Raw genomic sequence first — 288,358 nt, forward strand, 5'->3', positions numbered from 1 at the left:
CATACTAACAATCCGAAAATCGGCAGGTCGGTCATCGGACGAAATTTCCCTTCAGATTTTCTTATCATGTGTACGGCCTTAAGGCCCCTTTCACACGGGATTTCCGATCAGGTCCGTCTGTCAGTTTTTTCAGGCGGACCTGATCGGATGCTCCATTTACCCCTATGGGGCAGCGGATATCAGCGGTGACATGTCTGCTCACCCCTGCTGCTATCTGATCCGATTCTGTCCGTGAAATCCAGGTGGATGGTAACCCTATTTTTCATCCGTCTGGTGGATCAGATGGGATTGGATGAAAACGGACAGGCGATCCGTTTTCATCTGCTCTCCCCATAGAGGAGAGCGGGTCTCTGACAGGTCTGTCTCTGCAAAGTAAGCGGAGACGGACTGTCATCCGCCTGCTCATCGGTGATCAACGGAGCGATGCCGCGCGGAGCAAAGTGGAGTCTACCAGGCGAAAAGTCTGTAGGAAAGGGGCCTAACTGTTTACACTTATGCTTGGATTATCTTAAAAGTGCTTTTTGTTACTATAAACTCAGGCACTCTGTAATACAAATACTATTCCCATTCCCAACCCCAATTGTCAAGCTCTATCCCACCTCCTTCAACTGACTATTCGATTCTTTTTACCAATTGATCCACTCCTACCGTATTTTTCGGCGTATAAGACGACTGAGCGTATAAGACAACCCCCCTAATTTTCAAGTTAAAACATAGGTTTTGGGCTATACTCTCCGTATAAGACTACCCCCCCTTCCGAAGCAAGGCAACACCATTGAAAAACATCAGATTTCTCATAGCTCTCCAAGGTACCCCAAGTACTGTAATACATGTAATCTCTCATAATATCTCCAAGGTACCCTAAGTATAAGTATTACCAGTAGATGTAATCTCAAGACACTGGCTGTGTGGGAATCCTGTACCGGTATACCGTATGTACCGTTGCTTCGGCTACATACAGTATACCGCGCTGAGCCAATCACAGTGAGCGATGTATTCTATTATTGAATGCAAAGCCTGCTCGGACTGGCAGAGTCAGAGAGGCGGGCTGATGTTACTCCGCCAATCCGAGCAGGCTTTGCATTCAATAATAGAATACATCGCTTTCCCTGATTGGCTCAGCGCGGTACACTGTATACATATGGTAAACCGGTGCAGGATTCCCACACAGCCAGCATCTTGAGAAATTACATCTACCGGTAATACTTATACTTAGGTTACCTAGGAGATATTATACTCGGCGTATAAGACGACCCCCCATTTTTGGGGGATTTTTTTGAGGTTCAAAAGTAGTCTTATACGCCAGAAAATACAGTAAATTGAATTTGTTAATGAACAAGGAAGATAATGGTGTTGTAGAACATTTTATTTTAAGTCTTGCTATGATCACCAAATAATCAGCAGGAGAAATTAGTGGTTATGGTGCCTTTTATTTAAAAGGTAACTCCACTTTTGTGGGGAAAGAAATCAGCAAATAAAGAAAAAACAATATTATAGCGTATACAATTGCAACACAAATCATATTGTAATTGAATGCTATTAAAAATGACCTTTCCTTTTCAATCTGCAGCTGTTGTAAATTTCTGAAAATACAATGCAATATGGCGCTGTTCTGTACACAGAATGTGTACTGACCACAACCCAGAAACATAATTTCCTGCTTGTGTGATTGGCTCACCAATTTTCCCAGAAGTCTGCCTAAGATACAAATCAGATTTCTGCCATCCCCTGCAACAAAAATGTCATTTTTGTTGAGATACTCCCAATAGGAACACGTCTAAAGGGATGCAGGCCCAGCATCTTTCCTCATTAGAGCCCTGCAGCTGCAACAGCTGATAGTTAATTATGAAACCACTCCCATTTGATCCACTCAGCACAAGGGCACAGAGGAACAAACAATGATTTCTACCGAATAACAAAAGGTAGGAATCTGCAACAGTTTGTTAAATCCCTGCAATTGTACATAGATCACCGAGAGGGGAATGTTTTTTTCTCAACAAAAGTGGAGTTACGCCTTGAGTTTCAAGCTTTGTAGCAGAAAATAAAAAACAGTCATGATAATGTATTCAATATGGCTAAGGATGCAATGTATTTTATACAATATCTTAAAATGTAAATAGATATGAGCAACATAATACCTCCTCTCAATCACTATACCTTTCTATTGACTAATGGGTCCCTCTGTTACATTTGGAGGCAATAAAAAGGCACAGATGACCAGAGTCATGGACCAGACCTTGACTATGGATCCTGTGTTTAAAAATCACATGGCTAGGGTACTAGCAAAAAAATTGAGAGAAGAAAAACAAAGGCAGAAGGCCATGGGAGAAATTCTTATGGAAAAGTACCTTGAAAGATAGAGGATAAAGTGCAATGAGGTTACTCACATCTTTGAGGTTGCCACTCTCCCATATAAGGGGTCAGACAACCTGGTGCAAGAATCGGTTGCACTCTCTGCTAGATGGAGTGGTCTGGATTACCCTTCACACTGCGATCTATGGATTCCAGTGTATTCGCAGAAAGGGGTCTTGGAGCCCCAGAAAATCCAGAGGCAGTGTCAGGACTCAGTAGAGGTGTCCCAATTTAAAAAATAGGCTAGGAAGCTAATTGATGTTGATATTTATTATCCGCGGATTCATATAAAAACGTCATCAACACATTTTTAGGCAAAATATTAGCCATTCCCTCAGAATGGTGCATGGAACACATAAAATAAAATAAAATAAACATAAAATAATGCATGTGTATATGACAGCCTTTTTCAACCAGGGTGCCTTCTGGGATCTTCAGGGGTGGCTTGGAAAAGGGCCTACAAATTGCCCCAAAATTGTGAACAAGCCAGCAAGTGGATCACCCTGCCTTTTTTGATACACAAAGTCACATATTTTTATTGTGCAGCACTACAACCTTGGGCACTGCACTGACATTGGTTGAAAAGGAAAATATTGGGCACATTGGGCATCGGCACACCATCCTTGTTTGACACACCACTCCCATGTTACTCTATGTCAGCACTGGGGTCATGTTAGCTGTGTGGGGCAGAGAAAATGAGGAAAAAGAAAAGCTAGAATACTAGTAGGTGCCAATGTTCAAAAGTGTAATAAATTACCTCTAATGTCGGGTGTCCTATGTGTACGGATGGTGTTGCATACGTAAAACTATTAGTTTAGTCTTTTACATTTTAGAATAAGGTGCAGAATTTTAAAAGGTGCCTTGACTGGAACAAGGTTAAGAAACCCTGGTATATAGTATATCTGGTATTTTTAAACAAACACAAATCTGCTGCGCTAGATATATAAAAAATTACCTAAGATTTAGCTGCTAGCACATTATTGCTGAATAACAACATTAAAGTGGAGTTCCACACCTTAAAAAAATTTTTTAGATAAAAATACCCCCGGGACAGTCAGGGCTAGTGCGTTTAAGCAACGATAGCCTCTGAACTGTCCCCTGTTTTACTTACCTGTAAGAAGAAATAATTACCGTGAAAATGTCTTGTCCAGCGCTGCCATCTCAGGTGTGGGCAGCTGAAGCCGGAGCGTCCTCTTCAGTGACGTCGGAGTCCCAGAATGCCCTGCTCTTCACTTCCAGGGCAGGCGCATCATCCCTGCACAGCTTCTGGGCATGCCCAGAAGCTGTTAAGCAGGGAATGACGCGTCTGCACCGGAAGTGACGAGGGACACCGGTGCAGGCGCATTGACTCCTGGGATCAATGACGCTCATCTCCCAGGAGTCAATGCAAAGGAGGAAGAGACGTCGTGGGCCGTGTCCGCAGAGGGAGGAAGAGGAAGGAAGGTAAGTATATTTTCATTAAAAACAAGGTAAGTGAAACAAAAAAAAAAATTGTAATTATACAATTCTTTTTCAGGTAAATTAAAGCAAACGGACGTAGCTCCGCTTTAACATAAAAGATAGTAATGGTGCAGTGCTAATATAAACAAGCTAAAGTCCATGTCAGCAAGAGTCCATAAAAAATATATCAAGAGGAGGAATTGATACAGTAGTGACTCTATATATCAAAGGCATGAAGAGACCATCACCAACACTCGATCACACTGCCTCTTACCCTCCAACAGTAATGTTTAAATCCAAATAATATTTATAATATCAAAAGTCACATTATGACATATGAGACAATAAGATAAACTATGTCAAATACTTCAAGATTTGTATTTTATTGATTAGATTTGATCGTAAGCATTAGAAATATTATATGTACACATATATTCTTTTATCAGTCTCGTATGGACCATCCAGAGGAAGTGGCCATTATAGTGCCACAATGCATGTTGATGGTGTTTTTATATGATTGTGTGGATAATCAACATAAATCTAATGAAGATTTAGCTCTTTCGCTTATCCTTTATATTCGGGTGCCTCTGCTGACACTACCTTGTTTGGGGCTCCAAAACCTCTCCCTGTCAGTAATACCATTATAGAACATCTGGGTTTTTGTGGGCCAGAGCTTAACAATGATAGTTTGTATAACTGTTTAATAACATGATACATGTTGATGCATGTGCATTAATGCACCAAGCAAATGTAAATGGAATCTGAATGTTTCAATCTTTATAGAAATGGGCAGCTCTCATGCTTCTAAAATCAGCAAAATCTAAATCTGGCCCATACGCTGATAGAAGCTTGGCCAGTCCTGCATGGATGGGTGAATTTCGATCAGTGTGTAGGCTCCTCCACCATAAGTTGATTGTTGGTCAACTGACTTCTTTCAAAGGTACATGTTTAAAATGTTTTTCATCGATCAGCAGCTGCAGCCACTGATCAGTGCATTCCAATAATAGTGGGTGCTGCTGCCAGAATACAATATTCCAGTGGGAAGGTAGTGGGGAATGGAGGAATCTGGCTGTGTAAAAAAAAAAAGAATGGTGTATGGCCAGTTTGAGAGTGTAGGCTCTCACCTTTCATAAATACATCTATTTATTATTATATAATATTACTATGTTTAAATTAATCATACATTATGGGAATAACAATGGTGCAAGTAGCAAATATGGGCTAGTGGTAAAATAACCATTTTGTGCTGATGGATATTTTGTACATATTGCTATGGTGATAATTGCTCTGTCCTTTTCAGATATGTTTAGCAAATTGGGAAAATAAGGTTAAAAAATTTGCAGTGGACGTTTTAAAACTTTTTGAAGCTTGGCAGAAAAGTAATTTATGAAATGTAGCACAATCCCTGCTGTGCTTTGTGTCTTCTTTTTCCCCTTTTCTCAGTTTTGAGGGTTTTGTCTTGATCTTAAAGGAAACATCTATAAATTTACACAACCTCTAAATCTCATTGTACACCATGTACATGGTGCTTTCTTAGGTGTGATTTGCTCAAGCAGGTAACCTCTCCTCTGCAGACTCTTCTCCTTTACTTTGTCTCCGTCTTTCAGATGCTGTGTCCTCCACTTCACCATCCACGAGTTGTGCTCTGCGCCTCAGACGGAATTTATCACGGGGAGTAGTGTCCGATTCATTGAACGATTCAGTGCTGCGAATTGTGGAACTTAGTTTAGCACGGCGAAAGCGAGGGGGTGTCATGTGAAAGGACTGACTGTCGACGCTGACAGAACTTTTACTGCGACGGAGAGTTACCTCACCTAAAGATGACAAAAGCAGCAATGTGCATGATGGTTAGTGAGGAGATAAATATTGGAAAATATTGGTGGATAAGGATAGGATAATACTAATCTGGTGAACGTGCATAACATTTAACTATTTAAAATAACTTTTACTTATTTTAGTTCAATATAGTAAAGATTACAATAAATCATCACAAAACTAGAAACTTTAAACTGATGATAAAAATACAATGAAAAACCCCAATAAGCAGAAGTGACCTTCAATTAAACCACATATCAAAACAGATAGTAGATCCAGAGATGTAAGGCTTAACTGCTGGTTTCCCTTACAGGGTATGGCAGCGGCAGCACCTGAAAGCCAATGTAAACATCAGCTGGGGTGTCGGCATCGCTGAATTCCAGGACAGGTAGGCATTGTAATATTAAAAGTCAGCAGCTACAGTATGCGTATGTGACTTTTAATTTTTCTCATGGGGGGGGGGGGGGGGGGAGCTGGAGCATCACTTTAAGTGACTTTGAACATGGTATGGTTGTTGGTGCCAGATGGGCTGGTCTGAGTATTTCAAAAACTGCTGATCTACTGGGATTTTCACGCACAACTGTAACGCTCCTGCGTTTCTTATATGGTGTGGATTTTCAGCTGCAGAAATAGTTCCACGTCAGTAGTCATGTAAGAGATATGCTGAGATACCATTCCCAACCTCAATGACTCATCATGTGTGGAAGGTCTTATTTCAGCCAGTAAATACACACAATTAGCAAACTGGTTCCTAGAGTGACTTTATGTATGTGGTAACACAATGATGAAGGTTGAGGGATAGGTTGAGTGGAGGTGGTAGGTGATAGACACTTGAAGGTGAGACAGTAGCAGATGGATGCAGGAAGGTTTAGCAATGTTGTATGATAGCAGATGATAGAATAGCAGGTGGACATACAAAAGAGATCAACCCAGTGCAGAAAAGTAGCAGTAGTCTCAAGAGCTAGCAATCTAGTTATGCAGATGTGATAAACAGTCTTTACTATGCAGAGCTAGATAGTGTAAGCTTAGTATAAGTTTATAGAGAATTCCCCTGCGGGGTACTTAGCACTATTAGCGATACAGCCGAAGGGTGGTTCAGGAGAGGCGGATGATCCAGTAGCGGGATACAGGGATCAGCGCAGCGAGGTTCCGTCAGCGAAGTAAGCTTGCAAGCATGGAAGCTTCAAGCAAGGTTAGCATCCAGGTAAGGGTGTTTGAACGAACACATGTGAGTGAGAACCGGCGCTTTAAATAGCCATCTAGTCCGGCGCTGGGTGATGACAGCTCCAGTCTTAAAGGTGTATGCGCACCTTTCCAAAAGTAAATGGTGGGGCGCATACACTTGTGGAAAGTGTAATTTAGGGTACCAAAGGTACCGGAACATTACAACAACAAATGTATGCAAAATAAGTGTGCAAAATGTGACAATGCTTCAAAGTGTTTGTTCACCGATGACAGAAGTCTGCCAAGCAAAATAGGTGAGTTGGAAGCTCTGGTTCACGAGGAGAACTACGATTTAATTGGTATTGCTGAATCTTGGCTTCATTCTTCACATGACTGGGCTATTAATATTCCTGGCTATGCTCTCTTTCGGAAAGACAGGGTAAAACGGAGGGGTGGTGGTGTATGTCTCTATGTGAGAAGTGATTTCAAAGTGAAAGAGGACCTAGTTTATGGAGAGTGTGATGAGTCTGAAGCAGCATGGGTGGAAATGTACATGGGTGTGCGCAATACAAAGATTATCATTGGAGTTTGTTATAGACCTTCCAGTATTAATGAAGAGGTGGAGACTCAGCTCATGACAAAGACAGAAAGGACTGCAAGGGCTGGGACAGTAATAATAATGGGGGATTTTAACTACCCAGACATTGACTGGAGTAATGGCACTGCTGGAACAGTTAAAGGGCAAACAATTATAAACCTATTACAAGACAATTTTATGGTACAGTTTATTAAGGCCTTGACTAGAAATGATGCTCTGTTGGACCTGGCAATCTCAAACCATGCAGAGCTTATTAATAATGTTCATATAAAAGAACATCTGGGTAGCAGTGACCATATTATAATTTAATTTAATGTTAGCGGTAAGCAAAAAACGCATACAGGAAATACAAAAACACTTAACTTTAAGAGAGCAAATTTTCCAAGGATGAGGGCTGCTCTCCTTGATTTAGATTGGGAGGGAATATTGGCATCGACGAGCACAGAACAGAAATGGGAATTTTTCAAAAAGACTGTATGCAAACTCACTGCAAAGTATATTCCCATGGGCAATACGTTTAACCACTTGCCGACCGAGTACGGTAATAGTACTGCGGCAAAGTGGTTCGTTATCGTCTGACGACGTAGTATTAACGTCGTCAGACACTCCCCCTTCTGGGCGGCGCTTGCGCGCCGCCGGAGGCTCGCTCCCGCTGTTTTCATTCACAGCGGGAGTCGGGCCAGGGGAGGAGCAGCGGCGATCGCCGCTGCTCTGCCCCGATCGCCGGGGATCTAGTGTGGAGATCCGCCCGCTGTGTGTAAACACAGCGGGCGGATCTCCATAGTGACAGGGAGTGACAGATCGGACTGTTCAGCATAGCTGGACATCCGATCTGTCCATGACTCACTCAGTCACCTCCCCCCCTACACGTCAGTAAGCACCAGGCATACATTAACCCCTCCCTCTCCAATAAAATTAACCCCTTCCCTGCCAGTGTCATTTTTACAGTAACAGTGCATATATATAGCACTGATTACTGCAGTAATGTCACTGGTAACCCCAAAAGTGTCAAAAATGTCAGTCAAGGGTCCGATCTGTCCGCCGCAATGTCGCAGTCCCACAAAAAAAATCGCAGATCGCCGCCATTACGCGTTAAAAAAAAAAACACCAAAAATGACAGAAATCTTTCCCTTTGTTAGTAAACGCAATAACTTTTGCGCAAACCAATCAAAATACGCTTATTGTGATTTTTTTTACCAAACATAGGTAGCAGAAAACAAATTGGCCAAAAATTTTTTAAAAAAATTGGTTTTTACATCTTTTTTGGGGGGAATTTCATATAAAAAAATGTTAAAAATATTGTTATTTTTTCAAAATAAACGCTCTTTTTTTGTTTATAGCGCAAAAAGTAAAAATTGCACAGGTGATCAAATACCACCAAAAGAAAGCTCTGTTTGTGGGAAAAAAAGGACGTAAATTTCGTTTGGGTACGGCGTCGCACGACCGCGCAATTGTCAGTTGAAGTCGCACAGCGCCGAATCGCAAAAAGTGGCCTGGACGGAAGACAGCAAAATCCTCCGGTGGTAAAGTGGTTAAAAGGCTAAAAATAAAACCTATGTGGCTCACGGCCAAAATTAAAAAAGCTATAAATATTAAGAAGAGAGCTTTTAAAAAATATAAAAATGAAGGAACACTATCATTGTTTAATTGTCATAAAGAATATAACAGAATATGTAAAAAGGAAATCAAGGATGCAAAAATTCAAAATGAACAACAGATTGCAAAAGATAGTAGGACAAACCCCAAACAATTCTTCAAATATATTAATAGTAAAAAGGTTAGGTATGAGCATGTAGGCCCTTTACATAATAATCAGGAGTGGGTTACTGGGGACAAAGAGAAGGCAAATGTATTAAATACTTTCTTCAGCTCTGTGTATACAAAAGAGCATGGGGAAGCTCATGCCCATAATGAGGATGGTATTGACACAGCCCCAAATGATCCACAATGGCTCAAAAGTGACATGGTCAAGAAACATTTAGACAGAATAAGGGCGTTTAGCGCCTGGACCAGATGGCATCCACCCATGCATCCTAAAGGAATTGAGCACTGTAATTTCAAAGCCTTTGTTTCTAATTTTTAGGGACTCGTTAAGGATTGGAATAGTACCACTGGATTGACGTAGGGCCAATGTGGTGCCTATATTTAAAAAGGGATCAAAGTCTTTGCCAAGTAACTATAGACCTGTTAGTTTAACTTCTATAGTCGGGAAGATACTGGAGAATTTAATAAAAGACCACATAGATGAGTTCTTGCTGGAAAAAAATATTTTAAGCAACAGACAGCATGGATTCATGAAAGACAGAAGTTGTCATACAAACCTGATTTCTTATTATGAGGAGGTAGGTAAAACCTTGGACAGAGGGGTGGCTGTGGATGTAGTATACTTGGAATTAGAAAACTGGCTAAAAGATAGAATTCAGAGAGTAGTGGTTAATGATTCTTACTCTGAATGGTCTAAGGTTATTAGTTGTGTACCCCAAGATTCAGTGTTGGGACCCTTACATTTTAATATCTTTAAAAATGATATAGGGTCTGGCATTAAAAGTACCATTTCAGTCTTTACAGATGACACCAGGCTTTGCAGTGGAATAACTTCCTTACAGGATGTCTCCAACTTACAAGCTGACCTCAATTCACTGTTTCATTGGGCAACTATGTGGCAAATGAGGTTTAATGTTGATAAATGTAAAGTTATGCACTTGGGGGCTAAGATTATGCATGCATCATACATACTAGGGGGAGTAGAACTGGGGGAATCCATAGTAGAGAAGGATCTGGGTGTTCTGGTAGATCTTAAGCTTAATAATAGCATGCAATGCCAAGCTGCAGTTTCCAAAGCAAGCAAAGTCCGTTCTTGTATTAACAGAGGCATGGACTCCAGAGAGAAAGATATAATTTTGCCCCTGTACAGATCATTAGTAAGACCTCATGTGGAATATGCAGTTCAGTTTTGGGCACCAGTTCTTAAAAAGGAACTGGAGAAAGTGCAGAGAAGGGCAACTAAACTGATAAGAGGCATGGAGGAGCTCAGCTTTGAGAAAAGATTAGAGGAACTGAATTTATTCTTTCTTGAGAAGAGGGTGTTAAGGGGGGGATATGATCAACATGTATGAATAAATAAGTATAGCTGGGAGACAGGAGGGTGTTCAAAATCTAACTTTTAACCAAGATTTGCATAAAACTTTAACTGTGTTTACTGTATTTCTGGATCTGATTGTGTTGACATGCAATATTTACTGAAGGTGATTTCTGCTTATGCATTTTGGTCTTTAGGCTGTCAATTTAAAGTGATACTAAACTAAAGTGATAGATACTAAAGTCTTGTTTTTTTGTTTAAAGATAACAAACATGTCATACTTACCTGCTCTGTACAGTGGTTTTGCACAGAGCAGCCCAGATCCTCCTTTTCTCTCTCACTGGCACTAATGGCCCCTTCCATTCAGACACAAAGTCACGGCTTAGCTCCAACCCCTTTCTCTTCTCATTGGTTTCTTGACTTTGAATGATGGCAGCGGGAGCCAATGACGCCCGCTGCTGTATCTCAGCCATTTAGAAGGGAGAGTTCCGGACAGCCGAGTCTCTCGTGCAAAATCCCTGGATCAAGATGGGGCTCAGGCAGGGCTTTTGTTCATCAGGAACATGGGGGAATGCAGTTCTGGCACCACCAGCACCTCCAGCACTGAATTTATGTAATAGCAAGGGGTGTGGGGTGTGTTGGAGGGTCTCTTGATGCTGGCTGCTTGGGGATCTATTGTCACTGGTAGGGATCTGATATTGTGTGAGGGCGCATATTGTTGCTGCTGGGGGATCTATTGTTGCTGGGGGGTCTTATGTTGTTGGTAAGGATCTCCAGTTGAGGTAAAGGTCTACTGTTGGCTGATCTATTGATACTAGTTACTGGGAGAGCCATTGTTGCTACTGGAGGGGGTCTATTGTTGCTGGGTGAGGTATTTTGTTGTGCCTGGGAGGTGGGTAGGGGGTTGGTACCAAGGGACAGTGCTCAGAGGTGGGTACTGGGTGGAGACAAGGGGTGACTCAGAAGGGGGGGAGTTCCTGCACCTATTCTCTGAGAAAAAAAAGCCCTGGGCTCAGGTAAGTATTAGGGGGGCCAAGGGGGGGGGGGGGGGTGCTGCACACGGAAGGTTTTTTATCTTAATGCATAGAATGCATTAGGATAAAAAACATTCTGCCTTTAGAACCACTTTAACTCCTTGAGGATTTTAACCATAGGAGATACATCCTAATAAATTACCAGCTTTCAAATTGTAGTCAGTAATACAGTATAACAATGTATTGTTACATTGTATTAACTATTTTATTTATAAATGGATCAACTATGTGACCTTTGATTTGCATTTGACATTGGGTAAAGAAAAAAGATGTTTTAAAAATTGTGTTCATATTTCAAATTTTATAAGCCTAATCAGCCCTAATTGCCTTGTTCTTCCCCCTCTCCCTTAGCCTTTTTTTTTCTTCTGAATTTTGTTTATTTTAATTTTTTACATTTTTTATTTATTGAAAAAAAGTCTTTATTCATTTGCAAATACCTTTGCCATACTTTGTACCAGAAACATAATTTTAATGTCATTTTAAATAGGCCAAATAGAAATTTTGTTTTTCTTTTTTGCAGTAGCACTATTATTATTTAAATTAACACTGGTCAGAAGAGAAAGCACAGTCGGAGAAAAATTAACAGGGAACCCCTGCTAAGAATGACTATATCTACAGTTTAGAGTAAATTAGCATGCACAGCAAATTGAATGTAAGATTAAATCATAGAATAAGGAATGTAGCACAATCTGCATATTTGACACACACTGTATATGACAATTACAGTTGTAATAATGAAACTAAATAAAAAAAAAAAACAATACAGGACAGAAAAGAAGTGCACACAATAAAAATTGTAGTGTTCTCAATACTGGTGCTCAGTGAAGTTCCCCTTACGCTGGACTGTCTGGACATCAGTGAAAAGCTCCTTTACATTGGTGGCTTGGGAAGAAGGGTCCCCTTACATTGCTGGCCAGTAAGAGAAGAACCCCACCACACTGGTGGTCCTTGGAAAAAATGCTCCTTCTGTTGGTGGTCAGTGGGAAGAATGCTGCTTACTTTGTTGGTCAGTGAATAAAATGTCTTACATTTTTGGTCAGTGGAAAGATTGCCCCTATTACACATTGCTAAAAATGTCATTGCTGATTGTTATAAATGGTTACATATCTAAAAGGCAAACATTTCCTATTGTTTAATTACCTCTAGAAACCTCTGAGTGCCGGTTCACATACAGGCGACCCGACTTTGCCGGGCGACCTGTGAAGTCACGGTGCGCAGCTCGCACCGCGACCTCGGAGCGGCATGCACAGACTTCATATCATTGAAGTCAATGCAGGTCGCTCCAGGTCGCCCCAAAGTAGCTCAGGACCCTTTTTCTAAGTCGGAGCGACTTGTGTCGCTCCTATTAGAATGGGTCCTGTGCTAATCTATGGCAGGCGACCCGCGGCGACTTGTCAGGCGACCAGGTCGCCTGACAAGTCGCCCCAGTGTGAACCGGCTCTAAAGGTTAGATGTGGTGGCTGCATCGTTTTCTCTTTTTAGTTTCTTTCTCTTTATTTCACCTAGTGATCCAGCCAGTAACACACTTCCTGTCTTAGAGTGTATGCATTCTGGATGAAATAGTAAAGCAGACATCTTTTCAAAGCAACATTGTAAGTCTGGGTAGAGGGTAGTGTTAAGGCTAGCAGATTTAGATGGACTTGACTAACAAATTGAAACTGAACTCCAGCTTACACTTTTTAGTCAGCTGCAGTATCATTTTAGGCTAAACTAAAAATGAATAAAAGCTGACCTTTGCAAGCACCCCTGTCAGTGTTAAATGGTTTGTCCCAGACCTCTAACTGCTAAGTTGCGTGGACAGCTTAGTCTGTCAAAGTTAGTTGAAAAATAGCAGACTTACTGGCTGGATCACCAGGTAAAAATAAAGCAAAAAAGCCGCCACATCTAAGAATTGGTGAGCTGAAGTTTAATAAACCTCTAGTGGAAATGTATAAAATTGTCCATATAAATGGATTATAAAAGTACAAAAACGAAATTGTTAAATTGAGGTTTACTCAAAAGCCTATGGAACTGCTGGTGTTGATATCTTTTATTGTGACTAGAGGAAACTCTAGGTCACAGGTGTCAAACACAAGGTCCGTGGGCCGAATGTGGCCCCCCAGGCCATTTCATGTGGCCCTTGCACCTCTCTTGCAGCTGCGGCACCCCCCTTCTTCCTGGCAGTAGCACAAGGTAAAGGGGTGCATTGTAATGTAAGGAAGGGTGGGTGACTCTTGACTTCTGATGGTGGGGGGGCTCTTGACATCTCAAGTAAAGTTTTAGGAGGCGTGGGGTGGTCTGGACATCTAAACTGACAGATATAACCAGCCCTTTGAGGGCAACCATAATGCTGATGCGGCCCGCGATTAAATTGAGTTCGACACCCCTGCTCTAGGTGATGAATGAAAAGGGGGCCCATAGGGTTTCCACATTAACATTATGCATTTATACTATTTTTGGAATTCATATTTTGATGTATATATATTTTCCCTTTCCTTTCTTTCCCATGTACTTCTCCTATATTCCCCTTTTCTTACAATTTGCACATTCTCAGCTTATGAATAAAAGTTTAATGTATTAAAATAAGAAAAATATTTGTGTATGGTTAGATTTACACATGACACACCTACATGTAAGCCATGGTTGGACTTCAAATAATAAAGATCAAATATTATATTAAAAAAAAAAAATGGTAATTGCAAAACAGATATTTCAGATATGGATGAATGCTGGTTGTTTAAAACAAATACTGGCTTCTCAAAACATGTGTGGAGTCTAGTGGGGAGGACTTCTTACTGAAATTGTCTTCTGGGTCTCACATTGTCATTGAGTCTTGCTGTATTTATACATTTTCTAGTCCTGTAAAATAAATGTAAATCCTACAAGGAAAGGAAGACATTTGTAATGGCTTTGTAGGCGTTGTAGAAAGATCTTGTTGTCAAAGGCACCAGGTAAAGAAAATGTGCAATTCAGGTTCAACAACTCAACCCAAATATCAGATTTGGGTAGACCGATCTTGTTCTAGTACAGTGATGTTTAGAATCATTCTAAAAAAGAGGGGGGAAGAGGAAAAGATTTTCCTCAAAAAAGAGTCAACTAAGGACACTTGGGTATGCTGAGAAAAATACTTTATTAAAGTGAATAGAAAAACATTGACTCCCAAGTTCACAAGTGGCACGACTTTCGGGGGGACCTGTGAAGTCGCGTGCACCGCGACTTCGGCACGACTTGCACGGACTTCATAAAATGAATGTCTATGCAAGTCGCTCCAGGTCGCCCCGAAGTAGTACAGGACCCTTTTTCTAAGTCGGAGCGACTTGTGTCGCTCCTATTAGAACTGTTCCTGTACTACACTATGAGACGCGATGGTGCACGACTTGTCAGGCTGACCAAGTCGCCTGACAAGTCGTGCTAGTGTGAATGGAGACTAAAACTCCAGTACATTTTAGTCGACTAAAACACCTTACATTTTAGTCGACTAAACCGTCCTACATTTTAGTCATCTATAATCAAATGGGTGTAGTTCAACTGTAATTTGTAATGCATTATTTAAGCATTTCTCTACAATTTCCAAACTCATTATATACTACTGCTGGAGTGAAAAATCGAATATGTTATTATTTATGGTATTAAGCTTTGAGCATGCACTAGCACAGCACTACACAGACACAGATTTAGTCATTAAGTCTTTATTTAGGCAAAACTGTTTTGCCAAGAATATTGCTTTTTTGACCAAAGGGGGTAACATAAAAATGTAAAATTGTAATAAAAATACAAAAAAATAAAAACTTTGCAGGCTCGTCGACTCGCGATGATGCCAGTCATGCAGTGCACATTTACATGAACTTTAACAGGTCAAGAACCTGAACAGAACACAATAAAACCTTTCGGCAGGTGGTCAGGTCAGACAGAGGAGGCCTGTAATGCTGCTGGACAGTGCTGGAGCCTGGATGGTGGTCTCAGGTCTAAGGGATGGCCTGTAATCTAATGCACAGTGCTGGATGGTGGTCTCAGGTCTAAGGGATGGCCTGTAATGCCCTGGATGCCTGTGGTGGTCAGGTCAGACAGAGGAGGCCTGTAATGCTGCTGGACAGTGCTGGAGCCTGGATGGTGGTCTCAGGTCTAAGGGATGGCCTGTAATGCACACAGTACTGGATGGTGGTCTAAGGGATGGCCTGTAATGCACAGTGCCCTGGATGCCTGGGGTGGTCAGAGGAGGCCTGTAATGCTGCTGGAAATGGTAAGTGCTGGATGGATGGTGGTCTCAGGTGGTCTAAGGGATGGCCTGTATGCATTGCACATTGCCGGATGCCTACGGTGGTCAGGTCAGAGAGGAGGCCTGTAATGTTGCTGCCTGCAGTGCACACAGCACAGTGCTGCTCAGAGTGCTGGATGGGGGTCTCAGGTTTAAGGGTGGTCTGACTCTGAAGTTGAACGGGATGGGCCGGCCTCAGCGGCCTATGCACGCACACACACACACACACACACACAGTGCTGGATGGCGATGCCAGTGGTCTGAGGGGACTCAGGGGAGGCAGTAATGGCTGGCCTGGCTGTTGTAACTCACTCAGTGGGTGCTCTGCTCTGGATGTGGTGGTGGGTGCCACTGCCTGGTTGGTCATCTGCCGTGTAATGATGATGTGACGAAGTCGGTCTGGAGTCCAGAGGCCTGGCTCTGGCTGTAGTGCTGCAGTGCTCTGGTGAGGTGACTGGTCTCGACTCTCTTGTAGTCATCACGTCAGACGTCATGGGGCACGCCACGCCAGACGCCACACAGTTGCTTACTGGGAGCCAAGGCAGGCGGAGCTCCGTGAAAACCGGAAGTTGGGTAAACGTCCCTGCCTCACATTCTCGTTTAGTTTTCGTTCGTTAACGAAAACGGATTTGATTTTCGCCATAGTTGTCGTCATTTGACGAAAATGTGCTATACTTTGCGTTTCGTTTTCGTCACTTTGCAGTTGACGAAATTGGTGACGAAAACGTTTTTGTTAACGAAATTAACACTGGTGACGGCCTGCCGCTCGCCCCTCCTGCACGGGCTCAGCAGAGCTAAGGAGGTGGAAAAGAGTCTCCTGGCAGGGGACGCACGTCGGCTACTGCTGACCAACACATTAAGAACTGTGTCAAGTGTATGTTCACTATGTCTTAAGCTGACAAGTATAGCCTTTCGTGTATATTGGGCTGACTCCCTATGTCCAAAATTTAAGCACACCAAACAAACCATTGGAGTATTTTCCTCTAAACAGCTAAGAACTGTGTCATCTTTTGCTGGATTAATCTGGAAGCCATGTGGGTCTTATTTCATTAGACCACCTCCACATGTGAATTGAATGTTCCTACAGTGACTATACCCAATCCCCGGTTTGGGGGCACAGTTTATTCACAGCCAAGAGATTCTACATCTCCACAAGTTTAGGAATGGCATTTGGTCATTGCAATGATCCCTTATTTTTGTTTTTAATTATGTATTTTATGTGAGTTTGTGTCCTTGTCTTGGGAGTCAATGTTTTTCTATTCACTTTAATAAAGTATTTTTCTCAGCATACCCAAGTGTTCCTAGTTGACTCTTTTTTGAGGAAAATCTTTTCCTCTTCCCCCCTCTTTTTTCAATGTTCAGTATGTTTGTCAAGGGACCATAACGAGCAATTACTTGCTCATGTGGGTGCTTAGAGATTGGGGTTGTAATTAACATTCCCCTCCTCCCTCTCCTACTAAGACCATTAGGAACAAGCAATCCTTTTGTTTTTTAGAAGCATCATTCTAACTGTAGCCCTACCCTCGCAGGAACCGCTGGTAACAACTGGTTCTTCCCTAAAAGTACAGAGACTGTCTACCCCCTTAAACACCTGTCCATTCCCACTGGCTTCAATAACACAGTCGAATGGATGTCTTTTTAGCATTTATTGCTTTAAGAAAGCCAACAGGAGAGGGGTTTAGGGTTACTGGATAGTGCAAAACAATCTTAGCAATAATGGGAGGACAAACTTCTTACTATTCCTTTTACAGCAGCCCCTCCTGGAGGTAATAGAAATTGGCTAATACATCTAGGACTCTGTCAGAACAGCCTAGGTCCATGTAGCAATATCTGACACTTAGATCCCTTTTAGCACAAGCACATGCAAAGTCCACTGCAAGGTCTTTACTCACAATGTCCTTGTACCTGTCTGTCCATCAGCCTCCACAGCCATATCCTCGGTTTTGGGAGACAAAAAGATCCTTCTCCAGATCCAGGACTTCAGAACAGTGCCCTCCAGCAAATACTTCTCCAGCAGTCTTCCCTGGGCCCTCAGCCCGGCTCCTGCTGAGACCCAGACTGCAATTACCTGTTTCAGAAACTCTCTCCTAGGGGCAGTGGCCTCAGAGGAGACTGCAACTCTCCCTGAAGAGGAAAGACACTCACCCAGAGCTTCCCAAACATTTACCACCTTCTCAGCCACCTCCTTCCAGAGATTGGATAGGGCATGACAAATATACATACTGGTAATCGGCATCTCCCTGCCCTATATTCTGGAAGCTTATTCCAAAGACAGGTGGGAGAAATCAAACACCCAGCTTAGGAAACTCTGAACAGACAAAAACAATCAATCATTGCTCCACTCACTACAGTTAGGCCAAAAACTAAATCTACCTAGCAGCCCAACTAGGAGGTTGCTACATAATAATCAAACATTGCTACCTATTAACGTTGCATGGCTGTGCAATGGGGGACCTACATTATAATATTTAATGCAATTAAAGATTTCCAAAACCTATCCCTAACTTCACGTGCATTGATGGAAAAATTTGTTTATGTTTTAGCAACTACCATTACCTTTTAACTCACTTTGCAGATATCCACAAAATATTAACAGAATGCTAATGTCAGGACCTGAATCCATACTCAGGGTCTCTGCTGTGTATGGTAGTGGATTCTAGGGCAATCAAAGTGCTGGATAACTCCTTGTCTAATCTCTTAAGCAGTCTTCATTGATACCCAATTTCTTGCTGAACTCTGAACTCCTTGCTCTTCCCTTGAACTTCCTATTTAAGTTATGCTTCTGTACTTACTGTTTGCCAGATTTATGTGCTTATGTTTGTATCTTGCTACCACTACCTGTGCACCCACCCTTGGCTGCAGATTCACCGACTACTCTTTGTTGCTCTCCCTTACAAACCTGATACCTTCATCTACTGACTTTGTCTTGATCTCTATGTTTCTGCTTGATCCTTTAATGCTGATTGTATACCGACCAGTCTGTTATAACTGCAGCTACTGTAGTCCAAGCCTGAGCCCATGACAGATACATTATACTGATTTTCTAGGTATACTTTTTTTCTTATGTACCATAAAATGACATAAAGCAACCACAACATGTTCATTAAACAATATATAATTACCTTTATAAGGACTGTCTGGGTCTATCTCAGGCCCAGTAGGAGGTTTAAGAAAACGAGGGGCTTCTCCAGGTCCTTTTGAAGGTTTGTCCTTATTCTTCAGGAGCCTCTTCATTTTATCTGCAATCCAGTTACCTCTCCTATGACTAAAAATGAAGAATCCAATTAACTTCCATATGCAACACATCTGATTACTTCTACATTTCAGAACAGTTGCTTGGTCAAGGACACATGGTGGTTATCTGGATATAAGAGCTGGCGTAGAGAGGCAAATATCTTCGTAAGAATGATGGCATAGGAGACATATCTACCTCCCTTAAAAGCAGCTGGATAATTTGCATTGTACTGTACCACCTGACTGATGGTGCTGCCTTACTGAGGAATACGAATGGATCAATCCCACTGTATTAATGTTTCAGCAAGTTGGAAAATCTCAGTGTGCAAGAATGATGTTCAGTAGTGCTCAGCTTTCAATGGCTTATTTATGGATGGATATTTATGACCATACCTCATTTATCCAAACAGAAACTGTGATGGTATTCACCGTCACTGGAGGTGAGGAGCAGATACTTAATGGTTTGAATTGCTTCAGATGGGACAGTAATATTTGTCCACCTATAGTTTCATACAGAAATATGAAGATTTAATACCACCTTACACAGTGTATTCCATGTGCTTGTCTGTGAGAGAGATACACAGACTGTCATTGGCAGACTTCCCTATTGTTTTTGTACTGGGAGGGAATGTGGATTGTGCCTGTCTCATTGTTAAATGTTAATGACCTCCCATTGTTCTGTCTGCCTTAAGATAAGCTTATTATGGGATGTATATGTGTATGTGGATTGGCTGCTAAGGGGGAGGGGGGGGTTGTCCCACAGTGTATATCTTTGTGTACACTGTATGGGAGTGTAAAACTCTGTTTTCATTGGATTGTGAATGTCAGGGCCTGTTTTCAACAAGGTCCACCTGGGCGGTAACATTGCGGGAAAAAACTGTATAAAAGTCTGTTTCTTGTTTAATAGAGTTGAGTTATACTTCACCCTCAATCTAGAGTCCTGTCTCTCATTTTGGGAATATGCTACAAGGGATTGTTATGTCCTTCATACTCCCTTGGATAATCACTAAGCTCTTGTAAGAGCTTGTGTAAGAGCTTCTTGTTCCTGCTGCACTCTCTGGAGAAAGAGAGGTTCACCCACAGGAACCTGGAGCCTTGTTGTAGGGTCCAGGTTGGGTAGGAGACAGTGAAACCCCAACCAAGCTGCGGTGGTTTGTGGGGTCTGAGGTAGTCATGGTGTCTGGTGGAGTGCTTGGAGCCCTCGGGAGGCACTAGGAGCATCCGTCAACGGAGGTACCCGGTCGGGGTGCCGGTTAATCCGTTACAGAAACCCTATTTAATGAAGAAATTAATAGTTAAATTATAACTGTACTTCCAAAAATCAATTACATCACTGCAATAGGTATTTGTATACATGTTGCCTTACTCACTTACTATATTAAAGTCAGGGTGCTCACTGGGGGGGGGGTGATTGATGAAATGCTTCCTCCTACCAGCAGCAGACAAATGGCATCATTTTTTTAAAATGTCATTAACCTGGAGCTCAATGACAGATACAAAATATAGCTTTATGGAAAATAATTCTGCTGCTATATATTGTGACATCATGAAGTACTTATGCATGTGGGTGGGGCCTACTTGCTCTGCACGTGGGGTTACCTTTTGCGCAGACCACGCTTATCAATGCCTGGGACTAGGCGGAGACTGGCGTCATGTGAAAAATCTAACATTAAGGCAGTTTCCCGACTTATGGATGAACCTTCACTGTATGCAGTAAAATAATATACAAAGCCCTCTGTAAAGTGCCTCGGCCCATGTCACTATGCATTGTACTTGATGTATGTTGCATTAGGAGTGACATGCTGAGCCTGCGCCCACGCCACCAGTCTGGCATACATCTATTACCTCACTCCCAGTAACAGAATAGGGTTCTGCCGTGCACTTAGCATGAACCTCATATGTGCACTTTTTAACCCCTTCACTTCCCGTACCTTGTGACAGGTCATACATCTAACAAATGCAGGTTCAGATCTGGTTTCTAATGGATACCAACCACTAAGGAGAGAGCCAGACAGCGACCCTCTCGATATTGGGGGACCTGTCACCTTACCAGGTACCACTCCTAATGAGTGGTTGCTTTGTGTCTTGACCTTGTACTTAGTTACTCTTAGCAACTACACTCCACTTCTTGTCATGCCAAGTTAACCCTTTGTAGTGGTGTTACTTTATACTCCGTTGTGCTTTACAGACCCTGGTTCTTTGGATACACCAAAACCAACATGCACCCCTTTAAATAACTTCAGACCAGGCTCATAACGGTTAATGTACTTTACTGAAGGAGTATGACATTACAGTTCAATATGAACAGCGTCCTTCCACTAACTAACTATAGTAGTTTGGCTGCCCAGGCATACCTCTTTGAGGTGATTTGATGTCCATGATTTGGATGTCCCTGAAAGTCCCGGTGTCTTCAGTAGCAGTCCTGATTCCATGAAAAGAACCGTCCAGTACAGGAAGAAGAACCAAGCGCGCTGGACCTCAGTCTTCCCCCTTTTTATAGCAAAGGTGGGCTGGCTAGGACCAAAAAGTCAGGAACTGAACCTGTAACAGTTAACCCTTATCCTAGCCTGGGTCAGCCGCTATCTTATTAATACCTATACATTTCAACCTGCCTACATGCATACAAGTTAAGTTACAGTTACTGATAGACTACTTTGATGGTCAGTGAACAGATTCCTCTATCCATTTCAGTAGCGCAGGTGAACAAATCCGCCTTGCTGCACTACTGGTAATCTGATAAGTTTCACCGCTGGCTGTCAGAAAACACAAAGAATGCCTACATCTGATTGGATGCAAGTACTTTTTGGCCAACAGTTCCCTAACAGCCCCCTTCAACAAAAGTCAATTAAACAATTAACTTTTATTGAACGGAGCAATGTTGACAGGGATATACACTTTGAATTTTGGTCAACATTTAAGCAGTATATAGCCAGCTTTAGCCTGAATTGTGACATATTTTTTTTCTTTGACCAGGAAAATGTTTATTGTGCCATAAAAAACAATAAAAATGCATGTAGCACCCTCTAGTGTTCTACTAGTGTTACTGCAGGCAAATCTATGCTATGACTGATGGCTGAAATGTGAGTCTGTAATTGGGTCAGTGTTTACTGCAGGTCAGGCTGGATGACTCACAGATGCAGGTCTCTGGTTCATGCCCCTGGATCTGGAAGTTTGGAGAAACTTCTAGAAGCTAGTGGGTGGAGGCCAGGAATGCTGATCTGCATACTTGAGGGAACATGACCAATCCCCAGAAAGAGGGCCTGGCAAGGGGGTTGTGTCAGCCCTTAAAGATGGAAGAGCCATGCCAGCAGCGAAGTCCGGTGGAAGATGGAGTGCTAAAGAGACTTCCGGTGGCCTTAGAGAGGGGCCCTATGTCTGGGGGGGGGGGGGGGGCTCTGCCTCCAGGCTTGGCTTGGGTTTGCTTGGGAAGATCCTGACAGCAATGTGGTTTGAAAGGAATGTTGCCTAAGGAGCAGCATGGAGCAAGGAGAACAGTGTGAGTACATCAGCACAGCTGTGGATTCAAAATATGTATGTAGCAAGCCTTTCGGGAGGACAGTATTGTGCTAAACCCTTCCTTTCCCTTGCCCTGGGAGATCTTCGGAACAGCCAGGTGGGCTGGTAAAGAAGCAGCCAGGAGAGTGCTGACCTCACAGAGCTGGACTGGCACCAGCTCAGCCTCTCAGCGAAAGCCTGAGCCGGCCGCTCCCGCCCCCTCCACAGCCCAGCGCTCCAGTGAGCGAGGAGGGGGCAGAGCAAAGAGCTGTGACTGACAGTCAGTAGCCCTCTGCTTGGGGAGCTGTGAGAACTGAGCAATTGGCGGTGTTTGATAGTTCTGTTCTCAGTGATAGAGGCGTCGGGGGACACCTAGGTAAGTATGATTCTAAAATAAAAGAAAAACCCCATACATCTCTTTTTAAGAAAAGAACCCATATGCAAAACTAAGCGTTTCCTTGTACGTGAGGTTAGTTATCGGTGTCTGAAAGAAGGACAGAAAAGGACTGAGTTTTTCATACAGAAGAGAGGGAGGGGGCAACACTTTAGTCCAGACACATATCCTTAAGTTGGCATAGTAAGTATTTTGAGTTATAATCCTCTGCAACTTGGATTACCTTTGTATTGCGGGAGCTGGTTCCAATACTCGGTACTGATCCATAATCTTATCAAGCAGTTTTTGCTTTTCATGCTTAAGCTCTGTCAGCTTTTCTCTATGAATAAAAAAAACAACAAAAAAAACAATGACCATTTGGTATAGACAATTTCTACTTGTATTTCTAGGTTTTATTTCAAAAATATTTGATGTCTTTCAGAAGTGCTATGTAATGAAATTGGGCAGACTAGATGGGCCAAATGGTTCTTATCTGCCGACACATTCTATGTTTCTATGTTTCTATGTATAATAAAGGACAAGTTCCATCCCTGAGCTGTAGAAAAGTGCTTCTACGTCAGTAAATATATGGTGGAGAAGTAAAACGAGTGGGCAAGACCCTAAAGACTCATTTACAGTTCTGCACATAGAAGACACTTCTGCACCTTTTAAAATCCATTTTCCATATTGTGCACATGCCCTTCCTGTATGTGTATGGCAAAATACATAAAATACAAAATTCAGCCAAGCGCTCACTCCGAAGGGGAACCCTGGCGTGCTGCTCTCCTCAGGCAGGGAACTCCAACATGGGTACATGGAAAAAGAGAGAAAGGAGGCGGTCCTGATTTGAAGGACATGTTCCAGTTCATACATGGTGGATTCTTGTAACACAATTTTATTATCTTCATGTCTGTGAGTATGCATTTGGCATTTTATTAAACATTTTGCAAACAGTGACCACGGGTAATGCACTAGGTGTTTGCGCCTCCTTTCTCTCTTTTTCCATGGCAAAATACATGATAAATGAAGTGTAATTTTACTTGTGTTTTGCTCTCATTTTATGTGCAGTACTATTAGTTGTTGTGGAAGAAGCATTCTATGGACAAAAATCCCAGAAAATGCAGCAAGCTTGTTTTTTTTTTTTTTTTTTTAACAAAATAACTTAAAATACTAGTGCTACCTCACTGCTTCTCTAATTTTAACCACTTGAGCTCCAGAAGATTTTAGCCTCTTCATGACCAGGCCATGTTTTGCTATTTAGCAATGAGTTTCTTTAACTGGTAATTGCGCGGTCATACACAAATGAAATTTATGTCATTTTTTTTTACACAAATAGAGCTTTCTTTTGGTGGGATTTGATCACCACTGGATTTTTTGTGCTATAAATGAAAAAACATTTTGAAAAAAAAAAACAATATTTCTTACCTTGTTACAAAACATATCCAAAAAAATGTTTTAAGAAAACAAAATGTATTCTGCTACATGTCTGAAAGTTATAGAGTCTACAATGATGATATATATATATATATATATATATATACTGGAATTTTTATATCATTCTTTTTACAATAATAGCAATGATCAGTGACTTATAGTGGGACTGTGATAGCATGGCGGGAAATCTGTCACTAACTGACACTGGGGAGGAACTTACACTGACATCACCAGCGACACTAATACACTGTCACTGTACTAATGACACTGGCTGGAAGGGGGTTAACATTTAAGGGCAATCAAGAGGTTAACTCTGTGTCTAACAATGTTTACTATGTGTACTGTGTGCTGCTTTTACTAAGCTGTGTGCCATTTTTTTACTCCCTGGTTTGCAGAGAGAAAAAAAAGAAAAAGGCACATTGCTGCTGTCTGTAGATCCCTGTTTTGTTTAGCATCACAGGGCTCTCTTCTGTCATTCGCTCAGCTGACCAGCGAGTTCTGGCCATAAGTCCTTGGCCGGGACCCCCTGGTGTCTTTATTCAACCTTACCAACTATGATCAGCTTGAGCTGTAGCGAATGACAGCACAGCAGGGGCAGCAGGTAAGTTCATGTGACCTCTACACAGAACTACAAAATTACATACATGATCCAGGGCTACAAGAGCTGCAGGGACGCCCTGTCGCAGTATAAGTGCGGTGGGTGGTCCTGAAGCAGTTAAAGCGACGCTGTGTTACATAAAGATTATCACCAAAATAGTGCACCAAAACCAGTCCCAAAAAGTCCATAAAACTGTGATGAAATAATATTCATGCGTCCACCAGATATTCCCGTGGTCACCACGGGCAACTGTGAGATACCTTTCCCTCTAGGCAGGAACTCACTAGATTCATATGCCACTCATTTGCATGTTTGGCATATAGAGCTTGTATATAACCATAGGTTCCTGGGGGGTGCTGGTGTATTATTCCTCTTATAAACCGACTCATTGGTAACAGTACATGTAAAGGAAATAAAATAGTCCCCGATAGTGTAGTAATTTTAAAAGCACCTCTTTATTAAAAAGAATGGCACTCACAAAAGTTAAAAAATCGCTCATCTCAATCACATGTTGGCACATCAGTAATGAAAAAGCTAACACCCATCTCTCACCACCTCTGCAAATCACGGCCACATCCGATAATTCACGTCTGGTTCCGGCTCTGACGTTACTTCTGGTTACCATGTAGCCATGTCCCAAAGCATTTCGTCTTTACAACTTCATCACAGGGAGTGGTTAAGCAGCATGGTAACTATACTTTTATATTCCCTTCCTTACAAACGTTACCCCTTATTCCTCCAGCGTTTCCATGGCCACACAGACAATGTACAATGGGTCAGCCAAATTGCCATGCTTGTATTTATTCAACTATTCCATTAACCCCTACTTTGTCAGCCCTGCCCTGGAACTATACATTCCTTCATTATAAGTGATAAAGTTTTTACATTTCTCCTATATAAAATGCATCAAAATCAGATTCTCACTCTCTAAAACCTTGAGAATTAATACGATATTAAAAAAATCTTATAAAATAAACAAAAATCAATATTACAAAAATGAGTTCATGGCAATCCTCCTATAATAGATTTTAATTGAACCTTCCTTTAAAATTCATACATAAAGCATAATATTCACAGTCTAAATACAGAACATTAATAATCAATAATCACTAATAAGGCAAATTTATAATAAATTTGATATTCAAACCATCCGGTGGCAAAGAATGGAGATTATAATTCCACTTCATTTCTCTCCTGGAGAGGTCCCTAACCTTGTTGAACCCCCTCCAGGAGGGATATACCCTATCTACACCTCAAAATTGCAAATCAGAGCCAAAATGTTGAGACACACTGTGATGTCTATAACCCTTTAGAATATTTTGTACATGTCCAGCAATCTTTTTGGAATGTTAGTGGTAAAGGATGGTGGCGCTACTTCTGTAGGTATGTATGAAAAAATAGTAGTACGTTTTTGTGTAAAGGATAAATAACTGGTATTAAAGTTTTATATATTGAGGTTAAAAACTCCCTTGACAAATATGATGTGGGTATTAAAGTGCTCTAGTGCTATGTGCAATCGTGTGGTAAAAATAATTATGATGATAATTATAATAATTAATTAGGTTTAAATAACGGAATATAAATAAATATATATATAGTTGCACACTGGTACACAATAACTGTATATACTATACTAAGTATTAGATAATAAGCAAAAAGTAAAAAAGTGCTGGTGACCAACTGATGTATATGACACCAATAATAAGTGACTTTGATGTGATCAAAAAGGTGAGGAATACCTTAAACAATGGAATATAAATTTAAAGTGCTCTAATGCTTTGTGCAGTTAGTGATATAAACAAGTATAATAAATAAATAATAAATAACCAAATAAACAATAGTGGTAAGATATAAAAGTCCTTCTATTCAATCCCAAAAGTTCTACTGCTGTAGGCTGTATGATGCAATCAGCCACATTGATCCAAAAGTGCTTGTGTGCAAGAAACAGTCTGGAGAGGATAAATGCTGCAAACTTGTGATCCATTTAGTGGTTTAGGCTCCTGATGATGTCAATGCTGACGAAACGCATAGAACTGGACCGTACGTCGCTCTGTCACTTCCGCTAAAGTGGTTCTGCGCTTTGGAACGCATCTCCAGCCTGATGATGATAGCACAAGCGAAATGCATTGTGGTCTCTGCTAAACCCGGAAGTTGAGAGGAAGAATATTGTCACCTCCTATCGCACTGGAACGCATGCCGGAACGCACGCCGGACCGCGGCCACGCTACAAGGGTAAACTAGGAAGGAGATTATCAGGAGACTGCAGATCCTGCACCCCCGATCCTACTACCCATAGCAACCGATGCGCATTGCCCTGTGCCAGGTGGGCACAACAATAGGTAAGCAGCCACTTTTTATGTTTACTATGATTTAAAATAAAGTTACAGTATTACACTATTTTTGGCTTCTTATCGTTCTCCCTGCATATGGGCTTAATATATACCGACTTGAGGTAATTAATGGAGGAGTGAGGAGAAGGAGCATATTACTATTTTTTTCAAGCCATCCTTTGTTGCAAACCATATAAATAATCAAGGTGAAGTGAAGGTGTGCCTTTGGTCTGATCCACCAAAAGAAAAAGGATCACAGGCTTTTGAGGTCTGTGTGACCTACTTGGATCTGGTAAGAGGCAACGATTACCATCCCTATTCACTGGAGCACCTGATTTTTAAGCAATCAAAATCCACATTATTCTGCATGAACTGTTTGGATCACGGTCCACGATTGAAGCCCTCTACAAGCACTTATTCATTTTATTATTTTTTTTGCTAAATAATTTATTTATTAATTAATCTATGCATTTATATATTGGAATTTTTTTAAACTAGTTTTTTATCAAGCACGTTAATGGTATTTTACTGCACTGTCCAGCACTTTATATATATATTTTTGTATTGCCCAGTACACTTTTGTGTCACTAGCACTTCACCATTTTAAGTGATTTTGTATATGATAACTGGCTTTCTGCTTTTTACCTATTTTATACATTGTTTATCACACTAGATAAAAGAGCTAGTATTTTATGCATTTCAATTTATATATTATAATTTGCACAATAGAATTGCACTTTACCAATAATAATAACATCCAAGGACACCAGCGCCTTTTTACTAATTTTATCCCACTTTTGGATCAATGTGGCTGATTGCATCATACAGCCTACAGCAGTAGAACTTTTGGGATTGAATAGAAGGACTTTTATATCTTACGACTATTGTTTATTTGGTTATTTATTATTTATTTATTATACTTGTTTATATCACTAACTGCAGAAAGCATTAGAGCACTTTAAATTTATATTGCATTGTTTAAGGGATTCATCACCTTTTTGATCACATCAAAGTCACTTATTATTGGTGTCATATACATCAGTCGGTCACCAGCACTTTTCTACTTTTTGCTTATTATCTAATACTTACTATAGTATATGCAGTTATTGTGTACCAGTGTGCAACTATATATATTTATTTATATTCCATTATTTACACCTAATTCATTATTATAATTATCATCATAATTGTTTTTACCACACGATTGCACATAGCACTAGAGCACTTTAATACCCACATCGTATTTGTCAAGGGACTTTTTAACTTCAATATCTAAATGTTTAATACCAGTTATTTATCCTTTACATACAAACATACTACTATTTTTTCATGCATACCTACAGAAGTAGCGCCACCATCCTTTACCACTAACATTTCAATTTTATACTTCACACCTTGGTGAGGAGTATTTAAGGGAGGCAGCAACATCACCTTCAGATTATTCTTTTGTCCACATTTGCGTGGGATTTTCCACTTTACAATCTTTTTGGAGGTCATTTACTGTGTACCACATGAGTTAAATCACAGGGACATTAAAACACAAACTACATGTGTAGTATTACATGTTATTAACTCGTATTCACAATTTGTGACCTGCAGTGCATTTCCTCATGTTTCCCCTTGCGTGTCTACATGCTTTGCACGTATTACTATTAAAAGGTAGGTCTAGTTAGGACTGGTCTAATATTTTCTTAACCTCATTTTCGCCAAAGTTACATGCCCTCCTATAAATAAGGGATGGTTTGCTAGGTAACACAGGGCCCATTACTCTGTTCATAGCCAGTATATGCCAATGTTTTTGAAAAATGTCCTCCTCCTCTTTATACTGGCAATGATAATCTGAGATAAATTTCCATAGTTGCTACCCGTTCTCATCACAATTCTCCTTGTCCTGTAAATAGTTCTCCCTTGAAATAGCTAATACATCCTCTATGGTTTTATCCAATTGATCAGGTGCCTATCCTTTTTGTATAAATCTCTCTTTAATGTTTGAAAGACTGAACCACAATGTCTTGGTTATTCATACAATTCCCTCTTATACGCATCAACTGACCTTGCGGAATATTCCATAACCACACAGGATGGTGGTCACTACCTATTGATAAATGGCTGTTTCTGTGAGTTTGAAATAAACCTCAGTAGCTAAACCTTTATCTTGTTTAAAAATGCTAACATCTAAAAAATTTATATTATTCTTACTATATTGATATTCAAGTTCAATGTTCTTATTTTTACTAAGCTCGGCCATGAACATATGTACACTTTGCTCTGAGCTTTCCCAAATCATCAGGAGGTCATCTATAAACCTCTGGAAGAACAATAGTTCTGGTCTCTGTTTATTTTGTGCCCATTGCAACACCACTTTTCTGGGTGTAGAAGGAACCCTGGTACCAGAAGTAATTACGGGACAGACAGAAGTCCACGCTTTTCACAAAAATGTATTTTTTTGGTATATAGATCTATATATCCCACCTATTTAATGCACATTTAAGGGCTAGTAGGGCATCCTCATGCTGTATAAAAGTATACAGCTATAAAATATCAGCGGTTACTAAACACACATCTGATCTTTCTACCAAAACTACCTTTTTCAATAATTGTAGTACATTTTTTGTATCTTTTAGGTAGGCCTTTGTCTGAAATACAACAGGTTGGAGAAAAGCATCCAGATATTCCCCCGACATGGCCAACACGGAACAATACCATTCATAATCAGACAGCCGGGGGGGGGGGGGATTGAGGATTTTTACTTATTTTTTGGGTAGAGTGTGTATAGTTTTCCTTTTTGATCAATATCCTAGCTCTATATACCAGTTCTACTACTGACTTCAATTCTTCTCTATATCCAATATATCCACCATATCCTATAGATATTCTGATCCAACATCATTTCTCTCAATTGGGTATGATAAAATTCTATATCCATAATAACTACCCCCCCCCCCATCCCTTTATCCACTGGTCTTTCATTTATATATTTTTGTTTCTCCCAACTTTTAGTACTCTCTCTTAAATAAGGCAGGTTAACCTGTAGACATGGGGGAATTAAACATAGATTTATTTCCTAGCCCAATGTTTAGGCCAGCACTTGTTGGCACTTCCTTAATTATAGAATCTAGAGAATTATTTAAAAAATGATTTCTTTTAATGTATTCGCTGTATATACAGGCGGTCCCCAGGTTACAAACAAGATAGGTACTGTAGGTTTGTTCTTAAGTTGAATTTGTTTGTAAGTCGGAACAGGTACATTTTTTGAGTATAGCTCCAGCAAAAAAAAATATTTTAAATTTTTTGGATAGCAGAGGGAAGGGTTAACACCCTTGTAACATTTGTTTTGCTGACTGGGACCTTGTTCAGAAGATTTCACCTTACTTTCTGTCCCTAAGATAATAGGATTTTGAAAATTTCGGGTTGTTAGGAAAGGATTGTGATAAAACCCATGATAACTTAAAAGTGTGAATTTCCCTTCCTAGGGGTAGATTTCCTCTCACTTCCTGTTTTCTCTCTCCGTTTGTAAGTAGGAGTCGTTCGTAAGTCGGATGTTTGTAACCCGGGGATGTTTGTATGTATGAGTATCAATGTATACATCAAATTTGCTTATTGGTTTTCTTTGAGCACATTTCAAACCTGAATTTAAGATATTAATTTTTTTATGTGTCAGTGTCACATTAATCAAATTATAAATACCTTAATTTAATATTCTTTTTTAGTTTTTTTTTATTATTATTTGAAGCCTTCATCCTGTCCTCCATTCTCTACCCCTCTTCCTGTTTTTTTTCCTCTCCACTCTGGTTCAGTGTATTTGGGTAATCTTTCGGTCCCCCTACCTCTTTCCTTTTCCCTCTGCCTTGCAATTTTAGGAGGTAGATGGGGTATATACCTTCTGTAAGGTGGTCCAATAGGGATAAGGACCTCTCCAGGAAAGAAACTAAATGGATTTATAGTCTCCATTCTTTGGCCCTGGATGGTTTGAGTACTGATGTCCTTAATGTAAATTGCTTTATTAGTGATTATTAAAGTACTTTACTAAGACTGTGGATATTATGCTTTACGTATGGATTTAAAGAAGGGTAATTTCATATCTATTATAGGAGGATTTGTCAAGAACTCATTATTGTAATTTAAATTTTACTTTATTTTATTAGATTTTTTTAATATTGTATGAATTCTCAAGGTTTTAGAGAGTGAGAATTAGATTTTTATGCGTTATACAGTATATAGAAAAATGTAAATCCATTATCACTTTTATTCAAGAAATGTATGGGGTTTTTTTGGCGGTGGTGGCAAAGTAATGGTTAATTGAATGGTTGGATAAATATGCATAGTGATTTTGCTGACCCACTATACTTTGTCCATGTGGCTATAGAAACTCTGAAGGATTAAGGGTTAAGGTTTAGGATGAGGATATAAAATTATAGATGCCATGCCATGTAGCCACTCCCTGGGAGGAAGTTGGAAGGATGAAATGTGTTGGGCATAGCTACATGGCAATCAGAGGTGATTTCAGAGAGAGAACCAGAAGTGACATATTGGATGCGGCTGTGAGTTTTAGATGTGGTGAGAGGTGGGTGTTAGCGCTTTCGTTATGACACTCAGGTAATGCTGCTATGATTGAGATAAGGGTATTTTAACTTTGACTTTTGTGAGTGGCATTCTTTTTAATAAAGAGGTGTTTTTAATATTGCTACACTATCGGGGGCTGTTTTGTTATAAACCAATGAGTTGGTTTATAACCAGGTGGAGGAACAATACACCAGACCCCCCAGGAACCTATGGATATATACAAGCTCTATATGGCAATCATGAAAATGAGTGGCAAATGAATCTGTTGAGTTCCTGCCTAGAGGGAAAGGTGTCTCACATTTGCATGTAGTGACCATGGAAATATCTAGTGAATGCTTGAATATTGCTGCATCACAGTTTTATGGACTTGCTGGGGCTGTTTTTGGTGCACTATTTTCACTATATCTAAAATAAATACTTTATGTAACACACTGCTTAAAAATTAGAGTAGCAGTGAGTCGGCACTCTTATTTTAACTTCTTTTGTAATTGATATTGGAGTAAGGCAGCTGAAGTGAATTCTTTTATTGAATTTTTCATTTAATTTATTTTTTTATTTTGCTGGGCGAAATTGGGATTTTGAAAATATGCACATGCTTTTGAGTACAGGGTAAACTTGTGACTATTGATTTTTTTTTTAAATACACAACATTAAAAAAAATTGCTTCCCATACACAGTATGTTTTTGCCCTTACTCTTCCCACAGTACATATATCATCATTTCTGTCTGCAGCCAGAATGCAGGTCAATTGTTCCTAAAGCTGAAGTATAATTATTTTGACATTACCGGAATTGCCTCTCCTCCTCTTGTCTCAAAGCTCCGCTCTCCAGACTGCGCTCTAATAAGTCACGGTTATCGTGTGATAGAGTGTTAATCTGAGACAGCAAGAAGTTATTCTGATCTTGAAGAGACAATTTCACCTGGGATAATACCTGTAAGATACCAAACAACTATTATATGGGCTATGACCAAACACTAAAAAATGGTAAATCATAATTGGACAGCTGTTCTACTACTATATCATGTATCCACCTTTACTATAAGCAGTTGTTAATCACTACGCAAGGACAGTAGTTTGCAGTGGTTTATGATGACTGTGTATGCCGAACATACCTTTGGGCAGTGAATAGCATAAACCAAAATGAATCTTCAGGACTGGCATCCAGACAAACAATAAGTATATGTGTACATGGGTAAATGTGCAATCAATTACAATGTGTGGGCTAATGGGTAGATACAGAACACTTTTCCATTGCGGTCCTAGTCACCAAGAAGGAAGAATAGGTCTGCAATGAGGTGGGCCATGAGTGAAGCTGTGGATGGGCTACTGGAACTTCATGAAAAATTAGCATCAACAGCAACAGTCCGGAGAGCTTACAGAGCAACAAGAAAACCCTTTTCTCTTCTCACAACTACACCTCCTGGCATTGAAGTTAAAGCGGAGTTCCAGCCTTTTCTGTGTTTATTTAAAGTCAGCAGCTACAAAAAGTGTAGCTGCTGACTTTTAATAAACACACACTCACCTGTCCCAGGATCCAGCGATGCAGCCGCTCAAACCCTTGATCCTCTCCCTCTCCTCTAAGGGCCACCGGCATCTATAGTGTGGGCACCCAAAGGTGACAGCTTGCGGCTTAACAGCCAGGTGCGCACTGCGCATGCACAAGTTGCGCTGCGCATCCTGAATGGCGGAGCAATCTTCTGGGAACTGTGACGTTACCCAGAAGATTGCAGGGAGGGGTAGAGGAGAACTTCCACTCGGGGTGCTGCAGCACTCCAAGCAGAAGTGGGAGAGGGTACCTGTCCAAACTAGGTACCCGCTCCCCCCTTAAAAAAAATAATAAAATATTACATGCCAAATGTGTCAGGAGTACTTACAGCAGAAGTATCACTTTTGGGTGGAACTCTGCTTTAAAGAGTGAGGTAAAATAGAGATACATTTACCAGCCATTACTTTATAATAATTGTAACACTGCTGCCTGGCCTGCTGGCTGGAGTGATACAGTTATATCTACCGAGCCACCACAAATTTTATGATAAGGCAGTTTGGTTCAATTAAAATTCCGAAAGTATCCGAATTTCTGAATTACAATAGTACCAAATGTAAATGAATCTGAAATAATGAAATTAAATTTGGTCAAAATTCGAATTGAATTCGGACACAAAGTTGAAAAAAAAAGGAATTCCAAATCAAACTTGAAAACAAGAATAGAATAAAATAGAATATAAAATAAAGGAATGGAATAGAAAAGAATAGAACAGAATAGAGTAAAACAAAACAGAATAGAATAGAAAATAAAAGAATAGAAGAGAACAGAAAAGAATAGAAAATAAAGGAATAGAACATAAAAGAAAACAATAGAATAGCAAATAATAAAGGTAAAACAGAAAGAAAAACTAGAAAAGAAAAAAACTGCATAACAAAAGAAATTAAATGAATAGAATAGAAAAAAATGGAATCAATTAGAATAGAATAGAAAAGAATTGAATAGAATAGAAAAGAATAGAAAAAACAATAGAATATAGAAGAATAAAATGAAAAAAAGAATAAAACCGTCTCCCGAAATTCTAATTTTGAATAGAATGAATTTGAATCGAATAGATTAGAATAGAAAAAAAAATAGAAAAGAAAAGAATAGAAAATAATAATTTTGTGAGATGCGCTATAGTTTGAATAGTGATCAACAAGGGCAATTTGAAAATTCTGCTGAAAAAATAAAAAATTTCCAATATAGTTGCGCAAGTCTTCATATAGCCCATATGCCATCAAAACACATATGGATTGTAGATTTTGGATTGTAACACACATACAGCTGGAAATCCTGAGTGCTGCTAGGGCACAGTAACATGTAAGTGTACACCCGGCGGGAAGAACATTGTTGTTTTTTTATTTGAATCCATTAATAAACTACCTGCTCTATGACGAGTTCCTCTCTGTGATCTCTTGATACATGCCAAAATGGTGCTTAAATCAAACATATATGTACATTGTACAAGGGCTACCTGACCTGACAAAAATAACAATCCAATATTCAAATCGTTACAAACTCAAGTCGATTCGAAATTGAAAACAAAATGGAAATGTGTACATCATATTCCTGCTGTCAGAGTCCAGTACCAGTGCAACCAAACAGCGGTCACAGGCATGTACCTGTGTACAAAAACCTCTGTATGGCTAGTGTCCGATCAACATCTGTCTCAGTGTGCAAGTGCACACCAAAACATCTGTCACACTGTACCATTGCACAAAAACATCTGCAATACTAGTGTCCCATCAACATCTGATGTGAAAGCTGAAAACTTTCTTATATGTGAAAATTAAAAAAAAAAAGTCAAATTTGAAAGAAAATTTGAACTTGAATCCGAAAAAAATTAGAATTTGAAAAATTTGAATTATGTTGAAATTTTTTGAATTTTGTTGACTTTTCGAATTCGGTCAAATTCAGAAAATTCTCATCTAGTTAGAATATGAATAAACTCAGTGAAATGAAACAAATTCTGAAAACAAATGAAAGTAAATAAACTAATCTAATTAAACAAAATTAGTTAAATAATGAATTGGAAGAAAAAAAAATTTTTTTTTTTCATTTTGCACGTCTACTACCAGGGAAGAAACAGGTGAGACAGTATTGCCCATGGGATATTTTCACACAAAGAAAAGAAAGCATAATGGGATGTGCCAGATGCTTAACTAGGTGTATACTGTCTACATAATTTAGGCATCTCTTAAATAATTTTGTACGCTTTATCATGGCTAACACTGTGAAGCATTAACATGTATTCTTACAATGATACCAATAAAGAGAAGGTAACCTGGCACTGCTCGTTTAGCACTGTATTACTGATCTCCATCCGCTGTACAAACTCTTTCAGTTCCATACGCTCTCTTTCGAGTTGTTCACTCTGTCTCTGGACAGCTCCTAGCTCCCTCTTTAGTTCTCTCAACTCTGATGTCTTTTCATTAGAACTCTTCTCTAAGTGTGACAGTTCCTCCCGGAGCCTATATGGGTAAAACAGGTTAAGAATGACTTCTTCTCATACTCAATCAGTTATCTTCTTTCATACCACTTAAAACTATTCTATAGTATGCAGATTGTTTTCAGAGCTTTTTCAAGACAGATTGATCTGCAGTAACATGGAGGATTTACAAATTATGAGAACGTTTCCTTCGTTTCCCATTTTTGTATCCCTGGACAAGTGGAAAGAGGTGCAGAAGTTGACGAGAAGAGGTCTGAAGGCGTTTTTTTATAGTGGGAAACTGTCTCTCCTCTTGCTTAGTGGCCTGTATAGTTGAAAAGTAGCAAAATGGAAAAAGAAATGTGGGACTTTAAATGAGTACAGCTAGACAAAGAGGTTATTACTGTATATATAGTTTGTACTTAATGGTATTGTAAATGATAAATAATCCATATATTCCATATAAATACAAAAATAATAACTTTTCAAAATCATTAATAATAAATAGGGTTGAGCGGACACCTAGATGTCCGTGTTCGACGGGTTCGGCCGAACTTTAAAAAAAAGTCCGGGTCCGTGTCCCGGACTTTTACCGAACTTTTCCCGGACACCGAACCCCATTGAAGTCAATGGGGACCCGAACTTTAAGGCACTAAAATGGCTCTAAAACACCAAAGGAAAGGGCTAGAGTGCTGCAAATGGCAGCAAAACGTAATTAAGAGCATGGCAAGTGCTCTGCAAACAAATGTGGATAGGGAAATAACTTAAAACAACAAAAAAAAACAGAAAAATAAAACAATGTTCTTCTTCATCTCTGAAGGACGAGGCCCATATGGAGTAGGAGGGAGGTTGAGGTGGTGGTGGATGTGGCGGTGACATAGGCGTGCGCACAGGGTGTGCTGGGTGTGCCTGGGCACACCCTAATCACCTAGGGCACATAGCATTGCCAGTGAGGAGATGGGAAAGATCTCCCTGGGACCTGCTCTGCTCTATTTCTCCTTGCCTACAGGTACATGGCCCCGATACATTACTCTCCCTGCTGGCAAACACATGCATGTGTATTTCAACTTTGGGGTGCACACCTTAATGCAATAGGCTGCGCACACCTATGGGCGGTGTAGGTGGAAGCGGCGGTGGAGGAGGACCAGGGCCGGATTAACAGCATCATGGGCTTGGTGCTGAGGATTTTGAAGGGCCTTAAGGGCCGTGCCTTGCCATGCACCCAGAGGAGGAAGGGTGCAGCCATGCATGCCTAATTCAACATGGGATGCTGTCTCTGAAGCCCATAAACACATCCATGCATCGCCAACTGTCCCTCCTTGTCCGGCCTTCACGCTGTGTGGGGAGGTTCTGAGGGTGCTGCCTGGGGAAGCGAGCATAGAAGCCAGACTTCTGTGTTTACAAGTGACAGAAGAGCGGTAACAGTGAATATGGCCAACCCGGGGCCTATATAAAAGGTAGGGGCCTGGAGCTGCAGCTCCAATAGCCCCTACATTAATCTGGCCCTGAGGAGGAGGACGAGGTAGCCAACACTGCTTCTTTTCAAAAATTTTAAATGAGGGTACACCCCAAAAGAGTGAGAAAGAGCAAAAATGGAACAATGGGTGGGTAAGGTCGGTATCCATTGCTATTCTGCATAAGGTACGGAAAAGTCCCGTGGGATCCATGCCTGGTTCATTTTAATGAACGTGAGCTTGTCCACATTGTCTCTGGACAGGCGGCTGCGCTTGTCTGTTATAACGCCCCCAGCCGTGCTAAATACCCGTTCAGATAATACACTGGCTGCAGGGCACGCCAGCACCTCCAAGGCGTAAAGGGCAAGCTCAGGCCATGTGCCCAATTTGGAGACCCAGAAGTTGAAGGGGGCAGACCCGTCATTCACTACATGTAGGCGTGTGCACACATACTGCTCCACCATGTTGGTAAAATGCTGCCTCCTGCTAAGACGTTCCATCTGAGCTGCTGGTGCTGCTGTTTGTTGTGGCGTGCTGACAAAGCTTTTCCACATTTCGGCCATGCTAACCCTGCCTTCTGAGGTGCTGGCGGTGCCCTGGTTGCGTTGGCGACCTCCTCCTCCTCCTCCTCTGCCTTGTGCTTCCACTGTGGCCCCGCTGTCAGATGGGAATGCCAGCAGCATGGCGTCTACCAGCGTGCGCTTGTACTCGCGCATCTTGCGATCGCGCTCCATTGATTGAATTAAGGACGGTACGTTGTCCTTGTAACGGGGATCCAGCAGCGTGGCCACCCAGTAATCAGCACAAGTTAGAATGTGGGCAACTCGGCGGTCGTTGTGGAGACACTGCAGCATGTAATCGCTCATGTGTGCCAGGCTGCCCAGAGGCGACGAAAGGCTGTCCTCTGTGGGAGGTGTATCGTCCGTGTCCTCTGTATCCCCCCAGCCACGCACCAGTGATGGCCATGAGCTGGCCTGGGTGCCACCCTGCTGTGAACATGGTTCCATCTCCTCCTCCAGCTCCTCCTCCTCCTCATCCTCCTCATCCTCCAGAACTGTGCCCCTGCTGGACAATTGTGTCCCTGGCGTTTGTGTGTGCAGGAACCCACCCTCGGAGCCCCTTGCGAATGACTGCCCTGAAAGCCTTTGAAATGTTACCTCTTCATCCTCCTCCTCCTCCTCCTCATCCTGTGCCACATCCTCTTCCATCATCGCCCAAATTGTTTTTTCAAGGAGGCATAGAAGTGGGATAGTTAAGCTGAGAATGGCGTCATTGCCACTGGCCATGTTGGTGGAGTACCCAAAACAGCGCAACAAGGCACAATATATGCAAATGTCAAATATGCAAACTATGCCGCAATTTAATGTTTTTTACACCAAAAGGGTGTGTATTGAATAGCGGAATAGGATAAAAAACTGTGTATCTCACACGTACAAACACAGACTAGGCCCGATTAAATTTTTTCCTACCCTAAAGGGAGGATGAGGAAGAGGAGTATGGAACATGCAGCACCCTCAAATCTTCAGAAGTATGAGATGAACCCCAAAAACTTGGAAAGGTGGATCTCTCTCACACGTACCAACACAGACTATCCCCCAATTTAACTGATCCCCAAAGGTTTTTGATTAAATAGCGGAATAGAAAATATGATCCAAAAAAAGTGTATGTATATCACACGTACACAACCACACTAGGCCCCAATTACTATTGTTTGTACCCCTAAAAGGCTAGATGAGGAGTAGGGGGGGTATGGAACAGGCAGCACCCTCAAACCTTCAGAAGTATGAGATGAACCCCAACAACTTGGAAAGGTGGATCTCTCTCACACGTACCAACACAGACTATCCCCCAATTTAACTGATCCCCAAAGGTTTTTGATTAAATAGCGGAATAGAAAATATGATCCAAAAAAAGTGTATGTATATCACACGTACACAACCACACTAGGCCCCAATTACTATTGTTTGTACCCCTAAAAGGCTAGGAGTAGGGGGAGTATGGAACAGGCAGCACCCTCAAACCTTCAGAAGTATGAGATGAACCCCAACAACTTGGAAAGGTGGATCTCTCTCACACGTACCAACACAGACTATCCCCCAATTTAACTGATCCCCAAAGGTTTTTGATTAAATAGCGGAATAGAAAATATGATCCAAAAAAAGTGTATGTATATCACACGTACACAACCACACTAGGCCCCAATTACTATTGTTTGTACCCCTAAAAGGCTAGATGAGGAGTAGGGGGGGTATGGAACAGGCAGCACCCTCAAACCTTCAGAAGTATGAGATGAACCCCAACAACTTGGAAAGGTGGATCTCTCTCACACGTACCAACACAGACTATCCCCCAATTTAACTGATCCCCAAAGGTTTTTGATTAAATAGCGGAATAGAAAATATGATCCAAAAAAAGTGTATGTATATCACACGTACACAACCACACTGGGCCCCAATTACTATTGTTTGTACCCCTAAAAGGCTAGATGAGGAGTAGGGGGAGTATGGAACAGGCAGCACCCTCAAACCTTCAGAAGTATGAGATGAACCCCAACAACTTGGAAAGGTGGATCTCTCTCACACGTACCAACACAGACTATCCCCCAATTTAACTGATCCCCAAAGGTTTTTGATTAAATAGCGGAATAGAAAATATGATCCAAAAAAAGTGTATGTATATCACACGTACACAACCACACTAGGCCCCAATTACTATTGTTTGTACCCCTAAAAGGCTAGGAGTAGGGGGAGTATGGAACAGGCAGCACCCTCAAACCTTCAGAAGTATGAGATGAACCCCAACAACTTGGAAAGGTGGATCTCTCTCACACGTACCAACACAGACTATCCCCCAATTTAACTGATCCCCAAAGGTTTTTGATTAAATAGCGGAATAGAAAATATGATCCAAAAAAAGTGTATGTATATCACACGTACACAACCACACTAGGCCCCAATTACTATTGTTTGTACCCCTAAAAGGCTAGATGAGGAGTAGGGGGAGTATGGAACAGGCAGCACCCTCAAACCTTCAGAAGTATGAGATGAACCCCAACAACTTGGAAAGGTGGATCTCTCTCACACGTACCAACACAGACTATCCCCCAATTTAACTGATCCCCAAAGGTTTTTGATTAAATAGCGGAATAGAAAATATGATCCAAAAAAAGTGTATGTATATCACACGTACACAACCACACTAGGCCCCAATTACTATTGTTTGTACCCCTAAAAGGCTAGATGAGGAGTAGGGGGGGTATGGAACAGGCAGCACCCTCAAACCTTCAGAAGTATGAGATGAACCCCAACAACTTGGAAAGGTGGATCTCTCTCACACGTACCAACACAGACTATCCCCCAATTTAACTGATCCCCAAAGGTTTTTGATTAAATAGCGGAATAGAAAATATGATCCAAAAAAAGTGTATGTATATCACACGTACACAACCACACTAGGCCCCAATTACTATTGTTTGTACCCCTAAAAGGCTAGGAGTAGGGGGAGTATGGAACAGGCAGCACCCTCAAACCTTCAGAAGTATGAGATGAACCCCAACAACTTGGAAAGGTGGATCTCTCTCACACGTACCAACACAGACTATCCCCCAATTTAACTGATCCCCAAAGGTTTTTGATTAAATAGCGGAATAGAAAATATGATCCAAAAAAAGTGTATGTATATCACACGTACACAACCACACTAGGCCCCAATTACTATTGTTTGTACCCCTAAAAGGCTAGATGAGGAGTAGGGGGGGTATGGAACAGGCAGCACCCTCAAACCTTCAGAAGTATGAGATGAACCCCAACAACTTGGAAAGGTGGATCTCTCTCACACGTACCAACACAGACTATCCCCCAATTTAACTGATCCCCAAAGGTTTTTGATTAAATAGCGGAATAGAAAATATGATCCAAAAAAAGTGTATGTATATCACACGTACACAACCACACTGGGCCCCAATTACTATTGTTTGTACCCCTAAAAGGCTAGATGAGGAGTAGGGGGAGTATGGAACAGGCAGCACCCTCAAACCTTCAGAAGTATGAGATGAACCCCAACAACTTGGAAAGGTGGATCTCTCTCACACGTACCAACACAGACTATCCCCCAATTTAACTGATCCCCAAAGGTTTTTGATTAAATAGCGGAATAGAAAATATGATCCAAAAAAAGTGTATGTATATCACACGTACACAACCACACTGGGCCCCAATTACTATTGTTTGTACCCCTAAAAGGCTAGATGAGGAGTAGGGGGAGTATGGAACAGGCAGCACCCTCAAACCTTCAGAAGTATGAGATGAACCCCAACAACTTGGAAAGGTGGATCTCTCTCACACGTACCAACACAGACTATCCCCCAATTTAACTGATCCCCAAAGGTTTTTGATTAAATAGCGGAATAGAAAATATGATCCAAAAAAAGTGTATGTATATCACACGTACACAACCACACTAGGCCCCAATTACTATTGTTTGTACCCCTAAAAGGCTAGATGAGGAGTAGGGGGAGTATGGAACAGACAGCACCCTCAAATCTTCAGAAGTATGAGATTGTGTTCACTGTACCCCACAAAGATTGAGTTCACTGCACCCCACAATGATTGTGTTCACTGCACCCCACAAAGATTGTGTTCACTGCACCTCACAAAGATTGTGTTCACTGTACCCCCCAAAGATTGTGTTCACTGCACCCCACAAAGATTCTGTTCACTGTACCCCACAAAGATTGTGTTCACTGCACCCTAAAAGGATGTTGTTCACTGCACCCCACAAAGATTGTGTTCACTGCACCCTAAAAGGATGTTGTTCACTGCACCCCAAAAAGATTGTGTTCACTGTACCCCCCCAAAGATTGTGTTCACTGCACCCCACAAAGATTGTGTTCACTGCACCCCAAAAAGATTGTGTTCACTGTACCCCCCAAAGATTGTGTTCACTGCACCCCAAAAAGATTGTGTTCACTGTACCCCCCAAAGATTGTGTTCACTGCACCCCACAAAGATTCTGTTCACTGTACCCCACAAAGATTGTGTTCACTGCACCCCAAAAAGATTGTGTTCACTGTACCCCCCCAAAGATTGTGTTCACTGCACCCCACAAAGATTCTGTTCACTGCACCCCACAAAGGATTTTGTTCACTGCACCCCAAAAAGATTGTGTTCACTGCACCCCAAAAAGGATTTTGATCACTGCACCCCAAAAAGGATGTTGTTCACTGCACCCCAAAAATGATTTTGTTCACTCCACCCCAAAAAGATTGTGTTCACTGCACCCCACAAAGATTGTGTTCACTGCACCCCAAAAAGATTGTGTTCACTGTACCCCCCAAAGATTGTGTTCACTGCACCCCACAAAGATTCTGTTCACTGTACCCCACAAAGATTGTGTTCACTGCACCCCAAAAAGATTGTGTTCACTGCACCCCAAAAAGGATGTTGTTCACTGCACCCCAAAAAGGATGTTGTTCACTCCACCCCAAAAAGATTGTGTTCACTGCACCCCACAAAGATTGTGTTCACTGCACCCCAAAAAGATTGTGTTCACTGCACCCCAAAAATGATTTTGTTCACTGCACCCCAAAAAGGATTTTGTTCACTGCACCCCAAAAAGGATGTTGTTCACTCCACCCCAAAAAGATTGTGTTCACTGCACCCCAAAAAGATTGTGTTCACTGCACCCCACAAAGGATTTTGTTCACTGCACCCCAAAAAGATTGTGTTCACTGCACCCCAAAAAGGATGTTGTTCACTGCACCCCAAAAAGGATTTTGTTCACTGCACCCCAAAAAGATTGTGTTCACTGCACCCCACAAAGGATTTTGTTCACTGCACCCCACAAAGATTGTGTTCACTGCACACCAAAAAGGATTGTGTTCACTGCACCCCAAAAAGATTTTGTTCACTGCACCCCAAAAAGATTGTGTTCACTGCAGCCCAAAAAGATTGTGTTCACTGCAGCCCAAAAAGATTGTGTTCACTGCAGCCCAAAAAGATTGTGTTCACTGCAGCCCAAAAAGATTGTGTTCACTGCAGCTCACACACAGAAAAATGGATGTGGATCACTGACACCTGCCTATCTCCAATCCCACACCACACAGCAATATCGATTGTAGTTTGTAGAACACAGTTTCCCTAAAATTCAGCAGACTCTGTCCCTAACAGGATTGAGAAGAGATCGTAGATCAGGATTGAGTGCAGATTCACCCCACCCCCCACACAGCAATATCGATTGTAGTTTGTAGAAGACACTGACCCTATAATTCAGCAGACTCTATCCCTAAAATGCCTACAACTCGCCCTGCCTAAACACTCCGACCTGTCCCTCAATTCTATCCGGACACAAATGGTTTTTTCCTGCCTATCTTTCCCTAATCAGCAGCCAGCACATTGATGTGTGCTCTGTCCCTTAGCTAAGCAGCAGAATGACGCTGCTGCAGCGGCTGCCTCGAACTTATAAAGACTTGGTCACATGCTTCAGACGGCCAATCACAGCTACTAAGACATTTGCAGGCATGGCTGGGATGGCTTAAGGCACACCAGTTAAACGATTGTTGATTGGCTGTTGAAAGCCCGCCATGAAAAGAGCGCCAAAGCATGCAAAACCCGGAAATAAAACGACCGAACACGGATTTTTACCCGAACATACAGTAAAGTGTCCGTGTCCGTGTTCGGGTAAAAAAAATCCAATTATTCGGTACGAACACGAATAATACAGTCCGTGTTCGCTCAACACTAATAATAAATAACAGATTTATTGTGACAACAAATTCTCTATAGGTACACAAATTTATAATGTAAAAAACTTTATAAAACCCAGAAAATGGGGACCCATAGAGAGCTGACACATAATGGCCATAAGTATATGCACTGCTGCTAGGGTATATGTTTGTTGGTATCGGTTCCCAACTTATACCTTATCACTATCTGCACGCATATGTCTGTTGACGTTTTCACGTAGCTAACACCCTCCTTCTGGGTCATTGCTCTGACTTTATGCACCATATGCATATTTTCTTCCTTGGTACATTTTGCTCTCTGATCGGATATTCATAGGCACACTCTCTGGGTTCAACTGTTTGATCCTATATGTCTTATATAGTATGGATATTTCAAGAGTGTTTTTCTCCTCAATATATTTATTCCAAATATTTATTCAATTTACATATATATTTTCAGATTGTGTTGGTTCCCAATGTGTCTTTGCCACCATTCTTTGAGCGAAATCCGTGAAGTCCTCTATATTCGTTTACTTATGACTATTCCGTCTCTGGTCCCTTCCTCCCCATTGCCCTTGTGTGCTGGCGTTGAACCATGCCTCAGCCCCGAGTCAGGCGTTTTCCTGGATCAGCTTGGGCCTTTCTACATCAGCCTGGATTGCTCTTGGATTCATGACACTGCTTAAGTTAGTGTCTATTCCATCTTATTACTCATTATAGTTCATACGATTACAATCATTTAACCCATACTCTCATTTTTAGACATATGCTCCTGATGAATGGACGGAGGTCCACAAAACGCGTCGAGCCGACAATTACTCAGATAACCCTACCCAAGGCCTCTTATATTGAACTGACAATTACTCAGACAATCCTATTCGATTTTTTTAGATTATAAGATTATGTTTTCTCAGCTAATAGAGCCTCATATATAAATCTGTTTTTTGAATGACTTTGGGTATGCTATCTATGTATTTATTCTCATTTATATGACTTGTGTATGTATTATGTATTATTATCTTTTAATATTATCCAGACATATTGTGTTATACATTACAAATGATAAATCAGATATTCGATTATGTGTCAGCTCTCTATGGGTCCCCATTTTCTGGGTTTTATAAAGTTTTTTACATTATAAATTTGTGTACCTATAGAGAATTTGTTGTCACAATAAATCTGTTATTTATTATTAATGATTTTGAAAAGTTATTATTTTTGTATTTATATGGAATATATGGATTATTTATGATTTACAATACCATTAAGTACAAACTATATATACAGTGATAGCCTCTTTGTCTAGCTGTACTCATTTAAAGTTCCCACATTTCTTTTTCCTTTTTGCTACCTAAAACTAGGGATGGAGACAGCTAGACATTCTATTCAGTACAATATGTGGCAGATCCACTCCCTTTGTTTGTCATAGTTGAAAAGTAGTCATGCATATAAAGCAGACCCTACACTACTACGGATGAGAGAACCAGGCTAGGTTAGGTTTGTGGGGCGTTCAGGGAACAGAGAAGAAGGTTAGAATTTAGCAGAGAACCCCACTGAAGTGTATGAGGGGGAGGGGTGAAAATAATTTTTTTTTAACTTTTTTTCAAGGCTCATAGGCATGCTATTGTTGAAAAAAGTGCATTAGACATTTTTGTTTTATTTTGCGCCCATAGTTGGCCTTTAGTTTCTCTGTTCTTGTTCCTTTTTCTCTAAAAAACTAAAAAGTCCGACCAAGCAAATTCTGCCATATTGTCTACAGATACCTCCTCAATTTTGGAAGTGAGAAATTAATGTGGGTTTTAGTGATGTCAGAATTTCTTGCATTTCTTTATCTCGCTTTATATTACCATGCTACTTTAAAGCGTCTTTGTATTATGTGGGATTTTGCACCTATTCTCTTATATGTTCTGCGTCTTTTTCCCGATGTGGTCACGGATACCGATGGTCTCTGTTTGACCTCATTCACCACCAGCAGCATGACGCTAGGGTCCCATGGGGACACCCTTGGATAGATCGCTATTTGGGACACTTCTTTCCTCTTTTCCTACTTCTGTATATTCATCCCGGTCACCAGTCCTTTACTACATAGTAAGCTCCCCTTCAACTCCTTGCTCCTTTCTTCACCCTCCAGCGGTGTTTGGCAATTCTCTTACTCCTATTCACGTTTTTACTGCCACCATTTGCATGGTTAGCACATGTCCGGTGACAGCTCTTATTCACTCCTCATTTTCACCCTTTCTTTCCATTACTCTTCCCATTCTCACTCTTGTTTCTACTTTCCCCATCACCATCTCACTTGCCCTTCCTATATCTTACATAATACCCATTTACTTTTATATATGTGATAACCTTATCCATATTTATATATTTATACTACTTTATCTACATTTTGATGACAGATTTTGAAGGTTTACTCTTTCACTGCACACACCCACCATCTAGCCACCATGGGCCCATATGTCGGCATGGTCCAGTTGGACCCTTCAGCTCCCGGGTCAGACATCCCCCACTGCCGCCTCACAATGGCCCATTCTGGCTCCAGCCATACTGGCCTGTGAGTATTTGGCACTCCACCAGAGTCCCTCATATTTACAGAATATTTTCATTTTTACTTTATTTTTCTTTATTTAAATATTTTTGTTGTTACTCCAATGTATGTGCTTCTCTCTTTCTAGACATATTTATATACATTTACTCTGAAAAAGTGAGTGCACAGCTCGCGAAACGTGTCAGTTCAAGATGCATTATACTCATTCATTATGACATTCATTATGATATTATGTATTTATGGCTATGTTGGAGACCGAGATGTACTGTACCACTATGATGTACAAACCCGATTCCAAAAAAGTTGAGACACTGTACAAATTGTGAATAAAAACAGAATGCAATGATGTGGAAGTTTCAAATTTCAATATTTTATTCAGAATACAACATAGATGACATATCAAATGTTTAAACTGAGAAAATGTATAATTTTAAGGGAAAAATAAGTTGATTTTGAATTTCATGGCATCAACACATCTCAAAAAAAATGGGACAAGGCCATGTTTACCACTGTGTGGCATCCCCTCTTCTTTTTATAACAGTCTGCAAACATCTGGGGACTGAGGAGACAAGTTGCTCAAGTTTAGGAATACGAATTTTGTCCCATTCTTGTCTATTACAGGCTTCCAGTTGCTCAACTGTCTTAGGTCTTCTTTGTCGCATCTTCCTCTTTATGATGCGCCAAATCTTTTCTTTGGGTGAAAGATCTGGACTGCGGGCTGGCCAGTTCAGTACCCGGATCCTTCTTCTACGTAGCCATGATGCTGTAATTGATGCAGTATGTGGTCTGGCATTGTCATGTTGGAAAACGCAAGGTCTTCCCTGAAAGAGATGACTTCTGGATGGGAGCATATGTTGTTCTTGAACTTGGATATACCTTTCAGCATTGGTGGTGCCTTTCCAGACGTGTAAGCTGCCCATGCCACAAGCACTCATGTAACCCCATACCATCAGAGATGCAGGCTTCTGAACTGAGCGCTGATAACAACTTGGGTTGTCCTTGTCCTCTTTAGTCCGGTCGACATGGCGTCCCAGTTTTATAAAAAGAACTTCAAATTTTGATTCATCTGACCACAGAACAGTTTTCCAATTTGCCACAGACAATTTTAAATGAGCCTTGGCCCAGAGAAAACGCCTGTGCTTCTGGATCATGTTTAGATATGGCTTCTTTTTTGGCCTATCGAGTTTTAGATGGCAACGGCGAATGGCACGGTGGATTGTGTTCACGTACGATGTTTTCTGGAAGTATTCCTGAGCCCATGTTGTGATTTCCATTACAGTAGCATTCCTGTATGTGATGCAGTGCCGTCTGAGGGCCTGAAGATCACGGGCATCCAGTATGGTTTTCCGACCTTGACCCTTACGCACAGATTTTGTTCCAGATTCTCTGAATCTTTGGATGATATTATGTACTGTAGATGATGATAACTCCAAACTCTTTCAAATTTTTCTCTGAGAAACTCCTTTCTGATATTGCTCCACTATTTTTCGCCATAGCATTGGGGGAATTGGTGATCCTCTGCTCATCTTTTTTTACCCAATCATGTTGCCAATTGACCTAATAAGTTGCAAATTGGTCCTCCAGCTGTTCCTTATATGTACATTTAACTTTTCCGGCCTCTTATTGCTACCTGTCCCAACTTTTTTGGAATGTGTAGCTCTCATGAAATTCAAAATGAGCCAATATTTGGCATGACATTTCAAAATGTCTCACTTTCAACATTTGATATGTTATCTATATTATATTGTGAATAAAATATAAGTTTATGAGATTTGTAAATTAGTCCATTCCTTTTTTACTCACAATTTGTACAGTGTCCCAACTTTTTTGGATTTCGGTTTGTACATATTATGTGACTCACTTTCATTTATGTTATGCATTGTTTACAGCAATTACCAGTTTGACGCTTCATGTGTTTTAGCGCATGATGTCTATTCATTGTAGTAAAAGTTACTTTGTTATTTAATCTTATTTTGTTTTTTCATTTCCAGCCACATGTACTCACCTCATGTAAAATGTAAAGTCACCTGGGCCATTTCCCCTTTTTCTATTCTCTTATATGTTGCTCTGATGGATGTTTATATATATATATATATATATATATATAAATATATATATGTATATATAAAGAATTTGATAAAAAGAATTATGTTTGCTAACACGAGCAATCCCTCACAAGCCCCAGGTCATTCCCCTATCCCCCTTCTTTCCTTTTAATTTATTCTGTTATTCATTACTCTCTGCTATGTATGAGGATATGCAAGATTTTTCTCACTTCAATAAGCACACTGAATCAGCTCCTCATATCCCTATGTTATAAAGACCTGATGGTATTGCTATATACTGAGCTACAGTATGTCAATATGTCTATGTATATCGGGATGACCAAAAAACCTGTATACCTTTTTTTATACAAAATATAAATTAAAATATAACTTTAAAAGTGACATTAAAAAATATTAAAAAATTGTGTGAGGTTCCTGTAATATTCTAACCAAATCCATATCAAAGTATGCAGTCTTGGTGGCCAGGAATTGGAGGGCAGGAAGCAATGCGCCACTCTCCCATCCTGTACTGTCAAAGCCTTGCAAGGGACCTTATCCCAATGTTGAGGGACCAAGGCCTCAGAATAAGAGGACCCCATATCCACCCCCTTCCAAAGGAACGAGTACAGGGGCACATTAGTACTCCTTATTACTCATTACCAAAAATAAACAAATGTAAATAGACACTCGGACACACTGAAATAGTCCATTATTGAAAATACAATAATAAATAACATCTTACCAGTGTAAATCCATCACTATTCTCATCATTCTGGGTAATGTCATTAACCAAATATGGCTATGACCAAACACTGTATGGTTGATGAAGTCACTGAGTAGTGTGAAATAATAGGATATGTGGCAGCTACTGAATATTAAAGTGGTTGTAAACCACATTACATATACCCAGTGAAGTTATTGGCCTTAGGTGATACACAGATATTAAACAAATCCTCCTGCATACGTTGTACCTGTCTATTTGCAGTCTTTTCTTCTCTACATCCATTCAAAGTCCAGAATTCATAAATCTTGTCTGAGGGTTCAGAAAAAAAGGGGGCAGAGAGCAGAAGTTACACTCTGTAGAGCTCAGTGTGGAGAGTTCTGAAAACTGATTGGAGGGAAAAGACAAACCCCTTCACACAGCACCCAGGAACAGAGCTGAGGCTGTCACTCTGCTGGAGGTCCCTCCCCTGTAACCATTTCTCTCTTGGTGTCAGGAAAACTTGGCAGAAGTGATTCATTCTGATAGCAGAGGAACGAAACAGCAGACAGAAATGGCACTTAAGGCTGTTAATTGAGACTAGTACACACTATAGAGGGATATGCTTTGTTCATATTTTATGTCTGAGGTTTACAGCCACTTTAAGTGATTTTCCCTGAATGCTTCGAAAGTATAATGCAAATCCTATGGAAGGGGAACACACTTCTCCCAAAATGCATTGACTGACTATTAAGCATTGATACATCACCAGTGCACTCCACAGTACTGGAAACTTATACTTCAGCTCTCCAACAACAAGCAGCAGCTCCACCGCCTAGAGGTATACCTGTAATACATACAGGTTTGCTTTGCTTGGTAGCTTGACAGTGGAATTGGATTATGGCTCTGTTCACACCATGCAGGTGCAGCGTTCCAGTGCATTAAATTTAGAGCAGCCGATTCCCTTCAATGTGCTGCCCTACGCCCAAGAAATATCCAAAATAAGTCCCTGGCCTTTCTTAAAAATTGCGCCGCACTTTGATACCCTACATTTTGGCGCGTGTGAACATGTGCAAATTAGAAGGATGCGTGGCAATGCCATTACGAATTACTGGCACCGCACCATGGCTGCTAAAGAGCTGCGTGTTATTTTGCGGTGCAGGAGCACATTCCTGCAATGCACAAGTATGAATGTAGCCTAAATACAACTGAATATTCGGACAGTGGACTAACAGATATGTTCAAACTTTTGCACTGCGGAAATGTGTGCAAAAGCACACGCTTTCCCACAATGCAGCAGAAAGTGGTGCCATTAACAATAAAAGGCACCCCTCGCATCTTTCTAATATGCGTACCAAGTAACATGCGTTTTGGTGTGGTGCGGTTTTTAAAAAGGGTAAAGGACTACTTTTGCATGTTTCTTGGACATAGGACAGCCCATTGAAATTAATAGGCTGTCCTAAAACTGGCTGAGGCCATTCAATTAAAGTGGACTATTGGAATAGCAGGCAAGCGTAGTTGTCAGTGGATTTACTAATTCTGAATTCAAATCTGCTAAGTCACACCCAGTTTCTTAGAAGATCCATTCCTTGAAGGAGCCACTGCTTTCTGGATCATAGAATCTTGTGTTCTTGAATTATTATGATCCTGTACATTCCAATATTAAACTCCTTCTAAACTGCAAACTGTACTCTATAATCCTTTATTTAGAAGGGTTTTCTGCATGTCTTCCAGTTCACTCACCTATTTTGATCTTCCTGAAGTTTATGATTTTCAATCTTCATCTCTTGTATCTTGTCCATTTGCTCTTGCAGTTTTCGTTGATGCTCCTGCTGTGCATGTTCCTTTTCTATAGAAAGCTGAGAAAACCTGTCAGAATTTAAATGCAATGAAAAAATATTTTACATAGTGTATTTGCAATGTAAATTTCTGTTTATTCTACTGGCACCCACAATCTCTGAAACTTCGGAGGTGAACAAGACAAACACTGTATTGCAGCAACATTTGTATAAAAGAAGACATGTATTTCACTTTAGGAATGTTAGTGTATTATATCCAAAAGGAATAATTTGATACAAAAATTGACATCAGCAAAAAAGGGGAACTAAATCTGAATTTATTCCAGAACGGGAGGCCAGGGACAACACTCAATTTGTTCTAAATGCCATCCACCTAGCCCAATTCAAGCAGATCCCACTTCTTTTTTCAGCTGATGTGGAAAAGGCTTTTTAAAGGGTCAGGAGGGATTTTCTCAACACAGCCAAATCTTACGTAGGACTAGGCGATAATATTAGACAACAGATGCAAGTGCTGTATTTTGCACCTATGGCATCACTGAAAGTAAACAAGGCCATATCCACTCCCTTCTGAATCAACATGGCACATGCTAAGGTTGCCCTTTAATCCCCCTTAATATATATTCTTACCCTGGAGCCCCTTCTTTGAACCGTAAGTGCTGCAGAGGACATCACTGGCCTATTGATAGCATTGAGACATCACAAATTATCTACCTTTGCAGATGACCTCTTATTTTTTCTTCACCGACAGTCTCAATCCCTGTCCTGCTTAGCAAGCTGGACTGATATAGTTACCCATCTATTTTTTGGATCAACCTTTCCAAATCCTTAACGAAAACAGTAGGGAGTAATAGGGTTCCCGAACCTGGTTAAATACCACACAGCAGTCCATATGTCAAGACTCTTGGACTGGAGCATCAAAAAAGTTGTCAACCCTGGATAGATCTAGAACAAGCTAGCATTGCCTTTCTCTTGAAGAGTTTGCCTTGGGCAGAGATCCCTCCTTTCCAATCCACTGCAACTTTAGGGCTATACACTAGGAGCGACCATCTCAGACTCGGTACTTGGGACACTATTCAAAAATACCAGTCTGTCCCCGGCCCCCAACACATTAATACTGATTTTGGGTACTCCACAATTCTCTCATGACGAGATAGATCCTTAGTTCCATAATCTTACTACACAAACCGAAGTCTGAGGTAGCGATTCAGGCCAGATATAGTTCCGAAGCAATATTCAACCTACTCCAAATCTTGCCACCATTCACCTTGTTGGAACAGCTCTGCAATGATAGCACCCCTCTGGGACATACCTTGTCCCTGTTTTATGTTGACCTCAGACATGCAACCATGTGACCATTCCTTTCTGTGGAAGTGGGAGGGTGACTCACAGAGAACATTTTAACAACCCCAAAAATATAGGATACTCCTCTTTGCCAATAAAGCTTCTATAGTTAACACCCACCAAGTGAACGGCTACAAAACATTGTCAAGGTGGTACAGGACTTCCCAAATCCTACATAAATTTGATCCCCGAATATACTCTTTTCTGCTGGAGATGGAATCGCAAGGGAGGCATTCTACTCCACATATTCTGGGATTGTCCAGGTCTAAAGGAATTCTGGACTGCAGGGCTTAAAAGGATTCATAAGGTGATGAATGAGATCTAGTGACATACTCACTTCCCGTTACCTGTCCATCCAACGCTACAAAAACTCTCTCCTAAAAAATCTGCTTAATGCAGCTAAGGCCTGTATACCTGCTATTTGGAATAAACCTTCTCCACCTACTACTGAACAATGGTTTGATCGTGTGACTGACATACAGTTGATGGAGTAGATGACAGCCGATGTCAAAGAACAAACAGAAAAACACTTCAAAATTTGGACTAACCTGGTTAATATACAGGGACTCAGGGCCCACGTCAACATGTATAGTAAATTTAAATAAAAAGCAGAAACAAACCAGCACTTCCAACTGCCTCAAGAAAGTCTAGATTTTAATTGTTCCCCCTGTATTGTCATGTGGCAAAATTTGTTTTAAATATTTTTAGGCTAAACTCAAGCATTTCTGCCTTGTCTTTTTACAAGTCGGTCTTCATCAGATAAATGTCTCTTGTAACCAATGCACTATTTAATAGTCTCTTTGCTTTCCTACCTGTCTTGTAGGTCCCGCTGTTCTTGCTTCAGCAGCCTTATAGCACTTCGGCCTTTGCGCAGCTCTCTTTGCATACGTTCTAGCTCCCCTTCTTGTCTCTGTAAGTCTCTGAGGAGGGAGTCATAACGCCCCTGTAGTTCTGACCGCTCTCTGCGCACACTATGCAATTCCATCAGAAGCAATGACAGAGGGGACTCAGTAGCAGCAGGGATAGTTTCACACGCAGGCTTTACTAGAGGTAATGAATGAAACATATCAGATGCAGTCATTTGAAGTGGTGTTGTGGTTAATACGAGAGATTGTCCAGAGATAGGTGTTGTTGCTGATGGTGATGAAGGAATGGGAAGGGCATATTCAGAGGCTGGAGATGCCACTGGAGTAGATGGAGGAAACACTGGAAACAAAGGAACAGAGCTTGTAGTCCACAAAGATTTGATATTAGAAGAAGACTCAGAGGATGCAGCTGTAGAAACACTGTTTTCTTTCACTTGTTCAATTGTTTTGTATTGCTTTCCACCACCAAGCAGTTGGTTTACTTGTTCCTCTTGGTTTTTCTTCCTTTGTTCTGTATTTTGAGGGGAGCTCTCTGTTTGGTTTTCAATTTTTCTCTTGTGTGGTGTCTTTTCTCCAGTTCTATGTTCTATTTGTCTTTTAAGAGACTGAACATCTTCAGAACTTTCATACAGTTGTCTCTGCAGAAGTTCTGCCAGTTTAATGCTTTCATCTAGTTTAACCTTCAGTGACTGCTCTGATGTTTCTTTTACTTTGAGTTCTTTTATCAATGCTTCCTCTTTTCCTGTGCATTCTTCTAACTGTTTTCGTAGTAATTGTATTTCACCGTCTTTTTCTTTAACTTGTCTCTGGGAACTTTCTGCTTCTTCAGTGCTCACTTGAAGCTGCTTGAGGAGACTTTGAGATTGTTCATCTTTCTGTTGTACCTGCTGATGCGACTCTGTATTCTGCAACTGCTCATTACTTTCATTAGTCTGCCTAGAAATGGATTCTTTGTTTCTAATTATTTCATCCAACTGCTTCTTAAGCTGCTGCATCTGTTCATTGTGGTTTAAACTTCTTTCGATTAATTGGTTATTGCTCTCATCCAATTGCCTTTTCAATGACAGCTTCTCTCTTTCATGTTCTTTAAGCTGGATTTTCCATGAGTTCTCCTGCTCAGCAAACTCTTTCAGCTGTCGCCTGAGGAACTGAAGTTCAGCAATGTTCTCCTCCAGCTGTCTCTTCAGTGACTGTTCCCTTTCCTCCAAGCGTCTGTGAAGCAAAAAGCTCTCCCCACTTCTCTCTTCCAAATGTCTTTTTTGTGACTCAATTTCTTCTAAACATTTTTGAAGCTGTTTATTCAAGGAATCTATTTCTTCTGACTTCTCCTGAATCTGTTTGTTAAGGGCAGTTTCAAAAGTTGCCTTCTCTTTCAACTGTAGTTTCAGGGTTTGTATTTCTTCAGCATTCTCTTGCAATTTTATCTTGCCTGCTTGTCTTTCTCTTGCATCTTCTTCCATCTGTCTTAGCTGGACCTTTCTCCTTCCTTCATTTTCTTCCAGATGTCGTTTTAGCAGTTGCAACTCCCAGTCACTCTCTTCTAGTTTTCTTTGTATTGACTGTTGTTTTCCAATGCTCTCATTTACCTTTCTCCTCAAAGACTGCATTTCCTCCTCTCTATCCTGAAGCTGTGTCTGAAGAGATTGTATGTCAGCTTCACTATTTTTTATCTTTCGTAATAAACTTTCTTCTTTCTCAGCTGCAATCTGAATTTGGCTCTTCAGACTCTCTATATGCTCAGACATCTCATGGAGTTGTTGCTTAAGTGAAGTTGACTCTGCTGTTGGAGATTGTAGATCGTTATTTTCAACTGCATGGTCTTTTATTTGCTGCATATATTTTTCTTCTAAATCTATAAACTGTCTCTTTAAAAGTTGTATTGATGCATCTTTCTCCTGTAGCTGTCTCTGCATGGACATCATTTTCTCTGAATTTTCCTCCAGTTCTCTGTATTGGGATTGCCTTTCTCTTTCATTCTCCTCCAGCTGTCTTTTTAGTAACTGCTCTTCGCTGGTAGTGTCCTGCAACTGTTTCTGAAGAAAGTGGATGGTAATATTACTTTCTTCCAGCTGCCTCTTCACTAATTGCTCTATGCCCTCTATCTTCTCTAGATTTCTTTTGAGTTCCTGTACCTCTGCTGTTCTCTCTTCAAGCTCTCTTTTCATTACCTGCTCCAATTCTTCTCTTTTTATCAAGTTTTGTTTGAGTTCTTGCATCTCAACTGTTTTCTCTACCAACTGTCTGTTCGCTAGCTGCTCTCTTTCTTCCTCTTTTGCCAGGTTTTCTTTTAGCTCTTGAGCCTCCTTAACCCTCACTTCCAATTGATTTTTCAGAAGCTCTTCAATTTCTTCTCCCTTTTCCAGGCTTCTCTTAAGCATTTGCACTTCTCCTTTCTTTTCTTCCAATTGCCTTTCCACTAACTTTTCTAATTGCTCTCTTTTGTCCAAGCTTCGTTTCAGTTCCTGTACCTCCTTACTTTTCTCATCTAACTGCTTCTTCAGATAATGTTCTATTTTTTCTCTTTTCTCCAAGCCTTTCTTTAGGGTTTGTAATTCACCTGTTCTCTCCTCTAGTTGTCTCTTTACAAGCTGTTCTAACTCTTCCCTATTTTCTAAGTTTTTCCTAAGTAGCTGTATTTCTCCTGATCTCTCTTCCAACTGTTTCTTCAATAACTGCTCTACTTCTTCCCTTTGATGCAAGTTACTTCTGACAGTTTGTATCTCTATAGTTCGCTCTTCAAGATGCCTTCGTAAAGACTCAACTTCCATTGCAGTATCTTCACACTGCTTCTTAATTGAGGGGTCCCCTCGTTCTTGAAGATGCAGCTTTATAGACTGCATATCTCTTGTGCTTGCTTCTAGATGCTTTTTTAAAGAGAGTATCTCCTCAGAACTCTCTTGAAGGTGCTGTTTCAATGAATGTGATTCTTTCAAGTCAGATATTTGCTTCTTTAATAACTGATTCTCTAAAGATTTCTCTTGAATATGTTTCTGATGGACAGAATTTTCTATTTCTTTCTCCTGCATCTGTTTTCTAAGTGTCTGTATCTCATGTGCACCCAGTTCTATTTTGGTACCTAAAGACTGCACCTCTCTAGAACTTAATTCCAACTGTGTCTTCAGAGAGTTTACTTCCTGGGTGCTTAGTTCTAACTGAGTCTTCAGTGATTGTGCCTCTCGAGTGCTTAACTCCAGTTGTGTCTTTAGTGATAGTATCTCCTGAGCATTTAGTTCAGAGCGCGCTTTCATCGACTGCAACTCTATAGCACTGAACTCAAGTTGTGTCTTTAGTGAACGCACCTCACTAGTACTCGCTTCCAACTGTGTCTTCAGAGAGTTCACCTCTCCATTACTCTGTTCCAGCCCCGCTGTTAATGACAGAACTTCTTCAGCTTTTTGTTCTGATTGTTTCTTTGCAGATTGAACTTCATTTGTAGTCAATTTCAGTTCTTCATTTAATGAATTAATATCTCCAAAGCTTGATTCTAATTGTGTCTTAAGTATTTGTACCTCTTCTAATTTTGATTCCAGCTGTGTTGTTAAAGATCGGTTATCTTTATTAGTCTGGTCTAGCTGAGTCAGTAGTGACGTTACCTCTCCAGTGCTTAGTTCCAGTTGGGCTTTTAATTTTTGCACCTCTTCATTATTCGATTCCAGCTGTAACTTTAGTGACCTCTGCTCTACAGTACTCAGCTCGAGCTGTGTCTTTAAAGACTGGATCTCCCCAGCATTCTTATTGTCTACAGTGCTTTCCTCCAACTGTTTTTCAATCAGCTGTACATCATGTTTTTTCTCTGTAATGTCGTTCTTTGCGTTGGTTTCCAGATGTACATTTGATTGCTCAGTGCCTTTCATTGCACAGTGTTTTTCTTCAGTTTTTTGTGACTGCAGCTCTACAAAAACATTTTTGGGAATCGCCTTTTCATTTTGATTTTTATCTCCATCTCCATGTTGATGATCTTTATCCACTAAGCTGTCACCTTCTGGCTCCTAAGATAAAAAAAAAAAAGACAAATCAGATTACTAAGAATAAAGCTGAAATCCAGACACAACATTTTTGATTTACATATATTCTTTTATTTCCACAAAAGATAGAAATCTATTAAATAGTAGTGACATTATCACTTAGCTTCTCATAACCTACAACAGGACCACCCACTATGGACTGACTGTAGGAAACTAGATGGAGGGGGTGGGCAGAGACAGGATCAGTCAGCCTACAAAAGAAGAGAGGGCAGCTGTGACTGATCTTTATTATAAGAACCTCTTGAACAGAGGCAACCGATCACACTGGATTACTGCACAGATCTGGAACAAATAAACAGCACACCAAGATTCCAGTAAGAATACACATGCGAAATGCCTCTTATATTTAGACAATATTTAAAGGCTTTGACTAGGCAAGCAGTTGTTGAAAAAGCAGGTGAGTTCGAAGATCCTTAGCCAGGTTTGAGAGCATATGCATCAAAAAGAGGGCAGATATTTCTAAAATGAATTGGGAAGATCAAAATGACTATTAGTCAATCCACTAATATAGGCTTAAAATTGTTTAAACCACAATTATTTCTACCACAAAATATTTCATACCTGACAGAATTCCATTAAGGCTAAATAACAGGTAAGAAAGGATACTGTTTATGTTGCCTAGTCGAAGATGTCACTACCTCTCCATTTAACGTTGTCTTTGGGCAAATACTTTAAGGTTTTGGCATGCCTCTTCTGGTAGCAATTTATGGTACAGAATGCACTAGCTCTTGGTCTGATAGTCAGCAAAGAGGATATAATTAATACGTGTTTCTAAAAAAAATCTAAATAGTGGAATTTGCACTTACCTCCCGGATACATGAGGCTTGTACGTTTTCCAAGACCTGACCCATGAGCTCCTTCTGCCCCGTATGATATTGTACCATGCTTTCAATTTCTAAATTTCCTCCTGTCAGTGCCTGCAACCTCTCTCTTAGGATATGATTTTCTTTCTCCAGTCGCAGCAGAGCCTGGGATAGTTCTGAGCTCAAGTCTAAAACTAGAAAATAAAATGAATGGCGACAAGAATGCTTTGAACATATTATCACTCTTACAGTTTTTCATTAGATGCAAATATTAAAACAAGGCAGAAGTAAACAGATTCTAATTTCTTGAAACTAAATCACATACTCTGTTCTGTTACTTCTAAAGTAAGTAATCACTAAGGATAAATATGTAAATATGATATTTTTAAATCATAGTCATGATCATAATAATAATAACACAGCTCACACTTAAAGCGGAAGTAAACGCATCCATTTAGCAGTATCAAAAAACAGTTACATTTCCAGCACATGCCGAAAATATAACACTCCTATTGTTTGTGCTCTCAACCAAACTGTCAAACCATCCAATGGCTGGTGTCATAACTGATCACATGTGCAGCATCATGGCAGTTGTAGATGAAACAGAGGCCAAGATGGCAGCTTCCTTGGCTGAAAACGATAGGAGGGTTTACTTCCACTTTAAGTTGTAGCCAAAATAAAAAATAAAATGCACCTCAGTTAATTTTAGAGCCCCAAAGACAGATTCTGAGACTGAAGGCCTTATTTACCCTTGTCACATCTCTGAATTTGACTTTATTCACAAAGAAGAAAGGGGGTGGGCCAAGTGGTGCATCAAGCCTACTGGCTGAACCCAGATGAGCTGGCAGCCTTTCAATGATGTTATGCAAGAAGATGGTGGCACAGGGCCGAGTGGGGACAGAAGAGGAGTGCATTCTGAAGGAAAATGCTGGATCCGCTGGGCGGGTGAGAATCTTAACTCTGCGGGACCTACAACCAGGTAAGCAGGGGTTCAAAAAAAAAACTGGGGGCGGGGTGAAAATCTGCTTAAATTAAAACTACACTATATTGTCAAAAGTATTGGGACACCTGCCTTTACACGCACAAGAACTTTAATGGTATCCCAGTCTCAGTCAGTAGGGTTCAATATTGAGTTGGCCCAACCTTTGCAGCTATAACAGCTTCAACCCTTCTGCAAAGGCTGTCCACAAGGTTTAGCAGTGTGTCTATGGGAATGTTTGACCATTCTTCCAGAAGCACATTTGTGAGGTCAGGCATTGATGTTGGATTTGGAGGCCTGGCTTGCAGTCTCCACACTAATTTATCCCAAAGTTCTATCCGGTTGAGATCAGGACTCTGTGCAGCCCAGGCAAGTTCCTCCACCCTTAACTCGCTCATTCATGTCTTTATGGACCTTGCTTTGTACACTGGTCCAAATCATTTGGTTAAGGGGGATTATGGTGTGGAGTTGTTTTTCAGAGGTTGGGCTTGGCTCCTTAGTTCCAGTGAAATGAACTCTTAAGGCGTCAGCATACCAAGACATTTGGACAATTTCATGCTCCCAACGTTGTGGGAACAGTTTAGGGATGGCTCCTTCCTGTCCAACATGACACCCCACCAGTGCACAAAGCAAGGTCCATAAACACATGGATGAGTTAGTTTGGGGTGCAGGAAGTAGACTGGCCTGCACAGAGGTCTGACGTCAACCAATAGAATACCATCTGGATGAATTAGAGCGGAGACTGCGAGCCAGGCTTCTCATCCAACATCAGTGTCTGACCTCACAAATACGCTTCTGAAAAAAGGGTCAAACAATCCCATAAACACAATCCAAAACCTCGTGGACAGCCTTCCCGGAAGAGTTGAAGCTGTTATAGCTGCAAAGGGTGAGCCAACTCATTATTGAACCCTACGGACTAAGACTGGGATGCCAATAAAGTTTATGTGCGTGTAAAGGCAGGAGTCCCAATACTTTTGACAATATAGTGTATGTCATGGGGGAGCTTGGAAAAGAAATTAAAACTGCTGTGTTATTGATATTGACAGACTGCATTATATATCTAATTTTTTTATTTTGCCATTCGTTCAACCTTGAGTATACGCAACCAGGGCTTTTTCTCTTTGAGAATACATGCAGTTAATCCCCCCACCCCCATTCCGAGTCATCGTGTCTCCACCCCCTTCCCATCTCCGAGCTCTGTCCCTTGGTTCTATCCCATCATTTTTTTATGCTAATTAGTTAGTATGGATTTTGCTAATGAAAGGAAGTAAAACAGGTCCCCTGCAGCCAGCGACAATAGACCTGCTCAGCAATAATAGATTTCCCCAGCAACAATAGACTCCTTTGATAAACTATAGATTCCCCGCAACAATAGATCCACCCCAGCAATAATAGACCCCACCAGCAACACTAGATCTCCCAGTAGCCAGCATTAATAGATGCCCCCATCAACAATATATCTAACAGTAGATCGCTCCCATCAACACTATATCCCTCCAGCAACAATAGATCCCCCCACTAGCAGCAACAGACCTCCCCAGTAAGAATAGATCTCCCAGCAGCCAGCATCAATAGGCCTTCCAGCAAACCCCAGCACCCCTTGGCATTATACACATTCAGTGCTGGGGGGGAACATGTTCCTGCTGAAAAAAAGCCCTGTACACAACTATAGCCAGTTTAGAAAGGTAAAGCTGTTTGACATTTAGGACAAAAAATCAGATTATGTGGAGTAAAATTGCAGTGATCAAACAATGAACACGTTCATCATTGTATGCTACCTCTTTAACTTCGAGTTAGAATCGAACAGTCATGTCACCTGGCAAATTGAAATGCTTAATATTGCTTCAAACCATAAAAGGTCACTATAGATTCTACTGCCTACTAGTAAATATAACTTCAGCACATATAATACAAATGATGAATACAATAAACCCTATTAACACATACATTCTGTTTCTGGCTCTTGCTTGACCCAAGCTTTTCCTCTGATAGTCAATTGTTCTCTCTCCCACTTCGAGAGGGTCTCTGTATCAGCCTCATAAGATCTCTCCCAGCCTTGAGTTGCCTCTTGCCTAAGTTCTCGAATTTCCTCAGCCAGAGTTAGGTTGTCCTGGAGTAGAAACTGCATTCGCTGGCACTCTGTATCTCTTTCCTGAAATACAGTTTAGCCTTGTAATACATATACACATAACCAAAAGAGCAAAAATGTAATATATACTGTATATATACAGATATATCTATATAGAGTGCATCTGGAAAGTATTCACAGCACTAAAATTTTTCCACATTTTGTTATGTTACAGCCTTATTCCAAAATGGATTACAGTAAATTCATTTTTTTCCTCAAAATTCTACAAATAATACTCCATAATGACACTGTGAAAAACATTTGTTTAAAGTCTTTGCAAATTTATTAAAAATAAAAAACAAAAAAATTACATGTACATAAGTATTCACTCAAAATTGACCTCCGGTGCATCCTGTTTCCACTGATCATCCTTGCGATGTTTCTACAACATGATTTGAATCCACCAATGTGGTCAATTCAGTTGATTGGACATGATTTGGAAATGCACACACCGGTCTGTATAAGTTCCCACAGTTAACAGTGCATGTCAGAGCACAGATCTTGTCTGTAGACTTCCAAGACAGCATTGGTTCAAGGCACAGATCTAGGGAAAGGTACAGAAAAAGTTCTGCAGCATTGATGGTCCCAATGAGCACAGTGACCTCCATCATCTGTAAATGGAAGAAGTTTGGAACCAACAGGACTCTTCCTAGAGCGGGCCGCCCAGCCAAACTGAGCAATCGGGGAAAAGAGGCCTTTTAGTCAGGGAGGTGACCAAGAACCAGATGGTCACTCTGGCAGACCTCCAGTGTTTCTCTGTGGAGAGAGGAGAAACTTCCAGAAGAACAACCATTTCTACAGCGCTCCATCACGCAGGCCTGTATGGTAGAGTGGCCAGACGGAAGCCACTCCTCAGTAAAAGCCACAGTATATGAAAAGTCATCTGAAGGACTCAGACCATGAGAAAAAAAATTCTCTGGTCTGATTAAACAAAGATTAACCTCTTTGGCCTGAATGGCAAGCTTTATGTCTAGAGAAAACCAGGCACCGCTCATCACCTGGCCAATACTATCCCTACAGTGAAGAATGGTGGTGGCAGCATCATGATGTGGGGATGTTTTTCAGCGGCAGGAACTGGGAGACTAGTCAGGATTGACGGAAAGATGAATGCAGCAATGTACAGAGACATCCTTGATGAAAAACCTGCTCCAGAGCACTCTGGACCTCAGACTGGGTTGAAGGTTCATCTTCCAACAGGACAAAAACCTTAAGCACACAGCCAACAACTCTCAATGTCTTGAGTGGCCCAGGTAGAGCCCAGACTTGAACCCGATTGAACATCTCTGGAGAGATCTGAAAATGGCTGTGCATCAACGCTACCCTCCCAACCTGATGAAGCTTGAGAAGTCATGCAAAGAAGAATGGGAGAAACTGCCCAAAACTAGGCGTGCCAAGCTTGTAGCATCCTACTCAAAAAGACTTAAGGCTGTAATTGGTGCCAAAGGTGCTTCAACAAAGTACTGAGCAAAGGCTGTGAATACTTACTGTATGTACACATGAATTTTTTATTTTTTTATTTTTAATAAATTTGCAAAGGTTTCAAACAAACTTCTTTCACATTGTCATTATGGGGGATTGTTTGTAGAATTTTGAGGAAAATAATGAGTTCAATCCATTTTGGAATAAGACCAGATTGTAGATATGTATAAATATATATATATATATATATATATATATATATATATATATATATATATATATATATATATATATATATAAATATAAATATATGTTGTACACACAAGAACTTCAGCATGTTTAGACATAGCTAGATATATCTTACCATTTCTAATCGTTTGATTCTCTCTTCTAGTGAGTGCTTTTCTCTTTCGCACATGCGCAGTCTCTCAGAGCGTTCTCTTTCAGCAGCTAGTTGATGTTCTAACACCTCTTTATCCTCCAACAGACTCCTAGAGAACTCTTTCTCTTCCTGTTAGAAAGAAAAATATTCCACATTAGTCTTCTGAACGCACCCATAGTGGCAACTAAGTGAAGGTGGGCTTTTGAGAGGACAGACCTGAAGGGATCGCTGATAAAAATCCATAATGCGTAGTCTCTCTGTGAGAGTGCTCACTTGTGCTTCAGAACGCCGTGAGCGCTCTCTTAACGCATCAAGCTCATCACGGTAACTACGAGAGAGAGCAGCCGTTTGCGAAAGCTCCCGAACCTAGGAAATGTGGAGATATGCTTAACACATTGCAAGATCAAAAGAGTAAGTTGTAAAAAAAAAAAAATATATATATATATATATATATATATATATATATATAAATATATAAATGCCACATACATTCATAAAATTCTAACTGTTGGTGCAAATATAAGAATATAATTAGTATGGAACAAAGCAAACTATCGTTCCCTTTACAGTCAATAAGCTCATGGGCATTACACAACGAACATGTCTGAAAAACACAACATTCCCATAAACCCATGATCCCCAGCAATGCTAGTAACGCCTGGACTGTCCCAATACTTTGCCCCCAGTAGGGTAGTGAAAGAGTTTGATTTTGTCAATGATGAATGCTGTTTTCCAAATTTGGGCTGAATTTAGGTGTAGCATGAACCGGTCAAGCACAAGGCTTATTATTATTAAGCTTTCGAAAAATGCTGTTAATGAGGTTTGGAATATAACATTCTTCAAAAAAATAATTTTCAAAAAACAAATGAGCTATGCTCTACATTAATGTTCACCCCTTTAGCAGCTGGGTACAAATGTATAACAATCAAAAGGGCAACACTTGGCACATCCCAGTATTTAAATACAACTCCTTAGCTGCATTGAATATCTATAAAGTATTCGGAATTAGGAATGGTGTTCTTTTCGGATGATATTCTTCTTTTCACATCCAGGCCCAAACATAACATTCTAGCCACACAACAAATCTTTGAAGAATATGGAAATTTCTCTGATCTCCATATCGACCTCTCTGAAAGCAAAATCCTCCCCATTACAAAGTTCAACAAAGGTACCCCCAATACAACAATTCTACCTAATTGTAGCACAAGAGTAGATCAGCTACTTTAGTATTAAATTTGGTAAGATGACCGAAGATGAATGGCTGAGGACGTGCACTGTCAAGATCTGTGGCTGCCTTATGTTGCTGCTAAACTAGGTCAAATCCTCTATCAAATGCATAAATGTCAGGTTAATGTGCTCCTCCTGCAAGAGATGCACTTCCACTCTAACTTTACCCCTTCCTGTTCTAACAGCTACAGAAATCCAAGTTAGTCTCCTTTCACAAATCGCTCCCCATTGAACTGATAGACCACGTCTCTGACCCACAGGGAAGGTATGTTTTTGTGAAGTTCTCACTCTTGGGCACTAAATTCACGGTGGCCAATATATACCTACTAGATGTTAACCAAGTTCCATCGGCCTTGCAGTACCTAGAGCTCCGATCAGGTTTCCCGGAGGGCAAACTCATCCTGGGAGGGGATTTCAATATCCCGCTGGAGCCTCTACTAGATTTCTCCTCCTCAGGATCTTCAATATCCTTTTCTAAATTGAAGGCCCTAAAATGTGCCATTTCTAATTTAGATCTCATTGATGTGTGGAGGATTTTATACCCCAAAGCTCGGAACTATACCCATTTCTTCCAAGTACATCAGTTATACAGTCACATAGATTACTTCTTAATAGATAACAGTTGTTTAGATTGGTCTCCTGAATGCGACACTGACTCTATGGTTTGGTCAGACCACTCCCCTATATACCTAACATTTTTGCTCCCATCCACACCAGTTAAGGAGTGGACCTGGAGTCTGAACGATTCATTACTCTCAAACTCGGAATGCGTTGCACGGGTTACAGAGACCATCTCTAATTTCTTTGAGGATCACGCTTCGGATACCAACTCGCTCCTCATTCAATGGGAAGCACATAAAGCTGTCCTTACGAAGTACTTTCATCCAAATAAGGGCCCAATTAAAGAAAGAACGCTCGGCCACCATAGCAACCCCCGTACAGAAACGTAAAACTTTGGAAATGGAACACAAACGGGTTCCCACAATGGACAGTGTCACCGACATTTCTTTGGCCCGCTCCCAACTTCGGGAGCTATATGAGGCGTCTGCACGTACGTTTGCAGGTAAGCTTGCATTACACCAATACAAACTACAGGTTAAGTGTGGGAGACCTCTAGCCCACTCCTCACATCCAAAGTCACCTTCTACCTTTATAACTCACATTCAAGATAAATCAGGAGAATCAGTCTCTACACCATCATAAATAGCTCAGACGTTCAAGGATTTCTACCAATCTCTGTATAATATTTCTACCACACAGCCTCCTCATACCCCAGCCACTTCGGGGGAGGATAAGACATCCTACATTACTAGGACTGCATTACCCACTCTAGATGAAGACACCGTAGGCAAACTCGAAAAGCCAGCCAGTCAAGATGAAGTAACGGAAGCTATCGCTTCCACCCCTGCAGGCAGGAGTCCGTGTCCTGATGACTTTACTTCCAAATTTTACTAATTCTTTGCTTCCTCCCTTGCCCCCTTCTTGACTAAAATGTTTAATTCCCTAACAGAGGGTTCCTTCTTCCCTCCGCAGAGGCTTGAAGCACTTATCTCCCTTATTTCAAAACCAGATAAGGACCCATTCCTCTGCGCGAACTACAGACCCATTTCCTTGATTGGGTTAGATTTAAAAATATACGCTAATGTGTTGGCTAATAGACTGCAGCTATTATTACCACAGTTAATACACTTAGACCAGGTTGGTTTTGCAGATGTGAAGCGAGAGATAACACCCTGAAAACCCTTCTTCTGACCGATTATGCCCACACTCAGAATATCCCTCTTTGCCTCTTAACGGTTGATGCCGAGAAGGCATTTAATTGAGTGGACTGGCAATTCCTTCGCCTTTCCCTGCAACAGATAGGGCTGGGGCCTCACATTTTGTTAAGGACCATGTCTCTATATACCTCCTTCCTGTTTAATATCCAGAATGGGAAGAGACAAGGCTGTCCCCTTTCTCCCCTTCTTTATGTTCTTACGATGGAACACTTGGCACTCGCTCTGTGAAATAATCCCTCCATTTAAGGTGTCACAGTCGGTCCCCTACATTCCACGCGTGGGAAGCTAGGGGGCGAGCATGCGCCGCCGCCGGCACGCTCCCGCCCCCAGTCGGCAGTGGGGAAGCCGATGCATGGGTCAGGCGGCTCCGATTGCCGTCTGACACCTGCGATCGCTCCCTGCTGAGAGAGAAGGACGGTTGGCTGTTGTAAACACAGCCGACCGTTCTTCTCCCTGAAATGATCACAGAGCTCATGTGATCCTTCTATATAGGATCACATGTCTCTATGGTCATTTCACGCCCCCCCCCCCCACAGTTAGCATCACTCCCCTAGGCTCACATTTAACCCATTAATCACCCATAGGGTTAACACCTTCCCTGCCAGTGTCATTATTACAGTAATTGCATATTTTTAGCACTGATTACTGTAGTAATGTCACTGGTACCCCCAAAAGTGTCAAAAATGTCAGTTAGGGGTTCGATCTGTCTGCCGCAATGTAGCACTCCTGCAAAAAATCGCAGATCGCCGCCATTACTAGTAAAAAAAACAAACAATAAAAATGACATAAATCTTTACCGTAGTTAGTAGACGGAATAACTTTTGCGCAAGCCAATCAAAATACGCTTATTGAGATTTTTTTTACCAAAAATATGTAGCAGAAAACAAATTGGTCTAAAATGTTAAATTTTTTTTTTTTTTTGAGAATGTCATATAGTAGAATGTGAAAAATATATATTTTTTTTCAAAATTGACACTCTTTTTTTGTTTATAGCGCAAAAAATAAAAATCGCACAGGTGATCAAACACCACCAAAAGAAAGCTCTATTTGTGGGAAAAAAAGAACATCAATTTTATTTGGGTACAGCGTTGCACGACCGCGCAATTGTCCGTTAAAATAATGCAGTGCCAAACTGCAAAATAGGGCCTGGTCATTAAGGGGGCAAATCCTTCCGGTCTTAAAGTGGTTAATACCTACTGTATACATTTTAAAGGCTCAAAAGGCAGTAAGATAATTCAATATGTATCAGGTTGTATTAGAGGAAAAAAGAGGAAATTGCCTAATGTGCATTGCTAACAGATAGGATTTGGGTGTGTATGTGACTAAGCATGCCATAGAACACAGCCATGCTGGTACAAACATATACCGCATGTGTCACTCCGTTTTATGAAGTTAAAAATTGACTCATTCAATACAAGGCAGAGCATGTCAACCCACCATATATGCTTAGAGTCTCTTATGCTGGCCAAAGACACAGCAATTTTCAGGCAGTTTAAACCAATGTTTGAAGGTAAAAATTAGCAAATGGTTCCTAACAAACTACCACCAACAGTTTTGAGTCTTAGTAGTAGAAACTGTTGCTTATGTCATTTTTTTCATCCTTCTTTGAAGGGAAAAAAGAGCACAAAAAGACACAGCATACTAATTTATATGAGGCCAATTCAAAAGACGCAGATAGACAAATGGAATACAAATTTCTGGTAAAGGACAATATAACCTAAACGATTGTACATGTGTACCTGCTGATGTACTTTTCTCAGCTCCACTTCCAGTAACTGCACCTGCTGCTGACTGTCCAGTAATTCCTCAGACTTCTCCTCTCTTTGGAAATGTAAAGAAAGAGAAAAGATTACCCATTAAAGTCTAGACTGCATTTTATGTACAATTACATTTAATGTAGATGCCAAAATTATAGTGGTGTATCTATCACTGTTTTGACAAAAATGTGCCCATTTTCTTCTACCAACATTCTATTTTCTAAATTTTCTCTATGTATCATAGCGGTTTTCACCTGTTTCAAAAATTCACCAAACATCTGTTATGTTATGTTTTATTGAGAAAGTACTTTTTTGTACCATTCATCAGTGCCATCTTAAGAGCCTTATAGGCCCCTGGGCAATGCAGTGCACTGGGGCCCCCTGCCTACACAATCACCCACGAGAATACACATTACAGGGAACACTATATACTACAAGAGAGTACAACTACTACCTGGAGTATATACCTTAATATATACATATTACAGGGACCAATATATACTACAAGAGAGTACAACTACCTGGAGTATATACCTTACTATATACATATTACAGGGAACACTATATACTACAAGAGTCTCTTGTAATATATAGTGTTCCCTGTAATATTTATATAGTAAGGTATATCCTCCAGGTAGTTGTCTCTTGTAGTATATATTTGTCCCTGTAATATGTATATAGTAAGGTATATACTCCAGCCTGAGCCTAGTTGTACTCTCTTGTAGTATATATTGGTCCCTGTAATATGTATATAGTAAGGTATATACTCCAGGTAGTACTTGTACTCTCTTGTAGTATATAGTTTTCCCTGTAATATGTATATAGACTATATACACATTACAGGGAACACTATATACTACAAGAGAGTACAACTACTACCTGGAGTATATACCTTACTATATACATATTACAGGGACCAATATATACTACAAGAGAGTACAACTACCTGGAGGATATACCTTACTATATACATATTACAGGGAACACTATATACTACAAGAGTCTCTTGTAGTATATAGTGTTCCATGTAATATTTATATAGTAAGGTATATCCTACAGGTAGTCTCTTGTAGTATATATTGGTCCCTGTAATATGTATATAGTAAGGTATATATCCTCCAGGTAGTAGTTGTACTCTCTTGTAGTATATAGTGTTCCCTGTAATATGTATATAGACTATATACACATTACAGGGAACACTATACTACAAGAGAGTACAACTACTACCTGGAGGATATATACCTTACTATATACATATTACAGGGACCAATATATAGTAAGGTATATCCTCCAGGACAGGTAGTTGTCTCTTGTGTTGATCATGCCATGGAGATTGGAGAGAGTTAAAAAAAGAAAGAATATCATATCAAGCAGCCTGGCAGCTGGGCTGGCTGCCTTACCTTTCACAACAGCTGCACATGGGAGGAGGTGGGTGGAGGCGGAGGCGGAGCCAGTCTTCTAGGCGCGGAGACGGAGAGGAGAGGAGGACGAGCCGACGAGGAGGATCCTCCTCCGCTGTGCATCATGGGTCTGCTCTGCTAACGTCACTGGTTGCTAGATGCCAATCGGGCTGGCCTTAGCAACCAGTGTCTGTGCAGTGCAGACTCGAGCCACGGCCACCGCCGGCAGACAACAAGGGGGGGGGGGACCGGGGCGGCGGACAACGGGGGGCCCTAGACCACCAGGGACAGTAATTGCCACCATCCATGTGGGGCCCCTTGGCAAGTGGGGCCCCCGGGCAACCACCGGGCATGCCCATTGGAAAAGACGGCCCTGCCATTCATCCTTTCTGAATGTAGATTGGTTCTGATAGTTACGCTTGCTCATTTTTAATTTTACACAATATTTAAACTGTCTTCAGGTTTGGAGTTAAGATGTGTATTTTAAACAGCTGTGGAGTTATAGCTTATGGAAAGTGTTGAAACTATGTTTTTGTTTTACTGTAAGAATTAAAAAAAAAAAAAAAAAAAAGATAACAATCATTGTATGGTTGGTTCATTCTGGGGGGATTTTAATTTATTTTCAGCCTCTAAATGCACTTATATGTTAGCCTATGTGTCCATACAAACATAGGTGTTTACAAGCATATTAGAGAAAGAGCTTTTTGTGGCTGGAAAAAAACATTTAAGCATTTAGGAGAGGAGCTTTTGACCAGAAACATTTGTGAAGCACCTAAATGCATGTAAATAAGTGTAAAAGCTGGACATGTTCACTCCAATGGGCATATTTTAAGCTGCTTTATTTTTTGCCAGGAGAAAAGGCAACTAGGGGAGGAAAAATATGTCCTGTGCGCATCAGACCTTAATATATAACATGAAATGTAACCTCCTAGTGCTGAAAGTATAAACGCAGTTTCTGGCACCATAGAGGGCACAGTGGCAAATTAACCAATCACATTCCATTTTTTAGTAAGATTCCCACAAAGATTTGTCTAAAGGTAAAAAATAGCTGCTACTGTTCTGTAAAATTTGTCCAGGCAAATTTCACCACAGGGTGAATTCTGAGAGAAATAGTCAGGTGAATCCTATTATTATTTGGATGAATTTACATATTTTTTTACATAGGCAAACTTCCCCAGTAAATAAACAATAAATGCAACTTAAAAACTTTGGATTTACAATCACTTTAAATCAATTTTTAGGGTTTGTGTACAAATCTGATCACTGTGAGGTCTATTGCCAATAAAATATTTTGCTTGATGAAGAAATATGTTCATTTCTAAGTCCCTTTTCCAGTTATTTATTATATTATACATACAGTTCTTGACGCACTCGTCGGAGTTTGCTCTGTAGATCAGCAATGTGCAGAGAGTTATTCTGCCAAGCATTAGGATCAGATATAACTGTTTTGGATACACCTTGTAACTTGGTATCACTGGGCCTATTTTGCTGTTCACATCGCATTTTGGACAGTCGCTGTAAAGAGATAATTACACGATTTTTAGATACCAACATTCAGAATATTCTGAATAAGAAAACAATTTGCACTTAACCTGGCTGCATGCATTAAATTGTTAGTAAAGGATAATGCTAACTATTCTTAAAAATGTTCCCGCCAACCTCCTCCTTCCTATCATGCATACCCGTATTAAAAAGATCTACTGGTATGTACTTACCTTAATTTAATCCAGTCTGGTCATGTTATTCAACAGCTCCGGCTCTCCTGTGTAAGGGAGCCCTTAACAACAGCTGTGAATTCTCTGAGCCATGTTGTCACCTAAAGGCTCCCATGGCCTATCCATTGTTGACACTCTTTCCTCTCCCCTGCAGCTGCCGATTTCTGATACAGGGCAGCTGGAGCTGATAGATCACATAACTGGACCGGATTAAAAATAGGTAAGTGCAACATGTACACAAATCTTTTTATACAGGGTATGCATGATAGATAACAGGGAGGAGGGAACATTTTAAAGAATAGCTGGAGCTAGCCCTATCTGCCACTTCAACCCCAAAGCACCTACAGAAAAACAATTCTTACTGTGCATAAGGAAAACATGTTATTTGGTGGTAATGCCAATGTAATGTAATGTAGTTTCATGGCTGAGCTCTAAACTGGTAGACTGACTATTTGATGCTTTAGGGCCGCCAATATGCAGATTTTTTTATTGTTATGCCAAGAAATCAGGCAAGTAAAATCTTGTTAAATGATGTACTGTACAAATATGAATGGCAGCTTGCATTTTTACATGAACATGTGTAGAAAAAAATAGAACAATAGTCTCTAAAATGACCTGTACCATATTATCTCTACGGATATTAGGATTTTTTTTATTTTTTTATAGGGTATTGACCTCCCTTGCCAAAGTTTTACTGCTGTCTCTTTCCCAACTAGGAAGATTCACACTCATGTTTTGTCCTGGTAACTGCTGTAACCAGTTCAGAGAGTGAGAAAGTGATTGAAATGCAATTTTTTTTTCAATAATTTTTTTATTCACACTTTAAAATTGGTTGATACACATGGTTAGGTTAGTAGGGGACATGTACCAATGCAAAAAAAAAACAATTTTTTAAACAATCCTTTTTAAAGGAGCAGTGATTTAATGATGTTTAAAGTAAAACAATAAAAATGAACAATTCCATTATATATCATGCCTGGTGGGTCCCCTAAATGAGCCTGTAAAGTATGTAGGACATTTCTAAAATAAAAAAATGTCATTTAAACTTGCTCACGGCTGTAATGTATTGTCGGCTCCCAGATAAAATAATATGAAAAAAAAATGGTGTAGGGTCCCCCCAGTTACTTCGGATCTGGTATGGATTTGGATCTAAAAAAAAAAAATGCACAGGTGCAAGGTGAAGGAACGAGCCCTGCTGTTAAAAATTTCATACAAAATTCAAATCGCATGTACTTGTCATACAGGGGCAGAAAAAGTGGGCCTTGGGTGTTGGTGGTTCCTGAACACCGCAACCCCTCACAGTTACTCTTGCTGGGTGCAGGAAGGGGCCCTGCTGTTCAAAATTCCATACAAAATTCAAATCGAATGTACTTGTCATACAGGTGCAGAAAAATTGGGCCTTGGGTGTTGGTGGTGCCTGAACACCACAACCCCTCGCGGTTACTTTTGCTGGGTGCAGGAAGGGGCCCTGCTGTTAAAAATTCCATACAAAATTCAAATCGCATGTACTTGTCATACAGGTGCAGAAAAATTGGGCCTTGAGTGTTGGTGGTGCCCTAAACCAAAAACATTGTTGGAAGCAAGCATAATCAAGATTCAAGAATAGGATAGGCAGCATATGCAGTCTTCAAGGGATGCCATACACCTAGCAAAGTCAATTGGTTACATCAGCATCAGGGGCTTAATAGCTGCTGTTGATCAAGGACTGATTAATTTTGATACAGTAAATGTCAGCTGGTCACCAGAGTCTGTGGACAGGCGCACTCTTTTATCCATCACAAAACCTCCAGCAGCACTGAATGTTCATTCGGAAAGCACGCTGGAAGCAGGACAGGCCAGTAGCTCAATTGCATATTTAGCAAGTTCTGACCAGTGGTCTATCCTCAAGACCTAGTAACCCAGTGGATGCTCAGTTGGAAAGGTCTCAAAGTCTGCTCTTGCCCCTAGTTAATCCTGCACAATATGATGGAGACGCTGCCGGTGGTTGCTTAACAGCCCTGGGCGCTGAGGACTAAAGAATTGTTTAAAGGCATCGGTCAGCCGGCAGCCTTCTCCACCTCTCCTACTTTGGCTGAATGATGCCTCAGAAACATGTCCAGAGAACGTTAACCTCCCAGTGTCTGGAATGGTGTTACGCAAATTTTTCTTCAAGGCGTCCTCAAGATGTTTCATCCTCTGCTCCCTCTGCGAAGGCAGGATGAGCTCTACAACTTTACCCTTGTAACGTGGATCAAGATAGGTTGCCAACTAGTAATAATCCCTCTCCTTGATAGCACGAATCCTCTGGTCCTTTCGCAGGCTTTGCAGAATCAGGGAGTTCATGGAGCGTAAGTTTGAGGAGGCATGTGATTCTGAGTCCTCTGGATCACTAAGGAAGACATTGTCAGGAGCAACCTCTCCCCAGCCATGTATAACTCCTGGGGTTTCTGGGGAATGAAAACTATCCCTTGAAGCCTGCTGTATGTTATCCTCGACATCCATGTTGCCACAATCTTCCTCCTCCTCCTCTTTCTCCTGTGTGTTTTGTGGCCCTGCAGGAATGATATCTGCATAAAGGGGGCCTTGTAAAGAAAGAAAGTCCTCCTCCTTCTCCCGCTGTTCTGCCTCAAATGCCCTGTCCATGATTCCACAAAGCATGTGCTCCAGCAGGAAGACTAGAGGGACAGTGTCACTGATGCATGCATTGTCGTGGCTCACCATCCTTGTGGCCTCCTCAAATGGTGGCAGGACAGTGTATGCATCCTTTATCAGCAGACACTGGCATGGCGAAAAGAAACCAAGCTCCCCTGAGCCTGTCCTTGTGCCATACTCACACAGGTAATCATTGATGGCCCTCTGCTGCATGTGCAGCCACTGCAGCATTGCCAATGTTGAGTTCCACCTGGTGGGCATGTCACAAATCAGGCGGTAGGTGGGCAGGCTGAATTCCCATTGAATGTCAGATAAGAAAGCACTGGCATTGTACGAACGGCCGAAATGGACGCAGACTTTTCTGGCCACAGACTTTTCCTTCCAAGGAGATCTTGGGAAAACCGGGTATCTGCTCAAGAAACGCTGCACCACCAGATTCAGAACATGTGCCAAGCATGGAACATGTGTCAAGTGTCCCTGTCGGAGGGCAAAGAGAAGGTTGGTGCCATTGTCGCATACAACCATTCCTGGCTCAAAATAGCTGAGCACTGGCATTGTATGACCGCCGGAAATGGCCACAGACTTTTCTGGCCTGTTCCACAGGCTCCTTGTCTACAGCTACTCCTTCCGTAGCTTCACCATCATGCACAGGGGAGTCATCTGAATTATTTGATCACAGTGTCAGTTACATGATACTGGAAGATGTGCAGCAATTTGAATGCTCCGACGTTGGTGCCCAGGTTAGAGGAAGGGAATAACATAAGCCTAGAGAGAGGGGGTGACAATGATGGGCAAGAAACTAGCAGTCATGTTGCCACAGCTGCAGCATGCTGCCAAGTTTGCTCTAGTGACGAGGTGGGAGGGGATGATGAGTTCACTGACTGTACTTGGGTGCCTGAAAGAATAGAGGAGGAATATGAGGAGGAAGAGGAGGTGGCACAACTCCAATGAGGAAGGATGTGCTCCAGGGGCTGCCTTAAGGGCAGCCACTCTATTGCATCACACCACAGAGCTCCACAGGTGCAGGGCGCTGCTAACTACAGGCCGACTTCCAAAAGTTCATTGGTGTGGGCTTTTTTCAACACGTGCAGTAGACCGCAACGTTGCTGTTTGCAATCCCTGTCTGAAGCGGAACAAGCGTGGCCAGAACCCCAGCTGCTTGGGCACCACATGCTTGACAAGACATATGACGACTTGCCATGCAGTCGGTTGGCAACATCATTAAAAAAAAAGCATACCTTGCTCCTCATCTGGAATCTCTACCTTTACTATACCTCATGTCTTCTCAAAAACCTAAACTCTGAGGGATGATGGTATAGCAATGAGTGCCACAGATACTTGCGCCCAATCTAGTATGAGCCTGTGTAACAGAGGACAAGGAGGATGAGGACGGCTTAGTTATCCACTCCACTAACTCTTCTGCATGTTGTGGCTTAATAACATGGCCAGCCCCGGAAAAAGAGGACAAGCGTGCCCCGCCTGCAGAGAATGCACCATGTCCGTGGCCACCATTTTTCACTGTGGACACAGAGGCTGTTTGCCCTCTTTTAGTGGCCTGTGAGTGTCTGGATTTTGGGGGGTTTTTATAACTGTGTAAGCTAGGAGCAGAATTGAATATTGAATATATAATCCTACTCACCCAGCGCTTAAAATTAAGTTATATTATAAAAATTGAAATAGGTTCTGCTAGTACCAAAATACCTGCACACCAATATCATAAGCTGCCACTATAAATTATAAAATACTCAAAATAGGTGCACTCTAAGAAAAAATGTATCAAATAAAACCCCTTCAAGAGTCCACTAGCGGCGCTAATGGTGTATTATCTAAATACACCTCTAATCATAGCACATATGATGTAACAAGAGAAAGTCCTCAATAAAAACTTTGAATTGAGTCAGATGTTGGGAAATCTTCATGCACACTGTTCGAAATCAGCAAGAAAAAATATTAGCCAGGTAAGTGCATCCAACCACGTGCATACAATAAGCAGAAAGCCTCCACCTCACCGCTGTGCACGCCTTATGGTAATACACTTACCAGAGGCGGCTTAAAATTGAGCCTGTAGTATCAATCCCAGATGGACAAATTCCTCAAGGTATAGAGACACTGGAACCAAATGACTCCTCACCAAGATGGATGGACCGCATTCAGCATAGTAAGGTGTGCATGTAAATAAATAGCGAAATACACATAGCGTAATCCTTCATTTTAAGAAGGAAGTTTGTGCTATCACTGCAGAGCTCCTCACTCACTATATCCTCGTTGATCAGCTCTTGGTAAAATACTAAGAAAATGTCTTCTACTCTGTTCACTCTGGATACATTTCTGCTCCTTTTCTGTTTCATTACCAGGACAGAAGGTGAGAGGAAATCTCCCCAGACTGCAAAAAATAACCCAATAGCGGTTTTATCCCTTCTCTACTCTATCTAAATATATTCACCTCACTTCCTGTATTCTTTGACACCCATCAAACAGACAGACAAAAATAATACCAAAACAGAGGTGCTAAACATTCTTACCCACTTACGGACAGTCCACTGTACATATACTGTGGCAGGGCGGCCACTCTGCACCAGATCACATACCTAGTATGTGATCTGCCATCTCCAGGTCTAGGGCGCACGTGTGCGCTGCTGGTGGCCCATTCCTGCTGTGTTTATACACAGCGGGAGCTGATCCCAAGGTACAGCAAACTTGATGTCCGCCGATACACAGGCAGAACGGCAGTCTGCCTAAGTGCCTATGCAAACAAGGCAGATTGTCATTCTGTCAGTACAGAAGGCATGGATCCTGTGTTCCTGTAAAGCAGGAATACCGATCCATGCCTTCTGCTAGTCAAAGCACCTCCCCCACTACACTGAATCACAGACTAGGCACACAGGTAACCCTTTGATCGCCCCTAATGTTAACCCCGTCATTAGTAAAGAGACAGTGCATATTTTTTAGCAGTGATCACTGTATTAGTGCCACTGGTCCCCAAAAAAGTGTCAAAAATGTCAGTTAGTGTCCGATTTGTCTATTGTAATATCGAAGTTCCGCTGTAAGTTGCTGATTGCAACCATTACTAGTATAAAAAAAAAAAGTAAAAAAAATGAATAAATAAAAATATCCCATAGTTTGTAGACGCTATATGTTTTTCAATCTTATCACAATGTGGAAAAAGTAATTACTTAAACCCAACTGGCCTGTCTTTGGCAGCTCACCACAAAGACTGGGATCCCCCAGGGGAGTTCTCCTGACCTGAAGTGTAATAGGTCAAAAAGAGGGCCAAATGAAAAATTCTTGGAAGTCTAAAGTCTTTGATGTTCAGCTGATTACAACAAGCAGGGCAAAGGACAGCCTAAAATACAATTCTGACATAAGTTCTAATATTTCTGTACTCTTTAAAAAATGGCTAGAATTTGATTTAAATAATATTGACACCGTTTTTCACTATCTATATAGTAAAAAGTATATATTTTTTACAATAAATTGAAATCAACAGCGCTGAATATTATTTAAAAGTTGTTTCACTAAAGCAAATAAAATAAAGAAAACATCCAGTACAAGGATATGAACATTATTGTCCTTACCTCCAGAGCATCATCCCTCTGCTTCAAGATGTCTCTCAGGTGAGCAGAAAGTAAATGGACCAGCTCTTCTAGGTCAGAGATAGAGAAGTCCGACAGTTCTGACCCAGGCAAAGTCAATATCTTATGAGGGTCTTGTGTGATCTTAACATAAAGAGGAAGAAAATTTCTGGTGAGAAACATTATATCAAGTTTGGAAATAAAAGAGGAAATTATGGGATTATAAAATTATAAAAAAAAGCAACCCAAATTCACCTCCTGAATTTTCTCAGCCAGCTTTGTCTGGAAATCCAAATTTAGACTCCTTATTGTACCAATTATTTCTTCTCGACCTTCGCCCTATTGTATTGAAAGAAAATGCATTAATACTATGAGAGCACTAAAATGTGTCTTTTTGTAAAAAATAAAAATTTTGATAAACTTGCTCATGAGTCAATAAAGTTACCCATCTATGATGACAATACTCATGCTAGATGATGACAACATACTAATTGAAAAATAAAATAGCAAATCCAAAGAAAAACCATAAATATCACCATACTCTTTTATTGGTTAAAAAAAAGTGATTACTGAAATTTTATAGACATAAAAAAATAATTAGCATGCTCTGGCTGCTTAAATTCATATTTATATGTCCTCTAATCTCTCTGAGGGTCTGTATGTCATTTTCTTCTGTGTGTATTGCAGTCTGGGCTGGGTTTTGCTAAGCAGTTTCTGGGGGACATGTGAATACAAGACAACAAACTTAACGTTTTGATTAAATAGGAATAAAATAGTAAAATGCAATAATCCATATTTACCTGAATGACAAAAAGTAAAATCTTTTTTCCAATTTAGTTTTTTATTTCACAGCACAACAAGAAAAACAAAACCACTATATATTCTTCTTAACGTGTTAAAGCCTGACCATTTTCTAGAACATAATACTAAGTATAGAGTTTAAAATGAACCAATAGGTGATCCAGTGATCCGGCATTAACCCAAAACTGTATGACCCTGAAACAGTTAGCATATACATGTTTTGTATATATTTGTTTTTAAATGTATGCTATCTTTTTACTCTGTTTTAAAGTGATTGTAAAGCCTTACAAATACACAGTGAAGTAAACAGCCTCAGGTGATATAGAGAGATTAAAGAAATCCTCCTACATAATTTTTACTTGTTTATCTGAAGCCCTCTCTTCCCTACACCCCTTCAAAAGGATAGAAAAGTTTTAAAATCCTCCTTCATCTGTTAGTATCACAGAGGAGGGGGAGCGGAATGGCTGCAGTTACAGTGTGTGGGAGCTGATTGGAGGAAAGGAACACACACCCATCCACACAGCAGAAGAACTGTTTTGTGAATAGACAAGCTCTGTGTTGAGCTCTCTCCCTGACACAAATTTTATCTCATGTGTTCGGGAAACTTCTCAGAAGTGACTCATGCGGATAACAGAGGAACAAAGATAGAAACAACACTAAAGCTGGCTATACACTATACAGTTTTTATACAATTTTCTTGTACAACTTTGTTTAAGATTTACCAAAACCATATAATATGAGGTCAAACTTAAACACTCTCAAATTGTATGCAATCAGGCAGACCTTTGCACTATGTAGTTGAAGGTAAATCTAAAGAAAATTTAACAACAAAAACTGTATAATGTTTATCCAGCTTTAGAGCTTTGGAGAGGGATAATTAAACACTACAGATCTACAGTGCATCCGGAAAGTATATACATTGCTTTACTTTTTCCACCTTTTGTTATGTTACAGCCTTATTCCAAAATGGATTAAATTGATTATTTTCCTCAAAATTCTACAAACCAGACCCCATAATGACGACGTGAAATATGTTTGTTTGAAATCTTTGCTAATTTAATTAAAATAAAAAAACGAACAAATCACATGTACATACAGTAAGTATTCACAGCCTTTGCTCAATACTTTGTTGAAACACCTTTGGCACCAATTACAGCCTCCAATCTTTTTAAATATGATGCTTCAAGCTTGGCACACATATTTTGTGGGCAGTTTCTCCCATTCTTCTTTGCTGGACCTCTCAAGCTTCATCAGGCTGGATGGGAAGTGTCGGTGCACAGACATTTCCAGATCTCTCCACAGATGTTTAATCAGGTTCAATTCTGGGCTCTGGCTGGGCCACTCAAGGACATTCACAGAGTTGTCCCATAGCAACTCCTTTGTTATCTTGGCTGTGTGCCTAAGGTCGTTGTCCTGTTGGAAGATGAACCTTTGCCCCAGTCTGAAGTCCAGAGTGCTCATTGCTGTATTCAGCTTTCTCTTGATCCTGACTAGTCTCCCAGTTCCTGCCACTGAAAACATCCGCACAGCATGATGCTGCCAACACCATGCTTCACTGTCAGTATGGTACTGGCCAAGTGATGAGTGATGCCTGGTTTCCTCCAGACATGACGCTTGCCATTCAGGCCAAAGTGTTCAATCTTTGTTTCATCAGACCAGAGAATTTGGTTTCTCATGATTTGAGAGTCCTTCAGGTGCCTTTTGGCAAACTCCAGGTGGGCAGTCATGTGCCTTTTACTGAGGACTGGCTTCCATCTGGCCACTCTACCATCATGCCTGATTGGTGGAGTGCTGCAGAGATGGCTGTTCTTCTGGAAGGTTCTCCTCTCTCCACAGAGAAACACTGGAGCTCTGTCAGAGTAACCATCCGGTTCTTGGTCACCTTCCTGACTAGGGCCCTTCTCCCCCGATCGCTCAGTTTGGCCAGGCAGCCAGCTCTAGGGAGAAACCCAGTGGTTCAAAACATCTTCTTTTTATGGATGATGAAGGCCACTGTGCTCATTGTGACCTTCAATGCTGCAGAATCTTTCTGTACCCTTCCCCAGATCTTTGCCTCGATACAATCCTGTCTCGGAGGTCTACAGACAATTCCTTGGACTTCATCGCTTGGTTTGTGCTCTGACATGCACTGTTAATTGTGAGACCTTATATAGACAGTTGCATGCCTTTTCCAAATCATGTCCAATCAACCTAATTTACCACATTGGTGGACTCTAATCAAGTTGTAAACATCTCAAGGATGATCAGTGGAAACAGCATGCACCGTAGCTCAATTTTGAGTGTCATGGCAAAGGTTATGAATACTTACAGTATCTCACAAAAGTGAGTACACCCCTCACATTTCTATCAATATTTTAGTATACCTTTTCAGATGACAACACTGAAGAAATTAGACTTTGCTACAATGTAAATTAGTGAGTGTACAGCTTGTATAACAGTGTAAATTTGCTGTCCCCTCAAAATAACTCAACACACAGCCATTAATGTATAAACCGCTGGCAACAAAAGTGAGTACACCCCTAAGTAAAAATGTCCAAATTGGGCCCAAAGTGTCAATATTTTTTTTTTTCTTCTCCCTCTTTTTCATCGCGATTTGGTATGTCTTCATGAGGACAGTGACAACAGAAGAAAGTTGTTGGTCTTCTTTGGGGTTATATTTAAGATTCATTTTCCTGCTGTTTCTTAGCTAAATGGAAAGCTAATTTTTCAGCTGTATTTCCACCCTTCCATAGGTGTGTAATAATTGCTCTTCAACAGATGAGTCTGCCTCCCTATGCTTCCCTATACAAATGCTTTATTCCTATGTATCCAACATATTCTCTCTATGATTTGCTGCCCTTGGGCATTTTGTTCCCACGCCTCATTTTACACTGTTTCAATATGCCACTATTCGACTGTTTACTGATCTGCCATAGCTCATTTAATATTTTGTCTATTGTCTCTGTGATGGGTTTTATGTCTACCTGTACCCGTTTTTCAATATAAATTTTATGGAACTAAAAACCTAAAATGCCTGCTAGGCTCTTGCTAGCAATAGGACTTCCATTTTTGTTAATTGATGCCAAAAATGTAATGTTTTTCTTAAAATGGGGCAAATAATTATTATGCCCCTTGCACTGATATCCCTTTTGAAATCTTGCATCCTTAGAGCTACAGATTTAAATTCCATGCTGTTATTGAGCCAAACACATTAAAGGCAAAACTTTTTTTTTTTTTGTTTTATTATCCATTATCATTGAAAGTGAAAGTAAACGAAAATCACAATTTTGGGTTGTCCCCAGAAAAGTAACAGAAGGGAAATCTTCCAACAGGGATACTAGTTCTGGTGACCTGGGGGGTCTCCAAGGAATTCCCTTAATTTGCAGGGATTTCCTCTCACTTCCTGTATAACTATGGTACAGGAAGTGAAAGTAATCTCCGCAATGGGACACAGATAGCAAACAAAAAAAATCTGACAGGGGATATAACCTTCCCTTGCTCTATCCAAAATTTAAAAAAAAGAAATTGTATCATACTTATCATAATTTTCTTTTCCTGGTGCCTATCCATGGCAGCATACGTGTGATAGTAGCCTGGCCTACTTACGCCCACAGGACCAGTGCATAGCTATAAAAAGTTAACACCTACACAACAGCCCATTCCCTGTACATCGCTAGGAACGAACTGGATGGGTTCGGTATGCTGCCATGGATAGGCACCAGGAAAAGAAAATTACAGTAAGTACGATACAGTTTTCTGTTTTCCTGGTGCCTACATGGCAGCTTACGTGTGATAGATCAATAACTAGCAATCAGGGTGGGAATCTTCAGCAAATTCCATCATAAAAAAATGAGTAAGCTACTGGCTTCCTGCCAAAGACAGGTGTAATGAGGACTACTTGGCCCATTAGTAGTGCTGAATAAATGTGCTAAAATGGAACCGGATTGGCTCCCCTGCCTGTCATGTTGGCTGATATCTCTGCATAAGGTGCCCACTGTGTTCAGATGTTGCTGGAGGAACAAACAGCAATTACTTTTGGTGGCTGCAGCCCGCCCATATAGCAGGACCTTAAAATTTACTTTAGGAACCTCAAGGTGATTGTGCGCTGGAGCCTTCTACCATTGTTGGTTTCGAAGGAGCTAGCAATAGCTACTTTGGCTAGCTAATGACTATTTGCAAGTGTGCCATCATTGATCTGGTTGCATTGAAGAAGTACTTTACACAAGTCGGACAAAGCAGTCTCACTACAGGATAGGCAAACAAACGCCCACAGGCTCCTGATGCCCCGACAGCAAGGCTGTGAACTTCCTGCAGCTTGAAGAGCTTCCTCAATATTTCTTATACCAGACGCTGGCTTCGGATATGGACGAATGTCTGCCTGGTAGAAAAACAATTGAGCACAATCTGTAATACACTCCACATCTGCAACAACATGCAAATCCCCAGGACAGGCCCCCGGAGCGCACCCCCTCAAGGGGGACACGCCACCGAAACCTGCCCCAAAAAAATGACAGCACAGATGGGAAAAGGACAATGGACAACACTCAAATGCTCCCACAGCAAGTGTGTTAATGTGGGTACAATCCCCCCAAGCCCCTGGTAGAACACAGAGAATAGGAGATAGAAGCTTAGGTGGTAGCCTTGCTGATCTGAGAAACTGTAGTCTGCAGCCAAAAGCTCAGGATGCTCTCATGGATTTAGTAGAGTGCATCTTGTCAGGACAGGATGGAACCTGAACCCTAGACCATAGAGTTTGTTGGTCTGCTGAGTCAACTTGACATCATGTAGCCAGAAAACGGAGCATCAGTACAAGATCCATCTTGAAATACAAGAGGAAAGTAAAGGCTTAAAGATAAACTTTCCAACATGACCACATCCAACCACGAGACTGAAACTTCCTTTGGGTGAACTGGATGCAGATCAAAGAACTGAATAAGGATGTCCTGTTTTGTGGAGACAGAAACTAATCGGAGAAGATGGAGAACAGGGTTCTAACAACCTTGTCTTATGTTAAACCTGTGAAAGGTTCCATGCCAGACAAGGTCACCAGTCTTTAACAGTCACCTCTCCAAATGAAGGCTATGACTGAACTACTTAGGATCCCACAAAGGGGCAGCAATATTAAAAGCCAAATGCTGACCTAGGCGCAGCCTCGGAGGACTTGTCCAGCAAAGAAACTTTTGGGGAGAAAGTCCTGAGGCTTACACCAAGATAAGCAATCACTACATGTCCACTTAACTTAACTTAAGACCAGGGGCGGACTGACAACTCATGGGGCCCCCGGGCAATAAGAGATCATGGGGCCCCCTGTGTCCCCGTCCACACTCAAGCCACACCTACACAAAGCCCGCCTACATCTTGCACTGTCCATATTACGTGTTAGTCACATACATTAAATAAAGTGCAACAAAGGTACATTTCCAGAATTAAGGTTTTCATAAATTAACACAATATAACAAGAGCAACAAATGTCTTCTTAGCTGAACGGTTAAATAAAAAAGACCACCACTGTAGGGAGCATTTTTCCTACTCACCACCAATGGAAGGGACATTCTTCCCACTGATCACCAATGGAAGGGACATTCTTTCCACTGACCACCAATGTAAGGAGCATTCTTCCCACTGACCACCAATGTAAGGGACATTCTTCCCACTGACCACCAATGTAAGCAGCATTGTCCCCACCAAAGTATACAGATGTCAGTATTATGGGAAAAGCCGCAGTGTACACATAACGCCGTAGGAGGAGGGCAGAGAGGGACGCTGTGGGAGGAGGGCACAGAGGGACGCAGAGGGGGGACGCCGTGGGAGGAGGGCACAGAGGGACGCTGTGGGAGGAGGGCACAGAGGGACGCTGTGGGAGGAGGGCACAGAGGGACGCTGAGGGAGGAGGGCACAGAGGGACGCTGTGGGAGGAGGGCACAGAGGGACGCTGAGGGAGGAGGGCACAGAGGGACGCTGAGGGAGGAGGGCACAGAGGGACACTGAGGGAGGAGGGCACAGAGGGACGCTGGCACAGAGGGACACTGAGGGAGGAGGGCACAGAGGGACACTGAGGGAGGAGGGCACAGAGGGACGCTGTGGGAGGAGGGCATAGAGGGACGCTGAGGGAGGAGGGCACAGAGGGACGCTGAGGGAGGAGGGCACAGAGGGACGCAGAGGGGGACGCCGTGGGAGGAGGGCACAGAGGGACGCTGAGGGAGGAGGGCACAGAGGGACGCTGAGGGAGGAGGGCACAGAGGGACACTGAGGGAGGAGGGCACAGAGGGACGCTGGCACAGAGGGACACTGAGGGAGGAGGGCACAGAGGGACGCTGAGGGAGGAGGGCACAGAGGGACGCTGAGGGAGGAGGGCACAGAGGGACACTGAGGGAGGAGGGCACAGAGGGACGCTGGCACAGAGGGACGCTGAGGGAGGAGGGCACAGAGGGACACTTAGGGAGGAGGGCACAGAGGGACGCTGGCACAGAGGGACACTGAGGGAGGAGGGCACAGAGGGATGCAGCATCTTTTGATTTGGGGGAGAGGGGGGTAAGAGGATATGTATTGGGGGGTGCTTTGGAAGGAGAGATGACACCCCTCCCCCCACTAGCAGAAGTACTCTCTCCTCCCAAAGCACCCCCAATACATATCCTCTAGCCCCCCCCATCACTCCATCATGTGTGCTACTTGCCCTTCCCCCCTTTCTGGTTACCGTGACCCCCCCTCCACTGTATCTATAACTATACACAGACCTCAGATCCTCAGCGTGGCTCTGGCAGTGAAATCTTCCTCCTCCCGGGTTCCTTCTGTCTGTTTACATCCGAAGGGGGCGGGGGATGCTCAGTAAGATGTGCGGGCTGCCAGTGGGGAGAGAGGTGTCTTACAGGAGGATGATAGCTGCGAGTGGGACACCGGGCTGCAGATGTCCCGTGTGCCCCCTCCCCCTCCCTTTGGCAGCGCTGTGTGTGATAGTACACACACACTGACTGACCTGCTGCACACGAGGCTCTGCAAAAACTTTTCTGCACTCTGCAGCTCTCTCGCCAGCTGTCCCTTGTGACAGGAGGTATGCAGTGGCCACTTCCCGTCCAGGGACGGACGGACTGAGCCTCTCATGGGGCCCCCCTCTGACGCCGGGCCCTCGGGCAATGCCCGAGTGCCCGAATGATCAGTCCGCCCCTGCAAGACTTAACATGAAGAAGTAGACCTCCCTCAATGGATACACTCACTTCTGGGAGGCAAGCTCCAGACATGGACAGCTCTTCATAGCCCTGGCTGCACTGCTTTATGTGGGGCTACTTAGCACCCAGTTTTTCGCCCTAAAAATCCACAGAAGGGGTTCCCTGCCTTATCAGAGCATTTTGCGTCCCAAGGTCAGGGACCTTGCTACAGGAGAGGCTTAACCTGTGTGGAAAACCACCAAAGGTGACAGGTAAGGGTTTCTTCTCTTCACACTGGCTGTGAGTTCCGTGAGGACACAAAAGGGAATGGGCTGTTGTGTGGGTATTAACTTTTTATAGCTATGCACTGGTCCTGTGGGCAGAAGTAGGCAGGGCTACTATCACACGTATGCTGCCATGGAGGCACCAGGTAAGAGTTATGCCTATAGTTCTACTTTAAGGGCCTGTTTACACTAACGTGTTGTGGTAATGCACTTGTTACTACAACACATGTAACACACAATACGTTCCTATGTTGCATTACTGTTCATTTTGAATGGCACCCCAACGCACCTTCATTACAGAGTGTTGTTACAAAAAGGATCACATCCGATTTTTTGCACGTTAGGGTATGTTGGAAGCTCCTTCATTTCAATGAGCTGCCCCAATGCAATGCACTTTAATGTGTGACATAATACGTGTTAACACACTGCAAAGATGTACATGAACTCTAAAATACATGATATTTCAAAGTTATATTTTAACGTATAACTAAAGGCTAAACTTTCTTTTTATATTTTTGGATAGAGTAGAAATGGACCTCTTGTCAGGTTTTTAGTACTGTTTGTGCCTCCATTGGGGAGATTCACCCTCTCCATTTTTCCTGTTTTCCATTATCACTGGAAGTGAAAGTAAAAGAAAATCCCAAATTTTGGGGTGTCTTCAGAGCAGTAATGAAAGGGAAATCCTCCAATGGGGACACAAGTTCTGGTGACCCTGGTGACACCCGGGATTTCCTCACTAGAGGGATTTTCCCTCACTTCCTGTTTTGGCTGTGGGACAGAAAGTAAAGGGAAATCTCCCTAATGGGACAGAGATGGCAAAAATCTGACCTGGGTTATAACCATCCCTTACCCTATCCAAAATGAAAAAAAAATTCCCTTTAGTTCTACTTTATTTTTATTTTATTTTTTTAGTCCCAGAGCTTATTTCTCCTTATACCCCTGATACAGACAAATGTTTTGTCATTGCATAAAGACACAGACAGCTCTTGCATTTTCAAATCAGTCCTGGCTGTTATGTGCTTCGAGAGCAGCTTTTTGCCTGACACACGGGGAATGCGTGTCTATACCTGTCTGGCCTACGCAGACAGGCTGTCAAGCCAGAACCAGAGTCTCAGTGCACTTTTACATTTTTTTGGGGGGGATTTTGCCAATTTAAACACATTTATTTGTATTTTCTATGTTTTATATCAAAAAGTATGCCTTTTTCTGTAATTTTTTCCCAGCAAAACTTTACATTTTTTTGTGAATCACCATATATCTACCCTTTTTTGTCTAAAATCATATCACATATGGGCATTTTTTATTTAATGTATCAGAATGGTAAAGCTAAAAGTGAAAGCTTGTTTTGTACTTTAAGAAAACTTTTTTCACCTTTTGATGCTACAAAACAAATGTGTTTACGGAAACAAACAGCAGGACAGTTACATTTTTGTAGGTTTACAATCACTAAAATTTCAGATGGCATTTTGTTTGTTCATGTGAAGGTATGATGCAATAAACACAAATGACATCAAGAGCATCCAGCTTAATTGATGGGACCTAAGAATTAATGTAGAAAGGAATGTTTTTTTTTTCTAATTTCAATTGATTTATTTATTATTGTATATTTATGTTATTCTTTTTCTTTTTATATATACAGAAAAAAATGACAACGTTGTCACAAATATTTTTATCTATGGTCTGGTGAAGGTTTTGTATTGTATTCGATTTGCCAATAAAATATTTGTATTTGTTATAAGCCGCTGAATATCTCTATGGAGCCTCTGTTTTGACACTAGGTTTGCTTTGCACCTGGGTAAATTTTTTTCTGTATATCATGTGCCTGGCCCTGGAAATCCCACCTATACTCATGGTGCGTCAACTATAATTCTTACTGTACAGTATATATTGCTTAAGTGATGCAATTCCCTTTTTTATTTTTATGACCATTCATTTTATATAACAGCTTTTAATATTATTAATAATTTACTGTGCCTTGAAAAAGTGTTCATAACCCTTGAAATTTTCCATATTTTGTCATGTTACAACCAAAAATGTAAATGTATTTTATTGGGATTTTATGCAATAGACCAACACAAAGTGGCACTTTATTGTGAAGTGCAAGGAAAATGATAAATAGGTTTTCAAAATGATTTACAAATAAATATCTGAAAAGTGTGGCATGCATTTGTTTTTAGCCCCCTTTACTTTGATACCCCTAACTAAAATCTAGTGGAACCGATTGCCTTCAGTCACCTGATAAGTAAAAAGAGTCTACCTGTGTGTAATTTAGTCTCAGTATAAATACAGCTGTTCTGTGAAGCCCTCAGAGGTTTGTAAGAGAACCTTAGTGAACAAACAGCATCATAAAGGCCAAGGAACACCCCAGACAGGTCAGGGATAAAGTAGTGGAGAAGTGTAAAGCAGGGTTAGGTTAGGTTAAAAAATATCCCAAGCTTTGATACTGTTTAATCCATCATTTGAAAATGGAAAGAGTATGGCACAACTGCAAACCTTCCAAGACATGGCTGTCCACCTAAGCTGACAGGCCGGGCAAGGAGAGCATTAATCAGAGAAGCAGCCAAGAGTCCAATGCAGAGATCTAAAGCTAAGGTCGGAGAATCTGTCCACAGGACAACTATTAGTCGTGCACTCCACAAATCTGGCCTTTATGGAAGAGTGGCAAGAAGAAAGCCATTGTTGAAAGAAAGCCAGGGGACCTGGGAGCACATATTGAGCAGCTTCTGGGGTGTAATTATATACATATCCGTGGTGCAGGTAAAACTTTATTTCTTTTGAATTTTGTTACAGTGTATATTGGTTATATATTTTTAAATACATATTGTTCTTGTTTAACCCTGTTTTTGGTGTTTTTATAGTGTTGTATTACAATTTACAAGATACATATCACTATGCTTGTTACAGAAACACAACTTTAGTACTGTATGGAGGAGAAAGCTACCTCAGTTCCCAGACAAGCAATGGATGTTACCCTATTGTGTTGTATTTTGCATTGCAGTGTGCTGCCGTAAAGTGCATATTACTGCAACATACAGGGGTGAAGTGCCCACTGTGGTAATGACCTAAGCTTAGTCCAGACATCATCTGCTTGTATAAAAAGGAGTTAAACAAAAATTATTGGTGCTTTAAATTACCTGAACAGCAGCTCCTAATAAAAGTGAAATCAGCTTTTCCATTTCTTGTAGGGAAACATCTAGAAAAAAAGAGTGTAAAGGATTGCTAGTGCAAATAGTACTGGGCAGTGTAGCATATTACATATTATATCACAAAAAACAGCAAAAATGTCTTTCAAATGTAAATGGTTAGCAACTAGGGTTTTTAAAATTCTAAAAATGAGTGTGTTAGTTGATTCAAGAATAGACATTATTTTATTATCAAACTTTTAGCAGTGTCACCAAATATAACCATGACAAGGCATTGGGATGCCCATTGCAAGTGTGCCAATGTTTTTGGAATCTAAGGCAGGCCATAGATGGTGTGAACTTCTTTCCTGCAACCACGGGTTGCAGGAAAGAAATTCACATGATTCTCCTATCAACACAGACAGTGCCAACAGGGGAATCCCTCCTGCCTAGCAATTGTCGGCTTCCCCCACGAGCCCCCGCTGGGAGAAGACAGTGATTATTGCTAGCGGCTACAGCATCGATTGATCAATTTGGTATATTCAGCCTGCCCACACACGGTTCCAATCTTATCTGGTTCCTGCTGAACTGCCCGAGATTCAAACTGTCTATGGCTAGCACTGGAAATTACGTCATCAATATGGCGGCAAAACCGGAAGTAACGTTCCGCCGCTTACGATGTCCCCAATCAATGAAATCTAGCAAAAGGTGAGGGTTGCATATAAATTGGACACAACAGGCTGTATCCTTTGAGCTCCTGATGATGCTCGTGGCGCGAAATGGCAGTGGACCTGGGATATATGCCTGAGGTCCAACCGCCATTCTAGGTTTAGTTTGGCGGCACCCGCAGTAATTGTATTGTATTCTCTATGCACTTTATGGACTATCCTATTGTACCAAACTGCCAGTTTTTCTGCACATTTACTGGCGTTTAGCTTATGTTTGTTTAAGTTTTTATTTGTTTTAATATGTTTTTGGCTAAAATAAATACTACAGTATGAGAATTTATTTTCTTCTCATGTCTAATGATTTATCCTGCTTGACTGATTGGAAATTCCTTAAGAGTTCCATCTTTATGTGTGAGTACCACCGGATTGGTCAGTTCAAGCAGAGATTTTCATAGAGGAAACACATTCATATCCCAACAAGCGATTGCTGTCCTATAGACAACAATTAGTTCTGGTGAGTTTCCATTTAAACCATTCGGTGAAGGCAAGACATCACGGGTGACACCTAAGATCAAATCGCGCACTGGGCAATTTTGTATTTCCTTTTTGCTTTCCCACCTGGATTCAAATACGGACACTTTATTGTGATTTAAGATTATTTATCAATCTTCCTATATTCTTCACAGTTATATTGTTGTTTGTTTATGTAGCGCTGCAACTTTTTATGTTAATCAAAACCTACTCTTTAACACAGACACCAGAGATATGACAAGGATTAAAAGACAGCAGAAACCAATCTGGTTAAACACTGTGCACTTTGATGTACAGTACATGCAGTATAAATGTGGCACTTTTGTTAGCAGGATGCCCATGTTTTAATAATGCCCAATGAAATGTATACACACATTCGAGTTGATGTACTAAATTCATTGAGCATGTTCACTTTGCAAAGTTAATTTACACCTAACTTATGGCAATGCTATGTGACAATTCACTTTGAAAAAAATACCCAATCATGTGCAAGGGAAGTTTAAAAAAACAAGATTATTGATCACCAATGATTCGATAATGGAAGTCTGCACAGCTTCACCCCATTCACTAAAGTAAGTCATTTTCTTTCTTTTAAATATCTTTTATTACGATTTTTCATTTTAAAACAAACAAAATGTACTTTACACAGAAAGTACATCCAAAACCTCTATTGCTAGTGTGTAAAGTTATAATAAAATAATTGCCTTAAACCAGGGCCAGTTAGAGGTTAGAGTGCCCACATCCCAAAGTCGCTAAATACAACAAAAAAAAAAAAACACCTCTAGAACGGGACTTTTAAGGGCAATCGATAAACAAAAGAATGAAGGTTCAAATGAGTATAGAGAAAATACAAAAAGAGAAAAAAAGGGAAAAGGTTCTCAAAACAATCCAAAGTTTATTACATGAGACATATAAAAAGATCCATATAACCAGAGAAGGAACTCCGGAGTTCCTTCTCCGATTATATGGATCTTTTTAAATGTTTGCAAACTGTGCAAAGTTTGATAAACCTATTTGGAGAACCCTACATTGGAAGATAAAATGCTCCTTAAGAAGAGAAGTATTAACCTGAATACACCACTACTCCAAAGTAGTGGGGTAAGCATATATCCATTTCCAAGTTATTAGCTTGCAGGCAATAAAGAGTAGCTTAGAGACAATGATCCTTATCACAGGAGTATATAAATCCTCATCCAGATTTCCCACTGCACAAATTAACGGGTCAAAAGCAAGCTGTATCCGTATTGATAGTGTGTACCATGGCCTGCCAATACTCAAAGCATTATAACTTATTAAGATAATCTCTGCGTAAGCAAAACTATGTGAAAATGGACTTTGCAAAGTGAACATGCTCCACTAAATGAACTACATTGCCTACAAAAGCTCTTCACCCCAATGGTAGTTTCCATGTTTCATTGTTATTGAACACTAGTGAATCACAATTCATTTAATTTAGTTTGCCTTTTCTTTTTTACGCTGATTGATAGAAATATACTATACTTTTAAATGTCAAAGTAAAAACATATTTGCAAAGTTAACTTTTTTCACTTTGACAATAAAGTGTAAGTTAAAAACTTTTTTGTTTTTGTTTTTGGATAGATTGCGGAAGCTTTATTGCTTTTTTTGAGGGCTGTGTCCCCATTCAAGCATGTCAAATTCAGAGGAAAGAGTGGGCTGAAATGAGAGGACCGAATTGTGAAGGGGACAGGGTTATGTCTACTAAGAGTAACACCTACTTAATTCCAGAAAAAGTTCCAGAAACAACTGCAATGTACCATATTTTTTTCCAAGAGACAGGGCCAGAAAACATTTCCTGTAATATTTAGTTAGAAAATTATGTAAGAAAAAGTACTAGAGATTAGAGAACAGCTGGGAGTTGATTGTTTTCTTTTTTTTCCCACCAACATTCTTAACTAAACAGTGAGGGGAAATTCCAACTTTTAAGGTTGTCAGTAGAACAACAGAAAAGGATGAGTGAAGAAACCTATTCCAATGACAGTTGTATAAGAAAGGGAATTACCCTCACTTTGAGGAGATTTCCACTCACTTCCAGTGGCCCCACTGGGAAAGAAAGTGTTGGGACATCTCCCAAATAGGACACAGAGGACATAAAAATTATTTGATAGGAGATTTAAACATTTCCTACTCTATCCAAAAAATAATTTCTTTACATATATACTGTATATAAAATATGTTTTTTTTTCTGTGATACTGTGTAGACTTTTACTTATTTTGTATTTAAAGCCCTCTGCCCATAGCTTTTGTGTATGATAATAAGGGGTTACAGCTGGTAAAAATACAGTTCAAATATTATTGTGCATTGTACAACTCTAAGTTTTGTCTGGAAATGCCACTCTTGTTCCACAGTAGCATACACTAGTGGCATTTAGAGGTAAATATACTTTTATTGTTTTAGAGAAATGTAAAAGTAGAACAACAGTAGGGGCGTAGTCCTTCATAAAGGTTTACAACAGATAACAAGGCTAAGACACGTTTGTAACAAAATTACATTAAATGAAGGAAGTAGAACATCCCTAAAATTTGTAACAAATCGGGGTGCATGGGTTGCACACATGTAAACTTAAAACAAGCAGGGATAGGGAGAGTGAAGGGAAGAGAGAAGGAGAAGAAGAAAAAGGGAAGAAGTGGGATCAAGGGGGAATGAGTTGGGAAGAGAAGGGAGTCTTGGTCAGTCCGCATAACCAGGTATATAAGTGTTGCAATTAGGGGATCAGGTACACTAGTGGCATTTAGACATATTCATCATCCGTTTTAGCAGGATAGTTGTAACCTAAGCCACTGTTTGAGGGCACATCAGGCACGCAGGATAGATATATTAAAAGGTTGTCTCACCTGACACTGGATCCTGGACTATAAGGTGTGTATCTGGCAGTGGCATCAATATCATCTGATGGAGCAAATCCTGAAACATAATGTAATTTATTTATTTGTGTGGTTCATTCACACATGTACAAATAAGAATATAACACCACGACAAAGGTTGAGTACAAGAATGAAGCAATCTATATATTGCCTAATAAATGCATCTATGCTATATTGTCAAAAGTATTGGGACTCCTGCCTTTACACACACGTGAACATTGGTGGCATCCCAGTCCTAGTCCATAGGGTTTAATATTGAGTTGGCCCACCCTTTGCAGCTATAATAGCTTCAACTCTTCTGGAAAGGCTGTCCACAAGGTTTAGGAGTGTGTCTATGGGAATGTTTGGCCATTCTTCCAGAAACACATTTGTGAGGTCAGGCACTGGTGTTGGAAGAGAAGGACTGGCTCACAGTCTGCACTCTAATTTATCCCAAAGGTGTTCTATCAGGTTGAAGTCGGGACTCTATACAGGCCAGTCAAGTTCCTCCACCCCAAACTCGCTCATCCATGTCTTTATGGACCTTGATTTCTGCACTGATCCAAATCATTTGGTGGAGGAGGGATTATGGTGTGGGGTTGTTTTTCAGGGATTGGTTTTGGCCCCTTAGTTCCAGTGAATGGAATTCTTAAGGTATCAGCATACCAACACATTTTGGGCAATTTCATGCTCCCAACTTTTTTGGGAACAGTTTGGGGATGGCCCTTCCTGTTCCAACATGACTGCGCACCAGTGCACAAAGCAAGAAATGGATGAGCGAGTTTGGGGTGGAGGAACTGGACTGGCCTGCACATTCCTGACCTCAACCCAATAGAACACCTTGGGGATGAATTAGAGCACAGACTGTGAGCCATGCCTTCTCGTCTAACATCAGTGCCTGAGCTCACAAATGCGCTTCGGGAAGAATGGTCAAACATTCCCATAGACACTCTTAAACCTTGTGGACAGCCTTCCCAGATGAGTTAAAGCTGTTATAGCTGCAAAGGGTGGACCAACTCAATATTGAACCCTACGGACTAAGACTGGGATGCCATTCGTTTCATGTGTGTAAAGGCAGGTGTCCCAATACTTTTGACAATATAGTCTAATTCATGTCAGCTGAAGTTAAAGCATATAAAAACATTAGTACTAAAACATATTGCAACTTAGCGGTCCATACATATGGAGACTGCATTTGTTTTTTTTAAATAGGCCCCAACAGAAGCTACTAGACAACTATATGTGTACTGTAACAGGCTCCTTGATCTATATCATCACAAACATAATGGGTATGCTGTCTGGGCATCAATTCCAAGATCCACAGGTATACAAAGGTCTAATCTTTACTGTGTACTTTAAAAATGACTGATGCCACCCAATTTTCTGCTATTGTCTATGGTACTTTGTTACTATGGATACATGCTACTTACTGTACTTATGTTAAAAATTCAGTTAAACTTCAGTTAAAATTGGAAGTAAAAATGACTGATGTTACTAAACTGTTTCTTCACAGCTCTGTCATAAATGTTTTTCCTTTAATGTAATTATCCTTTAGTTTTTAAACAGATATGTCTGTATTTGATCCAATCACAGATATCACAATCAACAATATTCATAATTACAAAATTGCAAAACAAGTTTGGAGAAACGTGAGCTGACATAATTTTAGTAAATCCTAAAAAATTACCTATAAGACTTCTGTAATCATAGCCTGGTCATTGGCTGCAGTATTGGACTATGCTATAACAGGGTGCTGGTAAGGAGTTACCTGGTAGTATGATCGTAATCTCAGTTTGATGCTGTGCAGATCCACATTTCCATGGTATGGGCGTGAATCACTAACAAAAAGGAATAATAAAGCTATTTCAGTCAATGTACATGCACTTTTTTTGGTTAAACCTATTACATATACATAGTTACATAGTAGTTGAGGTTGAATAAAGACAATAGTCGATCCAGTTCAATCTGTGTAGGTGTGTGTGGATGTATTCATTTCCCATACCCCTGAATGTTTTGATCTTGGAGATGTGTGTCCAAGAGTCTTTTAAAAGTAGCCATACTCCCCGCAGTTACTACCATTTGTGGAAGAGAGTTCCACAATCTTATTGCCCTTATTGCAAAAAACCCTTTGCGTAGCCTGAGGTTAAATCACTTCTCCTCTAATCGCAATGAATAGCCTTGTGTCCTCTTGCACTCCTTGCAACTGAATAGCTTTTTTTCTATGCTAAGATCACCGTTGAGGTATTTGTAAATCGCTATCATGTCCCCTCTCAGGCGTCTCTTCTCTAGGGAGAATAAATCGACCGCTTGTGAATGCTCCTCATAATTTAGGTCCTCCTATCCCCTAATTAGCTTAGTTGCCCTTCTTTGGACTCTTTCCAGTTCCAGCACATGCTTCCTGAGGATTGGCTACCAGAACTAGACAGAATACTCCAGATGTGGTCAGACCAGTGTTTTATAAAGAATTGATGCTTATTGTTCTCCCACTGACACCAATGATTCAGACTAATTTTACCAGTCCTGTCATTTCACCCAAAAAACTCATTTTTTTAGGGTGTTCTCACAGTGTCCCAGGAGCATGACTAGGTCTTCCAGTGTCCCCCCCTATCTTTCAGCTGCAGCTACCCCTATCTTCCCCAGTCACTTCCGCTCCCATCGCCGGCGTTCAGTTACGGTACATCGTTGCACAGTGCTGAAGGGGTATGGGGCTGGGTGTGCCTTGGTGAGCACAGGGCATTTCACAGAAAAAAAAACAGCTACTTGATAATTTCACTGCCTGGGCCATTGTACAGAAATCTAATGAATTCAGTTAAATGACTAATCATCCTAAAGAATGTGTATTGATTGCATCTCCGAGGATGTGTTTCTAGTGGTGTCACTTCAAAATTGATAGTATTCCTGTGGACTTTGTTTCTGGCAGTGTCACTGTTGAGCTAATCATAACTCTACAGATGTGCTGCAGATGTGGTTCTGGTGGTGGCACTGCCGATATAATTGGATTTCTGTAGAATTTTTTCTGGTGGCATAAATATGGGACTGATTGTGTCTCTGTGCAGCTGCTGGGTAAGGTGGAAGAAGGATTCGGTCCTATATTAAAAGAATTGTCTCCATTGAAAAATCTTTGTATGAGGATTGGAGCATTCATATAGTGAGTTTCTGTAATTAAATTAGCCATACGGTACCTCTTTTTTAGATTTCATCATCTGCTACTGGATCACCTTTTGTACTCCCTGGGGTGATATTTCTGATTTGATAAAATAAAAAGAAATGACTCTGTCTCCTGCCCACTGCCTTTCCAGTTCTCTCTAGGACTGCGGCCTACCCATTACCTAGAGCATTCTCTAAAAGTTTTTCCTGCTATACATCAATACAATACCTAGAACTGAACTGCTAGTAGAGCAAGGAGAGGGAGGGAAGGCCAATATTCTTGGCGCCTGACTTGCCCTGCTACTATACCCATTCTTAAGCTAAGTTTACATGTGGGTCAGTGCTTGCCAACCCTCTGAAAAGCAGTTCTTGGTGGATCGCCTTTCAAAGGCATTTAACAGTTGGTGAGGAGGTAATATGTTGCATCCTGAGTGCCTGTGCTATCCCTGTAAAGGCCACACCACTGGGCTGCAACTGGGTACACATTGCCTGTGGTTGTAGAATGCAAACAATTCACCAATTGAATTGAAAGTGAGTGAGTCAGCACTCACTGACATTAGATGAGATCTATGTGTGATATAGAGAAATAAGAATAAAAGTAAAAATATGCAGACTGATAAGAACAGAGAAAAATAATAATGAAATAATATAATGGTGTTTAGAGTCCATGTAGTCCATAAATGGGTGAGAACCACCGGATAACATGGCCAAAGGAAAAAGAAACAGCTGGTGACTGGACAGAATACAGACAAGATGGCAGCTCCTTGTTGAGGTATTGGATTTCCTCGAGAACAGAGATAAAAAGAGGTCAGTGAGAGTAAAAACAACAATACTTTATTCCAATATCCACTTACATCTTAAAAACTTGCAGACTGCATGTAGGGGTGCTGTGGTATCCTGTGTGGTAATCCAAGATGGTACACAGGGTGGGCTGGAGGGCCACTTAGAATTTCCAGACCCATTGAAGATGACAACTGAGGCTAACGGAATTAGGAAACTCCAAGGCTCCCACCGCCGAGTGACCGAAGGTAAAGCAGCCCAATGTAGAGACAGCCGCTCGCAAAAGCCCAGTCCCGCCGCATGAGAGAGCAGGAGAACTGAGCTGTCACAGGCTCTCATGCACCACTATGGGCTACAAAAAGACAGGGCACACAAGCTGGGGAGGGGGTGGGACGCAATGCCTTTCTGAGGCCCTGTCTCTTCAGGTTTGTAGACGCGATAACTTTTGGGCAAACCAATCAAAATACACTTATTGGGATTTTTTTTTTACCAAAAATATGTAGCAGAATACAAATTGGGGAAATAATTCGATCTCTTTTTTGGGAATGTTATATAGCAAAAAGTGAAAAATATTGTTTTTTTTTTCAGAATTTTCGGAAATTTTTATGTTTATAGCGCAAAAAATAAAAATTGCACAGGTGATCAAATACCACCAAAAGAAAGCTCTATTTGTGGGGAAAAAAAGGACAGCATCGCAAGACAGCACAATTGTCCGTTAAAGTAACGCAGTGCCGAATCGCAAAAAATGGCCTGGTCATTAAGGGGGAAAATCTTCCATGCCAGAAGTGGTTGAGATACAGTAAAACGTGTTTTCTAATTGTTTTTATTCTCATGAAAGGTGCATTCGAATTGGGCTAGTATGACATTTACTTTTGTATTCAATAATTATTACTCTAAGTTTTGATAAAATGGATAAACTATGCCTAATTTACCTATTTCCGAGACTAATGATAGATTATAATAGACAGAAAATAAATAAACAGACAATTATTTCAGTAATGTTTCACTCCTTACAGGGTCATCCTTGATGTTTTCAGGTAAAGATGGTAAATGCCAGAGTTTATGCTGTTAATATACGTATTTTCCAAGTACAAAAAATCTATTACTAATCATTTTAAATTAGGAATGACTAATAAGTCAAATGTGCTATATAATATAAATGTGAAATATTTTAACGAATCTTTAATGCTTGCTGCCCCCTGGAGGAATTTATAGAAAATACAACTAGTCATGACATTGAGAAGTCAGTTTCAGGTTTTGCCTGGAATTGTAGTCAGTGGTGTTTACCTTTGTTGCAAAGTGGGAAAGTACTAGATTACCTAACTACAAAAACGACATTTATATTTTACCTGCCAAGAAATAAGAAAGGAATTCCAGTCTTTGTTTTGGTTGGAGCAGTGAAGCATTTTATTGCTGTTGGCTTGCGCACATTTTCCCTAATTTTCTGTTCTGGAGACATAACAGGAAGTGGAAACCTTACCAAAGTGAGGAAAAATCCCAACTTTCAAAATTTTCACCATCACGGGAGCTGTCATTGGGAAAGTTCTCCAACCTCCTGTTACAGGAACTATTGTCAGTTTTTGAATATTTACTGTTTCACAGAAACTGTGATACACACAGTATGTTATGTTAGGTGAATCTCTAGATATTCAAGAAAAATTATAAATGTAGTTTTTTCTTTCTGACATTATAAAGAATAAAAGTAAAACAAAAAATGATGAGACCTTCGATGACTTTATAGTCCTTCGACTTACACAAAACTCATAATGTAGTGCAGCGTTCCACCTCCTGTCAGTTGCATATATTCTCTAACTGGGTCTCTGAGAGGAGATAAAGGTCCATATTCCAATGCTCGATTTTGCTCGAAGGTTCGGATCTGTTGATAGATGCAAAGAAATAAAGTGTTATTCTGATGGAAATTTTCTTTAACAGGGTCAAATATTGTTGGAATACAGAATTGTATTTTGTGCAACAACTACTCAGCATCAGTATTTTGTAGAATCATATTCTTCAACCAGTAGATGGTAGTGTTTATACATTTGTAGCTGCATCTGTGATATGCTTTTCCCTGACTAAAATTTCCTGTCTGCAGTTAAGCTGCAAGTAAACACATGTGGACCATGCACTGTCTGTTCTGTAGGGCTATAAACAGAATTTTCCAACAGGTTATGAGCCCAGGCCCAGACATCCACCCAGGGAAAAGCTGAGAACCCAGTCATAGCCCAGTCATAACCTGCTACAGCAAGTACAAGATACAGCAACAGAAAGAAGATGTGTTTAGAAAAATGGCCAGTAACACAGCTGCAACAAAGCTTTCATTTGCAAATCTGACAAACCAGAACTACCAGTCTTGGAAATGCAAGATGAAAATGCTGCTATTAAGAGAAGGTATGGGGAAATATATAAATGGAGTCAGACCAGAACACCCTTCGGATGAGTGGATAGAGAAAGATCAGAAAGTTCCGAGCACAATCTCTCTTAGCAAAGAAGATGATCAGATCATACATGTATGTACGTGTGAAACTGCCAAAAAATGTGAGAAGGATTACAAAAGGTGCATGAAAGAACTAATTTCAGCAATAAACTGTATTCAATTAGAAAACTAACAAAGCCAAGATGATGAAAGGCCAGGATATGCAGGATTACATAAGGCACACCTTGAAAATGGTTAAAAGCCTGAAAGTCTCTCTCTCTCTCTCTCTCGGCTTTGTAAAGATTTAGGTGGGATAAAGCCTTCATTCCTATGTCCACACCTTATCTGCTAGCCAGGCCTTATTAGTCTCAGATTTACACAGGCCCTAATATATGTTGAGTTGACTGATACTCGTGGCTCTCTTTACCACTCTCTGCCACATGAGCCAGCTGCTGTGTGAAAAGACACCTGATTACTAAAATGATACAAGGGCTGCCTGTTTGTTTTGGGGAACCCACTAGTGGACACACTGTTAGTCAGGGACTACCTGTGTTTAGTTAGTGGCAAATGCTTTGTTTGTTTTATGCAATTTACTTCCTGTACAAAGCTCTCCTGCACTGAAACTATGTTTGTTTGCTGAATAAAATGGAACATACAGGAAAAATGTTGAAATTAGCTTGACAGAAAGGAGAAACTAGGTGTGATTGGCAAGGACATGCATAAAGACATAATCCACATTTTGCAAAAAAAAATAATAAATGTACCCATATTATTTTTAAAAATGTTCATTTATAGAATGTTTGCACTGGAGCCTGCAAAGCATTGAGTCTGAGTCGATCAGTGCATCACATGAGCAATGCACAGGTTTCTGCAAGCTCTTTCTCGATCCCCAGGTCCATACAGAGTATAGACCTACCATTATATTTCCAGAGGAAGTAAAAATGGACTACAAGTGTGGTGATATAGTGCCTTAAAAAAGTATTTATAGCCCTTGAAATTTTCCATTTTTTATCATGGTACAACAAAAAATGTAAATGTATTTTACTGGGATTTTATGTGATAGACCAACACAAAGTGGCACAATATTGTGGAGTGGAAGGAAAATGATAAATGGTTTTCAACATTTTTTACAAATAAATATCTGAAAAGTGTGGCGTGCATTTGTATTCGGCCTCCCCAAGTCAATACTTTGCAGAACCACCTTTCGCTGCAATTACAGCTTCAAGCCCCAGCCTCAGGTCTTTTACAAACTCTAACAGATTTTCTTCCAAGATTGCCCTGTATTTGTCACCATCCATCCTCCCATCAACTCTGACCAGCTTCCCTGTCCCTACTGAAGAGAAGCATCCCCACAACATGATGATGCCACCACCTCGTTTCACAGTGGGGATTGTGTGTTCAGGGTGATGTGCAGGGTTAGTTTTCCCCCACACAAAGCATTTTGCTTTTAGGTTAAAAAGTTCAATTTTGGTCTGATCTAACCAGAGCACCTTCCTCCACATTTGCTGTGCCCTCCACATGGCTTCTCGCAAACTGAAAACAGGACTTCTTATGGCTTTCTTTCAACATTGGCTTTCTTCTTGCCACTCTTCCATAAAGGCCAGATTTGTGGAGTGCACGACTAATAGTTGTCCTGTGGACAGATTCTACCACCTGAGCTGTGGATCTCCACAGCCCCTACAGAGTTACTATGGGCCTCTTGGCTGTTTCCCTGGTTATTGCGCTCTTTGCCCGGCCTGTCAGTTTAGGTGGATGGCCATGTCTTGGTAGGAGTGAAGATGTGCCATACTCTTTCCATTTTCGAATGATGGATTAAACAGTGATCCATGAGATGTTCAAAGCTTGGAATATTTTTTTTATAACCTAAACCTGCTTTAAAGCTTAATTCCAATTTTGTTGGGAAAAAAACATTCCTCTCTGGGTGATCTTTGTACATTGCAAGGATTATAACAACCTTTGTTGCCGATTCCTACCTTTTCTTATTCTGAAGAAATCACTGTTTGTTCCTCTGTACCCCTGTGCTGAGTGGGTCTAATGGGAGTGGTCTCATAATTATCAATCAGCTTTGCAGCTGTAGAGCAGTAATGAAGAAATTGGCTGGGCCTGCATCCCTTTAGGCATGTTCCTATTGGGAGTAGCTCACCAAAAAATACATTTTTGATCCAGGGGATGCCTGAAATCTGACTGGTATCTTGGGCAGACTTCTGGGAAAATAGGTGAGCCAATCACACATGCAGGAAATTATGTTTCTGGGGGGTGTTCAGTACACATTCTGAGTACAGAACAACTCTATGTAGCCACATTGCATTTTCAGAAAATTACAACGGCTACAGATTGAAAAGGAAGGGTCATTTTTAATAACATTCAATTTCAATAAGACTACAATATGTCGCAATTGTATATGCTACATTATTTTCTCTTTATTTGCTATTCTGTTACCTCACTTCTCCACAACTTTATCCCTGACCTGTATCGTGTGTTCCTTGGCCTTCATGGTGATGTTTGTTCACTAAGGTTCTCTAACAAACCTCTGAGGGCTTCACAAAACAGCTGTATTTATACTGAGATTAAATTACACACAGGTGGACTCTGTTTACTAATTAGGTGACTTCTGAAGGCAATTGGTTCCACTAGATTTTAGTTAGGTGTATCCGAGTAAACGGAGCTAAATACAAATGCATGCCACACTTTTCAGATATTTATTTGTATAACATTTGGAAAACCATTTATCTTTTTCCTTCTACTTCACAATTTATGTGCCATGTTGGGCTGGTCTATCACATAAAATCCCAATAAAATAAATTTACGTTTTTGGTTGTAACATGACAAAATGTGGAAAATTTCAAAGGGTATGAATACTTTATCAAGACACTGTATCACTACACTATTGTAACAGGATAAGTAATCAGCTAAAATATCAGACAAAAAGTAAGTACAGGGTCAGAATGGTAAAAGCATTCATACACTTCAAATAATACAAAATAGATTATGAAAGCTGCACAAACATGGTCACTTCAAAACAATTTCTCCACCTGGGCAGCATCTAGCGGCCCCTCAAAACATCTGGAGTTCCTCAATGGCTCCTCAATCCCCACAAACACAAACTAGTCCTCAAACCCCAGCCCTTGCCCAGCCACATAGTTACCCTCTCAGACAGCAAGCCTAAGATGCTTCAACAGCCAAACACATTGCTTACCTGGGCAGAAGGCCCAAGGAAGAACTCACTTTCCAAGGTCACTCCCTGATTATTTATACAATCTTCCACCCTGCTTCACTGGCAGTATACCTCCTTGTGGTTGGCCAGGGGGAGATAAATATTTCTTGCTCTGATTAGTACAGCCTCCCATACTATTGCCAGAGCGACTGGTAACACCTACTGGCAGCAGATAGAAAAAAACAGTAACTAGAGCCTAGGACATAGGTGTCAAACACAAGGCCCGCTGGCCGAATCAGGCCCTCAAGGCCATTTCATGTGGCCCTTGCACCTCTACTGCAGCTGCAGGAGAGCTCCAGCCCTCTTCTGGTCCTCCTCCAGACCCTGTACTTTTTGCTTTTTGTGATGTAATGGAGGGTGGAGGACTCAATCTCTGAAGGTGGGGAGGCTCTTGACATCGTATGTAAGGGTAAGGGATGCTCTGGACATCTAGCCTTACCGGCCCTTTTGAGGGCAATGCTGATGCGGCCCGCAATTAAATTGAGGTTGACACCCCTGGCCTAGGAGAAAACATAAAGCTGAGCTATCAGTTCAGCTTATCTGACTGCAGTTTAGCATCACTAAATTAAAATAGACATGCCTGCTTATAGCAGGGTGGCTACAACTGCTTCTGATATAGAGATAAAAATGTAAGCCTTCCAAAGCCAATCAAATGTAAATTTGTTTGGCTAAAAGAAAATGTCCAATTGTGAAATTTGTAAGTATATGTGCCCATATGTTGAAAGCTTGGTTGACATATAATAAGTTGTTTTACTGCCAGACTCCATAATGAATATATAGCTAGAAGTGCTTGTATGACAATTTCACAGCTTAAGAGTCACCCTTATACCCAAAGAGATACCAAGTCTTGTAAATGCTGTGATTGTAATAGATCTGGGGTGCCCCCAATTAATATAATCCAACATTGCTCTTGGAAACATACTTGTGAGAAGCTTTTGCAATGTCCCTTGGGAAAGTAGGTGGCAGGAAAGTGTAGAATATACCTCTTGTTGCATACTAGAGAGTTCATCTTTAAATGCTGTTTGGACAGCTACTGTATGTCAGGAAAGATGACTCTAAATTGGAATGGCATGGGGAAAAAAGATTATGGTAAAAACACATACAGGGCTGCCTGCGGCAGCTACAGTCCTATTTCCCTCCTGAACGCTGATCTCAAAATATTCACAAGATTTTAGCCATGCACTTAGCCCTAGATCTACAGCAACTGATCCATCTTGATCAAGTTGGTTTTATTCCTACTCGTGAGGCAAGGGATACTACGTCCAAGGTACTTAATATTATCCATATGGCGCACACGACTAGCATATCCAGCGTTTTCTTGAGCACAGACGCAGAGAAGGCGTTCGATCGCATAGACTGGCGGTTTATGCTTTCCGTCCTGTGATATATCGGCCTGGGGGATCATATGATACACTGGATTTCCCAGGTTTATTCCAAGCCCTCCACCCAGGTTAAAAGCAACGGAATCCTATCAAGCCCCTTTACCATCGCTAACGGCACCCGACAGGGATGCCCCCTCTCTCCCCTATTATTTGTATTATCCTTGGAACTTTTGTGCCAGATTCGCCTCAACTCTGATATCACCGGTATCAGAGTTGGAGACACTCACTGTAAAGTGTCGGCATACGCAGACAACCTGCTCTTTTCCCTTACCAACCCCATAGTGTCCATTCCGAACTTATTACGGTAATTTGAGATTTATGGCCATCTCTCCAATTTTAAAATTAATTTCAGTAAATATGAAGCTATGGGCGTTGCCATTCCTCCCGCACCCTTGGCACATTTGAAACTTATCCTGCCCTTTAAATGGACTGATGTGGCTATCAAGAATTTGGGTACATATATTCTTCCCGGCATATCAAAGGTATATGATCTCAATTTTCCCCCCTTATTAGTTACTATCCGTGAACTATTAGATACATTGCAGCCGGGGCCCGGGACTACATTCATGGTTTGGAAGGTGCAATCTCATTAAAATGACCATTCTCCCCAAGATCCTATACCTTCTCCAAGCACTCCCGATCCGAAAATTCTTTAAACAGGTACACTCCCTTTTCATTCACTTTATCTGGGCACGTAGAAAATCATGCATGCCGCGTTACCAACTCACCTTACCTAAGACCCATGGAGGCCTGGCATTGCCCGATATACTGAAATACTACCAGGTGATACACCTTAGTAGGTTGATAGACTGGAGCAGACACCTCCAATACAAACTATGGGTGCAGGTTAAACAAGCTCAGGCTGATGTTCACCAGAGTGGAGCACCTTGGTGTGCCGACTACCTATCGCGGACCTTTAAGTCGCACCCTACCATGGGGCCCACCTTACAAATAGTACACACCTTACTGTCACTCCCGTGTATATCCACATTGACTTCATCTTTGTTTCCGATCCTAGGTAACCCGGCCTTTAGCCCTGAACTTAGGGTTCAATCATTCACGCGGCTACGCGGGCGGGGACATTTTTTGGCCTCACACTTCCTTATTGACAACCGATGGTCTGCGATCGAGGAACTTACTGATATTCACGGCCCTTTTGGACTTCCCTTCTGGCAAGCCGCTCAACTTCACCACTTTTTACATTCCTTACCCCATCCTAAGTTATATGGTAGGCGTCTTGCGCTCTTTGAAGAATTTTGCTCAGGAACCGATGCCCTGACAAGGCCACTTTCTAAAACCTACACCCTACTGATATCCTCACCCGAAGACTATCGACTACCCTGCCTGCAAAAATGGGAAACTGACCTTAACTGTACTTTTATGACAAAACAGACACAAAATATGTACAGGTTATCATTCAGAGCTCCTACCTGCATGAAATTTCAAGAGTCCAATTATAAGCTGTTAACGAGGTGGTATCGTGTCCCCACCATTCTCCAAAAATTTTACCCGAATACTACTGACAGTTGCTGGCATTGTGGGATGGGACGGGGGTCTTTGCTGCACATATTCTGGTCTTGCCCGAAACATTTACCTTTCTGGAATGGCGTCAGGGAACTCATCCGAGAACTTACGGAATATGACGTTCCGGATACCCTGAACATACAGAAAACATGCAGAAAATCCTTATTGCACCATATCTTGAGTGCCGCTAAATCCTGCATTCCAATGTATTGGAAGCCGCAGTGCCCCCCTACCATTAGAGACTGCATGTGCAAATTATAAGAGATAAACAAAATGGAGAACCTTATTCTCATCCCCCCCCCCCCCCCCCCGAAGAGTAGAGAGAAATATGAGAAGATCTGGGGGCTGTGGAATGTCTTCCTCCTCTCTGATAGGGGGAAAACCTTGATGTGTTCGACCCCACTGGAATCATAAAGTGAGAGGGCTTTCTCTGCAGCATTGCTAACCTGATCATTGCATTTCGATATGCTCGGTTGCTCCCACAGCGTTCCCCCTTTCAATGCAAAGTGACCACAGCGCGCCCCCATCAATGCAAAGTGACCGCAGTGTGCCCCCATCAATGCAGAGTGACCACAGCTTGCCCCCATCAATGCAGAGTAACCACAGCGTGCCCCCATCAATGCAGAGTGACCACAGCGTGCCCCCTTTCAATGCAGAGTGACCACAGCGTGCCCCCTTTCAATGCAGAGTGACCACAGCATGGCCCCTTTCAATGCAGAGTGACCACAGCGTGCCCCCTTTCAATGCAGAGTGACCACAGCGTGCCCCCTTTCAATGCAGAGTGACCACAGTGTGCCCCCATCAATGCAGAGTGACCACAGCGTGCCCCCTTTCAATGCAGAGTGACCACAGCGTGCCACCATCAATGCAGAGTGACCACAGCGTGCCCCCTTTCAATGCAGAGTGACCACAGCATGCCCCCTTACAATGCAGAGTGACCACAGTGTGCCCCCTTTCAATGCACAGTGACCACAGCGTTCCCCCATCAATGCAGAGTGACCACAGTGTGCCCCCTTTCAATGCAGAGTGACCACAGCATGCCCCATCAATGCAGATTGACCACAGTGTGCCCCCTTTCAATGCACAGTGACCACAGCATTCCCCCATCAATGCAGAGTGACCACAGTGTGCCCCCTTTCAATGCAGAGTGACCACAGCATGCCCCATCAATGCAGATTGACCACAGCGTGCCCCCTTTTAATGCATAGTGACCACAGCGTGCCCCCTTTCAATGCAGAGTGACCACAGCGCACCCCCTTTCAATGCAGAGTGACTACAGCGTGCCCCCATCAATGCAGAGTGACCACAGTGTGCCCCCATCAATGCAGAGAGACCACAGCGTGCCCCCATCAATGCAGAGTGACCACAGCGTGCCCCTTTCAATGTAGAGTGACCACAGCATGCCCCCCTTATAATGCAGAGTGACCACAGCGTGCCCCCTTTCAATGCAGAGTGACCACAGCGTGCCCCCTTTCAATGCAGAGTGACCACAGCGTGCCCCCATCAATGCAGAGTGACCACAGCGTGCCCCCTTTCAATGCAGAGTGACCACAGCGTGCCCCCTTTCAATGCAGAGTGACCACAGCATGCCCCCTTTCAATGCAGAGTGACCACAGCGTGCCCCCTTTCAATGCACAGTGACCACAGCGTTCCCCCATCAATGCAGAGTGACCACAGTGTGCCCCCTTTCAATGCAGAGTGACCACAGCATGCCCCCATCAATGCAGATTGACCACAGCGTGCCCCCTTTTAATGCATAGTGACCACAGCGTGCCCCCATCAATGCAGAGTGACCACAGCGTGCCCTCTTTCAATGCAGAGTGACCACAGCATGCCCCCATCAATGCAGAGTGACCGCAGCATGCTACCATCAATGCAGAGTGACCACAGCGTGCCCCCATCAATGCAGAGTGACCACAGCGTGCCCCCTTTCAATATAGAGTGACCACAGCATGCCCCCCTTATAATGCAGAGTGACCACAGCATGCCCCCTTTCAATGCAGAGTGACCACAGCGTGCCCCCTTTCAATGCACAGTGACCACAGCGTGCCCCCTTTCAATGCAGAGTGACCACAGCGTGCCCCCATCAATGCAGAGTGACCACAGCGTGCCCCCATCAATGCAGAGTGACCACAGCGTGCCCCCATCAATGCAGAGTGACCACAGCGTGCCCCCATCAATGCAGAGTGACCACAGCGTGCCCCCTTTCAATGCAGAGTGACCACAGCGTGCCATGCCCCCTTCAATGCAGAGTGACCACAATATGCCGTACCCCCTTCAAAGCAGAGTGACCACAGCGTGCCCCCTTTCAATGTAGAGTGACCACAGCGTGCCCCCCTTATAATGCAGAGTGACCACAGCATGCCCCTTTCAATGCAGAGTGACCACAGCATGCCCCCTTTCAATGCACAGTGACCACAACGTGCCACCATCAATGCAAAGTGACCACAGCGTGCCCCCTTTCAATGCAGAATGACCACAGCGTGCCCCCATCAATGCAGAGTGACCACAGCGTGCCCCCTTTCAATGGAGAGTGACCACAGCGTGCCCCCATCAATGCAGAGTGACCACAGAGTGCCCCCTTTCAATGCAGAGTGACCACAGTGCACTTACCTGCAGCGGCAGCTTCTCTTCAGTTCCCCGCATCTCCTCGAGTCCTTCCGCCTCCTCCTCGGCCAATGGCATGGGTTCCCCTTTCAGGCCAATGATTGGCCAGGAGGAGAATCCATGTGACAATAGCGAATTTTCATTCACTATTGTCACACAAATGGGTGGACTAGGGCGCAGTGCTCTGCGCCCCGGGCCCACCCTTTTCTGAAGCCTATTAGAGCCTCTAGCTCTAATCAGGTGATTCAGAAAAAAAAACCCATTGAACTCCATGTGTCTGGTGCCCCGCATGTAGATTAGGGGGCCAGACGCATGGATAGGGGGGGGCACCAGCCACCAGCCGCCACTGCACATGGGTACTTGTCATATGGGTGATAGATGGCAGAAACATCCTGGGAAGGAGGCCAAGGGTTACTGTCCTTTTGTGTGTATAGTAAGGTAAACAGATGTTAATTGTTGCTGTGGGAGGTTGAGTTTGAGGGTTTGTGGAGTCTGTGTTTTGAAGACAGTGCAGCAGCCTAGAGGTTTTGTACCTGGGTTAGGCGGTTGGACTCAAATACATTAGTTTCCCATCCGGCTTGCTCCCCTTGTGATTGACAGCAGGCAGTACAAAGATCCAAAGCCATTAGACAGCATGCTTTTGGCCTTGGAGTCTTTCCACTACCTACTGTCAATCACAAGGAGAGCAGACCCAATTGAGAACTAGTTCCTCAGCTTACCCATTAGGCTCCCTCCACTGTCAGCATCCTGGTTGCTAGGAGCCCTTCAGCTGTGACAACCAGTAAGGGATGGGGAGGGGGTAGCGAAGGCAAACATGCCGTTATGCTACACAGCGTACAAAAATAGGCACTCTGTAATCTGTCTGCCTCTATAAACCAACTTACAGTTCCCCAGTGCTGGCAGTACTCATGCAGCCTCAGACCATGACACTCTCACCACCATGCTTGACTGTAGGCAAGACACACTTGTCTTTGTACTCCTCACCTGGTTGCAACCACACACGCTTGACACCCTCTGAACCAAATAATTTTATCTTGGTCTCATCAGACCACAGGACATGGTTCCAGTAATCCATGTCCTTAATCTGCTTGTCTTCAGCGAACTGTTTGCAGGCTTTTTTGTGCATCATCTTTAGAAGAGGCTTCCTTCTGGGACAACAGCCATGCAGGCCAATTTGATGCAGTGCGCAGCGTATGGTCTGAGAACTGACAGGCTGACCCCCCACCCCTTCAACCTCTTCAGCAATGCTGGAAGCAATCATACATCTATTTCCCAAAGACAACCTCTGGATATGATGCAGAGCACGTGCATCCAACTTCTTTGGTCGATCATGGTGAGGCCTGTTCTGAATGGAACTTGTCCTGTTAAACCACTGTATGACTTGACCACTGTGCTGCAGCTCAGTTTCAGGGTCTTGGCAATCTTCTTATAGCCTAGGCCATCTTTATGTAGAGCAGCAATTCTTTTTTTTTTTCAGATCCTCAGAGAGTTCTGTGCCATGAGGTTGCCATGTTGAACTTCCAGTGATCGGTATGAGAGAGTGAGAGCAATAAAACCAAATTTACCACACCTGCGACCTTGCAATACTAACAAGTCACATGACTCAGGGAGGGAAAATTGTTAAATGGGCCCAATTTGGACATTTTCACTTAGGGATGTACTTAGGGCCATCTTACCGAATGGGCACACTGGGAAGTTGCCCGGGGGCCCCACTTGCCCAGGGTGGCCCCACCTACCCAGCCCCAGCCAAGCATTAGTCCCGATTCCCATGTGCATCCCGCCGCCAAATGTAGCAGGTAGCAAGCGCCTGTCGGCCCTGCGCTGCTGTCAGGCCACTTGGGCCATGGAGGAGGAGCCCACAACTGCAGGAATGGGAGCGAAAGGGGGCAGGCCGGGATGAGCCATGGCTCTGTGTCTAAATGGACACTGGAAATTGTGGCTTGACTCTGGTGCCCCCATAGCAAGCTGCTTGCTGTGGGGGCACTTAATAGGAGGAAGGGGACAAGAGTACCGAAGAAGGACCAAAGAAGAGAAGGATCTGGGCTGCTCTGTGCAAAACCACTGCACAGAGCAGGTAAGTATGACATCTTTGTTCTTTTTAACTAATAAAAAAAGAGAGACTTTACAATCACTTTAAGTGAAGTTTATAGAATCTGGTGTGTGCACAAATTTCAGACATCAGTTGAATATTTTGAAAATGTAAAAGCTATTGTAAGTATGAGCAGCTGGCAGAGCTGAAACTCACTACTTGTGCAGGACAAATTCTGTGTTCTTGTAGAGGGAAGTGTACTTGAGTCCCTCTTTGATGCATTCAACACACATGAGGGACTATACTCTCTTTTGCTAGATAGAGTCAGATGTTGTTTTTATCTAATTCCATTTCATCCCTGACTACCTATTCCGTACAAAGCCTGAGTCTATGTTCTGTTGTAAAGAGCTGTTACTTGTCACTACTGAAGCTATACTTATGTACAGTATGTTTGAGTGTGATCCACTGTGTGGGTTATAGTCATTGTTAAAGCTGTTTCCTATAGTGACAAGTATAGTGACACCAATAATTGTCTGTGTTTGTCATTCATATCTGACCCACACATCAAGGGAACCTGTCAGCAAGGAGAAGTGGTTGTTTGTGCAATATCCTGCATCCTGTATTGCATCTATATGCAGGGAATGATGGCTCACCAGACCTTTGACTCAGGTTGAACAAAGGCTTCCAGGCTGACTATGTTCCATGGTGCCTCTGAAGAAGACAAACAGGGTTCTTCAGACTGTCAGCATTCCTGGTATTAAGAATTGTGGGGCTATGTTCCAAAACATTGCACATTTATTCATTGTAGGAACAGGACTGTTATATTAAACAACCCAAAGTGTCAGAGAGGTTTTTCTTCTGTTTTGTATCAATATAATATCAGTTTGGACTCCTTAGAGCCCATTCACACTGCTACGACATGGACCGCGACTTGTCAGCCTGACAAGTCGCGGTCCGTCACGCTCCCATTGTGCGGTACAGGAGCCATTCTAATAGGAGCAACACAAGTCGCTCCGACTTAGAAAAAGGGTCCTGTACTACTTTGGGGCGACCTGGAAGCGACTTGCATAGACATTCATTTTATGAAGTCCGTGCAAGTCGCGCCGAAGTCGCGTTGCACGCGACTTCACAGGTCGCCCCCGAAGTCGGAGCGACCTAATGTGAACCGGCACTTATTATGCACCAGGTTTACAAAGTAGGTGGCTGTGGAAGAAATATATCCAAATGATGTATAACACTTTATTAGTATTTACAGTGCATGCAGAAAGTATTCAAAGCGCTTCACTTTTTCTACATTTTGTTATGTTACAGCCTCATTCCAAAATGGATTCAATTCATTATTTTCCTCAACATTCTACAAACAATACCCCATAATGACAATGTGAAAGACATTTGTTTGAAATCTTTGCAAATTTATTAAAAATTAAAAAAATCACATGTACATAAGTTGTCACAGCCTTTGTCATGACACTCAAAATTGAGCTCAGGTGCATCCTGTTTCCACTGATCATCCTTGAGATGTTTCTACAACTTGATTGGAATCCACCTGTTGTAAATTCAGTTGATTGGACATGATTTGGAAAGGCACACACCTGTCTATATAAGGTCCCATAGTTAACAGTGCATCTCAGAGCACAAACCAGCGTGAAGTCTAAAGTCCCGTACACACGCGTCGAAAATTGGCAGGGAGTTTTCGTCCGACGACCGATCTGCCGATTTTCGGCTTGTTAGTATGATGCTTCCGACAACCAACTCCGACTTTTCGGCTGAAAAAAAATCTGGTGTGCACTGCAGACTATAAAATTTTTGTTGGCCGTCAACACAACGGCCGATTTTCGTGCAGTCAGTACAGATTTCAACAGGGAAAAATCTGATGAGCAAGTCTGGGCATGCTCAGTGAAGAAAGAACACAAAGAAAGCAATCCAATGCATGACATCACTTCTGAAGTAGAATTTTGTTGGGTGAGAAAATTCGTGTGCAGTCTAGGCACATTCCAATTTCCAACCAACAAAACACAACTCTGGACAAAAGACAGACGATCGGTCGGCCGATAATCGTTGCGTGTTTACGGGACTTTAGGAATTGTCTGTAGACCTCTAAGACAGAATTGTATATAGGCACAGATCTGAGGAAGGGTACAGAAAAATGTCTGCAGCATTATAGGCCCTAATGAGCACAGTGGCCTCCATCATCTGTAAATGGAAGATGTTTGGAATCACCAGGACTTTTCTTAGAGCAGGCCTCCCAACCAAACCGAGCGATCGGGGGAAAAAGTCCTTAGTCAGGGAGGTGACCAAGAACCCAATGGTCACTCTGACAGAGCTCCAGTGTTTCCCTGTGGAGAGAGGAGAACCTTCCAGAAGAACAATCATCTCTGCAGCAATCTACCAATCAGGCCTGTATGGTAGACTGGCCAGACGGAAGCCACTCCTCAGTAACAGGCAAATGACAGATTGCTTGGAGTTTGCCAAAAAGCACCATGAAGTTGTTATGATTAGGTAGGTCAAAAAAACTCTAGAAAGCAGCATTTAATGTTAAAAATAGTGTACACTTAACATTTTAAAAATGTTTTTTTGTGGCCACTTCCTCCACTGCATTAGTCGCAGCACAGTTACAAAAAATCAGAATAGAGGAAGTTCATATTACAGTAGAGGACCTGTTCAATGATGAGCTGGAGGAGGAATGGTCAAAGAACACCCTACATGTTTACCTCATTTGGGGATTCCTTTAAGAAATATGTTAAGCCCAACCAAGTCCAATCAGAACCAATGAAAACTATACAAGTACTATATTTTAGGAAAAAAAAATAATGGCTTGATGCAACTGAGGGCTTGTTTATATGTTGGGAAATGCAGAACATCCCATAAAGCAAATCTGTTACTCTGAGGTGAAGGCTGCTCTTACGTATACAGTTCACTACCTAGACCAGGGGTGGGGAACTTATGCGGCCCCCTGAAGCCATCTGATCCGGCCCTGCCATTGGGCTGCTTCTGGAGGGGAAGGGGAGGGGGAGCATTGATGGGGGGCACTAATCATTCTGCATTGATTGGGGCACTAATCATTCTGCATTGATTGGGGCACTAATCACTCTGCATTGATGGGGGCACTAATCACTCTGCATTGATTAGGGCCCTAATCAATCTGCATTAAGCGGGGCACTAATCACTCTGCATTGATTGGGGCACTAATCACTCTGCATTGATGGGGGCACTCATCACTCTGCATTGATAGGGACACTAATCACTCTGCATTGATAGGGGCACTAATCACTCTGCATTAAGGGGGGGCAAACCTGGAAAACCAGTTGCCAGTAGCAACATCATCAATACCAGCTAACATCACACACCTCACCAAAGAGAAGCAGTTGCAGCCATCACATTAGGTGTGAGTTAATTAAATGTTTGACCAAATATAACAGGCATATTTTTAAGATGATAATTTTGTACGGCCCCTGAATAATTTTAAAAATACCCAAATGGCCCTCGGCAGAAAAAAGGTTCCCCATCCCTGACCTAGACCTATACAGCATATACTCACAACAGCCTGCAGTCCCATTGCTTTGCCCCGATTCCCAGACCATTCTGATCAGGCAAAACTCTGATACTTCCAAGCAGTGTTGAACTTCTAAGTGCCTGCTCTTTAGCAAACAGAAAAGGATTCCCACAGAACTATAGGATGGCTAAAGAGGCAGCACATTAATGTTAATCCCATTTCAGGCAGCTAGAGTCTCATTTAAACATGGAGCTATTAAGGAACTTCTGGTCGCCATTTATGATAGGGAGCTGGTGGGCGGGCAACAGCCACTCACAGCAGTCACATTGTGGAACAAGTCATCTTCAAATTTTACAACAGATGAACTAAAACCTTTGCTCATTTCTTATTACTTTCTATTGCAATAAAATCTTGGCAGCCAACCCTATAAGAAAGTATTTAAAAATTGCATAATGTACAGTGGTATCCCTGCCCTTACACCTATCTATCATAGGTCACAGATAACTTAACCCATGTCTTAAAGATCTGCACCTGGCTGGACAAAAGAATCATATAGGTCTCCAAATTGTAGATTTTTGACAATTGGAAAACTCCTTTTTTACATTAATCCTGACAAATCTATGTTAGGTATGTTGAGACAGCAACATCTATCACCTTTTTTGCATAAAGGCCAACTATTCTTCAGACCCCCTAACATCATTTGAGGAACTACTGTATGTCAAGGCTGTGGAATAATCAGACAAACGCTTTCTTTTTTGCTTTACTGTTTCAAAAGAGCAATAAAGACTTTTTTACTTTTACTTTTCACAAGAGGCTGGCTGGTGATCTTGGGCTCTCAATATTACAAACAAAATTATTGGTAAGTTTTCATAAAACTTTTAAAGTGGAACCAAACACTCTTATCCTTTATATCCAAGGAAGCTGCTACCTTAGTCTGTGTTGATCTGCAGTTGTCATGGTGCACATGTGATCAGCTATGACATCAGCCATTCAAATCGGAACTAAACCCATTGATTTAACAGTTTCAAAAAAACAGTTACATTCTCCGCTTGTGGCTGTCACATGGGTTGTGCTCTCAACCAAACTGTCAAACTATCAAATGGATGGTGTCATAACTGATCACATGTGCAGCATCATGACAGTTGAAGATCAAACAGGGGTCAAGATGGAATAAAAATGATAGTGGAGTTTAGTTCCGCTTAACTGATTTAACAGTTTTATTCAGAGCTAACATAAGCATGCTATTAACTGTAACAGTTATCCACTTTACCACCGGAGGATTTTGCTGTCTTACGTCCAGGCCACTTTTTGCGATTCGGCGCTGTGCGACTTTAACTGACAATTGCGCGGTCGTGCGACGCTGTACCCAAACGAAATTTACGTCCTTTTTTTTACCACAAATAGAGCTTTCTTTTGGTGGTATTTGATCACCTGTGCGATTTTTACTTTTTGCGCTATCAACAAAAAAAGAGCGTTTATTTTGAAAAAATAACAATATTTTTAACATATTTTTATATGAAATTCCCCCCAAAAAAAATGTAAAAATCAAATTTTTTTAAAATTTTTGGCCAATTTGTTTTCTGCTACCTATGTTTGGTAAAAAAAAATCACAATAAGCGTATTTTGATTGGTTTGCGCAAAAGTTATTGCGTTTACTAACTAAGGGAAAGATTTCTGTCATTTTTGGTGTTTTTTTTTTTTTTTTTACGAGTAATGGCGGCGATCTGCGATTTTTTTTGCGGGACTGCGACATTGCGGCGGACAGATCGGACCCTTGACTGACATTTTTGACACTTTTGGGGGTACCAGTGACATTACTACAGTAATCAGTGCTATAACTATGCACTGTTACTGTAAAAATGACACTGGCAGGGAAGGGGTTAATTTTATTGGAGAGGGAGGGGTTAATGTATGCCTGGTGCTTACTGACGTGTGTGGGGGGAGGTGACTGAGTGACACAGGGACAGATCGCAGGTTCAGCTATGCTGAACCCTGCAATCTGTCACGGTCTGTCACTTAGGAGATCCGCCCGCTCTGTTTACACAGGCGGGCGGATCTCCAAACTAGATTCCCCAACGATCGGGGAATAGCGGCGGCGATCGCCGCCGCTCCTCCCCTGGCCCGACTCCCGCTGTGAATGAAAACAGCGGGAGCGCGCCTCCGGCGGCGCGTGAGCGCCGCCTACAGGGGGAGGAGTCCAGCGACGTAGGTCTACGTCGCTGGACGATAACGAGCCACTGTGCCGCAGTAGCAGCACAGTGGCCGGAGGTAAAGTGGTTAATATTCACAGCATGCCTTTAATTTACATGTTTTGTTAAATCAGTGGATTTATCCTATAAACCGACGTTATTCTTTATGTACTGTACAACTCTCAAAGGATTTAACAAAAGCTTAAAATTAAAAAAAAAAATCACTGGCTTTGCTTAAAATCTGCTTTAAAAAAATCTTGGCAATGTAAAAAGACAGCGGTGATTCCAAGCTGACAGCTGTTAAAACCAACTTAAAGTAGAGCTTTACTCATAACAGCTTGATAACAAATAATGTTCTTTAGCAAGGAACATATATTCTGCATTAAAAATTACATGTATGCCACCAAAATAAGTGTGCTGCAAATTGCCTCCAGCATTGCTCCTGTTTCTTCTTGCTGGAGGCTGCCATTTTGCTGAACCCCAGAGCCCCTGAACAGCAGTAAATCATGAAGCAGAATTAAACTCATTGATTTACCAGTTTCAAAAAACAGTTACATCCCTGGAATGCTAGGATTGCTGACTGCCACATTTGCTTGTGCCCTCAACCAAACTGTCAAACCATCTAATGGTTGGTGTCATAACTGATCACATGTGCAGCACCATGACAGGTGCAGATCAAACAGAAGCAGCTTCCTTAGCTGTAAAGTATAGGAGGGATTAATTATGCTTTAGGGCTGTCAGCAGATTAACCTCTACAAATTTGGCAGTGCCTAAAAATACCTAAAAATGGAGAGCAACTGAGCATGTGCAGAGCAGGGTGGGACAGTGTATAATTGGATTTTGAACATTATGGACACTTATTTTTAATGTTTTACATAGCTAGACCTGCAAAAGAGGCCAGCCTCAAGTGATCCTAATTTTCTGACTTTAGTTCCGATTTAAACCAACTGTAGAGTATTTGCTGTGATCTTTGAGGATATTTGAGAATGAATCACTGCACAATACAAGCAGCTAGAGAGGTCAGGGATGGTTTTTTCAAAAAAAAAAAAAAAAAAAACTGTCATGGCTTGCTAAAAGATGTAAAAATGTTAGTGTCCATAGACTGAGCAAAAGGCAAGCTTAAGGATGCACTCACACCTGCAAATGCCCCTGCACTGTGATTAGACCCTGGGGGGGGGGCTGACTGAAATATGGGTGGGCAGTACTAGGAGTCAATTAAATGTGCTGCATGCACATGCACTGACATGGAACATGCTGAGCGTATTGGAGAGGAGAGTAAGCAGGGTGAACCACTGCTGCTCTTTCACTGACGAGTTGCAGGCTGGTGGCAGAGGAGTGACATGGCTTTATTGCTCAACTACAGTATAAAAAATACCAGCTCACTAGCCTGGCTGTACTGTTTGACAGGACTTTTTTAAATATCAGAATATTAATATATATTTTTAAATATACAGAAATACAAATAATTTACCAGGAGAAACAGCTGCCATATATTTATTTCAAACATATTTTAGGTGTCTGCTAGCAGTTCAGCCTTAAAGAATATGTAAACCCAACATTTCATATTTCTGGTATGTGCCTGCTGTACCCTTTTCTCTTTGTATTGCTCCCTTTATTTGAAATACCTGGTGTTCCTGCCAGTTCTTCCGCTTTTCTATTAAAAACTGACCACACCAGGCATGAGAGCACAGCGTGGTCAGTTTTCTGGCTGTGCTGAGAACTGAGCCTGCTCTTTTCAAATGATCTGACCTGTCCTGAACCCCCCCCTACACTCACTCACACATACACACACACACACACAGCAATTCACTGTGAAGACCAGTGTGCTGCTGTTTCTCATACCTCAAGAACAAAGAAAGTCACTTATAAAAGAAAAGAAAAAAAAGGTATTTATAATTTTTTTTATATCTATTTTTTATATCTATACACATATGTTTTGTATTTCATTTTAAAAAGTGAGGGTGCACACTTTAGGTAAATAATAAATGTTATTCTATAGGATTTACATAGAACAGATTTAGTGAAAGATGATTTTAATCTAAAATCACTTCAAGTACCCACAAAGTTGAGTGGCATAAAAAGGAGAAATATAACATTGGCTCCTAACCTGATTAGGAAATTGGTTCCATTTAAATCTTCATTACTTAACAAACAAGCCCATTGGCGTGAATCCCAGTAAACAATATATACAGAGGAACTCTTGTGGCAGTTTTTGTGTGACTCACAGGAAGTATGACAGGGCTCTGAGCTTTATTTATTAAAGTCTACAGTTGGACTGTAGGAGGAAATGTATAACAAAAATGCCAATAAATACATTAATGTTTCCATTCCAACCAATTTTCTTTTCGTTTTGGACAAATCTTTGTCATCTGACCTGCTTTGTTCAAAAAGGGGACCCTTGCCAGGGCTTGGCTTGGCAACTGCCTTACTTACTAAAGTAATATATTTTGGAAACAATTTTAAATGACCTGTGCAAGGTCTTTCTGCTGTTTTTTTCTTCTTACTTTTCATTTTTGTAGTCAAATAAATAGGATGGCAAATACAATGTGTAATGCTGTAATTACTTGTTTTCAGCCAGTAGGTGGAGTTCTAGGCATCTTTTTACATGTTTACTGACCTAGTAATCTTTGCCCCCTTAATGACCAGGCCCTATTTTGCGATTCGGCACTGAGTTACTTTAAGGGACAATTACGCGGTCGTGCAACACTGTACCCAAATAAAATTGATGTCTTTTTTTTCCCACAAATAGAGCTTTCTTTTGGTAGTATTTGATCACCTGTGCAATTTTTATATTTTGCGCTATAAAGAAAAAAAAGAGCGACAATTTTGAAAAAAAAAAAAAAACATTTTTTTTTCACATTCTGCTATGACATTCTCAAAAAAAAAATGTAAAAATCAAAATTTTTTAACATTTTAGGCCAATTTGTTTTCTGCTACATATTTTTGGTAAAAAAAAAAATTGCAATAAGCGTATTTTGATTGGTTTGTGCAAAAGTTATCGCATTTACTAACTACGGAAAAGATTTATGTAATTTTTATTGGGACTTTTAAATTTTTTTTACAAGTAATGACGGTGATCTGCGATTTTTTGTGGGACTGCGGCGGACAGATCGGACCCCTAACTGACATTTTTGACACTTTTGGGGGTACCAGTGACATTACTACAGTAATCAGTGCTAAAAATATGCACTGTTACTGTAATAATGACTCTGGCAGGGAAGGGGTTAACCCTATTGGTGATCAATGGGTTAAATGTGAGCCTAGGGGAGTGATTAACTGTGGGGGGGGGCGTGGCTTGTGAAATTACCATAGAGACATGTGATCCTCTATAGAAGGATCACATGAGCTCTGTCATCATTTCAGGGAGAAGAACGATCAGCTGTGTTTACAACAGCGGACCGTCCTTCTCTCTCAGTGAGGAGCGATTGCGGGAGTCATGCTGCAATCGGAGCCGCCTGACCCGTGCATCGGCTTCCCCGCTGCCGAGTGGGGGAGGAGGTGCGCGCTCGCCCCCTAGCTTCCCGCGCACGACAGACGTGGGTCTACGTCGGTTTGCGCAGGAGAGCCACCCTGCCGCAGTAAAAAGGCGGAAGTGGTTAAAGGCCAATTATGGGATTTAAAAAAAACTAAACATACATATTCACCTTAATTCTGCAGCATCATGAGTGATCACATGACCTCTGAATGCTCAGTTCTCAGTCTGCCCCAAGCAGGGAGCAGTGACTGTCAGGGCTCCGGTGCAAGAAACCATTAAGGGGCCTTCCTGGCCCCCGACTGATGCCCTTCCTACTGATTCCGGGGCCCTTTACTCCCATTGTGGGACCCTTTATTATGGTCCCACAGTGGGCTACCTTCCTGTCATCTTGGGGGCTACATGAAGGGATTGGTTCTTATATATGCTGCTGCCCCCGCTGCCCTCCTATCCTATACAGAGGGGCTGCACGGTCCCCTGGAGCATGGGGCCAGGTCGCAATGCGCCCCCTCTATGGACTTTAAATGATGTCCCTTGTGCTGTTTTTTTCTATTTGTGTGTTTGGCTGCACTTAGGCATTAGCAACTTTCCTAATGGAACCCCCCTCCTATCCCAGGCCCAATGAGGGATGTGTGGACTGTCTTGGCTATGCCACTGAATATAGCCCCACCTCTATATTTTCTTCCCATCATAAGACAGGCAAAGGATTGATTTTTATGGGACTTTGTATTACTGTAATCATGTTAAATGTCTCTTCTTCCCTGCATGTGCATCCATTGGTGTTATAATTAAAAATACATACATACAGTAAATAAAAATTTACAGTAAAACCTTAGATTGAGAGTAACTTGGTTTGAGAGCACTTTGCAAAACTTTAACAAGCAATGTCTTGATATACAAGTAGCGTCACGTCACAATTGAGTATAAAAGAGAATAGAGGCGCCTCTAAAGTGTAGCAATATGGTTACATTTAATGAAGGTACAACATTAAGACCCCGTTCACACTGGGGCGACCTGGTCACCTGACAAGTCGCCGTGGGTCGTCTGCCATAGAGCAGCACAGGACCCATTCTAATAGGAGCGACACAAGTCGCTCCGAATTAGAAAAAGGGTCCGGAGCTTCTTTGGGGCGACCTGGAGCGACCTGCATTGACTTCAATGATATGAAGTCCGTGCCGGCCGCTCCGAGGTCGCGGTGCGAACTTCGCACCGCGACTTCACAGGTCGCCCGGCACAGTCGGGTCGCCCCAGTGTGAACGGGTTCTTAGCAACTCAAATAGTTGATGAGCAAAACAGGCACATCTAAGTATGCAGGCATCCGGGGTAAAGCTGTCCACATAGACCGTCCTCCGCACTGCCATCAACGTCATCCCGTCCACGCTGCGTTCCACGAGGGCTTCAAGCCTCGCTTTCAGATCGCTCTACTGCAGTGTAGTCTTCCCAGTCACTATTGCAGCCTGACAATGGTGAGAGTCGGCGGTAAGGAGGATGGTCTATGTGGACAGCTTTACCCTGAATGCCTGCATACTGAGATGTGCCTCTTTTAATCATCAACCATGTGAGTTGCTAAATGTTGAACTTTCATTAAATGTAACCTTATGGCTACACTTAGAGGCGCCTCTCTTCTCTTTTATACTCTGTAGCTCCTGCTGAATTTTGCTTCTAATCCCCTTGGGGAGGCTGCCAATTGTGGATGGACATTTTATGGTTACACAACCTATCACATTGCTATAATCTGTTTATATGGACTATAAACTATAGGATTTATGAATAAATGGTTGTGGAACGAATCATCCCAGTTTCCATTATTACTTATGGGGAAATTCGCTTTGATATACGAGTGCTTTGGATTACAAGCATGTTTCCAGAAAGAATTATGCTTGCAATCCAAGGTTTAACTGTATTTGAAAACCTTTACACATTGACATGAATCCATACCAGTTTGCCTTCAACTAAGGTGACCGACTTCACTTTTGACTTCCTATGTGATATAGTACAATATTCCTCTTTGGTTTATTGATGTAGAACGTGTTTTCATACCATTCCCTTAACACAAGCCGCAACTTCTGTAAGTGAACAGGTTTTCACCACAATCCTCCTATTAAGGGGGGCAGAACAGATACTGAAGCAGAAGAACATTTGGTTTCTGTCCGGACAGGTTATATTTCATATCTGTTTTTTGCCAGTATTTGTAAGCAATGAAGCTTCAAGCAGAACTAAGTTCTCTCAATCAGCATGAACTATTTTTTTCCGTATGCTGCTAGCATTAGTACATAGATAATAAGGTATATTACATTTATTTGCTTTGAACTTTTTATTTTTTTAATTTTTTAGTTGCTTCTAGGTTTCTGGCCTAGACCAAAATCATGTCCTACATCCAGGGAATCTTCATGGGCATTTTTTCTCTTTAATCTGGACGAGGGGAGGGGGAGATTTCCACTAAGCACTTCTTGCTGCATGCTTGCCTGAGCTAAGGGCAGATTGATTCCCAAAAGTAATGCTACATCTGCCCTCACTCAAGAAGGCCACTGGTAGAAATGTGAGGGGGGGTTCAAAGTGATTCATCGCAGGGGGGGTCATGTCAAAACAAGTCTGTCCATTGGAGGAGAGTAGGCTGAGTTCCCAACGTAGCTAAAGAACTGACCACAGTGTGTTCTACTGCTTAGCATGGTCAGTTTTTTAATAGGAAAGAAAAGGGACTGGCAGGAACACCAGGAAATTCACACAAAGAGAACAGGATACTTTTCCTTACAAGTACATGGTACAGCAGGCACATATCAGGAATATATAATTTTGGGATAACAAATGCTTTAAGAAGCAAAACTATAAATTACAGGACATTTATAAGTACGGTAAGTCCCCGTTCACACTAAGGCGACCTGTGAGGCGACCTGTTCGCCTCACAGGTCGCCGTAGGTCGCCTCCCATAGGGAGGCTGCGGACCCGTTCTAATAGGAGCGACACAAGTCGCTCCGACTTAGAAAAAGGGTCCGGAGCTTCTTTGGGGCGACCAGGAGGCGACCGCCATAGACTTCAATGTTATGAAGTCCGTGGCGGCCGCTCCGAGGTCGCGGCGCGCTCGGAGGTCGCGGTGCGAAGTAGCGTCGCCCCTATGTGAATGGGGCCTTATTGTGTGATTTAATGAGTTACTGTTGTAGCTGGCAAATAGTGGCAATATTTTTTAACTAATGTAAGTAGTTTCTTCTTTTCTATATTTAGAGTTTCATGCTGCAGCAAGAGGAACATTTTTTCTACCAGTTTTTCATTAAGCGTTAGTAACCCAGTCAATCCCCTACTGTCATTAAAAATAAAACAAATATGATATAGTACCTATATGAATGATTTTATATATATATATATATATATATATATATATATATATATATACACATATACACACATACATTATAGCAGATTTTCCAGGCATTGGGTCTGCCATGGTCACCGGTAACACCTTCAGCCCATTTAAGCTGAATACCCAAGTGTGAGATTTGAGTCAAAGAGCAGTCCGGCATCTTTGGTTTGTTTTGTTTATTTTATATTGGGGATGGGAGAAGGGAATGAGTGGGATACTCCTCTGGCTCAACTAGGTACAAAATGGGACACTTGAAGAAAAATTGCCTTTCATCGTTGTCTTGACACCGGCTGAGGGCCGACCAACGCTTGCTGGCGCTTCAGAAATACTGACTTGCTGCACTGTACTTGAAACTTGACTTCTGACTCTCTGGTTAGCTCAAAAGTCCTGGACTGTACTGAGTACTGACTTCTGACACTGGGTAGCTCAAAAGTCCTGAACACTGTTCCCTACAGTCCTCCCTGACTGAAGTAGCTTCTGTAAACTGCTTCTATTGCTGCAACTCTCAACACTGTACACTGCACACTGCACCCTGTACCCTTAACTCTTCAGGGCCCACACACCGGTGCCCTCTCTATACTTCAGGGTCCACGCACTGGCACCCCCTCTATACTTCAGGGCCCAACCACTGGCACCCCCTTTACTCCTCAGAGTCAACACTGGCACCCCCTTTCTCTTGCTCCTGCACTGGCTAGCTAGCTCCCGGATCCCTCTGTCCTTCTCCGGACCCCTCTCACTAGGCAGACCCCCAGGGGGCAGTTTGCACTACTCACGAACTGGGAATGCTTTCCTGAAACTGGACCCCTCTCAGCTCTGCTGGTCATCTGTATCGGATCATCTCTGCCGCTCAGCTCAGCCTTCTGTCCCCTCTCACTAGGCAAGCCTTCTGGGACACCCGATTCCTCTGACAGGAGGAGAGACAGCCGCACTCTCCCTCCTGGGACTCTGCTTCCCGCCAAAGACGCTGCATCATGTGCTCCCCTCGACTTATACCCACTCCCAGAATGCTGTGGGCAGAATCTGCCCTGCTGGGGTAGATACAGGCCTGAGTGCACCATTGGCTGGGTTTACTCCTCTGCCCAATGACAACCCTCTCATTAAGTACAGTGGGGAGACTCCCCAGTCCCAACAGCCACACCTGGGAGAAATGACAGCCCAGCTGAAAATCATGGCCCTGCTGTTAAGCAGACAAGGCCCACTATACTTTACCTAGCACCTACCTTATAGGGTGCTATATATATAGATAGATAGATAGATAGATAGATAGATAGATAGATAGATAGATAGATAGATAGATAGATAGATAGATAGATAGATAGATAGATAGATAGATAGATAGATAGATAGATAGATAGATAGATAGATAGATAGATAGATAGATAGATAGATAGATAGATAGATAGATAGATAGATATAGATATAGATATATATAGATATATGTCACTAGTGAGCAATATTGTTTTTGACTGTTTTTCTCATCCTTATCACTTCTTACACCCTGTGTTCACCCCCTATCGACCAGAGCAATTTTTACATTTCTGCAATTTTTAACTCAGCAATAATTCGGTTATTACATAAGATACTGTAGCAAAGTAATACATTGTTTCTTACGGACAAACAATGCTTTCTTTTCATTATATTGCCAACAATGTCTTTTTTTTTTGTTTTTGTTTTTGTTTTTTTGGGCAGCATTAGTTTAAAAATAAAATAACCTTACTGCACATAAAAGTGCACATTTTATTCTGTAATTTGTCCTGTTTACTATGACACTAAAATTATGATTCTGGTACAAAGCATTGCAAAGGTTTTTACAACTGAAATAGTGTTTTATTTTTCAAATGCGTAAAAATATTAACACACAAAACAAAAAAAAGTTTGAATATGAAGATTTAATAAAACAGAAACAAACCAAAAAAAAAAGCAGCAAAATAATAGTTGAAGGAAAAAGGAGAATAAGGAGTTAATTAGGGCCGATTGGTGTAAACTAAGGGTTAATAAGGGATTAAACCGAGAAACATTTTGTTTGAAAAAAAAAAATGTTTCACTTGTCAGTTTTGACTTGATCTGCAGATCTAAGTTTATCTATTGAGCTGCACATAAATGAACAGAATGATGTAAAAGTAACAATATGTTACTTACTTTGTATCTTCCTATGGTTCCTATGGTGTTGTTTTTAAACACTGATTCAGACTGCTTTTTTGACAGCTGTTAACAGATTCACTCAGTACTCAGCTGTCCTGGTTTTGATTAAAGAGGTTGTACACCAAGAATTTTTTTTTTTATCTTCTTTACAACCTGAAAGAGAAACCCATAATGAGCTAGTATGCATCGCATACTAGCTCATTATGAAATACTTACCTTAGAACGAGCCCCCGCCGTGCCGTCCGCTTACCTGTATGACGGGCGACATGTATAGTCGCCCGTCTTCCGGGATCGCGGCATCCGGCCATCTGATTGGCCGGAGCCGCGGTGACGTCACTCCCGCGCACGCGCGCGGGAGCCGACGGTCACGGCACGGGGCTCTGAAGGAACGGCACGATCTGCCGTTCCTTCAGAGCGCATGCGCCAGTGACGTCACTGGCTGCATTAAAGGTAAATATCTCCTAAACGGTACATGTTTAGGAGATATTTACAGTACCTATAGGTAAGCCTTAATATAGGCTTACCTATAGGTACAACTTCCTGAGGAGGGTTTACTTCCTCTTTAATCAAAGGCAACAGTTCTGTATACTGGGAGGAGGAATCCCAACACCACAGCAAGGAGCCTAGATGTTCTACACACACCCTGTGTACAATGATGTTTTTTGGGCTTGTGTAGCAGACCCAAAGTCTGGAACTAGGTAAAGTTGTAAAAGGCAGGCACTCTATTTCACAAATAAATGTTTTAAAATTACAATGAAAAAATATTTTCCTAGCAGTGTTTGTTCCTGTGTATCTGATTTGTTTGTGTGTCAGTACAGTCCAATCCACAGAAACACACATGGGCGCAGGAGTGCGCACGCACACACAAACAAACACACACACACTTGTTATTGGCCAACAACTACATGCCAGGTTTTTTTTTTTTTTCTTAAAAATTCTGAAGTAAAAGTAAATCATCCCATTCTAGGTTTGCCAGACCTCCCCCAGTTTCTGGACACAGTCCCCGAATTGCGAAGGCTGTTTCCACCTGCAAAGTGATTGGATCCCCTGTCTAAATATCACATTGACCTTTTCAAATATGTCATCCCTGGGCCAGGGTACTGCATGGGAATGTGCCTGGCAAAGTTCTTTTTATTTGCAGGACCTGTTTTTGTCTGCACCAGAATTGGATCGCGACCTGATTCTGAAAATCACGCTGCGTTTTGCAAACTTATTGCGGGCTCTCTTTAACCACTTAAGCCCCAGAAGATTTTACCCCCTTCCTGACCAGGGCCTATTTTGCGATTCGGCACTGCGTGACTTTAACAGAAAATTGCGCGGTCGTGCGACGCTGTACCTAAATGAATTTGACGTCCTTTTTTTCCCCACAAACAGAGCTTTCTTTTGGTGGTATTTGATCACCTGTGCAATTTTTTGATCATGCGCTATAAACAAAAAAAGAGCGTCAATTTTGCAAAAATAACAATATTTTTCACATTTTTTTTATATGAAATTCCCCAAAAAAAATGTAAAAATCTACATTTTTTAACATTTTAGGCCAATTTGTTTTATGCTACATATGTTTGGTAAAAAAAATCGCAAAAAGCGTATTTTGATTGGTTTGCGCAAAAGTTATTGCGTTTACTAACTAAGGGAAAGATTTTTGCCATTTTTGTTGTTTTTTTTTAACGAGTAATGGCGGCGATCTGCGTTTTTTTTTGCGGGACTGCGACATTGCGGTGGACAGATCGGACCCTTGACTGACATTTTTAACACTTTTGGGGTTACCAGTGACATTACTACAGTAATCAGTGCTATACATATGCACTGTTACTGTAAAAATGACACTGGCAGGGAAGGAGTTAACTTTATTAGAGAAGGAGGGGTTAAGTGTGTCCCGAGGGGCGTGCTTCTAACTGTGATTGGATGTGGCTTGAGGTGTAAGAACAGAGATCAACGGTCCTACATAGCAGAACCGTATGATCTCCATTCTTACACAGGGGAGAATGACTTTCTCCCGCTGTAACGGACAATCGGGTCCGCCGGGCACACGCGTGGGGTGGGGGTCCGTGAGCGCGCGGGAGCGCGCCACCGGCGGCGCGCGGGAGCTCCCTAGAGCCTCACAGGCTAGCGACGTAGTCCTACGTCGCTTTGCCTGTGAGGGGCTGACCGCCGCAGTAAATAGTCGTGCGGCGGTCGGCAAGTGGTTAACTGAAAGTGGAGTTTGGGCCACAAAATCGACATAATCGATTTTGGGCCATCCGTTTGCTTTTGGTCACCTGAAAAAGAAATGGATAGTTATGATTTTTTTTTTTTTTTTTTTTTGTTTACTTACCTTGTTATTGAAGAAAAATATACTCACCTTTCTTCCACTTCCTCCCTCTGCGGCCACCGCCACTTCCTCTTTGCATTGATTCCTGGGAGCTGAATGTCATCGCGCCTGCACCGGCCCCGCTCGTCACTTCCAGTGCGGGCGCGTCATTCCCTGCTAAACAGCTTCTGGGCATGCCCAGAAGCTGTGGAGGGATGACGCGCCCGCACCGGAAGTGACGCGCGGGGCCGGTGCAGGCGCATTCTGGGAGAAGAAGACACGGAAGAGGACGCAGAAGAGGACGCGCTGGCTTCAGCTGCCCACATCCAAGATGGCAGCGCTGGAGAAGAAATTTTCAAGGTAAGTATTTCTTCTAAAAGATAAGTGCGACCTGGGACAGTACAGAGGCCAGCCATTGTGGAATGTACTAGCCCTGACTGTTCCCGGGGTATTTTTATTGAAAAAAAAAATTTTGTGTCCGGAACTCCGCTTTAACATACACTTCACAATCAGTTTCCATAAATAGGTTGCGATTTTGATGCGGTGTGAATATGCAGCAAATTTGCATCGCATCTACTGTAAACTGGGCCTGATGAAGTGTGTCCAGCCGCGATCATCGCATGTAATTAATGGCAGTGCAAACAGACATGAATAGCCATGGCTTCTGACAGCTTGTCACTGCACTGTAAGGACTTGGGGGGGGGGGGCACTGCTATCCACATGCAGCTGTCAATCCCAGTACCAGGAAACAGATTCCTGCCACTGGGATTTGAAGAACACCTGTACACACCTGTGCATGTGGAGCCAGCAGGATTGAAGATGATAACCAAAAAAAAGCGAAATTATCTGGTGTTAGGCTACGTTCACCCTTGTGCATTGTGGGAACGTACATACGCAAAAATGCAAGCAAACTCCGTCGCACCTTGCATTTGTCTAATCGGAGCCTAAGGGAAATTTTTAGGTGGGCAGCTCTAGTTCCGGTAGTGCTGCTTGCTCATAGCCCTCTGTATATCAGATGTTTAGGAAGGGACAGAGGGCTGATTAGAGATATCGGTTGTGACTGTCCAAAAACACATTTCAGCTCTCATGCGAAATATGAAATGACATCACTCTCCTCTGTGGGAGAAGCACAGAAGCCAGCTACTGACCACACAGTTCTCAACTTTGGCTTCCTGATGCAGGCTCCAAAAACATCCATCCAGAAAGTTATCACATCATTGCAAGTTCTTGTACTGGCCCTCAAAACCAGAATAATCACTTTACTTTGGTTCCACTCTCCCTTCGTCATATGAATCCCCTTGATGGTACAGGTCTCTATATTTGCAACTCTGCCTCTGGCCTAGAATTTTTTCATTCTGTTAATCCGGCATTCTACATTTCTCAGCTTTGATTGTTTGATTGTCATTTGAATTTTGACTTGGCATCTTCTGACCATTTTATGAACTGTGGTTTGTGTTATTAGGTAAAATATATAATTCTTCACTGAATAAGATTTATGAAGTCACCCATTAAAATAACTTTAAAAGCATCCTTTGGTATTAGTAATCAAGTTGTTCTATTCCGAACTGTAGATTCCCATACTTTTCCCCATTCCTGCTTTCAGACCCCTTTCGAACTTGAGTTACATAGTTACATAGTAGGTGAGGTTGAATAAAGACAATAGTCCATCCAATTCAACCTGTGTAGGTGTGTGTGGCTGTAATCATCTCACATAGCCCTGAATGTTCTGATCCTTGAGATGTACGTCGAGTGTTTTTGTTTTTTCTGCTAGACAAAAATCTGTGCTCAAAACAGTACATGAGCTTTTGTTAATGTATTCGCCTGGGTTCGGGACTTTTTAGGCAGAAAACCATCCAGCAAAGTAAAAGGAGTATATGCACAAATGTAAAATGTAAGTACAATTTATTCAAAGAGTAAAAAGTTGATACAAATTAACATATAAAGTGAAATATAAGAACAATACATGTTACATGCGGTCTAAATGCATCAAACGGAAAACTGAAGAGACGAAGATCGTGGGTGATCTCCCAAAATAGGACCTTGACGCGTTTCGGGTAATGACCCTTTATCCAAAAAGGTCAAATTGGGGTACACTTCTAATTGTAAATAAAAAAAGTATCAATTAGTTAAGGTTCATAGTATCATAATTATGTACAATACAAAAAGAGAGGATGTATATATACACTGCATTAATCGTCTCTGATATCATAGAAATGTATATAGTATACGCACCACGTATCCAGTTTCTAGGAGTTCATGATCGCATGTCTAAAGAACTATAGCGGTTAGAAAGCCGCAATATTAAATGGGAGCATAAAGGGTCATTACCCGAAACGCCTCAAGGTCCCATTTTGGAAGATCACCCACGATCTTCGTCTCTTCAGTTTTCCGTTTGATGCATTTAGACCGCATGTAACATGTATTGTTCTTATATTTATTTCACTTTATATGTTAATTTGTATCAACTTTTTACTCTTTGAATACATTGTACTTACATTTTACATTTGTGCATATACTCCTTTTACTTTGCTGGATGGTTTTCTGCCTAAAAAGTCCCGAACCCAGGGGAACCCTTTTCTTTCTACCACAATTATATTAGGGATGTTGGCAGGCTCCCATCCAGACACCACATTCCGAGCTGAATCTATATTTTTGTTAATGTTTTCAGGCCTTCTTGGTCCCATAGACTTAGGTCTATGGTACCATAGGTCCCATAGGCTCCAAGGCAATATGCGCATTTTTGTGCACATTTTTCTATCTGAAGAACTCCTTTAATAGAACTGCTCTTCTTGCCTTGTCTGGCCTTGGAATGAAAGTCCTGAAGCTTGATACATGTGCAAAAATGCCTGTGATAAAAAAAGTTTCAAAATCACCAGGAATACACTCTGCTTCCAAACAAGAGGAAATGCAGGCTTTAAGTCCAACTCCAATCTTGTTGAGAAAACCACAACGGGGGGGGGGGGGGGGGGTGGAATTCATAAGGGTTGTCCAAGACGATACAATTTTATTAGGACGCACCACCAAAGTGACAGTAGTCAGTGCAAGGACAAGGTCACCTAGCGCCCAGGGTGAAGAAGCCAAACTGGGCCTCCCCCTCCCTTCCAAAATGTATAAGCATTATGTGTCAGCAAAAATCTACGCTCCCCCCCCCCCCCCTCCAAAAAAAAAAAAAGAAACATGAATACCTTTTGCAAGCCAAGATTCTTCCCAAACAAAAATTCTCCTGCCTCCCAGTACAACCCCCCCCCCCCCCCCTCCCCAGCATAAATCTCTCCCAACCGTTTCCCTCTCAGTTCAGGTCCTTTCTCTCTCCAAATCTCCCCTGATAGCACAACCCCCCCCCCCCAAAAGCAACCTTTTAGCACACATCCTATCCTCACCCCTCAAATTTCCCCTCCAAGCACAAATCCTAGCCCTCTTCAAATTCCACCCCCAGCAGAAATCCTCCCCCGCTAAATTTCCCTTTGTAGTACAAATAGCCCCAGATCATCCCTACTAACACAAATCCTCAGCCACCCAAATCCCCCTTCCTCTTCCCCCCCCCCCCCAACATAACCCCCCAAATCACCCCTCCTAGAACAAATCTTACCCTTGTCACCCCTCAAATCCTCCCCCAGCACAAATACTCTCATCCTTACCACACATATTTACTACTCCCCCCCCCCCCCCTCCTATTGTGTCCCCAGTGTTTCCCTCCCTCAAACACACAGACCTCAGATACAGCGCAGCACATGGCTGTGTGATGTCCTTCTTCCTAGGCTGTTCCTCATCTTGAAACCACAGCTGAGGAGGAAACTAGGGGGTGGAAGCTGTTTCATAACCCTTTCTACAGGCAGCTGGAGGGAGAGATGCAGCTGTTGAAGGGGTCACAGCTTGGGGACACTGCTGGATGTCAGATAGGGACTTTACAGAGTTTGGTCACCCGCCCTCTACCCTCATTCTTTGCTGGGAGGAGATGGGTATGGGTAAACAAACTGTAAAGTCCCAATCTTACAGTCCCGATGCAAGAGCTCTGTAGTGACAGGAGTGTGAAGCTGGAGGGGAGAGAGCACTGTGTACCTCCCAAATTACTCCTCCTCTACTGATTTGGCTTCTCTCATCCAGCGCTAAGCTGACAGGAGTAGCAATGCCACTGTCACTATTCCTGTCAGCTTTTAGTGACAGAAGCTCTCCTCCCAGCACCCCCCCCCCCACCTTACATGTTATGGGCGCCCAGGGCAGCTACCCCCTTCTCCCCCACCCCCCTGTCCTGGCCCTGCTGACAGTTCTTGCGTCCAATTCATGTACCTGGTGCATGAATCTGTCCAGTGTCCATGCCTGCACTGAAGTTTGAATGTCCCCACTGGACACCCCCTCCTCAGTGCACTCACCTCCAACCTCCAGGGTCAGATCTAGAAGGGTGCTTCCCCCCATGACCAGTGATCACGATGAGGGGCAGAGAGGCACTGTGCATTCTCTGCAATGCAAAGTCAGCATGGCTACAAAAGGCTCTGTCCCTATCTGCATGATTAATTTCTATAGTACAGGGGGACCACCAGGACACACACACTATGTCAATCATTGCTATGGAGCCAGCCTGTCCCCAATTGAAATGAATGATATTGACCAAGGAAGTGCATTCATAAGAGGCTGCAAGTCCTGCTCCTGTCTTTACCTGCCCTGCCCTCTGCCATAAGCACTGTGAACATTTGAAGGTACAATTATTTGTGAAGGGGAGACTGGGGACTAATGTGATGGGGGGATTCTGATGTGAAAGGGAGGTCTTCTAATGTGTACGGGGGGCTCTAGTGTGAAGAAGTGTCTCTGATGTCATGGAGGAGACTCTCATGTAAAGGGAAGCTGTGATGTGATGGGGGGGGGGGGGCGTCTCATGTGAAGGGGGGGCTAACGAGAGGATGACCTCATGATCATGCAGTGTGCATGTTTCCTAGAGCTCAATAATTAAATTTAGGGATGGGGAGGCGTTGGGATACTTTTAAGGCCCCTTTCACACAAACTGACTCCCCCTGCTCAGCGGGGATCACTCCATTGATCCCCACTGAGCAGGCAGATGATAGGTCCATCTCCGCTCTGTGTGCAGAGATGGATCTGTCAGAGTCCCACTCTTCTCTATGGGGAGATCCAGGGGCAGACTGGAAAATTTTGGCCCAGGGGGCAAGAACAAACTAGAGGCCCATGGTGTAGCGACTTGGCCCCCTCCCACACTCCCTCTTCCCGTCCTCCTCCTGACCCCAATTCCAGGCTGAAGATACTGAATCCAGGTTCCCAACCTGGCCAGCAGGGGGCGGTTGGGGGGAGCTGGGACAGCTCGGTTGGGGCTGAGCAGGGAGGAGGGTCTCCAGTGGGGCATGGAACAGGCCTCTGCTCAGACACAGTTTACACCATCCATGTTGGGGAGGGAGGACTGCTCTCTGTCCTTGTCTTCATCCCTCACTCAGTAGGTCAGCAGTGAGGACTTTTTACTTCTCTTTACCAGGAATCCTTTAGGCATGTATGTGGCAGAAGCAGTGCAGCCTTTTTACAGGACATCAGAGTGGCCCAGGGGGCAATTGCCCCCCTGCCCCAGTCCTCCCCTGGGGAGATCTGATAAAAATGGTCCATTTTCACCTCACCTGACCCGCTGGACGGATGGCAAACGTATTGCCATTCATCTAGTATCTGATCTGACAAGATCCCCTGAAAACAGACGGGTGTCAGTGGACACATGGAGGTCAATAGGTGGCCCAATCGGGTCCGCCTGAAATAAGGACAGGCGGACCTGATCGATCCGATTGTGTGAAAGGGGGACTAAAGAATGCCATGATTAAAGAAAGGCTAGGAAACACTGGCCTAATACATGTGCTCTTCAGAGCAGTTATGTAAAGACGCAGGGAACTAGCATTCCTTGTTCACACCTGCACCACCTCTGCACTACCCAGAAGTAGTACCTTCGGGGGGAGGGGGGGGGTGACTTGTGGTACATAGTGTAATGGAAATATTGAAGTCTCTAATATTTTTACCTGAAATGAACATTATAGTGAACTTTTGGTGACTCTAAAGTTTCAGAACTCTGCCTGGACATTCTGAGAACAGCTGACATCATAAAACAGCTCTGTTGTATTGTATCAGGGCTGTTATCTGGGCCGGGAGAGTCTGTTGTATTGTATCTAGAGTTGGTATCTGTTTTTTCTTTTGTCCACAATGCCGGTTGGTATAAAGATGGAATCTATATACAATGCAACCTGGAGGGAATCACTTGGAGGGGGGGTGGGGGGGGGCTGTGAGGATGACCCGAAACCTGATCAACATTCTTAAGTTAAGGGTGTGTTTTTTCTATTTATTTTAACTAAAGGGGGTTGGGTAGAGAAGGTATATATAAAAACAAGTCAAAGCTCTGAAAAAGTTCTGTATAAGCCCAGATCTCTATGAGCACAGATCTCAGACCACCAGGAGGTCTACATAATGTATCACCTTTATTTTTCTTATTTCTCTCTTCTGTAACTTTTTCCGTCTTGCAATTTGTCCTATTATACTGATAATATTTGTATTTCCATTGTAACATCATTCTTTTTTTATTGTATTACTCACTTACTTTGGGGTTCATTTTATTTCATGTTATTAGTGACTAGCTTCTCTTCTGTAATACATTTGGATTTTATTTTTCTTTTATTTAGCACAGTGGTTATTCCTTATTAATATTCTTTTAATGAAAGACATACAACAAGGCCTGATTTTGACATAAACCAAAGGTGTCGATCACTTATTATATTTATAATCGCATAAAGGCTTAAAGGAATATGTGCGGTAGTAAAAGCAGCCAAAACAATAGTGAACAGGGAATATTCTTCCCCCCATCTCAGTCACACTGTATGACAGACTGACAGTGACTCACAGTATGGCACAAAGCCAGTATATCAGTGGGTAGAGCTGGAGAGAGAGAAAACATGGGGGAGCTAGCTCGAGAGAGAGAGAAAATAAGGGGGAGCTAGCTAGAGAGAGAGAGAAAATATGGGGGAGCTAGCTGGAGATAGAGAAAATAAGGGGGAGCTAGCTGGAGAGAGAGAAAATAAGGGGGAGCTAGCTGGAGAGAGAGAGAAAATATGGGGGAGCTAGCTAGAGAGAGAGAGAAAATAAGGGAGAGCTAGCTGGAGAGAGAGAAAATAAGGGGGAGCTAGCTGGAGAGAGAGAGAAAATATGGGGGAGCCAACTGGAGAGAGAGAAAATATGGGGGAGCCAGCTGGAGAGAGAGAAAATATGGGGGAGCCAGCTGGAGAGAGAGAGAAAATATGGGGGAGCTAGCTGGAGAGAGAGAAAATAAGGGGAAGCTAGCTGGAGAGAGAGAAAATAAGGGGGCGCTAGCTGGAGAGAGAGAAAATATGGGGGAGCTAGCTGGAGAGAGAGAGAAAATATGGGGGAGCCAGCTAGAGAGAGAGAAAATATGGGGGAGCCAGCTGGAGAGAAAGAAAATAAGGGGGCGCTAGCTGGAGAGAGAGAAAATATGGGGGAGCTAGCTGGAGATAGAGAAAATAAGGGGGAGCTAGCTGGAGAGAGAGAAAATAAGGGGGAGCTAGCTGGAGAGAGAGAGAAAATATGGGGGAGCTAGCTAGAGAGAGAGAGAAAATAAGGGGGAGCTAGCTGGAGAGAGAGAAAATAAGGGGGAGCTAGCTGGAGAGAGAGAGAAAATATGGGGGAGCCAACTGGAGAGAGAGAAAATATGGGGGAGCCAGCTGGAGAGAGAGAAAATATGGGGGAGCTAGCTGGAGAGAGAGAAAATAAGGGGGAGCTAGCTGGAGAGAGAGAGAAAATATGGGGGAGCCAGCTAGAGAGAGAGAGAAAATAAGGGGGAGCTAGCTGGAGAGAGAGAAAATAAGGGGGAGCTAGCTGGAGAGAGAGAGAAAATATGGGGGAGCCAACTGGAGAGAGAGAAAATATGGGGGAGCCAGCTGGAGAGAGAGAAAATATGGGGGAGCTAGCTGGAGAGAGAGAAAATATGGGGGAGCTAGCTGGAGAGAGAGAGAAAATATGGGGGAGCCAGCTAGAGAGAGAGAACATATGGGGGAGTCAGCTGGGGAGAGAGAAAATATGGGGGAGCCAGCTGGGGAGAGAGAAAATATGGGGGAGCTAGCTGGAGAGAGAGAAAATATGGGAGAGTTAGCTGGAGAGAAAGAAAATAAGGGGAGCCAGCTAGAGAGAGAGAAAATATGGGAGAGTTAGCTGGAGAGAGAGAAAATATGGGGGAGCGAGCTAGAGAGAAAATACGGGGGAGCCAGCTGGGGAGAGAGAGAAAATAAGGGGGAGCCAGCTGGAGAGAGAGACAATGTGGGGGAGCTAGCTGGAGAGAGAGAGAAAATATGGGGGAGCCAGCTGGAGAGAGAGAAAATACGGGGGAGCCAGCTGGAGAGAGAGACAATATGGGGGAGCTAGCTGGAGAGAGAGAAAATATGGGGGAGCCAGCTGGAGAGAGAGAAAATACGGGGGAGCCAGCTGGAGAGAGAGACAATATGGGGGAGCTAGCTGGAGAGAGAGAGAAAATATGGGGGAGCCAGCTGGAGAGAGAGAAAATATGGGGGAGCCAGCTGGAGAGAGAGAAAATACGGGGGAGCCAGCTGGAGAGAGAGACAATATGGGGGAGCTAGCTGGAGAGAGAGAGAAAATATGGGGGAGCCAGCTGGAGAGAGAGAAAATATGGGGGAGCCAGCTGGAGAGAGAGAAAATACGGGGGAGCCAGCTGGAGAGAGAGACAATATGGGGGAGCTAGCTGGAGAGAGAGAGAAAATATGGGGGAGCCAGCTGGGGAGAGAGAAAATATGGGGGAGCCAGCTGAAGAGAGAGAAAATATGGGGGAGCCAGCTGGAGAGCATGTTGATAGTGTACCCCCCTGACTTTTTTCTACTGCATCCCCAGATCAGACAAGTTAGATCCAGCATTCCTCCCTTCCCTCTCTGGCCATCACATGGAGATAAAAACAAACAAAACAATCAGCGCAAACAATATATGTTAAACAGGTGATATGCATCACACGGAGCGGCACATAGCCACGGAGTTTTATACCGGAAGTCGGTGGAGCCTGATGGGGAACCGAGTGATGTTTGAACGACAGTGTACAGTAGTGAAAGGATCAATAACCAAATTTGAGTCCAATAGCAGTTTTTGAATTCGTCTACTGCCATGAACAAGGGTACTTACAATTTCTTGTCATTATTTATTTGATTAAAACTTTTATTCCAAAAGTGAAAGTCCATCTGCTAGTGTATCCAACATTACTCCACAGGTCTGCAATGCTGCTGTCCAAGGGTGACTCCATTGCTCCTCCATAGAGTGCTGCCACCCAAAGACAGGAAGTGTGTTACTGGCTGCATCACCAGGTGTAAATATAGACCACATCTAAAAATTAGTAAGCTGCAATATATGCCATTTTTGTGTTTGGGTTTAGATATGATTAAACTCTCAGATACAGCATGCCCCACGTATAGCAACAGACAAAGCAAACAATATCTCCAAAACAGGTCTTCCTGATGTGCAAGATGATGTGGTATGTATGTGTCAGAGGAAGTAGCAGGCAAATGTATTGTGCATAACACTCATAGGGCTCATTTACACTATATTGTCAAAACTATCAGGACACCATATAGTGAACTTGGTGTTGAGTTGTTCACTTTAAGGTCAACACAGAGGACAAGGGGGCACTCTTTACGTCTAGAGGAAAACAGATTTTGTCACCATAAGAGCTGTGAAAATGTGGAATAGACTCCCTCCAGAGGTGGTTCTGGCCAGCTCACTAAATTTCTTTAAAAAAGGCCTGGATTCTTTCCTAGGTGTACATAATATAAATGGGTACTAACATTTTTTTAGGTAAAGTTGAACCAGGGAATATCCGATTGCCTCTCGGGGGATCAGGAAGGAATTTTTTTCCCCTGCTGTAGAAAATTGGATCATTCTTTGCTGGGTTTTTTTCGCCTTCCTCTGGATCAACTGAGGGTATAGGATTGTGTATATGGGATTGTATGGTTGGGTTTTCAATACTGTTTTTTTTATTATTGTTTTGTTGGTTGAACCGGATGGACTTGTGTCTTTTTTCACCCAGACTAACTATGTAACTATATAACTATGTAACTTGACTTTACATGCATATGAACTTTAATGGCATCCCAGATTTGGTCCATAGGGTTCAATAATGAGTTGGCCCACCTTTTGCAGCTCTAACAGCTTCAACTCTTCTGGGAAGGCTGTCCACAAGGTTTAGGAGTGTGTCTATGGGAATGTTTGACCATTCTTCCAAAAGCCCATTTGTGAGATCAGGCACTGATGTTGGAGATAAGGCCTGGCTTGCAGTCTGCGCTCTAATTCCAATCCCAAAGGCATTCTATCGGTTTGAATTCAGGACTCAAGTCTGGAACTGGAAGTGCAGGCCAGCCAAGTTCCTCCACCCCAAACTCGCTCATCCACGTCTTTATGGACCTTGCTTTGTGCACTGGTGCGCAGTTATGTTGGAACAGGAAACTGTTCCAATAAACTTGGGAGCATGAAATTGTCCAAAATGTTTCGGTATGCTGATGCATTAAGAGTCCCCTTCACTGGAACTAAGGGGCTAAATCCAACCCCACACCATAATCCAGTGCACAAAGCAAGGTCCAAGACATGTGTAGCGGGGTTAAACATGCCTAAAGACACTGTTTGATATGTGGGAAGGAACTAGGCTCCCTCTAGTGGTAGCTGCATGGAATTTCCCGGGCTGTGACTTCCTTTTCACAAGATGAAGAAACTACATCTCCCAGGCTGCTTTGCAAGATCCAGGGTGCACGGCTGCACCACACGGCACTATGGGGGAGGTTATTTAAAGGAAGAGAGAAGCGCGCGAAGGGGGGGGCCTTTCTGCGCTGGACTCTGAGGAACCAGCGAGCGAGAGTGAAGGACTGACACTGGATATTGGGCTAGAGCCTTTTAGCCTGGAGGGACGACGTGGAACCGTCCCATCTCAAGCACGAGGCACATTCCTGGAGGTCATACTGCTGTTTGCCGAGACCGGAAGTCATCCGCCAGAAGGACCCCGCGCGGCTGGCATATAGCCAAAGGACTGAGACCGCAGTGGAAGCGCGCGAAGGAGAAACTTCTGTTGGTGAGAGGGCACATGCCCAATAACTGACTTTATCTGCTGAAGAGACAGTTTTATCTACAGATAGCGGTAGCGCAGCAGGAGGTGATAAAACCCCGGGGTTTATCACCATACTCTCTCAGGAGACTCATAGACAAACAATAAGGTCTGTAAAGGAGTCGCCAGAGGCTTATCTCTCTCGCAGAAGTTATTGCTCAGTTACGCAGACACCCTGCGGTGACAACTAACAGCTCGTTGTTTTCTCTCTCTTGATCTTTATTCCTAATCTGGATTACAAATGAGCTCTATTCAATAACCTTGCTAGCGAAGATCAACAAGAAAGAAGAGAACTCTGGGGGAGGGACTCAGATAGGCCCACCTACCTGGTACTGTGTCTAGCCTTAATGCAGGAGGAGTGTGGGGGTATTCTTTTACCTTTTTAAAGCTGTTTTAAATAACCTTTTATGGACTTGTATTGTATTGTATTGTATCTCCCCTATTCAATTTGATATATAGTAAACTAAGTTTGGTTAATTACAATCTTGTGCGTTGTTCCATTGTGTCACCCAGAAGGACTACTATTCAAGAAGGTAACAAGGTATTGTTGCATAGTGAAGTATTGTATTCCAACCTGTGTATCTATTTGATAGTCCAGTCCTATTCTGGGTCAGTTGTGCCTGAGGAGGGATCGAGCCAATTTGATTGGGTTGTTAGGCAGGGTGTAGACCCAATAATATAATCAGCAGCTCCTGCGGGGGTGGTGCTACACGTGGGGGCTCGTCCGGGATTTCTACAGTCCTGCAACACAACCCTCTCAGCCCCAGAATCCCCTCCCACGCAGAAATGGATCCTGTCGCTGCTGCTGAGTGGTGCAAGGAAGAGAATGTCATAGTGGAAAATGGCCTGGTGGTTGAAATCAAGGGAGAAGCCTGGACTGAAGAAAAGCTCCTCCCTGTTTTAAGGGCACTATCCACAGACAGGAAATTCTGGGTGATTGACATAAAAACTGACACCACTGCCCCACACACGTATGCACTGTGTGAGTGGAGGAAAGGGGTCCCTGATTATTTCAATGGAAACAGTGTAAAAACTATTGACCAAACAGAACTTTTCCTGATACATCCAGGAGTTCCTACTGCGGGTCCCTCATCCACCACCCCTGGGGTATCCAGCCAAGAAAAAGGTGTCCAAGAAGGGCATCCTGAGTCATCACCTTTGTCGACTTTTAGCTCAGAACTGTGTGCTGTTCTTGGGGAGATTGTGGCAAAATGTAGCAGGGACACCTCGAGCTATCTGATGACTGGATATAGGAAGCTCCGGACATTCTCTGGGAAACAGCCTGTGCCTTCAGCAGAAGATGGGTTCGAAGAGTGGCTGGATACCGCCACTCAGGCTTTGGAGGAATGGGAGGTACCAGAACAGCACAAGAAGCAGAGGATCACAGAGAGTTTAAGGGGACCTGCATTAGAGGCTGTACGTAATCTAAAGCTTAGCAAGAAGAACTGCACTGCACAGGATTATTTGGACATTCTGCAAGATGTGTTTGGTCGGACGGAGAACGCGGCTGAACTTCTCTACCAGTTGGACCACTGTTATCAAGAAGAGGGGGAGAAGTTGTCCGAATTCATTAAACGTCTGGATAGGATTATCCACCAGATTCTGTTAAAGAAAGGAATAGACCCCCGGAAAATAGATGAGACTCGTGCACGACAGGTTCTGAAAGGGGCTCAACCTTTAGATCCCATTGCCATACTGTTACGAACTCGTCGAGATGGCGGCATTCTAGAATACCCCGATCTGATTCGAATGGTCAGAGAGGAAGAGGTCATGTTGGACAACAAGAAGAAAAGTCGGCAGTTTGACTCAACTGCCCGGGTTGGAGTGATAAGTGTGGAAGAGGGTGACTCTCAAGTTGAACTCCTAAAGACCCAAGTGTCTCAGTTGATAGAAATGGTGTCCATCCTGACTGGTCAGGTATCCACTCTACCCAAGGGGAGTATATCGGAGAGGCCAGATGAACCTGTTAGTCTCAGCACAGATCCAGAGCCACGGCCTGCAAGATTGTTAACTTGTTTCAACTGCGGGGGAGTTGGGCATGTTAGAAGGGTATGTCCCAGCTCAGGAAATGCTGCCGCGAAACCTCGCGAGCCAGCGGGAAACTTCAGAGGACACCGGTGAAGGAGTCAACCGGGTGTCCGCCAGTCTTAAGGGACTCCAGAAGTGGTGCAGGATCAGGGAAACTGAGTCAGGGGGTCAGACCCAAATATAACACCCCCAGTTCTAGACTCTGGGTTACTGAGGGAAGGAGAGTCAATGCACACCGGATTCGGCGGGGGCCTAGATCAAGGAAGAAAAAGGAGAAGAGGGCCAGGGTACAGAGAACTGAATCAGATAACAAGGCTACATCAAGAGAATTCCCAACTAACTTGGTCGGGCCCTCCCCAGTGGTCTCGGTTCAGGTGGAAGGAATTTACACAAGAGCCCTCCTTGACACAGGGGCCCAGGTGACTCTTTTGTATAGAGACTTCTATGATAAATATCTTACCCATCTACCTTTGCAGAAGTTGGAAGATCTGGAGATATGGGGTATTGGGACCCAAAGTTTTCCCTATGACGGGTATCTGCCAATCAAGTTGACCTTTGATCCATCAGTGGCTGGTGAAGCGGAAACCTTCGACACCTTAGCGGTGGTCTGTCCTCGTCCACCAGGGGCCAACAAAAGCTCTCTCATCGTAGGAACAAACACTGACCTGGTAAGGCGCCTTCTGATACAACTGGTCCAGGGACAAGATGCTCAGGCGCCAAGGATCCATCCCATGCTACGGCAGGCCTACCAACGATTAGTGTTGGAGCAAGAGACCCCCGCAGAAGGAGTTGGACGACTCTGGAAGCTGGATAGAGCAGAAAAGGTCTTACAGCCAGGAGAGGTGGCCTGTTTTAAGGCTTCTGTTAAACTCACATGGCAACAGCCGGGTCCCTTCATTATCTTTGAATCAGGTCAAAAGGAGAGACAGAGAGGGATAGAAGTGATCCCTGAGGTGATCCCTTTGAAGGTGTTACAGGAAAACCGTGGAAGGGTTTTAGTGAGTGTCAGAAACACCTCTATTACACCAGTGAAGGTACCGGCCAGAGTGCTCCTGGGCCAAGTCAACCCGGCTACCCCAGTTGCCCCCATTGATTTCAAAGAAAAGGAACAGGGTGAAGCGGTTATAGAGGAGCTTTGCTCTGGAAACGCTGCCCTCCCGCCGGAATGGGTGAAGAGGGCCAAGGCACAACTTGCTCGATGGAGGGAAATATTCTCTAAGGACGAGTTTGACGTGGGATGTGCCAGGAGCGCCACTCATAAGATCCGCCTGAGTGAGGACAAGCCTTTCAGGGAGAGAGTCCGGCGAGTCCCCTTAGGTGACTTAGAAGATCTACGTCAACAGCTGGCAGAGCTCAAAAAGATCGGGATTATCCGAGAATCCAGGAGCCCGTATGCTTCCCCGATAGTGGTAGTCCGGAAGAAAAATGGATCTTTGAGGCTTTGTATCGACTACCGAACGCTGAACAGAAGAACCATCCCAGACCAGTATACCACTCCTCGAATCGAAGATGCCCTACAGAGTCTGTCAGGGGCGAAGTGGTTCAGTGTGATGGACTTAAAGAGTGGGTATTATCAGATCCCCATGCACCCTGAAGATCGGGAGAAAACAGCCTTCATCACCCCTGTGGGGTTCTTTGAGTTCAATCGCATGCCTCAGGGGTTGTCCGGGGCCCCTGCTACCTTCCAAAGGCTGATGGAGAGGACCGTTGGAGATATGAATTTGATAGAGGTACTGGTATACTTGGATGATGTTATCGTGTTTGGCAGAACTTTAGAAGAACATGAGGAGAGGTTGGAAAAGGTCTTGAAGAGGCTACATGAAGAAGGTCTGAAACTTCCTCCTGAGAAGTGCCAATTCTATCAGTCCTCGGTCCATTACCTGGGCCATATCGTGTCTGAAGAAGGGGTGGCCACTGACCCGGACAAGCTGGATGCTGTTGCTTCCTGGCCGAGACCCACAAATGTGACCGAACTCCGGTCATTCCTGGGCTTTTGCTCCTATTACAGGAGGTTTGTGGAGGGGTTCGCCCAGATTGCCCGACCCCTAAATGAGCTCCTGAAGAATGAAGAAGATGATGTCCCTGAGTTGGTAAAGCCGGCGAAGTCCACCATAGGCCCCCGGAAGGCTAAGGAATCCATCCAGGATCAGTGGACCCCGGAATGCGAAGGGGCCTTTGTCCAGCTGAAGGAAACCCTAACCACTGCCCCTGTGTTGGCCTATGCGGACCCCACAAAACCATATGAACTGCATGTTGATGCCAGCCGAGATGGGCTGGGGGGGGGTACTTTATCAGGAGCATGAGGGTCATCTGCGACCTGTTGCCTATGTGAGCAGAAGCCTACTGCCTGTTGAAAGGAATTATCCTACTCACAAACTTGAATTCTTGGCCTTGAAGTGGGCAGTGGTTGACAAATTGAAAGACTACCTGTACGGAGCTGAATTCATTGTCAAGACAGATAATAATCCCCTCACCTATCTGTTGACTACGGCCAAGCTGGATGCAACAGGACATCGATGGTTGGCTGCCCTCTCTAGCTTCAATTTTAGCCTGAAGTATCGGCCAGGAATCGGAAATAGGGATGCAGATGCCCTATCCAGAAGGTTGCATGTTCCACAGGAACCTGCGGAAGAATGGACTCATTTGGCTCCAGAAGGGGTGCGTGCCCTATATCAGGGAACTGAATTTCGATCCCGAGGAGGGTCAAGAGCAGAAGAGATTGGGGTTTCGGCTATCGGAGTACCCAAATGCTACTGCCAGGTGACCCAGGTTGAAGGGGAGGGTTTGCCCCGGCTGTCCAAAAGGGACTTGCGGAAGGAGCAGTTGGAAGACCCTTTGGGAAAACTTCTTTTGGAAGCCTTGGAGATCCAGAGCCCTGAGTTGCTTCTAACTGACTCCCCTCAGGGGGCCCGTCTGTTACATAGAGAGTGGACCCGGTTACAGATCAGAGAAGGAGTGGCCTACCGGAGAGGTCCATCTGAAGATCTGGAGGAGAAGTGGCAACTGTTCTTACCAGCTAAATACAGAGAGGGAGTTCTGGCCGCTCTTCATGATAATCATGGCCATCTGGGGCCCGAAAGAACCTTTCAGCTTGTCAGGGACAGGTTCTACTGGCCTTGTATGAGGGCCGAAGTTGAAGGATACTGTCATTCTTGTGTCCGGTGTATACAGAGGAAGACTCTGCCACGTCAAGCAGCCCCAATGGGCCATCTACAAAGTCAGGGACCCATGGAGCTGGTGTGCATTGATTTCCTTTGCTTAGAGCCTGATCTGAGTGGCCAGGGGAATGTCCTTGTGGTAACAGACCATTTTACCAGATATGCTCAAGCATTCCCAACAAGGGATCAGAAGGCCTCAACGGTAGCCAAAGTTCTTGTAGAGAAGTTCTTTGTACATTATGGGTTACCACAACGCCTCCATTCTGATCAGGGAAGGGACTTTGAAAGCAGACTGATCAAGAGACTGTTAGATATGTTAGGCATTCAAAAGACTAGAACCACTCCCTACCATCCACAGGGGGATGCCCAGCCTGAACGATTTAACAGGACTCTTTTGGATATGTTGGGGACTTTGAGCTCAGAGAAGAAACAGCATTGGGGCAAGCACGTAGCTGCCATTGTGCATGCCTACAACAGCACTGTCAGTGATGCTACTGGATATTCCCCTTATCGGCTGATGTTTGGAAGGGAGGCTCGGTTGCCAGTGGATTTGGCCTTTGGCATTTCGCCTGATCATACCTCTTCAGCATCGCATAGAGGATATGTGGACCGACTGCGGAAGAGTCTGAAAGCGGCCTATGACAAGGCTCAGGCCACATCTGATCAACGTGGACTGCGGAATAAAAAAAATTTCGACCTAAAAGTTCGGATCCATGACCTGCAACCAGGGGACAGGGTTTTGTTGAGAAACTTGGGTGTCCCGGGAAAACACAAGTTGGCAGACCGCTGGAAGTCCCAACCTTATGTTATCTGCAAGCAACTGCCAAACCTTCCTGTGTACCAAATTCGGCCTGAAGGAAGTGTGGGTCCATTGAAGGCTTGGCATCGGAACCTTTTGCTGCCTCTCTCTGAAGCGGTTCGTATGCCCCCTGTGGAAGACGTGTCAGAGGCCCCTTCGACTTCTCGCCGGTCCAGACCAGTTACCAGATCTCAGACGACGCTCCCAGATGAGGGAGAGGGAAGTTCTCCATCTGAAGATTTGGAAGATGAAGAGGAGGTACCCGACTGGTTGTGGTCATCTCAGTTGCCAGAACCCACACCTGCCTCCCTGTCTTCATCTGACTTGGCTGATAGAGGAGCCCTTCGGGCAGAAGCCCCTGAATTCATACCCTTTCATATGCTTCCAGAAGAAGCAGCTGAGGATGAAGATCCTGAGGAGGAGGTTGCACCCTTCTCTGAAGAAGAACTGACCTCTCTTGAACCATCAGGTTCCTCTGTGTTGGAACATGAGGAGGGGGACATTGAAGAATCCTCAGAAGTGCCTGATCCTAGCACCTCTGAGAGCATGCCTCCACGGGAACAGAGGGAAAGGAGAGTCATTCACCCACCTAAGAGACTGACCTATGATCAATTGGGTGAATGTTCGGAAGAAGCTGTTTTTACCTCCAAAAGATCTCCTGACCAGCCTAGTTCCTCCACTGTAGATTTGGTGGGGGACAACCCTAGCTCACCCCCAGGCACAACTGTACAAGCCACCCAAGTTTTGGGGGGTCTGTGAGAGATCATGAGAACAAAGTATTGAAGTAGAAAACGTTTGCATTTAAGTTTGTACATAAGGATATTGGGTTTGGCCATTATAATAAGCACAGTTTTTGATGTTCACAATTTGGTTTACTTTGTGAGTTAATGTTTGTGCACATTTTGTTGCTCTGACCTCACTATATGTTTTTTTCTCTTTCTCACCTTTTGATGTTTTTTTTTCAACACAAACTTTAAGATGTAAGTGTTTAAGAAATTGCAAAGGCACATGTGCTTTTTAAAGGAGCACTATATAAAAGCACTAGAAATCAGCACTATATTAACACTGTAGAAATCACTTATTTGCTTATTAATTGCACTTTATCGTTTTACTGTTGCACTGCTATTAGAATACGAAATTGGATGTATTCAGATTGACTTATTTCAGCAAAATGTTAATGTTTTTGTTGTATAATGCCAACCTATGCACTAGGGTACATACTGTTGACCTCTTTGGGGACCAAAGTTTCTCAAGTGGGGGGAGTGTGTAGCGGGGTTAAACATGCCTAAAGACACTGTTTGATATGTGGGAAGGAACTAGGCTCCCTCTAGTGGTAGCTGCATGGAATTTCCCGGGCTGTGACTTCCTTTTCACAAGATGAAGAAACTACATCTCCCAGGCTGCTTTGCAAGATCCAGGGTGCACGGCTGCACCGCACGGCACTATGGGGGAGGTTATTTAAAGGAAGAGAGAAGCGCGCGAAGGGGGGGGCCTTTCTGCGCTGGACTCTGAGGAACCAGCGAGCGAGAGTGAAGGACTGACACTGGATATTGGGCTAGAGCCTTTTAGCCTGGAGGGACGACGTGGAACCGTCCCATCTCAAGCACGAGGCACATTCCTGGAGGTCATACTGCTGTTTGCCGAGACCGGAAGTCATCCGCCAGAAGGACCCCGCGCGGCTGGCATATAGCCAAAGGACTGAGACCGCAGTGGAAGCGCGCGAAGGAGAAACTTCTGTTGGTGAGAGGGCACATGCCCAATAACTGACTTTATCTGCTGAAGAGACAGTTTTATCTACAGATAGCGGTAGCGCAGCAGGAGGTGATAAAACCCCGGGGTTTATCACCATACTCTCTCAGGAGACTCATAGACAAACAATAAGGTCTGTAAAGGAGTCGCCAGAGGCTTATCTCTCTCGCAGAAGTTATTGCTCAGTTACGCAGACACCCTGCGGTGACAACTAACAGCTCGTTGTTTTCTCTCTCTTGATCTTTATTCCTAATCTGGATTACAAATGAGCTCTATTCAATAACCTTGCTAGCGAAGATCAACAAGAAAGAAGAGAACTCTGGGGGAGGGACTCAGATAGGCCCACCTACCTGGTACTGTGTCTAGCCTTAATGCAGGAGGAGTGTGGGGGTATTCTTTTACCTTTTTAAAGCTGTTTTAAATAACCTTTTATGGACTTGTATTGTATTGTATTGTATCTCCCCTATTCAATTTGATATATAGTAAACTAAGTTTGGTTAATTACAATCTTGTGCGTTGTTCCATTGTGTCACCCAGAAGGACTACTATTCAAGAAGGTAACAAGGTATTGTTGCATAGTGAAGTATTGTATTCCAACCTGTGTATCTATTTGATAGTCCAGTCCTATTCTGGGTCAGTTGTGCCTGAGGAGGGATCGAGCCAATTTGATTGGGTTGTTAGGCAGGGTGTAGACCCAATAATATAATCAGCAGCTCCTGCGGGGGTGGTGCTACACATGGATGAACGAGTTTGGGGTGGAGGAACTTGACTGGGCTGCACAGAGTCCTGACCTCAACCCGATAGAACAACTTTGAGATGTATTAGAGTGGAGACTGCAAGCCAGGCCTTCTCATCCAACATCAGTGCCTGACCTCACAAATGCGCTTCTGGAAGAATGGTCAAACATTCCCATAGACACTCTCCTAAACCTTGTGGACAGCCTTCCTAGAAGAGTTGAAGCTGTTATAGCTGCAAGGGGTGGGCCAAATCAATATTAAACCCTACGGACTAAGACTGGGATGCCATTAAAGTTCATGTGCGTGAAAAGGCAGGTGTCCTGATACTTTTGACAATATAGTCGAATTCATGTCAGCTGAAGTTAAATCGTATAAAAACATTAGTACTAAAACATATTGCAACTTAGCGGTCCATACATATGGAGACTGCATTTGTTTTTTTTTTATGCTGATCCTTTCAGCAACACATCTCCCATCCTAGGGTGACAACATTCATTCACTGTATGTATCTACATAGAATCAGCAAGGTCACCTAGGCTGCTTTCCTGGTTTAGGTTACTGAACACTTCATGCTCTCCTGTTTGCCATTACATAGAGGGAAGTTTTCTGTAGCCTACAGAATCAAGAAAATGAGTGACACAATTAACAAACCAGGCTGTCTATCATTTGGCAAAGGCAGTGGGACAGTTTTTCCTTGTATTTGGAACCCCTACAATCCTTGGATAGACAATTGAGACTTGTTTGCATAGATCTGCATCCATTGTAGAAGTGATGCTAAAATTGATATTTTCTCCAGGCAGATGCACAATTAAGGGCCCTTATACACCGGTGCACCTAAAAACGTGGCATGCGCTTTGCAAAAACTCATATTGTGTTTTTTGCGCTTTCTGAATTCCTGACTCCCAGCATGAACCTGTGAAACTTTGACATAGGGTTCAAAAAACAAACCAATAAAGCACTGCTGGTGCATTTTTGATGAGTTGTTGGTGTTTCCTATAGAAATCAATGGGAGGTGCGTTTTTGATGTGTTGTTGGTGTTTCCTATAGAAATCAATGGGAGGTGCATTTTTGATGTGTTGCTGGTGTTTCCTATAGAAATCAATGGGAGGTGCATTTTTGATGTGTTGTTGGTGTTTTCTATAGAAATCAATGGGAGGTGCATTTTTGATGTGTTGTTGGTGTTTCCTATAGAAATCATTGGGAGGTGCATTTTTGATGTGTTGTTGGTGTTTCCTATAGAAATCAATGGGAGGTGCATTTTTGATGTGTTGTTGGTGTTTTCTATAGAAATCAATGGGAGGTGCATTTTTGATGTGTTGTTGGTGTTTCCTATAGAAATCATTGGGAGGTGCATTTTTGATGTGTTGTTGGTGTTTCCTATAGAAATCAATGGGAGGTGCATTTTTGATGTGTTGTTGGTGTTTCCTATAGAAATCAATAGGAGGTGCATTTTTGATGTGTTGTTGGTGTTTCCTATAGAAACGCGACCTCGGAGCGGCCGGCACGGACTTCATAACATTGAAGTCTATGCAGGTCGCTCCGGGTCGCCCCAAAGAAGCTCCGGACCCTTTTTCTAAGTCGGAGCGACTTGTGTCGCTCCTATTAGAACGGGTCCATAGCTTCTGTATGGTGGGCGACCTACGGCGACCTGTCAGGCGACCAGGTCGCCTGACAGGTCGCCCCAGTGTGAACGGGGGCTAAGAGTTCCACTGATCATTTGGGAAAAACTCAACAGGCTAATTGCACACAAGTTGATCAATAGTTCAACTTGTAAACAACCAGCCTGCCATTACATGGATCGAAATTTGGTTGGTCACTGATGAACTGGCCAAATTCCGACCCATGTATGGCTGTCTTTAGGCTGTAAAGGAGGTGACCAATGAAAGAGCAGACCCACAGTACACAATTTCAGCAATCTTCCTTTATTTCTTATTCACTAGCAGAAGAGAGGAAGTGGTGGGCAGGGAAGGCAGCCAGAATAAATTAAATAAATTCTACAGTGGAGTTTTATGATCTTTATACTATCCTAATCACCAGTCACTGCACAGTATGGCTTTCATAGCTGGTATGTGCAGTTGTGCTCTAGAAGTGAACACACAAGCTTAACAGCTGTGCAATGTCTAACAAGTGCATGGTTAGGTTTTATACATTCTTGTCTCCTTAGTAGAACACATTATACACTATGCTGTACTATAATTAGTGTTGGATTGATCTCTCTACACAGTGGTTCACAATGATAAGAAATATTAAAAAAAAAAAAAAAAAAAAAAAGTTTTTCTTACCCACGTGACCAGTGCTCCATCCATCAAGCGTTCAATGGTTTTCCCTTCACGGTTGTCCATAGTTTCCCGACTAAATGATGGTTGTCACAACTTGTCCAGCTTCTCGTACTTCCACATACACTGTCTCATATCCTATCCACCCATTTCTCATGGTCCAGCTTTCAGCCTTTTTGTTGTCACCCGTTTCACTTCGTTCTTTCTTCTGAGCACTTACTTTAATGTGTCATAGCCTGTGGTTTCTGAATGTACATCAGTTCCTCTCTTTGCCTTGTCCCCTCCTTTTTCTTACCACACAGGCACTGTGATACAGGAAACCTCCCATTGCGCAGTCTCCAACAGCCAAATGTCACCCAAAGATAACTAGTTCAGAAAAAAAAATAGAATTTTTGACTGTAAAATTCTTCTCTTAGAGTACATCACAGTAAATGGTATATGAAGACCATTGGGTTACGCTCCACCTTCAGGTGATTGGACACTGGCCCTTTAGCAAAGCCTAAACCAGCCCTGCAAAACCCCTCCAACTCCTAGCATTGCCTCTGTTTTGTCAGCCATTAATATCAAATTGAAAAATAAGAGGAGAGGGACCTGTATCCTCTGATGTACTCCAGGAAAAGTATTTGAAAGGCATGTCAAAAATCCTATTTTATTAGGCCTTATGCACACTGGACATTTTCCCAGAACTAGTGGGATTGAAGAGGAGATGTTCAGCTGGTAAACACTTTAACTCTGAAAAAAAGCTAAAAAACGCAAAAAAAAAAAACTATTTGTTATTTATGAGCATTTGTGAGCATTTCTGAGCCATAAGCTTTTGTAGGAGTATAGATTTGCTAAAAAAAAAAAAAAAAAAAAAAAAAGCTAAAAACACAAACGCTATTGCAAAAGACAATAAAAAAAAAAACGAATTCTACAGCTACAGCTTTTTACAGCTAAAGCTACTGGAGTTTTTAATAACGTCCAATGTGCATGAGGCCTTAATCATACATCACCAGACACAGGAAATAGTTAATCTTAGACCACAGGGATTTCCAAAGGCAATCCCGTAAGGGGTGCACAACAACAAACAATGGCTAACAAGCCTGCCAAAAAAAAAAAATCTCTTAACAAGAACATGAGAGGGTAAAGAGCCAAGGCTTCTATAGACCCTCTGACCAAGCTGGTAAACTTGGGGAACATGTGCATAAAAGACCAGATGGCAGTCTTACGGACCTAGGAAGCATCTGGTGCAGTGAGCTTTTATAGCAGAGGTCTCCAAACTACGGCCCTCCAGTTGTTCAGGAACTACAATTCCCATCATGCCTGGTCATGTCTGTGAATGTCAGAGTTTTATAATGCCTCATGGGACGTGTGGTTCCGCAACAGCTGGAGGACCATAGTTTGAAGATCCCTGTTTTATAGGAAATGGGGTGGGGGGGGTGGCTTTCCCCTTAGGTCATATGCCTGAGTAATGAGTTGTAAACTCCACCTAGCAATTGTGGACTGAGAGGCAGGTGTTCCGTGAGAATTACCTACCCTGTGAGAATTACCTACCCCTCGTCACTTCCGGCCAGAAGCATCTGAGCAGCGCAGCAGTGCGCATGCTCAGAGCGCCGGATACCTAATGGCAGAACAGAGGAGCTTACTAGTGCGCATGCGCACTAGTATAAAACGATCACGGTGTACCGTGAAAAAAACCTACCGACGCGGCACTTACCTAAAACAGCTGTGCTGACATACGAGTCATCCCCGCACCTGTCCCGGTCACTTCCCTGCTGTCGGCAAGTAAATATAAAAGCGGCTTTCGGCTCAGTGATTTATGTTTTCATACAGCCGCCGCCGCTTTTATATTTACTATCCGAGAGCAGGGAAGTGACCGGGACAGGAGCGGAGATCACTCGTATTTCAGCACAGCTGTTTTAATGTACCCGCTGCATAACATACAGTGCGGAGTACCGGAAGTGACGAGGGGTAGGTTTTTCTCACGGGTAGGTAATTCTCACGGAACACCGGCTGTCCCGACTGAGAGGCAGTCTGCCCCTCCTGGGAGCCCAAAGCATTCTCTGATTGGATGGGGTAGAGAGGCAGGGCGGTGAAATCTTGCTTCCACCTCTCCACCTCGTCCAATCAGAATACACTTTGAATTTATTTAGAAAATGTAAAGCATTCTCTGAATGGCATCCTTGCTGAGGGGCTCACCTTCTGTGTTAGGAATGTATCAGGTTGGCTGTTCAGCACGGGTCCCAAAAGCAGGTGCACAGGAGCAGCAGTGTCTACTTCAGTGATTTTCAGCTTCTAGGGGCATCAGCCAAGTATATATGTACTTAGTTACATTGGCCCAAGCTGGACGACCAATGTAACTATGTAAAAATATTCCATAGCTGGAATTCATCTTTAAAGTATAACTAAAGACAAAAGTGTGGAGAGAAATTTGAACGTTAGTCAGTTTTTTTTTTTTTTTTTAAACTTCAACTTTATTAACTCATCAATTATACAAAAGGAGAACACGACACCCTCTGCAAAGGGGATATAAATGCAATCACTGTACCCAACATGGGCACAAAACAAGCATAGCGAACAAGGTGCATGTCACAGAAATCTCGTAAATCATTTTAACAGAGAGCACAGAAGGGGGGAAGGGGAGGGTAGGGGTAGAGGTAAAAAATCATGGGTCATCAAGTAAGCAATACAAACATATAAGTATATCCTCATTATACAATAGCACTGATACAGGGGTCCAAGCAATGAGAGAAAAACAGGCACCATACCTCACAGGTAACGTTAGTCAGTTTTTATTGCTGTCTGTGCCCCATTAGAGAGATTCGCCTTCTCTGGCCTGTTTACCATTATCATTGAAAGTCAAAGTAAAAGAAAATCACAAATTTTGGGTTGTCCCCAAAAAAGTGATAGAGGGGAAATCTTCCAATGGGGGTCACCATGATATTCTCTTACTTTGCAAGGATTTCTTCTCACTTCTTGTTTGGCTATGGTACAGGAAGTGAAGGGAAATCTCCACAACGGGACACGGATGGCAAAGATTTTTTTGACAGGGGTTAAGCCTCCCTTCCAAAATGAAAAAATACAGTTGATCATTATCACCAATCAGAGAATGCTTTGGGCTCCCAAGAGGGACAGCCTGCCTCTCAGTTCACAATTGCTAGGTGGAGTTGGCAACTCATTACTCAGGCGTATGACCTATGGGGAAAGCCACCCCCACCCTACAGTTCTACTTTAAAGAACCAACAAAACCAGACTGAGGTCCCATGATGCCAAGTACTTACCAATGGCACAACGTGAGCTAGCGATCTATGGAAAATTAGAGACAAGATGGAAACATGACCCTTACTGGTCTTCAGGTGGAAAGACTTACCCAAGCACGACTGATAAAAGGATAAACTCATCCCACGGTGTACTTCCCAGAGGGAAAGCTTCCTCTCTCTACTTTCTAGGTGTAGTGGTAAACCTTTATGGGATGGCGACTTTCCAACCTTCAGCATGGTGGGGATCATGGATTCTAAAAGACCCCGGTCGTTCAGGATCTGGGCATCAACAGCCAGCAGTTGGGCTTCTTCCTATGTCCACATCGCCTGGACAGACTGGGCATCCAGGATTTATCCCCAGCCAGACAGGGTGGCATCAGTTGTACTTCCTTCCGGTGGTGCAGAGGGTAGACTTCCTTACTTCTGGACTGGCAGCCACCACTTGAGGGTTCTCCTGGATTTGTTTACCCACATTAGTTGATCCAACAACTGTGCCCGTTGCCAGGATGTTGAGATGCAACATTCTGCAGTGAAATTGAGTGTATGGGAATGCCTCAAAGGAGGCTACTAACAAGCCCAGCACCCTCACGCAGAAGAGAATGGACAACATACAGTAGATCATACATCCTGCACCCTAATCCAAGGGTTCCAGTGGATTATGGTAATGAATGATGGACGTAATCTGCAACAATTATTTTACCCCATTTAAGTACACTAGCATAAAACTTTGCCCCTTTTTCTATGCAGAGCTGCACCAGATTTTGCACTCTCCAGTTTTAGTAAATCAACCCCCAAGGGCCTGGCAAGCAGTCATGGAAGCATGGAAGCAACTACAGGCTGCATGGTGGGGCCATCTGCAAAAAACACAGGAGGGCGCGATACTGTAAATGAATGACGCAGCCAGGCAGGCAGAGCCCCGTACGGCCTGCATTTGGTTTGTAGAAGATCACCCTCTAGCTGCCAAAATGGGGATTTGGGGGGAGGGGTATGGGGGCTGGTGCATTTGTAAAATTTTACATCCTATATATGGGTGTAACATGTAGCTAGTTGCACAAGGTGAACTTAACTTTTAGCCATGAGCACAGGATTATCCTCTACAGGTATATTCACATTAATGAGCACGGTTTACCCATTTCCCTCACTTTTGAATGCTATTCTACTAGCAAATTTCAAAACCTGAATTTCAGATAAATAAAACAGAGCAAATTCACTTACACAATGGGCAAAATCACCTAATTCAATAGCCTCCTACTAGATAAAAGATAAAACAAATCCTGTAAAAAAAGGGCAGTCTTTTCTACACAGTTCTTTTCCACAGGTCTCATGTGTATATAACAATTGCGTACCCAACTGCAAAATAAGTAGCAATCTCTGCAAATGCAGAGCCGCAGCTCTAGTAGAACGGTGCACACGGAAACTACAGCGTGTGGTGCTTGGAGTGAAAGGAGTGGGATAATTCCCCCCTGTGAAGACAAGTGGAGAGTCCAGTGCCAGTCATGGAGTGGTGAGATATACTGGGACTACCTACCTTGCAAGGTTCATTCATCCACCCACCCTCATTCCCCCACTATCTCTACTCCACACACTCCCACTACACAAGAGTGGTGGCAACAGCAGGACCATGCACATAGAGGCTGTGATGTCTTTTGCTTGGGATGCAGGGAGCCATGGGTGTCCGCAGGTAGGGGCAAGGAGCGGAGAGGGGCGGCAAATGCCCCCCCCCCCCCTGGAATCTTAACTTCCCCTTTATACCATCCTGTCTAGTCTGTTTAATAATTCTGTGTGCCCCTGTGTCTGCGTTTAAAAAAAAAGCCATTCTTTACCAGTATTTATAATAACGCCGCTCATGTGACCCATCGGCTCTCTCCTTTCCCCGGCTGATAGCTACTTGCCATGGGCGGGGCCAAGGATTCCTTGCTGACATCTGTCTGGAGGGGAGGAGGAGGAGAGGGGAGGGGGATAGGAGGACAGAGGCAACGGGTCACGTGAACGGCTATTGGCGCTCTGAAAACTTTTTATAAAAACACAGACACAGGGGCACACAGGATTATTAAACAGACTGTAGACAGGATATGAAACTTTAAATGAAACTACAGCAGCAGGAGGGGAGGGGACGGGCACTGACATAGGGCAGACAGGCAGGGAGGGAGAGGGGAGAGAGGACAGAGGAGGACAGGAGAGCTGCGAATAATGGAGACACGTAAACTGACCATGGTGTCAGGGCTCAGCAGCCATGGTATACTGTGGTCAGTTTACAGAGGGGAGGACATAGCCAGGCAGGATCAGCCAGGTATTTTAGGTGATAGAAGGGGCCAAATTACACAGCACAAGCACTGTGCTGTATAACATGCATTAAGGGAACAGGATCAATGTTTTTTTTTTAGGTTAACAAATGATTTAAAAATAAATGATGCCGTTTGCCCTTTAAAAATAAATACTCAAAATAGGTATAATGACTAAGCCCCTCCCCTTCATGTTGAAAGGGGGCGGAGCATGGGTGAACTTAAAATTATGCTCCCCCCTGAAAAAAGTTCTGCGGACGTCCATGCAGGGAGCAGGATATCCCTTTCTCCTCCTACAACTACCCTTGCTGATTCCTTCCTACTAAGCACACTTTATTTCACACGAGCCCCCGTCCCTGCGGCTCTTCCTAATCCCAGGCAACTGCTTCACAGATATATTTAATACCTACACTGTATGGCTATTGGCATATATGTGATCTATGCAAATATCCTGGAACTGCCATAGGATTGATCCACTTGTGCATACTTTATTTTCATGGACTGTATGAACTGACCCATGGATTACCAGCGTTGGGGGTAACTAGTTACAAAGTAACTGATTACAGTAACTACATTACTTTTTTTGGTAACTAAGTAAAGTAACTATACTAATATTGGTAACTACACTACTTTACTAGGCTATAGGAACGCGCTTTCCTGCGTTACCCAAGCCGTGCGATACAATCGTTATTTCGAAGAATAGAGAGGGATGAAGTTTATGACTTTTTGTTGCACTTTATGTTTTATTCTGTTTTTTCAGGTTTTGTTCTCATGTTTCCCAAAGCCTGTGTTTATACAATAAGCTCTATGCAGAAAGAGTGTCATGTATCTTCTTCTACACGGTCAATTAAGAAAGTGGAAGGTAAAGTAATAAGTAGTGAAGTTACTTTTCAAATGCAGTAACTAGTAAAGTAATCTCATTACAATTTACAGAAGTAACTAGTAACTAGTTACATTTGTTGAGTAACTACCCCAACACTGTGGATTACCACATTGATCCACTTAAGGAGCAATTGTTGCCCTTGTGGGTCTGCAACTACTTTCCATCAACATGGTCTTTTTGTTGCCCATATACACATATACAGTATCTCATAAAAGTGAGTACACCCCTCACATTTTTGTAAATATTTTATTATATCTTTTCCAGAGGCGTACCTAGGATCTCCAGCGCCCTTGGCGAGGAGCTGTATCGGCGACCCCCCCCGAGAGAGGGTTTGACAGAGAGAGAGAGAGGGGGGTGACAGAGAGAGAGGGGGGTGACAGAGAGAGAGAGAGAGGGGTGACAGAGAGAGAGAGAGGGGGGGGTGACAGAAAGAGAGAGGGGGATGACAGACAGAGAGAGAGAGAGGGGGGGGTGACAGATGGAGAAAGAGAGGGAGGGTGACAGACAGAGAGAGAGAGGGGGGGTGACAGACAGAGAGAGAGAGGGGGTGACAGAGAGAGAGAGGGGGGATGACAGAATGACACACAGAGAGAGAGGGGGGGATGACAGACAGAGAGAGGGGGTGACAGACAGAGAGAGAAAGAGGGGGGGGTGACAGACAGAGAGAGAGGGGGGTGACAGAAAGAAAGACAGCGGGTGGTGACAGAGAGAGAGAGGGGGTGACAGGGAGAGAGAGAGGGGAGTGACAGGGAGAGAGTGGGGGTGACAGGGAGAGAGGGGGGGTGACAGGAAGAGAGTGGGGGGGGGTGACAGGGAGAGAGTGGGGGGGGGTGACAGGAAGAGAGTGGGGGGTGACAGGAAGAGAATGAGAGTGGGGGGTGACAGGGAGAGAATGAGAGCGGGGGATGACAGGGAGAGAGAGTGGGGGGTGACAGGGAGAGAACGAGAATGGGGGGTGACAGGGAGAGAATGAGAGCGGGGGATGACAGGGAGAGAGAGAGAGGGGGTGACAGGGAGAGAATGAGAGTGGGGGATGACAGGGAGACAATGAGAGTGGGGGATGACAGGCAGAGAGAGAGAGAGAGAGAGAGGGGGTGACAGGGAGAGAGCGAGAGAGGGGGGTGACAGAGAGAGAGAGAGGGGGGGTGACAGAGAGAGAGAGAGAGGGAGAGGGGGTGACAGAAAGAGAGAGGGGGATGACAGACAGAGAGAGGGGGTGACAGACAGAGAGAGAGAGAGGGGGGTGACAGACAGAGAGAGAGAGGGGGGTGACAGAGGGAGAGAGGGGGGATGACAGAATGACAGACAGAGAGAGAGAGGGGGATGACAGACAGAGAGAGAGAGGGGGTGACAGACAGAGAGAGAGAGAGGGGGGGTGACAGACAGAAAGAAAGAGAGCGGGGGGTGACAGACAGAGAGAGAGAGGGGGTGACAGGGAGAGAGAGAGGGGAGTGACAGGGAGAGAGTGGGGGGGGGGTGACAGGGAGAGAGTGAGGGGGGGTGACAGGGAGAGAATGAGAGTGGGGGGTGACAGGGAGAGAATGAGAGTGGGGGGTGACAGGGAGAGAATGAGAGCGGGGGATGACAGGGAGAGAGAGTGGGGGGTGACAGGGAGAGAATGAGAGTGGAGGGTGACAGGGAGAGAATGAGAGCGGGGGATGACAGGGAGAGAGAGAGAGGGGGTGAATGGGAGAGAATGAGAGTGGGGGATGACAGGGAGAGAATGAGAGTGGGGGATGACAGGGAGAGAGAGAGAGAGGGGGTGACAGGGAGAGAGAGAGAGGGGGTGAAAGAGAGAGAGGGGATGACAGGGAGAGAGAGAGGTGTCCCCTGGTCAGCTTGTCCTGGGAGTTGAAAGGAGTGTAATCCCCATCCCCAGCCTGCCACCGCTGGAGCCGATTGATGATGTCACGGTCATGTGAGCGCTGACTGGCCTTATGTGTGGGCGGAGACAGAGCTCCGGAGAGCCCACACTGACGCTGCCTGGAGTGAACACAGGGCTCCGGGATTGGATGCTGCCTGGGGGCACCGGGGGCGCAGGCTGTGGGAAGGGCGCAACAATCACTGCTAACACTTCCAATTTTTTTGCGCCCCCCCCCCCCCCTCGGCCTGCGCCCCTGGTGGGCGCCAATCTGGCCAGCCCCTTGGTACGCCCCTGATCTTTTCATGTGACAACACTGAAGAAATGACACTTTACTACAATATAAAGTAGTGAGTGTACAGCTTGTATAACAGTGTAAATTTTCTGTCCCCTCAAAATAACTCAACACACAGCCATTAATGTCTAAACCGCTTGCAACAAAAGTGAGTACACACCTAACTGAAAATGTCCAAATTGAGCCCAAAGTGTCAATATTTTGTGTGGCCACCATTATTTTCCAGCACTGCCTTAACCCTCTTGGGCATGTAGTTCAACAGAGCTTCACAGGTTGTCACTGAAGTCCTTCTCTGCTAACAGCATCACGAAGCTGGTGTATGTTGCGCTCCTCCACCTTCTGTTTTAGAATGCCCCACAGATGCTCAATAGGGTTTAGGTCTGGAGACATGCTTGGCTATTCCATCACCTTTACACCTTTAGCCCTCTTCAGATCACGCCACATATTTTTAATTGAATTCAGGTCTGGGCTCTGGCTGGGTCATTCCAAAACTTGAATCGTCTTCTGATGAAGCCATTCCTTTGTTGATTTGGATGTATGTTTTGGGTCGTTGTTATGCTGAAAGATGAAGTTCCTCTTCGTGTTAAGCTTTCTAGCAGACGCCTGAAGGTTTTGTGCCAATATTGTCTGGTATTTGCAACTGTTGACAATTCCCTTTACCTTGACTAAGGCCCCTGTTCTAGCTCAAGAAAAACAGCCCCAAAGCATGATGCTGCCACCACCATGCTTCACTGAGGGTATGGTTTTCTTTTGGTGATGTGCAGTGTTGTTTTTTTGCCAAACTTATCTTTGGAATTATGGCCAAAAAGTTCAACCTTGGTTACATCAGACCATAACACACTTTATCACATGCTTTTGGGAGACTTCAGATGGGTTTTTGCAAAATATAGCTGGGCTTGGATGTTTTTCGTAAGAAAGGGCTTCCATCTTGCCATACTACCCCATAGCCCAGACATATAAAGAATACAGGAGATTGTTGTCACATGTACCACACAGGCAGTACTTGGCAGATATTCCTGCAGCTCCTTTAATATTGCTGTAGACCTCTTCGCAGCCTCTCTGATCAGTTCTTGGTAATGTCACTGTTAATCCATATTTTCTACACTTGATGATGACTGTGTTCACTGTGTTCCATGGTATAGCTAATGCCTTGGAAATTCTTTTGTACCCTTCTCCTGACTGATACCTTAACCACTTGCCGACCGCCGCACGACTATCTACGTCGGCGGTCAGCCCCTCACAGGCAAACTAACGTAGGGCTACGTTGCTTGCTTGTGAGGGTCTAGGGAGCGAGCGCGCGCCCCCCGGGGCACGCTCCCGCTCCCGCGTGGTCACGGACCCCCCCGCGCGTGTGACCAGCGGACCCGATGTCCGCCGGTCACTCGGCGATCGGCGGGGGAGAGGGAGAATGTCAGGCAGCTTGTGTAAACAAACTGCCTGTCATTCTCCTCGCTGCAAAGACACTGATAAAACGGATCTGGTATGTAGATCCATTGATCAGTGTCCTTACAGCTAGAGCCACAGCCAATCACAGTAGAAACCACACCCCTAGGGACACACACAGCCCCTCCCTTCCAAATAAAGTTAACCCCTTCACTACCAGTGTATTTTTACAGTAACAGTGCATATGTATAGCACTGATTACTGTAGAAATGTCACTGGTAACCCCAAAAGTGTCAAAAATGTCAGTCAAGGGTCCGATCTGTCCGCCGCAATGTCGCAGTACCGCAAAAAAAATCGCAGATCGCCGCCATTACGCGTTAAAAAAAAAAACAACAAAAATGACAAAAATCTTTCCCTTTGTTAGTAAACGCGATAACTTTTGCGCAAACCAATCAAAATACGCTTTTTGCGATTTTTTTTACCAAACATAGGTAGCATAAAATAAATTGGCCGAAAATTTTTAAAAATTTTGATTTTTACATTTTTTTTTGGGGGAATTTCATATAAAAAAATGTGAAAAATATTGCTATTTTTGCAAAATTGACGCTCTTTTTTTGTTTATAGCGCGTGATCAAAAAATCGCACAGGTGATCAAATACCACCAAAAGAAAGCTCTGTTTGTGGGAAAAAAAGGACGTCAAATTCGTTTAGGTACAGCGTCGCACGACCGCGCAATTGTGCGTTAAATTCACGCAGTGCCGAATCGCAAAATACCCCCTGGTCGGAATGGGGGTAAAATCTTCCGGGGCTTAAGTGGTTAAACAATGAGATCCCTCTGATGCTTTGGAAGCTCCCTGCAGACCATGGCTTTTGCTGTAGGATGCGAGAAAGAAAATGTCAGGAAAGACTTACTAGAACAGCTGAACTTTATTTGGGTTTAATCAGAGGCACTTTAAATGAAGGCAGGTGTGTACTGATTGCTTTATTGTGAACACAGCTACAGCCCCAGTTATAAGAGGTTGTGTACTCTTATTCAACCACATTTTTTTAGTTTTTTTACTTACCCTCCCCCTAAAAGATTTCCATTTGGTGCTCAATTGAGTTGTACAATTTATAGGTCACATTAAAAGGTGGAAAAAAACCTGAAATTATTTATTTGTATCATTTTTTTTTTAACATCACAGAAACCTGACATTTTAACAGGGGTGTGTAGACTTTTTTAATCCACAATGTTGAGTAGAAGGGCGCTGTCATCCGTAGTTCTTGAATGCGCTCCTTGTTTATGTGTTTTCAGCCACACAGACTGTCTGCATTCAGTGCTGCTCAGCCGAACCACCGTCAAATTGGAAAAAGCAGCTATGTTACAATAAATATGAATGAGCTACTTGCACACAATACCTGAAGCCATATAAACACACTCATTTACAGACTACAGGTGTCAGCACCCATCTGAATGAGACCTAACAGGTAAAATGTTTTTTTTTTTTTGTAAAAATTTTGTTTTGTAGTAATTCTATTTAAATATGAATTATATGTAGAATTTTATTTTTCTTTTACATTGTTTGTGCCCCGGGGGGGGGGGGGGGGCGCAGGCAGCAATAAAAACTAACAAGTGTTCTAATCACTCTCCACACTATCCAAAAAAAAAAAAGAAAAAAAAACTGAATTTTTGTAAAATCTTACCTGTAAAATTTCTTTCTCTGAGTCCTCCGACAGTCGCCGCCTCCTCTAAGTCATCACTGTTGGGTATTGACTTCCGCTCCGCAGGAGTAGCTAGGCATAAAGACTTAGTCAAAAGAACAAAGGCATTTGCATATACATACCCATGGCATGGGGGCTGTCCCATCTGGTCAATACCCCCCTGCAGTGACCACTCCCAACTCAGTTTGGTAGCATAGCAGTAGGTAATAAGAACCCCAAAAGAGGGGCGGCGACTGTCGGAGGACTCAGAGAAAGGAATTTTACAGGTAAGATTTTACAAAAATTCCGTTTTCTCTTACGTCCTCCGACAGTCGCCGCCTCCTCTAAGTCATCACTGTTGGGATGTCCCAAAGCAGTATAGACATGAGGGGTGGGAGACGCAACCATAGAAATGGCAACGCAGTACCCACATCAGAGAAAGGAACCTTACATGCACAGTAAGAGAACCTCTGGGCAACAGAAAAACAATGCTCAACAGGAGCAACAGCCCAGGAAAGCAAATGCCAACAGCCAGGCACCCAGAAAACAAGGGTCCTTCATGGCACTGCCGCACTAAGAACCTTGCGGCCAAAGGAGGCATCAGCTGATGCCAGAAAATCTACCTTGTAGAACTTGTAAAAGTGTGCACCGACGACCAAGTCGCAGCCTTGCACACCTGGGCCACGAGTCCCGATGCCAATAGGCCCAGGACGCACTCACCGATCTGGTAGAGTGCGCCTTAACAGGGAAGGGTGGAACCCGTTCCTTCAAAGCATAAGCCTGTTCAATGGTCTGTCTGATCCATTTGGCAATAGTCGCTGCGGATGCAGCCATGCCCTTTCCGAGGTCCCTCGGGAAGGACAAAGAGGGAATCCGTTTTTCTAAAAAGATTCTGTAGACGACAGGTAAACCCTGATCGCCCTGACAATATCCAAGGAATGCAGAGCAACCTCCTTAGGATGCTTAAGCTTCGTACAAAGCGAAGGCAGGACAATGTCCTCATTAATGTGGAACTCAGAGACCACCTTAGGAAGAAAGGAGGGATGCGGACGCAAAACCACCTTATCCCGGTGAATCACCAAGTACGGAGAATGGCAAGATAACGCTGCCAGTTCTGACACCCTGCGAGCCGAAGTGATCGACACCAAAAAGGCAACCTTCTTAGACAGCAGAGGCAACGATATTTCCCGAATGTTTTCAAAGGGAGCACGCTGTAACACAGACAGAACCAAGTTCAAGTCCCATGGAGGTAAGGGCTCCTTCCTGGGAGGAGCCAAATGTTGCACACCTTGAATGAAGGTGCGAACCAGGGAATGAGACGCCACAGGGCGTTGGAAAAGAATAGCCAGTGCGGACACCTGGCCCTTGATCGTGGCCAGCGCCAGGCGCTGGTCCACACCAGACTGGAGGAAGGCCAGCACTCTCGAAGACCGAGTATGAGCGAGGGGAGAACCCCTTGGACTCCAGGCGAAATAAGCCTTCCAGGTACGGTAATAGATTTTACCAGAGGAGGTTTTCCTAGCCTTGACAAGGGTAGGGATGACCTCAGAGGAGAGACCCCTGTCCTTCAGGACCTGGGTCTCAACAGCCAGGCCGTTAAAGCCAGCGACTGTAAAGCAGGATGGAAGATCGGACCCTGAGACAGGAGATCTTCCCGCAGAGGCAGACGCCACGGAGGCGCCACTGCCAGGTGAACAACGTCGGCATACCAGGACCGGCGCGGCCAGTCCGGAGCCACCAGAATCACCAGGTGTGGTTCCGAGGTTAACCTGCGGAGGAACCTGGATAGCAACTGAATCGGGGGAAAGGCATACATCAGACGATACTGATGCCAAGGGGCTACCAACGCATCCAAGGTGTCCGCCAGCGGATCGCGCATTCTTGCCACGAACCTTTCCACCTTTCGATTTAGCCGGGATGCGAACAGATCCACGTCCGGGGATCCCCACCTCGCACACAGCATTTGGAAGACCTCCGGGTGTAGGGACCATTCCCCCTGGTCCAGGGTCTGGCGGCTCAGATAGTCGGCCTGCCAATTCTCCACACCCGGAATGTGAACTGCCGAGATCGCCGGGACATGAGTCTCGGCCCAAGACAGAATGTCGGTCACCTCCCGGGCCGCCCGAGCACTCCTGGTGCCCCCTTGGTGGTTGATGTAAGCCACCGCGGTAGCATTGTCCGTCTGTACCCGGACAGGACGGCCCCGAAGACGGTCCGACCACTGGAAGAGACAGAGTTTTATCGCTCGCAATTCCAGCACATTTATCAAGAGGGAGGACTCCTCCTCTGACCAAGTGCCCTGGGCAGACAGGTTGCCCAGGACTCCACCCCAGCCTGACAGGCTGGCATCCGTGGTGATCACCGTCCACACCAATGGATGGAAGGACTTGCCTTCCGCCACCGACGGGGACTGGAGCCACCACAGAAGAGCCAATCTGGTCTGACGACTCAAGGAGACACACAGATCCAGGGACTGAGGCAGTCTGTCCCACCTGTCCAGGACCTCCACTTGGAGAGCCCGCGTGTGAAACTGAGCAAAGGGTATCGCCTCAAGGCCGAAACCATCAACCCCAGGCCCCGCATACAGGCCCTGAGTGACAAGGATGGGCTGTCCCTGAGGGACCTGATCTCGTCCCGCAAAGTCTGGAGCTTGTCCTCCGGCAAGAACACCTTTGCCTGAGCAGAGTCCAGAATCATTCCCAGGTAGGGAAGACGAAGCGATGGAGACAATGTCGATTTCTGAACATTGATGGTCCATCCGAACTCCTGGAGCGTCTGTACCGTGGTGGACAGATCGCGCACTAGGTCCTGGCTGGCACGTGATCTCAGAAGTAGATCGTCCAGGTAACCCAAGACCGCAATGCCCTGAGCCCTCAGCAGGCCCAGAACCGGCGCCAACACTTTGGTAAAAACCCTTGGTGCCGAAGCGAGACCGAAAGGCAATGCCACAAACTGGTAGTGGTCCTCTGCGATAGCAAAACGAAGGTACCGCTGATGACCCTCGAAAATGGGGATGTGCAGGTACGCATCTTTCAGATCTATCGAGGCCAGGAATTCTCCTGGACTCAAGGAGGCCACCACCGAACGGAGAGACTCCATACGGAACTTCCGAACACGCACAAAGCGGTTCAGCGCTTTCAGGTCCAGAATAGGACGCACTTTGCCCTTCTTTCTGGGCACAGTGAACAGATTTGAATAAAACCCCCAAAACTTGTCCCGATGAGGCACCGGGACAATCACCCCCTGAGCGAGAAGGTCCTGCACCGCTTGATGCAGGTCCTGCAGACGCCCCGGAGGCAACTGAAGATTTGAGGGAAAGAATCTGTCCGCAGGCCGGGAAAGGAATTTGATCTTGTATCCCGATCGAACGATTTCCAGAACCCACCTGTCCGATATCCGGAGCAGCCAAGGTTGGAGGAAACCGCGCAAACGTCCCCCCACCCCTGAAATGGGTGAGAACGCCCCTTCAGGCAGAGGCGGATTGACCCGCCGAGCCAGCATTGCCAGACTTCTGCTTACCCGCCCAGGGCTTCTTCTGACTGCCCTGGGCCTTGAAGGGCTTGCCCTTGGATTGGTTCCGAAAGGCACGAAAGGACCCCTGAGTGGATATAGGCGCAGAACCCCCGCTTGCCTCGAAAGGACTTGTTCTTCGGGTTCTGGGGCAGCATGGTGCTCTTGCCCCCCGTGACGCCTTTTACCAGGGTATCCAACACCTCGCCAAAAAGGCGAGAGCCAGCATAAGGAAAATCAGCAACTGTTTTCCGCTAGGACTGGTCAGCCGACCAGCTCTTCAGCCAGATCAGTCGTCGGTTAAGTACCGAGTCACTAGATAGGCGTGCTACCAAAGGGGCCTCATTCAAGGCCGCATCACACAGATACATGATTCCCTGGTGGATTTGATCCACCATTTCCAGCCGGGCAGGCGGAACATCATCAGACACGAGGTTGCTCCTAAGCACCTTAGTCCAATCAGCCACCGCCTGAGCCACCAAAACGGATGCGAAAACGGGTCTGAGCAACGAGCCCGCCACCGTATAGGAATGGCGGGCTAGAGATTCCAACCGCCGGTCCGTGGGATCCCGGAAAACCGGGGCATCCTCAGAAGGAACCAAGGTAGCCTTGTTTAACATGGCCACAGTGTGATCTACCTGTGGAGGCACACACCATCGCGATTCCGTAGCCGGTGCAAAAGGATAAAGCAATTTGAGCCGACTAGGTACCAGGAATGGACGTTTTAACGTGCGCCACATTTCATTAACAGTGTAATGAAACTCAGGTGGGCAGGGAAAAACCTGCGCCAACTTGCGGGTCCTGTGCATCCCAAATGAGGACACAATGCCCGGAGGACTGGGCTCATCCTCCAAATGTAGTGTTTCCTTAACAGAAACAATCAATTCATCCATGGTCGCCCGCTCTTCAGGCAACCCCGGGGAAGAGGTATCAACCCCTTCCACCTCTGCCTCCCCCTCAGACCCCAGCAGGTCCAAGGATGAGCGAGACCGTGAAAAGGGCACGCTCGCAGCAGCAGCAGCCATATCACCATCTGAATTAGAGGAGAGAGACAATCTGGACCTCTTTTTAGCAGCACGTTCAGCCATCAGCATTTCCATGTTTGACACCAAGGTCGCCACTACAGCGGCCAAATCAGTTCTCAGAGGGGCCACAGGAGAACTGCGGACCCCCACCAGAGCTGGGGGGAATTTGCTGTCCTGAGAATCCATTGCTCAAGGTGACAAAAAACAACAGTGCAATAAGATAGTACTGTCCCTTTAAGAGCGCCGCGGAGTGCGCAGCCCACCGCTTCAGCTACAGTGAAAAAGACCCTCCAACAGGAGAGAACAAAACTGAGCCAGAAATGCCAATACAGAAAGATATTGAGAGCAATAACCTGCAGAGCTACGCAGAGTGTTGCCACCGAGTGTCCTGCTTCAGAGGAAAAGGAAGTGCTGCTAGAGTAGGCTGAACTTATAGGCTGCATGACCCAGAGAAAATGGCTGCCCCATAGGATTGCATGGGAGGCTCTGCCAAAATGGCCGCCGGACATGCGGTCGGAACGATCGTTAGGCTACTGCAAAATGGCGGGGGATGGCGCCAAAAACAGCATGTAGATTGCCCATAGAGAAGCCAAACATGCCTGCCCATACCTAAAATGGCGGACCGCGTGGATTCACCCCCCTGCGGCCGCCACACACACAGTCTGCACCCCCAACAAGCACTGAAATGACACAGGGGAGGGGACCCCCAAAAACATACAGCACCGCAGCGCATGCACAAGCGATCCCCGCAGGGACCGCATCAGGGAGTCACACAGGCACAGACATGGGGGACACACAGCAACACAGGACTGCCACCCCAGACAGAGGCCCCACACAGAAGTACTTACCTGTACCAGATGGCGTGGGGTGCCTCTATGAACGGATAGCCGCTGTCCTCATCTGACAGGGAGTGCCGTTTGCCAGGGACATGACACTGCAGCATCGCAGATGTGTCCTGTGAGGTAGCCACCTCACGGCTGCATCCCTGCTGCGAACAGGGATGGGTCGTTCATAGTGCCAGGGCGAACCATAGCTGAACACTCAATGGCGGGCTGGGGGTCCATCTGACCCTCTGCCCTGGAGAACCAGGGCGGTCAGTCTGAATCCCAGCACCGCATGATCCATCTTCATCTGAAGAAACGACTAAAACTAAAGCTGACAAAATAAACAGCTAGTAAAGTAAGAGAAAACTGACATTTTCAAAAGAAAATCAAATAAAAAATATTAGATAGGCTGAGACTGTAGCCCCAGCACAGGGAAGCCTAACTACTCCTGACGCTAGGCAGATTAAAACTCAGTTGGGAGTGGTCACTGCAGGGGGGTATTGACCAGATGGTACAGCCCCCATGGGTGTGTATATTCAAATGCCTTTGTTCTTTTGACTAAGTCTTTATGCCTAGCTACTCCTGCGGAGCGGAAGTCAATAACCAACTGTGATGATTTAGAGGAGGCGGCGACTGTCGGAGGACATAAGAGAAAAGAAGTTTTGCCTTTAGTAGTTCTATTTTAACCACTTCAGCCTGGATGATTTTACCTTCTTATTGACTAGGCCATTTTTTTGCAAAACGGCACTGCGTTACTTTGACAATTGCAACAATTAAGTAACACATCAAAAAAAAAAAAAACAATATTCAAAAAATGCATAACAAGCTTTAAAATATTATCCAATAAATAGAAAAGTGAATATAATCACTAAAAAAGGTGACTAACATAAAAAAATCTATGTGAAAGTGCAGAAAATAAAAAACATATCTAAAGATCCAAATAAAATGCGAATGGTGATGTTCATTCAAAAGGTGTCACCAGTGTGAAATCCCAACACAGGATCCACCATTGAGTGCAATGGCGGCTCACCTCAATGAGGCGTTTATCATGAATATAATTCTTATCCGTGAAGCTCATATATTGGTAGTATCTCAGAAGGAATGGAGGTGTGGATAAGTAGCTATACGTAATAATGAGTATCTCCTTGGTAGTTTGCTCATGAAAAGAGAAATGAAAGCTCCACAGTGTAATAAGTAATCATATTTATTTAATATAAGCATGAATAACTTACATTGCAGTTCAAAATAGAGGATGTAGACTTGGACCTAAGGGTCCCCGCACTGAGCGGGATGAAAATCACCAAACTTCCGGTCCTGGCCGCGTTGCGTCACAATAACACGTGACTTGATAAAAGTCACATGTTATTGTGATGCAACGTGTCAAAAGGAGACGGGTGATGTCACTTCCGGTCTACGCCTGAGACCGGAAGTTTGGTGATTTTCACGCCGCTCGGTCCAAATTTATATCCTCTATTTTGAACTGCATAGAGTTTTCATTTCTCTTTTCATGAGCAAACTACCAATGAGATACTTATTATGTATGGCTACTTATCCACACCTCCATTCCTTCTGAGATATTACCAATATGCTGAGGACATCTTATGACAAAACGCGTACGGCGCCGTCACGTCACTTCCTGTTCTGGACTCCTGTGGAATGCACGGCATTCTGGATACCCGCAACCTCGCTTCTCTTCTGCTGTTTTATTGCCTATGATATGTGAGTACACTACCTTTTAATTTAATAAAAACTGGTTAGCAGTATTACGCTATGTGTCCCCCCTTGTTCATTCTATGTGAGAAATACACCATCCCATTACTGGAGGACAGGCTGAGATTAAGCCCTAGCCGGGTAACTGAGGACCCCCTACTTGGGAACTAGAAACCAAGGATTAACATCCATGACCACCCAGGACCGGGCATCCCTATACAGTACCCCCCTGTGTATATCTCTGCCTGATACCCCTGTGTGGGGTTGGGATTTCTGGTGAGTGCATCTGACATTAGAGAGATCTCAAGCACTCAAACGCCACAGCATCACCCCCAATTCTAGTCGGGAATTATCGTATGAGGATTAATCACATTACTGGCTAACCACAACATTATGGACTGTTTGGTAGTGAGAGTAAGGCAAGAATAAATTGGGGCCAGCTATAGCGCTTGCTTTAAATGAAGCACAACAGGACAATAGCTTGTCAGTATCAAAGGGTTTTGAGATTGGTAGGCTTTAAATATATAAGATGTACTAAACCTCTATAAAGTGCTTGGTGCTAATACCTTAATAGAGTAGTGTGCAAGGATGAGTATATATGCGTATAAGGACTGTTTATTGTGATTTAGTCACTATTCACCCCATACTTCTTTAGTCACTATTTTTTTAATCTGGATGTTCACTCACATTTGAGTATTTCCATCGGATTGTCTTCAGTGATTGGATTTACTGCACTGGTCACTTTTATATATTCCTTTTTTACGCACCACTCAGTCATCTTTGGATTGTATATTTATTTTTTGTATTTTAATTATCTACCATTGTTTTATGCACTCAGTCACTGTTATTTGGTTTTCATTTTTGATACCCAGAGTGTTGCACCTTATTTACACTGCAAAGCAGGAAAAAAGGTGCCCTGGGACTTTGAGTTGAGGTGAGCACAGAGGGACCAATAGATGTAGAAATACAAATAAATGTATTGAAAATGTAACAATCGTAATATATGACCACATGTACATACATGAATAAAATATACTTGCAAGTACAGTAAACACATTGCATAGTTGAACTGCAGCATCATAAAACTTGACGCGTATCGTGAGGAACATAGCTCACTTTTTCAGGAGTACATGTTCATCAACTGGTCTGAAAAGTACATAGAGTATCAATATCAATTGTAAAAATCTGTATCTGTATCATATTGTCTAACAAAGTAAAGAGACATATGAAGGACCCTATGCTGGGAATACATACTTGCAATGGAATGAAGCCAAATTGAATGAAATGGCACTATAATCCCGAGGCAGTGGTAAAGGCACAGACCGGAAGCTGGAGGCGTGGAGTGACAAACATCCCAATGGAGAACAGATGGTGGACAATAGAGACCGAGAGATAGTGAGAAATATCCTTGAATATCCGTGTGTACTGCTAAGACAAATGTGTGTAAGTATGTAAGTTTGAGTATGGCATCGCATAATAATGTAGCAAAGAAAAAAGTAATAGGAGTATTTTCAAGTGTGCATGCATTACTACATCACATGATGCAGATGACATAAATGGGAAGTATAATAGAAACACCAAAGATGTAGCAGAAACATGGATATAGGGGCAGGAAAAGAAAGAAGGCAGTAAAAGAAAAGAAAAAAGGGTAAGGAAAGGAAGAGAAGCAAAAAAGGGGGGAAGTGACCAAATGTGAGTGAAATCATAGTGCTCAAAAGTATAGCAACTGAAATGAAGTGGATAAGAACAGTGTGTGCAGGCTGAAGAGCCAAGGTAAAATCAAGTGATAAGTTGGGGTAAAAAGTGTCAAGAAAGGAGTACTAACCCCTTAGTGGTGTAGGATGTGAATAAGTAGGTGTTGTCCATTCATGTTGATTGAGTGGTCTGGGAAAGAAAAACCCAAAGATACTGTCCACCCATTTGTAGCCCATATGGGGCGCAATCAACAACACACCTGCACGCCATGTCAGGTGGCTCAAGGGAGGCGTGCCGGCGCCGCTGTGGTGTCCAGCGCCTCATGGGGGTGGGCGGCGCTGGTCACGCAGCCAACCATCAGCCACTCAAGATGGAAATGCTGCAGTGTGGACACCGTAGACGTCCGCTGGCGCGGGCGTCCCGTATTCCACTCAGGGGACATGGCGCTGATGTGCTGGTGGCCCGCCCTTAGGGGAAAGGAGGGGGACAGCAGGGGAGGAGGGAACTTCCCTGATAGCATATCGCAGCTCCCGGAATGTACCGTGGATCCCCACCAGGGGGAGTGCCAGCCACACAACCAGGCTGCAGACAATGTGGAATAAGTGGCGAATAGATAGGGGCGATACATATCATAATATAAAGTATAAGTGAGTATTACATGGGTAATGGATCTAATCAATAATAAGACCAGGATAGGAGCAGACCAAAGTGGGCAAGTGGGTGTCTTCCACCCGGATTCAGAATACAACAGGGATAAAAAGGTCCGGTACTATCAGTGAACACCTCCATCCCTAATAACAATGCAAAGCAGGAAAAAAAGGTGCCCTGGGACTTTACACACATTTGTCTCAGCAGTATACACGGATATTCAAGGACATTTCTCACTATCTCTCGGTCTCTACTGTCCCCCATCATCTGTTCCCCATTGGGATGTTTGGCACCCCACGCCTCAGGCTCCTGGACTGTGACTTTACCACCGCCTTGGGATTACAGTGGCACTTCATTCAATTTGGCTTCATTCCATTGCCAGCATAGGGTCCTTCAAATGTCTCTATACTTTGTTAGACAATATGTTACAAATACAGATTTTTACAATTGATATTGATACTCTATGTACTTTTCAGACCAGTTGATTAACATGTATTCCTAAAGAAGTGAGCTATGTTCCTCACAATACGCGTCGAGTTTTATGGATGCTGCAGTTCAACTATGCAATGTGTTTACTGTACTTGCAAGCAGATTTTATTCATGTATGTACATGCGGTCATATATTATGATTGTTACATTTTCAATAAATTTATTTGTATTACTACATCTATTGGCCCCTCTGTGCTCACCTCAACTCAAAGTCCCAGGGCACCTTTTTTCCTGCTTTGCATTGTTATTAGGGATGGAGGTGTTCACTGATAGTCCAGGACCTTTTTATCCCTGTTGTATTTAGAATCTGGGTGGAAGACCCCCACTTGCCCACTTTGGTCTACTACTATCCTGGCCTTATTATTGGTTAGATCCATTACCCATGTAATACTCACTTAAACTTTATATTATGATATATATGGCCATTGTCTATTTGCCACTTATTCCACATTGTCTGCAGCCTGGTTGTTTGGCTAGCACTCCCCCTGGTGGTGATCCACAGTACATTCCGGGAGCTGCGATATGCTATTAGGGGAGGTCTGTCTTCCCCAGCTGTCCCCCTCCTTTCCCCTAAGGGCAGGGCCACCTGCATATCGGCGCCATGTCCCCTGCGTGGAATACGTGACGCCCGCGGCCAGCAGACAGCTAGTGTCCACACTGCAGCATTTCCATCTTGAGTGGCTGATGGTTGGCTGCGTGCCCAGCACCAACCACCACAATGAGGCGCCGGACACCACGCCTCCCTTGAGCCACCTGACATGGCGTGCAGGTGTGGTGCTGATTGCGCCCGATATGGCCTACAAATGGGCAGACATCTTTGGGTTTTTCTTTCCCAGACCACTCAATCAACATGAATGGACAACACCTACTCATTCACATCCTACACCACTAAGGGGTTAGTACTCCTTTCTTGACACTTTTTTCCCCAACCTATCACTTGATTTCACCTTGGCTCTTCAGCCTGCACACTTTATTTCAGTTGCTACGCCTTTTGAGCACTATGATTTCACTCACATTTGGTCACTTCACTTCCCCCCTTTTTTGCTTCTCTTCCTTTGCTTATTTTCTTTCCCTTTTTTCTTTTCTTTTACTACCTTCTTTCTTTTCCTGCCCCTATATCTATGTTTCTGCTACACCTTTGGTGTTTCTAATATACTTCACATTTATGTCATCTGCATCATGTGATGTAGTAATGCATGCACACTTGAAAATACTCCTATTACTTTTTTCTTTGCTACATTATCATGTGATGCCATACTCAAACTTACATACTTACACACATTTGTCTCAGCAGTATACACAGATATTCAAGGCCATTTCTCACTATCTCTTGGTCTCTATTGTCCCCCATCTTTTCACCATTGGGATGTTTGTCACTCCACGCCTCCAGCTCCCGGACTGTGCCTTTACCAACGCCTCAGGATTACAGTGGCATTTCATTCAATTTGGCTTCATTCCATTTCAAGTATGTATTCCCAGCATAGGGTCCTTCATATGTCTCTATACTTTGTTAGACAATATGATACATATACAGTTTACAATTGATATTGATACTCTTATGTACTTTTCAGACCAGTTGATGAACATGTACTCCTGAAGAAGTGAGCTATGTTCCTCACGATACGCATCAAGTTTTATGATGCTGCAGTTCAACTATGCAATGTGTTTACTGTACTTGCAAGTATATTTTATTCATGTATGCACATGCGGTCATATATTACGATTGTTACATTTTCAATAAATTTATTTGTATTACTAAATCTATTGGCCCCTCTGTGCTCACCTCAACTCAAAGTCCCAGGGCACCTTTTTTCCTGCTTTGCATTGTTATTAGGGATGGAAGTGTTCACTGATCGTACCGGACCTTTTTATCCCTGTTCACCTTATTTACACAGCCACTCTATAACACCCATCCTTTTTGTGCAATTCTGTGTCACCAAGTCACTTTACTGGGCGTACACCCAGGTTACCCAGATCGTTGCACCTATAGGCACCAGACACTATATTATTGTCATAATTTTGGCCTCTTTTATTCTTATTCGTTGGATTTGCACTGTCTAGGTTCACACACATGGATTTATGTTCATCATACACAATCAATCAAGCATTTCATCAATCTCTACCAAACTCCCACTCCAGTGTATAGCTTTCCCTTACACTTCCTCCCAGGCAGCGCCATATTCCCTCACTCCTTACTTTAATTATACTCATAGATATAACCTTTGGAGGCTGCAGCCTTTTTTCCTGTTTCCATAGCGTGGAACCCTTTCTCTATAAATAAAAATATATGTTAAAATAATTGTAATTAAAGCTATTTATCCTCTCTATACGGAGTGATGCGGTAAAGTGCAAGTGAGAACACAAATCTTTCAAGTGCAGAAGCCCATAGGGCCTAAAAATTATTTATCGCTTATGAAGCAGTTGAGGTCAAAGTCCACGTTAAGACCTTGAGGCGAAAGAACTTTTGTTTCAAAGATCCAAAAGGATTCCCCTCTGCTCAATTGGTGAATATAATTTACCATCCCTCCTGTGCTTTTTTCAATTGTTTAATGCCCCAAAAACGCAGAGATTCAGGTTTCCCGTCATGAACCTCCCTAAAATGTCTCAACACGTTGTGCGAGACCGCCCTCTTCTTGATGTTCTTAATATGTTCTGCTACTCTCACATTCAAACTTTTCAATGTGCATTCTATAAAATTATATATACATATATATACACACACACACACACACACACACACACGAGTCCACAACCGCACTCCAACATATATACAAAACGACAGCAGTTGAGCAAGTGATCGAATCTTTGATCACATACTCACTGCCTGTGCTTTTGGCGATAAAGGTCTTCTTTTTTTTCTTATTATATTTGATCTGCCTACAGACCCCACATCTACCACAAGCATGAAATCCTGAAAGAAAATCAAATACAGTATTTTTCTTTAGAACCGGGGGAAGGGGGGGGGGGGGGGGGGGGAGGTCAATCACTCCTGGAGCAAGACGATCTTAGGCCCTCCTATATACAAACCTTGGTCGTTCAGGAAGGTGGGGTCCCAAAACCCTATCATGCTTTAAAATGTCCCAATGCTTCTTGACCATGTGTTCCACTTGTTTATTTTGAATATTAAAATCAATATTTAAGGATATGGACTTATTAGTATCACCTAGGAGTGCGTTCTTATCCATAGCTATTAATTCTCTTTGATGCACTAAAACCTTGTTCAGGTCATAGCCCTGATCTCTAAAACGATCAATGAGAACCTTGGACTGCGAGAGATAATCAGCCTGACTGGAGCAATTCCTTTGCATCTGAATCAGGTATAATGAATAACCAATTCCTGTGGGGACAGCTGTCTATGGATAGGTAGGAATTTCTATCCGCGGGCTTGAAGAAATTTTTTCCTGCAACCCCTGGTCACGCGTACGGAAGCCTTTTTGAAAGATACCAAACATATACAATGTCTACAATCCTTATGCTACACTGATGCATGCATTCTGGGCACAGCTGAGGTCAGTTCCCTATATACGATTATAGGGCATGGAGCAGCTTTAGAAGCTGTGAAATGGGCATTGCATGGTTCAGAGCTGAAAGAGGATTTCGGAATACCTGAATTTTTGTCTTTGTTTATTTTTGATATGCTGGAAATTTTTATTTGGAAATAAGGGGCTTGGCCATGGGAGCAAGATTCGCTCAGAGTGTAGCGAATTTATGGCCCAGTGGGAGAATGAGGTTGTCTTGAGGAATCCTCCTGTGGAACTCGTGTTACAAGTGGTTCATTGATGATCTGCTGATTGTTTGGAAGGGGGAAATGGATTCCTTCAAAGTATTTAGAGAGAAAAGGAGAAGGAATAATAGGGGTATTGAGCTTACTTGGACAGTGAGCACTGGTAGTGTTCAATTTCTTGATTTGGAGATTAAGGGTCAGGGGCAAATTCTTACTTGGAATTTCTTTTAAGCCCATGGATAGAAATTCCTACCTACCCATAGACAGCTGTAACCACAGGAATTGGTTATTCAATATCCCTACCACTGATTCGGATACGAAGGAATTGCTCCATTCAGGCTGATTATTTCTCACAGTCCAAGGTTCTCATTGATCATTTCAGAGATAAGGGCTATGACATGAACAAGGTTTTAGTGGAGCAAAGAGAAGTAATAGCTATGGATAGAAATGCACTCCTAGGTGATACTACTAAGCCCATATCCTCAAATATTGATTTTAAAATGATTTGTTATTTTAATATTCAATATAAAACAAGTGAAACTCGTCAAGAAGCATTGGGACATTTTAAAGCATGATAGGGTTTTGGGACCCCACCTCCCTGAACGACCAAGGTTTGTATATAGGAGGGCTCCAATTTTAAAAGATTGTCTTGCTCCAGGAGTGATTGACTCCCCAGTTCTGAAGAAAAATACTGTATTTTATTTTCTTTCAGCATTTCATGCTTGTGGTAGATATGGGGTCTGTAGGCAGACCAAATATAATAAGAAAAAAAAAAAAAGAAAAAAAAAAAAAAAAAAAAAAAAGACTTATGGCCAACAGCACAGGCAGTGAGTATGTGATCAAAGATTTGATCACTTGCTCAACTGCTGGAATTGTATATATTGGGAGTGCGGTTGTGGTCTCCAATATATAGGACGCACATCGAGAAGTTTTAATGTGAGAGTAGCAGAACATATTAAGAACATCAAGAAGGGGGCGGTCTTACACAACGTGTCGAGACATTTTAGGGAGGTTCATGACAGGAAACTTGAATCTCTGCGGTTTTTGGGCATTGAACAAAAAAAAAAAAAAAAAAAAAAAAAAAAAAAAAAAAAGGAGGGGCAGTAATTATATTCGCCAATTGAGCAGGAGGGAATCCTTTTGAATCTTTGAAACAAAAGTTCTTTCGCCTCGAGGTCTTACATGGACTGACCTCAACTGCTTCATAAGCGATAAATAATTTTTAGGCCCTATGGGCTTCTGCACTTGAAAGATTAGTGTCTCACTTGCACTTTATCCTCTCTATACGGAGGGATTGAGGGATGCGGTAAATAGGCTTAATTACGATTATTTTGACATGCATTAATATTTTTATTTATAATTTTTTATGCATTTTGGATATCTGTATGTATAGAAATAGTCGAGATTTATTTAAATATGAGGTATTTTATTAAATACTGCTAAGGTTTATGTCTTTTGGGGTTTTATAATATGGAATCCTGCATTTATTATGTAAGGTTTTAATAGAATATATCGTCATTATGGAGGGGTTTATATGTGATGTTCGATAGATATGCAATAGGAGTTTAACGCCGGAGCCCAAGTTGATATGAATGGTCTTATTATCTGGAGTGATGACTCTAGTGGATGCTGTAGTTTTCCTTCTAGGTGTCATCTAGTTAAGGAATGCAGCAAGTCTTGTTCCGGTGTCCCTGGCTCTAGTGAACGACAGGTGGGGTTATAAGACACTCAACCAATTAGAGTAAAATGCCGCGGGCTGGCTCGGCCTTAAATTGTGTTTTGCACATTCAGTCTCCACCCCTACCGAAGAAGTCAACACATAACGTGTATAGGGGGTGGAGCCTATGTGTCGGACGTCACATCCTCTCCAGATCATTTGTGGAACTGCGCAGTGTGTAAACATCCCTTGTAATAGAAAAAAGCATGACAGGACCTCTTTAATGTGAGATATGGGGAAAAAAAAAAAAAAATTTTCTCATGATGAAAAAAAAAAAAAAAAAAAAAAAAAAGGGCTCTTTAAATTTATTGCTAGGAAGCGATGTATGACATTGCTCTGGTCCTAAAAGGCCAGAGTGTCGAGTGAGGGCCATCTTGCCCTCACTCAACTTCCTGCTTGAGGGGACCAGCAGATCAGATCATTTCCCCTCTACTGACAGGTCGGGTAAGCGGGGAAAACCACCAGGAAGCAGCGGGAGGGGGAGCACCTCTCCCCCCGCCTATAAGGGTGATTCCGCCTCTGGGACCACCCTTATGCTAAAGCGGACACACTATAATATATATATATATATATATATATATATATATATATATATATATATATATATATATATATATATATATATATATATATATATATATATATATATATATATATATATATATATATATATATATATACATACATACATACACACACACATATATACACACACACACACACACAACACTTTTATAATTCGCAATGCAGTCTCTGTAAACACTGAAATGGCTACACCTACAACCTCAAGTCCGCTATAATCTGCTGAGTAAAAAGTAAATATGGGACAAATAAAACCGCTTTGCTCAGGATAAATATTTGATTTTGCCTTTAATATGCAATAATGGTAATTTATACAACCAGTCCTGATACTAACTTTTCTGCAGTGCTATATTTCTACAAACAGTGACATTATAATGTGTATGCAGATTTCCAGTTTAGAGTTGAGATAATATGCTTGCAGCCAGACTGCAGGTCAGACCGGTCCCATCTTCCTCCACATTAATGGCTTTCACCTTCCCACCTTCAACTATCAGAGAAAACCTGAAAAAAAAAAAAAAAAAAAAAAAAAAAAAAAAACTTGAATCAGCAAGACTAACCCCATTTTCTCATGGTCTGCCTTAAAGCAGGACTAGCAAGCATCAGATATTTTATGGTCCTCGTTGGTCCTGCATAGTGCACGGTGATGACAGCCTATCCACATTTCAGGGCAGAAGAGAATAGGACAACCTGCCATAGGACTATGGATTAGCCGTTCCTCTCCATTAGATCCCCGCTAGACAAAAATGAATAATAAATCCTGAATATGCTGGGAGGAGACATTTCATTTTACATTTTGTAAGCCAGCCTGGAGTTCAGCTTTGAAATATGCGCATCCTAGGTTTAACCACTTAAATAAGGACCAGAATGTTTTACACCCTTAATGACCAGGCCATTTTTTGCAATACAGCGCTGCGTTACTTTAACTGACAACTGCACGGTCAGGCAAGGTTGTACTCATAAAATTGATGTCCTCTTTTCCCACAAATAGAGCTCTCTTTTGGTGGTATTTGATCACCTCTGATTTTTATTTTTAATAAACAAAAAAAATAAATATTTTTTACTTCCTGCTATAAAACATGCCCAATAATACATTTTAAAATCAATTATTTTCATCATCATTTTAGGCCAATATGTATTTGGGAACATTTTTTTTTTTTTTACAAAACACCCCAATAAGTGTATATTGATTGGTTTGCGCAAAACTAGGGGAAAGATTTATCATTATTTATTAATGTTTTTTTTACTAGTAATGGAGGCGATCAGCGATTTTTAGCAGGACTGCAACATTGCGGCGGACAGTGCTAAAAATATGCACGGTTGCAGTACTGACACTGATCGCCCCTGGTGTTAACCTCTTCCCTACCAAATGGTTAACTGTGTCCCTAGGGGGTTTTTTCTAGCTGTGTTGGGGATGGACGTACTGGATGAACACAGAACTGTGTTCCTAAAAAGGTCGAACACCGAATCTGTTTTCATCACTGACAGGACAGCAATTCTGTCTCCATGGGGAGCAATCGCAGGTGCCTGGCAGACATCACGTCTGCCAGACGCGCCAATTGGTCCCCCCTGTGGCCAATCAGCGTGTGCCCCCCCCCCCACTAGCTGTCTCACGAAGCAACGTACAGGTACGTCATTTTGGGGGACAGAGCCGACCTACCGCAGTAAAAAGTATGGCGGCTGGTTGGCAAATGGTTAGGTGAGACATTTACAGGTATTCTCTTTAGATAAAGATCACTGCACTTCACCTTTCCTTGTGGGATAGGTACAATATTACAACAATCACAGCGAGTGGTCACTAAACCCTAGTACACACTATCAGTTTGTTTTTTTTTTTTCCATTCAACCCGAAAAAAAACAAAAAAAAAAAAACTGACAGCACAGGTCAGAGCTGCTGTACCAACTATCCAATGTTAGTACAGCGATCTTCCCTAGCGGTTGTGTTCTGAAAGGGGGATGTCACTGGTCAGTGCTCTCAGCCATTGGCTTGTCTGTGGAACCAGAAGCGCCAGCTTTGGTCTTGCCATTCCAGGGTCTTTTGAAGCCTCTCTCAAAGTTATGGGTGGATCTCGAGCCCTTCGCTTGCCAGCTGGATGAAAGGGCCACTTGTGAGCTGAAAAGGGACCCCGCTTACAACAAGGTTCCTTGCCTTTAGCAGCCTGCGAAAGTACCATACTCTTACCTACCGTTAGACCCTTAATGATCTCTTCCATAAACATACTGTAACCCTTGGATCAACTGATCCGCCAGCTCAGAAGGGTGTTGACTCCCCTCCAGATCCTGGCACAAATCTTAGCCCATTCCGTTAAGGTCTAGGTGATAGCAAACACTGGTCCTAAAATGGAATCGGCCACGGTGAAGAGGTACCAGACCAGAGCCTCAGCTCTTTTGTCCACGGGGTCCTTAAGACGGGAAATCTTCCACTGGCAAAAGTGTGGCCTTATTTAGCCTGGAAACCTGAGAGTCCGACAGTGGAACCGTTAGTTACTTTAGAAGAGACTCTACAAAAGGGATATCTTCTAGCAAAACGCTTTAGGTATACCAACCATACATTTTGGGGAACCCCACTGACTAGTGACAATCTTGTCAAAATAGGCAGGAAAGGGAAACACCTTGTTCACCTTGGAAGATTTGCGGGTGCCAAATTGCACCAGCGTAGCCGACTATGCAGCAGCTGTGTCCTCCAACTTCAAAGTTTCCCGCACTGATACAATCAGGGCCTCCACCAGCGCTTATTCATGCGTGGCTGCAGAGGAGGAGGACTCATCCTCACTATTAGAGCACTGTGGGCGTAGACGCAGACCCAGTGGGCTGACTCATCTACGGCGGCCAAATCCACCTCAGACTGAGGTAGCAGAGGATACAGGTGAAGGCGGGGGGCGCTTCTTGCTAGGTCTCCTTTGCAGAGATATATCTACTTTGGCTACTAGGGACTGCAGGGCTGCCATCATGGCCGCCAGGGCAGACTGAGACCGCAGCTTCCAGGAGTGGATTGGGTGGTGAAACGTGCTCCATAACCATAAAGGGTTAAAACGGAACCACGCTGTCTCAGCAACTTTTTTTTTTTTAAATAAAAAAAAAAAAAAAAAAAAAAAAAAAGAGGCCCCTCCCCCTGTGCACCGCTGGGGCACCACAACAATCAGCGCGCCCTCTGAGCTATATACAGCAGAGGAAGGAATATATACCCCCAGAGATTCCCCACCCTATCTGGAGAGCGCCAAAACTGGTTTGCCCTATTGCAGGAAGAGGAAACGCTGACCTAACACTAGAGGCCCCCCACAGCCTCAGCACTGCATCCGACTACAAAAAAATGGCCACCAATGAAACTCTATGGGGAAACCAAAAACATGGCCGATGGACCACACCAACATGGCCGCTGAAGCCGGGAATACAGAGACCACCATCTTGGAATGGGGGTGCTGCGGCACGCTGCGACTTTGGTCGTGACTATTATTGTGATCAGGGCTATGTGCCCTCGTGAGGAGTTTCACTTGCCGGTAAGCCCCCGTCCAGTGGAACTATGTCACGGCCAACCTAGCGTGGAGCTAATAGTTGGGTCGCGCTAGCAGGCCAGACTGGGAAGACCATAAAAATCTAGGATATCCAGTGCGTTGCCCAGTCCGGCTGTTGATTGTAGTTCACACAGGAACAAAAACAGAAGAAAAAAAAAAAAAAAAATTAAAAATTCCATTTAAATAGGAAATAATGCCAGGACCACAGATCCAAGCAGAAAAAGGTTTCCGCCTAGTCCTACTCCTAGAGAGCAAGAGCATAAGCCCAATGGTCTGAAGAATTGAAGCTGTCCCGCCAGTGAACGGAAGAGAAACAAAAAGTTTTACATTTCTTTTAGTAGATATGGTACAGTTTTACCAATTAAGAATTTTATAGCTCATAGTACAGTATTGGCAAGATCTGTGCAACTTTTCTGGCAATGAGGAATTCCTACTCTCACTTGATTTTTGATTTTGTATGGAGAAACAGGATGAGGAGTTGCTGCCAGAATACTCAAAACTCCCAAGTGGAAAAGGTCAGAATAAGGAAAAGGAGCATCAAGCAAGATAACTTCACTGGACTTTCAGTGATTGGCTATACACATAGGCCCCAAAAATTGGCTATAAAAACGTAATATTCCCCTAGGCTACCAGAAATGAGTGGTGCATATATTCAGGTTTGAGTCTGCTACTGTGGATTGACTGTATTTTTACCCATCTAGGCTATGGTTTCTCTATTAGGCCACTGACTACTACTTCTATAAATACAGGGCTGTTGTGTGGTCTACTAATTTGTCCTACTATCTAGCCTCTACAGTCTTTAGATTATGGTTATTGAGGACAATGCCATGTGCTACAGGAAAATGGTAACCAACATTCATTCCATTTTGGAACTTGAGACCAAGCGGTCACTGGCAGTGCTGGTGTCACGCTAAGGATCAAGAATCACTAATGGGTTTCTGATCAGCTATTCACTATAAAGGGTTCTTTCACACTGGCCTTCCAACCTGGCGGGCTCTGTTTTGCTCAGCAGGGGATCGATCAGAGCCCCACTCTCCTCTACGGGATATCAGATGAAAACAGACCGCCTGTCCGTTTTCATCCGATCCTCCAGATATCTGAATTTCATGGACCGGATCGGATAGCAGCGGGTGTCAGCAGACATGTCACCGCCAACATCCACTGCTCCATAGGGATGCATGGAGCATCCAATCAGGTCAGGTCAGGTCAGGATCTGATAGGAAAGCCCGTGTGAAAAAGGCCCAACAGTCAGTGATCACACATGCCCTTTCACATGGGGCAATTTCCGTTCCGATCAGCAGGGAATCAGCTCACAGATCCCTTGCTAATCAAAGCAGAGTGGGTGGATGACACATCTGTCTCCGCTCAGTTTCCTGCGAGCGGACACAAACAGAGCCTGTGAGTAAAGACTCTGCTATCCACTTAACTCGACTACCCTCTGATCTGTTAATTAGATTGGCGTCTCCCGAATCCAGACAATCTTTAACGTGTTGAGAGGGCCGCTTTAGATGAACTAAAGACAGATGAGGGAATAGTTATTAAAAGAAGCGATAAAGGGGGAAATGTTGTGCTCCTGTCTGAGACTAGCTACAAGGCGGAAATTTCTCGGCTACTCTCAAGACAGCAGTACATATAAAAAAAAAAACTTGATTGTAACCCCTTTCTGCATCTCGCAGCTGAGATACACAAACTGTCCCTGGCATGGAGGCCAACTTGATCACTAAAGAAAAAAAAAAAAATTACCTGGAGACATATGACTTTAGTCTACCCACTTTCTATATCCTCCCTAAATTACACAAGGATTTCTTTAATCCCCCGGGCCGTCCGATTGTGTCGGCAGTAGGAGGACCACTGGAGAAACTGGGTAGATACCTTAATTCTTTCATCAAGGATTTGGTGATCGACTTGCCCTCCTATGTCAGGGACACAGGTGATGTTCTCCATAAAATCAGTGACTTGGAGGTCCCAGATGGCTCAATCCTCGTCGGCATCGATGTAGAATCGTTGTACACATCAATACCAAATGAATGGGGGATACTGGCCGTTCATCATTTTCTGGAACAGAAATACCCCCAATTTGGAGCACAAAATGAGTTCCTTATTGAAATCCTTGAATTTGCCCTAGCAATATTTTCCAATTCCTTGGAAATAATTGCCAACAGATACGTGGCACTGCAATGGGTGCCCCATGGGCCCCCTCCTGTGCGTGTCTCCATTTAGGGCTTTGGAAAGAAGAGACCGTCTTAGCATGGCTGAGGTACATCAAGGAAGCATAAACATGGCTGAGGTACATTGACGACATACTGGTACTCTGGACAGGATCTATGTGTGATCTAGATAAATTTATCTCAGAACTCAATATAAATTCCAGAATTATTCGACTCACCTACACGGCAGATACTTCCCAAATCTCATTCTTGGATCTCAGTATTAGAATTGATCAGGGACGTTTGTCCACCTCCACGTTTAGAAAGGAGACTGCGACTAACACCCTCCTACGGGCCGATGGCTACCACCCTGAGCCCCTTAAATGTGGTATTCCTATTGGGCAGTTCATCCGGGTCAAGAGGAATTGCTCTGACCCCAAAGAATACCAACAGGAAGCAGCCAAGCTATACACGAGATTCAGGGAGAGGGGATATTCCCATAGAGTACTTAGGCGGGCTAAGAGATTAGCAGGTAAACGTACTAGTCAGGAGATTCTTAGCCCTAAATACATCTAAAGCCGTATCTACAAATTTTCCCAGATTGATCACCAAATTCGGGGGCCAATGGCAGGATGTCAAGAACATTCTGGAGAATCACTGGCATATCCTGCTGAGGGCCAATAAGATAGGCGATATCGTTGGGCCCCGACCACTTATGGTGGCTAAAAGAGCTAATAACCTGAGTGACCATTTGGTTCACTCAGAGTTTAAAAAGAAAGCCAGACATACCTGGCTTGCGGACCTTGCCCCACTCAAAGGGATGTTCCCGTGCAGCCATTGTGGCATCTGTAGATTTGTCGAGAAAACTAACACCTTTACTAATGCAGACGGATCTAAAGTTTACTCCATCCAACGATTTATAAACTGTGGGACGTCAAGAGTTCTTTACTCTATTGAATGTCCCTGTAAGAAGCTCTATGTGGGCAAAACAAAGAGGCCGCTCTGAATTAGAATAGGCGAGCATTTGAAGAGCATACGCCTCAAGGAAGAAACACCCCTAGCGCTCCACTTTCAGGAGAAACATGACAACAATATAAAGGGTTTAAAGGTAAAGGGCTTTTTTTGCCCTCCACCTTCCACCTAGACGTGGTGACTTGGATAGAGTTCTTCTACAGAGGGAAAAGGCATGGATATTTAGACTTGGTACTTTGGTCCCAATGGGCCGCAATACTGAATTAAGTCTGCGGGTCTTCTTGGAACAATAACGATTTACCCCTACCGCGCTATGTCCTTTTCCTCTATACATAATGACAACTTAAACAATCTTGGTGTACACTAACTGAATACACTCAAAATGTAGGTGTATGAACTATAGATATACTTATAGGCCTTATGTTGTTTGAGAGGAATTTGTTTATTTCCTTATGTTGGCTCAGTCCTTTGATCCTACTGAGCCCTATCCCATACGTAGCCTATGGGCCTTCATGTAACACTAATGTTGTGATGTAATCCCATTAGACTAATCTCCTAGATAGCGGGGTGTTCTTTATCAATTATACATATCAGAGATATTATACATATCTGAGATATTGATCTAACAGTCTTTTGAGAGATGGGGCTGTCCCTTAGATTTCGGGATGTACCATGTCAGCAACTGGAGGTAGATGTCTTTGAATTAATAATGACCAGGTATTACCAATTATTACAATGAGATCTATATAGCAATTTGAACCAAGGTCAACTACCCCCTGCCATATACACCAATATCTATGCCCTGGCAAGTGATACCGTAATATCTTCTACATCATTCCTCATTGAGGTTTTGTGTTCCTTCTAGAGCATCTGTTACTTCTGGATTTTCCTCTGTATGTACCCTCATGGGATATATACATGTGGGTATTTCCGCTGCGGTCTGGGCTTTGATTTAATATAAGGAGTAAAAGATACATTATAAGTTTGTAGGTCTTTCATATAGGTTCACCTTAAAACCCTACTGGATATTTATGCTCTATTGACTAGAGTTTTAGACCCCGATTACCCTGATGGTCAAATGGGTCCTTGCTCCCCACCCTTAGTCCGTTAATATAATATGTTAATCATTATCATAATAATATATTATTTTACATAGTAGAGTGTGCCATGTTATGTTTGTACATGTAATCTTGCCCTCTGGCTACCTCTATGCCCATTTCCCCATATCCTCTGCTCCCTTTTTCCCGCTACATACAAGTCTTCCCAACCTCCGGGGTACATACTTATGTTTATCCTTATAGATTGTGTGCAGATGGTTAGAGAATGTTTTCACTGTAGAGCCTCCCGTTGTCAACTAGAGGTCCCCTTCCCGTGATTGCACGCCTGCCAGAAGCTGTCGATTTTATGGCCAATGAGTGTCCAGCCTCTGGTATATATGAATTGACGTGCACCATGTAGTTTACGTCCTGAAGAAGCGTGCTGCATCATGCGAAACGCGTTGAAGTCACACGCAGCAATACCTCACGGTCTTGGCTCTGCCCACCACCCCGACTTCCACGCCACCGCTATTATCCCTGATCGGGACCGCTGAAGTCCTACGGATGTCTCCACTCCACTGTAATCAACGGCACTCTCCCGCTCTTCTGGTGGGCACCTCAGCACCTCAACATTTTTAACCGGATGACCGGACATCACATACCCAGACTGCCTGGAAATTCATCAATGCCTTCCATCTGAAATGCGAGTCCTGGATTTAAAGCGCTTAACTGCCTTCGGCTAACTTATCTGCTTGCTGACACCAACTGCAGCCCTATACTTTGTCTGCTGGAAGTGTGAAGCCTCCTCTCTAGCACTCACCTGGGAACGGAGGGACTTCCTATACCGCCTATAATATACCAGCCAACCTGCATTTTCCTCAATGAACTCAGGAGGACCCTGGTCATGGCTCCCACCTAAAGGTGGATCAGTACCTCCCAATCACTTGACCCAAGAGATTAGTAGAGCATCACATGCTGCTTGTACTCACACTGGTATGTCTGCTATATGTTATGCTGCTTGAACAGTGTTGGTTTGTCCGCTATGTGTTATGCTGCTGAAATCCTGCCAGTTTGTCTGCTACATGTTATGCTGCTGAAAATTTCCCACATTGCCATTACTCCCGGTTTTCTTGATTACTACAAGGTGTCTATCCAGAAATTTCTCATTACAAACAAGTGCTCCAAACCAGAATGTGAAGCTGTGGAGAAATAAAAATAAAGCCCTCCGTTTTGGATTTGGTGGGTGGAACACTGGTTCCTCTCAATCCGTGACATTTAGCCCGATCCCCCTGCCCCCCCCCTCTCCCCTCCCCTCTGTAAAGTCATCATGAAGTTTGCCTCCCCTCTCCTGGATGAACTTTACATAGTTTAACTGGCACCAATATCATTAATGGCTTGTTCTTTTTGTAAAGCTCTTTATCCTTACTCCTGACCGGGTCACTATCAAGTTCACCCTTTATCTGTGGATCTGAAGGGGGAAGGTGTCCTTTTTGAGGTTCTGGATTATCTGGATGGCCCAGTGTGGTCTGGGTGGAGCCTCAGTGGGGTATTTGTGTCATCTTAGAGGCAGACCTCTTGTGGTTTTATCCAATGTCCAATAGCTTTTTGTATTGTGCATCTTGTTATTTTTTTGCCTTTGTGTACTTTATTGAAACCGATAAAACTGCAATTTTATTCACCATATACCTTTGTTTGAGCCTTCTATGCCACTTTTTTTCCATTTTGTTACATGTTCCTAGTAGCTTGGCTCACCGGCCATATGCCGTTAGGTACCTGGATGGTTAAATGTCTATTTAGTGTCAAATCCTCACGCCCTAGGATTTTCAGGGCGTTAGTGATCCTGCTGCTGTGGTCCTCCTCCCATCATCTTTTTATACCCTCTGATCTGATCCGCCTAAATGGGAGAGGACAGATTCCCTTCCATTTTTTTTTTAGTGGACTGGATCTGGCCCAGAGGTAGGTGGGTGTAGATCAATTTACACCTGCCTGTCCATAGGAATGCATAGACCTTCCGATCAAGTCCGCCTGAAAAACTGACAGGTGGACCTGATCAGATCACCCATGTGAAAGGGGCCTAAAAGTTAAAGTCAGACAGTTAAGAAAAAAAAAATGCACAACTGCATTTTGGGGTACTATAAAAAGGCACAGATGTGAATTAGTAAGTTGTGGTGTAATGCATAAAAAAAACTAATAAAAATGTAATGGCAACTAGTTTTGAACAAGGCAAAGAAAGGTCTGCATCAGACGACAAGGGCTCACCTCTTGCACCTTTGGTTCCCAAAGAGATCGAGCAGCTCTGGTTTGTCCAAACCTAATCCAGCAGCCTGAAAAAGAAAAATATATAGTTAGACAACACAAAGCTAAACCTGATAAAACCTGATGAAAGCTGGCCATACCCTAGTAAAAATGTGTTCAAACTTCATTGTAGGAATGTTGAGTTACTGGTTGTTACGATGCCCGTGGATGCTTGCTAACGAGGATTAGGAAGAGGTGACATTTAGCAGTGGCAATACCACCCCCAAATGTTTTGCTTTACACTGAAACTGAGGTTCATTCAACTGGACACCCATTCATTTAGCCGTTCAAAAAAGATTCTGCATAGACTGTACACAGTGTAGAGGTCTCCCTCATGGTATTTCCCTGCTGGTTTATTGGTTCTTAGTCTATAGTGTTGGGCTATTTTCTGCATTTGTGAATGTTAAATTTTCATGGTTGAATGTTCCTATAGTTTTTTTTTTCCCCTAACAGAGAACTGAATGTTAGTTAAGGTTATATTCGCCCAGAAAAAAAAAAAAAAAACGCAACAAGGAACCCATTACACACATAGGTATTATTGGCTACGCATGCCTAAATGTCGAGACAGTCGCAATGTGAACATTTTATGAACAGAACCAAGAAGATAACTTTAGAGTCGTTTTAAACAGGGCGATTCAAGTCACTTTAAAGAGGACAAATCCTAGAATAAAATTTATATTTTTTAACCACTAATAAAATGTAGGGGGGAAAAAAAAAAAATTAGGTACCATTTTTATGGATAGCATAAAAATGAAGGAAAAAAACAATCACCAAAGAAAGGCCTTATTTCTCTTATTCCAAGGTATTGCCAAATAAACCAGCCCATAGCAGAAATGTATTTGCTCTAGTTCATAGGGGGTATACAGGTGTGAAAGTAGTGGAATATAAAAGTAATTTTAGATTACCTGGCCCAAAAAAAAAAAAAAAAATAAATTATAAATTACATTTTATAAAAGAAAATAAACGACTATAGCTTCCCTTTAAATCATGGTGCTGTATTGCCTTGTAATGCATTAGCCTGTTTAACCACTTGCCTACTGGCCATTTTTACCCCCTTCTTGCCCAGGCCATTTTTCAGCTTTTAGCACCGTTGCACTTTGGACAACAATTGTGCTGTCATGAAACACTGTACCCAAACTTTTTTTCCAAACAAATAGAACTTTCTTTTGTTGGTATTTATTCACCACCTGTTTTTTTTAATTTTTGCTAAATAAAACCAAGACCGAAAATTTGGGGGGGGGGATTTATTTTATAGTTTGTTATAAAATTCTGCAAACAGATAATTTTTCTCCTTCACTGATGGGCGTTGATAGGCTGCACTGATAGTCCGTGTACATGTCCCTTTTACACACAGGCCGGTTATCTGCTCTCTTCTCCTCATGCTGTCATAATGAGGAGAGGAGTGACGATAATCGTCTTCTGTTAACATCCCCGATCAGCTGTGATTGGACACAGCTGATCACGTGCTAAAGAGCCCATCACAAAGTGCGCAGCCTGTGCCCCGAAGCAGAACGCCGTCATATGATGGCATCCCAGGACTAGCTGGCTGTGCTGTAGCCGTCATTCAGTTATAATGCAAGTGGTTAAAAAAAAAAAATTATTTATATATATATATATACATATACATATACATATACACATATATATATATATATATATATATATATATATATATATATATATATATATATATATATATATATATATATATATATATATATATATATATATATATATATATATATATATATATATATATATATATACACACACATACATACATACATACATACACAATATTGCCTGCCATGTGTGGTTTGTGGAAAATCCCTGCAATTTTGTTTTGTACCCTGAATGAACACAGCACTGTCACAGCGCATGCAGGGAATTACCAGAACTGTACAAGACCTTCAATAAAAAGCTCAGAAACAGAGTACTAAGTATAACACAACTTTTGCATTACCTTCTTAGAGCTTTTTATAAATGTTACCCACTACATACTATGAATGTGAAAATAAAAATGTCCCCATTTAAAGCAAAACTAAACAGTATTTGAGCATCACAAACATGGTCATCTTGAGTAAGGACATACAATTCATTTAGCATTTACCAGGCAGTGATGTAGCCGTACGTCGTGGTGAACTTTCTGGTTTAGAGGTGCCCGTGTGTGCCCCCTATTTATCTGAGTTCATCTAAGTTTGTCAGCAGGTTACAGCCAATGATTTTGGCTGTTGCCATTCACAGCACAGAGATCTGTGTGTTTGTAAACAACAGATTCTGGCAGGATTTTGTCCCTGCTTTTTTTTTTTTACCATTCAGAAATTAAAGCAAAGAGACTCCAGCAAGATCTGCAAGTAAAAGCAGCATACACACACTTGTTAGGGCCCTTTCACATGAGCTTTACGATCCGATCCGTCTGTCAGTTTTTCAGGCGGACCTGATCGCATGCTCTATGCATCCCTATGGAGCGGCGGATGTCAGCGGTGACATCTCCACTGACACCCGCCGCTATTGGATCCTGTATGTGAAATCCAGATGGATGGAAACCCCATTTTCCATCCGTCTAGAGGGTCGGATGAAAACAGACAGACGGCCTCTTTTAATCCGGTCTCCCATAGAGGAGAGCGGGGATCTGACAGGTCCATCTCAGCACAGTAAGCAGAGACGGACCTGTCATCCACCTGCTCAGCGGGGATCTGCAGATCGATCCTTGCTGAGAAAACAGTCTGCCAGGCCTGGGTGAAAGGACCCTTAGGCACAGAGTTAACCCCTTGACTGCCCTCCTAATCACTCCTGTTACCCAGCCAGTGTCATTATACAGTATAATCACTGATAAATGTCAGTTAGTGTCCCTCCCAGCCTGTCATTTAGCGCCAGATTGCCCACTACACTATCACCACCATTACTAGTATAGTGTCTGTACAGATAAGTAGCAGAACTATACTAGTGTCCCAAAAAAAAAAAAAAAAAAAAAAAAAAAAAAAATCCCTAGTGGTGAATCCTACCAAAAGAAAGCTCTATTTGTGCGATATAAAATTTAGGGGTATAGTGCTGCATGACTGAGCAATAGCCAGTTAAAGGGTAAAGCTCACCTTTCATAACAGGTTACACCCATTTTCAGGGTGTAACCTGTTATGAATGCACCTGCACCTCCCGCTCTCCTGCTAGACAGTTAGCGCGCGCCCCCCCCCCCCCGCTAGCTGTCAAAATAAAAAAAAAATAATAAGTGCCACGTCACTCATTCACAGCACTCTGAATGGAGAGCTACAAGGTTTCTCAGCCTTTGTGGATGTTGGCTTGTAGGTTTACAATGAACTACCATGGCACTGTGTGTTCTGTGGCAGTTCATGCATTCTTCCTTGTCGGCATGTATCGGCTTATGAGGCACATGCAAGCCAATACACTGGCAGATCTGAAGGAGACTTGCATAGTACCAGCGATCTGCTAATTGCTGGTGCAATGCCTTACAGGCTCCTCCAACAAAATAATAAATGCATATTTTGTTACCTGGGGAAAAAAAAAAAAAAAAAATGTGCATTTATAATTTTTGGTGAAACGGTGAACTTCTCCTTTAACGTGGCAAAGTGCTTAATAGCAAATAAAGTGCCAGGGTCATTAAGGGGGTTAAAGTGATAGTAAAGTTTATTTTTTTTTTCTTCTATTAAAATAACAAACATATTATACTTGCCTCCTCTGCACAGTGGTTTTGGATAGGACAGCCTGGATCCTCTTCTAGGGTCCCTGGCTAGAGCTCCTGGCCCCTCCATCTAGTTGCGTGCCCCCACAACAAGCAGCTTGCTATGGGGGCACCCAAGCCAAGCTGCAGCTCAGCTTATCCATTCAGACACAGAGCATGCCTCTCTCTCTACTGATTGGTTAACTAAGTTTGACTGAAAGCAGTGGGAGCCAATGGCACTGCTGCTGTGTCTCAGCCAATCAGGAGAGAAAGTCCTGGACTGCTGAGGCATTTGTGGACATCGCTGGATAGAGAGGTGGCTCTGGTAGGTATTAGGGGGGCGGCTGCACACAAGGTTTTTCATCTTAATGTATGAAGATGGGGGAAAAAAAAAACAAAAAAAACTTGGACTTACAACCCCTTTAAACAAGGAGAAAGAAAGAAAAAGAAAGAAAAAGAAAAGGCTTAAAGTGATTGTAAACAATCACCTTGTAAAAAACAACCCATTTAGTTTAAAACAAAACTAAAATCCATACAAACGTATCTTTTTTTTTTTCATAAGGAATTACATTCTTAGCTGCAGAAGAGCTGAGCGAGAAGAAGCAGAAGTACACAGAGCTTCCCAGTGAAACCCTGTGCAATGGGGATGTGTCAGGATAGGTCTGGTCATTGAGAACAGGCTGAGTTTACAGCACAGCTAGAGAACTGGCATGTTCCGCTTAGTGTGGTCAGTTTTGAAAAGGAAAGCCATAGGACTGTCAGATTTCACACAAGGGAAGCAATACAAGGAATAGGATAAGTTTTCATACATAGTACAGCAGGCTTATATCGGGAATATGAAATGCTGGGGTAACAAACACTTGAAAACAAGTAACCATAATATACCTTTCTATCCATTTACTAAGGCTGTAGGGCTGGCAGCATAAAGGATCAATAGAGTTAGTTCCACTTCAAGCACTAATATTAAAATGAAAATCTTATACAAAGCAAACGAAGTTACATTATAAACTCTTCGGTTAGCTTTCAAATGGTAAAGATACAGTCTGTTATGATTACTACTGCTAGGATACACAGCAATTACCTTGACAAAGTTCCCAGTGGGATCAGCCAACATCCGAACCTACAGGAACAGAACACAAAGAAATGAATACCTTGTTATGCATCTACTTCTAAAATCTTTTAAACATTTTTGGCCAAGGCTTTCAGCTTTTCAATTAAAGCAAAACAAACCCGCTGCAAGCACATAGGTGGTGTCTGCACATACCTGTAGCACCCTCTAATACCCTGCTGTTAGGGCAGAATCCCTGACAGTGATTAACCTTGCCCACTCCATCCTGCCCATGAACATTGCATGGGCTAATAATAATGTGGGGGAGGTTGCAGCTAGAAGCCTTTACACACCATAAAAGTGTTGGAGCTTTACCTGTCAGAAGGGCCCAGGATTCAGCCATAAAGAAAAAAAAAAAGGTATTGGAGGCTGTATTTTACAATTCTAGTTGTCTGTGGCAGGGTTTTTTTTTTTTCCAGAGTTCCTTTAAAAAATGTCAGAGCCTGAGCAACGTGGCCCAGTTATCACACGCCCTGCATATAGCACCATTAGGCCCCTTTCACACTTGTGCAACTAGTCCTGCGACTCGGGGCTGCAAAGTCGCATGACAAAATTGTACTCCATGATTTCCAATGAGTACCATTCATATCTGTTCCAACTTCAAGGTTGCAGCAACTTCAAAGCAGTCCCTGCACTACTTTGGTCTGACTTTGTTGCGACTTGAGGTCCATAGACCTCAAGACTACACAGGCATTGCTTCAAATCCCATGACTTTCAGGTCGTAGAAGTGTTAAAAAAGGCCCTAAAGCAACTCACTGCGTCACAAATATGTAGCAAAGTACCACCTGCAAAATAGGAGGCTTCATTCTCTGATGTCCCACCACCTGTTCTTCGATTGGTGCTTTTGCACAACCTCTTCAATTCTGTTACATGTCCCCCATTGCACGCTCAGTTAACTTTCACCAGCCCCTACGTCACTACAGGACACGTGTGACATGGGGAGTCAGCAGAAAGAACCACAAAGTGCAGCCAGTGGTATGTGAAATGCCCAGAAGTATTGAATGTGAAGATAATTTAAGAAGCTGAAGCTCTTAAGAGCGAACATCTGAATAAACAGCAGCAGGACAGGAGAATAAAAAGCCACTTCTTTTGTAGGCTATTCAATTTTATTTTTCTAACCCAGTGATAGTGGATTTACCCGCCTCCTTTCCAGGCCAATTCTGACACTTCGCTCCTACATCTAAAAAATCGACTTTAATTAGAACCCCCGACCATTGTTTATATTTTTTTTTTAGCAGAGACCCTATAGAAATAAATGGTGAGTGTTGCAATTTTTTATGTCACACGGTATTTGCGCAGCGGCTTTTCAAATGCTATTTTTTTGGGAAAAAAAAAAAAAAAAAAAAAAACACACTAAAGTTTGCCAAAGTTTTTGTAAAATGTGAAAGACGTTACACCAGGTAAATTGATACCCAACATAACGCTTTAAAATGGCGTTTGCCCGTGGAACCTGCCTGTACAGATTTCTAGTTTAGAGTTGTTCAGGAGGTCGGGTGCTACAATTATTGCTCTTGCTCTGACGTTCGCGACAATACCTCACATGTGTGGTGCGATCACCGTTTACATATGCGTGTGGGAGTAACGTATGCGTTTGCACGGTGGTGCTTTAATTTTTTTTTTTTTTTAAACTTTTGTTAATAGAAACCTTCATTTTAATCACCCTATTTTTTTGTACTAACTTTATTGCGATCAAAAAGGATTAACATCCCTTGTGACAGCTTGGGCTGTGACCGCTCCTCTTTATGGAAAAATTTGGGGTCTTTTTAGACCTCAAATCTCTCCTCTGGCCCCCCCATGCAGCCGATCAGACTGAGATCTGCTTCTTCTCTGGCCGCTGGTGGCCAGGTAAATAAAGAGGCAGAACCGGAAGTGAAGAACTACTCATTGCTCCTGGTTTTCAGGGTTACAGGGGGGGGGGGGGGGGGGGGAACGACATCAGCTCCTCGCTCTGTACAGGGCAACCATCGTCACATCACTCCCGAGCACTGCAATCATACGGTAGAGCCAGCAACTGGAGGGGGGTTAAATGAGACTCCCTTCCGCCACCCGCAGGGAAGTGTTTGAGTGGCCATTCAATCGCTGGCTGAAAAGTATGATACCAGGATTATGCCTGTAGGTGCAGGCATAATCCTGGTGTAATCACTGAAATCCAAGGACGTACAGGAATGTCCATTTGGGGGAAGAGGTAAAAGTGCAAGTTCACCTTTTCAGCAGAAACAGCCTACAACCCTCCTCACCACCTTAGTCCCTGCTGATCTCCATAGGCGATGAGCTGGCAACGCCCACACAGGCGATGCAGCAGTCCAGGAATTTAAAATCCCCCAGTCTTTTCCCTCTTTTTGCAGCGCTTCCAGGATGGATCAGAGTGATTCTGATTGGGGAGCGCTGGAACAAAGAATCACCAATGGCAGCTGTTTAAATAATCAAACAGCGGCTGCATCGGATGGTGTTTGGTCAACAATTTTCTTGCCAGCTTCTTTATCAGTAACAGGTGAAATTAGTGTATAGCTAGCTTTAACTCTCAAAGTGGCAAGAAAAAAAAACAATCTTTTATTATAACTGTTAGATGCAGCATTTATTTAAAGGCCAAAGTTCCTTTTTTTCTAAAAATCCAGCTCCCCATGTATCAATATACCATTAATGTACCTCAGTTGCAGAAATATATGAGCGCTTTGATTTGGAGAACAAGGCCGCATACCAAGTTTTCCAGCACCCCCGGCATTTCTTCATGCATGCATTTGCCCAGCTTGCCTTCAGACAGGCGCATACTAAATTCCTAGGGCCACATCCAACCCATGGGACACCCCTGATGTAGTGCAAGGCCCTGCCCGATTGGATAGATGGGGTGTCCTCCTATTATATAGTTTTGGTAAATCCAAAAGGTGATTGTACAATCTGATTGTTTTGTTTATGGCCCCTATTTATACACTTAAAAAATTACCTAGTTGCACTTTCAGTATTAAGAGTCGGTTCACACTGAGGCAACACGACTCCTTACTACTTCGGGGGCGACTTGTGCATTACCATGCACCACGACTTCGGAGCGACTTGCAGGGACTTCATATAATGGAAGTCTATGCAAGTCGCTCCAAGGTCGCCCCAAAGTAATACAGGACCCTTTTTCTAAGTCGGAGCGACTTGTGTCGCTCCTATTAGAACGGGTCCTGTAGCGGTCAATGGACCGCGACTTGTCAGGCTGACAAGTCGCGCTAGTGTGAACCGACTCAAACTCTTTTCACACCTGGGCGTTTCAGAATCGTGGAGAAATGCTCTACGCGTTTGCGATGACATTATTTCTTAATGGCACCTCAAACGCGGTGCGATTTTGGCACGAACGCAGCAAAATCCCAACATGCGAAGCTTGTCACTCAAAAGGAGTGGGAGCTTTGTTTTGTGCGACAGCCCGATTCTGAAATGCCCAGGTGTGAATGGAGCCTAATTGTTACCAGCACACCAAACACAAAATGCACTCCACACTGTTCGAGATGTGAGCGGGACCCGAAAGTGAAATTGCTGCGCTTACAATGAGGAACAATGAGGCTCCATTCACATCTGTGTGTTTCCGAACGCATGGCAAAACTACACAGAAAATGCATGCTTTGCCATGCGTTTCAGAAATGCTACAAATGTGCTTGTGTGGTCATTACATGTTTAAGCCCCCCCTAAGTGCAGCAAACGCACAAAAAAAATTGGTAACGCACCATGCTCTGCTCCAAAAAATGCTCTGGAGCTTCTTTGGGGCGATTGTGTGTAGGGTAGCCCATTCTATGTGTGACGAGTAAAAATGTTTCAAAACAAATGCACGCGGGAATGGGAGTTTTCGCAACATGGAAATGTGAACAAGTCCTGACAACTGCGTGTCTCCATCCACTCCCTCCTATGTACTTGTATAAAGATGGCCATACACTATGCAATCTGATTGTACAATCTCTGTACCAATCTGATTGTACAATCTCTGTACCATTTCCTTTAGATTTACCATAACTAGGGAATAGGTTGGAGGACTCACCTGAACAAGCCAATCAATTTTATCAAATCAGACATGCCCTAGTACTACATAACTTAAGTGGGGTACACACTAGTAGAAAATCTGCCGAAAATTCCCTTCCGAGGTAAAAATCATACAATTTTCGGCTAGTGTGTACACAACTTTCAGCAGCCGATGCCGACATTTTCAAACGAGAAAAAAAAAAAAAAAACAGAGGGACAAACACCAAAATTTTTATCATCCGTCCCCAGCATGACCAATTTTCGTTTAATGTGTATGCAGTACGTCACAAAAAAAAAATCGGATACGAAAGACCGTGCATGTTTGGAAGTTGCTGAAGACCCAGAAGTCTAGGGGGAAAAAAAAAAAAAGCGGATGAGAAACTTCGTGAACATTTTACACTGTCAACTAAAAACTGTTATGACCGCTGAGCATGAGAGAGAAAAAAAAAAAAAAAAAAAAAAAAAAAAAAAAAAAAAGAATATAAATCTGAGGATATTTCGTTCGATTCTCGTCAAGTGTGTACAAGCTTTTATGGGGGGGGGGGGGGGGATCTAAAGGAGATTGTACAATCAGATTGTAGAGAAAGTGGGTGGAAAGTAGTATTGTAATGAGGGCGGCGTGGTGCAAAATGGTGAACTACCCCTATCACTCCCTCTTCTGTGATGCAACAAGAAAGCAAAGGCTTCTGGGAGATGACCTAACAGGAAGTGAAAGCTAAGAGAATCTACAGGAAATGATGGAATCTGAAAATCCTTTTGAAAAAAAATGCAAATAAACCGACAAGATTTAAACCTCTTGTAGGAGGAGGCAAGTGAGAGAAAAGCACATTGGGATGGCTGGGCCAGAAATGGCATTGGAAAACATTTCCATTTACGAAACCTGAAATTCAGCCCGAAAAGGCGAACTTATCCTTTAAAGTATTGTCTGTGCCCCCGTCAAGGAGATTCACTCGCTCTCTCTTCGTCCTGTTTACCATGATCATTGAAAGTAAATGAAAAATTCTACATTTTGGGTTGTACCCAGAAATGTATAAGATGGGAATTCTTCCAATCGGGACACTAGCTCTAGTAAACTGGGGGTCCCCAAGAAATTCCAATAACTTTCAGGGATTTCCTCTCACTTCCTGTTTGGCTATGCGACAGGAAGTGAAGGTAAATCTCCATGATGGGCTACAGATGGTGAAAACATTCTGGCAGGGGTTGTAACTAGGAATCGTCTGATTATCGGCAAAGCCGATATATCGAGGGCCGATCTGCACTTTCCCCGATATATTGGAATCGGCCCCTGGGGTTACCGATATTGCGGGAAAGTGCTGTACCGGAGTGATGCCTGCAGCTAGAGGCATCACCCTGGTACCGGCGCCCATAGCCGACGGTCAGACATTGTAATGACAACCGATGCGGCTGAGAAGCCGCTCGGCTGTCATTACAAGGAGCGGGAGGGGACGTCCCCCTTTATCCCACCGCCTCCCGCGGCTCGCCCGGGTCTCCCATCCCACCGGGCATCCTACCTGCACAGCCGCCGAAGAGAAGACCCGATCAAAGCCGCAGTTTGGCTGTTTTGAATGCTGTCTTTTTTTTTTTTAATCTGGTGCCGAATAGTTTTTGCATGTAGACCCGATCAGAGCCGAATGCGGCTTTGATCGGGTCTACATGCAAAAAAACTGTATTCGGCACCAGATAAAAAAAAAAAAAGACAGCATTCAAAACAGCCAAACTTGGCTGTTTTGAATGCTTTTAAGTGCAGAGGAGGGTTTGGAGACCCCCAGATCCCTCCACAAGAGTTCCTGTCAAGTGTAAAAATAAAATATAATAAAAAAAAAAAATATATATATATATATATATATATATATATATATATATATATATTTTTTTTTTTTAACTGTACAAGAATAAAAATCGTCTGATACCGATATTCAATGGCCGAAATATCGGTAAGGAAAATCTGATATCGATCACTAATGATCACCCTCCCTTACTTTATCCATAAAGTAAAGGAAATGAAAGAAAAGAATGTTTTGCCTATAGTTCTACTTTAATGCAAAAAGTAAAAGGGGACAACTTCATATGAAAGCTGCTAACATTACTAATGGCAGCTGGGGGTCAAAGTACTAAAAAGGGGCCGATGAACAGGACACTTCAGCAAACCTCATCTGCAATGTGCAAGAAGTTGCCATCAATGGCAATCTACGTACTTACCGAGAGAGAAGAAAAAAAAAAAAAAAAAAAAGAAGGCCACCAGACACAACAGATGGCACTTTTCCTTTAGCAGTTTGTACAAATGACTTCCACTTTGAGTGTTTTACATCTTTTTCTCAGATCTAAAAACCAAGTCATTTTCCTGGGACCTTATCTACGTCTGTCAGTTTTCATTGATTTCTTGGTCTGTTAGGAATGGTTATGTATGCACAAGTTGCTTCCCATTTACGTAGGTTACTTAAGACAGTTTAGGAAAAATGTGCCATCCTACTATACAGATAACATTTTATCTACACATAAATCTATCAGCAAACCATCCAAACTACGAGCTGATAACAGGAATAGACAGCCCAGGCCTGCTTACCCAACTCACTGGAGGTTACACAAGAATTCCTGAACTCATGCCAGTTCCAGCAGTTACACAACAAAACCCGCCTTTCTGAAATGTTCTGCTTCCAACAAAAAAAAAAAAAAAAAAAAAAAAAAAAGGAAGCATTTAAAGCTTACAATGGGATGCCAGCCTCCTGCAAAAAAAAAAAATAAAAAAAAAAACAGAGTCTACCCAAGACAAATATATATATATATATATATATATATATATATATATATATATATATATATATATATATATATATATATATATATATATATATATATATATATATATATATATATATATATATATATATATATATATATATATATATATATATATATATATATATATATATAAATTTGCCCTGTAAAATAAAGTAGAAGGCACTCAATTGGTTTATTTGGAACCCTAGGCCTCACATACTATAAAATTGTAAAAAAAAAAAAAAATGAAAGTTAGGATAGCAGCAGCTCTTTTTCTAGTCCATGCTAATAAATAAAATTTAGAATGCCCCATCCCTCCATGCTCGCACGCAGAAGTGAACGCATACGCAAGTCGCGCCCGCATATGTAAACATTGTCAAACCACACATGGAGGTATCGCCATGATCGTTGGAGCGAGAACGATAATTCTAGCACAAGACCTCCTCTAACCCTAAACAGGTATCCGTTACATTTTTTTTTAAAGCGTTGCCTATGGAGATTCTTAAGTACCAAAGTTTGTCGCCATTACACGTGTGCGCAATTTTAAAGAATGACATGTTAGGTATTTATTTACTTGGCGTATCATCTTTCCCATTATACAAAAAAATGGGCCAACTTTATGGTTATGTTTTTTAATTCATGAAATTGTATTACTTCCCAAAAAATTGCATTTGAAAAAGACTGCTGCGCAGATACGGTGAGACATAAAATATTGCAACGATCGCCATTTTATTATTCTCTAGGGTCTCTGCTATAAAAAGATATAAATGTTTGGGGGTTCTAGGCAATTTTCTAGCAAAAAATACTGATTTTAACTTGTAAGCAACATATGTCAGAAAAAGGCTTAGGCTCCAAGGGATTAAGAATGGTTTGGTGAGACACACACACACACACGGTGTTGACCTGGCATCCAAATTCTTCAGATCTCAATCCAAATCGAGCATCTGTGGGATGTACTAGAAAAAACAAGTCCGATCCATGAAGAATCCATCTGTCCACCTACATGACTTAAAAGATTTGCTACTGACAGCTTGGGACCAGATGTCTAGTGGTGTCCCTGCCTCAAAGGGTTATGGTGGGTGGTCATGGTATGGCCGAGCGGTGTATAGGTCACCGACCGTTCTATGCAACTGTTTACATTTTCTTTTACAATCATAGCTCTCCCTGCCCTCAAGGAGCTTACAAGCGGAGTTTCCTATTTCACATGCATACAAATACTAGGGCCAGTTTAGACAGGACCCAACCTACCAGCATGTCCTTGGAGTGTGGGAGGAAACGGGTGTACCCAGAGGAAGTCCATGCAGAAAGTAATTCAAACCAAGGACCTAGCCCTGCAAGGCTCAATGCTAGCCACTGAGCTGCCCATGGGGTTGGGTTCACACTTTTGCACTGGGATGAATTAACACACTACACACAATTTGTGGTGGCATTCAATCCGAATAGCACACCAATACTCTGGGCCGCATCAGCATTATAGTTGCCCTTAAAGGGCTGGTTGCATCTGTAAGACTAGATGTCCAAAGCACCCCACATCCCTCCTCACATCATCTTTACCTTGTGCTGCTGCTGGGAAGGGGGGGGGGGGGGGGATTCTGCTTGGAAGCAAGATGTTCAGGGTCTGGAGGAGGACTGGGGGGGGGGGGGGTCAGCTGAATGCTGACACCATAGGAGGTGGTGGAGACGAGGGGGTGCTGCAGCTGCACAGAGGGGTGAAGGATCTCTAGGAGGAGTTCGGTCCTTCCCTCTGCTTGCTGCTGAGTGCTGAGATTGATGGGGGTGGAGATGAAGGGGGGTCTGCGGGTGCAGGAGAGCAGTTAGGGCCACAATCAAGGGCCTTGCGTTTTGACACCTGTGCTCTAAGGCAACACAGTTCCAATGTACATTAACTTCAGCACACTGTAACACAATGGTGCATGTCTATTTTCATGGGCGTTTGGAGCATTACCAGTCAATTCATTTGAAGGAGCTGCCTTAATGTAAGGCAGATTAATTTGCACCAGATTTTGCACTCTTCAGTTTTAGTAAATCAAACCCAAAGTGTAATGCACATTTTACTTACCCCTCTACTTCTTGCCCCGTTTTACTAAAAAAACTTGCATGTGTAATAAGGCAATGTAGACAGACAGCTGAAAACAGTCAAAGTGGAACTTTAGTCAGAGAATTAAGTCCTGATAAATCACTTCAGGCTGGCCCCTTTAGCATGTATAGCTATGTAAAACATTAAAAATAAGGGCCTTTACAGTTCAAAAGCCAGTAATGCACAGTCTCACCCTGCTCTGCACATGCTCAATTGCTCTCTATTCCTGGCACAGCACCTAAAATCAGAGCCAGTAGAGGCCAATCAGCTGACAGCTTTGAGATTTACAGTTGCTAAAGGGGGGGGGGGGGGAGAAAGCTATAGAAATTACTCATACTTTGAATGAGCTGCCTCAGTCCGGGTTCACATTTGTGCAATCACGGAGATCGCATGTAATTCGGAGAGCACTGCTCCTAAATTACATGCCATCTCATGGGCGGTGCAAATTCCATCTATACACTTAGTATGGCAGAATTCGCACATGAGGCTTTTTTTTCCGCAGCAGAATCGGATCGCATAGTGGTTCACACTAGTGCGATCCAATTCTGTGCGAACTTGCAGATCGCACTGCGATATGCGATCGCAACTGGGGGTGTCATTAACTTTTAATTGACACCCCCTGCGTATCGCATATGGCAGTGTGAACTGCCAGAGGTGCGGATGCAATGCGGGATCACGCTGCATATTCGCAGCGTTCCCGCATCGCACAAATGAACCGGTACTAAATGCAATGCACATTTTTTTTTTTGGCAAAATAAACACAACACACAACACACAACTGTCAACCCAGCCCAAACTGTTATATTTGTTTGTTTACATCACACTGATCATTTTTCAGATTCTTCCAAAAAGCCTTACTGTTAAAACAGTAACTTTCCTTGTATGAGCGATTCCCTATGAATTTTTTTCTACTTTTACCTTTCCATCTGCACCATGAGCTTTCCCCCACTCGCTCATAACAAAGGCATCATTGACAGCGATACAAGCGATGACTTTCACTCCGCGGGATTTCAAGTCCTCAGCTTGACTCACGTATCCAGGCAAATGGGTCTGTAGGCAACAGATAAAAAGACAATAACTAAACAAAGCAATGTTTGCCAAGGGTGCATTCACCAAAATAATAATGCAACACTAATAATGTAAACCCCACTATAGAGCCCAAATCACAGAGTGAGGCTGCATTACTAAAGGATTAGACAAGGACTCATGCACACTGGATGTTCTAAAAAAAAAAAAGCCAGTGGCTTTGCAGTCAGTTTCAGCTTTTTTACAGTAGCGCTTTAGCAAGAGAATCACCTCTATGCTTTTAGGCCTGATTCACACCTATACATTTTAAGTGCTTTTTGCAGAAATGCACTACAGTCCATTCACCATGGTTTCCAATGGAACGCGTTCTGTAGTGCAAATCTGTAAAATGCAAAAAGCACTAAAAATGCACAGGCATGAATCAGGCCTTAGTAACTCCCGTTTGAAGGCCGACTCCAATTATCCAATCATGTAAAAACCAAATCTCGTTTATCTACTTCATCTACACATAAATGGATATTTGAAGTGAACATTTAGACCATTCATGGTGTGGACATCCTCAATTCTTTCAGTATGCCTGCCTCTAAAATAGGTAAGAATTACCCATGGCAGGAAACCATAGGATGGGATTTGGAAGTTTAGCCATGTAGGAACAAGTGTACATCAGTTGGGAATACGGAACACATCCACCCAGGTATGCTTAATGAATAATGCCCCTCATGCCAAAATATTGTATTCCATTGTGCAGTTAAAAAAAAAAAAAAAAAACTAGAATATAAATAGCAACAGAGCGAGACCCTGTCACTGAAAATGGGGATTGGCATTAGGGGAATGCGAGGTTCTGGATCATCATTTCCGAGCAGAGGAAGCTGTATTTTTGGCTCTGGATTCTGTAGTTCTGGATCGGGATTGTCAATCCTGTGTCTTCACCAGATGCCTGCAGCCTGTCCGAATATATAGGTGTACAGGGTCATTATATACTCAAGCCTGGGCGGCACAGTGGTGTAGTGGTTAGCACTTTCACCTAGCAGCAAGAGGGTCGCTGGTTCAAATCCCAACCACGACACTGCCTGCCTGGAGTTTGCATGTTCTCCCTGTGCCTGTGTGGGTTTCCTCCCACACTCCATAGACATGCTGGTAGGTCAATTAGATCCTGTATAAAATTGGCCCTACTATGCATGTATGAAAGTGAGTTAGGGACCTTAGATTGTAAGCTCCTTGAGGGCAGGGACTGATGTGAATGTGCAATGTATATGTAAAGTGCTGGGTAAATTTACAGCGCTATATAAGAGCCTGAGGATAGCTTAGAGCTCCCAGTGTGGGAGACAGGAAATCTCCCCCAGGAGTCAGAGGTGCCCAGGTCTCCCCCAGGTATCAGGTGGGCTCCTATCTGGGTGTCAGGAGAACCCCTATTCAGAAAGGCGCTGCAACTAAAAGGGAATCAGCTGGACAACAGTCAGAGGGACTGGTAAGAAAAGCAGCGGTGCTGCCAACAAGGGAGCCAGGTGGCCTGGCATTTTAATTTGTTCATAATGATGTGCCCCTGCGTGGGGTAACTAAACTATGTGAACTTTTTTTTTTTTTTTTTTTTTTTTTTTTTATTAAAAAGGTCTGCCAGGTCCCAAAATGCATTTTTGGCTGGCATGATTTATTAGAAAAGCACCTACCATGCGAGAATGACCTCTCCAATACCCCCAATTGATGGGGAAGGGGGCAGCTATACTATTTAACAAGCTGACTTGTATTAAAGACAGAAAAATGTGTGTGTCATTGGCTTTTGAAAATTCTAGCCAACAGGCGGTCATCCAGATCTGCTTTACTATAAGGCACAGACCCAGAAAAAGTCTACAGAGTAGGACTCCTGACTTTTCTCAAGTGACTGCATCTACGATATATATATATATATATATATATATATATATATATATATATATATATATATATATATATATATATATATATATATATATATATATATATATATATATATATATATATATATATATATATATATATATATATATATATATATATATATATATATATATATATATATATATATATATATATATTTCCATAATGCTTTCTACATTAGAACATTTTTTTTCACATCGGGTTAGGTCCCTGAAGAAAGAGTCCGGAGGTGAATGACCAGGGCCAGCTCTTGGAGGTAACCAACAAGTTTTCAGATCCTGGAAGAAAACCAAAAACACCCAACAAAAACCCATCAAACATCAAAACTTGGCCAAAGTGAAGAAAGAGCCCTGATCGAATCCAAATCCAGGACTCCAGTACTGCAAAGCAAGACCAATAGGAAAGAATGCCATCAGAAGGAACGATTCAGCCTTTCTATAATGGCATCTACTTCAGGTTTCCCCAAAAGAAAAGTTATATGTAGATTTCTGGACATACATGTGACATCAAAAGCCTAGAAACGAAGTCTATTAGGTCCAACCTTCTGATGCTCTCCACAATGCCTGTTCTAAAGATTAGGAAACACGTTTCTACATTTCTATGTGGCAATGAAAACCACTGGGACATTAAATGATATACATTTCTACAAAATGATTACTCCATTTCCCATTACACAATATTTTTAGAAGGGGATTTGTACAGTTCTATGAACAGAACACTGAGGGGCATTTTCTTGGTGCCTTACAGGTCACTTTCATCTCAGGTCTTATATTACAAGAAATACACACATAGTATACCATATAATAGGGATCTGAGCCTTACACTACATATACAGTAAAACCTTGATTTGAGAGCGCTTTGCAAGACAAGCACATTTTTTAAATAAATTATGACTTGATATACAAGCGATGTCTTGATATACAAGTAGCGTCATGTATAAAAAAGAAGAGAGGAGCCTCTAAAGTGTAGCAATATGGTTACATTTAATGAAGGTTCAATATTTAGCAACTCACATGGTTGATGATTAAAACAGACACATACAAGTATGCAGGCATCCGGGGTAAAGCTGTCCACATAGCCCGTCCTCCGCACCGCCATCTTCATCATCCCTTCCCCGCTGCACTCCACGAGTGATTCAAAGCCTCACTTTCAGATCACTCTACTGCAGGCTATTCTTCCCGGTCACGATTGCAGACTGACAGTGGTGAGAGCCGGTGGTTCAGAAGATGGTCTATGTGGACAGCTTTACCCCAGATCCCTGCATACTTAGGTGTGCCTGTTTTAATCATCAACCATGTGAGTTGCTAAATGTTGAACCTTCATTAAATGTAACCATATTGCTACACTTAGAGGCTCCTCTCATCTCTCTCATATTCTGTAGCTCTGCTAGATTTTGCTTCTAATCCCCTTGGGAAGGCAGCATATTGTGGTTGGACATTTTATGGTTACACAGCCTATCACATTGCTATAATCTTTGTATATAAACTATAAACTGAAGGACTTGTGGAACGAATCATCTGAGTTTCCATTATTTCTTATGGGGAAATTCACTTTGATATAAGAGTGCTTTGGATTACAAGCATGTTTCCAGAACGAATTACCGTATGCTAGCAATCCAAGGTTTTACTGTAATAGGAAACTTTATATCCTATGTTCCCTTACACAAGCAACATCATTAATCTTAATTACAGTCATTTTTAAGCCTCATTTTGGATTACATGATTTTCAGACACTTGTCTCCAAATATTATAATCCTCTTGGAAAAATTACAGACGCTAAAACATGTCATTTATGACTCCTAGGTATCATCAACCCTTTTCAATTAGCACTGTAAGGTGGAAAGCATAAGGTGTAGAGAAGTTACCCACAGAAATTAATTAAAAAGTGATATTAAAGCTTCGGATTTCTTTTTACATTAAAACATGTTATACTTACCTACTCTGTGTAATGGTTTTGCAAAGAGCAGCTCTGATTATCCTCTTCTTGGGACCCCGCTGGTGCATCTGGTCCCCCTCCTGCCAAGTGTCCCCAGAGCAAGCAGCTTGCTATAGGGGCACCCAATCAGGCTCGCTTTTGAGCCACTACTCTGCATGTCCACTCACACAAAGAGCCGAAGCTTGGTCCCACCTCTCTTATTGACAGCAGCAGGAGCCAACGGCTGCTCTCACAGCCAATGAGGAGGGAGAGTCTCCAAAGAGCCCAGGCTTTCTTGCACAATGCTGGGGGGGGGGGGGGGGGGGGGGAATGCTGCCGAAAGAGAGTTTACCTTCATGCAAAGAATGCATGAAGGTAAAAAACCTTAAGCCTTTAGAATCACTTTACTGAAGCTGGGCGTTATGAGATGGATTTACTAAAACTGGAGAGCGCAAAATCTTGTGCAGCGCATGGTAGCCAGGTTTCTATCCTGAGCTGCACCAGATTTTGCACGTAATGCACGTTTTACTTACCCCTCTACTTCTTGCCCAGTTTTACTAAAAAAAAATAAAAAAAAAAAAAAAAGCTTGCAATAGACAGATAGCTGAAAACAGTCAAAGTTTTAGTCAGAAAAATTAAGTCCTTTTAAATCACTTTAGATTGGCCCCTTTTGCATGTATAGCTATGTAAAACATTAAAAATAAGAGCCCTTACAGTTTAAAATCCAGTAATGGACGGTCTCACCCTGCTCTGCACATGCTCAGTTGCTCTCTATTCCTGGCACAGTACCTAAAATCAAAGCCAGCAGACGTCGATCAGCTGACCGCTTTAAGATTTACAGTTGCTGAAGGGGGGGGGGGGTAGAAAGCTACAGAAATGACAGATTGTGCAGAGGGAACACAGGGAGGAAAAAAAAAATAAAAAAAAAAAAACACGCACAACACAGGAAAGATGACAGGACAAACTACTGCCAGAGACAGAAAGGAGTTAAAGCTACAAGGATAGCATCTTATCTCCCTGATAGTTTCTCCCTCAACCTGTGAACTTCAGCACTATAAAGCTTTGGTTAGCCTTCCACTCAATAACTGAGACAAGACATACAATCAGGTCCATAAATATTGGGACAGCGACACAATTCTAATCTTTTTGGCTCTATACATCACCACAATGCAGTTAAAGCACATTTGTTTTTCATTTCAAATCCAGACTTTCAGCTATAATTTGAGGGTATTTACATCCAAATCAGGTGAATGGTGTAGGAGTTACAACAGTTTGTATATGTGCCTCCCACTTTAAGGGACCAAAAGTAATGGGACAATTGGCTGCTCAGCTGTTCCATGGCCAGGTGTGTGTTATTCCCTCATTATACCATTTACAAGGAGCAGATAAAAGGTCCAGAGTTAATTTCAAGTGTGCCATTTGCATTTGGAATCTGTTGCTGTCAACTTGACATGACGATGTCCCAATATTTATGGACCTGACTGTACAATCGAAGCTGGAAAATGTACAGATATTACAAAATGTGACATAGTTTTGAGATAACTTTTGCTCTGGGCTTCAACAAAATGGAGGCCTGCAGCAAGAGGAAAAACAGGAGCAATGCTGGAGGCAATTTAAATCACAAACTAAATTTGGTAGCCTAATTATTAATATAAAATGTTTTTGTTACTATGCGAATATTTGCCAGTTCCCGATCCGGTTGGGTGGCCCTGTCAGTCCATTCCTGCCCAGCATCCATTGATTGAAAAAAAAAAATTAACAGTTTTGAGTATTCCGACAGCCACCAACAACAGCTATTAGAATACAATAGCCTGACTGGATGGATGAACCTGGAAAGATTTTTTTTTGTTCAGCTTGCAACTATCAGTGTATGGAGAGATTAAAGTTGTATGAAAACCAAAACCACAAATGTATTATATTGCAGGTTACCAATCATTAGACGTGTAACTGCTACATCGCACAATAGCGTGTTCTGTTGAAAAACCGACCCATTGGCTGGATCACCTGGTGAAAAATAGAAGAAAGCGAATGCAGCCCTTGCATCTAAGAATTGATAAGCTACAATATATTAAGGCTTGCTTTTGGGTTTATTACCATCTTAAAAGTGCTTGTGAAGCCACTGTGTCTTCTTGCTACAATCTCGTCTGTTATATCAAATGATGTGCCCCAGTGTATGCGTTTTGTAAAAAATAAGCCGCTGTATTCCTTGGCGCTCACGTGACCGGCCACCTCTCTCATCAGACAGCTACAGCAGGCGGGGCTGAGAATCCCCCACTGACATCAGCCAGGAGGAAAGAGGCGGCCGGTCATGTGAGCTCCATTATTTGTGTACAGCAGGTTATTCTTTACAAAACACATACACATCATTTGATAACATGAGATTGTAGCAAGAAGACTTATTTTAGCAGCAGGAGGGGAGGGCAGGGGAGAGCTGCAGAGGACGGAGGCACAAACTGACCATGGTGTCAGCCATGATAAACGGTAGTCAGTTTACAGGGGGGGAGGGCAGAACCAGGCAGGATCAGCCAGGTATTTCAGGTGATAGAAGGGGCCAAACTACACAGCACAAGCACTGTGCTGTATAACATGCTTTAAAAGGAACATTTTTTGTAGGGTTACAAACACTTATGGTGTGAATACACGATTAGAATATTGCACGATCATTCGACCACCGACTTTGAAAAGTATTTGTCGGTCGAAAACGTTGCCAACATACACGGTCCGAATATCGCCCGACCGTTGCCCGCCGACCATCGAAACAGTGTTCCTCGGTCCTCATGTGTGATGAGGTTATACAGATTTAAACTGAACGACCTCAACAACAACGTATAGAATATCGTTCATTCGCAAACGAGACGACAGAATTTCTCAGGTTTTTCAAACGGTATTTTTCGTTCACAATATCGATATCGCTCATTGATGGCTGGGCATTAACGAGTAGAATATCGGCCGATCGCTCGCTGAACGGAAATGTCGGCCGATTTTCTTATCGTGTATTCCAGCCATAAGTCTTAGGGCTTTCCTCATTGCTCAATACCCCTGGCAGCCAAGACTCTGCTTTCAAATTTTAGGGAGGCCCTCCACATCCTCCTGTACAGTGCAGGTCCACTCCTTTATTGTACATGATGCAGATTACTGGGCATGACCAGACAAAGGAAGCGGCTCCAACAGGGAGGAAGCTTGTAGGAGTAAGGGATAAGAAAGAATTTCTCCTAGTTTTTTAGCACCTTACTATAGAAAGGAAAGGGGGGGGGGGGCTTTTTCTTTTTAAGGGCACCAGAAATGGCTGTTTTTTTAATCAAATAACTTTTGCGTCGTTGCTCAAAACAAGTATCCAGCAAGTGCAAACAACTTGTGATCTTCATACTTGCTGCAAATACAAATCTTATGTGTAATAAATTTGCTTGACTGAACAGGTTTAATCAAACCTCTTTAGGGCCAGAAGGCAGCCAGGCAACTAGCAAGTTTCAAAGGGGATTACCAATTGCAACCCGCATACTGTATAGCCATTATTGACAGGCGTTTATAGTTATTTTAATAAATCCCAACACACTGGTTAGGCATCACTATACAATATAAAGCGATAATAGGCCCTGAAGATCTGTAGTTCTTAACTAATTCTATGTGCACACCACGCTGATCACAGGGTACCGATGTGTGCAAACCAAGAATTACCATATTGGTTTGCAAGTGTTTTAAATAGCAAACTTTATACCAAACACTGAATGTATAGTTAAGGTTTCTTTTAAAAGCATTAGGGATTGTTTTGGGTGAAATATTTAGACATAGAGCAGTGGTCCTCAACCCTGGCCTACAGGGCCCACTAATAGGTATTACCTTGGGGAGATGCAGACTAGAGTACTGCAATCACTGAGCAGCAAATTATATCACCTGGGATGTATTTCAGTTATCTTGAAAATCTGGCCTGTTAGTGGGCCCTGTAGGCCAGGGTTGAGGATCACTGATCTAGAGGGTATAAAACAAGAAATGCACATGTTTCATGGGTCACTTGGCATAAATGTTACATACTACGGGGTTACTTGGTAAAAAGGTCTTGTAAATTGGTACTGAGCCGCAAGGGTTGCTGCTAGGCATCCGTCGAGCACTTGGTTTATCTGGTCACCCACATAGCATTTTTAGCTACTTAGGTATCCTTAAAGCAGCACTACACTGCATCTGAGCACCACAAACACCATTTAATTTATTCAAAGCAAATTCACCCATGCATCCAAGCTTTATATTGCTGAGAAATCACTTTGTAAAACACACCCCCTAGCATTTCTGGACTTTGCCATCTTTAGTAAAGGTAAGATTCATGTAGCATTTACTTCCTGGAATCCACCGGCCCTTAGCTCAGGCATACAGGCAGGAGGATATGCTTAGATGAGAAGAACCCCTCCTCCCCTTTTGAAGGCTTTTTGGATGTATGACATTTCCCTAGGCCTGGAAACCAGAAAGTAACAAAAAAAAAAAGGTGGTTTAACACCGGTAAACATGACATACTTTCCTATCTACTTACCAATGCTAGCGGCAGAAGGATTAAAAATAGTCAATGTCGATAGGGAGTGATGGTCTGCTTTAAGTGCTGGTTCACACTGAACAATCCTGGGCGTTCCCTAGCAGTGTAATCTTGTCAGCCCATTCATTTGAATGGGCTGCAAAATGCACTGGAAAGCAGAAAGTGACTTTTTCAGAATCCTCTGCCCTAAACGGCATGGCACTGTAGTACCATGCAATTTGGAGGCTGCAAACGTGCTGTGTTTGCGGGATGCATTTGGCATGCCAATAACAAATTAATGGTACCTGTATGTAATTTGCATGGGCAGTGTGTTCATCTGTGGTGTGGGAAATACACACTGAATGCGCCTTGCTTGTGTTTTGGTGTGAATCGGCCCTTATACTTGTTTTTGTATACATTTAGGATTTGAATATTTAGCCCCGGTTCACATTAGTGCGTTTACGGAGATCGCATGTAATTCGGAGCGCACTGCTCCTAAATTACATGTGATCTCATGTGCGGTGCAAATTTCAGCCACACACTTTGTACGGCTGAATTCGCACTGCATCCGCACTAAACTTGCTTTTTTTCTATCCGCAGCAGAATTGGATCGCATAGTGGTTCACACTAGTGCGATCCGATTCTGTGCGAACTTGCAGATCGCACTTCGATATGCGATCGCAACTGGGGGTGTTAACTTTTAATTGACACCCCCTGCGCATCGCATATGGCAGTGTGAACTGCCAGAGGTGCGGATGCGATATCACGCTGCATATTCACAGCGTTCCCGCAACGCACAAGTGTGAACTGGCACTTACCATACCATAGAACAGGGGTGGGGAACCTTTTTTCTGCCAAAGGCCATTTATAAAATCATTCGGGGGCCGTACAAAATTAGCAACTTAAAAATGTGCCTGTTCTATTTGGTCAAAAATGTAATTAACTCATCCCTAATGTGAAGCTGCAACTGCTTCTCTTTGGTGAGGTGTGTGATGTTAGCTGGTATTGATAATGTTGCTACTCGCAACTGGTTTTCCAGGTTTGCGTCGGTCAGTCTGGAGCGCAGTCGACTTTGTGGTCGTAAGTTTTGAAAAGAACTGCTGGCGGGTAATGCTGGTGGCTATAGCTGTCCGGTACTGCTGGTGGGTACAGCTGGCGGGTACAGCTGGCTGGTACTGCTGGTGGGTACAGCTGGCTGGTACTGCTGGTGGGTACAGCTGGCTGGTACTGCTGGCTCAGGCTGGTACTGTGCTGTGGGTACTGCTGGTCCCCGGAACATAGGTTCCCTGCCATAGAATATGAATATTGAATATGGCATTTTGTGTCTTCTTGGTGAGACTGCCATCACAGGGGGGGGTGTGTATTTGGTACTGTATGACTGTTGGGTATATATTCATGCTTTGTTGTACAGTGATGTAATTTTGTCACCTTGAGGAAGTGTCCTGGCCCTAAAACTTATTGGGCTTATTTGACTGACGTAACACCAATAAAAAGTATACAGTATATAATTCAAACCGGGTGCTGGTGACGTCTCATCAATCTATTGTAATAATAAAGTATAGAACAGACCCATAACTGCATCCAACCTACCTTGGAACATCCCGGGGTGAAAGCTCCAGGCACACCAAACAGAATCCCCTTCTCAGAACCGAACACATCCTTCACACTGGTCTTGTTTCCTGGACCGCCATCATATACCTGAGCATCAGGAATTGGATCTCCTACCTGTCAACATATCAGATAACAGCTTGGTTCATATAACTCCTAGAGTGCAACACAAAACGCTATGGTTTCATCAGCCTGTACTTTTCATTCATTCCATCCACACCCATTGCCTAAACCACAGGACTGGCCCAAACCTTTCTGGCAGTCACATGTCTGGGTTTTCCCCATGACAGCTTTGGAATAATTGCTACATAAAAATGTCATCATGCACATCCTGAATCTTGTAAGCACATCAAACAGATTGGAACATTTTACACTAGTCCCACAAGATACAATATTACATTGTGACACCAGACTAAGTTTGAGGATTTCGTTTTTTTTTAATTCTCAAAAAGTAACAACTAACATTTCTTTGTAAATCAGTCACATTATGTTATAGTGACCCTAAACAATATACTTAAAAATAATCCATATACACATCCACTACCAAAAGTGGTTCTAAAGGCGCAAGGTTTTTTACCTTCATACACTACGCATGAAGGTAAAAAAACCTTCTGCGTGCAGCGGCCTCCCTAGTACTTACCCAAGATTTCCCCCGATCCAGCGATGTGCACAAGGGCAGAGCTTCTCCCGAGTCTCTCATTCCTCATTGGCTGAGACAGCAGAAGGAGCTATTGGCTCCTGCCACTGTCAATTACAGCCCATGAAGAGAGAGCTGGGGACGGGGCAGAGCTACGGCTCTGTATGTCTTATGGGCGCATAAAGCCATAGCTCAGGAGCGAGCACACTCCAGTGCCCCCAGAGCAAGCTATTGGGGGTAATGGCTAAAAAGGAGGAGCCAGCATGGATGCAAAAAGTGGAGGATCAGGGCTGCTCTGTGAAAAACCACTGAATGACATGTTTATTTTGTTTTTTTTAAACAAACCTTGAGGCTCGGTTCACACATCTGCGATGGCAGACATCGCATGGGATTCGAGGGCACCGCTCTGAAAATCACATGCAAGGTCTGTGCGATGCCAATTCAGTCCTACTCCTAGAGAGAGCATAAAGCCCAATGGTCTGAAGACTTGAAGCTGCGTCTGTCAGTGAACGAAAGAGAAATATTGTTTTTATTACTTACTGGCTGCATTCTCTCGCTTCATGAGGCCAGGCATTGCCGTTCACCAGGAGATACCCAGGACCCACTGCACCAGCGTAGGGTCTGACAATGGGTCCAAGGATTTCATCCTGATACCTAATGTCAGTCAGGGTGCCATTGTCTAGCCCAGTGTTTCAACTCCGGTCCTCAAGGCACATTAACAGGCCAGATTTTAAGTATTACCTTGGGGAGATGCCGACTAGAATACTGCAATCACTGAGCAGCAAATGAGATCACCTGCGGTGTATTTCAGTCTTCTTGCAAGCCTAGCCTGTAAGGCCCCTTTCACACATATTCAGTTAAGTCACGTCAAAAATGTATCAGTTTTCCATCCGTTTTTCGTCAATTGTCATCATCAGTTTTTCATACATTTTTCGTCAGTTGTCTGTCCATTACGTTTGACGAATGAAAAATAGGGCATTTGTCCATGCAAAAAACGGACATTGACGGAAGCGGATGAAAACGGATGTTAACTGATGATCTGTTATCATCTGTTTTTACATAGAGATGCATTGATGTCCGTTTTTCATCCGTCAACAGTTGAATGAAAAAACAGACAAACGGACAGCATGTGTGAAAGGGGCCTTAGTGTGCCCTGAGGACCGGAGTTGAGAAACATTGGTCTGGCCTGTAGAGGTCTGTGCATCCCCCCCAGCAGACCATCACTGACCACCACCAAACCAGTCCTGCTGAACGATGTTACAGGCAACATAACATTCTCCACAAATTCTCCAGACCCTTTCACATCTTTTACATGTGCTCAGGGTGAATCTGCTCTCATCTGAAAAGCACAGGGCACTAGTGGCGGACCTGCCAATTCTGGTGTTCAATGGCAAATGCCAATGAAGCTCCACAGTGTCGGGCTGTGAGCACAGAGCCCACTGTCGGAACCTCAGGCCACCATCATGAAGTCTGTTTCTGATTGTTTGGTCAGAGACATTCCCACCAGTGACCTGCTGGAGGTTATTTTGTAGGGCTCTGGCAGTGCTCATCCTGTTCCTCCTTGCACAAAGGAGCAGATACCGCTCCTACTGATGGGTTAAGGACCTTCTACAGCCCTGTCCAGCTCTCCTAGAGTAACTGCCTGTCTCCTGGAATCTTTTCCATGCTCTTGAGACTGTGCTGGGAGACACAGCAAACCTTCTGGCAATGGCATGTATTGATGTGCCATCCTGGAGGAGCTGAACTGCCTGTGCAACCTCTATAGGGTCCAGGTATTTCCTCATGCTACCAGTAGTGACACTGACCCTAACCAAATGCAAACCTAGTGAAAAACAGTCGGAAAAGATGAGTAGGGAAAAAAAAAATGTTAGCGGCCATCACCTGTAAAACCCATTTGTTTTGGAGGTTGTCTCACTGTTGCCCATCTAGTGCACCTGTTATTTCATTAACCCCAAAGCAGCTGAAACCGATTAACAACCCCCTCTGCTACTTTACTGACCCAATCAATATCCCAGGGATTTTATTGACTTCATGTTATACTCTGAAAGTGTTCCTTTAATCTTTTTGAGCAGTGCAATATATAATGCCATCCCAGTCTAATGCCTCGTACACACGCAACGATTATCGGCCGACCGATCGTCCGACTTTTGTCCAGAGTGGTGTCTGTTGGTTGGACTGTGCCTAGACTGCACACGAATTTTCTCGGCCAACAAAAATCTACTTCAGAAGTGATGTCATGTGCTGGTTTACTTTCCGTGTGTTTTTTCTTCTCTGAGCATGCCCAGTCTTGCTCATCAGATTTTTGTCTGCCGAAATCTGTACTGACTGAGGAACAATCGGCCGTTGTGGTTGACGGCCAGAGATTTTATAGTCTGCACACCAGATTTTATTCGGCCGAAAAGTCGGAGTCGGTTGTCGAAATCATACTAACAAGCCGACAATCGGCCGATCGGACGTTGGCCAAAAATTCACGGCCAACTATCGATGCGTGTGTACGGGGCTTTAGTCTGTAGGGTTCAATATGGAGTTGGCCCACCCTTTGCAGCTTCAAATCTTCTGGGAAGGCTGTCCACAAGGTTTAGGAGGGTCTATGGGAATGTTTGACCGTTCTTCCAGAAGCACATTCCCATAGTCACACCCTTAAACCTTGTGGACAGCCTTCCCAGAAGAGGTGAACCAGTTGTAACTGCAAAGGGTGGGCCAACTCAATATTGAACCCTATGGACTAGGACTGATTGATATGAGAAGGCCTGGCTCACAGTCTCCGCTCTATCGAGTTGAGGCCAGTTGAGTTCCTCCACCCCAAACCCGCTCATCCATGTCTTAATGGACCTTGCTTTGTGCACTGGTCTAAATCATTTAGTGGAGGGGGAGGGAATTTAAGTTTCGGGGGTTGTTTTTCAGGGGTTGAGCTTGGCCCCTTAGTTCCAGTGACGGGAACTCTTAAGGCGTCAGCATAACAAGACATTTTGGACAATTTAATGCTCCCAACTTTGTGGGAACAGTTTGGGGGTTGGCCCTTCCTGTTCCAACATGACTGCACACCAGTGCACAAAGCAAGGTCCATAAAGACATGAATGAGCGAGTTTGGGGTGGAGGAACTTGATTGGCCTGCATAGAGTCCTGACCAGCTCACTTTATAATCACTTACAGCAAACAGTTTTCTTCCCTTTTGGGGTAAAGGTTTTACATAAATCTGACAATTATAAGCACCCCGGTCAGCTGTAAAGTTTGTCTTTCCCCTCTAAACTGCTACATTTGCAGGACAGCTTGTTCTGTTGCACAACAGACTTACTGGATGGATCACCAGATAAAAAAGAAAACCCAAGACCCTGTTCACACAGGAGCGACCCGACTTGCTGGGGCGACCTGTGAAGTCGCAGAGCACAGCGTGCACCGCGACCTTGGCGCGACATGCACGGACTTCATATAATTGAAGTCAATGCAGGTCACCTCAAAGTAGTACAGGACCCTTTTTCTAAGTCAGAGCGACTTGTGTCGCTCCTATTAGAATGGGTCCTGTGCTAATCTATGGCAGACGACCCACCGCAACTTCAGGCGATCTGAATGGGGACAAATGCAGCCATCACATCTAAGAATTAGTAAGCAGAAGATTAAAGGTTTGCTTTAATACGGCTTAGAAAAACAATCAAATTTAGTAGTAATGCAGGGAGGACATTAAATAACCCAATCACCTTTCAGTAAATAGGAATATTACAAAGCATTTCCTCCAATATTTATGAATCACCAAACTGACGACATGTACAGAAGACAAAAACAGTGTTGTCACCCCATGACAGGAAGAAGGCAAAAAACAGTGTTGTCACCCCATAACAGGAAGGGCCTGGTCCAGGTATATTTTTTTTCTTAAGGAAAGTTGCAAATGTATGATTGAAAACCCTTTTCAAATGACATGACAGAGAGATGATCTGAGATTAGAGGAGTGAAGATCTATATATATATATATATATATATAAAAAATATAGTGATAGAGGTCGGGAGAATATACAGAATGATGGGGTCAGTCCTGCTGGTGATGAACATCGATCTGTCCTGTATGTATCTGGAGGGAATCTTCCAGTGATCTCCTGATTTGGTAAAGTACAGAGGACACCTGGCGTCTCCTGGCACCGCACACAGGGCGGGCTCCGTCCAGCACAGCAGTGATCTCCGTACAGTCCATCTGTCACATGAGCCTCCCCCTCCCCCGGCCAGGACACGGCGTGTTTACCTTGATAGACATGGCTCTGCTCCAGACTCCGCTCCTCGCTGCTATACGAAGTGGTGACAGTAGGAGGAAAGATACGGGTAACCTAAAAGCCATGACAACTAAGGCGTGGCTTCTTATAGGTCGTCTTATAGACACGCCTCCAAAGTGGTTTACGCTGATTGACATGCGCTCTTGCTCTTTCACATGGCCAATTAAAGGCGCATGCGTATCTGAAGCAAAGCGTTAGCGTGGTCCTGTAGGCCCCGCCTTACTATAGTGTGAGAGGAGCTGAAGGCGGGGTTACAGGTAGTTGGTGATTGGTTGAGGTCCCGGAAGTAGTTTCTGTGCCAGGCACGTGGGTACGCAGGACGGAAAAATGAAGCTGCTGACACATAATATGCTGCGGAGCCACGTTACCGGGGTGACCCGGGGCTTCCCGCTCATCGTCCGGGTATGGTGTTGTCTGCTTTATGTTCAGGTTGCTGTACGCGGAGACCTTTGTCAGTAAAGTCAGTCAGACATTAGGTTTTACCTTACTTTATTCAGAGAAGAGATGATTTCTGGTTGGTTGTAGCGGTTTACATCCTCTGCTTTCAATACATAGATATATATGTAATCTGTGCCTTATACTAGTGGTCCTCAACCCTGGCTTACAGGGCCCACTAACAGGCCAGGTTTGCAAGATAACTGAAATACATCCCAGGTGATATCATTTGCTGCTCAGTGATTGCAGTACTCTAGTCTGCATCTCCCCAAGGTGATACTACTAAATCTGGCCTGTTAGTGGGCCCTGAGGACCGGAGTTGAGGACCACTGCCTTACACTGCATAAGAAGACCTTAAAAGAGAGCAGTGTGGCCAAAACCAGGGAGCAGGGGGGTAATTGCCCCCTGGGCCGCTCTGATGCCCTGTAAAAAGGCTGCACTGCTTTTGTTACAGATATACCTAAAGGATTCCTGGTGAAGAGAAGTAATCAGTCCCTGTCGCTGACCTACTGAGTGCGGGTTGAAGACAAGGACAGAGCGCCGGCCTCCTCCACGTTTTCCAAATAAAAAGACGATGAAAATGCTATAAACAAAAAAAAAAAAAAAAAAAAGCCATAGGAAAAACGTGGTAGCTAAAAAAAAAAAAAAAAAAAAAAAAACTTTACCTTTTGCTGTTAAACCCATCCGATTAAAAAAAAGAAATAAAATTGTTTCATACATTTTGGCCAATATGTATTCTGCTACATATTTTGGGTGAAAGAAAAAACCACAAGCATATATTGATTGATTTGGGCAAAAGTTATAGTATGTACAAACAGATATTTTTATTTTATTTATTTTTTACTAGTAATGGTGGCCATCAGCGACTTATAGCAGGACTGCGACATTGCGGCAGACATTCTGACAATTTTTGGGGACCAGTGACCCTAACAGTGATCAGTGCTAAAAAATATGCACTGTCACTGTACTAATAACGCTGGCTGGGAAGGGGTTAAAGTAGAAGTCCACCCTAAAGCTAAAATCCCTGCATCTATAGACCGCCACAATCTAACACTAACCTTTCTAGCCCTGTAAAGAAGAATCGGTATACATACCAAAAAAGGTAAGTACTGTATACTGATTTCTTCTTTAAAGGGCTAGACAGGTTAGGGTTAGATCATGGAGATCTATAGATGCAGGGGCTTTAGGGTGTGGACTAACACTTTAACTTTGTGCCTAGCAAGTGTTTTTCTAAACAGTGTGTGGTGCTTTTAGTGGGGGAGGGCTGGGATCCATGTCCCTGCTTTGCAGAGACACAGGATCTATGCCTTCTCTCCTGTCAGAATGGTGATCTACTTTGTTTACATAGGCAGACCTCCGTTGTACCTCTCTGCTGGATCAAGGGCTGCTGCTGGCGGACATCGTGTCAGCGGTATCCACTGCTGGGCTCTCGCTGTGTGTGATCAGAGCGGGAGGGAGCCGCCAGCGGTGCACATGCGCGCCCCCTATCAGGAAGAGCTGATCACGTGTGTGTATATGTGTGTATATATATATATATATGTGTGTGTGTGTGTGTGTATATGTGTGTATGTATGTGTATATATATATATATATATATATATATATATATATATATATAGCACTGCCCCCCCTTGGGAGCTGCTAAGTGTGGATTCCCCTGGGTTACCCATAGCAACAGTCCATAAAACTTATCACTTTAAGACTTGGCTCAGACAATGAACAGTCCAGGGGATTTGGTTTTTGTGTTTTATTTTAGAACTTGGATGAGTGGGATACTCCAACCTGAACTAGGCACAATTTCTGAGGACACTAACTGTAATTAGTGCGGCAAGGTCGCTGTTTCACCTTGCCACTGAAGTGAAGTATAAAATAGGTTCCTGACTGAATTCCTCTTCAGGGTCCTGACTTGGCACCCCCTTTCTCACTTCCCGTGCATGCTAGCCCCTTGTCCACTGACTCTTCACTGGAGCGATCCCCTTCCTGGGCAGACCCCTGGCAAGCTTCCTGGTACTCACAGGCACTGTTTTTCCCTGGGTCGCTCTACTTGTCAGTATCCTGGACCTCCTGGGTCAGCATCACACACTGGATCCACTAGGCCAACTTCCTGTGCCCACCTTCCTTGCTGACAGGAGGAGAGACAAACCGTCACCTTCCTCCTGGGACCTGGCTTCCTGCCCAAAGACGCCCTGTCACATGTACCCCTGGCTTTTATGACCTATCCCAGGATGAACCACTGTTGTGACCTCCCACTAGGACAGCCACAAAAGCCTATGTGTCACTAGCTGGGTTTCCTCCACTGTCCAACAGGCTCCCCTATTTGATACAGTGGGGACAGTCCCTCAGACCAAGTGAATCCCACATGTAACAGGCAAAACTACTGATCAGGATCCCCTGAGAAGCAGATGGAGCAAACAATGCTTTTACCTGGCACCGCATTATCTAGGAGAGTGCTACATATACATGATCCAATGCACAGGTGCTGCCCTGTAGCAGTAGGCCTAGGTTCACACTGAGGGCAGGTGTGAGTTTGAGGGTGATTTGACAGACATCTGTGCGGGTTCCTGCACAGTTGTCTATTGAAATCGCCCCTGAAGTCACCAAAAGTAATGCAGAAACTACTTTTGGGAATTGGTGCGGGGCCTCAAAGTCTGCGTCGCATCATTTCGGACGGTGCCAGCAATAGACTCCAATTTCACATGTGATTTGACATGTCAACTGACGTGAACTGGTTAAAGATGAATTCCAGGTGTGGATACTGTTACATAGTTGCATTGGTCTAGCATGCAGTCCAGCCTCTGACACCATCAAGTGTATGGGTTGTATAGAGAGTATGAGAGATGGAATACAATATCAATAGCTGGATATACTGCTGTGTTCTGTCTGTTTTGTTGTTGTTGCACAGTTGTGTTTTGTGCTTTGCACATTTTGTTATTATGTAAGGCTTCAGCCTGATGACATCTAAATCTGCTCTAGAGGAAGTTTATGATAAATACTTCCCATGACTTTTATATAAAATATATGTTAAAATAAAAATTATGTTTTAAGGGATTTTTAAACCGCATAGTTTTCTATATCTGGGTTGCCCCACACAATCCCACCAAATAGGAGTCTAACAAGTATTTGAAGTTAATTTGGGATGATGGCAACCACACCCCTATTCATCTGAATCTTCCCCCCCCCCCCTTTTTTTTTTTTTTTTTTTTTTTTTTTTTTTTAACTTAGTAGATACCATATCTGTGGGATCCCCCTTGAAGTTGATCTCAAGTGGCTTCCAGGTCCTGTACTGAGCAGCTGCTTTGTGAACACAGGAGGGGGTCACTCATTCAGCTCAGGTGCCATTCACAGAACGCCTTATATCTTCTCAATGACTGCAAAGCATTCTCTGATTGGACGAGGGGGAGATCGTGATGTCACTGCTCGTTCTTGTCCATGGGACCTGGAAGACAGTCAAGATCACTGGAGTAGTGGTGCCTACTTCAGTGATTTCCAGCTTCCAGGGGCATCAGCCAGGTATTGTATATACATAGCTGGACCAATGCAGGTGTAAAGCCCCGTACACACGTACCGATTGTCGGCCGAACGATCGGCCGTCTTTTGTCCGGTGCTGTTGGTTGAAAAGTGCTCAAGACTGCACACGAATTTTGTCGGCCAACAACAACCAACTGCAGAAGTGATGTCATGTTCTGGTCTACTTTTCGTGTGTTTTTTTTCTTCACTGAGCATGCCCAGTCTTGATCATCACATTTTTGTCAGCCGAAATCTGTACTGACTGAGGAACAATCGGCCGTTCTTTGTTGGCAAACAAAAATTTTAAAGCCTGCACACCAGATTTTGTTAGGCCGAAAAGTCGCAGTTGGTTGTCGGAAGCATCATACTAACAAGCCGACAATCGGCCGATCGGACGTTGGCCGAATATTTACGGCCAACAATCGGTACGTGTGTACGGGCCTTAAGGCTAGTATCACATCTGTGCAGGTTGCGGTTGATGCGTTTTTGAAAGTTTTTGTGATACAATTTGCTTTTTTTTTTTTTTTGCCTAATGGGAAAGTATGATATTTTTGTTCGTGAAGTGTGACTTTGATGCAACACTGATGTGAAGATACTTTATGGCACTCTAGTAGCATCAAAGTCACATTAAATTAGCGCAGGAACCTTTATGTCCAAAGTTGCATGCTAGGGTTAAAGTTTAAATGTTAAGGTTAGCGTTCTAACCTTAAAAATTTCTGCTAACGCTAGCCCTTAATCCTGATCCTAACATTTAACCCTAACCCTTAACTAAAAACCCTAACAGTTAAAGCTAGTCCTGAACCCTAACATGCGACTATGGACACATAAATGTTCCTGCACTACTTTGATGCGGCTTAGATGCTACTTGAGTGCCAGAAAGTGTAACGTCACTTCAAAGTCACACTCCATGGAAAGAACTGTCATACTTTCCTATTCGCCAAAAAAAGTGAGTTTTCATCCAGTGCATTTTTGGAAAGGATACCAGAGAAAGATATGGTTGCACTTCACAGCTGAGATAAGATTATGAAGTTCCTTTATTCATTGTCAGTCCAGACAGACGGGACAGGTTAACGTTTAACACACACCGTGCTTGTTCACAACATTGATATAGGAAAAACCACACCTCAAACAACATGCGTTTTCAATTGCCAACTAATTGCGTGACCATTCCATGCTTCCAATGGGCATCTTTATGGTCTACGGTGGTGAGCACCTGCAACGGATATGTTGTAAACCCCCCCCCCCCCCCCCCCCCCCCCCGTGCCTGATGTATGCGGTGTATGTATGTTGGATTTTTGGAAAGGGTATGGGACTTTTTATTTTTTCCCGCGGCAGATTGCGTTTCAAATGTAATAGACTTCAATCCACCCATTTTTGATACGGGTCCATTGTAGTAGTTTTCATTCAAAGTAGGAATTGACCGATTTATCAGTGGGGCAGATTATCAGAGGCCGATATTCACTTTTTTTTTTTTTATCGGTATTGGCCACAAACTTACCAATATTGCTTTAAGTGGTTGTACCGGAGTGATGCCTGCAGCTACAGGCATTACTCGGTAATGTTTTTTAGTGCCGCCGGTCCGCTTTCTTGTAATAACAACAACTGATGCAGCTAAGCAGCTGCTCAGTTATTACAAGCAGTGGGAGAGGACGTCCCCGCCTGGAACTCCCATCCCACCAGGAGACCCGAGTGACCAGTCGGCATGTACGCCGGCTGGCTGAAGACCCGAACAAACCCGGAATCGGCTCTGATTGGGTCCCCGATGTAGTAACCCGGAAGCAATGTCATGACATCACTTTTGGTTACTGGAGCCTTAAAGGCGTCAGATTTAAAAAAAATTACAGTATTCAAAACAGCCTAACTTGGTGTGAGGGATTTGGGATCTTTTAGACCCCAGATCCCTCCATAAAGAGTACCTGTCACTGTGTGTAAAAAAAAAAAAAAAAAACTTTAAATGTGCAGAAGGGTGGCCGGAAAATCGGTATCGGCCCTAAAAAAACAAAATCGGTCGATTCCCTAATTCAAAGCGCAATCTGCTGCGGGAAAAAAGTCCCCGACACTTTCCAAAAAAATGCACCGGGTCAAAACGCACATATGTGAACTAGATCCATAGGAAACTGTTAAATTGACTGATGTGCGTTTCTGCATTTCTAACTAAAAAATGCATAGGTGCAAAGCAAGGGTAAGTCCTAACTTATGAATAAGGGCTGCACAGGCTGAAACGTGTCAACTGTTTTTTTACCCCAACATCGTTTTTCAATAAAAAAAAAAAAAAATTGGATTTTAATTTGTTGAGCTGCCGTCTCCCTTGACTGTTGTGTACCTTATGGCCTGCAGAGGCTTTGAGTGGGGCACTGACAAGGTATTTAACCTAATTTAAAACAGGATTGCAGAGTGGTAGCGCTGTCAGATTTTGTTCACCCTAAAAATTCCAATTTATCAGTGAATGTGTGCTCCGTGCCCTCCCACTCCACTGCTCTGTGCTGGCGTAGAAAAGTAACAATCGCACTCCTCATCACAAGCAGCACAATGCTGACCTGTATTGCTACGGAAGAGAGGGCACGTATCTGACCAGGTCCATTTGATTACAGAGTGCACTCGGTGGCGCAATCAAACTCTGATGCCTGTCCGATATGCAAATGCTATACCAGGAGAGGGGGGAGGTAAGGCTAAAAAAATAGAGGTGATCAGTTCGGTGTTTTTCTAACTATACATTTTTGTGACTTTAACTTGGCTTTCATTTTATGAAAGATTGTAATCATTGATTTTTTTTTTTTCTTCTACCGAATTATTAGGCAGATGAAGTCAAGGTAAATTCTGTGGATTTCAACCGAGAGTTTGTATCGCGCATGATTCCTAAACTAGAGTGGGAAGCATTGGTGGAAACTGCAGAAAGTGTAAGTAAAGTCCATTGTGCTGATTTGGATTGTAGAGACATGAAATAGAAGTATGTGTTTTGTTTTCAAAAACATTAATGGTACATTGTCCCTTTACGTTAAATTGCTACATCAGGTGTCGGCAACATTTGGGCGGCACCCGGCCTCCGCTAAATGTCTGGCCCGTCCGTGTATGTGATGAATTCACGTGCACCCGGCCTGTGGACATTTTTAAATGGGGTTAAGCCACTTTGTTTTGTTTACACAAACGTCACATACAGCTCACGTGACTGGCCAGCACTCCCCTCTCCCGATCTTACAGCTAGAGCAGGGGGGGGGGGGGTAGCTGAGAGTCGCCCGCTGACGTCAGCAGGGAGGGGAAGGAGGAGAGAGCCGGCCGGTCACGTGAGCGGCGCTCTGAAATTGGGTATATAGCGGCATATTATTAATAAAGACCAGGCACTGGGACACTTTGTCATTAACAAAGTGGCTTAAGTAGTAGCTTAAGTAGCTGCGGGCGGGGCGCTGTGTAATGTGTGTGGGGGGTGTGTAACATGCGGGGGGGGCTGTGTGTGATGTGCAGGGGGGGCTTTGTAATGTAAAGGGATCCAGAGGTACAGGGACTGTGTAATGTAAAAGGGTCCAGAAGTGCGGGCGCTGTGTAATGTAAAGGAAAACAGAGGTGTGGGGGCTGTGTAATGTAAAGGGGGCCAGAGCAGAGGTGCGGGAACTGTGTAATATTATCTTCATTTATTAGCCTGTGAATGTGGCCCTCCAAGCATTCATATACATATATCTCTCTGTGTCTCTGTCTCTCTCTGTGTCTCTGTCTCTCTCTGTGTCTCTGTCTCTCTCTGTGTCTCTGTCTCTCTCTGTGTCTCTGTCTCTCTCTGTGTCTCTGTCTCTCTCTGTGTCTCTGTCTCTCTCTGTGTCTCTGTCTCTCTCTGTGTCTCTGTCTCTCTCTGTGTCTCTGTCTCTCTCTGTGTCTCTGTCTCTCTCTGTGTCTCTGTCTCTGTATGTCTCCACCCCTGATAACGTGTCAGTGTCTCAAAAAATAAAAAGCCCAACGACCATGGCCCAATATCTTCCACATAATTTGTTCATTGTACTATAGGATACTTATGAACCTAAAATAATACAGGCATGTAAAATAGCAGCAGCCACCCAATGGCAGAGTGCATGGTAACGTCATGAAATAGGCTCTACCCAACGCATTTTAGGGGACCGGTCCCCTGAAATAATGGGTTGCCATGAAATGTGTTGGGCGGAGCCTATTTCATGATGTTATCACGCACTTTTGCCATTTTGCATGCCTGTATTCTTTTATGTTTGTTTTTCCCCAATTGTCTTCCAGGACAGCCCATGAGAAGCACCTCCTCCAACAGGAAACACATCACCAACACCCTTTAAAAGGCAGTCCCTCTGCTGAACTGGTCAGTTTTTTTTTTTTTGTGTTTTCTTTGGACAGGGGAGACTCATCACCTGGAACCTGGGTGAGGGAGGCCTCTGTTCTTTGGCTTTCTTTTTGTTCCACCCACAACTTTACCTACCTGGCTCCACTGGGTGCAGCTAGTATGATTTTCTGCAAGATGACCCTCCAAGACCACCCCACAGACAGGAAAGTGGTAGCTTGGTTCCCTTTCTCCTTCTGTGCCTGGCGAAGGCCATGACTGGAAGTGGCGTACCCATTTGACAGGAATTGGCACAGGCAGCGTGGGTTCCCAGCCAGGTGTCTGGGTGCGTGCACTGTCTGCACTAGAAGACATTTTTTTGGCGGGGGCTCGTGCAGTAGCTACATTGAGTTGTGGCATGTGTGACCGGATGATGTAGGGGAAAAGTCCTTTCCAAGCGTCAGAGGCTCTGGTTCCAAGCCTCTTTTTCGGCGTAGGGGGAAGGGCTAGCTGGTGCCTTTTTAAATTGGGTTTCCTTCAAGCTCTGGCTGTCAGGAAGCTACAGGTGGAGGAACTAATACTGCATCTTGGATTCAATGCAGACTATAGCTCAGGCAGATACAATTGCCCTTTGCACCAGCAGGGCATAGGTAAGATGGAGGTTTCTGTACTTGCCTACTTTCACTTGTGTTTGCTCCTAGGTTTTCACCTAGCCTGTAATTTGTCACCTTGGGGTTAATTTGACAGGGCACTGTTGTGCTCTCCCTATTTATTAGGGAAGATGATGAACCGGACTAGTGCCAAGATCCCCTACTCCTGTGCTTTGGGCAGTAGAGGATCCGCAGAAGGTGGATCGGGTGGGGGATTTACTGGCCCCACTATACTCAGCTGGATTCATGTAGTGGGTCCTACAAAAGATCATCTTCTCTACTTTAAGAAGAGAGGATGATGATTCTTTCTGTGGGTATAGTTGATAAATTCCCTGGCAGTAAGGGAACACAGTAGGTTAAATCTTCAGGGGTTATTGCATTTTGCTCTAATTTCTTTTCTATCATCTGTTACCTGGGTGTGGCTGCCTCACGGGTGTTTGGATTACCTCCCCACACACTGAAATATTCAGTCTGTTTAATACGACTGACAGAAGTTTATTCTCCACCTGTCTCACAGAAACCTTCCATTCCCACTAGAGAACTGGGAAGGGGGAAGTGTAAACTCCTAAGCTCTTAGTGCCGGTTCACACTAGTGCGGTTTGCGAGATCGCAAGTAATTCGTAACGCACTGCTCCTTCATTACATGCGATCTCATGTGTGGATGCGAGTTCAGCCATACACTTTGTATGGCTGAAATTCGCACTGTATCCGCACAAAACTCGCACATGAGGCATTTTTTCAGCCGCATCAGGATCGGATCGCACAGTGGTTCACACTTGTGCGGTCTGATTCTGTGCGAACTGTCAGATCGCACTGCGATATGCGATCAAACTGGGGGTGTCGTTAACATTTAATTGACACCCCCTGCGTATAGCATATGGCAGTGTGGACTGCCAGATGTGCGGATGCGATGCAGGAACACGCTGCATATTCGCAGCGTTCCCACATGGCACAAGCGTGAACCGGCACTTAATGAAGGACTGATTACCTGGTATATTTTGTCTTGACTCACTTGGGATCTGACTATACAAACCTCCATAGTCGGTCTCATGGTAAATTTACAGCCTTAGCACAAGTCTGTCTTTTTTATTCTAAGGTTTTATGTTCTACTTCACAGGGGTCTGGGTAGTAATTATTTTTGCTTCACCTGTCTCAGAGCTTTCCATTCCAATCCATTGGATTGGTGGGGCCTCGGAAGACCCGATCATCCCATTGCGGAGGAACACAGTGCTGGCATTAAGAGATGTTATTTGTCTTGACCTTTGGATTTTTGTGCAGTCAGGGACAATATATGCCTCCTTTTTGAAGTTTTAGATGTGTGACTAGCCAGCAGTGGTGTTTGTGCGTCTGTGGTTTGAAATATGTATATTTGTCCTTTCGATCTCCCATCGAACTGGAACATATCCAACGTTGCCTTTCGATATTTGTGGATTACATGTGGACAACAAAAAGCCCTGAAGAAGCGGAATATATATACCACGAAACATGTTGGCATTTTCTGAATGATTAGTTGCTTTTCCACGTTTTGATGTTTCGTGTACAATGTTATGGGCTTTACTTTGCCCGTGTTTTTTTTTTTCTATGTTTATGTATACAATTTTGGAATTATTAATGCGTTTTATACTCTTTAAAAACAAACTTTATCTATGGGAGATACCATATAAAAAAAAAAAGTCCATTAAGGACTATTTAGATATACATAGTACATACAGGGCTGGTCTCTCCCAGACTTTCTGGCTCTCATTTTAGCAATACAAGGATATGTCCATCTTGGTTCCCTCTTCATAGCTTCCTTGCACATGGGTAGAAACTCTGTTTCTCCAGTGTTTTAAGGCATTTTTTGGAATGTCTTGTCTTTTTTGCTTTACTTAGTGTGGAGTGTTGCAACAAATTTTACATTTGCAATCCGAAGTCCATTTTGCAGGTCATGCATGGTACTTAGAGGTTTTAAACCGACACTTTTATAATTGTACCTATAGGTAAGCCTTATTATAGGCTTACCTATAGGTACTGTAAATATCTCCTAAACTTACCCGTGCTGTTCCTTCAGAGCCCTGTGCCGTAAAGGTAACATGGGTCCCTGAAGGGATAATGTATGTCTATAGGCACGGGGCTTTGTCACATTCATATACAAGGATATAGGCGGCAGAAAGTCACTAGACATATGCCTTTGTAGCAGATCGTTATGTTTATATTCTCTTTACGATGGTGTTTTTTATATCTCCACCATAGTTCAGACCTAGTCATTCCATGCAGTGTCTGTTGGGGCTAGTTTCTATTGAGAATTTACGATAACTGGGTCCACCATATCTGATAATTATAGTAATTCCAAGGGTGATAGAGGTCTTTGGACTTTTACTGACCCCCCCCCCCCCCCCCAATATCGTAAGTTTTTGATAATCCTCTCATGGGCTGTCCTGGAAGACGATTGGGGAAAACTAGAGTTAAGCCTCGTACACACGCGTCGAAAATCGGCAGGGAATTTTTGTCCGACTGATCTGCCGATTTTCGGCTTGTTAGTATGATGCTTCCAACAACCGACTCCGACTTTTCGGCCGAAAAAAATCTGGTGTGCAGGCTATAAAATTTTTGTCTGCCGTCAAAACACGTCCGATTTTCATGCAGTCAGTACAGATTTCGACAGGGAAAAATCTAATGCGCAAGACTGGGCATGCTCAGAGAAGAAAGAAAGCAATCCAACACATGACATCACTTCTGAAGTAGAATTTTGTCAGGCGAGAAAACTTGTGTGCAGTCCAGGCACATTCCAACCAACAAAACACCAAAAGACGGACACTCTGGACAAAAGACGGACGATCGGTCGGCCGATAATCATTGTGTGTGTACTAGGCTTTAGACTTACTGGTAACTTCCAGGAGTCTTCCAGGACAGCCAGGTTGGTGGTTGGCACTTCTACCTGGCAGCCCTGGGGACATTGTGTTCAGATCCAACCATGCCATCAGAGTCCTGTATGTTTTCCAAGTATGCAAGTGGTACTAAAAGCCATAGCTGGCAAAGGCAGAACCTAAAGACGGCAACTTGGTTGCGTACCTTCTGCCGCTTCACATAAGGCTCTGATAAACAGCCAGCAGCAGCGCCTCCTCATCTTTAGCAATGATCGCAGTAAGTGAGGTGGTAATGGTTGCAGGCATCAAAAAATACACTGAACAAAATTTTAAACGCAACACTTGTTTTTGCCCCCATTTTTCATGAGCTAAACTCAAAGATCTAAGACTTTTTCTATGTACACAAAAGGCCTTTCTCTTACGTCCTCCGACAGTCGCCGCCTCTTCATATTCGTCACATATGGGGTATTAGACTTTGCTCCGAAGGAGTAGCTAGGCAACAGAATATGTTAACAATAAAGCTTTAACATATCCCACCCTCAAGGGGTGGTCCCCTCAGTCAATACCCTCCTACTTCCTGCAACCATATCTCAGTTTTAATGTCTAGCTTGTCAGGAGTGGCTGGCTCTCTCTGTGCTGGGACTTTTTGTCCCAGACTCTTTCTTCTTTTTGATATTTTGTTTGAGTTTTCTCTCTACCTTTACTTAGCTGTTATTTTTGTCAGCATTAGTTAGCTCTTCGGACGAAGAGGATCATGCGGACTGGGTCTCGGGCTGATCCCCCTGGTCGCAGGTCGTGGGTCAGTGGCTTCCCAGTCTGCCATCGAGCGTTCAGCCAGGTAACGCTCCTGGCACGGTGAACGACCCATCCCTGTTCGGTGCAGGGATGATTGGTGAGGTGGCTACCTCACCGGACGCTGTGCGGTTTCTGAACCGCCATTGTGTGCGTCTTGAATTGCGACTCTCCCTGCCTCATGTGCAGCGGCTTGTTCGCCTGTGCGGGTTCCCCACGCCATGTGAGGTAAGTGTATCTATGTGGGGACCTGTCTGTCTGGGGGGGGTCTCAGTCTGGGACTGTGTAACCTGCCTTTAATCACACTGCTTGTCTCCCTATATCTCGGCTGCATGCTGTGGGCTGCAAGGGGGGGGGGAGCTGTATGACACTGAGTATGTCAGGCTGGGCAGTGTGAGGAGCTGTGTGCTGTGGGGCATGTTTTTAATGGCATGTTGGGGCATATACAGCGATCGCTGCGGCGATCTAACATGTATCCATATTATGGGATAATATTGTGTGTGATTTTATGCACTGTGGAGCGGCGATTTCGGCGCCAAACGGCGCCATTTTACCGGCGCCCGCTCCGGCCGCATGGTTTACATGCACGGCGGCCATTTTCTTGTAGCCTCCATAGGCTTACATAGAGCGCCCTGGCAGCATCACTTCCTCTCTCCTGGAAGCACCGATCGAGGCAGCAGCAGCAGCGGAGTCTCCTCAGGTTTTATCCTTCTATTCCTGTGTTCCATTGCCTGTCTTCAGTCTGTATATTCCCTGTGGGGGTCTCATTGTGCCTGAGTGTGGTGCGGTGGGCTGCGCTTGCCGCGCTTGCTGTAAGGGGGCAGTTAACCCTTGGTTGTCTGGCATACAGGGGCAATGGATTCTCAGGAGGGCAAGTTTCCCACAGTATTGGTGGAAAGCCAGGGGACCGCTGTTTCCCCCCCAGGGGGGGATTTGGCCACTATTGTGGCTGGCCTTGCTGCACAGGTGCAAATGCTGGTGGCTGCTCAATCTACTAAACGGCCCAGAGTTGCTCTGTCCTCTGATTCTGAGGGTGAAGGTGATGGGGCTGTTCTGGCGGGGACCCCCCTATCGGGGTCCCGCTCCTCTCTTGATCTAGTGGGGTCTGAGGTAGAGGCTGAAGTTGAGGGGGTTGATAATTCTCCCCCTGGCTCGCCTGAAGAGCTTGCAATCATGGATGAGTTGATTGCTTCCATTAAGCAGACGCTACGTTTGCAGGACGAGGTGTGTCCCCCAGCTGCCTTGGCGGCTTATGGGACGCAGAGAAAACGCAGGACGCCGCAGGTTTTTCCCTGCAATGCTGATTTTCAGCGCGCTGTTAAGGACCAATGGCGCGATTTGCGCAAGCCTTTTGCGGTACCAAGTAAATTTAAGCTGCGTTATCCTTTCTCGCCTGCCACTGATGAACGGTGGTGTGTGCCTCCGCCAGTGGATCATGCTATTGCGGTTTTGAACAAAGCCACTGCGATCCCTGCAGAGGGATCCCCTGTTTTCCGTGATGCCACGGATAGGAGACTGGAGTCTCTTGCCCGTCATACTTATTCTGTTACGGGTTCTATGCTTAAGGCTCTGTTTGCTTCTCTCATGGCGGCCCAGGCGATCGCAAGTTGGACGCAGATGCTTAGGCACGTCCTAGTGGCCGATTCGGCCTCGGCGGCGACCCTGGATATGGTGGATCAGATCCACCAGGGTGTCATGTATCTGTGTGATGCGGACCTGGACCTGGTTCCGTTGGCTGCACGTGTGCACAGCGTGGCGGTGTTGTCTCGCCGCCTGGTTTGGTTGAAATGTTGGTCGGTGGACCAATCTTCACGTAAGACCTTAGCCAATCTGCCTTATGATGGGTCTCGCCTTTTTGGGGAGTCCCTGGATGTGTTGATTAAGGGGATTACCGGGGGTAAGAGCACTCTCTTGCCCCATTTCCCCAAGGCTAAGGGGGCTTCTGGGAAGAAGCATGCTCATTTTCGGCCCCCTCAGGGGTCCTTTCGTGCCTTTCGGCCGCACTACAAGGGCAAACCGTTCAAGGGCCAGGGCTCTCAGAAGAAACCCTGGTCTGGGAAACAGAAGTCCGGCCAATCCGGACCTGCGGCCCATAACAGTTCGGCCTGAAGGGGCGCCCTCACCCAGTTTTGGGGTGGGGGGACGCTTGCTCGGTTTTCTTCAGCCCTGGTTGGCCCGTGTGCGGGACAGATGGGTTCTGGAAATCGTTCGATCTGGTTACAAGATCGAGTTTCTCTCTCGGCCAGAGAGCAGATTTTTTCCCTCAAATCTACAACTGTCTCCAGAGCGCCTGCGGGATCTGCACCTGGCGGTGCGGGACCTGAGGGCTCAGGGAGTGGTGGTTCCGGTGCCTCATCGGGACAGATTTCGGGGGTTTTATTCCAATCTGTTCACCGTGCCCAGAAAGGAGGGCAAGGTTCGTCCGATTCTGGACTTGAAAGCTCTGAACCGCTCTGTGCGGGTTCGCAAGTTCCGCATGGAATCCCTGCGCTCGGTGGTGGCTGCCCTGGTTCCGGGGGAATTCATGGCCTCCATCGATTTGATGGATGCGTATCTTCACATCCCCATATTCGAGGGTCATCAGAGATACCTTCGATTTGCCATTGCGGAGGATCACTACCAGTTCGTGGCGTTGCCCTTTGGGCTCGCCTCGGCTCCGCGGGTCTTCACCAAGGTGCTTGCACCGGTTCTGGCATTATTGAGAGCCCAGGGCATTTCTGTCCTGGGGTATCTGGACGACATTCTGATTCGGTCTGCGACCAGTCAGGGTCTGGAGAAGGACCTGTCTGTCACGATGCAAACTCTGCAGGAGTTCGGTTGGACGATAAATGTTCCAAAGTCGACACTGAGTCCGTCGGTTCGTCTTCCCTATCTGGGAATGATACTGGACTCGGTGCAGGCGAAGGTCTTCCTGCCGGAAGACAAACTCAGGACTCTTCAGGGGGAAGTCAGGTCCCTCAGGGACGTTCCGAACTCGTCTCTGCGGACGTGTATGAGATGTCTGGGATTGATGGTCTCGGCTTTCGAGGCGATTCCTTTCGCGCAGTTTCACACGCGGGGTCTCCAGGCGGAGATCTTGTCCAAGTGGGACGGGCGACCTCAATCTCTGGATCTTCAGATCTCGTTGAGTCATCGCACCAGGGAAAACCTTCTGTGGTGGCTCCAGTCCCCGTTGGTGTCCGGGGGCAAGTCGTTTCGTCCGATCTCGTGGACGATAATCACCACGGATGCCAGCCTGTCGGGCTGGGGTGGTGTTCTGGGCGTTCTGTCCGCCCAGGGGACCTGGTCGGAGGGGGAGTCTTCCCTCCCGATCAACATTCTGGAATTGCGTGCGATAAGGCTCTGTCTTCATCGCTGGACGGACCGGCTGCAGGGCTGCCCGGTTCGGGTGCAGACGGACAATGCCACGGCGGTGGCCTACATCAACCACCAAGGGGGCACCAGGAGTGCCCGAGCGGCTCGAGAAGTGGCCGACATTCTGTCTTGGGCCGAGACTCATGTCCCGGCGATAACGGCGGTTCACATTCCGGGAGTGGAGAACTGGCAGGCGGACTATCTGAGTCGCCAGACCCTGGATCAGGGGGAATGGTCTCTCCACCCGGCTGTCTTCCAGATGTGCGCGAAGTGGGGTCTTCCAGATGTGGACCTGTTCGCGTCTCGCCTCAACTACAAGGTGAAGAGGTTCGTGGCAAGGACGCGCGACCCTCGGGCAGACGCGTCGGACGCGTTAGTGGCCCCGTGGCATCAGTACAGGCTGATGTACGCGTTTCCACCGATTCAGTTGCTGTCCCGGTTCCTTCGCAGGTTACACTCGGAACGCAGCACGGTGATTCTTGTGGCACCGGACTGGCCTCGCCGGTCCTGGTACGCAGACCTCGTGAATCTGGCGGTCGACGCCCCCTGGCGTCTGCCTCTTCGGGACGATCTACTGTCTCAAGGACCGATTTACCATCCTGCTTTACAGTCGCTGGCTTTGACGGCCTGGCTGTTGAGACCGAGGTCCTGAAGGAGAAGGGTCTCTCTCCAGAGGTTGTTCATACCTTGATCAACGCGAGGAAGTCTTCCTCGGGAAAGGTTTATTACCGTACTTGGAAGGCCTATTTTGCCTGGTGTGAGTCCAGGGGGTTTTCACCCCGCACGTACTCGGTTTCCCGTGTGCTGTCTCTCCTTCAGACGGGTGTCGATCAGCGTTTGGCGCTGGCTACGATAAAGGGTCAGGTGTCTGCGCTGGCCGTTCTGTTTCAACGTCCCGTGGCTTCCAACTCCTTGGTTGGCACTTTTATTCAGGGTGTGCGGCATCTGGTTCCTCCTAGGAGGGATCCTTTGCCCCCTTGGGACTTGAATCTAGTCCTGTCTGTGTTACAACGTGCTCCTTTTGAACAGATCAGGGAGATCTCGTTGTCTATGTTGTCCAAAAAGGTCGCCTTTTTGGTGGCGATCACTTCGGCTCGCAGAGTGTCGGAACTGGCGGCTTTGTCCTGCAAGTCTCCGTACCTGGTTGTTCATTTGGATAAGGTGGTCTTGCGACCTAATCCTTCTTTTCTGCCGAAACGAGTTTCGGAATTCCATCTTAACGAGGATATTGTTTTGCCTTCGTTGTGCACGAAGCCTAAACATCCAAAGGAGGTGAGATTGCATTCTCTGGATGTTGTTCGGGCGATTAGGGTTTACCTTAAATCGACTGAGTCTTTTCGAAAGACGGACTCCTTGTTTGTTCTTCCAGAGGGTCCTCGGAAGGGCATGGCGGCTTCCGCCTCTACCATTGCCAAATGGATCAGGCAGACCATTGAACAGGCCTATGCCTTGCAGGGGAAGGTTCCCCCTGTGCCTGTGAAGGCGCACTCTACTAGATCTCTGAGTACGTCTTGGGCCTGTCCTCATGGGGCTTCTGTAGCCCAGGTGTGTAAGGCGGCGACTTGGTCGACCGTACACACTTTCACAAAATTCTACAAAGTAGATGTTCAGGCATCGGCGGATGCTTCCTTTGGCCGCAAGGTTCTTAGTGCGGCTGTTCCCTAGGGTCCCTTGTTGGGGACTCCTGGCTGTTGGGATAAGTTTTGTATCCCCTGGTTTTTTGTCTTTTCCTGGGTTGTTGCTCCTGTTGAGCACTTATTTTTGCTGTTGCCCAGCTGGTTTCCTTCCTTTGGTAAGGTTCCTTTCTTTGATGTGGAGACTGCGTTGCCTTTCGGCGCGGATGCGTTTCCCACCCCTCATGTTTGCACTGCTTTGGGACGTCCCCATATGTGACGAATATGAAGAGGCGGCGACTGTCGGAGGACGTAAGAGAAAACGGAATTTTTGTAAAATCTTACCTGTAAAATTCCTTTCTCTGAGTCCTCCGACAGTCGCCGCCCCCGCCCCTCTTTTGGGGTTTGAATGTATACTCTACTGCTATTCCACTAAAACTGAGATATGGTTGCAGGAAGTAGGAGGGTATTGACTGAGGGGACCACCCCTTGAGGGTGGGATATGTCAAAGCTTTATTGTTAACATATTCTGTTGCCTAGCTACTCCTTCGGAGCAAAGTCTAATACCCCATATGTGACGAATATGAAGAGGCGGCGACTGTCGGAGGACTCAGAGAAAGGAATTTTACAGGTAAGATTTTACAAAAATTCCGTTTTTTCTCTCAAATCTGTCAATCTGTGTTAATGAACACGTCTCTTTTGCTGAGATAATTCATCCACCTCACAGGTGTGGCATATAAAGATGCTGATTAGACAGCATGATTATTGCACAGGTGTGCCTTAGACTGGCAACAATAAACGGCCACTCTAAAATGTGCGGTTTTATCACACAGCACAATGCCACAGATGTCGCAAGTTTTGAGGGAGCGTGCAATTGGCATCCTGACTGCAGGATTGTTCCACATGTTGCCTGTGAATTGAATGTTCGTTTCTCTACTATAAGCCGTCTCCAAAGGCATTTCAGAGAATTTAGCAGTACATCGAACTGGCCTCCCAACCACAGACCATGTGTAACCACACCAGCCCAGGACCTCCACATCCAGCATCTTCACCTCCAAGATTGTCTGAGACCAGCCCAACCAGACAGCTGCTGCAACAATCGGTTTGCATAACCAAAGAATTTCTGCACAATCTGTCAGAAACCATCACAAACCATCTCAGGGAAGCCCATCTGCATGCTCGTCGTCCTCATCAGGGACTTGACCTGACTGCAGTTCGTTGTCATAACCGAATTGAGGGGGCAGATGCTCACATTCGATGGCGTCTGGCACTTTGGAGAGGTGTTCTCTTCACGGATGAATCCCGGTTTTCTTAGATCTTTGAGTTCAGCTTATGAAAGATGGGGGCAAAAACAAGTGTTGCATTTATAATTTTGTTCAGTATATGTGCAATTAGGTATGTATGTGCTCCAATTAGCAGAAAGAGGGATGCATTTGGAGGCATGTTCTAGTCGATTTTGGGCATCCCAGAATATTCCTAAAGTACGGTAGTCCTGCCGGCATTTTAGGCCAACCCCCTTCTGCTTAGTCATTTCAGGTGGCAGTGAGGACACAGTAGCTTGGGGTATCAGCACTGTTGCCATATATCAAAGCTGTTGTGTATATATCATGTTACACAGTGAAGATCAACATGGGTCCCTGAAGAGATAATGTATGTCTATAGGCACATGGCTTTGTCACTTTCTTATACAAGGATATAGGTGGCGGAAAGTCACTAGACATATGCCTTTGTAGCAGATCGTTATGTTTATATATTATATAGGATGGGGGTTTTTATATCTCCACCATAGTTCAGACCTAGTCATTCCAGGCAGTGTCTGTTGGGGCTAGTCTCTATTGTAAATATACGATAACTGGGTCCACCATATGTGATAATTATGGTAGATCCAAGGGTGGTAGAGGTCTTTGAACTTTTACTGACCCCCCCCCCCCCCCCCCAGTATAGTAAGTTCTTGATAATCCTCGTATGGGATGTCCTGGAAGATGATTGGGGAAAACAAGAGTTAGACTTACTGGTAACTCTGTTTCCAGGAGTCTTCCAGGACAGCCAGGTTCCTGCCCTTATGTTAATGATTGATTTTATGTTTGTATATGCTTTAAGGTTTTGTCCTTTTTTGATTCTTGTTTTAAAACTGACCAGTTCAGCAGAGGGACTGCCTTTTAAAGTGTATTGGGGATGTGTTTCCTGTTGCTGTTGGAGGAGGTGCTTTTCTCATGGGCTGTCCTGGAAGACTCCTGGAAAAAGTTACCAGCAAGTCTTAACTCTAGTTTTCTGTTTGGTCTGCAGTTTGTATGCTTGTTTGCTTCTGTTTGATCTGCAGTTGCCATGGTGCATATGTGATTCGTTATGACACCAGCAAGTTGATGGCTTGACAGCATGATTTTAATGTTCCTGATTTAGAAAAGTTAAATTCTTAGATTTAGTTCCACTTTAAAGTGGCTATAAACTTCAGACATGAAAGGGACAAAGTCTATCCCTCTATAGTGTGTACTTTGTCTTTTAATGGCACTAAATAGTCATTTCTGTCTGCTGCCAACTTCCTCTGCTATCAGCATGAGTCCCTTCTGACAGGGGAGGGCGTTTCAGCACACAGCCTGTTATTGACAGCCTCAGCTCTGTTCCTGTGTGCTGTGTGAAGGAGGGTTTTTCCCTTCCCTCCAATCAGCTCTCAGAGCTCCCCTTACCGAGCTCTGCAATGTGTAATTTCAGCTCTCTGCCCCCTTTTTTTTTCTTAACCACTTAACCCCCGGAAGATTTTACCCCCTTCCTGACCAGGGCCTATTTTGCGATTTGGCACTACGTGATTTAACGGACAATTGCGTGGTCGTGCGATGCTGTACCCAAACAAAATTTACGTCCTTTTTTCCCCACAAACAGAGCTTTCTTTGGTGGTATTAGATAACCTGTGTGTGGGTTTTTTTTTTTTTTTTTTTTTTTTTATCATGCACTATAAACAAAAAAAGAGCGACAATTTTGCAAAAATAACAATATTTTTTCAAATTTTTTTTTCTTGTATGCAATTCCCAAAAAAAAATGTAAAAATCAAAATTTTTTTTAACATTGAGCGGGGGCACGCCCCCTAGAGCCTTACAGGCTAGTGACGTACCCATACGTCACTTTGCCTATGAGGGGCTGACTGCCGCCATATATAGTGGGGCGGCAGTCGGCAAGAGGTTAAAGCTCAGACAAGCTATAAATTCTGGACTTTGAGTGGAATAGAGAAGAGAGGACTGCAGATAATCATGTACAACATATGTAGGGGGAATTGTTTAATCTGTGTATCACCTGAGGCCAGCCACTTCACTGGGTATACAGTATGTAAGGGTTTACAACAACTTTAAGGGCATTTTTAATCAATATTCAACTAGAGTTGAGGGGTCTTTAATCACGTGATTAAAATATTGCAGTCAAACCTTTTTTAACCACTTGCTGCCCGCCCACTGTCAAATGACGGCGGAGCTGTGCAGCTATTGTTCTGGGACGCCATCCTATGACAGCGCATCAGAACAGCCATCAGATCGTGCCTGCGCCGCGTTGCTAGGACATGGCGCGACCCCGATCTTGGTAAAGAGCCAATGACCTGGCCCTTTACCCATGTGATCGGCTATGTCCGGCTGTGTCCAATCACAGCCGGTCGCAAATGAGGAAGTGTCGTTTATCGGCACTCCTCGCCTCACACTGTCAGAAAATTGTGCTATTTCCTGGGACTGTGACTAAAATGCATGTACAGCAATAAATTCCTCATGAACTTTACAGAGGAAACGCAAAGTGTTCTAGGCCGGTTATTGATTGGATGTTATTTTGTTTATTGACATTTTTTCAAGCGTACATAATAATAAAGAGCATAGACAAAGTACTTGACAAACAGATGTCAAGTCCATACTGTTGCAAAATCTAGAAGGGAGTCACATTGTTTGCTGGAGCATGGAAAGGTCAAACGAGGTATACGATCAGATGTTAGTCATCACAAATTGCCTGGTTTAACCACTTCCATACCACAGTACGTTATGATGTCCTGGGCTTTCAGTGGGGATATCTGAATGATGCCTGCAGCATTCAGATATGCTCTTTTTCAGCCGGCGATTTCCTGCACCAACAGAGCAATCACAGCAGCAGTTCAGCCGCTTGATTGTTTTTACAGGTGGCAGGAGGGGCTTTATAGACCCCAATCATAAAGAGGACCTGTCATGCCCTTTTCCGATTTACAAGGGATGTTTACATTCCATGGTTCCTTGTAATAGTAATAAAAGTGATAACAAAAAAAAATTTAAAGGGAAAATTTAAAAAAAAAAAGTAATTAAGGCACCCCCATCCCTGCACATTTTGCACAAAGAAGCGAACACATACATAGGTCGCATATGTAAACAACGTTCAAACCACAGGTGAGGTATCGCAGCCAACGTTGGTGCGAAAGCAATAATTCCAGCACAAGACCTCCTCTGTAATTCTAAACTGGTAACCTGTAAAAAATGTTAAAGTGTAGCCTATGGAGATTTTTAAGTACCGAAGATTGCGCAATTTTAAAACGTTACATGTTGGATATCTACTTGACGTAGCAACATCTTTCACATTATACAAAAAAATTGGACTAACGTGACCCCCCCCCCCCAAAAGAATCGCGTTAGTTTTTGCGCAGCAATTTTTCAATGTGACATTAAAAATTTAAATGACGCCCATTTTATTCCCTAGGGTCTCTGCTAAAAAAAATATGTATATAATGCAGGCCTCGACAAAACCCGGGCGCCAGGTCGCATTTGCGACTAGAATTAGCGACCTGGCGCCTGGGGGTGCCCTGCAGAGGGTGTCCTGTCATTTTTGTATGGACTTCCGCGCACGGAGTGCACGGACTTCCGGGCCGTCCGAAAATTGAGGCCCCGGCTTTTCGGCCTACTTGAGATGAGGCTTCCAATGGGGAACTGGCGCCCTCTTGTGGTGGCCGGGAGTAATGACTGTTGTAATTACTGTTTCCACTGTTTGTTCACAATGCATTACCATCTCCCTGTCCAGTTAGTTACCTTTGACAGGGAGTGTGGTTATTTATTATTAATTTAAATTTATTTTTTTAATGTAAAAACTAAATAATATTTTTTTCTTTTTTTTTTTTTTAATTATTAAAAAAATATATATATTTTTTCCAATTATTATTATAAAAAAAAATGTATATATATATATATATATATATATATATATATATATATATATATATATATATATATATATATATATATATTAATCTTTTTTTTTTTTTTTTTTTTTTTCCTCTCATCGCCATGCCACAGCCGAAGGCCCCTTTCACACGGGCTGTCTGATCAGGTCCGCCTGTCAGTTTTTCAGGCAGACCTGATCGGACCCTTCATTCTCCTCTATGGAGCAGTAATCTGCCGCCATCTGATCCTGTCCGCCAAAAGCAGACTGATGGTGGTTCTATTTTCTATCCATCCCGTGGATCGGATCAGATGGCATCGGATGGAAAGAGACAGACAGTCTGTTTTCATCCAATTGCGCTAGAGGAGAGTGGGGTTCTAGTCGTATTTATGTGTAAATTTAGTATCCGTTTTATTAAATAAAGCTTGGTTGTTAGTTTAAAAAAAAAAAAAAAACTGGCTCCTAACTTTTTTAGCTGGCTCCTAGATTTCAGGAAAATTTGTCAAGCCCTGATATAATGTTTGGGGGTTGAGTAATTTTCTAGCAAAAAAATTGATGATTTTTACATGGAGGAGAGGAATGCTGGCATTTGCGTGGTATGGAAGTGGTTAAAACAGTGATCCAAACATAGGGGTGTTATTTTGGGCACCAAAAGTTGTACACTAACAGGATCCAATTATGAAAATTCAGCCCTGTAAATAATACACAGAATCTTTATTTTACAAATAAAAATGTAATATAATGAATGACAAAAGGTTCCCGAAGCCTTTCAAGGCTGATAGCTTAGAATGTCAACAGGAAGCTGGAGCTCCATCTGCTGGTTGGATAGAAGACAGAATAATAACCGAATGATGTCCGCGCTTATTGGTGAATATATAGCTGCTTGCAATTAGTGCAGTTTCACAAAACACTAAAGTAACAGTGACAAAGAAACATTGCAGCACTTATCACAATTATTGGAAACTCAAAACACCGGAAGTGTTGTGATGGTCAGTCTCCCAGTGCGACCTCCACCAATGCCAGAAAAATGCACTCCCTAAATCTAAGAATTCGAAACAGCAAAAATCGCATGTAACAGGATCCAGCTCATCAGCGGTATATAGTCATGCTTAGCTCACATTATCCACCTCTATCTGAGCCAAGGGACCTTCTTTCAGAGTGTATTGGGGTATATGGATCGTGACCAGAAAACATTCTTTTTCAAAGTAAAAACAACTCAGCGCATTCCATCCAAAGCAATAAATCACCAATAACAAAAGGAGAAAAAAATCTTATGGTGCAGTATTTTGGACCTGTCCTGACTGTGGAAATTGGTTTACCATGTTCTTGGGCTAAAATAAATCGCTGCTTCCTTATACATGCAAAACTTTCTATACTCCTGATGATGCGTGTGTGCATGAAAAAGCTGTAGAAGTTTATTCTTGTACAACGCCTAAGGTCCTGGTCACTACTCTGCTTCAGATTGCCAGCACTGTATGTAAGTGCAAGCTTGCTATTCATGTATGTTTTGTGCCTGAGGTCCTGCCGCCATCTTCTCTGGTTGGAATGGCGGCTTTTTATGTTAGTGCATCAGGCACAATTGTTTTATGTTTGTATGGTTTTTACACTGGTTCACCAATAAATACTGCACCATTAGATTTTTTCTTTTTTTTTTTTGGTATTGGTGACTTCTTCGGATTGGATGTTTTGTTGTTTTTACTATGAAAAGGTAAGTTTTCTGGTCACGATCCATATACACTCTGAAAGAAGGTCCTTTTGGTTTGGATAGAGGCGGATAATGTGAGATAAGGATGACTTTATACCCACAACCTGGATCCTGTTACATATGTAGCACCCTCCTAGGTAGGTGCTAGTGAGCGAGTATAGATTTTGGCTCTGTCTGCCTATAGGAGGAGCTGCAGGCAAACCTATATTGCTCTCTGCTTATTAGAGATCAGGATCTGTTAGTGAGGTCTGCTCATTGTGCTCAGTATTATGCAATTCATTCTGTCTAGAGAGTGTTTCACACGGGTCCAATAGGGAGGCATTTTGGACAGTGGGAGGAAACTTGACCAATGGATGCATAGGCTTTGATACAGTCCTGGTGATTGGCAGAGACAGACTGTCTCGGTGCATTCTGGGATACTGTTAAAAAGCCAGGAGCACATGTGCTGTGGGGTCTTTGGCTGGTGAGCAGAGTCTTGGAGGGAGGGTGGCGACTGCCTCCTCCTCTGTAGCAGTGGCATGTGGCCTCAGGAGGTCGTCCTGAGGGCCAGAAGAACGGAGCTGAACCCAGAGGTCCAGGAGAGCTGACTAAGGGGGGGAGACACCGTGGAGACCCTGGAAAAACAGTATCGTGAGTACAGGGGGGATCGTTTCAAGGGGCCTGACCTGAGGGGGGCCACACCAGGAGTAGGATAGTCAGTGGATGGGTGTCAGCAGCCAAGAAAGAGGATACTAAGAAGAGTGTCCTAAAGATAAACTTGGTTCATCAAGTCATCTGGAAAAGACTTAAAGCTAAATTCACCTCAGTGGCAGGGTGGATAAACAGCCTGGCTGTACCAAGAGCTAAAAGTCCTCAAATCCTGTGCATAGCTAATTCAGGGTATCCCACTATTCCCTTCTCCCATCCCTGATTCACCAATAAAACCAAAAAACTACTACATACCCCTGGACTGTTTATTGAACGAGCCAAGAAGGAAAGTGAGACTATTAATTGTAAGTGTGAAATCCAGCAGCCCTCAAGGGGGCAGTGCTACACATGCTTTTTTTTTTTGCGGTTCTAATTCTTAGCAATTTAAGTGTTTTTCTGGCACTAGTGGAAGTCGCACTGGGTGACTGGATTACTAGAGAATGGGGATCACCTGGAATATAATACGTTTACACATTTTTACAAGACTCACTTTGAACTTGCTTTATGTTCAATATTTTTTTTGAACATTTTCAATTTGAACTCGCTATTACAACAGAATAATAATGTTTATTTTAGTTTGATTTACTTTTGTGGTCATCTGACCATGATAAAGAGAAAAAAAAACTATTCACCTGAAATTAAAAAACCTATTCGGTTTTGGACGCCTCTGTGCTCCCCTCCTCGGCTAATGTTAGATTGCAGTACACTGAACACCGTATATGGTGGAGATGAGTGACCGTGCCCTCAATGTGAGCTGTGGCAGGTGTGACCTCTCGTCTTGTGCCTAGAAGGGTCGTAAACATATGGAGATTTCTGTTTAGCCTGAAAATGTCATTTATTGTAATGGGATTAGTCTTGCATCATAACCAAACTGAAAAAAATCAAGTGCTGTAAGGCCCCTTTCACACGGGCGTTCCATCCATCCATTTTTTCATCCATCCGTTAGCGGATGAAAAAAGGGGAGCAATACAGTCCTATGGATAAATCCTTCATTAACATCCAAATCCGTTCAGGTCTATGTTTGTTTTTTTTTTTTTTTTTAACTGAACAAGTCTCTGTTTTGCCCGCTTAAAAATCAGAAGTGAACCTAAATGGATGTAAACTCATAAATGGTCTGTTTTTGCATTTGTTTTAGGAGCTGGCACCCACCAGCGTACGAACAACTCACCCCTACTGTCATCGGAGAATTACCCGCCAACAGCAGAATGTAAACAAAAGCTGAAAAAAAAATTTGCATGAGGATTGGGGAGACCTTATGCAAAAAAAAAAAGCGTAAAGTCCACCCCTAAAATCCATACCAGACCCTTAGCCGATCGATCAGCCTGGCAGGCCAGGAAAGGGGGGAGACTACCAGGTTGATGAGGACAAGAGCTTCCTTCCCACCCCCCAACAACTCTGGCCTGTTGGATTGCGGGGGACATTAATATTTTGGAATCTGGAAGCCCCCAGCTTCCTACCAAATTTCCTGAACCCAGAGGATGTAATCTAGCAGCAAAAAGTGGTGGCTCCCTGCTTTGTATGGAGACACACCACTATTTGCTGCTAGATTATATCCTCTGTGTTCGCGCTCTCCTTCGACCCCAGTATCCAAGACCACTGGCTGGCGATTTTACAGCCTATTCGCACACTCCAGTGCGTGTGAATTTGTATAAAATTACTATATCTGATGGGCAGGATGTGCTGACATACCCCCTCTGGTACCTTGGTTTTTTTTTTTCTCTGTATTGCTTTTATTTATGACATGGATTTTGTTTATGCATCACCTTTTTGACATAGGTTACCAACTTCAGTCATACCCCTGATGGAGCTTTTTCAGCCCCGTAACGCATTGGGTGATGTCAACCCTCTGTATCTCATGGTGCTATATACTTGGTATCTCCATGTCTTCTTTTCTGTATTATATCTGTGTATGCTGCTATATATTTCATGTATTAGTGTTTTTATGAATTTATATTAGATAAAAAATCCTTTTTTACACATTTACTATTTTGTGGTGCCATTAAAGTCCCACCCATAGGGGATTTTCTATATTCTCCCCCTCCAACCACAAGTTAATATTTCGATGGATGGTTTGGAGTGTTTACCAGTGACTTCCTTTTAGTCATGAAAGTACTACTGAGTTTTGCAGGAAGCTTTGACAATATTCTTCTTACTCCTAATTTCCATGTAAAACAGAAGGGCCAGCTTGTCACAGTTCTGGGAGCTCAGCAGTTTCTAGTCTGACCCAGTAGATTAACCATCATCCCTAATAACCTGGGAACATACTCCCCATTTGGGGTTTCTGTTTACAGCTTGAGCATCCATGTTCTACATAGGAACCACATATAGTAGTACAAACCTGTATTGGGGGAAAATGTAGGATGCGGTTGGTGAACTCTTCGGTCCAAAAAATGCTAGTTACCCAAATTTCAGGCAGATCCGTATCCAAGTTAGGAGTTTGACTTCACCTGCTGGCTAGTTGTTGTGAGTAAGGGCCCGTACACACGATCCGAAAATCGGACGAAAAATAACGCTTGTGAAAGGATCGGACGATAATCTGATCGTTAGTACACAGCTTACGAGAGGCGATCACGACAGTTCGCCCAATATTAACCGGTCGTGCAAGCATAAAAATTTTGATCGTATTATAACACATCATATGATAATCGTATTATCAGTATGTTGTTCGTCCGAAAAAAATGGTGAGCAGTAGACATCGCATGAGCAGTAGACATAATTTCCCCTCACACGCTACAGCGTGGTTACGCATACCGGAAGCTTTTGAATCCTCGTCCGAGAAAATTTGTATCTTAAGTAACCTCTCCCATTTGCGGATATAATTGAGAGTTCCTAGCAACCAAACAAAAACGGACGGAGAGTCGTCCGATTTTCAGATCGTGTGTACTGGGCATTAGTGGTTGTGAGGGCTCTAGGCTTTTTACTATTGTGCACTTTATGCATGAAGGTATAAAACCTTCTGTGTGCGGTAGCCTCCCCCCGCCCCCACAATACTTACCTGAGCCCCATTTCGATCCTGCAATGTGCACAAGAGTCTTGGCTCTCCCGGGTCTCTCCCTCTTTATTGAGAGCAGCGGTAGCCATTGGTCAATCACAGCCAGTGAGCTAATAAGGTGAGACCGGGGGGGGGGGGCAGAATCTGTGTGGATGGACACACGGAGCAGCATCTCGGATTCAGAATGCTTTGGAGTAGGCAGGGGGGAGGGGCCTGGAGTGCCAGCGGGGGACCAGAGAAGGAGGGTCAGGGCTGCTCTGTGCAAAACCATTGCATAAGGCAGTATAACATGTTTGTTTAAAAAAGCCATAAACAGCCAGGTAATGAGCATTTTCAGTGCTAGTTTCAATAGCAGCCTACCTGCTTTTTTTGTAGGCATGCAGTTTAAAACATTTGCCATTTATTATATACTATCTGGGTTTATTGCGATCAGTCCTAGAGCAAAAATTTAAAATGACAATAAAAGGAGTATTGCTGCTATCATAAACATCCACACATTATTTTTCAGATACTTTTGGTGCAGGATATACATTGGGGGGAATTTTATCAATCTGGCTCCAGATTCTGATTGTTCTACTTTTGATAAATTCCCCTCAATATGTACAGAACAAAGAGAAGTCAGTGGGGGGAATTCAGTGAAGTCCTAACAAACCTATAATGGTGGTATTGCCCCCTAAAGTGGGCTGAAACCGATTAAAAAAAAAAAAAAACTCCTTGCTGCCTGCTTCGGTAGTTTTACCAACACGTGTGGCGGATTCAGATTGTTCTGGATAGTGAAACTTTTACATAATGGTACTATTACTGCAGCCAGTTCATAAATAGTTATTTAGTTGATGGATAAGAAAACCGGAGGTAATTATAGGATAAGTTCACATTTCATAAACGTATTACACCCATACTCAGGGTGTAACATGTTATGAACGCACCAGCACCATGTCTGCTGGCAGAATTAAAGTTCTGTGAATGGCAAACCACAACTACCGACATCGTTGGCGCCTGTCGGGTCGTAGTTCTCGAACTACTGCGACGCTGTTTAGCCTTGTTGTAGTTCATTGAAAGACCTGTCAGTGTGTAACTGAGTTCCCATATGAGGTACGAGCACACAGCTTTCACACCCTGCATAGCACCCACAATCTGCTGATCATGGGTGCAATGCTTTGCAGACTCCTCATAAAAAAAAAAAAAAAAGCACAATTTTTTTACCTGCAAAAAGACGTGCATTTATTTTTTTGAAATGGTGAACTTACCCTATAAAGCAAAGGTTTACCCATTTTTCTGTGTTCCACTCTCCTGCCACCATCTACTTGCAAATTATTAGAAAAAACATTTTTTTTTTTTTAAAAGTAAAATCTTTTTTTTATATTTTGTACACAGCCTTGATGCGTCCTAGGTTAAAATGACATAAGTTCCTCTGTGCATGCACACACACTGCAGGTCTTGGGCACATGAGGCATGTGCCATCACATAATGCATGAAATGTACCACCCTAGGAGCTGTTTGTGAGATGTCGCGCATTCGTGCACACGTTATGGGAGCCTGTGCAAGAAAACGGTCAGACTTTTGGGGCATGTGCATATGCACTGGAGATCCCGCACATGTACAGACACTCTGCAAGCATCTCTGCCAGGTCCCATAGCTCCTCTTATTATTTTTTTTCTTCAAATGTTGCTTTTGGTTTACATTATATATACAGAGACATAGGGGGCCTATCTACAGAAACTGCTGTCCTGTCAACCCCCATCCATCTTACCATTTGCAGTATGGTGTGGAAACTAAAGCTGGATACACACTATAAGATTTTCTGAAGACTTTTTCCTTCAGATTTGCCTTTTCTATATAGTGCGAGGGCCTGCCAGATTGCATACAGATTGAAAGAGTTTAGGTTTGACCTCATATTATCTGGTTTTGGTAAATCTAAAGGAAAACGTCTTCAGAAAATCTTATAGTGTGTGTGGCCCTTAAGTGTGTGCCTCCTAGCAGCTGCTTTGGCCCATTCTGTTTCACTGTATTTATTGGTTTTATAAATCGGCGTAGGAAATCAAAAGCAAGCCTAAACATCCCCTACAGGGTTTCGATCATTGCAATCAACTCTATACAATAATTTCAAAAGGTAATGGAAAAAGACAATATTCCACGGCCTACTCAGTTGCCCCCCAGCGTTGTCCATCTCCTGCAACCAACCCCAGAGGATGGCAGCTGTAAAAACAAGAAGAAAGAGGAACCAGAAAAGAGAGTAGAGGGGAATAAGGGAGGAATAAAGCCTAGAGAAAGGGAAGGAAACAATGCTTCAGTCCATTAAAACTGCAAGCAAACCATGCACTCTTTCTTCGGCTGCAGCAGCGCAAATAGCAATGAACCCTAGTGCAAAATATCCCCCCTCCCCAAAAAAAAGGGGGGTGGGGATTGCTTTAGATATTTGTGTTTCTTTTCTTTCAGGACAGGATACATTAACTACTTTTTACACATTGTATCATTGTATCACACATTTCATCAGAAATCAGAATAATAGGTGGCACTGTTCTTTTTAGGCTTCGTACACTACAACCCCTAAACTTGCGTTTTAGGAGCTTTTGGCATATTTTTTGCCAAAGCTCCTAAACTCAACTCCATAAGCCTGTGTGTCCATGTACACATAGGCTTTTAGGATAGTTTAGGAGCTGCTGCGGTTAGGGGGCAGTGGGGGGGGGGGGTCAACCTCCCTCTCCTGAACGCTGAAGAATCGCGTTAAGGATAGGAACGTTTTGGCCGCCAGCTGCAAAACTATTTTGCCGTGTTTTCTCGCCACCATAATAGGCTATTTGTACATGAAGCCTAAGTCCTTAGCATTTAGGTCTTGCTTTGTGGTCCTTGGTTTAAACGTCGGCCAGGACGCTATCTGCATGGAGTTTGCATGTTCTCCATGTTTTTATGTGGATGTCCTCCCAAATAATACGATTTCATTCTTGCTCTAAAGACACGGTGGGCTTATTCGCTTTTGTCCAAATTGGCCCTAGTATGTGTGTACTTGGCTGCACACATGTGTGATCACATTCTGCATGCTAGTCAAACGCTTCAGTAATTGGGCAGAGTTGAAGAAAGACCTGGTGGCCTACCCAGTAAAGGAGAAAAAAAAAGACAAGGACATTTTTACTGGAAAGGCTGTCAAGTGCATGTGACATGGTGCACAGAAAGTCTGATACAACTGAATGGACACACTAATATATATTATACACACACTGTTAAAAAAAATTAAAGGAACACTTTGAAAGCACATCAGATCTCAGCTGGAAAAGTATCATGTTTGATATGTATACTGATATGGACTGGGTAATGTTAGGAACTAAAGAATGCCACATCGTTTGATGGAAATTAAAAAATGACCAACCTATAGAGCAGTGTTTCTCAACCTTTTTTCAGTCAAGGCACCCTTTAAAATTATGGACAGTCTTGAGGAACCCCATTTAAAAATGTAAGAAACAACTCTAATAGTTTTACATAATGCAGCAACATCCACACGTAGGACACCCAACGTTAGCGGTGATTTAATCTTTCAAAGCAAATTACTTTTGCACACTGGTACTGACTAGTATTCATGTTTCTCGTCACTTGAATTATCTCAGCCAATGTCACCCAAGTGCTGAGGGATAGGAGCACAGGAGGGTCAAATCAGGATGCTGTGGAGGTACTTCATCCTTCTCAACTGATGACGTCATTGGTTGTTAGGATGCCATTGTCTAGAAAGTCGTGAGGGTTGCATAATGAAAACCTGTGGCTTTGTGTAATTAAGAGGCAGGCTTCATCCACCTGCTGGTTTGTGTACAATTTTTGATCAAATTTTAAGCATTTTGCCAAGGCACCCCTTTAAAGCGGTTGTAAACCCTTGGAAAAAAAACACCTGCAAGACAAAGGCATAATGGGCTAGTATGCATCGCATACTAGCCCATTATGTGTAACTTACCTTAGAACGAAGCCCCGACACGGACCCCCGGACATCGCTGCGGCGCTGCCATGATCCCTCGCCGTCTCTTCCGGGTTCGGCGGCTCCGACCCGGTGCTTGGCCGGAAGATACGGCTCCGGCGCGATGATTGGCCGGAGCCGCGATGACGTCACTCCCGCGCGCTTTCCAGCAAGCTCCCGGCAAATTAATTGAAGGTCGCCCCGGACCTTCAGAGCACATGCGCCGCTCGTGAGAGCGGCTGCATGCACTGTCAATATCTCCTAAACCATGCCGGTTTAGGAGATATTATTTGTACCTACAGGTAAGCCTTATTATAGGCTGACCTGTAGGTAAAAGTGTCCAAAAGCGGGATACTACCGCTTTAAGAAACCTCAAGGCACCCCAGGGTGCCTTGGCACAGTGGTTAAAAAAGGCTGCTATAGAGGGCTGAATTTAAAGACACCGCAAAAATCAAAGTGAAAAAATGATTAAGCAGGCTAGTCCATTTTGCTGAAATTTTATTGCAGCAACTCAAAATGCTACTCAATATTTTGTATGGCCCCCACGTGCTTGTATGCTTGCTTGCCTGACAATGTCGGGGCATGCTCCGAATGAGATGACGGATGATGTCCTGGGGTATTTCCTCCAAGATCTGGACCAGGGCATCACTGAGCTCCTGAACAGACTGAGGTGCAACCTGATGTTGTTGGATGGACTGAAACATAATGTCCCAGAGGTGTTCTTTTGGAATTAGGCCAGGGGAATGTGGGGGCCATCCAATGCTATCAATTCCTTCATCCTCCAGGAACTGACTACATACTCTCGCTACATGAGGCCAGGTATTGTCGTGCACCAGGAGGAACCCAGGACCCACTGCACCAGTGTAGGGTCTGACAATGGGTCCAAGGATTTTATCTCGATACCTAATGGCAGTCAGCATAACGTTCTCCACGGCTTCTCCAGACCCTTTCACGTCTGTCACGTGCTCAGGGTGAACCTGCTCTCATCTGTTTCACCAATTCTGGTGTTCAATAGCAAATGCCAATCGAGCTCCACAGCGCCAGATACGGCCCACTAGAGGACGTCAGGCCTGCTGGCCACCCTCATGAAGTCTGTTTCTGATTGTTTGGTCAGAGACATTCCCACCAGTGGCCTGTTGGAGGTCTTTTTTGTAGGGCTCTGGCAGTGCTCATCCTGTTCCTCCTTGCACAAAGGAGCAGATACCAGTCCTGCTGATGGGTTAAGGACCTTCTACAGCCCTGTCCAGCTCTCCTAGAGTAATTGCCTGTCTCCTGGAATCTCCTTCATGCTCTTGAGACTGTGCTGGGAGACACAGCAAACCTTCTGGCAATGGCACATATTGATGTGCCATCCTGGAGGAGTTGAACTGCCTGTGCAATCTCTATAGGATCCAGGTATTGCTTCATGTTAGCAGTAGTGAGTGACACTGACCCTAACCAAATGCAAAACTAGTGAAAAACAGTCCGAAAAGATGAGTAGGGAAAAATGTCAGTGGCCAAAACCTGTAAAACCATTCCTGTTTTGAAGGTCGTTTCATTGTTGCCCATCTAATGCACCTGTTGTTAATTTAATAAACACCAAAGCAGCTGAAACTGATTAACAACCTCTTCTGCTATATAAAGTGATTGTAAAATCTTGTTTTTTTTTTTTTAAAACAACAAACCTCTTCTACTTACCTGCTCTGTTGCAGTGGATTTGCTGGGAGCAGCCCAGATCCTCTTCTCAGGTCCCTCTTTGCAGCTCCTGGCCCCTCTCTTCAGTTGAGTGCCCCCACAGCTAGCAGCTTGCTATGGGGGCAGCCGAGCTGCAGCTCTGTCTGTCCATTCAGACACGGATCTGCTGCTCGGCCCCTCTCCCGATTGGCTGGCTGATTTTGACAGCCATGGGAGCCAGTGGCGCCGCTGTTGTCTCAGCCAATCGAGAGGGAGAGTCGTGGACATCGCTGGACAGAGATCTGTTCAGGTGAGTATTAGGGGGTGCTGGGGAGGCTAATATACACAGGCTTTTTATTTTAATGCATAGAATGCATTAAGATAAAAAAACCTGACTTTACAACTCCTTTAACTGACTTGATGCCATACTGATTAAAAAGTGTTCCGTTTTTTTTTTTTTTTTTTGGAGGTGTATGTATGTATGTGTATGTATATGTATATATATATATATATATATATATATATATATATATATATATATATATATATATATATATATATATATATATATATATATATATATATATATATATAAAATATATATATATATATATATATAAAATATAATATAATATACATTTTTTTTTTTTTTTCACACAGCTTGGACATGGGTCTGACCTACCTCGAGAGCTTCTGTCTGGATTTGAAAATGATGAGGAGTTCCTGAAAAAAGTTCATCATGTGTTACTGGAGGTAAGGTAAAACAATTGGTACATATTATGGCAGTGAGTATCTAATTTTTTCATATTTTAGATTTCTTGTGCTTTGTCTCTTACTAGGTTGAAATCATTGAAGGTGCACTAAAGTGCCCAGAATCTGGAACAGAATTTCCCATTACAAGAGGAATTCCCAACATGCTCATTAATGAAGAGGAATCCTAACAAACTCTTCTATAATCCTGCAATGTAAATATTTCTTCCACCATGTTTTAGTCTCATTAAATGTTTTGTTTTCCTGTTCTTGGTTTGGTATTCTTGGCTTCTCTGGGGATGAGATCAGTAGAATAAGAAAGGAGGTAAAAAATAATGAACACACAAGGAAATCTCCCTGATGTTTATTGCAGTCCAGGCCTTTGGAGCCATATCTGTATACAGTGATCTGTATAGAATATACATTTCTAAGCAATGAGGTATATTACATATGCACATTATTCTATATACAGAGGGTTGCCCAGCACAGTCAGGGCCAGAAGAGTCAAACTGTAATGCGAATACAGAGGCATAGAGAAGAGGATTACACAGATGAAATTTCACTAAACATAAAAGACAAAAATTAATTTATGGCCCACTGACATGTGGGTCAGCGTTAATTGCAACTACAGAACTGATACAGGCTGCTGCTGGCACAGAGGATGAGAAGATAAGAGAATGCTGGCATTCAAGACGAAGACTGAGACGCAGTACAGGGTACAGATGAACTGACAAAATATAATCATCCTGTCCAAATCCTATAATGCTGCTTCAACCAACCACTTAACCTTACAAGATATATTTCTGAGCAAATATTTGGCCAAAAACCTACAGCTAATTATTTTCAGACATTAAAAATGTAAAGTGCAGTACCCATAGGAACCAATCAGAATCCACCATGTACCTGTCAGATTATAAATAGGGCCTTAGGTTACAATAAGATTGGAACTCTTCTTTTTCTAACCATGGTTAATGGGTATCTTATGTTTTTGCAACCTAAAATACTTTGGTATTTTAATCAAGAGTACCATTTAATGTAGTCTTATACTGTAATGATAGTCAAATTGCACTTAAAAATGCTAAGCTCAAGAGGATGTTTTCCCTCAAATCATTTCTAATCTGTTGTGGCTGGAGGATGCAAGAGCCATGGAAACGTACAGCTTGCTGCTATTAACAGTTTAATTCCGCACTTGAACTAAAATTGACAGTGTAGTGATCCCACATTTGTTCTTCCCATGGCATCCAAGGTTTTGGTGTATGAGCCCCTGGGGAAAAAATATTTCCCCATTTTTAAAGTGCATCTGTCGAGACCTAATTACAGGATTTACAATTGCTGTTCTCTACTTTTGAGAATGTTGGTTGCCTGGCTGCCATGCATTAGGTTCTATGTTTTCTGTGTTGCTGATCCAGAACAAGTTTAGAAAATTCAACAGATGATTAGTCAAGGTCTCTAAGAAGTACAACCAGGCAACTCGCAGTTTCAGGAGGCCAGCAATAGAACCCCCCCCCCCCCCCCCCCATACTTTTTTTTTTTCATGACAGTTAACATTAAAGGCAGGCATTGTACTTGTAGGCTTCCTCTGTGGAAGAAAAATATTCTAAGTGAGGTTGATGACACAATTGCAGTCCCAGAATCTCAGCAAAAGGATGGCAATGTCACCTTCTATAGCATGGAAGCTGGGAGTAAAGCCTCGTACACACGCACCGATTGTCGGCCAACTTTTGTCCAGTGTTGTTGTGTTGGTTGAAATGTGCTCTAGACTGCACACAAATTTTTTCGGCCAACAACAACCAACTTCAGAAGTGATGTCATGTTCTGGTTTACTTTTCGTGTGTTTTTTCTTCTGAGCATGCCCAGTCTTGCTCATCTGATTTTTGTCATCCGAAATCTGTACTGACTGACGTAAAATCTGCCGTTCTGTTGACGGCCAACAAAAATTTTATAGCATGCACACCAGATTTTGTTCGTCCGAAAAGTCGCAGTTGGTTGTCGGAAGCATCATACTAACAAGCCGAAAATCGGCCGATCGGACGTTGGCCGAAAATTTACGGCCAACAATCGGTGCGTGTGTACGAGGCTTTAGGCAAATGTTTTTTGTTTTTCCTCCCCTCCACAGGGCAATCATGTGGCAATGTGCATTGAGAAAGGGGGGCTGATATAGTAAAGACCTTGTATTTTAGCACAAAGTAGTCCCAAACCTCCCAAAGCTTCTAGCAGTCTAACCAGTTCTATTTAAACACCTAATGCTTTAGATAATTTGCATGAAAATGAGAAAAAGGGATGGTTACTTATATAATCTCATTCTAATATTCAAAGGGTAACTCCACTTTCAGGGCAACAAAAAGCTACAAATGTCACACAAGTCATATTGCAATGGATTGTTAATAAAAAATGACCTTTCCTTTTTTAATCTGCAGCTGCTGTAATTTTCTGCAAAGTGCAATATGGCAGCCTGGAGGCGTTCTGTACACAGATGTTGCACTGACAATTATTTGATGACACAAAATTGGTAAACAATACACGGGTGCCAAATTGCTGCAATTTTTTAAAAATGTTTTCATCTGGTAGTGATGGAAAACGCTGCAAATTGCCATAAGTATGGCTGCATGTTACTTCTATTCATATGTGGTAGAGCTGCACGATTCCGGATAAAATGGGAGTCTTTGATTTTTTTTTTTTTTTTTGCTTAGACTAAAGATCACGATTCTCTGCGTAACATCTTTTTACATTATACAAAAAAAAATTGGGCTAACTTTATGGTTTCGTTTTTGTAATTCATTGAAGTGTATTTTTCCCCAAAAAATTGCCTTTGAAAGATCATTGCGCAAATACAGTGTGACATAAAATATTATGACCACCATTTTATTCTCTAGGGTCTGATAACAAAATATATGTAATGTTTGGGGGGGTCTAAGTAATTTGCTAGCAAAAATATGGATTTTAACTTGTAAGAAAAAGGCTTAGTCTTTAAGTTGTTAAACTGACGTTCATCCCTTTGATCTAAAAGAACCAAATGATATAATGTTTCTTTTTATTTCGGGGCTGAGCAATATTGTGATAAACTTTTGCCAGCTGCTTTTTTTTTTTTTTTTTTGACCGCTCTGGAGCACAGAACAGCTCTGCACTTGTTTAACATGAATTGTGAAAAAGCTGGATTAAAATCATTAGGGGGTTGAATCGGGATTGATTTTTTTTTTTTTCTTTTTTTAACGATTAATCGTACAGCTTGAATATCTATCCTAAACCAGGTTTGTAGGGATAGCAAAAGTCATGTGAGACTTTTCCAGGTCACTTTTGCACTCTGAAAAGTTTCATGAATTTTGTAAGATATATTGATCAGATTTATATTTCACTAGTATTTATGTCCTTAACATAATTTGTTATTTCTGTTTCCTGTATGTTTAGCTGAAGGTGTTAAAATTGTTAAGAGATACATGGCTTTTATAGTTTTGCTTTGTTCAGTAGTAAAAATCAAGGTACTGGCTTCAAATTTGGGCAAATCCTGTGGTATAATTCCCTTTCTTGCAGTCTGGGAGACTTCTATGCTTTCTGGATGTGTCTAAAATTGCTTGGCTATATTATGGGGACACCTAGTGGCCAATATCAGCATTGCTACGGTTTATATAACTTCTAATTGCATAGTATTTATCCTACTGTGAAGGTCATCTTCAGTGAAAACCAGTAGATCCAGAAATAGGAGAAGCTGAACATATGTTTACATCTTAAAGCAGAACAACAGTAAAAAAAAAAAAAGTGTCCAGAAATTGTTAAACAAAAAGCTGCTTTTTCTGTAATACCAACCCAGTGCTCCCTGGCGCAGTTCCTTTCAGCTCCTAAACATCTTTGGCCAGTGTCATTCAACCCACTTCCTGTGCACCAAGCCTGTCCCAGAGTTCTTAGATATAGTGGTGCCCAAGCCCAAAGGAATTAGCAACCCTACCCCAGGAGGAGGAGAGGAAGGACCTCTGTGGCATCATTGGACAAGCCTGAAGACTGCAGGATTTACAGATAAGGATTACATATCACCTTTGTAAAAAAAATAATAGATGCACATATTTTTGTTTCAGGTAAAGAAAAGTGCATTTATGTTTTTTATTATGAGCCTGCAAAGCACTGCCCCCACCATCAGCAGAGTGCATGTGCAATGTTGGGGTTCTTGTAGAGCACATGTGTCAAACACAAGGCCCGCTGGCTGAATCCGGGCCATTTCATGTGGCCCTTACACCTGTCCTAGAGCTGCAGTAGAGGTTTGGGCCTCCTCCAGACCCTGCACTTTCTGCTTCCTAGCTCTGCCCCCAGCTTCTTCCCAGCAGCAACACAAGGTAAGGGTTTGCACTTTGATGTAAGGGAGGGTGGGGGGACTCTTGACATCTGATGTAAGGGGGTTGGGATAATCAGGACTTCTAGTATTCCAGATACAACCGGCCCTGTGAGGGCAATCATAATGCGGCCCTCGATGAAGTTGAGTTTGACACCTCTGTTGTAGAGAGTCAAGGCTGTCTCCTCGTGGCGGCAGGCAGTTAAAACCCTGACAGGAAGACTCAATGAACTACCTAGAACGCTCAATAGGGTCCTGGTAATTTATTGAGAACTACAAGCTGACAGTGACAAAGGCTGTCTGTTTCACATTCACAGAACACTGTGAATGAATGATGTGGCCAGGCAGGCTGAACCCTGTACAGCCGCTGTGTGCATGTGTTTTTTTTTTATTATTGTAACGGGGTGGGGGGGAGAGAGATCCCCCTGCTTGCTGTCAAAATGGGAGCTAGGGGCGGAAGCTGGGGCAGCCGAATATGGGTGTAACATTTTATAAAAGGTAAATTTATCCTTTAAAAAAAAAAAAAACAGATTTGCAAATACCTTCAGGTGCCTATAGCTCAGGATCTGCTAAAGCACTTACGGCTTAGCATATGCAAAATTCAGGGAAAGTCGCATAAAAATGAGCAGTACATCCAGAGATACAGGCAGCTGAGACTTTTCCCATAAAAGTTGACTTTAGCACTACCTTTTCTTACTTTTTGAAGCCTCTACATTGGCTATAATCTTTGGAACCACAAAGGAGAATCAAACAGAAAAGCTCAACTTTAACATAGGGGAAGAAAAAAAATAAATGTAAATACAGTATAACTTCAGGTGAATGGTTATTTTTCTGAATTTACAGGTTATAGTCACTTAATGCTACTTATGCATGTTAACAATATTCACAGCCTGCCTTGTCCTATGTTTATAACATGTTTTAAAGGCCAACCTTATGTAAGTTCATGGAGAATTTGGGGGGGGGGGGGGGGAGTAAACAGTGTAAATTACACTCCCCTTCATGTCTACAATTCACCACTTTAAATCACAATTCTAGCTCCTGCACTAATAAAATCCATAGCATTAGGCCTCAAGCACAGTGGACCCCCCCCCCCATACACCTTTGCTCCTGGCAGGAAACAAAAGCACCTCAAAGCCATTTTCCACACGCGTGTATACCCATTTCAGTGTTAATGCATACTAGTGTCCAGAATAATTTATTCTGGCCATTCAAATGCATCTATACACATTTTTATGACCAAATCCACCTCTTCTAAAAGCGCTGATTCTGGGTTTTTTTTCCCAAGCCTGTAAACACCTATGTGTTCATGGACACATATGCCAATATAGAGGTGCTTTTACAGGCTGAAAAAAAGGCCAAATGCCAGTAAAAGTGGCATATTTATTTATTTTTGTTCAAGCCCAGTGTGCGGGAGGCCTTAGATGTTCTGACAGACCCGATGCTGCTGAAAAGAAATTGGGGCAAAGGCTGGCAGCAATGACAAATGGTACTGCAAACAATTTCAGCACCTGTTCTCTTTCCTCTAAATTAACCTAGCAGGACCTGGATGGCTGTCAGTTTATAGAGTATATACAAGAAAACACTTGTGAGACATAAAACCGATAACCACTATTGACATTTACCAATAAAGGGAAGGTATTCTCTTCTAAACACGACTTCCAATTACAACTAATTGGAATCTATGTTCTGGTTTGACTGCAGCAAAGCAAATCCTGATTGGTTCATAGGGGTTACTGCACTTAAAGGCTTACCATTCGAAAAAGGAACTCTAATGAATACAGCATCTCACCAAAGTGTGTACACCCCTCACATGTTTGTAAATATTTTTTCATGTGAAAACACTGAAGAAATGACACTTTGCTACAATGTAGAGTAGTGAGTGTACAGCTTGTATAACAGTGTAAATTTGCTGTCCCCTCAAAATAACTCAACACACAGCCATTAATGTCTAAACCGCTGGCAACAAAAAAAGAGAGTACAACCCTAAGTGGAAATGTCCAAGTTGGGCCCAATTAGCCATTTTCCCTCCCCGGTGTCATGTGACTCAGTGTTACAAAATCTCAGGTGTGTTAAATTTGGTGTTATCACTTTCATTTTCTCATACTGGTCACTGGAAGTTTAACATGGCACCTCATGGCAAAGGCAGAGGATCTGAAAAAAAAAAAAAATAAGAATTGTTGCTCTACATAAAGATGGCCTAGCCCTAGGCTATAAGAAGATTGCCAAGACCCTGAAACAGAGCTGCAGCACAGTGGCCAAGACCATACAGTGGTTTAACAGGACAGGTTCCACTCAGAACAGACCCGTCCCAGAAGGAAGCCTCTTCTAAAGATGATGCACAAGAAAGCCCGCAAACAGTTTGCTGAAGACAAGCAGACTAAGGACATGGATTACTGGAACCATGTCCTGTGGTTTGATGAGACCAAGAAAAACGTATTTGGTTCAGATGGTGTCAAGTGTGTGTGGTGGCAACCAGGTGAGGAGTATAAAGGGAGTCTTGCCTACAGTCAAGCATGATGGTGTGAGTGTCATGGTCTGGGGGCTGCATGAGTGCTGCCGGCATTGGGATCTACAGTTCATTGAGGGAACCATGAATGCCAACATGTACTGTGACATACTGAAGCAGAGCATGATTCCCCCCCCCCCCCCTCCCTTCGGAGACTGGGCCGCAGGGCAGTATTCCAACATAACAACCCCAAACACACCTCCAAGACAACCACTGCCTTGCTTGAGAAGCTGAGGGTAAAGGCGATGGACTGGCCAAGCATGTCTCCAGACCTAAACCCTATTGAGCATCTTTGGGGCATCCTCAAACGGAAGGTAGAGGAGTGCAAGGTCTCTAACATCCACCAGCTCCGTAATGTCGTCATGCAGGAGTGGAAGAGGACTCCAGTGACAACCTGTGAAGCTCTAATGAACTCCATGCGTGTTAAGGCAGTGCTGGAAAATAATGGTGGCCACACAAAATATTGACACTTTGGGCTCAATTTGGACATGTTTACTTAGGGGTGTACTCACTTTTGTTGACAGTGGTTTAGACATTAAGGCTCCGTTCACATGTAGGCGTTTTGGGGCGTTTTTCTGCTCTAGGATCAGCTCTCAAAACGCCCAACAAGACAAATCCTATTCATTTCAATGGCCCCTGTTCACATCTGAGCGTTTTGATGCTGTATACAAAACGCCCAACGCTCAAAAAAGTACATGAGCTTCTTTTTGGGCAGATTACAGGCGTTTTCCATTGGTCTCTATTCAATCTAAAAACGCCTGCACAAAAATCGCGGTAAAAAACGCACGAAAACGCTACGCTCAGGTGTGAATGTAGCCTAATGGCTGTGTTGAGTTATTTTGAGGGGACAAATTTACACTGTTATACAAGCTGTACACTCACTACTTTACATTGTAGCAAAGTGTCATTTCTTCAGTATTGTCACATGAAAAGATATAATAAAATATTTAAAAAAATTGGAGGGGTGTACTCACTTTGGGAGATACTGTATATATCTTCATGTTTTTTGAAAAGTGGAATGTTCAGGTATCCAAACTGCAAATATTATGCTCATTCAGAAAGACTATCCCCAGCTCTCCGATGGGGTAAATCTCTTATAGAGGGCTAAAAATGTGCACAAGTGTCACAATACAAAATCTACATTGTATTGACCAAAAGTGCAAACCCTGTACAATATTCCACTTCCAAACCACATTCTTTGAAACTGTCGAATTGGTAAATTGAACAGAAATCCTGTTTTAAGCAAAGGAAAGGGAATTCAGAAGCACAATAGGAAATCGCTTAAAGCAAACAGCACCTGCAATTTCAAATCAATAGTGTTCTTAAAATTTATATCAACTCAAGTATTTAAAAATGCTCTCATACAGGAACAACATGTTCCTAAAACAGTACCATAGATCCTAAAGTAATCATTTTCAAGACATTAAACACATAGATTGTCACTAAATAAGATGATTTAGGCATATTTTCACTAAAAAATAAAAACAAGTAACTGGCTTGTAGTCATACACAATAAAATACAGTAAGAGAAGATGAGGGACACAAACCAATAACTTACTTTCAGCAGTTATATGATGTGCCCTATTGCTTACAAGGAGCAGCATATGGCTCAAGGACTCCCAGCTCTCTTTGCGGTTCCTATCCCACCATGGGATATTAACACATTGCTTAATTAAATAGGAATAAAACAAAAACACTGATTTTGTTACATAGGCTCCAGGGAAGACACCCCTTCCCATCAGTCACTGTCCCATGGCTTATATCTTAGCTGTGCATCCAATAACTATGCATTTTGCTTCATATGTCTGTACCAATCTTGTGGTATCTTCCTTGTTAGTCTGTAAGGAATTCCAAGAAGTATTTGTGCATAAGAAACCCTTAAATGTCTGACCCCCCCCATACATTCATCAAATCGTCTTGCTTTGCACATAGTTAGGAGATTACAGGAGACTCCTGCAATTAGAATGCCTCCATTTTTAGTCCATCATAGCCTCCAACATCTCCAGAAAAAGCTTGTGCATAGGGACAGTCCCCTCCTCCCGCAGGGCGTGGAAGTGCTGAAGGACACGCCCTGCAGTTTGACGCAGTAAGGGGAGTGTGAGAAGCAGTTTTCCATCACGACAGGGTTCCTCAGGGTGACGACTTGATTCGTACTCGCTAAGCGCCTCTTGTAGGGCATCGCGAAGACGAAGAACAGCTTCAGGATCTTCAATGTGTACAGAGTCTGTGGAGATAAAGAACATGCGTTAGATAATACACATATAACACGCATCATAAGGGGGGCACAGGCGTTCCTCAAACCTGTCCAACTGCTATACAAAAATCCTGTTTGGTGGGTATATTACATCAGATAAAAGGTTGTTGCCTGTCTCATATCTATATGATAAATTCAAGGAAATCTGTAAAGCCAGACATTCGACAAGGTGCATCTAGTTGCTTTGCTTCATAAGTAAATCACTAAACCAGGCTAGCATGTACATATTATAGCAGGTGTCCCTACTTTTTATATGCATACATTAGCGAAGAAACTTGACCATGCAGCCCATCTTTCTTCATGTGCCTCCTTATTGTGCATCTTGAAACAGTCACACCACATGTTTTCAGAGAGTCCTGTATTTCACCTGAAGTTATTTGTGGGTTTTTCTTTGCTTCCCGAACAATTTTCTTGGCAGTTGTGGCTGAAATTTTAGTTGATCTACCTGACCGTGGTTTAGTTTCAACAGAACCCCTCAATTTTCACTTCTTGATTAGAGTTTGAACTCTGCTGATTGGCATTCTCAATTCCTTGGATATCTTTTTATATCCCTTTCCTGTTTTATACAGTTCAACTACCTTTTCCCGCAGATCCTTTGACAATTATTTTGCTTTCCCCATGACTCAGAATCCAGAGACGTCAGTGCAGCACTGGATGAAAGATGCAAGGGTCTGTCAGGAGTCCAGAAACTCAATGACCTTTTATACACACACACTAATTGCAAGCAAACAGATCACAGGTGAGGATGGTTACCTTTAATAGCCATTCAAACCCCTTTTTGTCAACTTGTGTGCATGTTAACAGGCCAAAATCACCAGGGTATTTAAACTTTTGATCAGGGTAATTTGGGTAGTTTCTGTTGTCATTATGATTTAAAAAGAGTAAATGCAGTTGATTGATAATAAATGGCTTCAGCCAAACACTAACCAAGAGTGAAAGAAAAGTTTTTGTGTTAGCATTCATATTCTCGGAAAAATGGTCAAGAAATCCTAAATTCTGCCAGGGTATGAAAATTTATGAGTACAACTGAATCATTCACGGTATGTCTTGACCTGTATACCAGTGATGCCAAACATACTGAAGAATACACTTTGGATTTACATGCACTTTAAAAGCACTGAAGCAAATAGACAGCATGCCTGTGAGGCAACTAGCAATTTCAGAACTGTTCCAGTTCATTTCATATTGTGTAAGCTCTTCACTGTGTTAATCTATGAAGCCAGTGGTTTAATGTATGTACTCTTTCTTTTTAACATTGGAGGCATTTGTAACTGTTTAACCACTTGCCGACCGCCGCACGACTATCTACGTCGGCGGTCAGCCCCTCACAGGCAAAGTGACGTAGGGCTACGGCACTAGCTTGTGAGGGTCTAGGGAGCGAGCGCGCGCCGCCGGAGGCGCGCTCCAGCTCCCGCGTGGTCATGGACCCGATGTCCGCCGGTCACTCTGCGATCGGCGGGGGAGAGGAAGAAAGTCAGGCGGCTTGTGTAAACAAGCCGCCTGTCATTCTCCCCTGTGTATGAAGGATGATCATACGGTTCTACTATGTAGAACCGTTGATCACTGTTTATACATCTGAAGCCACAGGGACACACACAGCCCCTCCCTTTCAAAAAAGTTAACCCCTTCACTGCCAGTGTATTTTTACAGTAACAGTGCATATATATAGCACTGATTACTGTAGAAATGTCACTGGTAACCCCAAAAGTGGCAAAAATGTCAGTCAAGGGTCCGATCTGTCCGCCGCAATGTCGCAGTACCGCAAAAAAAAAAATCGCAGATCGCTGCCATTACGCGTTAAAAAAAAACAACAAAAATGACAAAAATCTTTCCCTTTGTCAGTAAACGCGATAACTTTTGCGCAAACCAATCAAAATACGCTTTTTGCGATTTTTTTTACCAAACATATGTAGCATAAAACAAATTGGCCGAAAATGTAAAAAATTTTGATTTTTACATTTTTTGGGGGGGGGAATTTCATATAAAAAAAATGTGAAAAATATTGCTATTTTTGCAAAATTTACGCTCTTTTTTTTTGTTTATAGCGCGTGATCAAAAAAAAAAAAAAAAATCGCACAGGTGATCAAATACCACCAAAAGAAAGCTCGGTTTGTGGGAAAAAAAGGACGCCAAATTCGTTTAGATACAGCGTCGCACGACCGTGCAATTGTCCGTTAAAGTCACGCAGTGCCGAATCGCAAAATACCCCCTGGTCAGGAAGGGGGTAAAATCTTCCGGGGCTTAAATGGTTAATAAAAATATATCTTACTTTTAAAGTGGTTGTAAAGGCACAAGGTTTTTTTTACCTTCATTCAATGCATTAAGGTTAAAAAAACCTGTGTAGCAGCCCCCCCCCCCCAAAAAAAAAAAACTTACCTGAGCCCCTCTCAATCAATGTCTCCCCTGGGGCTTTCACTCCTAAATGGCCATTGGCAGCTGCTTGGGTTCCCCCAGAGCAAGCTGCTTGCTGTGGGGGCACCCAGCAGGAGTGAGGAGCCAGGAGTGCCGGTGTGGGACCCGAGAAGAGGAGGATCAGGGCTGTTCTGTGCAAAAACCAACTGCACAGGGCAGGTAAGTATAAGATGTTTGTTATTTTATTTCTTTTTAACCAAAGGTTTAAATATCGCTTTAAGAAAATAAGCTCACAAGCCACGAATTCATCTTACCAGAATTTGTAAGGGTGAGGGCCTTCAACATAACATATTCCTCTCTTTCCACACGCAATGCACGATACTTGCGCACCAAATGAAGAACACAGGAACAAAGGTCTGAGAGACGGGCAGAGCGAGATGATTCCTCATCTAGAACAAAATCCTCTGCAAACACAACTTCATCTTCATAAGGAAGGGAACGAAATACCACCCCAAGGAGGAGAACCTCCATCCAGACACTTTGCAAGAGACTCATCTGGTCTGATAATGACAGCGAGGAAAAACCTGTGAAAGGACAAGTTCCAGTCATGAACCTTTATCCACACAGCAGCAGCAAGGGGAGAGAAACATTTACATCTGTGCATATTTATACATGAAGCCTCCAAAAGCAATGTGTATTCTTCCATGACAGAGCAACTATTGTGAGATAGGAGCAAAAGAAACCATAAATCCACACAACACAATGAAAGGCGGAGTCCAGGAAAAACTTTTTTTTATTGGTGGAGGGGGGAAAAAAAACAAAAAAACTTTTGTCCGTTTTTTAAATGCTGTCTGCCTTCTTGTTGAGGATAGTTTTTTGTAAAATATTAATGCTAAGTTCACACCTCTGCGTGTGGCTGCAGGAATCGCATCTGTTCCTGTACCCGTAGCTAAATCACGCTGCTCTTAGAAGATGCCTGGGGCTCCCACGCATCTTGGTGGGCCACAGGTTAGTGGGTGCAGGAACTGCAGGGAAATCGCATGGTCAAAAAGTCCATGTGATTTCTCTGCGGACAAGTTTTTGAAAAGGTTCATTCTTTTTTTTAACGGAAATGCAGGCACAGGAGCCCATTCATTTGAATGGCTGTGAACCTAGCGTAAGTACTGTTTATGTCCTAATACAGGAGTTTTCTCAACCCTTCCTGTTTTGTCAGACAGCAACACTGGGACATGAAGAGAGGGATAATTTCCCTAAGGGGGGAATATATACAGAATAAATCCTGACAGCAGTTGTTTCCTTACTTTCCTCTTTAAGATGGAACTTCCCATCACTTCCTGTTTTGTCTGACAACCCTCAAGTAGACAATAAATAGGCAGACAACGCCCAAATGGGGACATACATAGTAATACAAGGTTAACAAATTTTACCCCCTACTCAACTCACACAAAAAAAAAAAAATGAAGAAAATGGTTTTGGCTGGGATTCGGCATTTAAGTGTATATAAAGCCTAAGGGCCCTTTCACACAGTCCGTCCGTCGGACGGTTTCCGTTTATCTCAGGGGGGGATCGATCCACGATCCCCTGCTGAGCAGGAGAATGACAGCTGTTCTCCGCGCTGTGTGCGGAGACACAGTTGTTAGTTCCCCATACATCTCTATGGGGGAATCGGATGGGAACGGACCGTCAGTCCGTTTTCATCCGATCCGATGGACGGATGGAAAATAGGGTTTCCATCCATCCAGATTTGACGGATCGGATGTCAGCGGACATGTCTCCGCTGACATCCGATGCCCCATAGAGATGCATGGGGGGACTGTTCAGATCCGCCCAAAAAACTGACAGGCGGATCTGAACGGACCGCCTGTGTAAAAGGGCCCTAAAGGTTAGAACCTCTTTCAGATTATTTTATTGCTGTCTGTGGAGAGAATTGCTCTCTTTTGGTAACCATTGTCTCTAGTTCCAAAATAACATTTTTGATTTGTAACAGAACAGGTTAGGGGAATCTTCCTATTGGGATACCTGTTCCGAAGTCAACTGTCCAAAAATGGATAGCCCCTCGCTTTGGAGAGATTTCCTCTTACTTCCTAACTTGTCTCTGGGACAGGAAAGGAAGGAAAATCTCTGTCAACAAAAGAAAACAGAATTCTTTACCCTTTCCCTACTCTAAATCTACTTTTGGCTTCGCATACACTTCAAGAAAAGCATCTAAAATTCTTTGTTTTTCTGGATGCTCTGCGTGTCTCCCACCTCATTTCACATAAAGATTCAAGCTTTTGAAATTCTAAGGAAGGAGATATATGTATATACCTTTTGTAACCCTGAGCACAGTTAAAAACTCTCTTAAGGTCCTTTAACACGGGCTTTCCGGCCAGCGGACTCAGTTTTGCTCGATGGGGAGTGATCCGCTGATCCCTGCTGAGCAGGTGGATGACATGTCTGTCTCCGGAGATGGACTGTCAGATCCCCACTCTCCTCTATGGGAGATCAGATGAAAACAGACCGACTGTCCGTCAATCCTATCCTCCAGACGGATGGAAAATAGGGTTTCCATCCGTCTGGATTTCACAGACAGGATCAGACCGCATAACAGCGGGTGTCAGTTGAGATGTCACCACTGACATCCACTGCTCCATAGGGGTGCATGGAGCATCCAATCAGGTCCGCCTGAAAAATTGACAGGCAGATCTGATCGGAAAGCACATGTGAAAGGGCTCTTAGTAACTATTAATACAAATCAGATATTCAGAAGACCAAAACCTATTCCCTATGATCTAATTAATGATTTAAGTGCACAGACCAGTTCCCAATCACTAATGCAAAACCCTTGGCTGTAACCATTTCCCCAGAATCTGGTTTGGACTGCCACAATGCTCTATATTATGAAGCACATTATATCTGGCTTCCAAGCCACTGCAAAACTGACACAAAGCCTCAGGGTGACAGCAAAACAATTCTTGTTGTGTTAGCTTTAAAATTATAGGTTGAGCTTTACAGGTCAGAGAACAAATCAAAAACTAGTCGGAGATGACCACCAAATTAGTACTTGCTTACCTGGGATGTTCTTGGCCCAGCTAATGATGATGACAATCTCTCGGTCTGCAAGGTCACATAAAGTGCTCATGGATTTCAGGTAGCCATCAGGAAGTGCTGGATCTGGCATTGCAAACAGCTTATCTGGCTCTGCTACCAGGAGGTGAGATACTACAGTGTTGACTGGAGCTATGCATCAGACAATGCAAGAAATGAATGGAAAAGAAGTTAGTTTATTGTAATTTTGTTTCACCTAAAACAGGTTGTTTTACAGTAATTTCACTTTGAAAATAGTTTGTGTCCAGGTTATGAGAATTCAAGTTTTACATATTTTAACAAGCAGAAAATTTGTTTTTAAACAGGCCATCACTAACCTCTGTAGCAGCCAACACTGTGAAGTAATTCATCCTCAAACTTTCATAGCACTGCAGTCATTCTATCAGTAACTCAGCTAACTGTGCTTCCCCCTCCCATTAGTGACTCAGGGTCCTTCCAGCTTTATAATCTCAAATGTAAAACACACAGCAGGAGCTCTAGGACTGGTGAGCAGGATGAGCTTAGCTGGCCTAGACAATAAGTTCAGAGCTTTTGCTGTGAAATGGAAGGATGAATTACACAAGAGTGAATGCAGCTACAGAGGTCAGCGAGACGTGTTATTTATCACTTAGGAATATGTAAATACTTGGATGTCCATCTGCTGGCCACAGATTCAATATCAGTGTTTTACCTCAGGAAAAGTTCTCCTTAAGAAAAAGAAATTTTTGCAAATATTCAAAATGTAATTTTTGTCATCTCAACAAAAGTAGAGGGCATATCTTCAGGTGAAAAACGGTCAATGTTGGGACTGCCAGTCAGTCTGGGAAGATTTCCCCGGGCTTCATTTTGTGTCCCTGGAACAAGACGTGAAGGGAAATCCCCCCAGAGAGAACACGGATAGCAATAAAATCTTACTCTCTTCACACTGTGCATGCGCATTAACATGCATCGTGTTAAGGCAGCACATACATTTAGAATAGGCTGCCACTGCTTAGCAACAGAACAAAAATGATCTTGCACTTTTTTTTTATGCAGTGCACCACAGTGCATTGTATGTACATTTTGGTGAGCTGCGGTGCTTGCCTGTTGGCATCTACTGTACTGTGCATTGGAGTACCATTCTAAACAAATGGCCCCGCATTGCAGAAAGTGGCATACCTTGCAGTAAGGTGCTGAAAAACATAGGTGTGAAGCAAATAGGAATATCCTCCTGATGGGCACCTGTGATGCTGGAAGAACAGAGGCTACCTAAGAATTATCACATGTGCCAAAGTCCTCTGCTGCTTCTACTCCAGTAGTTTTATTCTTAAAGGTACTTTTACATTTTTTAACTGTCACACATTTCACTAATAGATGTCTGTTAGACAGCTAAGCCTAAATGGTTTCTTTTGGGGTTTAGGTTTTAGGAAAAAATATTTGAATAGAACTATTACACTGATGGTATCATTTTTTTTTTGGGGGGGGGGGGGGGTGCTAGGGTATAGGAACACAAAGCACTGTTCCAGTCTGCACTGTAGATAATGAGTGGGCCCGGGCAAATGAGCAGCTGCAAAATACCTATTAAGCGCTGCAAGGATTGTATTTATCACAACTGACTTGTCTTACACTTTATAAAAAAGGTAAAGTTGCCTGGACCTAGCTATGCTTTAATACCTACCCTCCCCAACATTTAACGTAACCATCAAAATTAACCCTTACACTTTAATCCGCTTATGCAGAGCAGACACAGACTACTCTCATCCCCTATTGATGGACGACCGGATGCCTGTCTGTTTTCACCCACCTGTCCTCCGATCAGATCAGCTGGATGGAAGGGGAAGGGATCCCCATCCGTCTTTTTGGAAGAACGGATTGGATGTAGGTGGGTGTAAACAGACACATGACTGTTTACACCCACCGCTCCATAGAGAATGGGGGTTTAGATTGGGTCTGCCTGAAAAACTGACAAGCGGACCCAATCGGACCATCCGGGTAAAAGGGGCCTTACACTTCACCTAACATTTAAAGGGTGTCTAACATTTAACTCCCTCTTCCCCCACCCTACTTAACTCTTAGGATAACATATTTCCTCTGTCATGAGAAGAAACTTCTTGCAATGATGGGGCATTGTTAAGTTGAGAAACACTGAGAAATATTATAACATGAGAAGAAGTCAGCAGACAATGCTAACCTGAAATATACAAGAAGCCAGGCTGTAGTGTTTATATAAAAAGGACCCCAAATATTACGACCAAAGAACATATTGGCATTAAAAACCTGGCTATAAAAAAAAAAAAAAACCTGGCTATATATACTGAATTTTTTTTTTTTTGAGCAGGTGTTCAAAACAGTGAGCATTTCTTTCCAACACCAAGTCACCCTTTAAAGTGTTTGTTACCCCAACATTTCACATTCCTGATATGTGCCTGCTGTACCATATACTTGTATGAAAACGTATCTGGTTCCCTTTGTATTGCTTCCTTTGTGTGAAATCCCTGGTGTTCCTGTCAGTCCCTCTGCTTTCCTATTTAAAACTGACCACACTAAGCAGGAGAGCACATCATGGTCAGTTCACTCGCTATGCTGGGAATTCAGCCTGCTCTCCTCCAATGATCAGATTTACCCTGAAATGTTCCCCCTGCACAGCCATTCACTGGGAAGCACAGCTGTTTCTCCTCCCCAAGCTTTAATGCAGCTGAGAACAGAGGGATCAAAAAATGGGGAAAAAAAAAAAAAGGCGTGTGTGTATTTATATATATATATTTATTACATATATACATACATACATACATACATATACACACAAATGTTTTGCTTTTCAGTTCCATTTTAAATGGAATGGATTGTTTTACATTGTGATAGTTTACAAATCACTTTATATTATAGAGATGATCCAACCTTGTTTCTTGACTCCTGTTGTTGAACTTTGATGGGACTGTCCCCCCGGGGTATACTGCAGAATATCTCCTTCTGGTCGTCTCTTGTATTTCTGCCGGCCACCTCTGACTCGGTCCAATCGCACACCTGCAGATTAATACCAATAATGATTGCAGTTTCCCTTCTAAATTAATATTGCTGAAATGAGGACTACAAAATATTCTACAATTCAACATTCACGCGCCAGAGCATAAGTCCCGACACTGTTGCTGCCCACATTTAAAGGGATACTAAACCCTCAGTTTTTAAACACTTATCAGCTGATTCGCTCATTTAGAGGGTTATCTTTGAATCCTTGCCTATGTTCCAGCTTAAAGAGGAAGTAAACCCTCCTCTGACACTTTTACCTATAGGTAAGCCTATGATAAGGCTTACCTATAGGTACTGTAAATATCTCCTAAACATGTACCGTTTAGGAGATATTTACCTTACATGCAGCCAGTGACGTCACTGGCGCATGCGCTCTGAAGGAACGGTCGCTGGTGCCGTGACTGTCGGCTCCCGCGCGACGTCACCGCGGCTCTGGCCAATCAGATGGCCGGATGCCGCGATCCCGGAAGACGGGCAACTGGACATGTCGTCCGTCATACAGGTGAGCGGGGGCACGGCGAGGGCTCGTTCTAAGGTAAGTATTTCATAATGAGCTAGTATGCGATGCATACTAGCTCATTATGTGTTTGTCTTTCAGGTTGTAAAAAAAAAGTAATATGGGTTTACAACCTCTTTAAGCTGGTTCCTATTTTAAGGTGGTTTCTTTCTGTTGCAGTGCCCTATGGGCCACCCTTGCATGCGGAGACTAGAGTTGTGTCTCCCTACACTGTGTATTAATAGAAACACAGAGCCATGTAGCCTAGGTTGGCAAGGCACTCTCCGGTTCTTACCTCCGATGTCACAAACCCGGTCCGGGCTCTGAAAAGATCCCCACCATATGGTCAGGATCCACCCAGCTGCCTGGACCGGCAGCCGGCTCAGCCTTTTAGCGAGTTGCTGAAAGCCTAAACCAGCTGCCCCCGCCACAGCCTGGCTCCTCCAGCGATCACTGGAGGAGCGGGACCGACCAGAGAGCCAGAGACTGACAGTCACCCCTTATTCTGGTCAATGGAATCAATTAATGCTCAAACACTTGACACACCAAAACTCGCGTGCAATACATGGCTTTAGACGTCTTATTTAATTAAGCAGCTTTTCTCCTGTCAGGAGTTCTGGCATTCAGAGAAGAAAAGCAAACGCTAAGTGTGTGCTTTTGCACAAGCAGACTCTGCTGTCTGTTGATTCTGTTTTTTTTTAATGATAAAGTCTTCCTAACTGAAAACAGAATCTATGCCGTCTCAACTAATTTAGAATACCCGCAATGCCTGTGATAAAAAAGGAAATGATGGCACTTTTATTTTAGGCAAAAAGAGAGAATATGCCATTTGGTAATGCTGGCATTTTCCTTCTAGGTTTATGTGAGGTAATCTTAGTGATTGGTTGTCTTTTAAACAGGAAAAACTAGAAGTAAAAAGATGACACATATTCAGGGAAGTATGAATCTGAATATTTACAAGGGACTACCGTATAGAGTCAGCTCTTATGTCACAGAGATCTTAGTGCAGTGAGTGCATTTCACCACTTGGTGGTGCAGTTTTGGCTCAGAAGGTGTTTGTGCGGGCCTGGAGTACTCAGTATTGATCTCTATGCGGAGCAAGCTGTAATACAGCAGCTTGTGGTGGGAGCCAAGTTTTATCCAACAAGTACAAGATCTTTTTCTGATGTCAGAAGCATAAAAACATCTGTGATCATACCAGAAACAGACCCTCGCATTCAGATGTCAGGCCAGAAACAAAAACCAACCTTTCAATATGCTTCTTCGCTGTAAAGTGCTGGATAATAAAATAATCAATGTGGCAAAATCTATTAGAATTAAAGTTGTAATTTTTACAGGTCCCCAATTGTTTACAATAGAGAAAAAAATGCACAATTTATGCAAGTTCAGTGTTTACCAGCATACAGCTACCATATAGTCATTCAGCCGTGTCTCCCGTGCACAGAAATACTCCAGACATTTACGTTATATGACTTAATGTGCCCAAGTGCATGAGGCCTTAAAAGGTATATCTATGGCCAAGCCAGTGTTTACTGCTGTGGCTCCTCTCAAGAGATTACTACTATTCATCCTGGTAATTACTGTCAATAGAAGGAAGATCTTCCAATGGTTACGTTTGTTTCAGGGACAGCTCTAAGGCTTTGTACATAAAGGCTTCCACTCATAAAATCAGTGTGTACAGCAAATGTTTACAAAGCAGATACAAAGCTTTCACCAAGCTTCAAGCAACATTTTTATTAGGGATTGACCAATATCGGATTTTCGTTCCTGATATTTTGGCCATTGAATATCGGTATTGGCCAATATGTTTGTACATTTTAAAAAAAATTATTTTTACACTTGACAGTTACTCTTGTGGAGGGATCTGGGGGTCTAAAAGGACCCCAATCCCCTCCTCTGCACTTAAAAGCATTCAAAACAGCCAAATTTGGCTGTTTTGAATGCTGTCATTTTTTTTAAATCTGGCGCCGAATACCCCGAAGTGATGTCACTTCCAGGTTTTTACATGGAGACCTGATCAGAGCTGAATGCGGCTTTGATTGGGTCTTCTCTTCGGCGGCCGTGCAGGTAGAATGCCTGGGTCTCCCGGTGGGACGGGAGACCCGGGCGAGCCGCGGAAGGGAAAGTCCCCCCCCCCCCGCTCCTTGTAATGACAGCTGAGCAGCTTCTCAGCCGCATCGGTTGTCATTACAAGACAGCCGACCATCGGCTATGGATGCCGGTACCAGGGTGATGCCTCTAGCTGCAGGCATCACCCTGGTAAAAGCACTTTCCCAAAATATCGGTAACCTCCGGGGGCTGATTCCGATATATCGGGGAAAGTGCAGATCGGCCATCGATATATCGGCTTGCTGATTAATCGGTCGATCCCTAATTTTTATAAGCCTTTACATCACCATGCAGCTATAGTTTGATGAGGTTCAACACGGATCATGATAGAATTGCTGACTGTCGCAGGTAAGTATAAGCATCTTCCTTTCAAAAAGGTAGCTAGAATAGGGCTTAGATGGGGGGTGGGAGCAGGTTTAATGGGCAAGTTCACCTTTCTCTCCATGTGACACCCATGTTAAAGGTGTAACAGGCAGCATGTGAGCATACATGACCCCAGAAATCAACTTACATTTGCACTCTTACCAGAATCCTAGGGTGCACCTTCTATCTCATATCTGTTTTTAAAATTTCTGCAAGAACAGAAAAATAACTATTGATGTGCCAGAATTATAGAGTGCTTCTACCTTTCTTTCTCCATGACAACTAGGGATGCACCGATCCGACTTTTTTGGTCCCGATCCCGATCTTTTGCTTTGTGAAATTGCCGATCCCGAGTCCGATCCGGAAGTACTGTTTTTTGAGCTTATAACAAAATAATACTTCCGGATCGGTATCGGTAGATACCTTATAACAATTGTGCATTCAAAATCTAAAATGTCATGGGTTTAGTCTTTAAGAGGTTAAACTTCCCTCCTTCGGCAGACTGAACGAAAAGATACATTGTAATCATTGTGTTTACTTAACTGGGAGAGTTGAAAGGCATTTGCAGGAGGCTCTTTTTTTTCTTTGAAAGCTGTTCTCTGCTCCCTCACAAGGTATAAAGAGCAAAACCGGATCGGCCGTGGATCTGTTAATTTTACCGATCCAGCTATTTTGCCCGTATCGGGGCCGATATCTGATCCGAATATCGGATCGGTGCATCCCTAATGACAACCCAGTGTATTTTCAGATTCAACCTCCTAAGCATGTGTTATCAGCCATGCCTTCCTTTTTTCTGATAGATTTCAAAGAGTACAGACCTCTTTCTCGTCTTCATAACCCCATCCTTGTGCACAAGAAGTTATCAGTTCACAAGATTTTTTGCATATTATAAAGCAGTTATAACAAAACACTTAATGCTTGTTTAAAATGACAGCCAGCACTCCCATAATTACCCTTATCTGTAAAGCATGTGTCAAGGTAAAAACGGAATTTTTGTAAAATCTTACCTGTAAAATTCCTTTCTCTGAGTCCTCCGACAGTCGCCGCCTCTTCATATTCGTCACATATGGGTATTAGACTTTGCTCCGAAGGAGTAGCTAGGCAACAGAATATGTTAACAATAAAGCTTTTAACATATCCCACCCTCAAGGGGTGGTCCCCTCAGTCAATACCCTCCTACTTCCTGCAACCATATCTCAGTTTTAGTGGAATAGCAGTAGAGTATACAACCAAACCCCAAAAGAGGGGCGGGGGCGGCGACTGTCGGAGGACTCAGAGAAAGGAATTTTACAGGTAAGATTTTACAAAAATTCCGTTTTCTCTTACGTCCTCCGACAGTCGCCGCCTCTTCATATTCGTCACATATGGGGACGTCCCAAAGCAGTGCAAACATGAGGGGTGGGAAACGCATCCGCGCCGAAAGGCAACGCAGTCTCCGCATCAAAGAAAGGAACCTTACCAAAGGAAGGAAACCAGCTGGGCAACAGCAAAAAAACAAGTGCTCAACAGGAGCAACAACCCAGGAAAAGACAAAAAACCAGGGGATACAAAAAACTTATCCCAACAGCCAGGAGTCCCCAACAAGGGACCCTAGGGAACAGCCGCACTAAGAACCTTGCGGCCAAAGGAAGCATCCGCCGATGCCTGAACATCTACTTTGTAGAATTTTGTGAAAGTGTGCACGGTCGACCAAGTCGCCGCCTTACACACCTGGGCTACAGAAGCCCCATGACGACAGGCCCAAGACGTACTCAGAGATCTAGTAGTGCGCCTTCACAGGCACAGGGGGAACCTTCCCCTGCAAAGCATAGGCCTGTTCAATGGTCTGCCTGATCCATTTGGCGATGGTAGAGGCCGAAGCCGCCATGCCCTTCCGAGGACCCTCTGGAAGAACAAACAAGGAGTCCGTCTTTCGAAAAGACTCAGTCGATTTAAGGTAAACCCTTATCGCCCGAACAACATCCAGAGAATGCAATCTCACCTCCTTTTCGCGCACAACGAAGGCAAGACAATATCCTCATTAAGATGGAATTCCGAAACTCGTTTCGGAAGAAACAAAGGATTAGGTCGCAAGACCACCTTATCCAAATGAATAACCAGGTACGGAGACTTGCAGGACAAAGCCGCCAGCTCCGACACTCTGCGAGCCGAAGTGATCGCCACCAAAAAGGCGACCTTTTTGGACAACATAGACAACGAGATCTCCCTGATCTGTTCAAAAGGAGCACGTTGTAACACAGATAGAACGAGATTCAAGTCCCAAGGGGGCAGAGGATCCCGCCTAGGGGGGACCAGATGCCGCACACCCTGAACAAAGGTGCCAACCAAGGAGTTGGAAGCCACGGGACGTTGAAACAGAACGGCCAGCGCAGACACCTGACCCTTTATCGTAGCCAGCGCCAAACGCTGATCAACACCCGTTTGAAGGAAAGACAGCACACGGGAAACCGAGTACGTGCGGGGTGAAAACCCCCTGGACTCACACCAGGCAAAATAGGCCTTCCAAGTACGGTAATAAACCTTCCCGGAGGAAGACTTCCTCGCGTTGATTAAAGTATGAACGACCTCTGGAGAGAGACCCCTCTCCTTCAGGACCTCGGTCTCAACAGCCAGGCCGTCAAAGCCAGCGACTGTAAAGCAGGATGGTATATCGGTCCTTGAGACAGTAGATCGTCTCGAAGAGGCAGACGCCACGGGGCGTCGACCGCCAGATTCACGAGGTCTGCGTACCAGGACCGGCGAGGCCAGTCCGGTGCCACAAGAATCACCGTGCTGCGTTCCGAGTGTAACCTGCGAAGGAACCTGGACAGCAACTGAATCGGTGGAAACGCGTACATCAGCCTGTACTGATGCCACGGGGCCACTAACGCGTCCGACGCGTCTGCCCGAGGGTCGCGCGTCCTTGCCACGAACCTCTTCACCTTGTTGTTGAGACGAGACGCGAACAGGTCCACATCTGGAAGACCCCACTTCGCGCACAACATCTGGAAGACAGCCGGGTGGAGAGACCATTCCCCCTGATCCAGGGTCTGGCGACTCAGATAGTCCGCCTGCCAGTTCTCCACCCCCGGAATGTGAACCGCCGTTATCGCCGGGACATGAGTCTCGGCCCAAGACAGAATGTCGGCCACTTCTCGAGCCGCTCGGGCACTCCTGGTGCCCCCTTGGTGGTTGATGTAGGCCACCGCCGTGGCATTGTCCGTCTGCACCCGAACCGGGCAGCCCTGCAGCCGGTCCGTCCAGCGATGAAGACAGAGACTTATCGCACGCAATTCCAGAATGTTGATCGGAAGGGAAGACTCCCCCTCCGACCAAGTCCCCTGGGCGGACAGAACACCCAGAACTCCACCCCAGCCCGACAGGCTGGCATCCGTGGTGATTACCGTCCACGAGATCGGACGAAACGACTTGCCCCCGGACACCAACGGGGACTGGAGCCACCACAGAAGGTTTCCTCTGGTGCGATGACTCAACGAGATTTGAAGATCCAGAGATTGAGGTCGCCCGTCCCACCTGGACAGGATCTCCGCTTGGAGACCCCGCGTGTGAAACTGGGCGAATGGAATCGCCTCGAAGGCCGAGACCATCAATCCCAGACATCTCATACACGTCCGCAGAGACGAGTGCGGAACGTCCCCGAGGGACCTGACTTCCTCCTGGAGAGTCCTGAGCTTGTCTTCCGGCAGGAAGACCTTCGCCTGCACCGAGTCCAGAATCATTCCCAGATAGGGAAGACGAACAGACGGACTCAGTGTCGACTTTGGAAAATTTATCGTCCAACCAAACTCCTGCAGAGTTTGCATCGTGACAGACAGGTCCTTCTCCAGACCCTGGCTGGTCGCAGACCGAACCAGAATGTCGTCCAGATAGCCCAGGACAGAAACGCCCTGGGCCCTCAATAATGCCAGAACCGGTGCAAGCACCTTGGTGAAGACCCGCGGAGCCGAGGCGAGACCAAAGGGCAACGCCACGAACTGGTAGTGATCCTCCGCAATGGCAAATCGAAGGTATCTCTGGTGACCCTCGAAAATGGGGATGTGAAGATACGCATCCTTCAAATCGATGGAGGCCATGAATTCCCCCGGAACCAGGGCAGCCACCACCGACCGCAGGGATTCCATGCGGAACTTGCGAACCCGCACAGAGCGGTTCAGAGCCTTCAAGTCCAGAATTGGACGAACCTTGCCCTCCTTTCTGGGCACGGTGAACAGATTGGAATAAAACCCCCGAAACCTGTCCCGATGAGGCACCGGAACCACCACTCCCTGAGCCCTCAGGTCCCGCACCGCCAGGTGCAGGTCCCGCAAGCGCTCTGGAGACAGCTGAAGATTTGAGGGAAAAAATCTGCTCTCCGGCCGAGAGAGAAACTCGATCTTGTAACCAGATCGAACGATTTCCTGAACCCATCTGTCCCGCACACGGGCCAACCAGGGCTGAAGAAAACCGAGCAAGCGTCCCCCCACCCCAAAACTGGGTGAGGGCGCCCCTTCAGGCCGAACTGTTATGGGCTGCAGATCCGGATTGGCCGGACTTCTGTTTACCAGACCAGGGCTTCTTCTGAGAGCCTTGACCTTTAAACGGTTTGCCCTTGTAGTGCGGCCGAAAGGCACGAAAGGACCCCTGAGGGGGCCGAAAATTAGCATGCTTCTTCCCAGAAGCCCCCTTAGCCTTGGGGAAATGGGGCAAGAGAGTGCTCTTACCCCCGGTGATCCCCTTAATCAACACATCCAGGGACTCCCCAAAAAGGCGAGACCCATCATAAGGTAGATTGGCTAAGGTCTTACGTGAAGATTGGTCCACCGACCAACATTTTAACCAAACCAGGCGGCGAGACAACACCGCCACGCTGTGCACACGTGCAGCCAACGGAACCAGGTCCAGGTCCGCATCACACAGATACATGACACCCTGGTGGATTTGATCCACCATATCCAGGGTCGCCGGCGAGGCCGAGTCGGCCACTAGGACGCGCCTAAGCATCTGCGTCCAACTTGCGATCGCCTGGGCCGCCATGAGAGAAGCAAACAGAGCCTTAAGCATAGAACCCGTAACAGAATAAGTATGACGGGCAAGAGACTCCAGTCTCCTATCCGTGGCATCACGGAACACAGGGGAATCCTCTGCAGGAATCGCAGTGGCTTTGTTCAAAACCGCAATTGCGTGATCCACTGGGGGAGGCACACACCACCTTTCATCAGTGGAAGGCGAAAAAGGATAACGCAGCTTGAATCTACTTGGTACCGCAAAAGGTTTGCGCAGATTGCGTCATTGATCCTTAACAGCGCGCTGAAAATCATCATTGCAGGGAAAAACCTGCGGCGTCCTGCGTTTTCTCTGCGTCCCATAAGCCGCCAAGGCAGCGGGGGGACACACTTCGTCCTGCAAACGCAGCGTTTGCTTAATGGAAGCAATCAACTCATCCATGATTGCAAGCTCTTCAGGCGAGCCAGGGGGAGAATTATCAACCCCCTCAACTTCAGCCTCCACCTCAGACCCCACTAGATCAAGAGAGGAGCGGGACCCCGATAAGGAGGCCCCCGCCATAACAGCCCCATCACCTTCACCCTCAGAATCAGAGGAAAGAGCAACTCTGGGCCTTTTAGTAGATTGAGCAGCCACCAGCATCTGCACCTGAGCAGCAAGGCCAGCCACAATAGTGGCTAAATCCCCCCCTGGGGGGGAAACAGCGGTCCCCTGGCTTTCCACCAAAGCTGTAGGAAATTTGCCCTCCTGAGAATCCATTGCCCCTGTAATGCCAGACAACAAAGGGTTAACTGCCCCTTTTAAGCAAGCGCAGCCCACCGCACCACACTCAAGCACAATAAGACCCCCACAGGGAATATGCAAACTGAACACAGGCAATGGATAGCAAGAAACAGAAGGATAAAACCTGAGGAGACCCTCGCCGCTGCTGCTGCCTCGATCGGTGTTCCTGGAAAGAGGAAGTGATGCTGCCAGGGCGCTCTATGTAAGCCTATGGAGGCTACAAGAAAATGGCCGCCATGCATGTAAAACATGCGGCCGGAGCGAGTGTAGGCAAAATGGCGTCGTTTGGCGCCGAAACCGCCGCTCCACAGTGCATTAAAACACACATTACATTCCAAAATCAGAATACATGTCAGATCGCCGCAGCGATCGCTCTATATGCCCAAACATGCCAAAAAAACATGCCCCACAGCACACAGCTTCTCACACTGACCAGTCTGACACACACAGTGTCATACAGCTCCCCCCCCCCCCCTTGCAGCCCACAGCATGCAGCCGAGAGATAGGGAGACAAGCAGTGTGAATAGAGGCAGGTTACACAGTCCCAGACTGACACCCCCCCCAGACAGACAGGTCCCCACATAAATACACTTACCTCACATGGCGTGGGGGACCCGCACAGGCGAACAAACCGCTGCACATGAGGCAGGGAGAGTCGCATTCAAGACGCACACAATGGGGGTTAAGAAACCGCACAGCGTCCAGTGAGGTAGCCACCTCACCAATCATCCCTGCACCGAACAGGGATGGGTCGTTCACTGTGCCAGGAGCGTTACCTGGCTGAACGCTCGATGGCAGACTGGGAAGCCACTGACCCACGACCTGCGACCAGGGGGATCAGCCCGAGACCCAGTCCGCATGATCCTCTTCATCCGAAGAACTAACTAACGCTGACAAAATAACAGCTAAGTAAAGGTAGAGAGAAAACTCAAACAAAATTTTAAAAAGAAGAAAGAGTCTGGGACAGAAAGTCCCAGCACAGAGAGAGCCAGCCACTCCTGACAAGCTAGACATTAAAACTGAGATATGGTTGCAGGAAGTAGGAGGGTATTGACTGAGGGGACCACCCCTTGAGGGTGGGATATGTTAAAAGCTTTATTGTTAACATATTCTGTTGCCTAGCTACTCCTTCGGAGCAAAGTCTAATACCCATATGTGACGAATATGAAGAGGCGGCGACTGTCGGAGGACGTAAGAGAAACATATTTTTCTCATCTCTGCAATGCACACACATTTCCTTATGCTTTAGCCCCTTACAGCTTACCTGTATGTACATTGAACGTGTACCATTTACCTGTATGTACATTGAACGTGTACCATTTACCTGTATGTACATTGAACGTGTACCGTTTAGAAGATATTCTTTACTTCTGCAGCCAGTGATGCCACCAGTGCATGCGCAGATCGCTTTGAAATGACGGCATACTGAGTATGCCGTCAATCCAGAACCCTATGCCACGACCGCGACTCCCGTGCGCATGCGCTGGAGTTGACACTGTGTTTTATACCTTGTTATAACAAAGGGGCTGACAGTAATGGTACTCACTGACTTTACAACCACTTTAACAATGCATTTTCTCTTCATACACGCCAAAATTCATATGTCCCTTGCTTTCGATGGATTTCCTTCTATTTACAGTTGTGTCTTTGGGGCAGGAAATGAAAGGAAATCTCACTAACAGGACAAAGCAACTAAAAATACAGAGCCCTATGCCACAACTGTGACTCCCGTGTGCGGGAGTGACGTCATTGTGGCCCAGCCATTCAAACCACTGGAGCCGGTGAACCCAGAGGGAAAACTGGGTAAGGATGGAAGCCCCGTCAGCAGTGACAGGGCGTTGTGGGAGGGTTTATTTTAAGGCAAGTCTTTCATAATGTGCTAGCATGTGGTGCATATACTAGTACATTATGCCATTACTTTGCAGGAGGACTTTTTTTTTGGTAGACTTAAAGAGGCTTTAACCAAAAAGGAAAAAAAAAAAAAAGAAGATCCTGTTTCTTTAAAGCATGTTAAACAGCATAGTGCTTGTGCTGTGTAATTTGTCCCTTTCTATGCTGTAAAATACCTGGTTGATCCTGCCTGTTCCTGTATCACCTATGTGAGCTGACCACAGTAATCATGGCTGCTGATCCATGATACCATGGTCAGTTTACATGCCTCCGTCATCCCTCTGTGTCAGAGTCTATCCTCTATCCCTCCCTGCCTGTCAGTTCCTAGTGTGTGAGCGATCTCCAAACCCACTCCTCCCCTCATGCCGCCATTTTGTGTGGCAGTAGTCAATGAGTACCATAACTGCCAGCTCCTCTATTACAATAAAGGTATAATACACAGTGCCCATGTTTTTTTTTTTTTTTAATTATGCTGCTACCTTATTTCAGAGCGCCAGTGTGCGATTACATGACCTCCTGCCGCTCTCCTCCCCCGATCTAAGGACTTCAGCGGGAGGGGTGAGCAGCCAACACAGTAGTCCCATGACTTCCCGGCTGATGTCAGAGGGGAATCTTAACCCCTCCCACTCTAGTCCTTAGATCGGGGGAGGAAAGTGGCAGGACGTCATGTGACTGCACAGCAGTACTCTAAAACAGTGGTCCTCAACCCTGGCCTACAGGGCCCACTAACAGGCCAGATTTTAGGTATTACCTTGGGGAGATGCAGACTAGAGTACTGCAATCACTGAGCAGCAAATTATATCACCTGGGATGCATTTCAGTTATCTTGCAAATCTGGCCTGTTAGTGGGCCCTGTAGGCCAGGGTTGAGGACCACTGCTCTAAAATACGGTATTTAGCAGCATAATTTAAAAAAAAAAAAAAAAAAAAAATTACACTGTGTATTATACCTTATAACAAAGGAAATGACAGTAATGGTACTCACTGACTTTACAACCACTTTAACAATTCACTTTTTCTTCATACATGCCAAAGCTCATATGTCCCTCACTTTTGAGAGATTTCCTTATATTTACAGTTGTGTGTTTGGGACAGGAAATTAAAGGAAATCTCAGGACAAAGCAAATAAAAATGCATGGGATTAAAACCATATCTTATTCTGTACCCAAAATGAAGACCATTTCCCATGAACCCAGATGCCAACTTGAAAATGATAAACTCACCTTCCTTAAGCATGCCCACACGAAGGCACTTGGTAAAACGACAAGCCTGGCATGCCTTCCGCCTTCGCTTAGTAATTTCACACTCATTAGTGGCTGGACAACTGTATTCAATATTTCCTATGAAGGACATAGCAAAGAAATATTAGTATACCCCCAAATAAATCAGTCGGATACTGCAACAGATTGTAGGCTAGCTCAGCTTTGGAAACCCTTTTTAAACAGAAGTAGTCTTTTTAAGTAGTAAAAAACTGTAATTGCCAGCAGCTTATTTCCTCTTTCTTTGTTGTCCTACAATTTTATTATAAGGCTTCAATATAGTGACCAATTAGGACCCTAAATGCTGCCAATCTGTATGTAGGGGGAAAAAAAAAAAATCAACACAGCGCAACAACTTCCATATAATGTTATGTTCTTCCAGTAGATCAAGTAGACTCAGCTAAACACTGCCGAGAGCGCCCAGTGGTGGAAAAACCGTGAAATAAAAAACATTCAACTAGACCAATTTTTTGCCCATGCAGGGTAATGCCACAGGTTTTCTTATTTTCCATCCTCCCAACCAGCACACTCACCTTTCTTTGGTCTCCCCCCACTGTTCCATTGGGCTGCTGCAAGTGAAAGATAAGTCCCTGTGTAAGCTGAAAGTCGTGATTTTATGCTTACAAAGCGCTGAAGACTGTCTTCCTGCTCTAATGTGACAGTGATGGGTTCCTTAGCAGCCAATAACTAAGAACCAGGACTGTCATGTGAATGGAAGAGGAGCGAGTCACATGCTACCCATGCCTGAAAGTACAGGGTATTAGTCCACACTCCTATAGATTAGCTGGGGCATGAAGAAAAGTAAGTATAACTGGGGAAGGTGGCAGTTGAGTGAATGTGTTACTCTGTCCTGCATGAGTAAAGAAGAGGGTCACTTTAGGACTTAATTCAAACAAACAAATTTCCATACACCTATGTGTCCTGACATGTGCTGCAACTTACACTCAGCAAAGCAATAGGAAGACAGATGTCCATTTAAGCAGATATAACGTCCCAAAACACAAGGGTGTTCTGACAGATGCTGAAGAAAAAAAAACCTGACATCTGTCACAGTACAGTTCATATATTAGAGACCTACTTGCTCACACTGAGGAGCACTGTGTTTACACATCTTTAGTTCTGGATAATGTGGAAAGAATCGGAACCCATCAGATTGTACTACTATTCGGGTCTCTATTACAGAGATTTCCCTTCATTTACTAAACAGTTTAACCAGAAAAAAAAAGGAGGAGAAATCTCACACCAGACCCTAGCACAGACTCTCTAAAGCTGCATTTACACAGGATGGAGTGCCACAAATGGCCACCGGTAAAGATACTGCACAAACCCAGAGGGAGGGATAGGCATATCCCTGTGATAACGTGTCTTGACATGAAACGCGTCGGAAGCCTACACGCTGGCTTCTGACCACCGTATCCCTGCTGTAGAACGGTGGTTTATTTAATGGGTCTCTCCAGTGCCTGATGGGATTATACACCAAAGGTTCCATGTACTAGGGATTGCTGCAAGTCCACCACTTCTTGGCTGAAGGGACGTCATTGCACCCTAAAGGGGTCTTTTCAGTGTCTGATGGGATTATATACAAAGGTCCATGTACTCAGGATATCTGGTGTGCATATATATATATATATATATATATATATATATATATATATATATATATATATATATATATATATATATATATAGTGGTGGAGGAGAATTCTCACTGATTGTTGCAGTCACTTGAGGTGGATTCACCATTTTTATGAACTTTTCTTCACCTTTTTTAGTATTTTTTTTTACTATATTCTGGAGTGTGTATAGACACCTACACAGCTTACTCTCTACCGCTACTTACAGACTACTATAGAGGATTGGATATTCACTTTTTCAGTTTGGTTTTGTATTATGGACACACCCAATTTTTTTTTGATGATCATTTTGCAGTTTATGATATGTCATTCATTTATTAGCACTGCACTTGTCTTTTGTTTCACGGTTTAGAAGGTATATAGAAGGTATATATTCACCATTGTGCTAGCGGCTTTTGTTTCATAGCGCTCGCTCTTTAATATTTTTTACAAACTTAGAGTCTTGCCAGCGGAGAAACATACCCTTATACATGCAAACAGCAGCACATTTACCTGTGCTAATCAATGGCAGGCTCTTTGCATGTAACCAACCGCTCATTCCATCCATTGCATGGGATTAGGGACTTTGACTGGCCCTAGATATACATAGGTTGCATCCAGGAACGGTATTTTTAGCTGTGCACACACTGGCTGCAGCTAATTTGCTAGTTTGTTTGCGCCCATAGCACACAGCGTATTGCTGCCCCTGAACGCAGCAGCCCAACTACCCCAGATTAGCCGCTTGAATCAGCTCTAACACAAACAACATCTATGAGAGGTGCATGGTCAGCTTTACATTGCTGTCTGTGTACCTGCCACAGATATCCCCTGTCTCATGACAGTAAATAAGAGTAAATCTCTTTAACGCTGCAGAGATAGCGGTAAGGGTTCTAATACTTTCCAACTCTAACAAGAAAAAAAATATCTGTACATAGACATCAGGTAGATATAAAGAGCACGTGCTCCCACATTTTAGTTTTAGTTCTGACAAAGCTTACACCATCAACTCCAGCACCAAAGCAGCTAAAGATGTGTAGGAAAAAAATAAAGCTTGCCAAAATCCTTGTCCTAAAGGGTAAATTCTTTTATTAACAAAACTGGATTTTTAATTGAATAAAATCAAACCGCGCTAACTCAATAATCTGTGAAAGCTGCCAGCACTTCAACCTGACATGAGTAGTGGTAAAAAAATCATAAATAAGTGCAGCGCTAAAAACTATACATGTGCAAAACCTATTATAGACATCAAGTGAATAAGGCGACACTCCGGTGACACTCCTATGAAAACAATGTCACAAACAAAAGAGAACAATCCTCAGTAATGCAAATAAGAGGAAACGAAGTCCATATTAATAATAAAGAGTCCCAAGTGAAAAGATGACTTCCAAACCAGGGATAAAATGTGGTGATAGTGATAGATTCCAACACCGACAGGATAATATGAATGCGCTCACCAGAAAGCATGGACCCAAGATTCCATATAGAATATGGGTCATTCAAAGCAGATTATGGTAGCAGGTCTCTTCATACAGCATACAATTGTCAGATGTTGATGCCAGGATCACCAGGATATTCAGCAAAGAGACACCCAGACTTCCAAATGGATGGTACATAAATGAAAATAACCAGATAGTGCAAACATAGTGTAAAGCCGCTTCAGCAATAATTTATTATTAATAAAAGAAAGGACTACACTTACAAAACATCTTTTAAGACAACGCATGTATTGAAGAGATGGCAGTATGAGGTTCCAGGAACCTCATACTGCCATCTCTTCAATACATGCGTTGTCTTACAAGATATTTTGTAAGTGTATTCCTTTCTTTTAATAAATTATTTCTGAAGCGGCTTTACACTATGTTTGCACTATCTGGTTATTTTCATTTATGTACCATCCGTTTGGAAGTCTGGGTGTCTCTTTGCTGAATATCCTGGTGATCCTGGCATCAACATCTGACAATTGTATGCTGTATGAAGAGACCTGCTACCATAATCTGCTTTGAATGACCCATATTCTATATGGAATCTTGGGTCCATGCTTTCTGGTGAGCGCATTCATATTATCCTGTCGGTGTTGGAATCTATCACTATCACCACATTTATCCCTTGTTTGGAAGTCATCTTTTCACTTGGGACTCTTTATTATTAATATGGACTTCGTTTCCTCTTATTTGCATTACGGAGGATTGTTCTCTTTTGTTTTTGACCTTTTTTTTTTTTATACGAGTGTCACCTTATTCACTTGATGAATAAAACTGGATTTTTACCTGAATGTTATTTAGGGAAACTAAAGTCTCACCTTGTATTGTACGTTTGAAGAAAGCTTTGCAAGCTTCACATGAAGCCACACCATAGTGGTATCCTGAGGCCACATCACCACACACAAGACACAGCCTCTTAGGGATAGAATTTAGAACATATTTTCCCCTCCCAGCAGTGTCTTCCGGTTCATCGTCAACACCTCGGCAACAACGAGGGCCCTGTGTATCGGGTCCATGACCGCTGCTGTCGCTGGAACCGCTGGGACTTCTACGGCCAATGCTCTCTGGGGTCCCTGGCTCTGCTTTAATACACAGGTCGGGACGTCTGTCACGAGAAGACATGATATAGAGGAGTTCTGAAAAAACAAAGAAAATATTAATGGAATAAAAATCTAAGCAATGGGCAACACCACCTCATACTCAGAGGAGCAATACTTCTACAGCTGGCTATATATGTCCCAGACAGAGACACAGACAGAAATACAAATGTTTTTATTTAGTAGAAATGGGGTAGGCTAGAACCCGTCAGGTTTTTATTTCTGTATGTGTCCCTGTTGCACATTTTCTCCTCACTTTTTGTCTGTTGAAACCATTGTCAGCAGGACAGGAAGTATGGGAAAATCTCTCTAATGGAGCCCAAAACAGCAGCAAAACCTAACAGGAACCCTTAGTCCTTCCTTATCCAAAAATATTTAAAACAAATAAATAAATGGCTGTTAGAGCCCATTCAGACAGGGGCGACACGACTTGTTGGGGCGACCTGTGAAGTTGCGGTGCACAGCGTGCACCGCGACCTCAGCGCGACATGCACGGACTTCATATAATTGAAGTCAATGCAAGTCGCCTCCAGGTCGTCCCAAAGTAGTACAGGACCCTTTTTCTAAGTCGGAGCGACTTGTGTCGCTCCTATTAGAACAGGTCCTGTGCTAATCAATGGCAGGCGACCGACCGTGACTTGTCAGGTGACCAAGTCGCCTGACAAGTCGCGCTAGTGTGAATGGACCCTAATACACTTTAAAAACTGCTACAACATTGTGTTCCAAGTTTTTTTTTTTTTTTTAATTCAGCCTCTATGCCCTTGTTCATATTGGAGCGATTTGACAGGTCGAATCGCATGACAAGTCGCAGCCTATTGCCAGCGATGGCACCATTCCAATCAGTGCAACGCCAACTTTGCGGCACCGCACAGATTTACAAAAGTAGTTCCTTTAGCATAAAGCTGCACAGATGTCTTTCAAGTAGCACCTGAAATCACAATGACCTGTTACTTTGACATCATGCTTCTTTATGTGAAGTAGCATGATTTCAAAGTAGCATCAATGTGAACCAGGGCTCTGTATTGGATGCTATGGGCAACACCTCCACTTTCCAATTCTACTAATATGCTTTTTTGTTGTTCAGCTCTTGTTGATTAGCCCTCATACTACCACTGATATGTGATACAGAAAAGGATCTGTACTGCCCACTGAAACTAGTTTTTTTTTTCAGCTCTGATTCATCCAGTCCAGGTTGGAGAGCAGAAATCTAAGTGTCTGCATTGGGAAGCACACATTCGGTCCCTTTCACACTGATGAGGTTCGGTTTGATGGCACCACAGGTGTAGCGCAGTGTACCCGCGGGTTTGTTACAGGTTAGCTGTGCTTTCCAGTTCCATTATGACATGCGGTTTTGGTGGGCTTAGAGCATGCAGGTGTTTTGGTTTGCTTTCAGAAAGCACACCAAAAACAAGGGGACATAAAAGAATAGGAGCAGCTAGCTCACACCTACCCAACAGGTACGTTGTGCTACACACCTGCGATGCAGTCAAACTGCACCCCATCAGTATGAAACAGGCCTTATTACATTTTTTCTATTCTTATAAAATACGCTCCATTATCACAAACTTTATTTTTAGCACATCAAACATGGAAGAGGAAAATTTTAAACATAGAAGTGCAGAGTCTGGATCTACGACCTCTAGCCAAGGGATCCTCAAACTACGGCCCTCCAGCTGTTGCGGAACTACACATCCCATGAGGCATTGTAAAACTCTGACATTCACAGATATGGCTAAGCATGATGGGAATTGTAGTTCCTGAACAACTGGTGGGCCATAGTTTGAAGACCCCTGTGCTCTAGCCCATGACTGCATACAAAAAAACTGAAACAAAAGCAATACTTTTTTTTTTTTTTTTTTTTTATTACAGTGCTGTCCATTTTTCGCAGCATTACATATTTATTATACAGTCACATCAGTCCCTGCCCTCAAGAAGCTTACAATCTAAGGTTCCTAACGCACACATATATATATATATATATATATATATATATATATATATATATATATATATATATATATATATATATACATATATATATACATACACACACACACACACACACACACACACACACACACACACACACACATATATATATATATATATATATATATATACACACATACATATACACACACACTAGGGCAAATTTAGACAGGAGCCAATTAACCTACAGGCATGTCCTTGGAGTGTGGGAGAAAACAGAGTACCCAGATGAAACCCATGCAAGCACAGGGAGAACATGCAAGCTCAAAGCAGGTAGTGCCTTGGTTGGAATTTGAACGGCCCTATTCCTGCTAGTCGGCAGCGCTAACCACTTAGCCACTGTGGTGCCCATAAATATTCAGAAAGATATTTATTTAAAAATGTATGCAGAGAGGAGCAAAGCAGAGGGAGCTCAACATTTAACGGGTAAATCATTGTGATGCCATTCCTTCTACTTTAAGGCTCCATTCACACGTGAGCTCAGTGGGAACACGCATTCCGGCTCACATTATGTTTTTGCATGTCTTTCAGGCATTAACGCACGTCGTGCCTTGGGCAGCCCATTCTCTTGAATGGACTGCCCTACGCACAACAGACATCTCAAAGTAGCCTTTTAGATCGAGGAGTGTTGGGCATTTTTTCAGTGCGTGTTTTGGTGTGTTTGTATCGCATTTTATCGCACAGCAAAACATGTGCCAGCTACCTGCGCTTGGGGTGCGTTACCAATTAATGGCACTGCAAGCTCGACCCACAATTACAGCGAGTTTGTGGTGTGTTTCTGAAACTCACATTTTCGTGTGTTTTGTTGCACATTTAGGAAACACAAAGATGTGAATGCAGCCTAGGAAAGAGAAAAAAAAAAAAAAAAAAAAACTTTCAATGAATTGCCTATGTTTATGAAATCATAAATACAGGCAAGTCATTGACATAGAAACAGAACAGCAAGGAAGATGAGTAGGAGAAGAAAGGCAATGAAGACAGTGACCTTTGCACTGAATAAGCCTATGCTTTAGTTAGACTGGTTTAGCAATAACCTCAAGGTATAAAGGACAACACAGTAGCACAGTTGTAGCAACATAACAACGTCTACCAAAACCGAAAAGCATCAGAGCCACTTTACCAGTTCTTGAAGTGTAACAAAATAACAGATGACAAGTGTAAGGGCTCTTTCACACGGGCGGTCCGATCAGATCCGCCTGTCAGTTTTTTAGGCGGATCTGATCGGATCCTCCATGCAGCTCTATGGGGCAGCGGGTGTCAGCGGAGACACCTCCGCTGACACCCGCTGCCATCCGCATCCGATCCTGTGCTTGAAATCTGGACGGATGGAAACCCTATTTTTCCATCCGTTCAGTAATCGGATCGGATCGGATGAGAGTGGACAAGCGGTCCGCTCTCCTCCGATCCCCCATAGAGGGCAGCGGGGGCTGAGACACCTCCCTCTCCGCTCTGCAAGCGGAGACGGAGCTGTCATCCGCCCGGCTCAGCGGGGATCGCAGATCGATCCCCGCTGAGCAACACGGATCCGCCTACGGAGCGGACCGTGTGAAAGAGCCCTTAGAAAAGAAGAAGAAGTTACATTTAAAACAGATTTTCACAAAAGAAACATCCCCCTAATTATTATACAGGATTTATATAGTGTCAACAGTTTGTGCAGCGATTTACAATTTTAGGGCAGACACTACAGTTACAATACAATTCAATACAGGAGGAATGAGAGGGCCCTGCTCCTTAGAGCTTACAATCTAAGTGGAAGTGATCAATTGAAAATACTGTACACACATAATGTAAAGGATACGTTCTCACTGGCCTCCTGCATTTAGGTTGTTTAAATGTCAGATAAAGTAAAATCAAACTTATACTTCCCAGATCAGGTTCTCCTGCATTTAGATGCTTTCAGAATATCTGATCTGACACTAGAGGCACAATATTCTGTTTTCTCTAAACTGAATGCACCTAACCTGGTAAACGCACAGCGTGAATGTTACCATTACAACTTATGCACATAGGCCTCCTATTCCTACAGATAGAACACTGATCATAGCAGCTCACTCACTGTATACCTCCTCTATTCACAAACCGTATTCTTTTCACTGAATACAAGGCTTTCTGTGATTGAAGAAGGGGTGGATTAATGCCACAATCTCCTTCCTTCAATCACAGAAAGCCTTGCATTCAGTGAAAAGAAATACAAGACTATAGAGGAGGTATATGAGGAGTGACCTGCTGTGATCAATGTACTTCCACCAGAACTATAAACCTCAGTACCAGACGTTGGCTATTTACAGTACTGAGGAGGAGCAGTTAAAGTAAACCTTATACCAAACCGAGCAGCAGCCAAACATGGGACAGAAATCCGTAAAGGAAATGTATTTTTACACATCAAAAGGTAAAAAATAGTTTTATTTATTGGAGGTCAGTTTTAACCCCTTCCTGTCCCTTTATGTCGGTCTTAACACTGGGAGGCAAGGCTGTGTCCCAATCCTGTTATTGGCTCCCACAGGTCATGTGATTAGGAGCCCATTTCACTTGTGCAAAAATCAAAAACAGGGACTGAGACCTGTTAGTAACAGCTTGGTCAGCGTGCTGGGAGCAAGCTTTCAGCACATAACCTTGGACCGCCATGGATACATACCTGCAGCAGTTCAGTTTACATGTGTTTAACCTGATAAAAACAAGCAAATTTCTTGTTTATGTAAATGCAGCTAGACTAAATACACCTAAACATTGCTGAATGTCTAGTGTGCATTCAGCCATAGAAAAGCATTCTATGCTTCCAGATTTATTTAGAAATGATCTCCAAATGCATCTGGACATGGGTATGTTTACATAAGTGAGCATGAAGCCTAAAAACCGTCAAATTAATTTAGAAATGCATACAAGGTTTCTCAATGCCAATCTGAATGAGGCCAAACTGTCTATGTGGTTTTATTAGGCTGGCCATAAATGGAGCAAATTTTATCCAGTCCCTGATAAACTGGTCAAAACTTGCTCCATGGGCGGCCCAAAAACTTATCATCCTTCGACTGAGAAACTGAGGGAGCTGGGCAGAAATCTGTCAGCTGACCAGCGCTGCATCCTATCAGATGAGAGGACTCTTCAGGTATTTTTTACAGCCGGTGGCAACTGCCAGAATACAATAGCAGCAGAAGATTCATTCATCTGAGCTGCTTGGTGCGTA

The 288,358-nt window shown here is 43.3% G+C and overlaps 4 protein-coding genes across 6 annotated transcripts in view; 1 reads left to right on the forward strand and 3 right to left on the reverse strand.

Moving 5' to 3' along the window:
* Positions 1 to 5,147: 5,147 nt before the first annotated feature.
* LOC309564944 (uncharacterized protein) lies at positions 5,148 to 148,527 on the reverse strand. The gene is made up of 20 exons (XM_082269655.1): positions 148,295 to 148,527; positions 98,058 to 98,179; positions 94,145 to 94,214; positions 92,368 to 92,437; positions 88,328 to 88,386; positions 77,243 to 77,326; positions 76,991 to 77,131; positions 70,427 to 70,584; positions 67,652 to 67,733; positions 63,124 to 63,273; positions 62,890 to 63,036; positions 60,926 to 61,130; positions 58,003 to 58,193; positions 53,118 to 57,160; positions 50,909 to 51,034; positions 35,554 to 35,740; positions 32,530 to 32,675; positions 23,063 to 23,158; positions 18,839 to 18,981; positions 5,148 to 5,606 (listed from the first exon to the last, which is right to left on the reverse strand). Exons 1-20 carry the CDS (start codon positions 148,352 to 148,354, stop codon positions 5,341 to 5,343), a joined length of 6,546 nt encoding a protein of 2,181 aa, XP_082125781.1. The 5' UTR covers positions 148,355 to 148,527; the 3' UTR covers positions 5,148 to 5,340.
* Positions 148,528 to 176,106: 27,579 nt separating this feature from the next.
* Positions 176,107 to 215,450, reverse strand: PRDX5 (peroxiredoxin 5). 2 transcript variants are annotated; one of them, XM_082270738.1, is made up of 6 exons: positions 215,253 to 215,450; positions 210,367 to 210,501; positions 200,343 to 200,474; positions 190,553 to 190,591; positions 185,760 to 185,824; positions 176,107 to 176,336 (listed from the first exon to the last, which is right to left on the reverse strand). In XM_082270738.1, the coding sequence occupies exons 1-6, from the start codon at positions 215,415 to 215,417 to the stop codon at positions 176,231 to 176,233; spliced, it is 642 nt and encodes a 213-aa protein (XP_082126864.1). In that variant the 5' UTR covers positions 215,418 to 215,450; the 3' UTR covers positions 176,107 to 176,230. The 2 variants fall into 2 exon arrangements, with proteins under 2 accessions (XP_082126864.1, XP_082126865.1); XM_082270739.1 differs by lacking the exon at positions 190,553 to 190,591.
* Positions 215,451 to 215,525: 75 nt separating this feature from the next.
* Positions 215,526 to 249,875, forward strand: TRMT112 (tRNA methyltransferase activator subunit 11-2). Its single transcript, XM_082270822.1, has 4 exons — positions 215,526 to 215,682; positions 222,018 to 222,119; positions 249,524 to 249,616; positions 249,703 to 249,875. Exons 1-4 carry the CDS (start codon positions 215,608 to 215,610, stop codon positions 249,802 to 249,804), a joined length of 372 nt encoding a protein of 123 aa, XP_082126948.1. The 5' UTR covers positions 215,526 to 215,607; the 3' UTR covers positions 249,805 to 249,875.
* Positions 249,876 to 257,544: 7,669 nt separating this feature from the next.
* Positions 257,545 to 288,358, reverse strand: part of ESRRA (estrogen related receptor alpha) — a 38,317-nt gene continuing 7,503 nt past the window's right edge. For both annotated transcript variants that reach the window (XM_082269773.1, XM_082269772.1), the window contains 6 exons: positions 282,910 to 283,227; positions 278,962 to 279,078; positions 266,987 to 267,112; positions 264,095 to 264,262; positions 261,358 to 261,627; positions 257,545 to 258,661 (listed from right to left, as the gene is read on the reverse strand). In XM_082269773.1, the coding sequence (XP_082125899.1) occupies positions 258,414 to 258,661; positions 261,358 to 261,627; positions 264,095 to 264,262; positions 266,987 to 267,112; positions 278,962 to 279,078; positions 282,910 to 283,213 (1,233 nt within the window). In that variant the 5' untranslated portion in view covers positions 283,214 to 283,227 and the 3' untranslated portion in view covers positions 257,545 to 258,413. The remainder of the gene's footprint in view (positions 258,662 to 261,357; positions 261,628 to 264,094; positions 264,263 to 266,986; positions 267,113 to 278,961; positions 279,079 to 282,909; positions 283,228 to 288,358) is intronic.

This window comes from Pelophylax lessonae (assembly GCF_965119305.1).
Source record: "Pelophylax lessonae genome assembly, chromosome: 10".
Taxonomy (NCBI): domain Eukaryota; kingdom Metazoa; phylum Chordata; class Amphibia; order Anura; family Ranidae; genus Pelophylax; species Pelophylax lessonae.

Excerpts from the sequence above, each read along its gene's own strand:
- LOC309564944 (XM_082269655.1), bottom strand. The coding sequence starts at position 148,354 with ATGGACAACCGTGAAGGGAAAACCATTGAACGCTTGATGGATGGAGCA. Across the intron at positions 88,387-92,367 it reads AGTCCAGGATCCAGTGTCAG|ATGTTTCCCTACAAGAAATG; the intron begins GTGAGACAACCT and ends CTTTTTTTCTAG. Across the intron at positions 63,037-63,123 it reads TTTATCAGCGATCCCTTCAG|GAAGAGAAAGAGTTCTCTAG; the intron begins GTCTGTCCTCTC and ends TCTTTCTAACAG.
- PRDX5 (XM_082270738.1), bottom strand. The coding sequence starts at position 215,417 with ATGTCAATCAGCGTAAACCACTTTGGAGGCGTGTCTATAAGACGACCT. Across the intron at positions 190,592-200,342 it reads CTCATGGTGCAGATGGAAAG|GTTCGGATGTTGGCTGATCC; the intron begins GTAAAAGTAGAA and ends CTGTTCCTGTAG. Across the intron at positions 176,337-185,759 it reads GGGAACCAAAGGTGCAAGAG|GTTTTCTCTGATAGTTGAAG; the intron begins GTGAGCCCTTGT and ends TTTTTTTTTCAG.
- TRMT112 (XM_082270822.1), top strand. The coding sequence starts at position 215,608 with ATGAAGCTGCTGACACATAATATGCTGCGGAGCCACGTTACCGGGGTG. Across the intron at positions 222,120-249,523 it reads TGGTGGAAACTGCAGAAAGT|CTTGGACATGGGTCTGACCT; the intron begins GTAAGTAAAGTC and ends TTTTTCACACAG. Across the intron at positions 249,617-249,702 it reads TTCATCATGTGTTACTGGAG|GTTGAAATCATTGAAGGTGC; the intron begins GTAAGGTAAAAC and ends GTCTCTTACTAG.